Genomic DNA, 288,358 nt, shown 5'->3' on the forward strand with positions numbered 1-288,358 from the left:
AGCATGGTGTCACGCGCGCAAGCAAACATGAACACATCTCACTCAATGACCGCGGACACTCACTCTCAAAACGCTGGCGTGAGGAAGCGCGGAAGCAGCAGCGCTCGAATTGACCTTCGAGTTTCCTCTCGCTTCAACCCGAACAAAGCGGTGCGAACACGGTGCACACGACGGTATCAGCACTCGGCGCACTCTTTCCCCATCGCAGATCGCTTTCAAGATAGGGCCCGCCCCCCTTGGTACTTTGCGCACGATGGAAGACGGCGCGCTTTCTCCCTGTTTCTTCCCTTGCGCTCGGAGATCGCGCCACCATCGTCGGCTCACGTGACGTCGCACGTTTTCACTCGCGCATACGGCATACGGTGCGCGGCCACGATGTTATTGCACCTGGATGTTATACGGAAGCTCACGGCGACGCCGACACCGACTACGGAAATGCGTCAAGAGTGTCCACATAATTGCTATTGCAATAAAAGTGAGAATTAGTCGAAGAGTAGGTAGAACTAACGGTACGGGAGTAATTATCGCCAATATAGTCGAAAAATAACCACATGGCACTGTAACCTTGTAAAGGGTGCACCACCTTAGATATAGACATCTTGTGGCAAAGCCGCCCTACGACACGCTTGGGGAAATGGAGCAAGTTCGTTCCATGGATTTGGCAGGGCTCGAAGGTGGCTTCGGCGGCGCCCGCAAGAAGCGAAAATTAGTCGCACAGTAGGTAAAATAACAGTACGGGCGCAACTGGTGCCAATATCGTCGAATGTTAACCACATTGCACCACAGAGTGCACATCTCCGGGAACGGCCCACCTAGCCTCTTGGTAAAAGGGTCAGCCAAGTGTCGACGGTAAAGTAGACAAGGTCAGCGTGATTGCGCGTGAAATATGACACGAATAAGATATGAAATGAGCGAATAATGACATGAAAAAGAGACAGAATCGAGAGATATAATCAACATCGAATGTTCGAATCATTTGCATCACCATGTACGTCGACCTTGTCTCCTTTAACGTCGACACTTTGTCGACCCTTTCTCTTTTATACTCAATTCTACTTACCTTGTTATATCTGTAAAGAAAATAGAGGTAACTTCGTTACTTCTTGTATTACATATCGACAGTGTCAAAATGAATCCACTGGAACTTTCACCCTTTCACAGCGACTTTGCATGACACGTTAGAAGTTTGGAAAGTCACAGGGTAGCATCAACAAACAAGCTATTAATAGCATCCAAACGAACTCGTATTCCGGGATTCTACGTCCGAATAATGTCCCAACGACATCGAAAAATTTCCTAGCTGGAGCATCCATAGGGCCTCTCGGTGTTTCAGTTGGAAGTTTTTGAGTATCATTTTGGTACATACTTAGGATGTCCCCAACGTCCGAATAGGGATATGCATTAAACAACCCTAGGATGCCTCTGTGTCATCAGGGATTGTTATTAAAATGGGTTCTATTCTCTGCTTTTTGTACAACTGTAATCACCGAGCTTTCCCACCGCGCCTATGCGGTGACAACACGCGTAGTTTTTCCCCCGCGTTACCTTTATCCTTTAAATTAAAGCACCAGATACTGCAGCCGCTTTGTTCTTTCGACATCGTCTGTTTGTTCGGAATCGGGTAGCACCTGATCGCTGTCTCGATGGCAAGTTTATAGACACTCTGGAGACGGCCTTCGCAGACGCGCTATTATGTACCGTGTGACAGTCGCCTAATAAAAAGGTCCAACGTAATCGGTCGGCGCAGGACGTGCCCGCATGTATCAGATATTTCTCGAATGTCGAATGTGTTGTCTGTTGTCACCAAACCTTGTGTAATCTGATTGGCTGCGCGACGCGAGTTGCGAAGCACTTTCTGGAAGGCACGCGGGTACCAGCGATTGCGCCAGAACCTTCGACGAGTCATGTGTAGAAGCCGACGCGCTTGACCCGCAGATCAGATTTTCGACGATCGCCGACTGCACTCGCCGCTGTGGTTGTGCTTTGAGTGTCACTTGTTTTTGTAGGCACTGGTTCGCCTACAGTAGATAATTGCTTTCGTGATTCACAGTTTTCCCTACTGTGTTCTTCACTGTCACTACATCCAGTGGCGTAGCTAGGTCGTCTGGCACCAGGGGCCCGTAGGTCTTCGGTCACCCCCCCCCCCTCCCCCCGACCTAGGTGTAGTCAGGAAGGCGAGGATACAGAAGATTTCCAGGGAAGAGGGGGGAGGGGGATGCTTCAGCACCAGCATAGCCACCTTGGATACCGCGCATGTCTCCCGGAGACCCCCTTTCGCTTTTGTTCTGAGATCGCAAATGCAGCAGGTGTACGTGCTATCTTATTTTCTGCACCAAACAACACAGGGTGCTGCATCGATAACTTCTGATAAGCGTATTTGCACATCTGCTGTCAGATTGTAAGGCTTGGCAGTCCATACAGATGCAGCATCGTGGAAAAGATGGTTCACAAGTAAAAAAAAAATATTTTAGTGAAGTTTTAAATACCGATTTTAGAGGCAATATTGCATTTTCAAAATTAAAGCCCGACAATCGTATGTTGTCCAACAACAATTTCACAGAAATCGTCGTAGGCACTACGGCGTGCAGTATTTTGCTTGTGAGCAGCCTTGAACCCAAACGAAAATAAAACAGCGTGTCAGTGACGCTGATCTCCCCACTCTATTAGAGACGCCACCTGCAGTGTTTCCCTGCTGCGCGGGCGCCAGTGCTGTGGCAATTACGAGTTCTCTTCATTCTTATCCATAAATCGTTTTTCTATTTGCTGCTATTGGCAAACGTGATTATCCGAGCTGCGGTCCGGCCACAAGTTTGGGAACGGAATTGAGCACGCTCCGCGTCGATTACTGGTGTCACCATGCAAAAAAAGAGAAGACCACAATGGATCCCGTGGCAGCGGAAGCCTGCGCTACTCTTGGTATGCACTCGCAATAGAAAGTATGGACATATCGACATCACTGGTGCACTATTTCATTTTTTTTTTTGGTACTGCCATACTGGGCTGCCCGCAGTGCCAAAGCACTACGGGCTCTAACGCCCAAGACAATTTTGTTTAGAGAAGTTTTGTTGAGATTATAATATGATTTGGGTCCTCAATTCCCGAACTGCAATGTTTCCTCTATAGTTGCTAATTAAGCAGTTATTTAACGTATCGTTATTAATTATCTGCCATACTTTGCACCATAAAGAGTTCCTATTGGTGACAAAGACACATAACCTGATTGAATATCGGAAAATAACTTCGCAAAATTCACCTTTCTATAAAATTTTGTGCAGCTGAAACAACACACTGTATTTGTGACATGAAGTCACACAACAACAAAATGATAAAAAGACGGTTAGCTAGGACTAGGAGGCAGTTCTTTTATTCAACACCGCAAAACTGATAAAAAAATAATACAAACGATACAAAACTGATACATACTGCATACATACTGACGACACAAAAACCATATAGCGAATTAAGTTTTTAGGCCCTACATTCGCGCAATTATTACGTAGGATGTTGATAAAGCTGCAGCCGACAATTCTGCAGCACTACACATCTGGTAGATCGGGTACATGAGCCAGGGCTGTTGGTTACCGGAGCATTCTTTACCATTTACGCCAGTCAAGCAGGTGGAAAAGGAGAGGGAGGTCTTCGGACATATATGACACCTCCCCCCCCCCCCGAACTGGCTATATATATATATATATATACGTGTGTGTGTGTGTGTGTGTGTGTGTGTGTGTGTGTGTGTGTGTGTGTGTGTGTGTGTGTGTGTGTGTGTGTGTGTGTGTGTGTGTGTGTGTGTGCAAGTTTAACATGCTGGTTAAATCTACACATTTACAACAATAATTGTGTTCACATACAGTAAATGAAAAATACCAAGTAACATGTTCAGTACGCTCGTTAGTGCGACTAGCATTAACTTTTTTCATTCATTACCTTGCGGCACATAATGCAATTTACGAATTAACCGCCGTGATGGCAAAGTTACTATGGCATTGCGCTACTAAGCCTGAGGGCGCAGGATCGAATCCCGGCTGCGGCGGCCGCATTTCGATGGGGATGAAATGCAAAAACACCCGTGTACCGTCCACTGGTTGCACGTAATGGAAACCCAACCGGTCAAAATTAATCCGGAGTCTCTCACTACGACGTGCCTCATAATCAAGTCGTGGTCCTGAATTAATTTTTTAAGGAATTGTAGTGATATAATTCATGTACCCTAAAGGCCCGTATACGGGCATTACATAGGGGTGTTACAATAAATTAGCGAATATACGCATTTAAACAGATAATGCGTCCTAAAATGAAAAGAACACAAGCGGAATAACAGGGGGAAAAACAGTAATAGCAATACAACGACACGTCCCAAACGTTGAAGATACCTATAGAATTAAAATGGATGTTGCGCAAAATCAACGTAACTTGGTCATTTCATACAAGAAAAATGCTTGTTAAAAAGGTTTACGTACCAGCAGATACTGCATGAAACAATGTAAAGCACAACTAGAGAAAATTTCATGCAGTACAAGGAACTCTGTGCTAACCTTGAACAAAACCATTTGCGCAAGGAACATCAAAATATGGTGAGGGAAAAAAAGTAAAATAAGAAAAATGCTCACAATGCCTATAACGAAGGAGCAAGAGAATACTACGTTATAGTACATTAAAATAGGATTTTAGTTTTGCTAGGAAATCATCATGACTCAGAGTTGATACGATTTCATTTGGTAACACATTCCAGTGACATATCGCGAGAACGAAGGGCGAGTGACTGTAGAAGTTAGTGCGCGCAATAACGGGCTGCACTTTAAAGGGATGATCAAGGCGCTGGAAGATAGGATGTGCGGGCCTCATGTGGCATGCACTCAAAGACGACCCGCAGTGATATGGCTTGTGAAAACGGGAAAGAAGTCCTATCAGCCTTCGATTTTCTAGCGAGGGGAGATTTAGAGATATCTTTATTTTAATGATGCTAGACGTTCGTGAGTAATTTTTCGTGATGAAGCGGGTTGCTTTGTTTTGGACTGACTCGAGCTTGTTTATGAGGTACGACTGATACAGATTCCAAATAAAAGATGCGTACTCCATTTTTGAACGAACCAGAGTCGTATAGGCTAATAATTTAGTGGACTTGTTTGCCGAGTAAAGGTTGCGCCTAATATAGCCAAGGGTTCTACATCCGCTGCTAGTAATCGCTTCGATGTTTTGAGAACATGAAACGTTTGAAGATAAATGAATTCCCAAGTATTTTATTGTTTGCGTATGTGCAATACTAATGCCGTTCATCGAGTAATGGGTAAGCATCGGGTTACTAGATCTAGTGAAAGCTATAGCCTTAGTTTTTGAAACATTTATTTCCTTTTGTCACTGTTTACGCCAGTCGGTAATTTTCGCGAAGTCAGATTGCAAAATGTCAGTGTCGGAAGAGTTCATTATTCGTCTATAAATTACGCAATCATCTGCAAACAGTCTTATTGGAGATTTAATATTATTGCTGATGTCGTTGACGTATAGCAGGAATAAAATTGGTCCCAATACAGAGCCCTGCGGCAATCCGGATTTTACTAGTCATCGCGGAGACGAAACTTCATTAGTAGTTACAAATTGGTACCGGTTAGTTAAAAATTTACTAATCCAGTTCGTAATCATACTATTTATATTAAAATAGCGAAGTTTTAATAATGAACGGTTATGAGCTACCTTACCAAAAGCCTTCGCATAATCAATAATTACGGCGTCTATTTGTGATGAGTCGTTAATAGCTTGGTGCAGGTCAGAGACTAGCTCAAATAACTGCGTCTCACATGAGCTTGTATTTAATAATTGCTGATGATATAATGTGTCCTAATAGTTTGCATGGAATACTGGTCAGTGAAATAGGTCTGTAGTTAAGAGACGGACGACGGGTCACCGGAATTAAAGATTGGAATTATTTTAGCTATTTTCCATTCGTCAGGAACGCATCCTGAATCGATAGATTATTGAAAAAGAGCGGCGAGGATGCGAGATTTCACTGGTTTAGTTATTTTTAGTACTTTTGGACACATTCCGTCTGGACCGGGAGCCGAGCTGTTAGAAAGACGGCCAATAACAGCTTCAATGCCCTTTTGGGTGATTATGATATCATTCATGATGGAGGTAACAGAACCGAATTCAATGTTAGCGTGAACGGGGGAAATTTCACTTGTAAAAGTAGAACAGAAAAACGAATTTAATGCAGTAGCGACCCCGGATGATGGAAGGAATTCATTGTCTTTCTTTATGGAAATGAAGCCTGATGACGACGGTTTGGGATTTATTACTTTCCAGAATTTTTTTGTGTTGTTTGCAAACATGTTGGAAATATCATGGTTGAAAATGTGGTCTTTAGCTGCTTCAATTTCGGTTTTGCATAACTTGGATTGTTCCCGATAGCACTTCCAGGCATCATCATATGTCGAAATTTTAGCTTTTGAATAAGTGCACCTTTTTCCATTAATACAGCGCCTTACGTGAGAGGTGAACCACACACTTCCAGTACACAGAGTTATTTGTATTTTTAGTATGTACTTTTCTTTAAGTTCAGTCAGCTTGTTACAAACAATCATCCATTTATCATTGCTATCATGATCATGCATGCCGCTCAAGAATTCTACACAAAACGCCGAGAGCTCGCTGGTGATCATTTTAACATTTGCTCTTGCATAATCATAAATTGTTTTGCTTTCCTGTAAACTTGTTTTGCGCTTTATATCGTATTCACAATGAAGGACGTTGTGGTCACTAATGCAAGCTAACACATGAACAGACACGTTGACAGGTTCAGTGGTCAGCACAAGGTCCAAGATAGCATCCCCCAGGGTTAGTAAAAAAAGTATTTAGCTTAATCCGTAAGAAGCAATGTCGTCAAGAAAACCCTTACATTCAGCTTACCTTGGGCCGCCTTCAGCTGTAACGGTCCACCTGTTAATTCCAGGGTGATTGAAGTCGCCAGCAAGAACAATAGGTGAGCCGGAAAATTTGTTACATACAAAGGTTAGCGATTCGTTTAGGCCTTTAATGAACGTGTCTTGTGAGTCTGGAGGACGGTAACAAACACCAACGGCATAAGTTACACATGAAAGCTGAAGCATGACCCACAATATTTCAATATAGGAACCCGTGTCAATTAGGCATGCTTAGAATGTTTTCTTTACTGCAGTTATAACACCACCACCTCGTGTTTCTACTGTCTTTTCTAAACAAAATAAAGTTTTTAAAAGGGGATAATTCATTGTCGGACACATCGCACGACAGCCATGGCTATGTTCCCAGTATTATATCAGCTGAGCAGGACTCGACAAACGCACAAAGGTGATCCTGTTTTCTGAAAAGACTTGTAAAATTTGTCACAATAATAGACAGTGTTTTGTCAGCTGCAGCGCATTAAAACGTCAACTGCCACTCGCGGGAGCCTCGTGTCTAGGGATGGCGACCACTTCATTGAGTGAAGGGTTGACTGTGAAAGTTCCGTTGTCCATTATAAGCTTATCAAACTGCAATTTATATTTCTCGTTCTGCTGTCACTTCGCGCGTGCGAAATCACGGAGCGTTTTTCTGATTAGTTGCATTCGCGGTGAAAAATCTTCCTCGATCCAGACGCGAGGTGTTGCGCGGCCTTTTATATGGTGTTCGCCTATAGCTGCTTACTTGTGCGCGTCGACGTTGGCAGCAGGAAGAACCGGCTGCTCGAGGCCCGTTGCATTCAGGTACAGTGGAACGCAACCGTCGACCGAGATCGGCGGTCGCCAGTGAAGCGGCCTCCGGAGATAGGCGCCCACGCTGATCCAGGACAGCGTCGCCACACCGGCCACCAAGCCCGCAGTGGCTCCCTGTCCCGAAAAGAGGGTTGAGGCTTCAGTGAAGTAAGCCTGCATTTCCGTACAGTATGTAACTGACTGACCTCAAGCTTCAGAAACTTGAGGCTCACTCGCTACAGTTGTTAATAATTCAAATAGCTAATTAGTGATCTTTTTCATTAAACGATTGTGCATTTCGATTTCTCGTGCGGGTAACGTCTACCGCTTCGAGTGATTGACCCAACTATAGCGCTACAATTACGCTATCTGCCGCAGGCGATCTTTAAAGATTCTGTATGTTCTGATACTCCGAACATGCGTTAAACACACATACACGCACGCACGCACGCACGCACGAACGCGCGCGCACACACACACACACACACACACACGCGCACGCACGCACGCACGCACTTCGTATGAAAGTTAGTCAACTTTCATAAGACGGCTGCACTCGCGATTTACACGGGCTGCGTCAACGGGTTCTGGGATGCGCAGCTGCGTTTGGTGGCTAAGCCTTAATCAGGCCGCCTTGGCCGGTCAAGTCTTCGAGAACTTGGAGAATTCAGCTGTATTGAGAAAAAGTTCTTGTGGCTCAGTTCTGCTATCGAACTCCAGCTGTGGTAAAATTTAATCCGGAGCCCTCCGCTAAGCCGTCTCTGTTGGGGTGTTTGAACCCGTGTTAATCAGCCAATCATGCCTTCTCCAAGCTTGCAAGGCTGATGCTCGCCCTTCGCCAGTGCTGCCTGCCTCTACGCTATGCAGAGTTATGCCAACAGAGTTAAGTGCTCGTGCTTACAATTGAATTGGCGAACGGGACGAAGATGCCGAGGCTGTAGACGCCGACCAGAGGGCCACCGACGATACCAAGGATGGACAGCGCCGACTGCAACAGGGTAATTGAAGCATGAACCGTGCACTTACTCAAGCTGACTGAAACAGCGTGTTTTTCTATAGTCGTCGCACGAATAAGAGGAAGGAGAAAAAAGAAGAAAAAAGACATTCTGTGGCCATTCAACGGTAAATGCCAAAGAAATGCGTTAGCATTCCATCGCGCCTCTTCAGAGTCCCGGCTCCACGATTCAAAAGCTCACTGTGTGCGTGCGCGCGCGCGCGCGTGTGTGTGTGTGTGTGTGTGTGTGTGTGTGTGTGTGTGTGTGTGTGTGTGTGTGTGTGTGTGTGTTTGTGTGTGTGTGTGTGTGTGTGTGTGTGTGAGAGAGAGAGAGAGAGTGTGTGTGTGTGTGTGAGAGTGTGTTTGTGTGTGTGTGTACGTGTGTGTGTATGTGCGTGCGTGTGCGTGAGTGTGCGTGAGTGTGTGTGCGTTACATATACCTCTACCACGTAAGTGGCTTCCCACACTTCACACACATATACTTTTTTTCCACTTTGACTTTTCCACTCCTAATGCTAACGCATTAAAAAAAAGACTGAAAGTTAGTTTCGTTCGTGCCCAGTGATGGCCATCAAACCATGCCTTTCGTCCATAACATTTCGTTCGCGGGTCGATCTTTTCGCCGTGGGGTACCAAATTTCAGTGGAAAGTAGATGAAAGCGAATATCGTCCCCGATAAATCACACTGGCCGTTAGCCGATTTATTGAGCGGTGTATTCACCCGTGTTTTTTTTCTTTTTCATTAATGACGTCGATAATAAAGAATAACGAATATACATACTTTGTATTAGGCAGCAGACTTTACTGTTAATTCACTGACACAATGGAGTTCGTATCAACGCACAATACGGAGAAAGCGGCCACCTTCTCACATCTACACGTTAACGTATGCTTCAAGCCTTCGCTTTTGATCGCTGTACGCTGTATGAGCGGGTGAAAAGCAATAAAACATGATTAATTGCATTCACTTTGCTTAGCCAGAGTATGGCTTACCTGCGAGCAAAAAATGTCCCGAGACAAGCTTGGAAGGCACATTTGGCCTTTGCGTTCGTATCACTTTCGTGCTTGAAGTTTGAGAAGAAAGCGAATCGAGGGGCCCGATTTCTGTTGATCACAAGCTGGCGATGTTCACCTGGTTGTGGTTGAAGTTAATCGCATTAAATCGTTGGTTGAGCGGAAGGTTAATTTAGGGATAGCCCAACTCTAGCGTTTTCCTACATTGAAGACAGCGAAGGTGGTGCCTGTATACGGCACGCTGCATACATGCTCGGCGCTTCTGAGAACTCATTTTTTTAGACCGTGAGGAACTCAGCACCGGAACCAAGTACCGTACTCGTGAGATATTTTATTTGTACGCTAGCTTGGGATGGTAAATAGCAGGCGCTGGACAATCGTGATAGGGGATGTAACATTAGCGAATCTAGCTAGCCAATAACAAACAGGTTGTAAAGTGAAGCTTTCTTGGCACTTCACTTCCTCACTTTGGTTTTTGATTCTTCTAACTTATATTGACCGTGCAGACGCACACTGACGTCATATATGTCGGCTTATATACAGGGCCTAATTCTGGTCCACACATGCTGCACCCCTTCCGCGCACATTTAACCCTCATGAATATCTAATCCGCCCCGATTGACTACAACGTTAGACTAACGTATGTGCGCTGCGTATGTTTTTCAGTGTACTCACCTGGTTTATGAAGCATGCGTGTAGTAGTAACTGAGTTAAATGTTCGTGAAATCGTCATCACGGGGTCTCTCGGCAATAGCAAGAGCAGCTGTTTCGCAAATAACTGGGAAAAATATGCTCTCAAGTAATATTAAATCAGAAAGTAGCAATCGACGTCATCAGCTCATATAAAAGAGTCTGCAGAAGACCCTTTTATTAATACTAATAAACTTTTTACTAATAAACTACTAATAATATACTACTACTAATAATAATAATACTAATACTAATAAACTACTACCTTTTACTAATACTGTAATAAAACTAAATTACTATGCCGAACAAAACTGAATTTTCTTCAGAATAGCCGCACGCTGCCCCGTTATGAAAGGAATAAAAGATGGCTGCCGCCGATCACTCTGGCACTGGCTACTCGCCCATGTCGGAGAGCATGGGTTTATTTGAGTGTAATAAAACTTTCTGCGTGACCGTGTTACGTTTTCGAGAACGTTCGGCAAGTTTACGACCTCGTTCTGCCAACTATTCTTTGCTGAGGATCCGTTTTAGCGTCATTCTTAAGCTTCCGTTGCATGCCGCCGCGATTGTCGACGAGCCACCGCAAGCTAAGAGAGAGTGGACCGATCGCAGACGCCGGCGCCATCCTCTTCATCCGGTTATCGATATCCAGTGCAGTGGCTCGGCCCCACCGAATCCCTCTCCACTTGAGAATGCTCCTCGCCTCTTGTGAGCCAATTAGATAAGACAAGCCGCTCAGTATAGACAATGTTATTCGTTTTTCAATCAAACAAAAGTGACCTCCTATGAACGAGGGGAGCATTTGATTGGTATGTTCAGACAACCCTGCGGGTGAACACCCGATGCTTGCGTCGGCAGTTACGCAAATTTGACGTCAGGAGATTGGAATAGAAACATATTGGAATAGTTTTCTGGTATACGGCCCCAGGAATGTTTTGTGCCTATTTTTTATGAGCTGAAAGCGTTGCGAATTTGGCCCCAGATTCGCGTTGAACGAAAAGGAGCCAGCTGGTACAGTTACTGTGAACCATCAGAGAGAGAGAGCAAATGATAAATGAAAGGTAGGAACGTTAACCAGGACTGAGCCCGGTTGGCTACCCTACACTGGGGAAAGGGAAAAGGGGACGGAAAGATTTAAAGAAGAGAAAGTCTAGTGGGGATATCGTTCGGCCACTCAGTCCGGATCACAGACGCTGACTCAATCCAGTAGCTTTCGAATATCGGAGCACTGTGAACCATCAATTCACAATTCTGTTAACGTTTTGGGCTGAGGAGCTGCGATGCTTTATCGTGGCACAAAGTAAGAGCTGAAACGTTCCGGGGGAAAATCGCCTCGGATATCTAATGTAAGCATTCCTTTCGCTCGATGCTATTCGTTTTCTATCATCCACTGTTCGCGAACAACCGATCGTGGTGATAACGTGAGCGGAGCGTCGGTCGGACCACTGAAAAACCGCCAGGAATATTAACATTGGAATAGATTTCAAGGATTTCATTGGCGCAGCGGCCACAATATGGCCAAAGAGCGCCAACAGTGCAGTAGAGTGGTGCGTGCATTAGGCCGTCCCAATTGGTTTTTCAGTTTTACCATGAACGGACGTTAGCGCCTCCTCAATGTATACAGTCAACGCATTCGCTCTGGCCAGAGCAAAGCGCTCCGTTCTTCGCGTACCTACCTGCAGGACGTCCCCCATCTGCTGGGCCACGTACACCATGGCGACGACGATGACTCCGAACACGACAGCTGGACGCACGAGAAGAAAAAAATGCAATGGAACGAATGAGATCTGGAAGGACAGCTGCTTGTACAGGGTGACCAATGGAGGATTTATTCCCTTGCTGCTCACGCACCCTTTTTTCTTTTTAATTCACAAGTATACATATACTAGAACATACTGCCATTTAGAAGCGGCGTCATGTGCCACACATCGCGACTGTTCGGACACAAGGGACAGGCTCAACTCGCGCTCACAAATGGCGCAACAATAGCTGGCAATTGTTACATTTTCTACTGAGGAGTTCATTCAGACACATCTTTCTACTCTCAAATGCGGACGAGTTAACTAGCAGTTCGCATAAACTTCGCGAGGGGTACGGATAGCATCGACGAGAAACGCGACACACGCAGACATAGGCAAACAATGGTGACAAAAAAAAGCATACACAAACCTTATAACGGAAACATAATATTGCTCTGAACCATGTGCGCAATCGTATGGCAGTTACCTAATGCTACGCGTTTTATAGGGCTGCTAGTGACTTTCGAAGAACGTAGTGAATTGGAAACTCAACATACGCACCTGGCCACAAAGGGCGACAAAGAAAGCAGTCACGAGGTGCACTGCATCATGGCCACCGTGCACGCTGAAGCGCCGAGCGAGCCCCTCATTTGCAGGCGGCCTGCTTAAGCTGCAAACTATGCTGGCTCTTTCCCAATTTCTGAATTTCCATAACTTTCGTGGTGAGGCGCACAAGCTTAGGCGGAATGTAACAGATGTAGTGGAGGCTATTCGAATAGCACAAGATCGCGCGGCCACTAAAGGCTATATTCGGCAACGCAAAAGAGGACGTTTCAAATGTTGTCATTGCTTTGGCTACAATCCATCATTCATAACCACGCATGCATGGCCACCAAGTGGGAGCTAAACGGCAGCTGCTGTTTTAGTAAGCTTACTAAGAACTTTCAGTAAGATGCCAGCAGCCCTATCTCCAAGGTCCGGCTTGATGTAAGTCTTTACGATATCCTGAAGTGTCGTTGTCGCCAGGGAGCTGAGGCTTGCAGATACGCCGCTGCAAATGAAGAAAGGAAATTAATAAATGGCAGGAATTCGGTTACTCTTTCCCGCGATAAGCCACATTGCAGGCGAATGCGTAGTCATGCATTGTCACAGGCATAAAGCACACAAGTGCTGCGCCTGAGGCTGACAATAACGCGAGGCTGAAATCGATGCCTGGGGTGGCGTGAGAAATCGTTTGCAATGGCCACATCCTGCAGTAGCGAACAAGGTCGCGGATAATGCAGCCGACGTTCACGACAAAAGACAGATGACTCCGTCCCGCAACGAGTAATGCATCGGCTGTGAAACAGTGTATTATTTATGTGGGAGGCAAAAGAAGAAAATAAAGTAAGCGTTCTGACAGCGCGGTCGAAAAAAGCTGAGAAACGGAAATCGAGAGGCTAGGCTAGTGTGAAAAAAAAACGTGCATCAACCACACCCAAGCAGCATGGTACATAGAAAAGTTGATTAGATAATGAACATTTGAAAGTTAGAAACGCTTCGAGCTATTTTCACCATTGCCTCTCCGCGACGGTTAGATGGTCGAAGTTTTCTTTTTTGCGATCAAGACAGGCTCCTTTTCATCGCCAACTACGCTGAGCTTCAATAGTCTCAAAAACAGAGAGAGGGCTAGAGAAAAAGAGATGAAGAGTAAAGGCAGGGAGGTTAACCAGATATCAGTCTCCGGTTTGCTACCCTACACTGGGGATGGGAGATAGGGGGTCAGAAACATGACAGAGAGGAAAACGCTAACACACACACACACACACACACACAATGACGTTAGGTCATTTCGGTGGTGTAGAATTCTTTTTTCCGATAGCGGTTGGTCGTCCAGTTGGTCAAGTTCATGGCAAAGGCATTCCATCTGTGAACTGTATTGCGGGCAAGCGCACAAAATATGGTTAATTGATTCGTCATGACCGCAGTGCTCACAGGTTGCGGTCTCGGTCATCCTTATGGGGAATGCAAAGGCTTTGGTGAAGGCAATGCCCAACCACAGTCGATACAAGAGCGTGGCGTCTCCACGGCGAAGCTGTGATGGCGCTCGGAGACTTAATGATGGGTCAGGGGAGTACAGTCGAGTATTTCCGATACACCCCTGGGAGACAAGAACTTGCCAAAGCTTTTCAAAAACTGGACAATCGGCCGCTTTCTGTGCAGGTGCTGCTGGAACACCGCCCCCATCGCCCGTCGGCCCATAAAGCGGTGAAGGCACTTTTGTGCTTCTTAAGGACGACGGGCTTGTGCGACCATTTGTGACTATTAATGCTATTTCTGTAAGGCCACACACGTCAGCGAACTCACCGCAATTTCCTTCTTTCCCTGTTATCTTTGTTTTCCCCTTTCCCATTCCCCCGGTGTAGGGTAGCCAACCGGACGTGATTCTGGTTAACCTCCCTGCCTTCTTCTTATCTCTTTCCCTCCCTCCTAAATGCGGCTCATTCCACTGCGACGTGGTGCATTGCCGAGCAAGCAGGCGGAGCTTTCGTGCTGCGTCAGTTCTAGAAAGCGGAATTGGTACGTGGTGCTCCTCAATATCCTGTTATCGGCCGCCAAATGGGCATATTTCAACATTTTTTGATTTTTATGAAGGCTTTCTTTCATTTGTTGTAGAAAACAAGTATAAGCTGATCGCCGCAGGTGATTATAATATTGATATGGGTGTTAACACACTTACTAGTACAAATTTTACCAACCTTCTCTTGTCATATGGATTTGACAACGTTATTAAAGAGCCAACAAGAATAACAACTGAATGTGAGTCAGTACTAGACATCTTCATAACAAACCTTTCATCGCAAGATATAATAGCTGGTGTCCTATCATGTTCCATTAGTGATCATCTTCCCGTGTTCCTTTGTTTACAAGTTGCCCGCACTGTAAACTGTTCTTCTGCTGACAGTTTTTACCAGCCAGTAACCGATACGGCTCTTGACGCGTTTAGGAACGAGCTGCTTCAAACAGACTGGCGTGAAGTACTGAATAGTCATGATACTAACAATGCCTACAATGTTTTTTTAGATACATTCAAAAGATTGTACAATGCGCATTTTCCTGTTAAAAAACGTAAAAAGAGCAGAAAAATTCGAAAGCCATGGGTCACACATGAACTGTATCAACAAATGAGAGCAAAAGATAAGCTCTACAGACAGTTCTTAAACACCCGTAATCCTGATGATTTGGCCGTCTTTAAACGGTATCGGAACCAACTAACGAAACAACTGCGTACTGCACGTAAAGAGTACTTCTCACGTTTTTTGGACGACAAAAATGTGCCGAGTGAGTTGCTATGGGACAAATTAAACACGCTCTTGCGTCGCGATAACCAACGTACCTGCATTTCTAAACTAACAATTGATGGCCAAGTTTTGCACGACGCGGAACTGGCTGATGCTTTCAATATTTTTTTTACAAATATTAGTACGCCAGGAAGCTCCTCAAATGCATGTCAGTATATCAGCACGCGGAATGAAAAATCAATATTTCTACAGCCAGTGAATGTACAGGAAGTAATTTCAACAATAAAAAATTTAAAGAACAGCAGCAGTAGAGATATCGACGAAATTCAAGTCAAACCAGTAAAGTATGTCGCAGATGTCATTGCACCAGTTCTAACGCATATTTTTAACAAATGTTTGACGACATCGACATTCCCAGTGCAAATGCAAACCGCCAAAGTAGTAGTGCTTTTTAAAAAGGGAAGCCGAAATGAATTGGGCAATTACCGTCCGGTGTCTATCTTACCTATATTTTCTAAGCCCCTTGAAAAAATAATACACTGTAGGCTTGCAAACTTTGTTCATCACTGCGAAATAATAACGAAACACCAGTTTGGGTTTAGGAAGAATATGTCTACAGAATTAGCTCTGCTTCACCAGAAGGAATATATTTTAACTCAGTTTGAACGCAAGGCAATAGTACTCAGCCTATTTGTCGATTTTTCCAAGGCATTCGACCTGGTGAATCATGATGTTCTGCTGCAGAAGCTGGACTTTTACGGCATACGAGGGTGTGGATTACAGTTATTGCAATCATATTTATCTCATCGATGTCAAGTAGTCCAAATAAACAACACACGATCACGAGTGCTGCCACTGCTTTGTGGTGTGCCACAAGGAAGCATATTGGGTCCCTTGCTATTTAACCTGTATATAAATGACATTGTTAACATTAATCAGAACGCCAAATTTATTATATATGCAGATGATACCAGCATACTTTTTTCTGGTAATAACATCGATAAACTTATCTCTGATTGCAATGATACCATAGTCAAACTGCAGCAATGGTCCTTATCCAATTACATGAAGATTAACGAAAATAAAACAAAAGCAGTTGTCTTCCGGCCGAAAAATAAACCTGTTCCTCCTCATGCCGATATTGTTTTAAACTCTCACCCAGTTGACATTGTTGACCAGTTTAAATGTCTAGGTGTGATATTCACTGCCAATCTGTCCTGGGAACCGCATGTGAATTTTGTATTAGCCAAACTTGCTCGAATAACCGGTGTAGTTGGTCGTCTCCGGTACGTGCTTTCTACTAAAACAAAAATATTGGTCTATAATTCTCTTTTCTATCCACACGTCAACTATTGTCACCTTGTCTGGGGCACAACTACGTTCTCTAACACACAAAAAATATTCCATATGCAAAAACGGTATCTACGCCACGTATACAATGCTCGTCATAATGCGACCACTGCAGAATTCTTTCACAGGGCACATGTTATTACAGCTCACAAGCTATACCGCTACCGTTTGAGTGCTCGGTTTAAATATGAAGTGAAAAAAAATATTCATAGCCTCGATGCCTTGGCACATTTAGAAAGAAATGATAAATGTTACAAGACCAGACGTGGAGAAAACTGGAAGGTTGCTGTACCACGTTTGAATTCTGGTATGGAACGTTTGTGTTTCTCTCTGCCATCTCTCTTAAACTATTATCAGTCACTGAATTTTGATTTATTTAGTTGCTCCGCTGTTACACTTAGAGGCCTGTTTGCTCATTGACTAACCTGATTTCAGCTATTCTGGTGTTTGTTTTTATCTAGCTCAAGACTTTTTCTTTTCTTCTGCATTTATGAAGTGTCCTGATACGCTTATTGCTTGTTCATTCTTTTGTGTTGACTGTGTTTGATTGATCTGGCACAGGATTTTTTATTTTATTTATTTGCTTTGATCAAGTGTCTTGATTTGTTTATCGCTTGTTTATGATCTGGTGCTGTCTAGACGCTGCCTTATATATGGGTCTGCGGACTCGTCAAGCCGCCAAGTGGCAGCTTTTTTTCCGTAGCCCCTCCATCTGTAGCACCTGATGGAAAATAAAGATTTGATTTGATTTGAATATGAGCTGAGCGGGCAACTTGATCGGCCCGTTCATTGCCGATAATCCCGCAGTGACTTGGAAGCCACTGGAAGGTTATTTCATGGCCTGCATCACTTATATAGTGTAACGTCTCCGTAATGTGAAATATTAGCTGCTCGTGCGGTCCGCGTCGTAAAGGTGACAGTAGAGACTGCAGTGCCACCTTCGAATCGCAGAATACCGTCCACTTGTTTGGCTGTTCATTACCAATGTAATGAAGGGCAGTAAGGAGCGCTGCGAGCTCTGCTGCCGTCGACGTTGTCGCGTGAGTCGTCTTAAATTTGATTGTTGTGGCTGTCGCTGGTATCACGATTGCCGCCGCGGAGCTGTTCGGCAAGACAGATCCATCAGTGTAGATATGTGTAGAGTCACGGTAGCTCTCGTACAAAAATAGTAGTGTAAGCTGTTTAAGAGCTGGTGATGATAAATCAGCTTTTTTCGTGATGCCAGGTATTGTGAGATTGATTTTTGGCTGAGTGCGGCTCAAAAAAAAAAAAGAAACATTACAGGTCAGTGAATAAGAACAAAAAGCTAGCGCATACCTCAGTCCTCCGCTGAATATTCCAGACACGATGAGGCCAGGAACACCTGGGTAACTTCCCAGTATGTCCATGACGAAAAATGGATTTACCTGCGCATGTGGTACCATTAGCCGGGTAACAAAGCCCTCCCCATTTCAATTTGTATGGATGTGAACCGTCGCTGGTTGGCTTTTAATCTAGAAGTATCCGCCCAAAGTAACATTACCCTCACTCTTTTGCAGCGTCGGCAACATAGGTCGCGCTATGGTCACCGATTCAGAAATCCGCCGCGGCATTTAAATTTAATAATGAACAATGTTTCATATCCCTATCTTCAGTCTGCCAATACCACTACTATCTACTACTAGTATACTTACTGATACTGACGAGACGATGGCTGGATATGAGTTTGTCATTAACAGGACGCGATAAACAGAATACAGTAAATTGCACAGTATGATAAATTAGGCTTTAAAGGGGCCCTGAAACACTTCTTGAACATATTGAGTTACCGAGCTATAGAAGAGGCTCCTGAGAACATATGAGCCAAAATATTATTCCACTATTATTCCAAGAAAGCGAGGTACGTGGATCAGAGAACAAACGGGCATAGCCGATGTTCTAGTCGACATTAAGAGAAAAAGATCGAACTGGGCCGACTATGTAACGAGTGGGGCAGATAACCGGTGGACCATTAGAGTTACAGAATGGGTGCCAAGGGAACGGAAGCGCAGTAGAGAACGGCAGAAAATTAGGTGAATTTGGAAACTTGCAGGCGCAAGTTGGAATCAGCTAGCGAAATACAGGGGTACGTAATTGGAGATCGATTGCTGGGAGAGGCCTTCGTCCTGCAGTGAACATAAAAATAGGCTAATGATGAAGGATGTGTTTGACGTGTTTTGTGATTTTATTCAAGCCACAAAGTTAGCGTGCTGATCAGTTGTAGTTACAGTCCTCATTGTACTTTTAAGTTCTTGTCAGCTAAATCCTTCAGCGAGTTCAAACCCCCGGATTTTAGGCCCATTTACGTGCCACATATAGAAGGTTCATAATAATAATAATAATAATAATAATAATAATAATAATAATAATAATAATAATAATAATAGGACCATAGCGCGCATTCAGCGAAGAGTGTTAAGCTATAATAGAAGGGAATATAGTATGCAAGTGAAGAAAGCTTCGCTTATTACGGATTCCCACTTGTGCGGGGGATCCTAAATTTGTTTTTTCATGAAGCTCAATCCATCCAAGATTTCTATTACTGCTACTCACCTGGTCCGCCGCCGTGACCTGCCTTGTGCTGATGGGATCGCAGTCACTGTATCGCGCGAATATCACCAGTCCCACGTAGCACAGCAAACTCTGAAGTGCAATCACTCCCATCAGGTTCACCCACATGGCTCTAAAGAAGAGCAGGAAAGAGAGGCAGATTTCGGCACAGACGCGGTTTTATTTTCGCCATAATGACTCCCGATGTTGTGCAGAGGGCCTCTCGAGTGGGAGGGCGCCAAACAGTCGCACTTTGCAGGCTCTCAATGAAGAAGAAGGCACTCATTCCGGTAGAACACGCGCGCTCTTGTCTGTTCGCGCATACGCCGCTTTCACCATCGTCTTATATAGCATGCTGAGGCACTCTTGCTCGGGATGCTACCGATAAAGTTAGGATGTGCCGTTGGAGCACGTTGCACCAGGACTTTCGGCAAAGACTGGAGTAGGCCACATGGTGCCCCACCATTACCCTTCAGTTAAATGAAGAATGAAATTTTCGCCAGGTCTGCAACACTTCTTTTTGACATGCCGCTGTTTCATTATTTAACGGAAAAGTGTTTTAGAAGAACCGTTCCAAAAGCTTGGCTTGAATTTGACTCTTTCTGTAATTCTTTCCTTCGGGGCTACCGTACTGGCTTACAGCCACAGGAACGGTTGTGAAGTGAAGCCTTGTGCATTTTTCTGCGTGAGTCAAAAAGGATTGCATGCTGCAATTCTTCTTAATACTTATTATGCTCACATAATTCTTTTTTATGTAACACTTAAATAATTCATTATTCATATCTGTAACAGTAGACACTTCAAATCCCATTTGCATTATACTTATTTCATTTCACCTTAATTTATTTAAAAAACTTGATAACAGTGTTGTTTCAGCGTCCGATTCATGGCCGATCCCCCAGAGTGGGTTGCGCCATTTCACTAGGGAACAAGAACGAGCTTGCCGCGTCCTATCTGCGGCGTACTAATGACAGCGAAAGGAAAGACATGGCCCACGCGTGACGTTTCCATGTTTCTTTTTTTTTCTGTTTTTCAAATGAGAACTGAACGTCTTTCCTACTGCGGTTTTTCCTAATGCCACCCGACTCTCGACCAATCACCCACAGCGGACATGCGCCATCAGTAAAGGAAACTCAGCCGTTTGGAGTTTGTTTTAATGTGGAAGCATTCTACAGGAGTGATAGCGGTGCTCCGCGAATCGTAGGGGCCTTGACAAACTCCTCGCCCACCGCGCGCTGTAATTACCCTACAAATGGTGTAGGGTAAGCGCGCATCGGGTATAGGTGGCTAGGATGGACCCTGCCCCGGTTGGAGAGGAGCCTCGCTGGTACTGACAGCGCTGAAGGGTGCTGTCGCTGGCGCTCTGCAAAGCGCCTGTGTCTAGCTTATGCAGTTCGCGCTACGTGACGACGTCATATCAAGTTGGTAGCCTGAGGGCCGTTCAACGGCGGCTCTGCCACAGTCATCTCTTCCACCTACTTCGTCCAAGTGATACCGTAGCTACTACCCTCTCCTACATAATTTATCATAGCCAGTCGGTTTCCTTTGGGCGTTAAATCCAATTAGTCAATCAATCAATCAGCCAATCAATCACGAGTAATCAATATTCAAGGCCAAGAATAGGGAATAGAAACGGATGGGTTCACCTCCTGACTGCGGCCACGTTGGGCATGCTGAGATAGCGCTGCACCCAGCCTTGGTTGACGGCGTACATGGTGAGCCACAGGAATGTGCCTCCGATCACCAGGGACCAGGCTGAATGACGAATCGTCGGGTCCGGGTGAAAGCTGCGACAAGCGTGAAAACATGTAACGTCAGTTAAATGCGCTTTGTTCCTTTTCGGTCCAATTCTGTGTACAGGCTCTGTCCGTGCACTTTGCGCCAATGTTCTAGATCTAATATATATATATTCAGCTTCTCTCGACGGGTTTAACCGATGAGCATGATTTCACTTCTATGACTTTTATGGCTTGCGTCACACAAAATAAATAAAGTAGAATAAAATTAACAATGAATGTTCTTGTTAATAAATATACTTGTTCGCAAATGCTTGTGCTTCTTCAACGATTGGTAGCGGCGTGTTTTCAATGCTCTTTTTGTTCGTTCATGCCTGTTGAAACATTGCTAAGCGCATCCATTGTCCGGGTGGCGAAGGTAAGCTTACTCGAACAAATAAAGTCTTTGAGAGTCGCGGTTCTTTTCGTAGACGATCTGCCAGCCACCGACGTCGATGGTCCCCTTCACTGCAAGCAGTATGATGGAGGCATACTTTATGAAGCTCATAAACACGTCGGCCATGACGATCGCCTTGATGCCGCCCTGCGGAAGAGGGAGTCGGTGGGAAAGGATTTGGCGAGGATGACGAAAATGAGCCGCACTTTGACACAGCAGGCATACGCCCTGCCTTCGTTAATGCGAGGAAAAAGTTATCTCGACCATAACATAAAATTGCAATAGTTGATGCGGACGTCATCGTGGAAGAAGCGTGATTCTTACTACGGTGGTGTAGAAGGTGCAGACGACGCCAATAGAGACCACTGATAGCCAAAGATTTACTCCCGTCACTGCAAATGTAACAAACGAACGCTCACCATACGCAGTCATCTAACATATCACTAGGCACCGTCTGTTACCTTGTTGCAATGCAAGAGCAGGTCCATAAAGCACTATAGACATGTATACAATCTGAAAAAAAAAAAACATTGTTGTAGAGTTACTGCAAGTTGAGCAAGTCGGAATTAATTCATTTTAACCCATGCTAAAAGGGAACTTAGGCAGACCTTGTCGTTACTTATCTGCTTGTGTCCTCGTTCCCTTTGCGCATTACTCACAACGAAACATTGTTTTCATTCCAGATATGAGCTCCTATATGGGCTTCTAAGGAAATATAGATTGTACTTACAACTGCGAAGTGCTTTCGTTGAAGGATAAGTCGAACATCGTGGTGTTCATAATATGCAACTAGAGTTGGAATTATTATTATTATTATTATTATTATTATTATTATTATTATTATTATTATTATTATTATTATTATTATTATTATTATTATTATTATTATTATTATTATTATTATTATTATTATTATTATTATTATTATTATTATTATTATTATTATTTTGCATCGTTCCAAGCTTGCATAACGCACGGAAACATTCGTGCGTTACAAAATTATGAGAAGTGCGGTGAAAAATTGGGTCGAGGCCATTTGAGAACGACGGGAAGCTGAGCGTGCTAGTAGGCATTCATGCTACGGAAAGACAGGCGCGCGAAACGAGGACGCGATAGCAAAATGTGGCCTTGTCATTGTCCTTCTCGTTTTTGAGTTGACGTTTTGCACGCCTTCCGTTCCGTGCATAATATATCAGACCAAACCCCTACATACTCTCATTTGTGCCCTGGCTGTGTTAAGAACAGCGGTGCAAGAACACGTGATATATTTTTGCGGCGCCCTTCAGTGGCATAAGCTGAATAAAGGTAACAGCGTAATGTCGGTTGCCTTAAACTAGGCGGTGGTGGTGTATAAATATGAGTTTGAATAATTGACGAAGCTATGGGAACATGCTAATTAAGTTTCCTTGAATGAAGCCGCAAGCATCACCCATGCAATAAAGAACACTAATGCAGCAATAACATGACAAAAAAGGAAAAATAGAAGAATTAAAAACGATGCGATAAATAATATTTCATAATCAAATGATGAATGAAATTACTGTATCATTATTGCAGTCATGTATATCTACTGGATCGCTCAACACAACATTATTGAACGCTACAAGCATTTTTGTGCGTAAAAGCACGAGCATACTTCGCGCTATGAGCTTTACTAGATGACAAGAGCACACGTACTTACAACCACATGTATATTACGAGTAAATTGGGATATTTTCCTTGCATTATTAATTTCGTCATATTGCTCCTATGGTGCCCTAAAGTGCCTTATACATTAACGTAGAGTACCCGTAAACCTTACCATTTGCAAAGCTGACGACACTGAACAAATGGTGCGAAGCGTCCGATTGAACCTGAGCTCGAGATACTGAAAAAAAAATAAAGAAGCAAATAATTAACGAAATTTACTTTTTTGTCTACGCTAGTTCTAGATGACGGAAGAATCCATCCCAATCAAGTCATTACACACTCGAGCCTCAAGTTGCTCTTTCTCGCCACTGGGTTCAACCAGGGCTTCAACCTGGGTTTAACCAGGGCTTCATACTTTACTAAGTCGTCATGGTGTTGATTCGTAACAATGAGAGAACATACCTGGAAAGCGCTGGTAACGTCAAGGTTGTGAAACATGGGCATGTAGATGCGATTTGTCAAGAGCACGGTGAACAGCAGTCCCACTTGTATCATGATAAACCCGACGCCGTAGAAGTACATCTCGGCTGGAATGCCTAGCATAGCTACGGGCGATATGGACGTGCTGATCAGCGACATAGCGACGGGGACAACTCCCATTGATTTAGGCACCTGCGGCTTCTTCGCAGCCTTGAAGGCGTAGTAAATGCCTATCGCTGAAGAGGCCAGCAGCATGGTGAAGAAAATGCTGTAGTCCCAAACTCCAAAGTGTCCACCCAAGTTCATCATTTGAAGGTGTGTTTCATTCCGCGGGAACAATGAAAAACATCACCTGTTGTCTGACTTGCAATGGACGAACTACGAAGTACAGCGCTGGAATTCTTCAGCTAGGCTTGCAGAAATTGACATATTCTTCATTTAGCTTCCAAAAGTAGTTCCGTCCAACTAGTAGGTCACCTACATATGTACACGGCTTGAAACTCCGAAAGTCTCGTGAGAATTTAGCTTTGCAAATACGACGAGCATGCAGTTCCGGCTGGAAGTATTCCTTGAAATTCCTGCCAAAATCTAACCTTATCGGAAGAAATACGACGACATGGCGAGACTTAGTGTAACTTAGCCTAAAGTTTAGATGCTGCTGGCGGTAGCCAAAAGCTGTTGCGGGGGCGTGCACATCGGTCCGGACCAGAGGACACATTTGCCTGAAGCACCAAGTGCGCCGAAACTTCGCCCGGAGAAGGGCATCGCTAATAATATGTATGTATGCCGCTGTTAGAAGAACAGCCTTAGGAAAAATAAATAAACGAAACGAAAAAGAGCATAGGTAGTGAAACATACTAAGTGTGCGCTAAGGCGAAGCGGAGCGCTGGCTCATACGATACGACGTTCCAGCGTGAACGCCGACATACAGAGGCAGCGTAGCGAATATTGAACAATGCCGACTACTCTGAATATGAATCGAAGGCCAAAAGCATACGGCGGGTCTGCTCTCGATCGCTATCACGTGACACGGCAGTGACAAATAATGACCATAGGCTATCTTTCACAGGGCCGTGAAAAGCAGTCGACATTAGCATATCCGCCGTTTCCAGCGAGAGGAAACATTTGGGAGTTAGGCAGAACAGCCTTACGTAATCACCGCAATTTCTCGAATCGAAGCGCACTTGTTTTATTCGTGTCTATAAGGTGACCGAAATGGGAAGAAGGTAATTTTATATTCGAGATTAGGAGAAAAAAACGCAAGGAATCTAGACCCTCCGAACGTCAATATATTATATATGGAATCGGTGAGATGGACTCCACCGCTCGCTATCAAGCACAGTTTTATCGCCACTCGCTAGGGCTGCCGTTTGATATTCGAATTACATGCTGATATCGGCATCACGTAATAAATTACCACCAGGACACCGGCGCTTCAAGGACACCGGTACGATATCGGCTCAAACGTGCGGAGAGTGGTCTCCGCTTGCCAGTTCACTCTTTCTTTTCTCATTCATTTGCTTCCGGCGAGATATGCAACCGGGGTAAACAGTGTTTATAATCGAGATCGTATGTCAGGTGGACTTGTATCGTGCCTGTAGGAAGCTGAAGATAAGCTCTGTTAAATGAGCCAGTTTGGCAAATCTCGCGGCCTTGGCAATTGGACAATGCACTGGGAACACTTCTGCCATGTGTGTGTGTGTGTGTGTGTGTGCGTGTGCGTGTGCGTGCGTGCGTGCGCGTGCACGTGTGTGTGTGTGTGTGTGTGTGTGTGTGTGTGTGTGTGTGTGTGTGTGTGTGTGTGTGTGTGTGTGTGTGTGTGTGTGTGTGTGTGTGTGTTTGTGTTTCTAATGATGAACTCTGGATGGTCACTTCATCAGCGCCATTACTCCATCATGTCATTTTCATAAAACCCTGCTTTGTGCATACAACTCAGATATTTCTACGCACTAAAGCATGCAATTATATCGGTGTTGTGTCTATTACACCTCTAGAGTTACTGTATATATGCTCCCCTTTGCATATACAGTAACTGTGCCGTGCTACCTATAGGTATACAGTCGCGTTAAATATTAGTTGCAACACGGTGTCCGTGATTGAAAAGGCTCGGATGCTGCTCTGCGGCGCCGACATACAAAAAATTGGTTTTATAAATCGCAGTAACTATAACAGTGCTTAGCTTTCCCATTTTTCCGATCTTGACACTTCCGTGCGTTGTTAGAGCACCCTAGACCACGGGTACCGTGTTGCAATTTGTCTTTTGCACGTTCTAGTTATTTGAGGAACGAGAATGAGGAACGCCTGACGTAACGTCGACAGATGTTGATTCCCTTGAGTTAAAAGAAACAAATTTTGCGCGACCTCGAAGAAAACTGGCTATCCGAAAAACAAGACAGGGATTATTGATATGGAGTTTAATTTTACCAGTAGTTTAGAATGAATCACACACTCAAAAGCTTTAGAGAAGTCAATAAAAATTACATCCACTTGATTACCTATGTCTAGGTTAAAAGCGATATCATGAATAAAATCGACTGATTGCGTTACAGTGCTAAAAAATTATGGGGTTTTACTTTCCTAAACTGTGATCTGACTATGAGGCACACCGTAGTGGGGGACTCCGAAAATTTGAACCACGTGGGGTTCTTTAACGTGCACCTGAATCTAATTACACGGGTGTTTCTCGCATTTCGCCCCCAGCGTTACAGTGTTATAACCAAGACGGAAACCATGCTGGACAGATGTTAGACCGTCATTAGAGTTAAGGAATTCGATTGTATGTTTGTGAATAATGTGCTCTAACATCTTGCATGACTGGAGTGTGAGAGATAGGGGCCTTTAATTAGACAGAAGTTGTTTATCACCTGGCTATATTCCATTTAGTTGGTACTTCACCGGAGTCTAAGGATTTCTGGAAGTGTACAGTAAGGTAATGAGCTGGGGGGGGGGGGGGGGGGTCCATAGGCAGTACCTTACATGGAAAGAGTTCGGGATACCATCTGAACTGGAACACTTTTTAGTGTCGAGATTCAAGATTAGGTTTAAGACGCCATCAGAACTTATAACGATATCGCCGAGTTTATTAGTTTGTGCATCATAAGTAAACTTTGAAACTACGTGGTTATCGAGAGTGAAAACCGATTAGAAGTACGAATTAAAAGCATTCGAAATACGATGGGGTCATTAATATAGCATCGTTAGTTATAGTAATAGCATCGTTAATCTTGAAAGAGGCGCTGCTAGTTGCACTAGATAAAATTCATGTCCAGATTCCTGCGAGGCTTTAAGTAGTATAGGGAGTTGCACTGAAAAATAGAAATCTTCGGGATTTTTAGTGCGAGTAAAAAGTTCCTCCTTGGCTTTTTCAAAAGGAACGCGAAGCGCAGGATTAGAATGCTCCGATTCACGCAGTCTACCGACACGGCGTGACAGGTGCAAGATATCCCGGTTAATCTAAGGAGGTTTATTATTTATCTTTTCTGTTTTTAATGGAACATAATTATTGATGCAATATTTCACCGAGTCAAAACAATCAACAAGACTGTCAACATGACGTTCGGTACTGAGCGACAAAAAATTGTCAAAGTTATCTGCCAGATTATCAGTGATAGACGTATCGTCAGCCTTGTTAAAATCATGAAATGCAGAATAGCTAAAGCGTTTATGTGGGATATGATAGTTAATGTGTACGAGAACTGCGTTATGGTCCAAGGTTCCTTCCAAGAGATCATACTTAAAGCCTAAATGAACAAGACTGTCACTGATACACACTAAGTCAAGTATGGAGTTCTGCCGCGTATTCTTATCAACTAATTGCATCAGGTTATGTGACAAAGAAAACGTAATTAAGTCTACAAACAGAAAGCACTAGTTGCGGAATTAGTTAGGAAAGGCCAGTGAATGTTGGGGACGTTAAAGTCTCCAAGAACGATTAAGTTAGAACTGTCGAGGCTATGGTCATGCATAAAATACGAAATATTATCACACAAGTCATTAGGGCTACCGGGGGAACGATAAACAAACAGTATTGTGTATTGTGTGTATGCAATGAAATAAATAAATAAAGACCACAAATTGTTCAATTCTGATTATGCACTATAGTAACTTGACCACGCAGCACCAAGCAGCCCGCGGACCGCTTTGTGGATTTGCCCACTGGTTGGGGACGCTGCCAAAGCATCAGATCCCAAGGTACACATTAATAATTGCCCCATCCCGTTCATTATTTCCTTTTTACCTACCTGTTATGTCGTCGGACCGGAACGGCGGGAGAAATCTCGAGAACAACCAGAGCCACAGCGTGCACGGAAAAAGCCGCTTTTATTGCGCGCGAGATGGGTAGGCGAGCGATGACACAAGGGTTATTAGTAAGGTTGCTACGCAATGATTGATCGCGATCACATCGTCCCATTTTCATTGGCAAAAAAAAACACTAAACTGACTTACAACGCAATGAAAGCAATTAAAATGCTTCATCCAAAAGTAAGATGTTTCAAAACACATATACGATATATGTATATATAGTCTGCGGCTTACCGATATTTTCTGTACCCCTGGCTCAGGCAATTTTACCAAATACGGAAACTAGAAGCGTGCATTATGAAGCTGCGCTGCCGTATGACAACGGTGAATTTGTATGTACACACGTCTATACTGGTTAATTATTCCTTAGCATCATGCTCATTCAGTAGCGAAGCGGAGACAAAAAAAAATATTTTTGTTCTGTACGCGTTTTTCTACAATACGGGGGGAAATAAATTTAGGCACCCTGTCATTTTGGTCTATAGATTCATCTGCGTCTGTAATATATAACCTGTCTTTTGGAGCCTTTAATATTGGATTCAGCCGCAGAAATGTTTGTACGGTAGTCCGGAATTACCTCATTGAATCTAATCGATTACCACGCAAGTCTCTCGCAAAACGCCCCGGAACCTTTCGCCACCACACGAGGAAGCGTTGCGCAAAATGCGTGATATCTTGCTCATGCCGCAAATAGATTGTAACCGCATAAAAGCGTACGTGGTCGAACTGCAGGGGGGAAAGGGCCTGGCGGCAGGGAGAGCAGTTTCAGCGAATCAAGGCGGGCAGGCCAATTCATGACCTCGCCCTCGTGCAGCACGCGATAGGCTATAGAATAAACAAGGGTCGACAAAGACATCGCAGGACACCGACTGGATAAATAGCTCAGTTGTATCGCCAGAAAGTGAGGGTTCACAACTGGCTTATTTTTGCCGTGTAATTCGTGCTACTTTATAAACAAGGAACGCTCAATCGAGTTATCTCTTTATCGACGCTATGTAGCAACGACTTAGTGAACAGCTTTAGTGTTTGTGGTCTGTCGGTTTCGCAACACAAATTTATTCTCAATAAAGACCCGCGTCGAGCAAACTACGCACGATATAGCTTGAATGTCGAACTCGTCGTATTCGTCAGGTTGCGCTCCGTATGTCCGGTTGCGGAATGACGTCTCTTGAATCTCTGCCTTTTCGGAAGCCTCGCATGCTATTTCCGCAATGCTTAATTATGGCGCGAGAATAAAACCCTATTCCATGCCACAATTTTGGCTGTAGCCGTGGCATAATGTGTGAGTCGCAAAACAGCGTCAGGCGGCGGGCTTGTCGAAGCGCACGATGTACCGCCACAGGTTGGCGATCTCGCTGTTCCCGAAGCGCTCGTAGAACTTGCGGTCGAGGCGTGCCGCCTGTGTGGGCGAGAACACAACCTTCCACTCGCCGATGCGGCCCTTGGCCAAGTTGCCGAGGTGATCCTCGTCCTTAAAGAACTGCGACATGTACGAGTAGGAACTGCGGTGGATGAGCTTCTTCAGCATGTGCCGGTCCTTGACCATGGTCCCAGCTACGCCACCTGCAGAGAGAGAGCCCTTTAATGAAAGGCAGAGATTTTAGCCGGCGTATAGACATCGCTGACATGCTACCCTGCGCGGGGAAGGGAATTGGGGAGAGAAAAAGAGGAGAGATGCGCAAGAAAAAAAATGATCGAATAATTTTTTTAAAAGCTTTAACTGAAAAAATGGGCACCGAGTTTTCCGACACATAGGCAACGGCGGGGAATGGTCCTTCAGTGTATGCACCGTCCTACAATGAAGTGACGGAATTCGCTGCGTGAAAGGTGCATGAGGCTGACAGAGTAGAACTAATGTTTGTGTAGTTGACCAACGTTTTTGACGTATCTAAAGAAAAAGTTCATCGCATGCCTTTAACCTGCCTCTGTTGCGTGAGGCAGGTTAAAGAGCCTAAGACACAGTCAACTGACAAAGGTATCTGTGTCTGCCAATCCGCCAATTTGGCCAATGCGCCAAATTTACTTTGTCATTCCGTTGTGCGCCACGTGTCTACTTCCACCGACGAAATGCCGTTTCATGGGCCCAAGGCAATGACGAAGTAAATTTGGCGGCCAGCCGGCATTGAAGCACTAGGCTAACGCCGCAGACAGCAAGGAGATAACGCAAGCTGCTCGCGCGGCCGGATCGGTGGTGACCTCGGAGACGTGACGAAAGGCGAGAGGCGGCGACATCGACGACACACAGAGGCTCTTTTTAACGCGACAGCGTTAAGGAGCTCGTGTCGCAGAAAAGCCGGTGTCGTCGGCGTCGAACCAGGGTCTCCGGAGTGTGAGACGGAGACTCAGCCACGAGTTCGATGCTTCAAAGCGGTACAAAAGCGCCTCTAGTGAATGCGGTGTTGCCTTAGAAACGAGCTGTTTCTAAGGCTCAGGCGTGCGTCGCTTGCTCAGGCGCACATTTCGTTGCCGCGCCGAACGCGGCGTTTCTCGACGCTCACCGCGTCCGATGCGGGGCGCGTAGTCGCTGCGCCGTAGCCCATTGTCTTAGGGCACATTCACACCGGCGACTTGAGGAGGTCGCGCGACCAAGTTGGTCGCTTTGCGACCAGTCGCAAATGGTCGCAAACGGTCGCCTTTTCGAAAAGCGACCATTTTGGGCGAGTCGCTCTCTGCGCTATTTTTCAGTCGCGCGACCGTGGTCGCAAAACTGATAAACCAATCAGCGGCGCACCGGAAGTGATCTTTCGTGTGTCTACATCCGGCCTCCTCCGGCGTCGCATTCAAATTCCGCGTAGATTCCGAGAGTTCTCGCTGAGAACGATAATCTCCGGGATTGCGACTTGCGGGTCGCGCTCAGCCGGGCTTGCCGGTGTGAACATCAGTCGCCTGCGTATCGCTTTTTGATTGCGAGTCGCAAATGGTCGCGCGACCTCCTCAAGTCGCCGGTGTGAATGTGCCCTTATTACACCCCTTGGCGGGTCGATGGGAACGCTGTCGCGTTGCACTCTTGAAGGCGAAGCTTAAGCGTCCTCCAATTTTTTTCCAGCCAGTTTCGGTTTCAAGGAGCCTGCCAAGGGGAATTAACTAATTGTTCGCGTAGCTCCAACATGAAATCTGCTATTCAAAATTTGATCGTTGGGATAGAGAGTGTCGAGGACGGGCTTCAAAGTACTCATATGCTGTTGCCACCTATTGATGATAATTGGAAAATTAATTACCGTAACTTCTCTCATTTCGCATGTAATTGCGGCAATTGCTCTGTATCTAGAGGCTGCCAATTCGTACACTCGTATGGTAAACATAACGTTACCGTGATTTATATTTTCCTCATTTAAAAAATTTGGTGCAGCTAAAAAAAGAACACCCTGTATATCCTGATACATACTGGCGTTTCGACAGATCCTTAAACTTGGATTAAAAGGAACACTCTGGTCATAGGATTATGATGTTTATGATTTAGCTCCTACAAAACGTACTACTCATTGCATTCGCTTCCATATTTGCGTTGGCAGCGTCCAAGTGTCGCCAAAAGAAGAAAAACCGTGCGAGCATGAGGCTTTGCACTTGGCTTTCTTGTTTACAGGAGACCCGACGGTGAGCAAATTTACATGCACCCATCGCCGCCTCCATCCGCTGCATCATCTTTTGCGCGGAACGGAATGTTTGTTAGGAAATTAGCGTGGCTGCAATCACTTCTGAAGCGTACTGAGAAAAGTGAAATGTATCTGCGCTCACCGATGAAGTTGGCAAGCATGAAGATGTGGCTCTTGTGGTCGAGCGTCATGTTCTCGTAGGTGAGGAAGAGCACGTGGCAGTCCTTGCGGTGCACCCAGTAGTGGATGATGTGGTCAAAGTAGTCGTTGTAGCTGATGCGGCCCCGTATGAACCACTCGAAGAAGTTGTCCCACAGGCCCTCCTTGAACCGGTAGATGTTCACGTGCCTGATGTAGTGGTACAGGGCCACGCAGCAGTCCTTGGGGTTGCGCGTCACGTAGATGTACTTGGCCATCGGATTGACGCGCATCTTGTGGTAGGGCAGGTGGGAGCGCACGACGCGCACGTCGTCGGCGGCGCCGCGCTCTCGGGGCATCAGGTAGCCGGACTCCTCGAGGTTCGGCATCTGCGCGGTCGCGGGCGTCTCGAGTGCCGTGCAGCGTATGGGCGACGCCGCTTAACCCGCCCTTCCGCCCGCCCCAACACGACAAGGTGCGGTCCCCCTGGGAGCGGCGTATATGGCCCGAGGCCTGACGTGGGTTCAAGAACGTATCCTATATAGCTAGCGTAGCTTTTGAATCTCGAAAAAAAAAAAGAGAAAGGGAAACGAAAGTGCAGGAAGAGTCACGTCGAATTATAGAAATCTGATTGCGGAGTTTGTGCCTTCAGGCGCATGGCTGAACCCCTTGTCCTCAGCCAGCTACTGAACGAAGGACTCTGCGTGGCAGTTTAACGCTATCGCCATTAAATTAGGAAGGACGAGCGCCGCTGCCATGGTCCACTTGGCGCAAGTAGGTGTTTACGCCGCAGAGAATTAATGAATTTCACTGACGTCCAATGCATTTAGACAAGCTGGATGAGAATTCTCATTGACCACCAGTTAAAAATTAAATTAAATTGCGCGGTCTAACGTTCCGAAACAGCCAAGCGAGTTATGAGGCACGCGCAGTATAGTGGAGAGCTCTAAAATGGACTCTATCGGCTGGGGTTCCTTAAGTGCACCGAAAGCAAGGTACACGAGCGCTCCTACATTCCTCCCCCATCGTAACGCAGCCGCCGCGGTAAGGAATCGAACCCGTGTACGCGTGCTCTGCAGGGTAGTGCTATAAGCCACTACGCTAGCCTGGCAGGGAGTCTATTGGATGATGGGGCTGAATCGTTAGAAGTACACGTCCTGCTTGTCAGGATCGTTTCGGGGTTGTTTTGACCTACTTCACGACAATAAAAATAAGGAGAAGAAAGTTGGAAGGCGATCCAGCCTCTACTTTAAGTCGATCAAAGACAATGCCTTCCTGGGCGAGTTGGCGGGGGGCCTGAGAAGCATGTCACATCGCACGGCACTCCAGCGCGTCACCTATAAAAGGAGCGTCGTACTGTACAATTTCTTTATATTCTTTTATTGCACTAGCTTAGGGAACGGCCCACATTTTTAGACTGCAGTATCTACGGTATCCACCCACGAAAAAAAGCCACAAACCAAGATACCCCATACGGACAAGTGGGGGTAATTCGCTAAGGAAGACATTGTCTTCAAAAAGTAATTATCGTGCGGTTTTCAATCCGGCTCCATCCAAGCATGCATTTAGCTGCGTCGTTACTGTAACATTTACAACAGCAACCGCACATTTCCTCAGCATTCTAGAAGCTCCCATTTCTTCCAAGTACTCTTGTCACGTCTGAACCAGCCTAGACGATCGCTTAATTCAGTTCGAATCCTTCAAGTGGCAAGCATTAATAGACTTTCATAATTTCCTGTGTGACCAATCTTCTTTTTGTGCATAACCTTCTTTCCACAATTGCTTATGGCTTATGGCACATGTTTCGCAAATTAACAGCGCTAAACAGACAAGGACAAAGGAAAATAAAAACAAGACACTGGCGCTGACTCACAACTGAAGTTTATTTTGAGGAAAGTCACACTTATATACGCAAGCCAACACAGGCCAACATGTCAACAACTAAGCGACTGTGCATGCGCATTAGCAGGAATCCTGGTGACTTGTCAAAACACACGTGGAAAACATCAGTGCGTCATCGCGTAGATAAAACCATAAACCCAATAGAAAACTTCCCTATCAAACTTAACAACAATCTACCGTGAAACACTTTCTTCCAAATACGTCAATTCTTTTTTACTAAGTCTGACAGACAGTCTACTAACGCACCTTTCCCCTTCCCTATCAATATGAAAAGCTTTCATAATCTCCCTTGTGGTCTGGTTAAATTAATTTAGTTATAGGTTTTACGTGCCAAAACCGCTTTCTGATTATGAGGCACGCCGTAGTGGAGGACTCCGGAAATTTCGACCAGCTGGGGTTCTTTAACGTGCACCTAAATATAAGTACCACGGGTGTTTTCGCATTTCGCCTCCGTCGAAATGCGGCCGCCGTGGCCGGGATTCGATCCCGCGATCTCATGCTCAGCATCCCAACACCATAGCCACTGAGCAATCACGGCGGGTTGTGGTTTGATCTTTATGCCAGAACAAACAATCACTTTTTTCTGCTAACGGTCGGCACCCACACACTCTACAATGCGAAGGCAAGTGCAAAGTTCCCGTACCTTTTAATGACGACCAGTGCTCCTCTAATCTAAATGTTCACGCAGCGGTCGGTCTGGCCCGCATAAACCTTCCCGCGAGGGACAACCTGTACACAACGGAATATCTACATATAACGTGTCTACTTTTTAACTTCTCGGAACAGGAACTGCATTCCTTGCCATGGCCCAATAAGGTTTTGTGCAAACGAGAACAAATCGTACCATGTTCGTTGGGCGCGGACATGACCACACGCACCCCATACCTACCAGCCACGTTCTTCAATTCAAAAACTTGTGCAAATATGGCACCACCACCGGTCTTTTTTTCATTGCGCACGGAATCCCTTGATCTTCCATTTACCGTATTAGTACCCTTAACCCATTTTCTAAGATTATGACAGGCCCTCGAGATTTCACTTTCCGGGTAACCAGCGTTCTGTAATATCTGAATCTGGGCAAGCAATCCTTCCCTCAACGAATGCTCACATATCTTCTGAAACACCGCGCGCAGCGCGGCGTAAACTATACCGGTTTTTACTATTTTTGAGTGTCCTGAGCAAAAATTTAAAAGCACCTTTGCCGAAAGAGGCTTATATACCCAACACAAATGATTCTCCCGAAACTTCACTCTAATATCCAGGAATTGAATCTCACCTTCAGCAGACAACTCAGAAGTAAGTTTTAAACATTTACCGCATTCCTGAAAAATCTTTAAAACACGAGGTACCTTACTATTTAGGTTCTCTCTTTCTGTGATATACTTAGTTCAAGTTGCGTTCATCCGTTCACTAAGCCCAGCTACAAAAATCTAAATTCTCTACGCACCGTATGATATTAGGATTACATATGGGACTTGACAACATATAAATTAACACCAGTGACATCCAGATCAAACCAACCGCAAACTTTTCTTTTTAAATAGAAACTATGGAAATTGTCGCTTTTTAGGCGCAATGACTCGCCTGCTCATCGAAGGCTTTGGCATCTGCCAAGGGGACGCAGTCGTTGAGGAGCAGGTAGACGATCTGAGCCACCCAGACACCGCCACACTTCGGATACGAGACCACCATAATGTCACCCTTCGAAGGCCTGCAGAGATTCGGGCACGCATTTTTGCAATGGGCGCCTAGTAGCTAAACGTACTGTATGTCCATCTATGCGCGTGCATATTGTCACAAGTAAAGCTTTTCTTGAGCAAGCTTTCAGGTTAACTCGAGAAAGTGCGCACACAAGTGGAGCTTCCTTGAAACGAAGTGTGCATATACGGGATATTTTCAGACTAAGACTAGATCGCTATATGGGGGCGAGCTCCACCACTGGAAAACCTGGCGCCACCGTCGGCGTGACGTGACATGAGGGATCACGCGGGCACAGCGGCCGCGTCGGCCGCTTCGGAAGTGCCGAAGCGAGCTAAAAACGAAAGTTTAAAGTCCCACCTGCGCCATGGTTCTGATTAAGTGGTGAGGCTTTGCCGCATTGGGTGTCTGCTTGAAAACATTTGGAAGTACAATAATAGGTAGTGGCTGCCTTTGGAGGCGTGCAGCATGCATAGTAGGCTACTGCTCGGTGCCGCAGTGCCGGAGGTACACAACGGAGCCCGGTGTCAGCCTTATTCACACGTAGCCGCAGGGCAAGGAGCTGCGTGAAGCTTGGCTCGAGAAACTTAGAACCGCAGACAGCCTTCGGCTACAACTTGGGTATGCAGCAAGCACAGACGCGAGGAAATTTTATGCTATATGCGGCGCCGGGACTGCGCGATGTTCGGTGAGTAGCAGAAAACGCGCACTGAGACGCTCGCCCACGCCCGATGCCTGGCTAATGTCATGACGCTTTATTAGGTCTATGAACTTGTTGATATTAGATCCTGGCAAGTTCACTGGAATGGAAAGGGAGCGGTAAGAAACGCATTAAAAAAAGGCATGGCATATGGTCATGTTTGTGTTATGAATTAATTCACTGGATTACAAAAAAGAAGCAGAGGGAAAACGCACGCTGAGAAGACCGATAAACATACAGTGCGACGCAACTTGAAAAATAATATTGAAATGTCCAAAAATTTTGAAAACAAGAAAAGATTGAGTCGTTGCGACGGTACATCACAGTCGCCGTATAGGCGTCAACGTCTCTATAACGAAATTATTTTTTCTGATAGCCTTCACGCAACAATGGTTGCTAGTGTGCTGTCAAATGCTCATATGCTGTGGCCTAAAGCTCATGGCACAGTGCGAAAACGCGCTCACAGCGAAAGCAAAACATTGTGCGCGGACATGCATGCAGACGCGCAGTCGGTCGCTGCGAACCCGTGTGATCGTTGCATTGAGGCTTCATTCTGTTATGCCTCATTTAGTTATACAGCCTGCCCGCTATAAGAACATATTTCACATAGCTTACTCTCAGCGTTTGCCTACATTTCACGCAAGAAGCCGGTTCGGGAGACTCCATCGCGGCGACCGTGGGCAGTGGCGTTCACTGTACGTATTCGGTAAATAGATAGCGTTTGTAAACAATTCTGTGCTTTCAGTTTGCCCAAGATTATTATATCGACAGTCAAAAACTTCCTTTGTTTTGAGAGCACCTACATAATGTCCGGGAGGGCTGCCGCGAGGTGTTTTTATTGAGTGCCGTAAGCGAAACCTATGAGGAGCGCGCCGCGTGATCCCTCATACTACGCAAGGGAGGCGCTTTCGACAGATGGCGACTCCGTAACTCCTCGCCGCCAATATAAATATGAGTAAGGATATTTATTTGGCACTGCGAGGAAGCATACAGTTTTAGCCGACGAGCGTTTTTGGCTAGCTGGTGCATATTCAGAGCAAGTAAGGGTGGAGTAGATATGTCCCCTAGCTGGATAATTCGATTCAGGTGTGGGATCCGACGTAAACGACTTGTCATGCCAACAACCGCATTAGACAAGCATCTAAATGGGTGTAACTGTCAGAAGAATCATGTTTTAGACACACCACATGCTGTATATTGGCCGTCCCGTCACACACGAGTATCCTGCTGACGTAGCAAGGCCCTGAACGTTTGCTGCCCTTCTGCGTTTTTATACGATTGTTGCAAATTAACTCCAGATGAACGCATCATGCATAACGCTTTAGCCACGATAGGCGATACTTCTGAGTAGAACTCAAAATCAGCATGGCGGCCATCGCAAAAAGTGCGATGATACGATTCGCCGCGTCTACTACAGCATTAATAGTTCCGAAAGTCTAAACTGCAGCCGATTATTGCGTATATACAAAGCGTCACGAAAGGAGTTCATGCAAGTGAAGTTGACAACGATTGAAGTCAGTTGAACTGAAAGTTAATCAAAAAGGCGTGTCCGCCGGCGGAAGCTAGCATAATTCGTTCACAGTTTGTTCGATAGAGGGACGTTCGTTCGAGTGGTATCTCAGTGCATTACACATGCTTCATTCTGCCCCCTTAGTCCGTGGTTGGAATAATGTGAGATATATGCGCAATAGCACGCGGTATTCACCTTCCCTCAATCAATGAAATGAAATACTCCGAGTTATACACACAAGTGCGACACACGAACTAGTGTTCGATACACGAACAATACTAGTATATCATCATGATAATAATCATAATCATAATCATCATCATCAAATACTACTCCTAGCTATACACACAGGTGCGACACACGAACTATAGTCGGATACAACTCAAGCCTGCATTGAAGCCCCACCCACGCCCTCAGAGCCGCCAGCAACTACATGTTCCTCCGCGAGGCTGCAAGTAGTTCCGACCTGAAACTTTCCCTGTTATCTAAATAAGGCGGCAACCACAAAAATAAAATTATAAGCGCGTAATCTTGTACGTTTTCACTCGTCTATTATATGGTGGAACGGTGAAAGCCTAATTCTTTATTGAACTGAATTAAAACGCATGCTTCGCTGCAAATATTTATTGTCAAGTTCCCCTCTCAGTTTGCAGTGAAGTTTCACGAGAACAACAGGGTCAGCAGTGAAATGAACTGTGCCGCCGACTTTTGAAGAGTGAGAAGCTCGGGCTTCAAACACTTTGTCCGTGTCTCTTGCACACCTCACTGCTTCTGCCTATGAAAAAGACTATTCAAGAACAGCGAACGCTCTGGAGGTATCAAGTACGACGCCATATTGAAATGGTCGCATGACGACGATTTTGTTGGCTTCTGTGATTGGCTGGCGGAGTAATAATCCCGCGCGGTCCGTGTGCCTTGGTAGCCAACTGCTATATCCTACTATAATTTGTATCCGCTAAGTTGTATCCTACTATAGCGTTCAATACACGAACCGTACTACAAACCCTTCCATTTACGACGACGTAAAGTGAGTTTGTACAAATTCTGATTTTTCAGTGCAGCAAGACTGACCTGTAGTTGAGGGCGTAGCGCAATGACATCTCGTCAACGTTGATGGGCAGGTAGAGACCGTCAATGATCACGTACGTCGGAAACCTGGGGAACCCAACACTGAGAACTGTACGCATGCGGCGAATAACTGCGGAAAAGCGTTATCCTGGTACGGGTCGGCTTTAACGTCGAGACATGATGGCAAGACAGCTTAATGAGAAGGAAAAAAAATGGAATCGTCATCGGTTTATACGGTAGTTGTCTTCGACGGTTATAATTGACGATGTGGCAAATTCCGGTAGCATGCAAGCTTCCCGCGCATCTAAACTGTCCCAAACAAGGTGACCGAGCTCCCACTAGTAGTTATAGCTGGGACACGTGTTTTCAAAACTCTGACAGCGCGACAAACCGAGGGCTGCAGCGATCGCGACACCGCTTTGCACGCTTGTGTGGAGAAGCGCACTTGCGGATTTTGCGCATCTTTTAATACTAGCAAACGCCAGAAGCGACACCGCGTTCCGAACGAGTTCTTTTCAGATATACGCAAAGAGGTGGCACTCTTGTCGCGCACCAGCTTCTCGCAGACACAAATCAATGAGCGAGTACAGCAGGCCAAGTGCACCATACTGACAGTGGAAATGGAGCTCCGTGCAATAATCGGTCGATGGCCTAAACGCGCCGGATCGGTTCAAGAACGTGCCTGAGATCCTTGGCCGTGTAGAGGACTTCCATGGGCGGCTCGTCCTTCTTCTCAGGCACTTCCTTCTTGGAACCTTTCTTGGCGCCCTTCTTGCTGCTAGCCTGCGACCCGGACTGGCTGCTGCCGCCAGCCTGGCCGCTCCCACTCGCTGAGGACACGCAATGGAACCACCTCACAATCAATCCACGAACAAATCATCCGTTTGAAAAGGCAGGCGTACAAAACAACGACGCTATAGAGGAAGCGAAAATGACAGCCCTTGTGTCCGTATTTTGTACGCCTGCCTTTTCGTTCGACAGGACGAACAGCGCAGATGACAAGTGATACGAACGCCGCCTAGCTGCGCCGTTCGCCGTGCACGTGCAATGCAAGGCAACTCGCCCAGTTTTGGAGCTCTGCAGCCCTTGCGTACCACCAACATCCCTATAGGAAGTTGCTCAGCTTTCTGTCGTTCTAACGCATCGATTTTGAACATTTGTCACAATACAATAGTGTAGACTATTAGACCGTGTAGTAAGGTAAGACACTATATCGTAATGTTGATTTGATTTTGGTTTGATTCGTGGTGACTCGAAGATGCCAGACACTCGTTTTTCAAACCTTTTTAATGCGAGTAGCATTCTTAGGGTGCTTAACGCACTGTTATGGGACTATCGGGCTGCCTGGCTGCATAGGTTTCTAACTACTTTGCCGGCGATTTAGGGCACTGTATAACACAAAAATGGATAGAGCATCGGGCTGCTGTGCCGAGAGAAGCGCGTTCAAAACCGAACATCGGACCAACTTTGTTTTTCTTTATTTAAGAAATACTGCGGTCATTTAAAGACCAGGCAGGAAAGGAGGGGAACAGATAATCAGTTATGCGCACATGAAAAAGAATAATTATTTATGCAAGAATATACAATGGGCGATCAATACAAAAAATAAGATGAAAGGGAATAGCCAGTAAAATAACGAAAGCCAATGTCTAGCGCGCGCGCACGCACGCGCGCACACACACACACACACACACACACACACACACACACACACACACACATATATATATATATATATATATATATATATATATATATATATATATATATATATATATATATATATATATATATATATATATATATATATATATATATATATATATATATATATATATATATATATATATATATATATAACTTCGATTATGCAGGTCACATTCAATAATTACAATCTGAACAATTATCCCTGCAGATTACACAAGAAGTACTAAGATATTTTGAACGCAGCAAAATAGTGTAAGTGTAAGCAGTACACAAAAGCTCGGCCTCAGTCAATGTTTATACCGAGCAAAGCTTTCTGGAAGCCTTCAGCACAAACAACATCTGATGGCAAATTGTTCCACTGAACAATTTTTCGAGGAAAAAAAAATTTGAATATGTTTGTTCGAACAGTGTATGGGAGCAGCTTATGCATATGACGATGACCGGAATCGTGTTGTAAGAACGGCTGTATATGTATCTCTGCGTAGGTATATTTACCTTTGTATTATAAAACGGGAAGCAAAAATTTCAGGCGCGCGAATTTGTGGCGATTTTCGAGTACAGGGATGTTATTTTCCTTCATTAACTTGGTAAGAGAATCTGTTGATCGAAACTTTGAAAAAGTAAAACGTACAGCGCACCTTTGCACCATCTGAAATTTTTGAATATCTTTTTTTGTACTGAGTATGGGTCAGTGCGCGTGTGCCGTCTCCAAAAGACCTATCCGGCGCCAACTTGGAACACTGGGCTACCTGCAAAATTTTGTGTGTCGCCCTTCAATGAACCTTTGACGCGAACTTAGGTAACAGTGGTCCTGTTTAAGTTTTACGGAACTTTGAAAAGTCGCCTGTGGTAGATAACACAATTTTAGTCATTGATTCAAAGAGGCGGACATTGGAGGAGAAATCGAAGCACGTACTTAATGAATTAATTTACGGCAGATATTGCAATGTAAGAATTGTAGCCAGTGAGTTTGCAAGGCGTATCCACTTGGAATTAATTTCTAAGATAGCACCAGTTTCGCTTGTGTAACAATAGGTGTATGCCACTAGGAATGTGGCGACCTACAATGGCAAGATATCATTTAAGCTTAGAACGACAGAAAGCTGAGCTAGTTGGTAAGGATTCATTATGCAAACTAGAAGTGAGGCGTGCAGACAGGGCACAAGAGTAGAGAAGTGGACAACACGAACGCCGAGTGTTCGTGTTGTCCACTTCTCTACTCTTGTGTCCTGTCTGCACGCCTCACTTATAGTTTGCACAATGTATCATCTAAGTTTATCCGATGCAGGGCGAAATGGAACCCACGTCACAGGGGTTCCTCAAGGACAGCGACCCGACGCTTTAGCAGGCCGCGCCACAAAAACACCGGGTAAGTGTCGCTTTTCGATGAATGTCTTTCACGCCGACGCTTTAGCGCGCTGCGCCATGAATTCACTGGGCATGTGCAGCGCTTGAATGACCCTCTCGCCAACTTGGGTCACTGAGTATCACTGGGTGTGCGGCAAGCGAGGGAACCATTCTCAGCGTTTGCACGCACCGGCGCGCCACGCTTCTCGTCTCACTCGTCTCGTATGTCACGCGCTAACCTCTCGGCAGCAATAGACAGTTTTAGTATAGCGTACGCTATTCCATTGCGTACGCTAAAAAATAGCGGGTCGTCACTGCGCATGCGCCCAAATAGCGGGTATAGCGGGCGTACGCAACGCAAACGAGTTAGCGTTAGCGTTTTTGCGGGGTTTGCGGAAAACATGGCGGCGGTCCCGGCTGCCCGCTTCGAATTGAATTTGGCGTTGCTTTTGTAAAATGCGCTTCGTTCGTAGCAAATGACTGTGTAAACAGCTTTCGCTTAGTCTCAGGTCGCTTCGATGACAGAGTATTATGGATAACTTCGTGGTGTTTTGGAGATCCCTTCTCGTTTCGAACGAGTCGAAGCCTAACGAAAGAAACGTTTGAGATGTCAGCGCCACCTATCGCTACAGGCGCGAAATAGCCGCAACAACGGCATATGGCCTCTGAGATCCGAAGATATCACCGGCCAACTAAAACTGTAGAAAACGTGCGCTGCTTAGCGTACGCTATATCATAGCGTATAGCGTACGCTATAGTTACGTACGCTAAACTGCAGTGTGTCCGGAAAGAAGCGCGAGAGAGGAGCCCGGCTGCCGCATGACGCGTTTCTCAGTTTTTGGACGCAACGGCGCACTATGCATGGATGGATGGATGGATGTTATGAGCGTCCCCTTTGGAACGGGGCGGTGGCTTGCGCCACCAAGCTCTTGCTACTATGCTGCCTAATATCCTACCTAGGTTAACCAATGAGAAAAAAAAAAACATTATGAACTACCACGTCCAAATTTTCTGATACCCTATTGCGAACTGTGCTTTTGTACGTCTCCGTCCTTTGTCGTTTCCCTACTTTTCTTCCACCAATCCTCCAATCGCCTCTTACTGATGTCTATTGCGGACCTGTTTGCTTTACCACTGCTCCCGCTGAACCCAAGGGCTTCAAGGAGGCCAGTGGTGCCTAAATCGACCGCTGGATAGATGTCTTCACATTCTAATAAAATATGCTCCGTCGTTTCCCTAGCTTTACAGCAGCAAGCACATGCTTCTTCTTCCTTCTTATATCTCGCTTTATACGTGCGTGTTCTAAGGCATCCCGATCTCGCTTCGAAAAGTAATGAGCTTCCCTTTGAGTTATCATAAATGGTTTCTTTCCTAATTTCGTTTTTTCCCCTTAAGTAGTTACTCATGGCAGGTTTATTTCGGGCTTTGCGGCGCCGCCGCGAGATGGCGCAAAGTGTTAATCTGGAAATGCGCGAGAAAGGAGTCCCGCTACAGTACACACGCCTCATCATACATAACGTGTTTCCACGGTAGCAATACGTTGTGCCGCTATATGCTGAGTCAATGCTAAAAGCATTACCGTCGACAGTCATCCTGAGATGGGTTCTGCCGAATCGTATTTGTTTAATAACCGACGTATTTGCAGTGGTCTCTAGAAGAAGATACCGGAACTCTATGACCTGCTTTTCACATCCGACCAGTCGACCGCGAATAACATCGGCGCTTAGTGGTGCGGCTGCCATTCATGGAATACGTCGCTGACGCTCAACGCTACGAGAAATGGCTAGAATGCGACAAGCAGCGTGCCTTTGTAAAGTATACCCCGGAAGTATCCGGAAGCCTCACCACAACGACAAAACGAATGGTGTTGTCAGTGCCATCATGACGGCGTACTTGGAAGAAAAAAAAAAGATATGTGGCAAAAGTCACGTAATGTCCATACCTTTTAACCACCCCCTTTTATAGCTAAAAGGAGTAATTAACACTTATATAGCTGAGGAGTAGCTATAAAACGAGTAGATCTATATTGTAACGTATAGATTGAAGACGGAGTCTTGCAAAGTAGACGCTTCTCTTTAATGGCGGGCCAGAAGAAGAACGTGCAGCTTACGCGCTTCATCGTCCTTCATGGCGCCGACCTTTGCGCGCGCCGTCCTGCGGTGCGGCAGTCCCACATCATTGTGTCAATATTATAATCTCGTTTCTTTAAAACAAAAACATTAGTCAGCCCGACAACACCCGGAGCGGGCTGCTTTCTTTTCGAGCCACGGACTGCGAACAACACTATTCTTGGTAAATGGTAACGCTGCCTGCAATTGATATCAAATTAAAGTGCATTTATAGCAGCACGCTCCTGCTTGCAAACTGGCCACGGGGTCAAGCTTAGCGCTCTATAGCACAGTAAATCTATAGACACGGTATACCGCTAAGGCCGTAGTAGTATCCAACCGTGATGGAAATAACTAGCTTCTTGTGAAATCCCCCTGCACTTACGATTTGAGGACATGAGAGCACAACTTTGGAGCCCCGCTTGACTGTCCCTGTCGGCCTTCCTGTGCCGCGCGCCGAAACTACCTCTTCTACTAGACCGTGCTGTCCGCGTGTCTCCTCCCGTAGGATCGCGAATGGAATGTGCGAGTGAGAAATTCAAGGCCATTCCTCCTTGCGAAGGTGGATGACCAGCGCAGCTGTAAGTGTCGTGGTAAGAAAACTTTAAAAAGAAATTAAATTATGGGGTTTTATATACGTGCCAAAACCACTTTCTGATTATGAGGCACACCGTAGTGGAGGGCTCCGGAAATTTCGACCATCTGGGGTTCTTTAACGTGCACCTAAATCTAAGCACACGGGTGTTTTCGCATTTCGCCCTCGTCAAATGCGGCCGCCATGGCCTGGATTCGATCCCGCGACCTCGTGCTCGTGGTAAGAAAACTTGCGGTGGAGACTTAATTGCATCCCTCATTGTCACTTAGTAACAACGGTCACAGAGGTTCGATCTGTGGTCGCTATGATATACACTGATCGGCATAGTCGCAACTGCAAACACATTCTCTGCGAACGCACACAATTGCTAAATAGCCTGTCGAGGTGGCCAAACCGAAACGCGCCAAGCGTCGCAGCGCGCTGACTTGCCCGCCAGAAATTCATACAAGCGTTCTATGCCGCTTGTCGATGCACGCATACGTGGCATATCGTCATGTCACAAAACTCGCGCATAATTGTCATGGTAGCTCCTTATAGCAATATAAACTTGAATAAGTGCGTCGGCTTGTGGCATGGCCGGCGGCAAACAACGCCGCGTGTTTTTGAAGGTATGCAGTGGAAGCTCACGCCTGGGATTTATCTTGGTGTACCGTAAGGCACACATCGAGACACTAAAGATTTGTGGAATGGCAAAGTGCAGGAATTAAAAGCTCAAATTGATAAGTAGGCCGGACGTGACCTCTCTATATTCGCACGTACGGCTATCTGTAGAATCTTCTTGGTGAGCAAGCTGTGGTATCTCATGCAAGTCCTGAGCTGTTCCCGATTCAACTTTAAGAAATTCCGTAGAGTATTTGCTGTTTTTGTGTGGCAGTCTGAATATGAAAGAACAAGCAGGAACTACTTGTTTCGCAAGTTGGGTCAGGAGACTCGTCATTACCAAATTTATACTTAAAGCAACTGGTTTATAGATTTTTGTTCTTACGAGACACGACAAATCATTTCTTGCGAACAGTTATTCAAGTCCGATTGAGCAATGTCTTACCTAACTTTGTTGTTTCGATGAGGGAGGGTGGGTGTTACGCAACGAGTAAATTCTTACGTGAGGTGGTCGTAGCATTTAGATTTTTAAACCACCACTTTTCCATAGAATATTTGGCTACAGTGTGAGTCGTAAGCGGATAAGCTCGGATTTAATAGATATTATGTTCCCAGAACCATTATATCGATTAATGTACCGCGAAGGCCAAGGGAAAGATGTGCTAAAACGTGTGAAACGAATGATTGTACCGGTTGGGGGGGGGGGGGGGGGGTCTATTTACCATGGGGGGCTAACTGTTTGATTTGCAAGTAACCAGAAACTATAGAACACGTTTTTCTAGACTGCTGGAGTGCGGTCTTCTTTTGGGATATTATGCAAAGAACTATTAAAAAGAACTGCCGTTAACAGCGCATGGTATTCGTTACCTAGCCACAGTGCAAGAAAGAATACCTTATGACAGACAGACAGACAGACAGACAGACAGACAGACAGACAGACAGACAGACAGACAGACAGACAGACAGACAGACAGACAGACAGACAGACAGACAGACAGACAACGAACTTTATTTGATCCTGAGGAGCTTCAGCGGAGGCCCCTATCGGGGACCCGCGGAAGCCGCTGGCCGCGTCCAAGTCGGGGCAGGAACGCCGTGATGTTCCGCCCTTTCTCGGGCCCTCTGGATTGCCTCTAGTTGTGTCTGGAGCGATGGGCTCCGGAGTGCTTCTTCCCAGTCGGCTTCGCTGGAGAGAGGGCCGTTAGGTAACGCGGGGCATTGCCAGAGCATGTGCGCTAAGGAACAATAGATCTCATTGCAGTCCGGACAGCTTGAATCGACGTCTCTGTAGATACGGCTGAGAAAGCCCAGCGAAGGGAATGAGCCCGTCTGGAGCATTCTAAGTAAAACTGTCTGAGACCTGTCCAACTTCGGGTGAGGAAGAGGATAGGCCCTTCTGCTAAGCCGATAGTGAGATGTTATCTCGTGAAAAGTAAGGAGCGGATCGTTCTGCTGGATTTCATCCTGTCCCCATAAGGCCTCCATGCCGCCGCGGCGTGTTAGATCTCGCGCACGGTCATGGGCAAGCTCGTTGAGGTTAGGTATGTTCTGATGAACGTCCGCACCCATATGGGCGGGAAACCAAGAGATGAAGTGAGTGCCAGGGTTTGTTCTCTTTTCCAGAATGGAGGCAGCCTCGTGGGCTAGGTTACCCGATTCGAAAGCTTTGATGGCCGCTCGTGAGTCGGTGAAAACGTTGGTGCGCGAGGGGTCGGTCATGGCCAGGGCTATGGCGACCTGTTCCGCGACTCCGCTTGAAGCAAACCTAACCGACGCCGCGGAGCGTAATTCCCCTTTGCCGTCAATGATTGCCAAAGCGAACGTGCTAGAGTTGCCGTACTGAGCCGCGTCGACAAAGACAGTCGAATCCTGATTCTCACTGGCCTTCTGTAAAATCGCCCGTGCTCGGGCTTTTCGTCTCCCTACATTGTATTGCGGGTGCATATTCCGAGGGAATGGGCTGACCACAAAGGTTGACCGTGCCTCCCTGGATAAGGTGATTTTCCGTTCATTGAGTATTCTTGGAGCCATGCCGGCCTCGTCTAGGATGCGTCTCCCTGCCCTGGTTGACGAGAGCCTGACTACCTGAGCGTTGACCTGCGCTTCGATCACTTCATCAATGTCGTTGTGCATACCGAGTTTGTTTAACCTGTCCGAGGAAGTGCTTACAGGTAACCCCAGTACCTTTTTTATGCTCTTGCGCATGAGAATGTTCAGCTTATTCTTTTCGGTTTTGGTCCAGTTAAGGGCTGAGGCTACATAGGTGATGTGGCTCATTAGGAAAGCGTGATGGATCCTGAGGAGGTTGTCTTCACTTAGTCCCTTCTTTCGTCCGGATACTCTAGCAACTAGTCTCAGCATGCTCTCGGTTTTCGCCGTGATGCGCGCGAGCGTTCTGGCGTTACATCCACGCGCGTCAATCAGTAATCCTAGGATTCGGATATATTCGACTTGAGGAATGGGCTGCCCGTTTCTCGCAAAGAGGGATATGGGAAGTTGGTTTAGGGGGGTGAGCCCCCGAACACCTTGCCTGGCTGGCCTGTAAAGTAACAGTTCAGATTTGTTTGGTGATAATTGGAGGCCTGTGTCTTCCAGGTAGGACTCCATTGCGTCTAGGGCTGATTGTAGCGAGTGCTCTACCTCTGCAAGTGATCCTCTGGGGCACCAAATCGTGATGTCGTCTGCGTATAGCGAGTGGCTTATATTAGGAAGGGATTTGAGCCTTTCTGACAAGCCCTTCATGACTATATTGAACAGTAAGGGGGAGATGACTGCTCCTTGGGGAGTGCCTCTGGCCCCTAGCGCGAACTCATCTGACTTGAGTTGTGCAATCCTGATGGTGGCTGTTCTGTTCATGAGGAATGATCTAACAAAAGCCTGAAACCTTGCTCCCAGACCTAGGCTGGCCGTGGCCTGCAGGACAAATCGATGAGATACAGTGTCAAAGGCCTTGGTCAGGTCAAGGGCTAAGATGCCCCTAACATCCCTAGTGCTGTTATCGAAAATTTGCTTCTTAAGGAGTAGCATTACATCCTGTGTGGAAAGGCCGGGCCTGAAGCCGACCATGTTGTGCGGGAACAGTTCGTTGCGTTCTATGTAATCCGATATCCTGTGCAGGATCGCATGCTCCGCTACCTTGCCTACGCAAGAGGTTAGCGATATCGGCCTTAGGTTGTCAAGGTTTAGGGGCTTACCCGGTTTCGGGATAAGCACAACCGAGGCCGCTTTCCACTCGTCCGGGACGCACCCATTCTCCCAAGTTTTGTTGACCTCTTTCGTTAGCAGCTCAATTGATCTATCATCCAAGTTCCTTAGCAGTCTGTTTGAGATGCCGTCCGGACCTGAGGCCGACCTGCTATTTAAGTTGTGAAGTACTGCTCTGATTTCGGACTCCATGAAAGGGTCATCGAGCTCCTTTACCGTGTCACATTCGATGTTGGGATATTCCTCTGAGTGTGCTGCGCCTAGCGGGAGATATCTATTGGCTACCTCGTCTAAGAGCGTTTGTTCGGTTCCTCCTTCTTGTTTGTACCTGTGAATGAGGCGGCACAATGTCTGTCTTTGATTGCTTTTGGTTTGCGTGTCATCTAGCATGTGCTTGAGGAGATTCCATTTTCCGCCTGTGCGCATGCGCCCATCGACTGCTGAACAGATTTCATCCCATTGTAGCCTAGCTAACTCGGTGCAGTACTGTTCAATCTCCCTGTTAAGTGCGGCAACCCTCTTTCGCAACCTCCGGTTAAGCCTTTGTGTTTTCCATCGCCTCAAAATAGAGGCTTTAGCTTCCAAGAGATGTGCGAGGTGCGGGTCCATCCTGGAAACCTCGAGCTCGGTTTGAATAGTTTTTGTAGCCTTTTCAACGTCTGCTCTGAGTCTCTCGACGAGTTCGCTGAAGCTGGCGTATTCGCCAGTGTCCTCCTTTCTGAGCTGACGGAAAGCATCCCAGTCCGTAACTTTAAATTCCCTGGCCTGTGGGGCTCTGACCTGAAGGGTAACACTAATGATGAAGTGATCGCTGCCCAGGTTTTCTTGCTTGTTATCCCATGTTGTTTGCTCTACATTTCTGATAAGGGCAAGATCGGGGGTTGTGTCTCTAGCCACCGACGTGCCCAGTCTCGTGGGGAAACGGGGATCGGTGATGACTGTTAGCGCTAGGTCATCGATGGCCCGCGCTAGATTTGTGCCCTTAGCTGTCTGCCTGATGTACCCCCATGCGTTGTGTGGGGCGTTGAAGTCTCCCGCGATTACTAACGGTGCCTCTCTAGCGAGCGAAGCCGCCTTCATAAACAGGGAGTGGAAAGACTGTCTCTGATCGGATGGTGGGCTGTAAACATTGAGGATGAACACGCTTTGTTTAAGCCAGCTGTTGGGGATAACCTCAACCAGAAGCGCCTCCATTCTGCCGCGACCTGGCTGAATATCATGTTCAACGTATGCGAGCTTTTTGCTCACTAGCGTAGCTACACCTCTCTTGGACTCCCCCCTTGCCGCCACCGATTTGTAGCCTGCGAGGCTGGGTGTAACACACAGTGTCTCCTGTAGCAAAATTACTTGCGGTCTTTTGGCCTCAGCTGTAATGTACTGTTGCAGCGAAGTCTTGCGCCTTTGAAAGCTAGCACAATTCCACTGCCAAATTACTAGATCCTTTTGAGTGCCCGCCATTTTGCTAGTTTAGATTTTGATGACCCTTCGGGGCTATCCCAGTGCCGTCATTAGCTGCAGCTTGCCTACGAACCTTTGAATTGGCCTTTATAGCCATCTTGTTTTCAACTGCTACTACTTTATTCTCTATAGCTCCTACTTTACTTTCAAGTGCTCCCATGCGCTGCGCGAGCTGGTTAATGCTTGCCTGATTTTCTTTGGAAATCCTAAGTAACTCTTGGAGCATTTTGTTCTGCGAGCTCTCCGCACCGGCCATCTCCGACTCGCTCATCTCCGAGTCGTCCTCAAGTGGAGGGGGGGCCTTACGTTTGGCTTTGCTGACCTCGACTTTGGGTTCCTGCGTGCTTTTCTGCACGGCATTATCCGCCGCTTTCGCACCCTCGACCCCGCTTTGGATGGCCTGCGCAACTTTCTGTTTGCATAGCTCTTCTTTGAGACTAGCAATCTCCTGACGTAGTAGTTGAATTTCCCGCTCTGCACTATGCTCTGGCGATACCGACCGCGTTACCTTTCTGGGCTTGGGGGTCTTCGCCACCTTATGACGTGTTCTTTTTTCTCGGCCTTCACAGTATCTGGAGAAACCGCATGGCTGTAAGGAAACGTGATATAACTGTGAGAACAGTAAACTCCTATTTTGCTGAAAATATCAGTAAACTACGGGAAGTGTTTCAGAAGTTAGCGCATGACGATGAACTGTTGTTATTGATGGATGCCCTTGCCAAAACGAAAGTTTTGTAATCTCAACCGCAAGCTTCAAGCGCAGCTGCGGTGGGAAAGTGAATATTGTCAGATGGTGGCAGCAGTGTGTATTGATGTATTTGTCGATTGTCTGTAAATAAAGAAAGCTCGCGGAAAATGCCAACGTGCGCAACCTTGTCATAGTAGCAAGTGGGCTAAATGACGTCCTAAACAGGAAAGGGACTGGACTAGCCCAGCGCTTGGCGAAGAGGGTGGACGACTTGCGCGAGCTATCACCTCAGGTGCAGATCGTGGTGTGCGCGGTGCCGGACGAGGTGCCTGTACGTGGCAGTCTCGTACAAAGAGCCGTCTGCTAATGAGGCAATATGGCAAATGAGCCGAGATAAAGGCTTCGATGTTGACGAAGTAAACAGTGAAGTGAGAAGTTGTGGTGGTTTTAAACGAGACGGGATCCACTTCAATTACAGGCTGGCACGAGAAGTGGGCTGGCGACTTGGTGGTCACGCTGTTGCTTTTTTAGGGGGCCCGCGGGCGCTCAGGAGGCCAGAGTAGATAGTGATGAAGAAGGTCCCCTAAGGGAACCTCAGTATAGCATCGCCGTCAATAAGAGAAAAAGGAGGAAAGAAAGAAAGAGAGTTCGCCATGCAATAGGCTACATGAACATGCAGGGCGGCAGAATAAAGAAAATGTGGGCAGAGATTGAGGAGCAGTTACATAGAGAACAAATAAGGGTGTATGCGGTTACAGAAACGCACCTTACGACTCAGAAGAGCCGCCAGTTATTGAGAATTATGTTTGGGAAGGGTGCAACAGAACTAAGTCGGAAAGAAAGGGAGGGGCAGTCGGAATGCTCATCCATCAGGCAGCCAAATGGAAAAGAGTAAATTCAACATGTCAAGAGCATCTTTGGTTATCAGGTACAATAAGTGGGAAAAAAAACTTGGCTGTGCGTTACGTATTTGTGGGCCGGAAATAATTGCACAGAGGAGAATGAAGAGTTAGTGGAATGCATAAGCGCTGATACTAAGGGTTTCGGTAATGGTGCTGAAATTGTCCTGTCAGAGGGCATGAATGCCCACATACAGGATTTAGATGGCTATACCGACAACAACGGAAAGTCAATGCTAGACCTTTGTGAGCAATATAACCTCGTTGTCGTGAACACAGGGCCTAAGTGTAAAGGGCAGATCACGTGGGAAGTGGGAAACCGGCAATCGACCATTGATTACTGTCTGATGACAGAAGGAATTCATGATAAGTTCAGAGAAATGGTCATTGATGAGGAAGGGCATAGCAGCATAGGGAGTGACCATAAACGCATCATTTCGAAAATGGGATATGTAGTTTGGAAAGAGAGCAAGGAGCGCAAAACGGCCAGTCCAAATTTGAACGCTGAACATATAGCAAATATAGTCACTAGAGTCGTGGAAGAACTTGGCAAACGGCCAAGTAAAGAGTGGGAATATGGTGAGCTTCTAAGTGTAATAACGACAGAAATACGGAAAGAGAAACAACATGTTCGTTGGAAAGGAAGAAAGAAACCGAAACGCTGGTGGAACAAGGAGGTACGAGAGGCGATCGCCGAACGACAGAAAGCATCTCGACAGCACAGGCAGGCAAAGAAGGCGCAATTGCCGCAGGATGAAGTAACCAGTAAATGGAAAATATACCGGGAGAAAAAGTCTCTGGTTCAAATATTGGTGCAAGCCAAGAAAAAAGGTGAAAGTGAACGTTGTTTGTCAGATATACGTGAAAAAAAGAAGGCCACACATAGAATATTTTGGAACCACATAAAATGGTTAGGCAGGAAGTCAACAACAATACAACTGAGCACGTGCTGGTGGGCGAGTTGGTTATACATGATTACAATGAAGGTGGCAAATAAAACGCTTAGTTGTTAGTGCGCCTACGTGTTTGTCTCATGTCTCCTCCCTTCGTGCGTTGTTTTATTTGGCGCCTTCGCTGTAAACAATACAACAACATCTCCTAGACGAAGATGGGAACAGACTGGAAGGAGAAGTAGCAATAAATTACATCCGAAAAATAACAGCCGTATCTTTCCAAGGCAATGACGAGGCTGTATTGGAAGAAAAAAAGAGCATGAAAGAAACCCAGGTGGAAAAGTAGCTGGTGCTGACTAATTTCAACTGGACGAAAGCCGAAGAGAAAATTCCTAAGCGCACAGCCACAGGGCTAGACGAGGTTCCCGTTAGGCTGATTAATGAACTAGGACCAAAAAGTAAGGAAACTCTGGTGAAAGCAGTGGAAAACACGTTAAAAGATAGACGAATACCGGACAGTTGGCGACAAAGTAAAATAAAATTTAATTATGGGGTTTTACGTGCCAAAACCACTTTCTGATTATAAGGCACGCCGTAGTGGAGGACTCCGGAAAATTCGACCACCTGGGTTTCTTTAAAGGGACACTAAAGCGAAACAATAAATCAGTTTAGACTAATGAAGCATTGTTTCAGAACCCTGCAGGGAGTCATTTAAAAAAAAGTTTGATTAATTATTAGATGATAAAATGAAGGGTCAAGTATCAGGATTTGCATTTCGCGCCGAAACCCCAGCGCCGGTACGTCAGCGTGACGTCAGGGATTCAAAAGTATGTTTTCGCATTTGGGCCGCGTTGGCTGAGTAAAGGTTCCTGAAACTTACCGTGTTTAATATTTGGTTCCTTTATAACACAATGTAGTCAATCTGTACCGCTATATAAAATTAGTAGGCCCTAGAAGATGCCATAAAAATCCATGATGTCACAGCCACCAGGTGCCGGAACTTAAGTAGGCGTCGCCACCCGTATTTCGTTCTTGCGCTTTTTCTGGCTTACCAAACGTCTTATCGTTGTAAGAGTGGTGTTTTTGATGTAGTAGAAAGGCAATTTATTGATGCAGAAGAAATCATTTTTCCCTTTAGTGTCCCTTTAACGTGCACCTAAATCTAAGTACATGGGTGTTTTCGCATTTCGCCCCCATCGAAATGCGGCCGCCGTGGCCGGGATTCGATCCTGCGACCTCGTGCTCAGCAGCCCAACACCTGGCGACAAAGTAGAATGAATTTAATTTATAAAGGTAAGAAGGAGAAAGATAGGATTCACTCTTATAAACCGTTGACCATTACATCGGTAATATACGCGCTAGCAATGCAGGCAATCAAATTAAAGCTGCAAGCATGGGCAGAGAATAATGGCATTTTGGAAGAAGTTCAGAATGTCTTCAGGATAGGTAGGCGTTTAGATGATAACTTATTTGTTCTTAGTCAGTGTATTGAAATACCAAAAGTAGAAAGCATACCGTTATATGCGGCCTTTTTAGACATTACAGGAGCCTATGACAACGAACGATAGGTGTAACGTTAAGGGATAAGAAAAGAGCAGATTGGGTGAGGGAACAAACGCGAGTTAATGACATCTTCGTTGAAATCAAGAAAAAGAAATGGGCATGGGCAGGACATGTAATGAGGAGGGAAGATAACCGATGGTCATTAGGGGTTACGGACTGGATTCCAAGGGAAGGGAAGCGTAGCAGGGGACGGCAGAAAGTTAGGTGGGCGGATGAGATTAAGAAATTTGCAGGGACGGCATGGCCACAATTAGTACATGACCGGGGTTGTTGGAGAAATATGGGAGAGGCCTTTGCCCTGCAGTGGGCGTAACCAGGCTGATGATGATGATGATGATGATGATGATGATGATGATGACAACGTAGACAGCAACCTTTAATTGTGGAATATTCTGGAAGGGGAAGATTTAGGTGACGATTGTCTACAGCCTTCGAGAGAGATTTACCTAGAAAATACCGTTTGCGTTGAATGGGAAAGGATGAAGAACGAGGAGAAAGTTGATATCAAAAAGGGACTGAGGCAGGGGTGCCCTTTGTGTGCTGTTTATGATATGTTCATTGTGAGGATGGGGAGGGCGCTAGAAGGAAGTAACATCGGGTTTAATCTCCCATACAAACAGGCGGGTACAGTAATAGAGCAGCAACTCCCAGGTTTATTTTATGCGGATGACATTGTGTTGCTTGCTAACAAGCAAAGTGATTTGCAACGTCTGGCTAATATCTGTGGGCAGGGAGGCAATAATTTAGGTTTGAAATTGAGTGTTAGAAAATCAGGTGTTATGGTATTCAATGAAAACAGTGAACAGACAGTGGCAATACAGGGCCAGGAAATACCTCAGGTAACAGAATATAAATACCTTGGTGTATGGATAAATGAAGGCAATAGATATATGGAAACACAGGAAAAAACAATAGCAGTAGAGGGGAAGAGAAATGCAGCCATAGCGAAGCAGAGAGCGCTATGCGAATACAATATAGGTATGAGGTGCTCCGAGGTATGTGGAAATGTGTAATGGTTCCAGGACTTACTTTTGCAAATGCGGTTGTTTGCTTTAAATCAGGGGTACAATCAGGGCTCGATGGGAACCAAAGGTCAGTGGGACGCCTCGCATTGGGCGCTCATGGGAAGACTACAAATGAAGCTGTGCAGGGTGATATGGGCTGGAATAGTTTTGAAGGGAGGGAAGCTCGCAGTAAAATTGAGTATGATGAACGATTGAGGAATATGGAAGAAAGTAAATGGCTTCGCTGTGCTTGTTCACTCAGTCACGCCAATGCCGATGCTCGTGGAAGGAACGGGCACCTAAGAGCTGCGCTCTAAAATGGCGAAGGGTATTGGGGGCGAGCTCCACCACTGGAAAAGCTAGCGCCACCGTCGGCGTGACGTGGCATGAGGGATCACGTGGACACAGCGGCCGCGTCGGCTGCTTCGGAAGCGCCGAAGCGAGCTGAAAACGAAAGTTTAAAGTCCCACCTGCGCTGCGATTCTCATTAAGTGGGGAGGCTTTCCCGCCTTGGATATCTGCTTGACAACATTTGAAAGCACTCTAATAGGTAGTGGCTGCCTTCGGAGGCGTGCAGCATGGTAGGCATGCTCGGTGCCGCAGGGTCGGACGTACGCAGTCTCGCGAAACTTAGTGCCTGCAAACAGTCATCGGCTACAAGTCGGGTATGCAGCAAGCACGGACGCGAGGAATATTTCTACTATGGCGTCGCGACTGCGATGTTCGGTGAGTAGCAGAAAACGAGCACTGAGACGCTTGCCCGCGCCCACTGCCCGGCTAATGTCATGACGCTTTGGTCTATGTACTTGTTGATGCTAGATACTGGCAAGTTCACTGGAATGGAAAGGGAGCGGTAAGAAACATTAAAAAAAGGCATGGCATATGGTCATGGTCAATTGTACTGGATTACCAAAAAAAAAAAGAAAGCAGCGGGAAATCGCACGCTGAGAAGGCCGATAAACATACAGTGCGACGCAACTTCAGGAATAATATTGAAATGTCCAAGAATGTAGAAGAAAAAAACATTGAATTGCCGCAATGACACATCACAGTCGCCGTAGGCGTCGAAGTCTCTGTAACGAAGCAGAGTTCAAAAATAATTCAAATAGCGTCCACGCAACAATGGGCGCTTGCATACTGTCAAATGCTCATATTATGCGGCCCAAAGCTCACGGCACACAGCGAGAACGCGCTCGCAGCGAAAGCAAAGCATTGTTCGAGGATATGCAAGCAGACGCGCAGTCGGTTGCTGCGAACCCGTGCGATCGCTGCATTGGGGCTTCATTCTGTTGTGCTCCATTCGGTTATACAGAGAGCCCACTATAAGAACATATTTCACAGTTTGCTCTTAGCGTTTGCCTACCTTTCATGCAAGAAGCCGGTTCGGGAGACAATCGCGGCGACCGCGCGCGGTAGCGTACGTATTCGGTATAGAGATAGCGTCTGTAAACGATTCCGTGCTTTCAATTTGCCCAAGATTATTGTTTTAACAGTAAAAAACTTCCTTCGCTTCGAGAGTACTTACAGAAATGCCCAGGAGGGCTGCCGAGTGATGTTTTTATTGAGTGCCATAAGCCAAACCCTACGAGGAGCTTGCCACGTTATCCCTCATACTATGCAAGGGAGGCGCTTCCGACAGATGGCGACTCCGTAAGAGTTTGGTGGCGCATGCAGCCCACCAACCCGTTCCAAAGGGGATGCTACACGGGATAACATACAGTTTTTTTCATCCACTTTCAATTCCATTAATTCATGATTTCTTTATTTCAATTAGTAAGTACAAGTAATTTCCCATGTTCTCCTTGGTGTGTTTGTTTGTTGGGTTCTTATATGATTAAAAATAGGGCCCCTCAGTTACACCCCTTTCTTCTCGTTCATTTCGCCTGAGTTACATGTACTAGAGTCACTAGAGTGGTTATCCCACAGCACCAACACTCTTACACTCTTAGGAAAAGTTACACCCTTTGGGATGTGTCTCTGCCACACAACAATCATCGTCATCTGCCTTAAACGCCCGTTACTTTCCTGTCGGGAATGCTATGTCATGCTGATAATGTGCATGCCGTTCGTTACTGGAAAGTACCGGGCTCGCCGCGTTAAAGAAAGGAAATGCGGACAAGACAGATGACGACTATCATTGTGTGGCAAAAGGGTGTAATTTTGCTTAAGAGTGAAGGGCAGTTTAAACAAACGTATACCCTTTGGGGTGTATATTTGCCACACAAAACAATAATCGTCATCGGTCTTGCTTGCGTTTCCTTTCTTGAAAACGCTGCGCTTGCTACTTTCCTGTCGAGAATGCTCTGTCGTGCTGATAACGCACATGCCGTTCGTGACTTGGAAGTACCGGGCTCGCAAGAAAAGAAATGCGGAAAGGCAGATGACGATTATTGTTTTGTGCCAAGATACGACCGACAGAGTGTAATTACGCTTAACAGTGTAGCGAGTGGGATACATGGCATTTAGCATTTTTATATGGGAGAATATCCCGGTCTGTATTTTACGGCAATTGGCAGCCTCTTTCCCGCTAAATTGTGGGTGTGATGGCGGGTATTTCCTGCGGACTCTGCGCTGGTGAGCAAGGATATCTTTTAACCCTTTGACGGTCAATGACTTAAATATACGGCAGCGCGAACAAGTCCAAAAATGGTCGAAGCCGTATATTTACGGCACCGTCTGTACGTTTAAAAAGCGCGCCAATTTCCCAACTTTTTCTTTTCTGTCATGAGCTGCCACTACGTGGGGATACAGGTAATTTTTTTCGCGCGCCTCCCTCTCTCGGTTTTCTTTGCATGGTTTGTTTTAGCGCTAGTTTCCTCCTGCGCGTCTATACACTACCGCTCGCGCATTGGCGCGCGCGCGGGCGGGCGGCAGTTTGGATTTTGTTTTGCGGGTTTCAGCTTTTTGCGCATGCAAAACTGATTCGCTCAAAGGGCGACCGCTTGTTTCTCGCTCGTTTAGTGCTCATAGGGGTGCACGCACATAGGAAGGATGCCGCCGTGCATGCGTTTCCGTTTCTTTTCTTTTCTTTTTTTTTTAGAACTCGGGAAAACTAATTGTCCCAGCTGGTTGGCGATAAGATGAAGTTCAGCGGAAGTTTGTCACACGTGTTGCTTTTTTTGATGGGCACACAACCAAGCGGTTTTCTTGAGTGCGCGCACCTACGCAGTTCGATTACGCCATGGACGTACGTATTAGTGTAAGAGCAGGAACATTTGAGACTTGCGAAATATTCTCGTGTGCGGATTTTCAAAGCCTTGAACTATGTGCATAAAAATGCATCAAATTTTTAACTCTGATAAGTTTATTCCTTTTTTATTGTTGTTATTCATGAGTGAAGAGTGCATATATACTAACGCAAAATATTTTTTTCTCATTTTATGGTCACCCGAAAAAAGTTAGGGTACATTTATTTCAAGTCCCTAAGATGAATTGGAATCTGCAATATATCGACCCTCAAAGGGTTAATATATGGGATTTTGTGAGGGATAGTAAGAGGGGTTGGGAGTTAGGACGCCATTGCTTAGTTCGCAGGCCCTCGAGGTAACGTGTTACCCTGTACGTTCCTTTGTACCTCAGCATGTCCTGGGCACCAGAGTGGGCGATGACACTGGTTAAACAATATGGGGATTTTCGTAAGGCTAGTCGCAGTCACGTGACCCTTGAGATTAAACATGCGACATGTCTCCCAAGAGTCCGTGACTACGACCGAGTCCCTTTGCGAATGCCCTGTGTGAGCGAGGCATAGGTTTACGACTGCTGACTGAACCTTGTAGCGAGTATGCAGGCTTGTGAATTAGTCTATCATTAAACATATCGGGCCGATGTATATACCAATGTCTGCAAGAAAGGGGTATTTCATAGATCACAGCACTCCGACAGGCACAAGCCACTGGGTATGCGCAGACTTCACGGCAGCACCGCCAGAAGGCGCAGTGCACCTAGAGCTACGAATTGTTGTGCATACTTCTTTCGGCAGCGTGGTTTTCCACCACATCTATTGACTGCAGAGGTAGAAAAATGTGTTGCGCTCATTAAAGGTGATTCGTATGCCAGCTTTTCGTGCCAGTTTTTAGTTATGCGAGACCTTGTTTGGGTATTATTGATCAATATCACATTAAAAAAAACTGCATGAAAAGTTAGCAAAGGAGGTCCCCAAGTAAAAACCGTCGGAGAGACCTCGCATAAAACTTGTGTGAGGGCAAATCAGAAAGTCTTTGCCCCTATCTTTTATTAGACAAAATAAGGTACATACAGGTACCTTATTTTGTACCTGTATACATAACACGACCTACTGTATAACAGTAGGTCGTGATACATACTATTCTACTGTACGTAGATTTGTACTATACTATAGCACAAATATACGAACTATTCTAAGTACCTGATACCATTTTTTCTGAGTCCCCACACTGGCTCAGGCATTTGTCTCATTGCCGCACTAAACTTGAGATGCCCCTGCGGTAGAATTCGTCCCGCTGACTGTGGAAACACTGCCGGACTGCTCTAAGCTTGGCTTCATCGTTACACGTGAATCGCTGTCCTGCCAGAACTTCCATCTTCATCAGCAGACCAAAAATGTGGAAATCACTAGGGGCAAGGTCGGGGCTGTATGGGGGGTACCAGTGAGATGACCGGAGCTTGTTGGCGGCGGTTCTGGTTGCTACATGTGGCCTCGTACGGTCTAGATGTGGAGGGAGGCTCATTGCCATGCAAGTCTTCACGGCCTTTGTAAACTCGCAACGCTACCACCTCACACTTCTCAAAGTGAGACACCTTTCCTGATACGTGGGCAGTGCATTTCCCTATAGATTTCGACGGGTGTTCGTTCCCTTGCTCCATAGAAAATAAATCACATTTCGTTGCTCATACGTTGTGCATGTCTGAAGCACAACTGACGGCAGTGTCGTGGCGCGCAGCTACCGTCAGATAAGGCCGGTCCGGTCCAAGAAAGGTCCACCACTGGAAATGGATATGTTGACTTCACATTTACAGCCATAATTTTGCTATAAAAATAGGGGGAAAGACTTTATGATTTGCCCTCATATACAATATATTAGTAACAAAAATACAGGTGCAGCGTGTATTTTCATTCCCGGTTGTCTTGTGAATTAAGTAATGACAATGGTGCTTCTTCCTTTCAATTCGTCCTAGCTCCTATACAATATTAGTCATGAAAATACAAGTGCAGCATGTATTTTTATTCCGTGTTGTCTTGTGAATTAAGGAATGACAATAGTGCTTCTTCCATTCGTTTTTCGGTAATGTGAAGGCCACCAGCAAATTTTCAGCGGCACCTACAGCAATCTCAATAGAAAACTTGCTTGGCACAGCCTGTTCACTTGACTGCAAGTCATGACAGTCACCTCCCGAGAAGCAAAATTGGAACCGGCTGTGCAAAAGCTTTTATATTAAGTTACAGTACTTTGATGCTTGACAGCATTTTTACTGAGGTTTTTAGACCTTGTACTTTCATTTAACGAAAAAAAAAGAATGAGTTGAAGATTTGTCTGTACCCTTTAAACGATGTAAAAACGCAATAAAATGAACATGCTCAGTCTATGAAGTCTCCAGTTGCAAAATCTTGTCTGGTTGGGAAGAATCACGAAGAAATTGTGAACAAGGCTCCCATGTGGGGGGCCAAAGCATTGTCCACAATTTCTCCACCTCGGTTGGCATCCGTTGTTTTCTTCACAATCAGTCTGCTTAGTGCATTTGCAATAGCCATTTGCTTAGATATCAGTCTACGAATAATCGACAGCACCTACACATCATAGTTTCAATATGCAGGTTTAGTTTACTAGGATTTTCTTTCCCTCACTTCGCTACCTTACAAACGTCGTATGTCAGGTCTTCAAGATTGATGAAATTTGCAGGATAGGCAAAGGACTGCGAGATGATGATGATAACATTATTTATTGGCCTTAAAAAGGGGTGGTTGGTCCCACTAGTCCGGGAGTTCATTGGATTTTGCAGCCACTCTTGCTCTTGCGTGAAATCTTTTAGGGCTTCAGTACATGTTTGTGTTCTTCTCAGTGTTACATTTTGTTTCTTGCCAAGCTCTTTACCCGGTAGTGCGTATTGTCTTCTGCCTAGCAAGTAGTGTTGTAGGATTTCTGAGTATGTGGTCAGCAGGTTTGAGTAGTTGTGCTCTTCTGTGTGTTGGTGTGCCCCAAATAAGAGAGCTCAGGCTCTGGCCTTGGTTCCACTCTAAATACCAACGCGCTGCCGTCCATATGAGTTTTGCTTGTCCTTCGGCTTCCTTGATGTCCTTCAGAATCCTAATGGCTACTTGCCCTATCTGGTTCGTGGTTTAGTTCTTGCATTCTTCTTGAGAGTCCATTATTATATTTGTGTGTTTCAGGGGGTGCGAGTGCTTTGCTGAAACACTGAAACATAATTGTTTCTGAAGTGCTCTTGGTAGGAGACTGCATGAAGAAGACACGACTAGGTAACTTGCACCACACTTCCAACAGTTTTCATTACTTGCTCTAAACCAAGGCATAAGAGTTTATGCTAATGCTTTGCAAGATTAAAAGAGCTGCATGCATCTCAATATGCTGATGAGACAGTGAATCCCCAAGCGTGCACCAGTCCATCCCTTTTTTCTGTCAAAAACGATAACTGATGAAAGTGCAACATTGGGAGAGCCTACACAAGAACTTCACTCTGACAATGCTGGCACATGCTACATTTCTCATATTGACCTACTGCTTTGTTACCAGGTTGTTGTTAGTGCAACATCAGATTCCACAGTAAGCCAGATGCCATTGATTCCTGCCATTCCTACCAGCTTGCAGCTTACGTCTGCTACTGCTCATTCGCTCCAAGTGACCTTTCACAGTGCAAGCAGTATGTACATACAGTGGTGCCACTGCCGAACAGATATTTGGAGCAATTTTTGGAGCAGCAAGGTGGCAATTTTGGAGCACTTCGGAGCAAATAAATGTCAAGTGTACGCTATTTCAAACACTTAAAACTGACAAGCGTTATTCCAGAAGTATTGCTTGCTGTAAGACAATACTGTTCTGCCTTTAAGTACAAATTCAGGGAAAACTAAATTTGAGTATCCCTTTAATGTTATAGAGACAACAAACCCGTTAGGACATTGTACTATAATTAGTTTATTTCAAATAGAATGAGAGTGCTCAGACATTGCCTTTTACATCCCAATTTGTTATTAGCAGTTGCCAGCTCAGACTTTTTTCTTCAAGGCTACAGCTAGCATCAGTCAGAAACACCTGGCCAGACTCAATGCTATAAATGCTCTACTGAGCCAGGCTAGCCTTGATGAGCCCCTGGCAACACTCAAGCAATGCTTTAGATGACACCAGGCGATGACACCAAGAAGCAAAAGTTGGTTGGAGGTTTTTTTTATTCAAGTCTGAAAGTAGGTGCGATAACAAACTTTATTTTACATTATACTGGCATCTTTCTTTCATATTTCGTTATAATTGAACGAATTTTAGAATTTCCCGAATTTATTTGGCTCATTAAAAAAGCAATAAAGTTGCGTTTTCCGACATTCTTTGCATAAACTGCGTTAACTTTTCAGCTGCAATAGATTTTCTGCCTTTTGCTATAGTGTATGTTAAAAATAATTCGCATTTATTAAGACATTTTTTTAGAAAAGTACCTCTGAAGTTGGAAAAAAATGAATTTTTTACGAGATTCAGGCGACATTTGCGCATTAAGGCCATCCAGATAAAAATATGTCAGATAGCTCAACATATGCACCGGTCTCTTAGCTTGTGATACAGAAAGATTTATTCGAGTAAATTTTGCTTGAAGCGAGAAAATTTTTTTGAAGTCAGCAACCCATGTCATTAGTAGGCACTGCATACGTGCTGCCACTCTCCTTGTAGTCTCCGTGCAGTCGTCGGCTAGTATATATAACTACTGCATATTAAAATCTTCTACTCTTGTTTTTTTCTCTTTTGGTGCTTAACAAAACGCAAAGAAAACGGCTTTCCTAAATCCTTCTGGGAATGTTTGCTTACTTTTACCTCTGTATTCATGCGTTTCTCAGATGAGAGTGAAAGAAAAGACGGGGAATGCGGGAGATGGAAATTCAAGACGATGAGCAAAACGTGAACAAGGTGAATGCAGGAGCCAACTTTTCAACAAGTGGACTTGACTTCTTCAAGGCGGAAACGTCCCCGGAAATGTGCCAACCATCGACCCTTGACAAACGCGAGGACGCTGAACTCCTCCTGAACGATTATGTCTACTTGATGCAAGACTTGAAAAACAAGTTTTTCCCAAAAACAAAGCTGAGAAAAAAAAATATACAGTACCTCACTTTAGCCTTGAAGAAGACAAGTCCACTTGTAGAAACGTTGGCTCCTGCATTCACCTCGTTCACGTTTTGCTCATCAGATGAGAGTAGTGTGATCAGCTGACAGACACGCAAGGCAGCAGACGAGGCTTCGTGTGAGCGAATTTTAATGGAATGCGTACAAACGTTGTCGCAACGAAATAACATCGGAAAGAATATGGCACATAACTAGGTCCAACACGTTCAGAATGGATGTGAAATCCAAGCTTCAGTAGCATGCCTTCCAGCATTAATTTCTTGCAATTCTAAAGGTAAGAAAATGTCTCTAGCATTCACTTGCGATTTGAAATCTTTGCACAGTTCACCTAGAGCACCTGAACTGAATCAGATTTTTCCACTAGACTAATATTTCAAGGCATCATCTAAAACGATGCTTGCTATATGAATTGCGTGATGTTTTCGTGAACAAGCTGAGGTTTTCTAATCATCCCATTTACAGTGCGGCATGTATTGAAGTATGTCAGAAAAGTCAAAATGTTAGACAATGAGACCAACAGAATGCAGTGCAGCTAAGACTAGCTTATTTCTGGAGGCTTACTGGTACGCTTGGCACCATTTTTCAGGAAGCGAACTTCCGCCATGCTCTTTCGGCCCAAAGAACTGCCACAGAACAACTTACTGCAGCGAGCAGCGGCTGACAACTGTAGTTCGTTTGACTGACATAGATTGGCGTCTTCTTGCGCTGCGCTCAAGAAGAAGCCTGGGTGACGATGCAACCATTTGTAAGCACCACAAGCAACTTTACCTTCATCGATACACTTCTAAAATCGCTTCGAAATTGTGCTCAGACCCATTCTTTAGACATGCAAAACATTGCCGGGGGTCGACAGTCAACACACTGGCCATTGTTGATGCCCACCATTCTCTGGGCCTAGTTCCAGGACATCAAATCTGTGAAGCTTACACGCGACACTTGTATAGTACTCAAAAAATGGCGAATTTGGTATTGCCAGAAGAACATCTCGACGTTCTGTTCAGAGGTAGTGAGAGTAAGCCTGAATCAGGCGGTACAGGAACAGAAAAGGAGGGCTTAGAAAGAGATGTTGGCAGCAGCGTAAAAAAGGAAACAACTGCAGCGTGGAAGACAGACGCACGCTAAAAAGAAAGTGGGAACATTGTGAGAAAACGCAAAGGGAATAATGGCTACGTCCCCGGAAATGTGCCAACCATCGACCCTTGAAAAACACGAGGGCGCTGAACTCCTCCTGAACGATTATGTCTGCTTGATGCAAGACTTGAAAAACAAGTTTTGCCAAGAACAAAGCCGAGAAAAAAAAATATGCAGTACCTCACTTTAGCCCCCCAATCTTGGTCTCGTGAAAAATGATGGAGTTCTTTGGTGCATCGGAACGACAAGCTCGCGAGGCAATGAAAGTCAAGTCTAACAGTGGAATACTAGGCAGGCCGCAAACAAGGAGTGGTCGCCCAGTTAGTGAGGAAGTGAAGACATCGGTCAGAGCTTTCTACGAGGATGACTCTGTCTTATTTCCTACCAGGGAAAAAGGACACTCTGAAAGGCCACCAAAAGCGACTATTGTTGATGAACCTGAAGGAAATGCATGAAGAATGGAAGAAGACTTACAATTTAAAGTGTAGCTTTTCAACGTTCCCCGCTTTGCGTCCTCCCCACGGTGTTTTGGCTGGTGGAAGCAGTACACACACAGTGTGTGTCTGCATGAGCCATCAGAACTTTAAACTAGTGCTTCATTCTAATGGGCTCAAGGAGACAACTGAAGCGCTCCTGGCTCCAGTTGTGTGTCGACTTGATAACCAAGATTGCATTTTCGGCAAATGCGCATCCTGCCCTGGCATAAAGCACACTGAGAATCTGCTTCGACAAAGTCTTGCCTATGTTGCAGAGAGCAGAGACAACACCCTTGTCCGGCAATAGATAAGTGGAGTCCGCTGTATACTAGAAACCATTGTTTTGACATCAGAATAATTTTCCGAGAAGTTCACAGACATGTTGAATCAACTTAAGATCCACCATTTTATCAGTAAGCAGCAAGCTCCCTACTTTCGAGAAATTAAGTTTAACCTAAGCCAACACGAGGTCATCATGGTGTTGGATTTCACGGAAAATTACAGTTTTATATTTCAGGATGCACCACAGTCATACCACTGGGTTAACACCCAAGCTACAATACATGCCGTAGTTGTCTATTTTTGGAAGGTGCAAAACGACCCTGGAGAGGTTTCTGCATGGTGTTTCGCTGTTGTTTCCAACTGCCTGGAGCATGATACAGTCGAAGTACACACGTTCTTGAGTGCAGTGCTTGAGGTAGTAAAACAAGATCTGCCTGAAGTAAAAAAAAAAATTGTTATTTCTCTCATGGAGCTTCATCACAATATAAGAACAAAAAGAACTTTTTGAATCTTTGCTGCCATGAAGAGGACTTTAATCTATCGACAGAATGGAATTTCTTCACCACTTCACACGGCAAAAGTGCATGCGATGGTGTTGGCGGCACGCTCAAACGTCTGGCAGCAAGAGCAAGCTTGTAGCGGCCATATCACAGCCAGATTCGATCTTCAAAGGATCTGTTTGACTGGGCCAAAAGTAATATCAAGGGAATTACAGTAATCTGGGTACCTAATTGCAAAATACAAGGAAAAAGAACACAGTTTGGTTTGAGATTCAGCACAGCAACCACTGTTAAAGGAACGTGATTATTCCACCACTTCAAACCAGTGATGGTTTCAACTCTTCGGGTTGCCATCACCTCATACTCAAATACTGAAGTTGACGTAGAGAAGCGGGCATGCATACTATGGAGTCTTTCATTTGCCTGTAAAGGTTCATGTGTTGAAAATTTGAACATGAGTGAATGAAAAAACGGAAGGCAACCGACAAGTTGAATCAGGCTCTCATCTCCAGCTGTGAGCGTGTGGCCCGGTCAACGGCCGTCTTCCTTCTGGTGCAGAACAGCAGAAAAGAAGCAGCCGTGTTGCCTTCCGCTCTGCCTCTTCACCAAGCAGGAAGCAAAGTTAGCCATTAACTGTTATTACAAGACACCCAGATCGATGCTGTGTTCGCCAACCTGACAGCCCCCAGCCACAAAAATAACAAGTGGTGAACTGACGAAAACAGGCCATTTACGATGGGTTTAGACTGACGTCAACCGACATAGCCGACATAGTCAACGTTCGTTCGGCAAAGAACCAGAGTGCATATGGGAGCCCAATACCTCTCTGGTGGCTCATACGCATCGTGCAGTGAAGACTGAGCTCAGCACTGCCTACTAATGACATGGGTTGCCGACTTAAAAAATGTTCTCGCTTCAAACCAAATTTACTCGAATGAAACTTTCTATATCGCAAGCTATGAGGCCGGTGCGTATATCGAGCTATCTGACATGTTTTGAACTGGAGCACCTTAATGCTTAAATGTGGCTTGAATCTCGCAAAAAAGTCCTTTTTTTCCTACTTCGGAGGTATTTTTAAAAAAATATATATTTCTTAATAATTGGGAGTTATTTTTAACATACACTATAGCAAAAGGCAAAAAGGTAGAAAAAGTATTGCAGCTGAAAAGTTAACGCAGTTTATGCAGAAAATGTCTGAAAACGCAACTTTTTTTTGCTTTTTTAATAAGCCAAATAAATTCGGGAAATTCTAAAATGCATTCAATTATTATGTAACATGAAAGAAGGATGCCAGTATAATGTTCTAAAATAAAGTTTGTTATTGCACCTACTTTCGGACTTGAATAAAAACATTTACCTCCAACCAACTTTTGCTTCTTCCCGGAAATTTCAAAGAGCAATCACATGATTAGAAATGTTCTTTCGATAAAAATACTGTGGCGAAACCTTATTCACACAAACGTCATCTAGCACAATTTTTTTCAGGAAATTCAACGATGGTCACTTTTGGGATCGGGATGTTTTGCATGGAATGACCCCTCTGCTCAGCGACTGGCTGATTTATAACTGGCACCAACCGATTATTTGGATATCAACAATTCAGGCAAGCTCGATTACTCAGTCTAATTCAAACCACCATCACTGTACCATAAATTTAATGTATAAGTACAACTGAAATTTTGTACACCTCAAAGTATACTCAAGTATAATAATTATGTAATGAAGTATTTTAATTACACTGAAGGTGCAATAATTCAGTTTTGCCTACACGACTGCATGCTAATTCGACTTCTGAGTTGAGTGGAAATAGCGATGTTTCCGGTGGCTTTAATGTGTTGCTGACATCGCTGCGGCATGGTCGTGGCGATATTGCAGACACCTTTTCAAAACTGAAACTAGCGAAGCCTAGTTAACCCAGCATCAACTACTCTAGAAATGTAGCACAAACAAACCCCCACAAGATGAGCTATTTGCGACATACGCAGTGTTGGTTCTGCATGTGCAATGTTTGTTCATTCACATGTTAAACGGTGACATGATCTTGGTGACTTTAGGTTGTTTAAGTGGCACCAACTGCCTGACTTCACCCTCAACTTATGCGCCGACAAGGACAACTGTTGCTGAATAAAAAGAAGAAAAAAGGTATCCCCTAAGGTGGTCATCCAAGAATGCGGTACACTTCCTGAGGCACTTGTGGAATAAAATCATTCTTTTTCTGATGAACTTGGATATTTCAGAATCTCAATTATTCAGACATTTAGGCAGTCCACGCGTCCACGACTTATTGGTCAGCGACGTGTAGATAAAGGGAAGTTTGATTTATTAAGCCACGTTAGTCATGCACGCTATGCATGTCTGCAGACCACTGCAGCCATACATATTGCACAGGTGGACTTCGGCGCAAAATCATGTTGCTTTATCAGGATGGCAGGAAATCTCGTTTGGCGCAGGAGTGGGAGCACTGTGGGACGGGTGCCCGGCTGGCGTATGGTACCATGATGCCTTTGAGTTTAGCTTCCAGAGAGCCATTTTTTGGTTGAGGCAGCCTTACTGCATGCACTAGTGCATCTAGTGGAGCCTCTTCTTTACTTCTAACATGCAACAAGTGAACAAGTGAGCATTGCAATAGAGTGAACATGTGCCAAAATTCTCATGGAATGCTTGTGCATAAAGTCAGTGCAGCCGTCCTTAAAGAAATCTTGAGGTTCTATGCCAGGCTTTCCATCAATGGCTACTAATTGATGTGTACGATTAAAGTATAGGGCTTAACATCTGAAAGCAATTGAGGGGCTATGAGAGACATCATGGTGGGGAGCTACGAATTAATTTTGACCACATATGGTTTCTTAATGTACTCAATGCTTGGTACACAAGCCTCTTTACATTCTGCCCCCAGCTGAATGCAGCCTCTGTAGCCGAGAATCAAACCTGTGACCGCTTGCTCAACAAAAGAACACAATAAACACTCGGCCACTGCTTATAGTATAACTTCAGTGCATTCAGCCATTGCTGAAAGCATAGCTTGGGGGAAGCATGAAGGCAATTTTGTAGTGGTACCTTTCCGATACAATACCTTCTAGCGGCTCATCAGTGCTCAAGGCGATGCTCCGCCCGCACTATCAATGGGATCAGCTGGCCATGAACGGTGGGCGACGAGAGTGGCACAGGATTGAGCAGAAGGCATCGCTACAACATTGCGGCCCCATATTGCAACACAGTAAATGCAATGTCTGCGCAGTGCAAAAGTGTTGAAACAAGTCTGGAAAGTAAATTTCCGGCTACAAGATTTCCCATCAATTAGCATAAAAGTAAATGCAAGTACAGTCCTCAGATCTGTTAACAACACAGGAGCGCAGGGCCGGAGATACCATCTAAACCCTCTAATGGCACACTGGCATTATGGGCAAAATTACACGCTGCGTGCTCATTCAAATGCATCCCGAGCAGTGCAACGCATGGCCCGTAGTCTCGCCTATAACACCAGTGTGTTAGTAGAATGGTTTCTGTGGCCACTCACTCTTGTATTGTTAAAAGATCTGAGGTCTTTGCTACGGAAAGCATAGAGGCAAACTGAAGAACTGTTGCTTGCAAAGATCATAAGAAAATCGGAGAACTTTTTTTTTTTTTTTGCCTACGTGAGGGAGAAATCGGCTCCAGATGTTGACAGCAGTGCCCTGAGTAAATTGAATGGCCTGAAAAGCCACAGAATAATGAAGAAGTATTTCGTGTGTTTTGCAAACTTTCACGGCATGCACACATGTACGCCGATCTCAAGTCCCACACATATTTCCCTTCCCCTTCTGGACTTGTGGCACCCTGTCGCATACAGCAAATATTCGGTTTTTACATGCCAAAATTATGATGCGATTATGAGGCACGTGGCAGTGGAGGACTCCAAATTAATTTTGACCGCATGGGGTTCTTTAATGTTTACCTAACTAAGTACATTAACATTTCTGCAATTCACCCCCGTCGAAATGTGACCACCGCAGCCAGTATCAGATCAATGACCTCAAGCTTAGCAGCATGCAAGGAAACCAATATATGGTGGTCATTTTCTGCATCCAACCACTAGATATCTAGTCTTACTGAAACACCCACAATACAGCCAGGCTTTTTCCTCTCTCTCTGTCATTAGAGCAATTTCGGCACAACTTTTAAAAACCAGAGCAGAGTTTAGATGCCCCTGTTGTTTCTGACTGCAGGCAGAGCCAGCATATGTGACACTTCCAGAATCAGTGATACCGTCTTCACTATTCCCAGCTCATGATACATGCAGATGGAAGTGACTTCACGAAGTGCCTGATACACCATCGAACATATGGCTTCTTATGATATGACTAATAAAAATTGGGCCCCTCGGTTAACCCCCTTTTCGTTTATTACATAATGAGGGTCTCGTATCTGGCAACATTGATGTCTTCAGGTAGCATGTGTGGATTTATTGACCGATTGCCTTCACCCAAAAAGATCGTTCTCGTGACGCCTGCGGCAGAATGAATGTTGCACATCCGCTGCCAAGGTCTGCGAGTGGTGGTGCTGGCTAACACTCCCAGGGTTCTAATAGGAAGCGTAAATACCCAAGAAAGTGGATTGGGAAATGGCACCGCGGTGGCTCAGTTGGTAGAGCATCGCACGCGAAATGCAAAGGTTGTGGGATCGTTCCCCACCTGTGGCAAGTTGTTTTTTTATCCATTTTCATTTCCATTAACTTATCAAGCACAAGTAATTTCCCCTATGTTGTCCTTGGTGTCAGTGTTTGTTGGCTTCTTATGATATGACTAATAAAAATCGGGCCCCTTAGCTAACCCCCTTTCTTCTCTTTCATCGAACATATTGAGATTTGGAGTTTGATTTATTTGCAAAATCAGATGATACCAAATATTTCATAGTTTTCATTGAAAAACAGCACAATTCCTCAGCTACCAGCACCTAGTATACAGATCGCACTAATGTGATGGCTAGCAATAATTTGCAGCATACGGCAATTAATCAAATATTTGGCAACTTGAAAACATTGACACAATGAGGTACATGAACACAAAACATGGTTGCTTAAGAGTATAGTAATTTAATTTCGTTCTCTTTGTTCACATGTTCAACAGCACTTTAAAAGAATGTTTTCGGAGCTTCACAACCATTGTAAATATTCACACAAGCCCGTGAAGAGAGATCAAAAGCAAACCACCTTATAATACATGCCGTAAACAAGTCTTGATTAAATCAAATCAGATTCTGTTGCCCCATGCTTGACCTTTACAAATAATCAAGCCTCAACACTCATTGGTATGGATGCTGCAGTGATAGCTGCCACAAAAGAACCACCTGTAGCAACCACTAAGAAAGTTCATCCACCCTGTGTCATAAAAAGAACAGTGCTCAAATACTGAGCAAAGCTGAACTAGGGAGCACATTTAAAATTAGCATTCGCGTGCAGTAATGTTAATGCTATGAGCAAGAAAACGATCGTGAGTGTTCTCACAACTCTGAAAAGATCCAAACTTCTAAAACAAAACAATATGAAATATAAACCTTCCACCATAAATTGAAAAAACTAAAAATACTACTGGCTAACATGGCCTATCACTTAAAAGGCATCTCCGTCACATTTTTTGCCTGACGGTTACTTGGCATTGGTGTATTGTCCATTTCACACTGCACAATGCTGAAACCGTTCTCATTGCTGACACACATGTAATGGGTTATCCACCTCAACCGGCAACCATAAGAAAGCCCATTCCTTGCATACAAACAGCATCTTCATCGCACAGCATAAAATGGGCATATCACCACTAAGCGACAGCTACACTGAAAATATGGTCGACATGAGTCCAATAAGCTTGATGCCTGGAAGGAGCAAAATTTAAGAGGAACATGTCTAGACAGCGGTGTCTTGCTTACAAAACATTGCACTTTGAAATTAAGCTTTCCCCCCCAAAAAAGAGGAAGAAAAATATTTTGTTTTTCTAAAACACAGTGAAAAGTTCCTACCATGTAAAGGTGTACTGTTTGGCGGAATGTGTAAAAATAACTTAGTGAATATGTACCCAATGTTTCTGACAATGCAAGATATGCTCTGGAGGGTATAGTTTGTTCTCCTGCAACACACAGACAATGAGAGCTCTTCTTAAAACACAGCAGTTGAACTATGTATATGTACACATTGCAGTTCATTAACATGCTCGCAGCTTTCTGAAGTGCAAAGCCAAACACGTTCCTTTAACAAAATGCTGTTGCCATCAAATTCTCAGAACCTCTTTACATCATCACAGCCATTTCCAAATGTGAACATTTCCCAACAGGTATGTCCTCAAGAGGATGCCTGACTCAACTCTATACACTATAGAAAGAACTTTGATCATTGTTTCAGAAGCATTTTGTTCAAACAAGAATGAGCAAATAATGCAATACAGATGAAGGGGAAAAAAACAAACAAAGAACAAATGCTAGGCTCTCATATAATAATAAAATGTTTGGCTGTCTTCAGTCATTTCCTTTCTTCATCTTTGCACTTGTCCTGCTGTGGTTGCCTTTCCTAAACTAGCTTGCCTCTGCTTTGTCGATTACGAACTGTGGCCCTCAGATGTCATAGAACACCTAACAAGTTGTGCGATGATTGATGTTCACTATCACTTTCAGCAGGTATCCGCATTAAATATAAATCCCTCGGATTCAAATGTGCAAACCTATAACAACACAGTGACACCAGAATTTCTAACAACACTGCATAATTTGTCCCAAGGACAACATGAACATCTTTTTGCAATGGGTATGAAAGAGAACAACATTCCACACTCTCTCACAATCTCTGTAATGTGCTTTAAGTTTAACTACTGTTGACAGATGAACCACAACAACGGACCATGTTGAGACATTAGGCATGTAACACATTTTACTATTCCTCTACATGGCAGTCAAAAATGTTCAGCCTCGACAAACAGGTTAATGATACCAGTAAGCTGGCACCCACACTCGGCTATGCAACAATACCTCAATCCATTTCATAAAATTCACAACTACAAAAACAAAACAACAACAACAACAAAAAAAACAGAAAAGAAAAGAAAAGAAAAGAAAAAGGACGGCATTTGCTACAATGTTTACATGCCGACAGCAACAACAACAAGGAAGGAGATCGCTGAAGGGGGAGGGGCCAGAAAGGTAAAAACTGCATTACACGACTTCTGCCTCGGCTAAACTTGGCATGGAAGACTTGGATAAGTTTCGCATTCAAACACACCTTCAAAAGTGTGTTTCATAGATCTGAGCATCACTTCTAGGAGTCTATTAAATCCGAGATCTGTAGCTACATCCGCTACATCTAAACATAAATCCCTGGTGCAGGCTTCCAAAGAAAGAAACTAACATGAAATGCTGGTGTTTGATGATATCGAAATAAAATCAAACTGAAGTGAAACAAAAAATAACCACAACAGGACACACATGGTAATTAAAACACCAAAGAAAAAACAGCACTGTCAGCACAAATGAGCAAAACAAAGCCCGAAATGTTAAGAATATGAGTCGTGAATTACACAGGTGCTACGCTGCAACTTCATATGCATGAAAGAGTAATAAAACATGAATATATAAAAAAATCTGACAGGAAGGTTTTTTTACAGACCATAAGACTGCGTAGCATACCCTGATGTGAACTCTGTGCCTTAACCCTAGTGAGAATGAAAATATAAAATTGCTGACTTGCTGCTGCCAGGTACGTCTCCATTACAGCTCGAGTGAGGTATTCTCAACAGATGCTATTCTTTGATCGCAGTCATGGGAATCTGGAAAAGAAACAGCACAAACTGAATGAGCAAGTCTTTCACAACAGTCACTCTAATATTGACTCGTTATGGAGAGCAATCTAAACCTAAATTACACGATGGCACACTATGGGAGCCGAGAAAGACCAGTGCGGTGAACATCTGTGGCCACTTGATTGCACACTGAGGAGCAGCACTACTTTGGCTGTCTGGTGAAGTATTGTTTTGTCCTCTTGTATTTGGTGGAAAAAAACTGGTTATTAATGAAGAAAATGAACATAGTAGACTTTCATTACTATGACTCTGGTTAATTCAATTTTTCCGATCAATTTGCTAAGAACTAGAGTACTGGCCACAGCACCTACATGTTTATTTATGGACAAAAGCATTTATTATTTTGTTCTCAAAATTGTTCCTTGCTGATAATTTTCACTTAAATAATCAACATGCATACGCTAAAACCCAATAGCTACCTCAATAACAGCAGTACCTGCCTTGATGTTGCTAGAGGACAGCAAATGTATTGACAACATGTTATCTCTACACCTGTCATCGGCAAAGTTTCAAGCGAAAGGTAGGTAGCTCACAACGAATACTTATCGTATTTATCCAACTGCAACGTGCATCCCCTTTAAATATATATATATATATATATATATATATATATATATATATATATTATAGTCGATCCAAGAATTGCCTACTTTACAATATAATATGAAAGCAAAACGACGCCTATGCTGTGGCTAAGCTTATCATCGGAGCCAGTCACCACTGTATCGCAAGATGGCGACAGAACAAGTTTTAATATAGGCAGGACGTGACAATGCACTGCTTTCTTTATGCAAGCTCATTCAAAAGAGAAATTATTTTAGATGCTAAGCCAGTGGCAACAGACCTGCATGATGCATTTTTTGGATGCCCGAGTGTTGTGGGCATCGCAGGGCGTGCTGGCAGAGTGGTTAGTTTAGGCGTAGGCCACCATCTCATTAACAATAGTTGCAACGATCATACAAGAAATCCAAATATCAAATGCAGTGCACAGCAAAGGACTACTGTAGCTGATAGCGATCACAGGACTGTCAAAAAGTGACAACGATTAACATGAAATATAAATCAATTTTCATTCTGTGATGGTAAAATTCTGCATGCTTAGTTTTATTTCTAATTTTTTGCATTATAGGCATGCTAAATTTTTCTTGTAATAAAGCCTGGTGTGTGTGTGTGTGAAAACTTTCATTGTAATGAGATATGGAGGCTTGACATCTTAAGCTAAGACTCCCACGTTGGCACTGTCAGGCCAAGCCTTTCAGTAACATCATGGGCCCTCTGGACGGCCCTTAGTTGGTCCTGAAACAATGGGCTTTGAATCTTTTCTCCCACTGTGTCCATTCTTCAACGAGGTTGGGGAGAGTTGTGGGACACCCCGCCAGCATATGTCCGATTCCAATGATGCCATTACAATCGTTGCAGTCTATCTTAATCTCCCTCTTCGGATATATTTTATTAATGGTGTACGGTGTGGGATGTGTACCCGTTTGCAATAAGCGCAGTGAGACTGCCTGAGCCCTGTTCAGTTTTGAATGTGGCAATGGGAATTGCCTGCGTCCTAAATAGTAATGTTTGGTAATGTCATTGTATGTTATTTAATGATCTCTAGATTCCCTGGCTTGATGGTGAACGGCTCGGTTGTGACTGTCACAGTTGGCAAGTTCTCATGCCAAGTCATGAGCAACCTCATTGAGGTTTACCCGAGTCTCGTCCACTTTCCCCATATGCGCAGCAAACCATGGGATTTTAGTTCTCATAATCCCAATGTTTTCAAAAAGCTACAACTCCAGCTACGTAGCCTTTATCAAAACATTTTATAGCGGATTTCGAATCACTGTAAATGCAGGCCCACTTATTACTCCTGATGGCTAGAGCAATTGCCGCTTGTTCCGCCACCATGGGGTCCTTGGTAAAAATAGTGGGAGTGTCTTGCACCTTCCCTTGATAATTTGAGACAACGGTCGTATATGCTTCTTTACCTATCACCCAGGCAGCATCAACTATAGCTGCCAGTTGGTTCTGCTGCTCTATTTCCTGCAAAAATGCTTTAGCTCTTGCCTTGCTCCTTTCGACATTATATTCTGGATGCATGTTTCTGGGGGGGGGGTTCTGATCTTGTTCCTAACGTCAGTCTTTAATTCTACTTCAGCCTCTATTGGGCTCCTTGATGTATTTAGTTTTGCACCTATTGCCTGTAATATGTTCCTGCCAGCTGGTGATTTTGTCAATCATTCGTGTTGCGCTAGCTGTTGGGCCTCCGCGATTTCTTCATCGCGGAGGCCCATTTCTTCTTCAACTTCATTGCAGCACCTCTGCTGCTCTCATCTGCACTTCCCTTCCCCGGAACCCATCATATTACTCTAATAGACTGCTGGTGCTGCTCCACACATTCAACAGCATGCCCAACTCCATTTTTCCAGAAGCTATCAGAAAAACATCTATACAGCTTGAAAGAACACTATTCAAACAACGCTAGTCTTCTGTACAAACTGCCAAGTGAGCAACAAATCCATTCTCTTAACTATGAAGACTACGATTATGTCACAAATTACATTTATTTTAATGAGGCTGTTGATGCGTAGCGCTAGCCTGTCAGACCATCCAAATCCAATTTATGAACTGTATGTACACAAAAAAAGTAAATTAGGAGTGAGAAAAGAAATGGCGCGGGTCTCAAGAAAGCCTGCATGCCTGCGAACTTGAGACTGATGAATTTCGCACTCTGTCCAGTGACCAGGACCGCTGACGCCTGCTGAGACTCTTGGTAACCAATGGGCTCAGGCAGTAAGGGTCAACGTCCTTGGCACCACCCGTAAGCAATGTGACTATGCTGCCGACCACGATGACCACCAGCCAGCCAAAGCCGCAGTACCACTGGTACGACAGACGGTACAGAGGCAATATGTACCTGCAATGCCAAGAGAGACAAAGCTGAGTACAAAAGAACATAACATTTACACTATATCCCCATTTAAAGGGGCTCGGAAACACTTTTCTGACTGCAGCAGAGGTGGAACAATTTTGCTAATTTACAATGAGAGTGGTCCTTTGTGCCAGCATGCCCCAAAAGGGCATTTTAGCAGAAAATTGCACCAAGCCTGCACCGAAGAAGTGTGAGAGCTGCCTCACACAAACTGAAACCAAAACCTAAAGTGAGTTATTATCACAGAGTTGAACCGAGCAGCCATAGCCACGGATATAGCTGATGCCATCTGTCCTCCATTACCTGTTTTCTCTCCTTGACTGCATTGCTCTCTGGAAGAGGTTCTATGTTCTGCCACTATGCAGTGTTTGTACTGTTTACGGTGCAGTTGTGTATTCCTCATGGTACAGTAAAAGCTCGTTAATTCGAACCGCAAGGGGAAGCCGCTTCAGTTCGAATTAACGAAAGTTCGAACTAATGAAAGTGAAGGAGGGCAACAGTACACTGCGATTTGGAAGCAGTAGGGCATGTCAGAAATTTGGCGCATCAGAAAGTGATGGCGTGTGTTGCGGGCACACGCCATCTTCAAGTCGAAGCTCTGGGTGCGACTGTGCCACCCCACCGATGTCCACCGAAACGAACGTTAGCCGAGGCTTAACACCATCACAATGAATCGCGACGACCGATACCTCCTAAGCTGAAAACAGAGGTGCACAACCGATGAAGACTGCCGAGACAAAGACGCTGAACATGTGAAGGTGGCGAAGGCCCTGATTCGTTGGTTCTTGATTGCAAGCGCAGCTGCGACGTACTTGATTCGCCGTGTTTTGGAGCTTGCCGTGCCATCTCCGCACAACATTAGCAGCTGTACAAGATTTGCAAAGCCTCCGAGATTCGCAACGGGCAAGAAGTCTCGGAGGTTATGTAGAACAGAGAGGCGGCAGCCGCGGCTGCCTTCTGGCTGACCCCGCGTCGGTTAGATTTTATTCCGATTTTGCCTTCTCTCGCCGTTCTCTCCGTTTCGGAGACAATACAGCCTTGTGTGTAGGCAGTAGGCGCGTTTCTCTGGCCGTGTGCCAGGCGAGCGTAGTTCGAATTATCCGTGAGGGAACCTTCTCGCGTTCGAATTAACGGACTTTTTTATACATAGACTTCTGTGGAGCTTGGCCGGACCAAATCGTGCAGTTCGAATTATCCATAAATTCGAATTATTGAAGTTCGAATTAACGAGCTTTCACTGTACTATTGTGGCACTGAGCTATCACAGAAGGCTGTTGGATCAAAATGTGGCTTTGGTTAATTTTTGGTTGCACACTGATAAGCAGAGTTGTTGACTGTGGCACCTTAGGGATACATTGTAATATGCCCACTCAAATGCCAGCGAGGAGGAGGAAAACAAGAGAGAAAGACATGGAGGTTAGCAACTGCTGGCTAATTTGTCATTTGTAGGGAACTTTCTTGCAACCTTGCACAATCGGAAGAGCAGATCCTGTGCTTGTATTTCAAACAGCTTTCAGATGACTTAATGCACTGTTATACAGGAGAGACTTTGCACATTACACATAAGGAAACCTCTGGATGTATTCTCTGCAACTTATGTTTTGTCAGGTACGTCCTATAGGGTGTGGTTTTCCTTACATGCCATTGTCTCCCGATGCCTTTTTTTTCTCTTTCTTTTTTGCTCAATTGAAGCAAGGTGAGCCTGCAAATGCCTGTTTCTAGTTGAATTGGGAGAGGTGGCTTCATACCACGATATGCACACAAGGAAAGGAATTCTACTATAATTTAATAAAACCAGTGGGGCAATTTTTATCCCAAGTACTGCACTGATATGCATACAGCCAGCACTGCTATATTCGTTGACTAATTCAGTTAACATGGAGTACATATGGACACTGCACTAACAACACTTATTGCTGTGCCCAATCTGCTTTTTGCTTGCACCAAGTTCTGTGCCGAGAGGTGAAATCGCTGTTCCACCACTGAACTATAGTTAAACGTCGATATACCCAACTCAATAAAATTGGCAATTTGCTTTATTACCGTATTTACTCGAATCTAACGTGCACATTTTCCCCAGTAAAATGAGCCCAGATATTGCGTGCGTGTTAGGATCGAGTACGACCCTGAATCTGTATTATATCGCCATCAGCATTTCAAAATGGCCGTCTCGGATGTGCTTCGAGCCTAGCTGCTGTAGCTTCCGCCATATGTGCTGTAGTATATGTGCATGGGTTAGTTCACCGTCCATCTTCCCGTTTTCTGCGTTTGCTCTATCAGCATGGAAGTGCCAACAGCAAAGACAGGCCGAGCGTTCATCATGATGCCGCCATTAAAAGGAAAGTGATCACGTGTGCAAAGATGGGCGGAAATTGGGCTGAGTCACAGGCATTCGAAGTTCAAGAAATTTGCGTGTGGGTCTGGTGCAAACAGGGGAAGCATTCTACTCCGGTGGCTGCTGCGTAGGCACGGCTGCACGGCCTCTATCTCGAAAGTGATCTGCGATGGAGACGGTCTACACATCTAGACGCACCACGCTGTGTTCTCGTAACTTAGTTCATGTTGAAGCGAGAGGCCGTACAAAGGTCAATTCGCTCGCTCCTGCTACCGAACTTTCTCACTCCAGCATTATTATAAAAAGTTTCCACAGTCTTTGCATGAGACATGTTCATGTTTGCTTGTGTGCATGTGACACCGTGCTTGTTAATTTATTTAGTAAGCGAATGTTTAAAAGTCTAAACAGCAGTTAAAATTCCTATCCTTACTTTTCGTATAGCTGTCTACTAATTTGCTGTCGCAATCGATGCTTCGCCTTTCAGGTGAAATGACGACTTTTTTATTTATCACAACTTTAGTGCATAGGCAGTAAATCTTTGTTTTTACAAATGAGAGAAAGTTGTTATGAAATAATGAGGTGCGCGGTACAGTAAAGGACTTTTCACTTTTTAGGCCACGGCAAACGGGTGCGCACTACAATTGAGGGCGTTTTTTTTCTTGGAGACGGAAAACGAGTGCACGTTAGTATCGAGTAAACACGGTATATTGAAATTTCATTATATTGAAATTCCACCTTTTATGCAAATAAGTGCAGTTGCCGATGGCTTGTATTTAAATGGAAGGAACCACAAAATTTTCCTATCATGCAATTGGAAATAGCAAATTTGAATGAGAAAAAAATTAATTTTGTTGAATTTGAGTCGGCGACGAAAGATACGATTTCATGCATCTCTTCACATCGATGGTATGAAGCGAAGCCAGTCACGCTTTCACGTCCGCTTTACCCTGTTGCTGATAGTGTTGGACACAGCGGAACAACACTATCATGAAAAGCGTTGGCGGCAGGGAGCAAATGCTTCGTTTGCCTCTTGTTTCAGTGTGTCTCCAAAACTCAATACTCCACAACCTCCAGTACTAAACATGCGGGAAGACAGCACACATGCTGCCACACCATCTCGGCACACACACTCAATTACACATGCAGCAGATCACTTCCAAAGCAGGTCCCGCAGGCTGCATATGTGCTCAGCCACACAGACAGCCATGCAAAGCTGCAGCACACACTGCAAAAAGAAATGCGCGCGGCAACCTGCTGTAGACTATGCTATGCAGCATGCTGCTGCTATCTTGAAGGCCACAAGCAGCAGACGCAGCTACGCGTAATTGTCGTGTGCAGGCTGGCACTGCAAGGATGAAATTATTTTTCTGTCTTTTTGAGATCCCTGACATTCATATATTAAAGTTATATAACTAAAAATTTGCAATTATATGTTACTGAGAATGCACTTGCGATCACAAAATCATCCAACAGCGTTGGTGGGTCCAGGTGCTTCTGATGATGCTGCGCGATAACAATGTGGAAGCGAGAGCAAGTGATATTTCTCAGTGTTTGACAGGAGATGGTAAATTAGTTGCTGCATGCAGTGCAGTAATATTTGGCTCCCATGTTCGCAGCAGCCTCTACAATAGATTGGCAACATTTTCTTACAATGTTGAAGAAGTGTTTCAAGGCTCCTTTAACACATAGTTACAGTTAAAATGAACAATAAGATCCCTCAGACACATATGAACCTGAGTAAAACAAACAGAAATATAGCAAATTATTGGATATAATGAAATAAATAAAAAATCTGGCCACATATTGCTTCAGCAAGTATTCTGCTGTTGTAAGAAAAGCAAAAATGCAAGATTGAAGAAAATTTTGGTTGTTGCGAAGTAAATAGCTCCAAATGTGCAGCCAGGTAGCAAAAATGTCAAATGCTTCAAAAAGGAGCTTCAAATGGCACATTTTAGCGCATGTGTGCATCTTGGCTAACGCCCTGGCTTAGCTGGCACACAGCCAGCAAGCCAACGTGCTCATCCTGTACGGTCACGCAAGCACACCAATCACACTGTTGCATATTAAACATGGTGCAAAGTGCAGGCTTGTAATTTAGTGTAGTTCACATGCCCCATATTGACATAGCAAGCGACTGAGTGACCATCAACCCAAAGGCCTATAATAGTCTAAGAAACATTCGTTGCTTAAATCCGCTTTATTTCGCAAGCTGCAACAGCTTAAGAGCGGATGTAACTTTTGTAATACATTTATTTCTTCAAGGGTTCTGATAAAAATTGACAGAGTCAGTGGTAAACATTCTGCGATTCTATCATAGAATTTTCAAACTTATATCTCAACATTTTTATTTACAATTTCTTTTTTTTCTCTTGGGCTTGTCTCAAGCCTCAACAAATTAAAATATGTGATAGAAGACTTGTTCGAAGCACTGTGCATTTTAAAATGAATGGTTGAGGGTGTGACATTTTTAGATTTTTTTATTTCAATGTGATTTTTTTTAGTTCTCATTTTTTATATTTTGAGAACATTGTATTATAAAAAATGTTTCTCCTTTGAACCTTGTAAGGGCCAGGAAAGCTTATAAAATGCAGTGGAAGATTTGTTGAATTTCATGAGCATAGCTAAATGTGACATTCTTGGTCCACCCTTCGTACTTTTCATTTTTCTTGACACTTCATCTTTCTTGGCACCTTCACATCAGACACACACTTTGGGTGTGAACAAATTGAAATAACCTAGCCAGAAAAATGAGAAAGTCCCGACCTGCATTGTAGCTCAAGAAACCGTGAACAACAAAAATCAGTAAGTAAACAAGCAAAATAAAAGCCTGGTTTTGGTGTGCGATGTGATTGGTCATGCAGCCTGAGCGGCCGATGTGTGAAATGCTTAGCCGCAGGTCCGAGGAGCCCAAGGATGATACTCGAACACAGAGTTCGAGGGACTGATGTGCGAAATGCTGAGCTGAGGGTCTGAATAGTGGCCATGCAATGTTCTTGATCGCCGAGGCCAAGGCACCGATGCATGCATCACATGACAACCACAACACGCCACTGTGAGGCACCTATGCTGACATACCTTATCTATTCAAACGTAGGCCAATAGTTTTTTTCCAAATAATCATATACAAAACTCTAGGGTTGGCTTAGATTCGGAGATACGAGGGCCGTTTTTTTTTCAACCTCCGATAGGCTATAAATAAAAGACAAGTTCATCTAAAACAATAATTTTATTACCAAAAGATTAGCACAGTTACGCTTACTTTTCGACATAATCACCGAAGAGATTGAGGCATTTGTCATATCTGTGGACAAGCTTTGCAATACCCTCTTCAAAAAAAGTTGCCGCCAATGAATTCAAGTAGTCCTTGACGTTGGTTTGAAGGTCACCATTGGTTTGAAAGCGCTTCCCACCAAGCCACGTCTTCAGTCCAGGAAAAAGATGAAAGTCACAGGGTGCTAAGTCTGGACTGTATGGCGGATGATCGAAAATGTCCCAACCAAAATGTTCGAGAAGCCGTTGAGTTGCTTCAGCAGTGCGTGGACGGGCATTGTCATGGATCAGAAGAACTCCAGCGGTCAGCTTTCCTCTTCGTTTGTTCTGAATGGCTCTACGCAAACGTCGTAATGTTTCACCATAAACAGCTGCAGTGATTGTGGTTCCGGGTTCCATAAACTCCACAAGCAACACACCTTTTTGATCCCAAAACACACTAGCCATGGTCTTTCTGTTGTTGAAGGTTTTTTTGAATTTCTTTGGTTTGTTTGGTGAATTTGAATGCATCCATTGTTGTGATTGTCATTTTGTTTCCGGTGTGTCGTATTGAATCCAGGTTTCATCCCCAGTCACGATTGATTTCAAAAGGTTGTCTCCTTCATCCTGATAACGCTCAAGGAACTGCAAAGCTGACGCCATTCGTCGAGTTTTGTGGCCGTCCGTCAACATTTTTGGGACCCAACGTGCACAAAGTTTTTGGTAGCGTAACCGTTCAGTAACAATAGAGTACAAAACGGACCTTGAAACTTCTGGAAATTCCGTAGATAAAGCAGTAATGGTGAATCTGCGGTTTTCTTTAACCATTCTGTCATCTCGTTGAACCAGGTCATCTGAAACGACAGATTTGCGTCCTTGGCCCCCTTCATCATGCACATCATTACGTCCATCTTTAAAATTTCGACACCATTCACGCACAACACCATCATTCATGAAGTTTTCCCCATACACTCGACTCATTCTCCGATGGATTTCTGCAGCACCATGGCCTTCAGCCTGTAGAAAACGAATAACACTTCGCAGCTCACACTTGGCGGGAGCAACAATAATGGCAGCCATGTTTACATGGCTCTAGCACAATGCCGACTGACGCCTGAATGTCAACAATGGCGGAGTGTGTAGTGCGAGAGCTGCGCAGTCGCCTACAGCGCATGTCCGCCTTCTGCTGCCCGCGTAGCGTCTGCACGGAGCGATCGGAGGTTGAAAAAAAAACAGCCCTCGTATTAAAAAACGTGCTAGATTGTAACTGAAAATGATAAATATGGTCCATAGCTAGCAACATCTAGAGAAGTCAATATCACAGCCACTACTCGCCGGGCCAGTAGCCAACTGAAGTATACGGGCGATGTCGTCGCTTTGAACTGTGTCGTAGTGGAGCTGGTTCTATGGTATCGGCATGCGACATGGCGTTATTGTAATGGCACACTATAATGCTGCTTTCAAGCAAAAAGTTGTGCTAGCCGCAGAGGCATACTAAGCCAGGCAGCACTCTAGCATCGATAAAGAAAACGTCCGTCGTTGGGAGGGGCAACAGAAGATGCTTTTACGTGTGTTGCAACGAGGAGATGACAGCAATAAGGAAGATAAGCAGGCAATAACAGAGAGGAGATGTTCACCAAGATCGTGCCGCGTTTCGACGCATGCGATGCGACACTGTCTGTGCATGCATGGGCGCACGGACGCAAGCTTGCATGCGTCCGCAAGCGTACATGTAGTCTGGGCTATAGGGACGAGGCTAACGGTGGTGACGACTAGAGTGAGCTCGGCATGTTCGTATTAAATAAATGCTGTTATCATTTTGTGAACGTTGTCCTCACTTTCTTTGTTCGGCCTACATTCGAGGTAAGTTTTTAAATTTTTTCTGGCTTCGAATATTCAGGAGTTGGCTTGGAATCGGAGCCGGCCTAGATTCGAGTAAATGTGGTAATACATCTGCGCAAAGGTTCGACCTTGCGCTCAGCCACTACAAACCATCTGTGCCATCTCTGTGGAGGGCATCAGAGGGACCAGATTTAGCAGTGTTTACATGTCTGGCAACTTTGGCTGCATTGTCTTTGGCTGATTGGCACCCCATAGCCCGCGCGGGAATTCTTGTCCCAGGACAGTCTCCCATCACCCAGGACAGAGAGACTAAGGTCTCTCTGACCTGCACACTTCCTATGTGAAATAAGGAGCAGCGGAGGGTCTTCTGTCACTGCATGGCGTCCAGTGGCACTCGGAGCACATTTTTCTATCATGTTATAACCTCTTTAACAGGTGAAGGTGTTACACCTTTTGTACAGGCTGCTGTGAACCAACTCGGCCGGTATCTTGTCATTTCAAGCTTACCTCTCACCAGCAATGACACTGACAGACGTTCCGTTGTCAGATACTGTGTTTTCAGCAAGGATGATGACCGCAGCGGTTGTTGCATTTTCCGAAACATAGGATACAGCGGTTGTCAAGGCACTTGTGGCACCTAACGATGTTGGGCACTTATCATCAAGGAGAGGAAGATTTTCTGGTTTCACACCATACACAGTGGCACCGATTCCGATCCAGAACCCCATCAGGAGGCCTGCAACAAGACCAGACAGTGCTGCCTGCAAATATCAGAAAATGGCAAACGTTATTTCATTTATTTAATTTTATTTTACAGCAAACTTGTTGCAAATACTTCGCAGCACAAATGGATTTAGTAGGTGTCCACATTGTAAGCCCTAAGTGAGGAGTCCCTCAGTGTAACCATAGGGCTACACTATCAAGAAAAGTGGTAAATAAATGTAGGTACTACTCTGCATTGCACCATGGCTAGCAACAAGATAAAAGATGTCAGGAAGCCACACGCAAACATTCATTAAGCGCTGCTGAATTCTTCACAATGCCATGACAAATCTTCGCATATGCTATACAGTATAACCTCGATCATATGTTTAAAAAAAATGAGAAAGAAACTTGCTAGCCAAAAATACATCCGATCCGAAGTGACTACAAAATTTCACAGACTCAACTGTAGTTGACATCTACGAAATGCGAAGCGTTGTCGGAATCGTTGCGCACGTGGTACAAGATGCGCATCAAGCTGGTGGGACTTTGGCAGCCTGAGACAAATTTTGTTTAGAGTGTGAGTATTCGAAAAGTTCGAATATTATCCAATGTTATATAATTAATATTCGTATTCAATTTGAAAAATAGTCAAAAGCGTTTGAATATTCGATTGGATACGAATATTCAAATAAAACCAAATATATTGCTGGCTGTGCGAAGGCAAACACGGTTCTTAGCATTTGTTTCTATCTAACCTAAAAATATTGGGGTGATTTTGTGCTGAATTTTGTGATGACATTGTAATGCCGATGAAATATTGCCTGTAGAGTATGCTTAGCCACTAAACCACAAAACTTTGCAGGAAAGCCAGCCTCTCAGTAGCAAGGGGCATGGGTTTGCAGACAGTGAGGGTGCACTTCTTCCTTTCTTACTTTCTTTCCTTTTTTTTTTATGCAGCACCACCCCCAATTCTGAGCTTACTGCTTGACAGCAAGTGCGATGAGTGACGATTGGCACAGGGTGAAATGCCTCCGTGTTTACCGGCATTTGAAGCGGTACAATAAGGCACAAGCTGGCGAGGACAGCTAGTGGGAGTTACTAAATTTTGCAAGTTAACATGAGCCAAATACACAATGTTTTAGTATAACGGCTTACTAGTCTGGCTTTAAAAGTGACAATGCAATTGCAATGTTCATATCATTATTCGATTCGATATTCAAAGCTAAGTATTCGTATTCGATTCATTTTCGAAAATTTGTATATTCACACACCGCCAACTTTTGTTGTTTTCCTATTCTAAATTGTTTTGGACAGCAATGCTCACATCTCGCCACCTGCATTAGGGAATGGCAGTGCGTTTGGATTATCACCGACTAAATACATGCAGTACACTAACAACCGCATTACACCCCACGCGCTGTGAAACAGCTAGGTGAAGATGCTTATTGCAATAGGTTTGGCAGCTATAGCTGTGAATGCAGCATGCAATGTTTCTCCTCCCAGATAACCTGGGAGGAGACTTACTGGTACTCGAATAAGCAAGTGAATGCGTACTGGCATTTTTACGTGAGATGGGCACGCAAGTATTCCATCGAAGCTAATGCGGCAGGCAGCTACTGTTCTCAATATGCCTCACGCCTTTTCTTGTTTACATATAATCTGGCACATCAAAAATGCATACGATTGCAGTCTGCATCAGGGAAAGGCAGCACATTTCAGTTATCGCGTTTTAAAAGTGTGCAGTGCATTTCCAACAGCACAACGTGTGGTGCTGTTGGAAGCGTACAATGTGTGATGATAAGATACTTATCGCAATAGGGTTGGTGGCAATCGCTGTGAATGGGGTTGGAGATTTACTGGTACTGCAATAAGAAACTGAATGTGCGCCGGCGTTTTCACATGAGACGGGCAGGCAGATATTGTGGTGAAGCTGCTGTGGGGGAGCAGCTATATACCGTTTTTGTTTGCGCATGCCTTGCGCATTTTCTTGCTTACATGGGATCTAGCAGCCGGGAAACGTAACATACGATCACAGTTTGGCAATGCACTGAAAAAGCGCGTTTTCCAGCAACGTATGTGCCGCGGCGGCATGGAGGCCTTATGGGGACAGGACGAAATCTAGCAGAACGATCCGCTCCTTACTTTTCACGAGATCTCACTAACATCTCATTATCGGCTTAGTAGAAGGGCCTATCCTCTTCCTCACCCGAAATTAAACAGGTCTCAGTCAGTTTCACTTGGAATGCTCCAGACGGGCTCATTCCCCTCGTTGGGCTTTCTCAGTCATACCTACACAGATGTTGATTCAAGCTGTCCAGACTGTAATGAGATTTACTGTTGCTTAGCGCACATGCTCTGGCAATGCCCCACGTTACCTAATGGCCCTCTATCCAGCGAAGCCGACTGGGAAGAGGCACTCCGGAGCCCATCGCTCCAGACAGAACTAGGGGCAATCCAGAGGGCCCAAGAAAGGGCGGAACATCACGGTATTCCTGCCCCGACTTGGACGCGGCCAGCGGCTTCCGCTGGTCCCCTATAGGGGCCCCCGTCGAAGCTCCTCAGGATCAAATAAAGTTCATTGTCTGTCTGTCTGTCTAGGAACGCATGAACTGGTAACATATAAGCGTAACTCAATTGGCTCATTTTTTGTGTTCTCGATCGCGAATGTTGGCACAGGGAAATCATACGTAACAGGATCGTATCAATGAGGTTCCGCTGTAATTTTCAACGGAGGCCGAGATCTTCATGTTCTGCTGTTGCTACAATGCGGTGCACTGTATATATCGAAGAGATCATGCTTCTCAAGATTATGATGTTCTATGGCAAGCCTGGTAGACTGCTGTAACTATCTGGAAAGAAGCATAGTGCCCAATCCAAGAGATTCTAGTGCATGTTTAGTAAGCTCAATGGGTCAAGACTAATTGAAAGCCCTTGGGTGCAAAATTTCTGATGGGCCAAGTGTAGCACCAGAATGCAACCATCACCCCTTTTATACTTTGACCAGTGCAAATGAGAGGAACCGAAGCAATAGGAGAGTTAAATGAGCTGGGTGCAGGTGGGGAAAGGGTGGGAAGAAGACACCATTGCAACCATTGCTCGATGAATTAAGTCTTGATAAGCCCATAATTTAGCTAACTATAAATTCTTTTAAAGGTGCATTTACAGCAATACAAAGAGATCAACCACTAGAAAACCTTCATAGCATTTGCATTAAAACACCCCCAGAATCATCCGAACTCAATCGACACTTCACTCAAGGATACCCTTTGGCCTAAGCGCAGCAAAAAGCAGCAAGTCCTAGTGATGCACCTGCACATGCAGGGCGTCTACATGTGCTCCGAGCATTTCAGTATAGGTCTATTGTAGCACAGATGCACTAAGAATTTTCCAGCATAACATCAAGACACTGACCCAATTTAAGTTACTTAAAGGAGTACTGATACAAAAATTCGAAGTCGAGTTAATGTGCGAGATCAATTTATGTGCACACACACATACATTGTCTACAAAATATAAACAGTGAATATAGCTTAGAACATATTTAAAATCAATCTTAAAAGTATGCGTGCGCACAGCCAACCGCAAGACGCAGCACCTCATGACATCGACATCAAGAAAGGAATGTAAACAACCGAGAAAATGTTACGTCACGAGTTTTCGCTGCCGTCGGGGCAGGCCCTGTGAACAATTTTTTGCCGCTCTGATAGCCCTGGTGTTTTTTTTTTTTGCCGCTGACAACAGCACACGAAATAACTCAGAGTAAAGTGAGCTCGAAAGTGTGCATGTGATAAAATGTTGCACAAGTAAGTAAATCATTAGCATGATTTTTGACTTTCCAGCGGTCAGCGCAACTGCCGCTGCAACCGTCTCTGCGAAGCGGCTTGCCTGGCTAAAATGTTTTCTCATCCCTACCAACAGCATCAGGAAAACTAATTGTATTGTCACTTATAAGCGACATAAATGTGAAGACGTTGATTGTGTTGACGAATATAAGTGCTTTATTACGAGATGAGGATGGGTCGCAAGGGCCGTCGACCTCGGATCCAATCACCAGCTTGCCTGGCTTGCTCGTTTGCTACCATCGGCGTCGATGAGCGGCAAAAGTGATCCGAGTTCATGCAAGCCGCTAGACGCTTAAAATGGTACCCGCTGAGGAGCAGCCAGATTTGCTCGTTTCATTTCGAGTGTGCCTCATGTAAACAAAACCCGCCTAGCTTAGAGCGGTCCGATGATCTTCCACCAAGACTATGTACCCCCAAGCCTGATGCTGTGCCGACTTTTCCTCTGCCTTGTGTCCTGCTCCTGTAATATGCTTCATTCCCAAAGTGCCCTCGACAAATGATTCGTACTACTTGCAGCAGTGCGTATGCATATTGATAGCTGTCGCTGGCCGCACTTTCCGAGTCGCTGCTTTATAGTGGATCCAATCAAAAGTGGTTGGCCACGTCTAATATGGATAAGACACCCGCCTGCAGGAAATAGTCACCGTTGGAGGTCAAAATCAGGATGACGATGATGGCGAGGACATTGCAAAGCCAGCGCAGGCATATCAGACGAGCTAGCAACACGAAGCTCGCGCACCGGCGAGTGTGCTGGCGTGCGTACATTACAGTTTTGTGCAATCACATGCCCAGCTGTGTTTACATTCCTTCTTTGGCCCATCTCGTTGCTCTCTGAAACCGAAATTTGGACTGGTCGCTACAAACAAGACTCCAAATAATTACCCATCGTCCTCTGAAGCAAATGATGTTTCGTGCGGTGACATATGCCTGTATGCTGATGATTGTTGCATATATCGCGCCATTACGTCCCCTGCCGATTCAGGTATCTTACAAAATGACCTTCTAAAGTGTCCACGTGGTGCGACAGCTGGAGCATGAAATTAAACTCTGCCAAGTGTAATGTCATTCACTTCACTAACAAGAGGGTACTGCTTGTTAAAAATTACTTTCTAAACACTGAACCATTGATCGAGGTAAGTAGTTGCAAGTACTTGGGCGTTGTCTTTAAAAATAATCTTTCTTGGAATGACCATATAGCGAGCGTGGCGTCTAAGGCTAGTCGTACGTTCAATTTTCTAAAACGTAATTTCTGGAGAGCCCTCTATAAGGTAAAGGAAACGCTTTATTTAACAAAGGTTCGTCCAATGCTAGAGTACGGCAGCTCTGCCTGGGACCCAGAGACAAACACAGCCATTAACCAACTGGAACGAATACAAAAACGCGCCACCCGGTTCGTTACCGCCACTATGATTTCACTCAGAGCTCATCACAAATACGTGTTTACTTGGGATGGCCCCTTCTCGAGAACCAACGGAAATATTTGCGACTTAAACTTTTCTTCAATATTTACACAGGCAAGGCTGGTTTGTTCAGGGACACATACATAAAGAACCCAAGCTACATATCACCTAGAACAGATCATCTGCTAAAGGTACAAGAGTCCAAATGCCGTATCAATCTATATAAGCATTCTAAGCATTCCTACTTTCCAAAAACAGTACATGATTGGAATAAACTGCCGCTCGAAATTGTCACAGGAACGCCATCTGTGTTCGAAACTTTGTTGTCGAAACATTTATATCTTTAGTTCTAAAATGTATTTTGCTTCGGACAGAATGGGAGATTAACCTTTCCTGTCCATGGCTTTTTGCCTTACTCGCCATTTTTTTTTCATTACTTTTATAATTATAGTTATAATCATTAATAATATCATTGCGTTGTACTATGTACTAAAGTGTACTTATATTGTACTTCATAATAACCTTAAGTGTAATGTTGAAATTAGTGCTCTGTTTTTAATATTAATATTTTGTTGCATTGTGTATTAGATGTATCCTTTTGTAACATCAATCATCTGTATTTTCATCATTTGTATATTCCTTCCCCCTACTCTAATGCTCAACATTGGGTGCTGTAGGTGTGTAAGTAAGTAAGTAAATAAATAAATAAATTACAGAGTCATTAGCTGCTTATTTCAGTGGAAAAAACAAGATCGAAAATTTTTATGTCAGTACTCCTTTAAGTAGAGTAAAACCAACCGGACCATTTTGCCTGGCTTTCAGACCTGGCCATGGATCACAGTAGTACTTTTAGTCATACAGCATAACGAACAGTCTCAAGAGATATCACTGCAGTAGCTATAGTTTTGTTCCCAAACTACTAAAGCTGCGCCCTTCTTATTATGAGGGCTCATCATAATGTAGAAATTCAACACCTCAAATCTTAAGGCCAGGAAGAATAAGAGAGGTGAAAGAACATGTGAGAAACACATGTGGTTCGATAGACCAGCCAGCAGCACTAGCTGTCATATAGAGTCAAGCTGACAAGTATGAGTAGGCTCACTAGAAAATTTATACTCTGTTATGTCATAACTGTTCCCTGCTACAGCTTATAGGTTCAGATTTACCTTTAGCTCAAAATACCCCTTTAGCTTCACATCAGAAAAAGATTGAGTGTACAAGAAGTTTGCCTGGAAAAGCATAGGGCAAGTTGGTTGTTAGAATGCGCAAATGCAAGCAAGAGTACATGCAATATCTGCATGTAGAAAAGTGAGAAGCATAGAAAGAAAATGAGGCTGTAGGATAACACACCTCCTGATTGGCTCTGCGACAAAGAAAGCCTAACGTGAAGACCCCAAGCAGTGGGCCACCCACCACTCCAAAGATCATGAAGGACGCCTGCAGAACGCCACCTAGCTGCTCCACCAAACCAGTCAGCAGTACACACAGGACACCAAAGAAGAAAGCTGTAACGAAACCACACAAGGAAAGAAGTGCAGGCTGTGACAAACGCAAGTCAACAAATGAATAAGCAAGATACAGAATGTGAAACAACTTCTGCAGGCTGCCAAACTCAAACGGAGGGACTGATTCAAAAGGAGGGACTGATTCACAGCAAGTGAAACACACACGACAACAGAAAGGTGTCCCTGTCTTTCTGTTGTCCCGAGTGTTTTGTTTCTGCTACACTGTACGAAGTAGAATCTGTGTTCCACTTGAAACCCGGCTTCCCAAGAGCTGAACTGAAAATGTGGGTGGGGGGGGGAGGGACTATGGGAATTGTAGCTGTGGGCTACAACACCTGAAAGTTTGGGGAGTCAAAACATTCATGAAGACTGCATAAGGATGGGCCCCCTATAGCTACCGATAGTTTTGAAGTAAGAGTTAAGTTTCCTGTTCATGCCTATACCCATCGATAGCTCGTTATCGATGGTGTCAACTTCAAATTTTACTGTGCTTGGGGTCACTTTCGCACAGCTAGCATCATCCAGCACATAAAAGAGGAACTATTTTTCTTGTTTCACTTTCACATGTCTTTTTTTCACCACGGGAGGACTTCTAAAGCACCTTTTAGTTTGGCGTGACGAGCAATCGTAACTTCCGACATGGCGTAGATGTCGCGTGCGGATGCCCTTTGGAAATGGTGAATTTTGACGGATTCAGAATTTTTTTATGGTGGTAGCAGCACAGACTCCGAAGATAATTTTGATTAATCCGACTTCAGCATGGACGTCAAAATTGCGTCAAATAACCCTAGAGCATCAACAGGTATCCGCCGGCAGGTTTCATTTTCAACTCCGACCGTTTCATTGCTGCCATGTTCACATCTAAAGATATGTGGTGTGTTCTAAAGGTCGCAGTTCTTATCTGCAGGGTGTCAATCTTACTTGAGCAGGACCACTTGCTGGTGGTGGCGCAAAGAGTGTAGCTTTGCACAAAAAGGCAGCTGAGAGCGGACTTCCGCATTGTGCAATTATTGCACTCTGCAGTGCCATGCGGCGATTCGGAGGAGCTGCAGCACAGGCACGATAGCCACTAGGGCTAACATTTTCCTTTGTATATAAAGAACTTCTACAGATAAAAAGCTTATATTTGCAGGAATGTTGTATACAGCTTTTATGTTCAAAATGTGTATTTCAAAATTTATGCTCTGTTGATGCTCTCTCATTCTTGTAACAAATATTTATTAATTAGTATGTTTTTTTCAATGAATTGTTAATAAATGTTCGCTTGAAAATAATACCATTATAAAGCACATTCATTCTTCTAGAAACTGATATCATGTATTATAATATCAAGCATTTGCTGTAGCATTAAAAAAAAGTTGTTTACTAGACAACCCAGAAACTTCCTATCTTCAAGCTTTCAGGAAGTTCTACACCTTGATATAACGAACATCCATATAGCTGACTTCCGTTAATTTAACCTTAATGGGACTGATGAAACCATTCGAATTATCCCAGCGGGTTGAGTTAAACAAGACAGAGAAAAAATTCTAAAACACACCGCTCATTCATTTGGCATTACACCCAATTCTAACACAACCATGAATCAAAAGCATGTCCACTTTATGGGTGTCGAAAGGAGAATACTAATGTTGAAATGACATTAAAGCTATTAAACAGAGTAGAAATTTTGCAAGAAAAAAAATTCACCAGTGACTGCGATACTGCCTAATGCGAAATTTAAGGCAGCTCCAATCGTGTTTTCATTTTGCGATATAGTAGCTGGCGCAGACTGATGTAATACCACGAGCACATGCGTGAATGCCTGAGTGACATGACTTCACGCCAGAGTTGACAACTTAAACGACTAACTCAATAAATGTGTGTTCATTCCTGTACTTCAGTGGCAATGAGGATTAACCCCTACGGCCAGGGTAAAGCATGGCGACGCATGCCGGGCTGCCTATTGTTGACGAAGGGGACAACAAGTAGGACGCATATCAGGTGCGATTAGACGCTTTTTTCGCAGCCATGCTTACATTCAAGGCTAATCATAATCTAGCTTTCTCACAGTGTGGCAAGAAATGGTAATCACATTATATTAACAATCCTAAGACCCTACATTGATAATTCACACCATGCAAAATAACAAAGAAGCTTAACTGTTACAAAATGTTTGGAGCATAATGGCTGATCTGGTATCAGAATCTAACTTGCCCTTTTTACCGCAGTGGCCTATTTCTTGCGATGGTTTTCATCAAACGGAAACCTATGAAAACTTGATCCTTTTGCGTATTTCAGCACGGAGCAGCTTGTCAGCATAATATTTCTCGTTCGTTGTAAAACCATAGAATAAAGACCTCACGCACAGAACCGCACACGCACCTGCGAAACCCAGCAGTTACTGAGGCAGGCATGGCACGCATGGCTGCTCAGCAGCAGAGTGCCTATCGTGCGAAACTAACTTACGATTATAGCACCACCACATTTTCGCGCCGCGGTGCAGGTCTATAATATGTGTTGCACAATGACAGTCGATATTTTTTTAAAAGTCAGCTTCACCACAATACACTTGTGTTATGCAGTAAAGCTTATAAACTTCGTGAAAGCAGTTTTGGTTTAGTATCCAATTGCAACATGCAAGCAATTTTCAGCGTAATTTTGTTGAAATAAAGGTGTGCATTAGAATCACGTAAATACTGTAATGAGGCACTGTGTGCAACCATTATTGCTTGAAAATCTCCTTAGGGTAGGCTGAAAATAGGGAGTTTTTGACAGCAGATGATCTGTCAGCCTTAAATGCATTCACCGTCCCCTTAGCTCCACCAAGACAGGCGCTGCCATTAAACAGGTCACATTGGAGTCACCATAGGTGTCACCGTATGTGTCACCATAGGAGTCAGGCACATGTGTTACGACTGGTCAAGTTAAAATTATTCTGTGAAGGCCAATTTTAGAATTGAAGTAATGAAAGTTTAGGCCCATAGAAATGCTTGTGCTGGCTGGGACATTCGGTCGGAATTGAATAAACAAAAATTTATTTAAACAGTCATAATAGCAGAAGTCTACTGTATAACGAAACTCTCAATATAAGGAAGTACTTAACTTATTATAACTTTTTGACCTTAGAACAACATGCATGTAGAACCTCAATATAACGAAGTGTGTTTATACAATATTTCAATATAACGAAATTTCACTGCCACCGTGAAGGAATACACAAAAAAAGGAACATTCCATGGACGCAGCTGGTCAAATAGCTGAATTATATGCAGAACGCACCTCTCAAATTGCACACGACTGAGAGCGACCATCGTAGCAGAGAAGCATCATGTTCAATATAAATTCCAAGTGTGATAGGATCCTATCGTGCCTCATGAACTGTATGCTTTAGGTGCGAATTAAAGCATGCGAGGGTGAACCGCGAAGGATGGTGCCTTGATGTGTGCAGCCTTCACATGCGAGCTAGGGATAGTTAAGGGGGGGGGGGAGCAAGCTCATGCTAATGTGATCAAGCATGAGAGAGGAGGGGGGCAGGTTGGTGTGGCATTTTCTTTTCTAGCGTGGTCTTGGCTGCACATGGCTGTTAGCGTGGCTGAGCACATACCCAGCCCGTGCACCCTGTTTTAGAGGTAATCTGCCACATGAATAGATGGTGTGGCATTATGTGCACAGTCTGCCCGTGCATTCAGTACTGAAAGTTGCGTAGGCTCGAGTTTCAGCAGCACATTCAAGCATGAGGCAGATGAAGCAATCGCTCCTTGCTGCCAGCACTTTTCGTGATAGCGTCGTCCCACTGCAGTAAACACTATCAGCCAGGGGCAGAGTAAATGCAAAAACATGACTGATTTCACTTAATTCATATCGTCGATGTGAAGATATTGTCAGTACCACATGAAATCCTATCTCTCGTCGCTGCCTTTCTAATTGAACAAAATTAATTATTCCGATTCAAGTTTACTTTCTTCAATTGCCCGATGATTTGACAAATTTTGTGGTCCCTTCTATACAGGAAAAATCGATCACAACTGTACTTATTTGTGTAAAAGGTCAAACTTCTAATACAACGAAATTTTGATATAACAAAGCAAATTACCGGTTATACCGACTTCATTATATTGAGGTTTAACTGTACTTTGAAATCCATGATGTCCCACTGATGTAGTAGAGCTGCAAATACGCTGTAAAACTGAAGAAAGGAATGCATAAGCTAACTTAGTGTTGCTCCTCGTCCCCACATACAGTTTAGTCCTGTGCACATGCATCCACTGTATCCTCTTGGCTTATTTCAAAAGTGATTTTCCATAACAAACAATAAATTAACAAATTTCACATTTCTGCACATGAAAGCATGTTTTCTTAATTAGACCCATTCAAAGAGCCCAGTCAATTTAACCTATGTAGGGCTAAACCAACTTCTAACTGCACATGAAGCACACGCATAAAAGTACCCACCAAGAACTTTGAGAATTAGAGATGCGTGCTTGTCGTAGGTCTTTTGGGAAATACAAAAGGGCCGCACAAAGTCCTCCAGCATGACAGCCGCGAGGGAGTTTACAGCTGACGAAACTGTGCTGAGAGCTCCGCTGAAAATACCAGCCACAAAGAGCCCAGGCAGGCCTGGAACTCCTCCCAGGTAGAGCATCACAAAATAGGGCAGCACCTAACAGTGATACAAGCAAAGTTAAAAGCACATTAGCTGATTTTTAAGTCCATCTAACTTGTAGTTCAACCCATTTCAGTGCTGGTTCTCACTGAACAAGCCCCAGTAACGCCAGCACAAGCCCTGCACGCCTTCAACGAGCTCAAGAAATGCTGCAAAACTCATCCTGCACAAACTGCAAAGCAAACAGTAATGTGAAGATGACACTATGCTGATCTGGTGAAATGAACAGTGAACTGCAGCACCTGCTGAACTAGTTCCTACAGTGGAGGCAAAACAAATGAACATTATTAAGCAGCACTACACACTATGAGATCAATGACATCAAATATTAAACAATGCTGAATGGTGTCTGATACACGAGTGATCATTGCACTAGTGCCACTTGCCATTAAATCCAAAAAGCCCAAATGCCCATTCCACACCAAGCAAAATTATAACAGATAAATTGAATTTCATTTCAGGCCATAGAGAGTACATTTGTACAAAAATAAAAATAAACTAGATAAAAAACAAATATATTAGTACAGTAAGAAGTTACTGTAGTGATTAATTCACCAGTGATTTATTTTCCGAGCCTTCACAACTGAAACCTTGGTCAAAAGTGCTGCTATGGGTTTTGTGTTAAGTTTTCTGTGCTTATATCAGAATTTTTAGGTATCAGACTCGGCTTAGCAAAAATGCCATTAAACCTAAAAAGCCCAAATGCCCATTCCCCACCAAGGAAAGTTAGAACAGCTAAGTTCAGCTTTGTTTCTGCCCACAGAAAGTACATCTGTACAAATATAAAAATACAATAATTAAATAAATAAACAAACAAACTGTGATGAAGATGAAAACCATGAACTGAAGATGATGCACACCACAAACAGCAGAAGCATCGTGATCGCTTCACACAAGATGATGCTGAAGTTACTGTTTGGAGCGCTGCTCAATGTAACTGTTCTAGCCGCATGTTCCGGACAATAAGCCTCAGTGTAATTGGTGGAGGTTCTGGGATCAACTGTCAAGCTTCCATCCTGGAACTCAGCACCCGTAACCTTCGGCCCAGTATGCCCAAAGAAACAACCATGACCTTGCCATCCATGGCCCCGCCATACACACTCCCTACACCCGTCATCTGCTCCGGGGTGCCTTATAAGAGGGATCCATCTGGTGCTCTTCAGCAGCACCAACGACACTGATGTGGAGGATTGGCTATTGTCCACAACCAATGGAATGACACCACTAAGCTGAACAATGTCATCATCTACCTGTCTAATGTGACTAACCTGTGCTTTAAAAACCACTCGATAGATTTTTCAACCTGGTCCGCTTTCAAGGCCACCCCGCTGTACAACAGTTGCGCACTGAACAGCGTTTGCAGGAGCCGTCACAGTAGCCGGGCAAGTCATTCTCATTCACAGGTTATATCAAGGACCTTCTCAACCTCTCAAAGCACGTCAATGCCTCCATGCCTGAACCTGAGAAAATCAAGAACATTATGAAAGGCATTGACGAAGACGCATTTCAGAGGCTGCTTGCAAAAAACTTGAGCAGCATAGCGGAGCTTATCAAATTGTTTCAGAGCTACGATGAACTCTGCAAATGGCAGGCCTTGACTCGTTGCCATGTTACGAATGACAAGAGCCTCGCAGGACTGGCCATCAACTCGGACCAGTCGACATTGCTGTTGCAGATCAAGGTGTTCATACACGAGTAAGTAGCTCGGCAGCTCTCACTCATGGAATTTGCTCAGCAGCAGCCTCAGCCGCATCCTGCTCCTTACCTATAACCCACTATTCGGCAGGCGATGGAAGCAGAAATTGCTGATGCTGCGCCAGTGTCCCATCAGCCGCATCCTGTAGCTACTACTCTCACATACGCAAACGTCGTCGCAAGGCCTCGAACACACCGTTTTCATACAGCGTCAACCAATGCAGGCACAGACTTCCCCACACGCCCCTTGCGCCGGCTCTGTAGCCGCAAACTCTTGGCGTACTCTGGACAGCAAACCAATTTTCTTTTCCTGTGGCCACCCCAGGCATATTGCTCACTAATGTTGCTGTCGCATGCTGCTGGCTGTCGCATGCTGATGGCTGTCTGATACGGCTATCAATCAATGACTCACTAAGGCAATCAGCCACTGCCCTGCTACACTCCAGGATCAAATTAATAAAAATATTACTGGAGTGAGATGTTACTGCATCAAATAAAAATATTACTAGAGTAATTACGCAAAAAAGAGGTGAGGTGTGCAGACAGGACACAAGAGTAGAGAAGTGGACAACACTAACGCCGACTATCAAATGAAGGGAGCACTGAGGCAAAAAAAAGAAAGAAGACACAAAACTCATCTGCACAAGCTCGGGAATGGTATCACCACGTGTCAGTCGGGTACATGTGTCGGTCTACGTGAGAGATAACTGTTAAGCCACTTAATCTCTTCCTTATGTAAGGTAATCGAAGGCTGACTCACGCACATACTTCCACCATTATAGATATGCCATGCCTCTACCATAAGATGCGTATCTTCATCCTTAAGCCTGTACAATATCACGCATTCATCTAACTGTGGCGCATTCATCTAACTGTGGCGTGCAGTTACTATCTTAGCAATGTAGGGAAAGATTAGAAGGCGATCCACCGGTTAACGACCTTTTATGCTCCATAAGCCTCTGATTGATACCCCGCCCCCTTTGCCCTACGTAGAACTGCCCACAGCTAAGGGGAATTTTATAAACCACACCCATTCGACAGTCAGCAAACCTGTTGTTCTTAGTGTGCTTCAATGGACAAATATCTGTTCTTTTCTTGTCTTTTACCTGCTCCTTTTTCCTCTGCATGGCAGCGCATATCTTACCTAGCTTATTGGGAGCAATGAAAGCAACATTAACATCATATCTACTCGCAACTTCTTTCAGCCTGTGTGACACTGAATGAATGTACGGAATAGCCACTACTCTTTTTTTGCTATTACTGCTTTCTGTAATCCCGTCCGTCCCCCTTGAAACCGACTTCTTTAGGCACTCAGCCACAGTGGCCACTGCTACACTAGGATAACCTACTTCTAATAGGCGCCGGACCTGCACATTAAAACTGGCGCTCATTTTGCGCATGCAGGAGCTGGTGAGAGAAGACTTGAGGCACGACATGGCAATTCCGTTTTTTACTACTTTGGAATGCTTGGATTGAAAGTTTAGCAATGGCTTCGAAGATCTTGGGGAGTACTGCCAACAAACGTGATTTTGTTCGAAGACCAAAGAAATGTCAAGAAACTGAATTACGCATCGCTGAGGAAATTCCTTGGTAAACTTTAATCCTCCGCCATAAAGTTTAAATTGCTTACTTACTGAGGTAGCAGCGGGATCGAATTCTTCCCTATTGTAGAAAATCAGGTATTCATCAACGTAACAAAATATCTTGATAATGCTATCACCTAAGGCTTTCTCTAAGCAGCTGTCACCCTTATTCAGGTAAATATTGCTAAGAATAGGGGCAACCTTTGAGTCAATACAAATGCCTGATTTCTGCAGAAAAACGCCACCTCTCCACCCAATCAGCGTCAACTACATTGAAAGAATTGAAAGAATTTCTAGAAAAGCTCCTGTGGAAACATCAATGATTAAACATCGTCAACAAAACAATCGATAGACAAAATGATAAACATCGTCCATAGCTAGCGTCATCTAGAAGTCAGTATCGCAGCCGCTCATAGCTGGGCCAGTAGCCAACTGAAGTACACGAGCAATGACGTCGCTTTGGCCTGTGTCGTATCGGAGCTGATTCTATAGTATTGGCATGTGGCGTGGCGTTATCATAATGGCACACTATAGTGCCACTTTCAAACGAAAAGTTGTGCTAGCTGCAGAGGCTTAGTAAGCCAGATGGGACTACAGCATCGATGAGAAAAACGTCTGCCGTTGGAAGGGGCAACAGGAGACGCTTTTGTGTGTACCACAACGAAGAGATGACAGCGATAAGGAGATAAGCGCGCAATAACAGAGAGAAACTGTTCACTGAGATCATGCCACGTTTCTACGCATGCGATGCTGCACTGTCTGTGCATGCATGGGCGCACAGGCGCGAGCTCGCGCGTGTCCACAAGCGCATGTGTGGTCTGGGCTACAGGGACGAGGCTAACGATGGTGACGACGTAGAGTGAACTCGGTATGTTCATATTAAATAAATGCTGTTATTTTGTGAACGCTGTCCTAACTTTTTTTGTTCAGCCAACTCTCGAGGTAAGTTTTTTTATTTTTTCTGGCTTCGAACATTCGGGGGTCAGCATAGCAGCAGAGATGGCCTAGCTTAGAGTAAATATGGTAAATGCACTGCCAAACATTACAAGAACGATGTCAACAGGTGGTCAACTTCAAAAAGCATTTATCTGGTAGTTTCTCCAAAAGTGATCATGCTTACTGAAATCAAACCACACCCTCTTGGCTCCCGCATCTAGACAGTACATCACTGGCAGTGCATGGATGAAATGTAATAATTTTATTGCAATGTAACCCACCCCCTCTGTAATGCCCTGTGCCCTTGAGGGTATTCAAATAAATAAATAAATAAATTAATTAATAATGAAAAAGTTTTCCCAACAGCTTTTAATGGTACGTGTTTTACTTTTCATAGCTCTGCATAAAATTCACAAGACATAATACAGAAACACCATGATACAACACATTACAGGGAATTCTAATCTGTTTGTAGGTTTATGGACATTTTACAATAACAAGAGTTTAGTAACATTATAATTGTAGTGGTGGAATAACCGTGCCAATTGCACTAAAATTATGCCAACAGCAGTCCTCTGTGCCATCCTGCCACAAAACTGCATTTTAATGAAAAATTGCGGCGATTGAGTACTAGAGAAGCAAAAGAATGAAAGCCTCGTGCCGTTCATGCTGCCTCACTAGTAAAACTGCACCCAAAACCTAAAGCAGGCCGTCATCCTCCTGAACGCTAATGGGGTGGCCACAGCCACGGTCATAGCTATGCCATCAATCCTTAATTTCCAGTTTTTCACTCTTTTGCACTTCTCTCCACCAAAGGCTCTGATGTACTGCTGCTATGAGGTCCTGTTTATGCTATCTGTGCCGCAGATCTGTATTCCTCACACTAGTGTGGCACAGAGCTCGATCAAGGAGGCTGCTGGATCAAGGAGGCTGCTGGGTCAAAAAGAAGTCTCGAATAATGTCTGGTCACATATTGTTTAGTACAGTTGTTGATGATGCCACTTTAGAAATACCTTGTAACGAGTACACTCACCCACTAGCACATACATAATTTGTCATTAATGAGGACTTTCCTTGCACCCTGAAGATCCTGTGGTTGCAGTTTAAACAGTTTTCACATGCTCCAATGTGCAGTGACAGAACATTCTGCATATTACAAGTAAAGAAACCTCTGGACATCTTCACTGTGACTTCAGTTTAGTCACAAACGTCCTATAGGGTGGGGTCTTCCTTGCACGTCCTTGTTCTGCTATTCTCTTTTTCTTGCTTGCTTGAATTGTGGTAAACATGCAAACGCCTCTTGCAAGCTAAAATGGTACTTGTGGCTTCATATTGCACTACTATACGCAATGGAAAGTAATTTTCATTAAAATTAATTGAACTAGTTTGGCAATTTTTAGCCTGAAAGCCTCAGTGATACCATATAAAACCGGCTCTGCTATATTCACTGACTATTTCAGTTAATATTGAGATAATGCAGTCTGGGGTGGAAGAGTGATTTGACTTTTTGGCACAGGTCTTGGCACAGGCAAAAATCTGTGGTGCAGCAACGAGCATTTCTGGTGCAGTGTCAAACATATATCTACACAAGATATGGATTCAAATTTAATTGGAACAGTCAATAAATACAATGTAACCGGGTTTATCCACATCAATGAGGCATTAAGGCTAAAAATCACTTAGCCAGTTTCATCAGGTTTAAGTGGAAGGCTTTCTTTGTGCTGCACCGCCACTTTTACCATTCAAACGTGCAACAGGCATCACGCATCCTGTGCACTTCAAGCGAGCAAGAAAAAAAGTTTGTAGAACAAGGTCATATCAACAAGACCGCACATTATCGGATGTGCGCAACTAAACTGAAGGTTTAATGAGGCCATCCACAAATTTCTTGTTATGTGCACAATCTGTCCTGCATAACTGTGCTGTGGGACATGTGAAAGCTGATTAAATTACAACCATGGAATGCGCTCTTTAGATTGTGCAGATCTGCAAAACAGGTCCCCACTCATAAACCATGTCAGCAGTTGAGTACATATATTACCAGATATTTCTAAAGTGACTCCACCAACAACTATGCTTAGCAATGTGCGACAGGACATTATCTAAGGCTTCTCGACATCCTCCTTGAGCGAGTGCCATGCCACACTGGTGCATGAAATACTGAACTCCAGCACATATGGCTCAAAGAAAACGACCGCACAGCTGCATTACATTGGAACATCAGATGGCAAGAAATGCAACGAAAGTGTGAAAACAGCGAATGGAAAACTGACAGCATCTAATATATCGATGGCTATGGTCACTTCATTGACATCTGGAATGATAATGATGGCGGTGACAGCGAGCTTGAGGTTTTGGTTACATTTCTGCTACCGAGGCAGCATTAACAGAAGGTGGTTTTCTTATGCCTTATGACACAGGCTTGGCCAACTTTTCTGCTAAGATGTCCCTTAGGAGAAGGATGCCGCAAAAGATCGCTATTGGTGCAATTGGCGCAGCTGTTCCACCACTGTACGATATAGATGTACAACTGACACTGCCCAAAAAAGTGCATATTGCTGTGCTCAATAAGCTGTCTGCCTGCACAGAGATCTGCAACAAAAGGTCAAATGGCTGTTTCACCACTGTAACTGGAAAACACATAGGTAGAAAGCATCTTAGGATATTTTTACTGTGCCATGAGTGGAAACATACCTGATCCGTCTTGGTTATCTTGCCTGACAACAAGGGGTCACAGTGCCTGAAGTTTGCGTACATCACAATACCAGCAGAGCTTGTGATCAAGCTCAGTGCCGAAACAATGGGCCAGTTGAGGAAGAGAGCCCTGAAATAATAAAAATCCAAGAAACCATCCATATAGTCACAGAAATAACGACACCAGACATTTTGATTGATCGAATTATTGATTAGGTTTAATGCCCTAAAGCAGTGCAGGGCATCAGATACCATAATGGAGGGCTCTAAATAAATTTTGAAAAGCTAGGGTCTTGGGTATACGAGTACTTGCTGCAGTCCGCTTACGGCTGCCATGGCTAGAAATTATACCTGTGGCTTTAATGCTACAACCACAGAGCTACTGCTGCGGGTTCTGTAGTCAAACCACTAGTATCCTAGTTGCATGCAGCAACCACCATTCAGTAGAAATGTGACTAACTTTTATACATACAGATTTTGAATTACGCTATAAATGCCCTATCAGTATGGTAGAATAGACACTATGAAAGAGGTAAAAAATAAAGACATGAAAAATAAAAATAAAGAAAACTTCTCACTGTGCTGTTTCCATCTTTTTTTCCCCTTCACAATGGATACTGCACTGCAGGTGCAAATCCTGCTTCAGTAGAGAGATTTAGCATACAGTGTACTGCAATCTGCATGTACCAGCATGCTAGAACGTTCTTTTCTCATGTACAGACATTTAAAAAAATGGGTCAATTTCTTATACACTTTCATTGAACCACGCAGCAAGGGCTGTCTTTCAAGCGCAGCAACATCCGTAAGGAGGTCACCTACAGCGCCATCGCCTGCACAGATACGTGAATGTTGTCGATTCATGCAGCAAATCCATGAACGCAGGCACAAGCATGTCAAAATCTGTGGCATCATCTTTGTCTGAGCTGGCAGCCAGTAGTGTCGGCATTATATGATGACTCGAGCGAAAGCGGATGCTTCAGAAGTCTTGTGCGCTGGCACGGAGACAAAGCTTCGTACTGTGTGTATGAACTACACATGTATCCAATATGATCTGTGTGCCTTTCAGTGACTAATCAATTCGATCTTAGCACATGCTTTCACACTGTCCAACTGAACTAAGGCAGTATTTTTGGGTGATCACTTTCGGAGATACTATTTTCACCTTTGCGGGACTTTGCAATGGACGCAGCGAAGTATGCAGCCAACAGCACCCTCCACACTATGAAGATAGAGGGCTTGGCACACCGCTAAAAACGCTGTTGGAAATATGTGCGAACATGTCCAGTGACGGGAGCTGGCACTGCCGAGATAGAAAGCGCAATGAGACAGCAACAAAGGAATGAAGGCTGATGCCAGTTGAGGAACGTGGAAAGAGGCAAATGAAACAAACAATGCGAGGCTAGCGAACGCAAGGAAAAGAAAAAGGAGGCTAGGACGGAGCCCGTAAGCCAGTCAGAGCTTTCTGCTTGCAAATAGGTGCTCTCCCCTTCCTGACGACAGAGGGGACAGTGCCACGAGGGAGCTGCCATAGGCTGCCGTCGCTTCTCAAGAGTCCAACGCTGGCTTTGTAGTTTCGTCTGGGTCGTCGTACAAAATGGGAGATGCGTCATCTCAGGTTGTACATCATCATCATCAGCAGCAGCCTGGTTATGCCCACTGCAGGGCAAAGGCCTCTCCCATACTTCTCCAACAACCCCGGTCATGTACTAATTGTGGCCATGCCGTCCCTGCAAACTTCTTAATCTCATCCGCCCACCTAACTTTCTGCCGCCCCCTGCTACGCTTCCCTTCCCTTGGGATCCAGTCCGTAACCCTTAATGACCATCGGTTATCTTCCCTCCTCATTACATGTCCTGCCCATGCCCATTTCTTTTTCTTGATTTCAACTAAGATGTCATTAAACTCGCGTTTGTTCCCTCACCCAATCTGCTCTTTTCTTATCCCTTAACGTTACACCTATCATTCTTCTTTCCATAGCTCGTTGCGTCGTCCTCAATTTGAGTAGAACCCTTTTCGTAAGCCTCCGCGTTTCTGCCCCGTAGGTGAGTACTGGTAAGACACAGCTATTATATACTTTTCTCTTGAGGGATAATGGCAACCTGCTGTTCATGATCTGAGAATGCCTGCCAAACGCACCCCAGCCCATTCTTATTCTTCTGATTATTTCCGTCTCATGATCCGGATCCACCGTCACTACCTGCCCTAAGTAGATGTATTCCCTTACCACTTCCAGTGCCTCGCTACCTATTGTAAATTGCTGTTCTTTTCAGAGACTGATAAACATTACTTTAGTTTTCTGCATATTAATATTTAGACCCACTCTTCTGCTTTGCCTCTCCAGGTCAGTGAGCATGCATTGCAATTGGTCCCCTGAGTTACTAAGCAAGGCAATATCATCAGCGAATCGCAAGTTACTAAGGTATTCTCCATTAACTTTTATCCATAATTCTTCCCAATCCAGGTCTCTGAATACCTCCTGTAAACACGCTGTGAATAGCATTGGAGAGATTGTATCTCCCTGCCTGACGCCTTTCTTTATTGGGATTTTGTTGCTTGCTTTATGGAGGACTACGGTGGCTGTGGAGCCGCTATAGATATCTTTCAGTATTTTTACATACGGCTCGTCTACACCCCGATTCCGTAATGCCTCCATGACTGCTGAGGTTTCGACAGAATCAAACGCTTTCTCGTAATCAATGAAAGGTATATATAACGGTTGGTTATATTCCGCACATTTCTCTATCACCTGATTGATAGTGTGAATATATATGTTGTACAATCTATGCTTTTAATCCATTGTCTCAATTGGCAGTTCACCGGGACTGCACTAATAAGTCGCAAAATTAGAGACGTTATAAAATCGGGGGACATTAAACCAAGGCACCAGTGTTACATTAAACTTAATGCATTTTCTACTATAGCACACTGTAACCTGCTCTAGTTCATTCTTTGTTTTAAAAACTGAGACAAGCCACTTTTTTATGACTTACTATAGTCGAATCTCATTAATTCGATCACGGTTAATTTGGGCTTCCGGTTTATTCGAACTGACGCTGTGGTCCCGTCAAAGTTGTGTGTATTCCAATGGGCTAAAATGCCCAGTAATTCAAACACACAAGCATTTTTGATGGTTAATTCGGACATACGACGCTCCGACAATGCTCTCAGCAGCACGTCAAATCAAGCAACCCCTCCGACCAGCATTCCTCTGATCTTGCCATAGAGAAAGAGCTTGGGAGAGACTCAACGTCGCGCGCGAAAAATAAAGAACAAAAAAATGTGGTGGAAATATGTGTGCAGGCGTGTGCAGGTGCACATCATCGATTACTTCTGTTCATGATGGGTTAGTGACTTCTGTTAGTGCTGCAGCACCGCCATATATCCCATAGAGTCAATGTATAAGAATGTCTGAAATTTCGGTTGCGAAAAAACCTTTGCCATCCGACTTTCTGGACATTTTGCCATGACCGCAGGTCCGAAACGGCATTACTCGAAGCCACCACCACTGCCATTTCGATTATTGCGCCACCTCAGGCCGATGCTCCCACACGCAAATCCGCCGGCAGCCATAGCCACAATGTGGCAACGCTAGGCCTAGCTACTTTGGCGTTCGCTATCAGGCTTCTTGCTGTACAGTGCTGCGTTTTTCATTGAAACAATTCGTCACTGTTAGCAATGGCACAGATTCCACCTTTGTAATTCTCGCCAATGGATTCGGAGAGCGGCAAGCACAGCGCGTTGCATAATGCCAGTTCCCGAAAGTCAACATCGCCCCAATACAGCAGTCTTACACAGTGAAGCATATACAAAATTCGAAGGGGCAGTTGTCACAGTACTTGGCATGTTTCCTTTTATTGTACATACGCGCACCCGCCATCTCCTATCGCTGTACGAGCACTGATACGCCTAATAACTGACTGTAATTTGTAAATACATGCGAGTAAATCTTGTGGAACTCCCCACCCATGTGTTAGCTCAATGCACATGCACTAGCTGCAGGTAAGTCCTCCATTCAATTAGCTTCCTTTAATTCAAACAAATTTTCGGGATCCTTCGAGTTCGAACTATTGAGATTCGACTGAAATTCCCAATCAGCAACTGCAAAGTTGAAAATGAACCATGACACAATTTATATACGCACAGTGCGCGCCGATGGACGCGCCACTGGTGGCAGCCTTGCGCAGGACACACGGGAGAGGAGCCAGCTGCGCACCAAAGTTTGTTGTGTCATTCATAGTGCTTCTCTGTCTTATTCACGTTTTCAGAGCAAAATAGGCAACACCCTTCGCATGTGTGGGGTGGCCAAGGCTTCAAGAAATGTTGAAGAAGAATTGTTGTACGGTGGGGGGCTCAAATACTGGCGAGAACGTGCCGGCGATACGGTTCTAATCATTCCCCACAAAGCATCATTAGCGGGAGCAACGGTAGCAATGAATTGTTGCTTCAATGGGAAATTTCTTGTTCTCATCCACTCCTTTGTTTCATCGATGTTATTTTCCACTCAATCATAGATGCGTAAGCGACGAAGTTCGTCTGCAGTGCAGCATGCGGTTTAAAATCATTTCGCTAAAGTTCGGAATGTCGTTAGCCACTTATATTGTTTTGTTCATTAACGCTTTGCACTACCTAGGCAGCACGATTGCACGAGCGCATTGTGTTGTATGTTAAAGCTACTGAAGTTTGCAAGAAATGAAATTGTTATTATGTGGCTCGGTAAATCTTCGCACCAGCTGGCGACGTGCACTTCATGTTTTTACACCTATGAGTGGCTTCGCACATGTTTAACTGTTGCTAGTTCCTTAATGCATAACTCTTGTTGATTCTTTTGGGCTACGAGGTTTTCACCCTGCCTCGTTTGTAAAGGGTCTAAATTGCGCTGCGTCTTATCGGAATGATACCAAGCAAGTGCTTCTTTAACAGCTTTATTCTTCAAATTTCACCCGAGAGCATCTTAGATATTGTTGCTTTTTGGGAAATGTGTTTCGAAAATAGGCAGTTCAGAGCGAGAACTGCCAATAGTTGCTGCATATGGTATTTTTGTCCTATTTTTCACTAAAAATCACGTCACTTTTGGGAAGTCATCACACCTCGATGCTGTCTGAGCAGATTTAACACGTCGAGTGACTTGTTTGTTTCACAACGTAGTCACTTCTTGTATGTGAATTTTGTACTAAACTGAATTCTTTCTTATTATGCTTACACCGCAGAGGACTAAACCCGGCCTTGCCACCAGCGCTCATCTACTTTGACTAGGGCTGCTCTGCCTTTAAATATATCGTGTGGCACCTCTTTAGTAACATTAAAAATAAATTACTGAAACGTTAGTCAGACTTTAGCTTTGTACGTTCCCAAGCAGCTCCCTTGGGGAATCTAAAATTGCAAAAACTGCAGCGGGAACGGTAGTTCATCGGCTTATGCAGCAGAATTGCATCGGCGATACAGCGCTAACACGCGCTTTTATTAACCTGTGCATTTGGCGACTTTGTTGACTAGTGTATGCGTTTCTATTAATCAATTCGCAATTACTCTTCGCAATTACTCTTCTTGAGCCAACCTTGACTGCACTCATTCGGCGATGTAACATGTATTCATTGGCAGAAAAATCACAACGGCATATGCAGACATCGCACATGTGGATTTCTTTGATATCAGTCTGCATTAACGACGGGAGCTTATTATTGAGGTACAGAAGCATCATTGCGGCAAGAGTAGAAGTTAAAAAAAACTGAACAAGATTTAGAGGCTAGTTAACATGAGATCAACTTCATGTAAATGGGGTTCATGGTTGTCTGCGGGACGCACCTGGCGCGTACGTGGACCATGTTGCCTCAAACACCGGTAACATTGTGTTCATACCCACTCCCACAGAGGCCAGCGTCTTCCCTACAGCTGTCACTGCAGTAGAATCAGTCTGGCGCCCGAACAAAGGAGAAATCGCAGCCGTGAACTTCAGCCATCTTTGTTGCGAAGGGTTGTCGTCTGTTACTGCTCCCACACGTACCGTTGGAAGCACCCGCTAGGTGGCTATCAGTGGCGCCTCTTAGGCGGTGCATTAGGCGTATAGTCGTGGTCCCAAAAGCAAGTAGGTCAAAGAGGACTTAGCTCGTATACATGATGACTTGCACAAGTTGTTACAGTTGACGTCTAGCACCCCATGCAAAATGGATTCACAACCACCATGCCTCATCGAAACAAAGTGTGACTTCCCAATTCGCCATGGTTGTCTCGAGTGGATGCCGGTCTGGTGGGCATCCCACAGTGTTTGCAGGCCCCTTTTGTGTGTGTGAGACTTTAAAGAGACCCTAATTCGCAATAAAGAAAGCAACAAAATCCCAATAAAGAAAGGCGTCAGGCAGGGAGATACGATCTCTCCAATGCTATTCACAGCGTGTTTACAGGAGGTATTCAGAGACCTGGATTGGGAAGAAATGGGGATAAAAGTTAATGGAGAATACCTTAGTAACTTGCGATTCGCTGATGATATTGCCTTGCTTAGTAACTCAGGGGACCAACTGCAATGCATGCTCACTGACCTGGAGAGGCAGAGCAGAAGAGTGGGTCTAAAAATTAATCTGCAGAAAACTAAAGTAATGCTTAACAGTCTCGGAAGAGAACAGCAGTTTACAATAGGCAGTGAGGCACTGGAAATCGTAAGGGAATACATCTACTTAGGGCAGGTAGTGACTGCGGATCCGGATCATGAGACAGAAATAATCAGAAGAATAAGAATGGGCTGGGGTGCGTTTGGCAGGCATTCTCAGATCATGAACAGCAGGTTGCCATTATCCCTCAAGAGAAAAGTGTATAATAGCTGTGTCTTACCAGTACTCACCTACGGGGCAGAAACCTGGAGGCTTACGAAAAGGGTTCTACTCAAATTGAGGACGACGCAACGAGCTATGGAAAGAAGAATGATAGGTGTGACGTTAAGGGATAAGAAAAGAGCAGATTGGGTGAGGGAACAAACGCGAGTTAATGACATCTTAGTTGAAATCAAGAAAAAGAAATGGGCATGGGCAGGACATGTAATGAGGAGGGAAGATAACCGATGGACATTAAGGGTTACGGACTGGATTCCAAGGGAAGGGAAGCGTAGCAGGGGACGGCAGAAAGTTAGGTGGGCGGATGAGATTAAGAAATTTGCAGGGACGACATGGCCACAATTAGTACATGACCGGGGTTGTTGGAGAAATATGGGAGAGGCCTTTGCCCTGCAGTGGGCGTAACCAGGCTGATGATGATGATGAATTCGCCATGGTTGTCTTAAGTGGATGCCGGTCTGGCGGACATCCCGCAGTGTTTGCAGGCCCCTTTTGTGTGTGTGCGACTTTAGAGGGACCCATTCCTCGAACTGTCAAGCTCTACAGGAGAACTTCAGCAAACCAGCAACACGCAAAAGAGAAGGATACGCGTCTACAATCCCGGACCTGCGGCTTGGTATATACGGAGGCGGGACGCTCTTTCCTTGCTGCAGGCTTGGTATCTACGGAGGCGAGACGCCCATCCACAAACCAGACTCTGTGCCTGTCACGTGACGTCAACGGGAGCAAGATCCCTCCCACGATTTTAGAGAGCCTATTTAAGGGGCTCCGAAATGCACTTTTACCACACTTCATTCTCTTATGTTTCACCAGCCTTTGAATAAACCGTGCAAGTTTCAAACTAGAAATCGTCTCGTCCTTGCCTGGTCGCCATGGTCTACTGGATGCCTGCAGCCTGCCAACAACGCCACGCTACCCAATAGTAACGTCGGTCGAGTTTCGATAAACAGGCGTCGCTACAACTCGGCAGCAGTACGATACGCTACCCTGGAGTACGCAACAAAGTGCTGCTACTAGGTTAGTATTTACACTCCACCAGTTTGAAGAATAAATGTGCAACAGCCAGCACTTTGCACGTACAGCTGTGCTTTCTTGAGTGTGCTGACAGTCATGAGCCTCTGAACCTGGGCCTGATTGACACCGTAGAGGGATACATAGACAAAGATGCCTCCAATGGCCAGGGTCCACACGGTGTGGCGTACAGTTGGGTCTGGGTCAAAGCTATGAAAAAATAAGAAGACAGGAGAAGTAATATCAGAGGTGGCTTCAGCCTTTGCGTAACCAAAAAGGCGACTTGCACAAAGTCAGTTCTGATACGACAGCTTGCTGTAGCTAGTTTACGACTGCAAATGATTTGCCGTAACTCGATTTCCTATAAACCACGAATTTTTGTTTGAATCATCCGAAATTTAGTTAACTATATTGCAAACAGAAATGAGAGTAACATAGTACACGTATTTGATGCTCCACAAGAATGTGGCCTTAACAGACAGTCGAATAATACCACCTGTCGTCGTGAACTCACGACTATGTTGGCACTGTCTCGCAATGGTGCCTGTGAACATTTGGGTAGATTTGCAGTATAGAATTAAGCCTTAGTGCACAAAGATGTAAACAGAGTAACATTTGAGCTGAACTCTGGGGATTAAAATTTAATATTGTAGCCTAAATACAATTAGCATCAGTGCATGGTTACAAAATACACTCATAATGTAAGAAATCTGTCGAAGGCCACAAAGAGAAATATGTCCATCATCAATGAAATTTGAATCATGCCACTTTCCGGAAAAGCCTAAGACGTTTGCAACACTTGATTCACCATAAGCCATAGCGTACATTACAATAAGAGGAATTTTGTCAGAATCGCCTGCATGTCATTAGAAAATGGCAGAAAAAGAAACTTCATTAACAAAACATTCTGTCAGTTTGGATTAAGAAAGTCGCTACCAGAAGCAATAATAAATACTGCTCACTTGAAAAACTCTATCCTCCCTCCAGCGAGCGCTTCATTCCAGACATTGGAGACACCGCCCATCCTATAGGTGCCCACACCAACAACAGCAAACATGGACACAAACATAAGTATTGACTGGAACAGGTCAGTCCACAGAACAGCCTTCATGCCACCCTAAGAAAAAGAGTGAAAAAAAGAAGTTAACTACATCCCCATTCTAGACATACATGGGCAGATGCTTGCACACAGGGACAGCAATGCACACAATCTTTGCACAATTCCATAATGCTGAACATGGTGTGCTAACAGCCTATGTAACAAGAGCCGAGAGACCCCAATCCTGCAGCAAAATGCATTGGCATTCTATATATAATTCCCTCACAAAGCCTTCCTTGGTTAATGTGAGACAAAGATATGTATAACATCAATGTACTTCATTGCTGATATTGTGAACAAATATCTCGAAACTGGTAGAGTTGATAGAATTCTTATTACCAGCAAGTAGTTAGTACTGGCATTTGCAACTTAATTCTTAATTAAAAACTATAATTATTAAACTTGTACTAATTAAGTAAGAAACAAATAGGCAATTACTGCACAGTTTCTGGTGTCTGCAACTGCTATGACTTTACACCAACAAGAAGTAACAATCACCTCAAATCCCCCATTTTGAAAGACTCAAGACAGCCATAGCTGAAATACCTCAAATATCCCTCATAAACACCCTCAAGGCCGCCACGGCCCCATTTCTATACATCGTGCCTCATAATCAGATTGTGGTTTTGGCACATAAAACGCCAGAATTACATTTTTTTAGTGGCTTGGCTGTGCTGCCTGAAACAGAGGCACTGCATGGTGGCCACACAGAGAAGCATAGATGGTGCTTTTCAGTTCCATTGTGCACAAATTGCCACAGAAGAAACCTTTCTTATGGCTTTCACGCATGGCAAACTTTTGCACGGAGAGCACATGAAAGGACACTCGTAAAGCAATAAAGAAAGAAAGAAAAAAAAAGGTTTATATGACTTATGCTAGGTGAAAGTTACTGCAAACTGCACTGCTTATACTCACCCCCCCCCCCCCCCCTTTTTCTAACACCTCTGAACATTAAAAAGACGCCCAGATGATAACCCACCCAGATGGCAATAAAGTTGTACTCACAATAGTGCAATAAAATGTGCAGACCAGACCAACAGAGATAATAGAAAGCCACTTTGATATGCCAGTGACAGCACTCAGGGCCACAGCTGGTGCGTACAGCACGACTGCCATGTACAGCACCTGTGATGCGGAATGCACAAGCATGCACAACAAGGGGCGGTCAAAGTCTGAAGCAATGTTTAGTCTTTGAAAACCTGGAACAGTAATAATTTAGAACAATCTAGGGTTGCACACATTCAACTGACTGTAGGCAACAGAGCCAGACCTAACTTGACCAAGTTATTAAGAAAAAGAGTAAGCTCTTGTTACTCAAAATAACTGCATTTCTTCAAATGACCAATATTTGCTTGATTCTAACATGTCCTTATGCAAAATACACGCCCACTGGCTTGAGTGCAGAAATAAGTTCTTTAAGCCAGTTTGACACACTACTGCATGTGAGCCCACGCATCTCAAAAGCAGACTCCCAGTAGGTGGGAGTAAGCAAGGGGCGGAGCGGCAGAATTGACTGCTGTGCATTTCCATCTACGAGGGGATCATTAAAGTTCACTAATCTGATGTGCAGCAAGTTACTGCTAGGACGCCCCAGCAAGACCCAACACACCTGCCCTGACACTAGTGTACTGCTTCATAGCAGAGTACAGCATAAAGCCCATTTTACATAGTGTGAAACGTCTGCAACTGGTTTGGACCTTTATACTACATTCCAGCTCACAATGGCCACACATTGAAAAGGCAGCAAGCTGCTGTAACGCATGGCTGCCGTACTTGTGGTTCCTTTATAGCAGTGCAACATTTGTTTGTTGCTGCAGCAAGTAATGTTGCTTTACATTAGTCTTCACTGACACTGCCTGAACTACTTATTTGTAAGAGACTTTCAGCGTGTGTCACATTCTGAACATGAAAAGTGCACAGTGAATGTCAAGTTTATAAACTCCTGACGTACATGAAGCACTGAGGCTGATGGCCTCACCAGTCATTCGGAATAGCCCAATTGCAGAAATATTTCAAAGATTTCTTAATTGTAACCCTATTGTTGTCTTTAGTCTGGCATCGTAAAGTGATCCATCCTGCATGCAATTCACGACTGTACTTGGACTTTTTTTACCATCTCTGACTTGCTGGAAAATAAACTCAAAAGCCTTAAACTTAACCCACAGACACTAAGACAGAACCGCAGCCATTTCATTCTGATGGATTCACCAAAGTGATCAGTTGCTGCCTGCACAGAGATATTACCTGGACTGGAATGCCTCACTTCCTTTTGTTCCACACCACTATCAGGATGTGAACGATAACATGCAGGTCAGTTCCGAAATTACAGTCTATGCTTTGTGTTCAGATAGCAGGCGATGCAGTTAGATTACAAAACAGCAAATAGTATCTCAATGAGTGAGTGCACAGGTACACTACAGTGATATTTTGCTGGGCAGGTGGAATGTTCTGAACACCAAATACATACATTTGTTATTCATTCCTAACAATTGCAAAATTTTGTAATGTTATCCCCCCCTCTATCATTTCAAAATGCATCGTTAGTAGTGATAATGCAAGCATTGTAGTTTAGAACAAGAAAGGTGCATAATATCTGCACAATCATGCACAGCCTAAGCTGAAACAAAATAACAGCAGACAACAGATACTGGTGGCGCGGCCCAGCCACGAGAACGAAAAGCTGAGACGCAATAAAATGTGTTCAAGAGTGTCTTTCACTGCTGCTGTGCGAATCAGCCAGTTCCATCTGCTGCACAACGGATCGTTCTGCTAGCACACATGTGTTTTGTCAGATCTCACTTATCTGGAAATGACTTTTTTGGAACCCGCTCACTTTGAAAGTGTAGCACTGGATAGGCGGCGCCTTCAGTGACAAGATGAGCTGTATTTTTGTGAACAGAGTTGTTTTATAACGCACACGTGAGAGCTGCGCAGTAGCGTAGCAGACGAAACCATACGATTCGCACGGCAGCAGCAAAGGGCACTCTCGAGGACATGTCTTATCTCGTCGCAGCTTTCTGTTCTTGCAGCTGAGCTGTGGCCCCAGTATCTGTCTGCCGTTATTTTGTTTCAGTTTAGGCTGTCATTGATTGTACATTCCAGGTTGCACAATTTATGCACTGGCAGCAATGGGACACACTAGATGCAAGTTTTCCCCACTGTGATTATCCCTCTGCCAATTCAAACAACTGAAAATGACGTCTAGAGTCAGACAGCCAGTCTTGATGCCTCATGCTTATCTGCCACAAGAATTCGCATGTGTTGCATACCAAACACTTGCTGAAAGTTTCAAGTGGGGAAAGAGTTCAGGCAGGCAGCAGCAAATTTATTGCGCTGAATAATGTGGCCAACTGCAGCAGGAAGCGAATACCACTGCGCGCCGCTGCCTTGTCTGCAAGTAAAATCCCAAATATGGCAGCCCAGTGTCCTGCTGCAATGAGTCAATCAGAACGCCAACGCTGTATCTGTGATGCGAACCAAGTCGTAACCGCACTGACATAACATGCAGCTGCACTTGTGGCATTGGTAATACAATAGTCTGATAATGTATACATATTAAAAAGAAGCGTGTCCTTGTTCAAAGAGGCTCTAAAGACTTATGAGGCTTACCTTACTGTCCAAGACTTCACATGGCAGTGAGTGCCTTTCTGTAAACATTCTGCATTGGTGTCTAAGGATATCGAAGTGTACTATAAAGCGGCTGAAATCATTTATAAACAGAGCCACAGGTAAAAATATTTACACACACTTAAACTGTAAGCCTCACCATTTGTATTACAAATGTAGCAGACATAGCCAGACGGGTTGCCTTCCCAAATCTTCTTTCCAAGTACTGAAAAAGAAAAGTTGTTTTCGTGTGGCCATAAGACTACAAGGCAATAAAAGCTAACACTACATTTCATAGCAACTGCTTTTGTCTGTAGCAGCTTTGTACGTACATTTTATGTACGCTTTGTTGTGTCCCATTTATTTGCACTGTTACAGTACTCAATTTTCAAGGGCAATGTACCATGTAGCCTGCAAACGCATTCTTTCATTGGTATTAGGCTAACATGATAAGAAAGTAACAGCTCTCGGCATGTTTCATTTATGTCCTTGTTAACTTTAATTTATACCTAAACAACTAGAAGAACCCTGCAGTAACTTTTATGAAAGTTCTGGAACTTGTCTGGTGTAAAGGACATCTGCTAATATGCCTTTTGCAACCAAAAGGTTGTAAATGCACTTTCTTGAAGGGTTTTCAGGAGGGGTGTTTCAATAGTTAAATTTCTGAATCTAACAATCAAGAAAAACGGCAACTGAATATCAAATCGAATATCAAATATTTTCTCGTTTCTTGAAAAAAACCACGGAAGTTTGCATGCTGTCTGTATGGTAAAAGAAAAATATCAGGCTTATATCCATTACTTGATACATGCATGTAATACCACTAACAATTAGACAATGGGACAACTGAGGTGCTTGTAAGCGAGAAATATTATTTGGGCAGCCTACACAAATCAGCATTCCTAACAATGAGCAGCATTTGTTTGTTAGGAATGCAAACTTGGTGAGACTGCCCAAATAATATTCTTATTGAGCTGGAAATAACTAAGCCCAGGAACTGGTGCCTTTGTGTCCCCCAACAGTAGCTCTCATACAATAGAATCATTTGGAACAGTCCTCACTTCCTTTATTCTCAATCCCATGGGACTCCAATAAGTGTTACCTGCTACATATATTCTAAATAAACAAATATTTGAAAACTTCAAATAGCAAATTCTCAAATCGAATAGCAGGGTCTATTGAATTCACATTAAAAATTTTGAGCATTCATACTACCACAGTTTTCAGCAAAGATTGCTGTTGCCGTGCCCTTGCAACCTTTTCCTTTTCCTTTTTGTCACTGCAAGCGTACTTAAAGCTATGCCACTTTCCTCATGCCAAATGATACACGTCATGCTCCGTCCACAATTGCACTGGCATGCCCTCAAGGCTGTGCCAAATATTCTTGATTGGCAGAGCAGCATCATACCCCCACCCCTCCCCCAGCCTAAACCCCAGGCAGGACCATCACCTCATCTGTGGTGAAGAGTCTACTTTAGCTTCTGCTAAAAGTACTGCTAAGTCGTGGCACCTAAAAAATTCTGTCTAATGACCGCAGTATATGGAAGTGCTGGGAAATTCAAGGACAAAAAAAATGCTGGGAATTTCAAGTAGCTTAAAGGAATGCCCCATAAACGCCTTCTTATAAAGCTTTCCCGCTTAAATTTTGACCCTAATATACTAAAGTGGATTGAAGAATTCTTGACTAATCGTTCACAATTTGTCACCATTAATAATAGGAATTCTAATTCAGTCTCTGTAACTTCAGGCGTCCCACAAGGATCCGTGCTGGGCCCGCTACTTTTCCTAATATACATAAATGATTTACCATTAAACGTAACATCTAGCATACGTATGTTCGCGGATGACTGTGTGATATATCGTGTTATTAATTCCACCGCTGACCAATCTTCTCTTCAAAGTGATCTTAATGCAGTCCAGGATTGGTGTAACGAGTGGCTAATGGAACTTAACCCGCGTAAGTGTAAATATTTGTCCATTCACCGTCGCCGTAATTCCCTCCTATTTCCTTATGTAATATCTGAAGTTCCGGTAGAACTAGTTCATTCATACAAGTATTTAGGAGTAACAATTTCGAGCGATCTTTCCTGGAATCCTCATGTTACTAACCTAATATCATCCGCGAACAGGACTTTAGGATTTTTAAAACGCCATCTGCATCACGCTCCTCAACATGTAAAATTGTTAGCCTACAAATCATTTGTCAGGTCAAAACTAGAATTTGCATCGCCTATTTGGAATCCTCATCAGGCATACCTAATTAATGATCTTGAATCTGTACAAAATCGCGCCGCTCGTTTCATCCACTCATCATATTCCTTTGACATCAGCGTTTCCTCCTTAAAAACTGCATCCGCATTATCCCCCTTATCGCTCCGTCGTCGCATTGCCAGCCTAGCTTTATTTCACAAATTCTTTCATAGCCATATGCGCATCCCACCTTATATCCTTCCTCCTACACGCATATCTCACCGCACCAGCCATCAGCTACAGGTTGCCCGTCCACGCTCACGCACTGTCACGTTTTCAAATTCTTTTTTTCTTCGCACAGCTGCAGACTGGAACGGCCTTCCTAACGACGTTGCTGTCATTATGTGCCCATCCAAGTTCACCGAAAATGTAAAAAACTTCCTGTTATTGTGACTATGTATTTTTATTCTTGCCACCCCTTATGTAACGCTCCATTTATTGGAGCCTTTAAGGTAATAAAATGAAATGAAATGAAATGAATGAGCAGGTGGTCTTTTGGACAAAACTGTAGGCTCCTCATAGCAGTAACAGAAGTGACATTAGGCTCACAAGACTGTACTGTTGAGTGACAAAGTAGATCTATTTATTATGCTCAAAAAGATTTACTGGGCCCCTTTAAACACACACAGACCAGTTTCTGACGACAGGTTATTGGGTTCAGAAGTTGCTTGGCTAAAAGAGTTCGTAGCTGCAATCAATTTCATCAACTGTGCTTTAAATGTAGGCATGTAATTTTGCCTGGCATTCTGAATTGACGAAAGGTGAGGAGAACTTGGGGGAGGGTGTATGTCAAAAACATGATCACCTAAGTAATCAACAAGTGAGACGGCTCCACTAACCTCGTAAACACTGATGACCTGGAGCTTGTAGAACACGGGCAGGAAAACATAGGCAGCAATAGGTGTGCCAAAGATATATGCAATGTTGATAATAACAAACTGAGTGCCATAGTAGTAATTCTCAGAAGGAACGCCCAGCAACGTAACTGCAGACATGAAGCTCGCCATGAGTGAGAATGCCACAGGCACAACTGACATGTTCTTGTTTGCCACTAGGTATTCGCGTGCTGTCCGCTGCCGGTCACCCGTAAACCGGTAGTAGATGCCAATGAGCGATGACACCACAAGCATCACAGAAAACACAGCGTAGTCTGGTGCACCAAAAGTCGCTCTTTGCTCTTCACCCTCCATGCTGTAGGCTTCAATTTACTTCACAACAAGGACCACCAGAACCAGCTGGTGGAGTGTAGGTCTCCTGCATTGTGAACCAAAGCAAGAAAGTGGGTAAGAACCTTTGCAGGCAAACTTTCAAGACGTGGAAAGGGCATGAAAACACCCAAACAGGTCATAAGAGAGGCCACAAATCTGTCCACAATATAAACAGACGATACAAGTTACTCTCCTTAAGAGGAAGCTTTAGCTCGGGTGCTCCTATCTAAATACATGTAAAAGGAAAATTCGTTTTTCTCGGCAACCACAGCACTAAATTTGACTAGGTTTGCTGCATTTAAAAGAAAAACTTAAAATCTAGTGACTGTTGGTTTCGAATTTTTGAGTTAGGCCGTCAATATTTTATAAAAAATGGACAAAAATTGCAAATTTTCAGAAAACGAAACTATCAAGTTTACAACTCTGCAACTCAACAAGAAAAAATGATATCGCAATTCTGTGAATTGTATCTGATAGCACATCTAAAGCGGACAAAATTGATATGTTACACATGAACCTCAAAAAATGTAATAATATGTAATTACAACTTTTGCAGAACCCTCGTAAACAATGTAACAAATTCACGTAAGATGTAAAATGACATATAATATTTGTCCGCTTTGAATGATCTAATGGATGTCGTTTACAGAACCACGATATCTGTTCTTGATGCAGAGCTATTAGTTTGTAAACTTCATGCTTCTATTTTTTTCAAACTTCAGAATTTTTGAAAATCTTTGTAACAAAATTCAAGCCCTAAATCAAAATTCTGCTTCCAACAGTCACTAGAACTTATCTTACTCTCTCAAATGCAACAAATTTCATCAAAATCAGTCCAGGGGTTATCTCAGAATAACGTTTTTGCGTTTTTTCATGTATTTGAATAAGCCGCGTCGGAGTTGGGCTCGAGCTAAAGCTTCCTCTTAAGTATCGATCTAATAAATGTGCAAACAAGGTTAGGGTCACTTCAGCTGCTTAGCCAACTAAATATCACTCTTACATTAGTTCTCACAATCTCACCTTCTGCTCTAACTCTGAAAAGCTACCCTCCAATGGTACATAAGCACTTCAGTCTATACACACAACCACTACCTGGCATCTGGATGAAGCCTCTCCTATGGTTTCATGATGGGCAGTGCAAATAATCTTCATGACAATGCCTAAAATACTTCATTTTATAGCAAACGAAACAGACTTCTGAGGCAAAGTCGGCCAAAGATGGCCATGGAAAATCTACACTAAAGCTTCCTATAGTATAGCAGCACCACAACAGTGTGAGACAACCTGCTATAGCCAATCACAAGCCACATATGTCGTTTCTGCTGAAAATACAAATGCATTCATACATTTAAAGGCAGATACAAGGGACATTCAGAAAATAAGTTTCGTCATTTAACTTCACACTGAAACTTTATTTCCAAGAAGTAAAAATACACCATGGCATCATGAACTAGTTTTCCACGTAGTCACCACCGACATTAAGAAATTTGTTGCAGCATGCACTCAGTTTGAAGAAACCACTCTGGTAAAACTCTGTGCCCTGCAATGCAAGGAATTGTCGCACACCCGGCTCCACCTCAGCATTGTTTTGGAAATGACATCCCGAGAGTGCAGCTTTCAATGCAAGGAACAGGTGCCCATTAATACAGGATTCCATTGGCGACCCCGTTGTCAGCACACATCTGTCTGCCATCATGATTTGTACTCAAATAACCTCGGGCACGCTGGTCTACTGCTACGCTCTCTTCTTCAGCAATCTGAGCATGCCTCAAGCTTCCTCCGCTGACACTCTTTCTATCGTTGAACCAGCAGACGTGGATTATGATGAGATTGTTTGTTTCACCTGGAGTACCATGTTCTCCTTTAAAAAAATGACAAAACTTACTTTCGGAACATCCCTCATACATGAACTTGGGCCTCTAGTAGTACTGCAAAATAACTATAATAACAATAATAATAATAATATAAAGACACTTGCACATCTAAATACTAATCACAACTGGTGCAGTAACATCCCATCTAAAATTCTTTGACTTTGTGCCCTGTTGAAATGGTTGTAACAATACATACAACATGCTTGCTGTGTATTGCAGTACAGCAATAAAGTATGATGCATAATTCTCTCCAAGCATCGCATGGTTTGACGGCAATGAAAACGTAAGAACACTGTTCTCAGCACCACGAAAATGGACTATCAGTTCGCCGTTTTATACTGTTTTCCACTGTTGTTTCATTCCGCCAATGTCTTGTGGAATACTGTGCAATGACAGCTGCAACATTGCTTTCCAAACAAAAAAAAATCTAGATTTCACAACAGCCCCTAACACGTAATGTCGTATAGTTCTAATATGAAAGCAATATGTGAAGCAATGAATTACTTGAAGGCAAACAAAAGCCCTGATGTCATCTTCTATATACTGCAATAAAGTGACAGGAGAGTCTGGCGGAACCACACATAATGCGAAGGTTGTGGGATCATTCCCCACCTGTGGCAAGTTATTTCTTCATCCACTTTCATTTCCATTAATTTATTGTTTCTTTATTTCATTTATTAAGCACAAGTAATTTCCCCTATCTTGACCTTGGTATCAGTGTTCGTTGGCTTCTTACGATATGACTAATAAAAATCGGGCCCCTCGGTTAATCCCCTTTCTTCTCGTTTATTACATAACGGGGGTCTCAAATCCGGCAACATTGACGCCTTCAGGCAGCATGCGTGGGTTTATTGACCGGTTGCCTTCACTCAAAAAGATCATGTTCTCGTCACACTTGCAGCAGAAAGGATGTTCCACATCCGCCGCCAAGGTTTCTGAGTGGTGGTGCTGGCTAACACTCCCAGGGTTCTACTAGGAAACAAATACCCAAGAAAGTGGATGGGGGAACAGTGCCGCGGTAGCTCAATTGGTAGAGCATCGCACGCGTATACAAAGGTTGTGGGATCGTTCCCCACCTGCGGCAAGTTGTTTTTTCATCCACTTTGATTTCCATTAATTTATCTTTTTTTTAATTTCATTTATTAAGCACGAGCGATTTCTCCTATGTTGTCCTTGGTGTCAGTGTTTGTTGGCTTCTTATGAAATGACTAATAAAGATCGGGCCCCTCGGTTAACCCCCTTTCTTCTCGTTTATTACATGTCTTTGATTCACTTAGATTTAGGTGCATGTTAAAGAATACCAGCTGGTCAAAATCAATAGAGTCTTCCACTACGGCGTCCCTCATAGCCCGTGTGTTGCTTGGAAATGTTAAACTCCCCAAAAGAAAATAAATAAATAAATTAATGAAAAGTTGAAGCACTCCACACACATTTAACTTTTCTGTCTATGCCACATAACTAGATATTGCAACAAAGACATTAAAGAACGAAATTTGTTTTTTCAAGAGCAGTGGCAACAATTTCACCTCTTCCTGTCAGGCTGTGAAAAATATTTGGCACTAACTTGAGTTCTTATTTAAAGTGCCTATTTGCTTCTGTGTTAGCTTGAGTAGTAGGAAAATTTCAAATGTTTATTGTCAATACTTTCAGGCTGCTATGAAGGGCCACAAGATGGCACAAGGTGATGTGCAAGCTAATCCAGGTAAATAATTTGAACAAATTCACACACTACAGCAGGAAACCAGAATGTACATCATACAAGGAAGCAAGCTTGTTTGACGACCCAATCATCCTTTCAAACTGCTTCCTCGTAGACAAAGCGCACTGCTTTTCTCAGAAACCTGTTTCTTGCACCAGCAGACATGACGACGAGAAAAGTAAATTATGGTGTCATAATTGTAACCTGTGTCAACAGATGTCGACGTCCTCATAGATAGACAGCTATAAGCTTGTTAGCACCCCTACTTTCAAAATAAAAAATTAAGAAATGATGATGGCTGAAAGCTAAAACCAAGTCAAACATTTTTATACCACAACATATTACTGATGAAGCTTACACCATCACCAGATATTGTGATTAGGCTGTCAAGTAAGGTTACGAGACTTGTACAGTAATTCTACTAATTACTCCATTAACTTGTACACAATAAATCACAGGTCTAGTGAGATCAAATGCACTTTGGCACAACAAAGACTTGCTACCAAGATGCTACTAAGTGTGCAAGCCACTTTGGTAACAGTATGACATGAAAAACTTATTCATCTGCAACGTCAAACAAAATAAAGTAATAGAAAATGCCTGTACCTCCTGCACCCTTATTATAGTCACGTTAAGAATTAAATAAACCAACAATAAATAAGAATGAGCATAGAGATTTTGAGAACAAGTAAGTCGAATTATTTGCGAGTGTCGTGAAATTCTGTCATGACGTACCACTGTCATAAGATGAATGAACAGCACGAAGCTTTCATTTCGCGCAATTCTCTCGGCAACCAGCGCATCCACAAGAACTTTTCCAATGACGCAGGGGAAAAAAACCACCTACAACACACGCAAAAAAATTTGAATGTTGAAATACATTTTAGAAACACCGCCAAACTCCCGCATTGAAGGGACGGTATGTGGAGGGGGGGGAAGGGTTCAAGCGAGTTCTTTAAAGAGAAAACAGCACAGACAACAGCCACAAAATCAATTAAATATAGAAAGCGATATTGGCTGCGTTTCAAAGTAGAGAGCGTTACCTCAAGCGCGCAGAGAGAGAGCAACAATCTAACCATTAAAGGTGAGAGAGAAGTGTAAGGAAAAGGACGCTGGCCTTAACCATCACGCTCGGAAAGTGGCTCCTACTGCTGCTAGAAAAACGCAACGCGTGAGTGCAGATAGCTCACATCGGTAATTTATCGCGGTATCCGCGGCGATCATGTAGTGCGAAGGGACCTTGATCTACAAACCTACTCGGGTATCTCCGCCGATACAGCGAAAGAACCACAGGTATATATATCGATGTCTGCTGCAGGAACATCTGTACACATGGGCAACAAGCTCCGAGAGTAAAGGAAAAAATAAGAGAACGCTGGGATATCACTGAAAGCGATGAAAGAGGAGGCGGCCGGCACACAGCACGCAGCGCGTCTCGCTCCATGGCAAAACCATGAGGCGCCCGACGTTGCGAAAGAGCGGGGTGGCGCGGAAAATAAGAAAGTGAATACAAAGGAACAAAACGCTTCCGCATTGTTCGGAAAGCGAGACATCACCTGGAGTTGCAAGCGTCTCGGGCTATCTTTGACAGCAAGGTTCCTTCCTTGACGCTTGCCAGTGGCCGGATGAGAATGAAGGCAATGAAACGCGGCGGGTGATCATACACTTTCGCGGGGATTGTCACGTGGCTAGGTCAAGTTCATCACGCGGCTCCTTGCGAAGCTCGGGTTCGGCGTGGACTGAGGTATTCACGTACCGAACCACCGAGCTCCCTCCCTCACCTCACGCCGCCGCGGAAAGACGACAATCGCAACGTAAAAATAACCGCTGAGGCGCCGCCACGGCACGCAAACGCCGAGCCGCAGCGAAGGTGGTGCCGCCCGTGCCGCCACTCGTGCGTCGTTTCCGTTCTCTTGCTCCCATCGGCTGTCGTCTGCTACGATGCTTCCTTCACGCACCGCTCGCAATAAAAACGCACCGCTTTCGCGTCAAGAGAAACAGCAGCGGAATCGTCAACCCTGCAGCGCAACAGCGGCAGCAGAAGGCCAAATACGCGAATAGTTTCAAATAATGACAGTCAGGAGAGGCAGCTGGCTAATGGCGCCGAAGAGCGCAAAACGCTCGTGCGTGAAATCTTTCTTGCCGCATTACGCCCATTCTACACACTTTTTTTTTAAAGAGCAGTCTTTCTGCTTCAATTAGCGGTAGGCGTACTAACGCGACGCGCGTGACGAGGAAAAGTGATGCGCTGCTCACAAAGTGGCTCCTGATGCTCAACGCTGTCCGCGCGCAACCGCGAGCGCCGGAAACGTCTTCTGTGTTAGACACCTACACCCTTTTGGTTGTATTTCGTCCGCAAACGATAATCGTCATCTGTCTTGCCCGCATTTCCCTTCTTTAACGCTGCGAGCCCGGTACTTTCTACACTCTTAAGCAAAATTACACCCTTTTGCCACACAACAGTACACTCTTACAAAGTTACACCCTTTGGCTTGCCCCTTCTGCCACACAACGATAATCGTTATCTGCCTTGATGCGTTTCCTTTCTTTAACGCTCCGAGCCCGGTACTTTCCAGTAACGAACGGCACGCGCGCTATCAGCATAGAACAGTTTACACCCTTTGCAGTGCCCCTTCTCTGATAACGCGCGTGCCGTTCGTTACTGGAATTGCTCCTGGCTCGCAGCGTTAAAGAAAGGAAACGCACCAAGGCAGATAACGATTATTGTTGTGTGGCAGAAGGGGCAAGCCAAAGGGTGTAACTTTGTATACACTCTAAAAACAGTTTGCACCCTTTGGGGTGTATATTTGTCCCACAACAATAATCGTCATCTGCCTTGCTTGCGTTTCCTTTCCTGAAAACTCGGCGCGCGCTACTTTCTTGTCGAGAATGCTGTGTCACACTGATAACGCGCATGCCGTTCGTGACTGGGAAGTACCGGGCTCGCAGTGTTAAAGAAAGGAAACGCGGCCAAGACAGATGACGATTATTGTTGTGGGACAAATATACACCCCAAAAGGTGCAACTGTTTTTAGAGTGTAAGAGTGTGATCGTGATGTCTTGTCCGCATTTCCTTTCTTTAACGCGGCGAGCCCGATACTTTCCAGTAACTAAAGTGTACTAGAATATTGGGTAGTGGGCTGACTGAGCTCCATCCGCTGTCGCGGTTTACGTCTCGCCTGCTAGATGGCGCCACCACTGTATTCAATGTAAGCGGCCGCGCTTTGGCCGTGCGAAAGGTACGTGGTCGCCGCTGTAGAAACGGTCTAATTTCTTGAATGCTCGTTTCTCATATAAATAAAGAGCTTGGACAGTATGCTTGTTTGTCAGTAGTACTTCGTCTTTCTTTTCATGAGGGAAAAGTTTCTTTAATCACCATTTTTGTAACGCTGGCTTTGCTGAGCTTGCACTCGTATCGAAAACTCGCGTCTTGCGCCGAGTAAAAGGCTGTGGGGTTCCTCTCCATTGACAGCAAGTTTGGGTATATTTACTCAATAATAGCGTGACATAACAAATGAATCACTTACATTCTTGTCAAAGACAGCAGTTTTACTGCTGTCTTTGATTAGAACGTAAGTGATCCATATGTCGCGGTGTTAACGAGTTGCGCGCGTGCAGAAATTCGTTTTCGGCGTTACCCTATTTGCAGTCCTTACAGCAATTCAGGCACCTTTGGAACGATGCCTTTCCTGTATACCCACCTATTTGACTCTGGCTGAGCATATTGTGGAAGAAAAATAGAGGTATATCAATGAAATGTTAAGCAGCATAGATATGAAGTTTTAATCGCACATGAATGTTGAAACAAAAGGTAAACCGTTTAAAACACCTTCCATGCTGTAGCTTGTCACATATGTGCCAGAAAACATGCGCCTATACATCAGTCGTTGCTCTACATTATTCCAACATAAAACGCATTTAATTCTCCCGACACTAACATACTGCATAATTTCCTATATCTGCCTTTCCAGAGAGTGATGTTGGTATAGCCACACTTATTTTTAAGGAAATATTTTATGAAAGAAAAAGAGAAAAAAAAAATGCAAACAAAATGTTGGTTGAACAACTTTAACAAAAGTTTATTATCTTGACAAGCACAATGCAACAAGTAGACAATGCAGACAGCATGCACATTTCAAGAGCAGCGGCTCAACTTCAAGTGCTTTGCCTTTTGGCGCTTCCCCGACTTGTCAGTATTTATACTTTTAACATAGAAGTGAAGTCGTGTAGTGACATAGAATTTGATTATTTTTGGAGAAAGGGTGGAAGCATGACTGGAACAACCAACCTCTTGGCCAAGTCTGGCTTTGACAACTGTCAGCACATCTAAAATGCTGTCAGAGTGCAGCTGTCCATGGGAGAAGCAGCCTGTGAACAAGTCCTCAGGCTTCTTTATGAAACCAAATAAGCGACCAGTTGGATATAGGAGCCCTCCATTGTCACGAAACTTTGTCAGCCTCGCAAGCTGGAAAGTTTCATCTGGGGCAGGCATAGTGAGAAGGCTCTGACTTCCTTTTACGAGCAGGCCTCTCTTTCACAGCTTTTTTCGTCAAATACGCGGGTAGATTTGGAAGAATGGTTGGCACAGCATCACTGCTAAGCAGTGGCTTACCACGTGGGATCCGCACTTCCTTGCCACCAATGATGTGTACATAGTCGCGAATTACGTAGCGCGGCTCAAAATGTAGTTCGCACACGGCACTTGTGTCTTCGAGAGGCTTGTCCGCTCGATGGAGGTTTTTTTCCCACAGTCTTCGAAGTGCTTCATCCTTGGGCACGCTGAATAACGACGGCTTTGGGGCACCTTTTACATGTACATTAGAATTAGAACATTAGAATTGGTAATGTAAACTTCGGAACACATGAAAGAAAGCACAGCGGAGGCAGCGGCGCGCAAAGCCAGGAAGGCAGCGGCGGAGGCAGCGGAGGTTTACATTGACGACGACGACAGCGCCTCCGCGCGGGTCCCCGGGAAAACATAAAAATGTTCACATTTCCGGCGACGCGGGAGCGCACGCCGCCACCGGAGAGTCAGCTCACTACCCAATGGTCTAGTTCACTTTACAGTAACGAACGGCATGCGCGCTATCAGCATGACATAGCATTCCCGACAGGAAAGTAGCGGCCGCGGCGTTTTCAAGATAGGAAACGCAAGCAAGGCAGTTGGCGATTATTGTGGGACAAGTATACACCCCAACGGATGCAACCGGTTTAGGAGTGAAATTGTCCACTCTAACACTCTTCGGCAAAGTTACACCCTCTGGGGTGTATCTCTGCCTCACAACGATAATCGTCGTCTGCCTTGTTTGCATTTCCTTTCTTGAATACGCTATGTCATGCTGATAACGCGCATGCCGTGCGTTACTGGAAAGTACCGTACTTGCCGCCAGGAAATGCGGACAAGACAGATGACGATTATTGTTGTGTGGCAGACATACACCCCAAAGAGTGCAAACTTTCTTTACACTCTTAAAACGGTTGCACCCTTTGGGGTGTGTATTTGTCCCACAACAATAATCGTCATCTGCCTTGCTGGCGTTTCCTTTCTTCAAAACTCGGCTCTGGATACTTTCCTGTCGAGAACGCTGCGTCACACTGATAACGCGCATGCCGTTCGTGACTGGGAAGTACCGGGCTCGCCGCGTTAAAGAAGGGAAACGCGGGCAAGACAGATGACGATAATCGTTGTGGGACAAGATACGCACCAAAGGGTGTAAATTTTTCTATGAGTGTACACTTTTAGAACGGTTGCACCCTTTGGGGTGTATATTTGTCCCACAACAATAATCGTCATCTGCATTGCTTGCGTTTCCTTTTTCGAAAACTCGGCGCTCGCTACTTTCCTGTCGAGAATGCTGCGTCATACTGATAACGCGCATGCCGTTCGTGACTGGGAAGTACCGGGCTCGCCGCGTTAGAGAACGGAAACGCGGGCAAGACGGATGACGATTATTGTTGAGACAAGAAAAGCCCCAAAGGGTGTAAATTTTTCTTACACTCTTAAAAAAGTTTACACCCTTTGGGGCGTATCTTGTCCCACGACAATAATCGTCATCTATATGGCCCGCGTTTCCTTTCTTTAACGCTGCGAGCCTGGTACTTCCCAGTCACGAACGGCATGCGCGTTATCAGTGTGACGCAGCTTCTCGACAGGAAAGTAGCGAGCGCCGAGCTTTCAAGAAAGGAAACTCGGGCAAGACAGATGACGATTACTGTTGTGGGACAAGATAAGCCCCAAAGGGTGTAAATTTTTCTAAGAGTGTAGAGATCTACACCTTTTGGGGCTTATCTTGTCCCACAACAATAATCGTCATCTGCCTTGCTTGCGTTTCCTTTCTTGAAAACTCGGCGCTCGCTACCTTCCTGTCGAGAATGCTGCGTCACACTGATAACGCACATGCCGTTCGTGACTGGGAAGCACCGGGCTCGCAGCGCTAAAGAAAGGAAACGCGGACAAGACACACAATTGCCAAGCGCACACAGGTAAGCGCACAATTGACAAGGACACAGTGAAGAGGGACACACGTGTGTCCCCCTTCACTGTGTCCTTGTCAATTGTGCGCGCAAAAACATTTTACTATGAATTCGTACCAACTCGCCCAACTATCAGTTCTGCCACACCCCAAAGGGCGCAAACCTTTTTTAGAGTGTAGAAAGTGCACTCTAAAAACAGCTGCACCCTTTGGAGTGTATATTTGCCACAGAACGATAATCGTCATTTGTCTTGCTTGCGTATCCTTTCTTTAAAACACCGCGCCCGGTACTTTCCTGTCGGGAATGCTATGTCATACGCTGATAACACGCATGCCGTTCGTTACTAGAAAGTACAAGGGCTCGCCGCGTTAAAGATAGGAAATGCAGACAAGACAGATGACGTTTATCGTTGTGTGGCAAGATACTACTCAAAGGGTGCAAACTTTTCTTACACACTCTTAAAACGGTTGCACCCTTTGGGGTGTATTTGTCCCACAACAATAATCGTCATCTGCCTTGCTTGCGTTTCCTTTCTTGAAAACTCGGCGCTCGCTACTTTCCTGTCGAGAATGCTGCGTCACACTGATAACGCGCATGATGTTCGTGACTGGGAGGTACCGGGCTCGCAGCGTTAAAGAAAGGAAACACGGGCAGGCCAGATGACGATTATTGTTGTGGGACAAGATAAGCCCCAAAGGGTGTAAATTTTTCGAAGAGGGCACTCTTAGAAAAAACTGTTATTTTTTTGTGTGATTAACAAAGTTTGAACTTGCGACCCTTGTTCAATCAATCAATGTTCTCATTCCATATATAAAGCGTTGTACAGTCCCTTGCTTCATACATTTTTTGAGCCATCATATCGTAATTAAGCTTGGATCTTCACTCACACACTCTGCAGAGTGTGTGAGTGAAGATCCAAGCTTACGATATGATGGCTCAAAAATGTATGAAGCAAGGGACTGTACAACGCTTTATATATGGAATGAGAACATTGATTGATTGAACAAGGGTCGCAAGTTCAAACTTTGTTAATCACACAAAAAAATAACAGTTTCTAAGTGGGCTTCATCGGCTCACAAAACCGCGCACTCGAGCGGATAAAATCCTCTGTCCTTTTGCCTACCGACGCGCCACTTTAAACACAGCGGGCAACTTGCACACACGTTTGGCGAAGAGCGCGTTTTACGCGCTAGTGAGCGTGCAGCACGTCACAACGTTTCACAGCAGCCGACCATTATATAACAGCCAAGCGGACGCGCGAACCCTTGTCGCCACTTTTCCAGCTGCGACGAAGTCGCAGAAAGAAGTTGAAAACGTTCCAGCCATGGACGGCAAGAATTGCGTGGTCGTAAGTGTTCGGTTCCGTCACTACTCTCGGCTGCCGCAGAAGAAACTAGTGAGGGCACGACTTCCTGCGCTCGGTGGGGTGCCATGCCGTCTGCCTTTGAATGGGCCGTCTGCTTCGCAGCTGGAAAAGAGGCAGGTCGGGGCTACGCCACGCGGCCCTGTTCGTTGCATTTTCTACAAAGTCCTCAGGAACAGATGCGGCGTCACACTGACAGCAAAAGCGTGCGAGCCGAAGTCATTTGTTTTGCAGTGGTGTTCTGTTACGAGTTACGTCTTGCCGGCCGGCGTTGGAAGGGAGAGCGCGCGCACGTGGTTTCGACAATGCGGAGGTGGCTCGCAGTATGTTCAGTGACGCGTACCGACTTGTTCGCATGTCACACAGACAAAACTCGACTTTCCTTGAAGAAATAAGCAATGTCGTGGCAGGAATGCGCGTCATGCTTCAAAAGCTCTGTCATAACGGCACGAAGGTTGACCAGAGGTAGCGTACACTCTTAAGCAAAATTACACCCTTTTGCCACACAACGATAATAATCTGTCTTGTCCGCATTTCCTTTCTTTGACGCGGCAAGCCCGGTACTTTCCAGTAACGAACGGTATGCGCGTTATCAGCATGACATAGCATTCCCGACAGGAAAGTAGCGTGCGCGGCGTTTTCAAGAAAGGAAACGCAAGCAAGGCAGATGGCGATTATTGTTGTGTGGCAGAGATACACCCCAAAGGGTGTAACTTTGCCTAAGAGTGAGAGAGGGTGAATGCACTGCCATTCGCGGTAATGTGGTCGCTGATCCGTTTCTTTCTTTTCTTTTGTCGGTTCAGTTAGTATGAACAAGCATACCAACATCGTTCTTAACTTTTCTAAATGTTACCCAAGGTAATTCAACAACTTGGATGTTACAGCGGAGAAAAAAATTCAACAGAAATATGAATACGACACATAGTAGTACGGCCGACCGCTATAAGTTTCAAGAAAATAAATTTTCTTCCAAGTCTTCAAAGAGTTAAAATGCTAATATGCAATGTATGTTGCTGTTACAGGGAAGTATGAGCTGCGCCTTTCGAATTTAATGTGGTTTCATTGGCTGCAATTGGGGTTATAGCCTCCAAAGTTCAGCGCATATGGTGTATTTTGACTCCACTGGTGCTTTGGAAACATGAATAACAAGTTGTGATAGTATAAGAGCACATAGTCTTCAGCTCAGCATGCATATTGCTTTTGTTACACTTCCAGATACCAGACAACTTTTGTGGCTACAGCACGGAACTATTCTGTATTCCCAAGCACTACAAGGATGACGTTGAGTGCGTCTTCCTCCCATGTGGACTTGTTCAAGACAGGTAAGCGTGAATTGGTCCCGTGTATCTTCTGTATTCCATTGTGGAAAGCAATGTGTAGAGCTGTACAGCCATAATGTATGGTGTAGCAGATGCACAATAGTCAGTGGGTGTCGTCAGTACAGTAATGTCCTTTTATGTTATCTTGTGTACATAAATCTGGCTCTGCACCTTTCTTGTTATTCTTTTAAAAGTTTATATCTTTGTGCAAATGCAATGGATGTTTCAAAATTATGCATAAGTATTCTGCCATAAAATATTTGTCCACTTTTTGAGCCTACTAGTGCTTGAAGACACCTGATACAGTCGGTATTGCCAACCATCTTCCACTTGTCACTAAAGACCAAATTTACAAAAAACTTGACACAAAGTATACTTAATTAAAAAAAAAGAAAGAACATGCCTTGCTATGCTTACAGACAACCTTTTGTGGAAATGAAGGGAAAGCTATGGAGCCCAAAGCATGCACAAATGAGAGAGCATTTGAGAAAAGTCCCCCAATTTTATCCATGTTAGTTTATTCTGCGGAAGAGAAAAACGTACGCCTTATTTACAACAGCTAAATCGGACAACACAAAACACCGAGTTTTGAAGTTGATCTACTTTGCAGTCTCTGCCTTCTGCGTCTGGGCAAACGCGAAACCGCTGTATGTGAACAGTTTCAATTTTGAGAAATCAAAGCGCTGACAAATGTTGTTGGACTACTTGGCATGGTAGCACAGATGCAGAAGCTCCAATGGCCTAGTTGTCAGCGAATATCGATTCTGAATTGTAGGCATTATGGTTGTACAGCTGTATTACATATGTTCAGTAAATTTTGGTACTGTCTGAATGGTTGAAAGTGTGCATACAACCTAGGTAAACACTGTATTACATAGTGAAAATCTGGACATTCCTAGGTCATGAAATCTCCCAAAAATGTCCCCACATTCAGAGACTCTCATCCTTGTGGTTGACAATGCTGGTTATTGCTGCACCAGCTCCAGCAGCAAACCTAAACTGCTTAAGGTCTTCCTTATATGTGCAATACTTGGTCAATGCAGGATAGAACGAATGGCCCAAGACATTGTCTTGCACTACCAGGAAAAACCATTCCGGGCACTCTGTGTCCTCAAAGGAGGCTACCGCTTCTTTGCGGATATGCTCGACAGAGTGCGGCACTACTACCACTTCAACCAGTACTCAACACCGTTCTCCACTGACTTCATCAGAGTCAAGAGCTACATCGTAAGTTCGTACCCTAGCTTAATAAAAAAATTTTAAATACTAATGATAAAAAGAAAGTATAGACTTCTTAAATTAATGAGCTATGCAGTAAGGTACTGTATAGACTTATGTAAGGGTCACAACCCCGACTTGGCAGCCCAAAATTTAGAGAAAAAAAAATTTCCAACTGAGAAGCAATTGTGCTCGGTGCCTCAATGCCGGCCGTGCACATTGTCGAATTTTCACATGCCGAGTACTTCCGCGTATCGTACTACTAGATGGCGAGAGCTGTGATTTCACCTATGATGCAGTAGTACATCTGGGAATCTGAAATGTGCACAAGTTGCCGGTTGCACCGGCACCATTTTTTGGCAAAGGGTCGGTACAGTGTAAGGGTCGCACCTCATCAAAATTGTAAAAGTGCAGGCCTTACACAAGTCTTATGGTATATGTCCCCAAAATACCTAATTAATCGGAAGGGAAAAGACTTTAAAAGGACGCTAAAGAGAAACACTAAGTTTGGACTGATCAAATATTCTTCTGAAACACTATTTGCATTAATTTCTCAGTGATTAAGCTGATTATTAGAAGAGCTTAATAAATAAAGGTTAAAGTTCTTTTTGTTGAACTTTGTGCAAAAGCACCCAGCACCAGTACTACAGGAGTCTGACATCAGACTTTAAATAATTTTTTGGATTTCAGCCATTGTGGCTCGGTTAAAGGTCTTGAAACCTCCCGATTTCAGTCTTTGGCTTTTTTAGAATACAATGTAGCCTATCTTCATTTATAGAAAATTAACTAGGCCCTAGCGCTCGATGACGAGCTGGTACAAAAATTTCAACACTGTGGTGCCACCTGTCTTTTGTTTTCATTATTTTTCTGGCTTATGGAGCCTCGTCTCACTGTAAGATTGCCTCTCATGGTAAATATATAAGCATAATTTACTCATACAGCTCAAATTAGTTTTTTATTTTGTGTCCCTTTAACTGTCTACACAGAAGCTGTGTTTCATGGCTTTCTGCACACTCACCACAGTTGCTCACTGCTGTCACATTAATTCTGCTGTTGAGCATGAAGTCATAGGTTCGATTTGCAGCTTCTATTACCATATTACAGTATGGGCAGAAGGCAAGAAAAGCTTTTATCTTGCCAAAAGCCAGATGCTACAGAACCTCAGGTGGTGAAAACTTGTCCACAGTCCACTTTGGTATGTTAAACTCTAACAATCAATCATTTTTGTGTGTTTTCACTGCTGTTTTAGAACCCAGGGCAGAATTATTACTGTATGCTAGCACTTGAAAAGGATCTGTCAGTAAATTTCTAAAAGGATTATTTTTCTTCTTGGCATTAAGGAATAACACAAGTGAAGTATGAGGCCCTTCTGATTCTGAGCAGAACAGCAAGAAATATGTTGATGGAATTCTAAAAAGTGCAAGAGTCAGCAGCACAGCAAATCGAAAATGGTTCAAACATTAGATGCACATATATTTTTCCCTGCTTTTATTTCAATAAACTTGAATGCTGGATGTTTCCTGTGTACAGGATTTTATGATGTAAACCTGTCCTTGTCCTTTTTTCGTGTTTAGAATGACAAGTCGAGAGGTGAAGTAACTGTCATGGGGCTGGACAGCATGGAAGCACTCAAGGGACAGGTAATTCACTTTTTGTAGTTAACAGAACATTCATTCTAAACCCAGACAGAAAAGTGCCTCTAATGGCGCAGGTAATTCATTATGCCATGACAGACACCATTCTGTGCACTACTTGCAATGTCTGTACTGGGATGGCAATGTAACTGTGCTTCACACTCCAAGGCATATAATGTAGAACTACCATACGTGTGTGACACCTGCCATGCTATGAATGCATGCAATTTTGTTGTTTGTCTGGGTCACCTGCTATTAGACTTGCCTTGCAGTTTTACACACATGATGCTGCATAGGCACTTAATGTAAAGCTTAATAAAAAGATTGCATATGACAGTGCTCAACATAATTTTCTCGAACCCCACTTCCATTTTTTTGTTGCTGGTTGCCATGTTACTCAGATTGCGCACTCAGTGCAACATGACAGGGAAGGAATAGAATGATAGAAGTTACAACAAATGTTGCATACCTAAAATTTATGCGAATAAGTAACATCACGAAAGACGTTATACCTTGTTTTGTGCAGCTGCTGTTAGAAATGTTACCCGCCGTGGTGGTGTAGTGGAGATGGCATTGATCTGCTAAGCCCGAGGGGCGCAGGATCAAACCCTTGGCACAATGGCCACATTTCAATGGGGGCGAATGCAAAACTGCCTGTGTACCATGCATTGGGTGCACGTTAAAGAACCCTAGGTGGTCAAAATTAACCCAGAGTCCCACACTGTCATGCCTCATAATCATTGTTACGAAGAGGAAGCCCGATGCACAAATATATTTACAACTATTTACATGGGGAAAAGCTACACGTGGAAAAGCCAATCGCACAGGTTGGTACAAAGGTCGCAGCTCCAGGAGACAGTCTCACTTCCTCTTGAGTGCACGGTCCTGTCGAAATGCACTGTAACAATATCTTAGCTTAAACACGCTAAAGCCCAGAATTTGATCTACTTTATTTTAGAAATGTTATGCAAGGAAGACAAAAGAGACATCATGAACACAAGCTATATCATTAATTAGTATTTGTTTTGAAAACATACATACACTTCAACAGAAAAGGGAAAACGAGGAACAGGCTGGCAACTGCAACCGGATAGGGAACAATGGCTGCCTACTCTTCAGAAAGGAGGAGAGCATTAAAACGCTAGATTATACCAATGAAACACTGAAATTTTACTATGGTGCATGTTTGTGTACATGCTACTGTTGCCACACTACCGTAACACAAGGGACTAGCAATGAGGTGGAGCACCATTGGCAACACCACCTGTGGAAAGTGCTTGGCAAAATTCGTGGAAGCATTACTGCATTGCACAGCTAGTCTTCATTTGGCTGAAACAAATATTTGAACAGGAATATTTTAACTTACTCTTTGATTACCTGACATACATGTACACTGTAATAACAATGTTGCTATAGACAAATTTTGCTAACTGTGGATTCTTGCATCTCCTGCTGTATGATCTGTACCACTCTCCGATATCCTTAGCTTTGGGGCTGGCAGTACTTCAAACAAAATAATAATGATCCCAACACGGGTCCTTTCAGTTATGTTGCTTGGTGTCGTGTAGGACAAAAACAAACTATTTTGGTTTAGCACATAACAAGATGTTCCCAAGAGCACAGCCCCTGGCTGCTTCTTAGTGTCACTGCCATTACCTACACATCGAACTCGAGCTTATAACGAACTAACATGGCCAAAATGTTCTACATATGCTGTAGGCATCTGCTTAATAAAAACATGTTTGTCTCACTAACAGCCGCCTGTTATTCCTTTGTCTGTTTTACATACACATTCAACCATGTACAGAATATCCTGATTGTTGAAGACATCATTGAGACTGGGAAAACAATGGCTGCTCTTGTGGAGTACCTTAAAGCTTTTGAACCTAAAGAGGTCAAGGTATCCAGGTGAGTGTCTTGGAAGCATATCTCCAAACATAGCTTGCTTGAGGCACAACAATGAAAAAGACTGTAGTCGTCGTTGCAAATGTGTCTTCCATGCTCGTAGCTTTTGGTGGTGATGTGAAATAAGAATGTGGGCACATTCTGCCAAATGTTTATTATTTCAACAATGTTGTAGGTTGACGTTGAATGTGTTTTCCTGAAAATTGCCAAAAATTCTTTGTACAGTGCAGCAGGGTTGGCAAAACTCCTTGCAACACACTTGAAGGAAAACAATATTTGCAGTAAATACTGCCAACTCAACAACGACCAATAATTTACTGGAAGTCCTGAGATTGTGAACAGTTCTAAGGTATTCATCCCTAAAATGTGTGCCAAACATCTTTGTACTGGAATCCATTCGATGAGTGATTGATTGATACATTCTAATGTCTAACGCAACACTCGGGCCATTAGAAATGCTGTAGTGGAGGGCTCCAAATTTTGGCCACCTGAGGTACCCTGCAACGTTCTTCACCATGATAAATCTTCAATACTCAGCAACTGCTGCTATAAAAGGCACACCAATAAGTGTTTGAGAAGATTTTTTCTAAAAGAACAAGGCAAATGCGCACGCACTTGTGGCATTGAGCGGCAAATGAAAGGGCAAACAGAGCAAAAGTTAACTTTCGATTAACTGAGAATCGATGAGAAAGTTTATACTTGGGACCCAGTGAAGAATATTAGGACTGAGTTACCACAGAAAGCAAGTCTTTCGAAAGATTCCCTATCCACTTTGATTTCGTTCTGAGCAATTTGAGCAGGCGCGCAAAGCAACGAAGCCCCGCCATGAAACAGCAAAAGAAACAGTGGTGGTACTCTACACAGTGGGAACAAGCGAAGCCCTTGCATTAATTTTTAAGGGCTACGGTGTTTAAATTGCCCACGTGCTTTCCCGAAAACTTGGCCACAGGTGGTTCGTGCAAAAGACCCTTTGCAACACACGGACTACCCGGGAGTGATATACAAGATACCATCCAAGGAGTGCGACGTGTCGTACATCGGAGAGAGCAGAAATTTTAAACGGCGCTTGAAATAACACATGAATGACATCGCCAAGGGCTACACAGCTGCGAACACCCTGGCGGAACATCACAAACTAACTGGACACATCATTGGCTGTGACTCGGCAGCCCATCATCACAAAAGAGACACTTATCTGCCCATTTGCTTTTATAATCATTTTACATCCAATCAACTAGACATACAATAAACAGGACGCGGGGTACACCCGAACGCTGCACCACCTCAGCCATAAATAGCCGCGCGCCCATGCTTACATCTTCATTGTGATCAAGGGACCTGTACGGGGCCCGAAACGACAGTTTCTTTATTTTTATTTTATTCTTGGCGAGTGCTCGTTTTTTGGCACCAATATGTTTCCTCATCAGACAAGTTTTCGTCGAACACTTGACTATTGCTAACATATGTAACAATAATGGCCAATTAGACTTTACTCAGGTGCAATTCCGGTGAACACATCTCCTTTCTCTGTTTTGTGCAGCTTGTTTGTCAAGAGAAGCCCGAGGAGCTCTGGTTACAAGCCAGATTGTAAGTGGTGCTTGACATACTGAAACTATCTTAAAGCAAATAATAATGTCACTTTTTTTGTATTTTTGAATCTATAACACTTAAAGCAGTCTTTGTGCTCTTACTCTAGCATGGCACTACAGCTATAATAAATCTGTAAGAAAGGTAAAATGACCCGCCATGGTTCAACACCATAGCCTTAATGGCTATGGTGTTGGGCTGCTAAGCACAAAATCGCGGGATCGAATCCCGGCCACGGCAGCTGCATTTCGATGGGGGTGAAATGTGAGAACACCTGTGTATTTATATTTAGGTGCGAGTTAAAGAACCCCAGGTGGTCCAAATTTCCGGAGTCCTCCACTACACTGTGCCTCATAATCAGATCGTGGTTTTTGCATGTAAAACCCCATAATCTAAATTTTTTAAAAGAAAATAATCAACTAAGCATTTGAGGTACAGCGCCCGGTGGGCAATTCTATTGGTCGAAAATAAAAGCATAAAAGAAATATGCACTGAAAGCAGCCATACTTAAAGAGACACCAAAGACAAATATTAAGCCAATCTAAGGTGATAGATTAATGCTCAAGATCATCTAAAGCGACAATATTATCACGAACAGAGCTTTAGTAATCGAGAAACCACATAAAGGCAGGACACAGATTTCCTCAGGACATTCAAGTACTAGCATGATGACAAAAACACCCCTCATTTTAATTCCGTTGCTAATACTCTACTCGTAATAAAAATATTATTGTATTGCATTATAAGACAAGAAAAAAATGCTACTTGTCCAGTTCTATTTGATTTTTAGAAAACATAACTGTCACCCTTGACAAGGATGCGCGTGGCAGAAAGGTTTAATTTTCCCCACTCTGTGCCACCCGCACTTTTGCATTTCAATAGTTTCTTTATTGCATAGTGCTGCACCGGTCCTCCTGTCTCGTGAAACTCGCACAAACAGCAGGTAGCAGAGAATGCCACGTCCATGTGATGTCATGAGAATCCTTAACAGACCGCACCATTTGACCGAGAGCAGCTGCAGTGGCAAATCTAACACTCTGTCTCGGCCCAGTTTTTCCATGGCTGCACATTGGCTTTTTGCGCAGAAAACTGTAGCGCCATCTTTTGGGTGCCATTTTACTCACTGATGGCAGGAAAGGGCTGCGATGGCATATGCAACATCACCACTACTAACTCGGCGGCGGGCGATTTGAATTGATCTTAAAGTACGCAGCCCCTTCAGGCACAATTTTCTCTTAAACTAAGCCTTTTCTTGGCGAGAACCAAGCGCTGCGAGGTTTCTGGAATGGTACTTTAACCGTCCACATTGACTTAGTATTTGCCTGTAATGTCCCTTTATGAAGTTGTGCCACATTAACGGGAAATGAGAATTAAATTTTGATCACATACAAGCTGTCCCAGCTATCATACATGAATTTTTTTTTAAAAGCGGATAATTCTATGCAAATGGATGTTCAAAGTCCAGATAAGGAATCATTAGTAATCTTTTTGTTATTTAAAACGTAGGGGTGGGCAAATATCCTAATGTGAATTGAATACAAGACTAACTATGCGTACTTGAAAACAAGCTATTTGTTATTTTTAAATACTTGAAGCGAACCAAATATTTCGCAACAATCTTCTGTTCTGTCTGCTGAACAAAGGATAGAAAATTGTGTTTTGCATTTTAGTAGTTTCGTTATTGCGTAGTGCTGCCGAGACATCCACCCTATCGTAGCAATTGCTACAAAGGAAACCCATACGACATGATAATGCGGTGCAAGAAACACAGAAAAAGAGACAGATAGAAAAGCAAGAAAGACGGTGCTACACTCACGACTGCTTATTAGGCACAAAGCTTGCTACATATATATAGTATATACCGCGCACACTCTCTACACCAGGGGGCAGCAAAGAGCAAGTGGCAGGTCATCTTGTTTGTGACAAACCTAGCAATTTCATTTCTGCGTAATATAACGAAACAGATGTTTGACTAACGCATGCTTGACCACTGATATGAATGTGATATGCCTCTAGCAGTTCCTGCGCGGTTTTATCTCTGCTCCTACCCAGGATTCTCACCTCAGGAAAACGTGGTTTATAGCAGCACAATCTGCAATGCACAAAGAGATGGGCACTCATATCCTTTTTTGAATTGAGTGCTCCCTCATTTGGTAGTTTTTTCTGTTATTAAGTAGGTTTTTCCATTAAGTTATCCAGCAGTATGAAACCCATACAGTTTCCTTGGCTTTTATTCCGAGGAACTCGTGGGTTTCCGTTGTAGCAATTGCTACGAGTGGGTGGATGTCTATTTCTGCAGAACCATTACGTCAAACTTGTGCCTTTGCTTTAAGTTGTTGATGGGTTCGACTTCACCCTGCCATCTGCTAGCCTTCTGGTTAGCTCAGATAGTAGAGCGGCTGCCCTGGAAAGGCAGTGGTCCCAAGTTCTTCGAGTCCCGGACCAAGACTAATTTTTCTTCAACTGCAAGGCTTTTGTTTCAAGGTCCTATATGGGTTTCCTTTGTAGCAATTGCTACAATTGTGTGTATGTCTCATTTTCCCTTTATTAATTACTTCTTTCCACCTTGCGGATTTCCACAGAACAATTACATCAAGGAAAGAACATGCATGCTGTTATCGTTCCCTTTGAGGCGCCACTTGTCATTATGCATAGAAAAAACTTTTTTTTTACATAAACATTCTTTTTGGGACCTAAGAAAGACAAAACCACTCAATTCTTGAAAGTTATCATGAAACCTTATTATTTGCAACATCGTACACAATTGTGTACACAGCGCCTCGGTGGTCACAAAATTCACTTGTGGAAGGCGAGGAAGCAATGTCGCTCTTTCGTAAGGCACAGTGGTACGGCACATTTCATGCAGAATATCTGAGACCTTCCTGTGCACTTCTCGAGCTTGCACCTTGATGGCTCCTTTTGGTTGCGGGCTTCGGGCCAACGGTCAAAGGAGTCGTAGCGCACGTCGGTGCAAGGAAGCGATATTCTTGCTTTTTTTTTTTGTCCTATCTTTGGTTGTGATGCTTGGATCTCTGTCAGAGAAGGCTTGCCACACTTTTTCTTGGGCAGTACTGACTTAATTAGTGCTTCGGCAACTTGCAAGTGAAAATTTATAAAATGTAGGAGTTTAGCTCTAGGCAGCGTTTGATTGTCAAGGAGGTATTCCAGCCAAGAATTGCAGATAGCCATGTCCACAAAATGAAAAAGCACCTTCAGTGTCCACTTCTACAGCTTGCGTGTCCCCTGCAACAGCATCTTCATCTTCTGCGAGGTTGGTGAACGCAGCTGCAATGCAGACGTCGGTCGCTTCACACGTGGCGTCTTCATCGTCACTTTCCACGACGTCGGAAACATTTCCATCAGCTGTGGGCTCCAAAAGCCTTTCAGCTGATTCTTGGGTTTTCTCACGTTTTTTCGTATTGTAAAAAGAACAAGGAATGGCCAAAAAACCTGGAAAAAAAAATAAAAGCAACTCTCGGCATTCTTCATTTCTGCAGTGACCACGGCGCATTGTACACAATCGTGTACACATGCGTGTGCGAGCGTTAGCATTCAGTCATCTCCTCAGAAATGATGAAATTATCACTCCTCGGTACTTTATTTCCTAGAGCGAAATCTGGTGCTGCTGAGCTGTGGTATGCATCGGAACGCTGGTATATTGCGACTTCGGATTGGCATCGTTTTCGGAGAGCCAGGCAAGCACCGTTCCGTCTGTCATAATGATTAATTTTCTATTAAAACAGCACGTAAAAAGCTGTTTTAGCTTCACTATTACACAAACACATGTTTAACTATGAGAAGTTGTTATTGCATGTACAATTATATGAAACGTAAAAAGTATCAGCAGGCCGCTAAAGTTGGAGGACAGATAAGATTTGCGCTCGCTTTGAAACAGTTTGTCGTCTGTTCTTGCCTTTCTTCGCTTGGTCATGCATTGTAGGTGAGTAAAGATGTAATGTGCGTGAATGGAAACATTTTATAAAGATTTTACTTCAGGAACGCATTATTTGTGTAGCCATATCTACGTTCTAGGCGGAGCCTCTTGCAACACCAGACAACACAAGCCTCGCAGACACCTATACCGTCATTCCCATGACGGCACGGTGCCTCTTAGGAAACTCCCACAGACGGTGACACCAGATTTCCCTCTAGGTGTTATAGTGAGAAACTCTATCCTTTATATAATGCACAAGCGCGTATCATTTTTTTTTTGCTTGCTACAACATAAAAAAAGCGGCTCTAAAAAAAGAACTTGACTCGCTGTTCTTTGCTGCTCCTGCGTCCGCCATTTCTGGTTTTGATATGAACACCTTCACTGAAATGCAACAGATGGTGCCCAAAATGCACATGGTTGTCAGTTTAAAGTTTGCAAATGGGCTAAAAACAACCTAATGGAGAATTGTGCATCCTAATCGCAAAAAAGAAAAAAAACACCAGATGTGCAATGTACACATTTGTGAACAAGGTGCCTTAAAGGGTAAACAACAGATGGCCAGCTTGTTTGATAATGCTGCTACCCTGTGCACATGGACAAACACAGTCGCATGATGCAACATGGGTGTCTAGTCGCATGGTATTTTTCACATATCACAGGCTTTCTCTTTGCTGGAAAAAATAAGCATGCAGTGTGTACCCTGTTGGAAACATCTCATTATCATATATATCTCAAGATTTTCTGCAACTTCTTCACCGACATCTCCAGAAGGAAAACAATTTAAAAGTTTGCTAATTAGATTTAATTAACCAATTGAGTGTCATGGATTAAAAAATTATGCAGAACCCACACACTGGGAATCTATGTTATGTGAAGCATTTTGCAGATAGCTGGCTACCGTCAGTTGTTTGGGGATATGCAAAGTGTTACCACGTGGATCAACATGTTTGTGTAAGGCATTCAGCTGTGTGTCTTATGCGAGCATGTATATGAGGACAGCAAAAAGACAATGGTGATAACAATCATGTGATCACGATGGCCTGATTGCTAATCTGGCTGTTGAACGCAAGTTTACGACATGCCGATTGTTCGGTTCTACGTAAGTACTGGACAAGCGCAAGTTATAGAAACAGAATTGTGATGTCATACAGTCTATGTTAAAATGATAGCATTTTCACTCCGATTTTAAATGTTAACCTGTTGACCTGGGCTGATTATGAAAGTGATGCAATGTCGTACAACTTCTGTGTAGCTTTAGCTGCAACGAGAAAAGGACTAGGAAATCTATCCAGGTCGTAGTGCAGTCCAACGCAGCGTCTAAAGTGTGAAGGAGAACAACTTTATTGACTCATAAATCTGACTGGCATACATGGGTGGAGCCCCTATTCCAGGGCCCCACTGGCTTCTGTGGTGTGCCAGGCCTGGTTGAGGGTTGCCAGCTGGCTTCCCAAGTCTAGTTAAATCAGTCACGCCTGCCGCAACCAGTTAGTGAGAGAATCCCTGATTAGCGGCGAGATGGTGTCTGCAGGGCACTTCGGGCATTGGTCTGTCATGTGCTGGAATGTAGATACGTGTTCACACCAAGGACACGTATCAGGACAGTCTTTGTGTCTGTCGGGGTACATCTTGTGTAGCCTGAGCAACCGAAGAAACGAGTTCATCTTTAGCCGGCACCAGTCGCTTGCCTGCCCCCTGTTGAGCTTGGGATGAGGAGGTGCCTTTGAATCTCCAGTATTTCTCGTGGCGTTCCAGGTGTGTGGGAATCCATTGAGGCAGAGTGATCCACGGCTCGGCCTGTCATATCTTGAACCAGGCAGTCTACCCGTTTGTTGCGAGAAACTGGCACATTGTGCACCAGTCAGATATTTCGGAGGTGTATGAGATCGTGGACTAATAGCATCAGGCTGCAGTACTGAAAGTCAGACTTTTGATCCCAATGTTGGCCATGAATTTGTTTTACAGCGAAGCCGTTAGCCTCTAGCTGGTCAGGATTTTTTTTGTCCGCATCCGCGGCACTCACACAGAAATGTGGGCCAATCTCGGAGACACTGCAAAGAAGTGGGAAGCGCAGTGTGCTGCTTATCCAAGAGGCATCACATAACATCATGAGGTGTTGTCATCACTTGACGAAGACGCCGTCACATGACGATGCTGTTATTCTCGTATATTCGAATTACAATCCGCAGCTATCATGTCTGCAGCTTGAATGTAAGTCGTAGCTTATGAATTTTCTGATGCAGATTAAGAAATTCAATTAGTTCAATAACACACTTGCACTTGGCGGAGGGCCAAGGAGAATGAGCATGTATGCTGCACTTCTCGCACACGTGCACATGTGACATGCGTGTGCACACAATGTACCTGTCCTTGATATGTGGGCACTCTGCCCATGGCATCTGTCGCACAGTGTTTGCTGCGACCATAATCTACATCATGGCAAACAGTGTCCAAAAACCATACACCTTGCAGCCATGGCCACTCAGGTAGACCTCAAATGGAAAAGGGCTTTGTCTTTGAGTTTCCACATAACATAAATATGTTTTCTTGCATATTTGAATTAGAATCCGAAGCTATCATGTCTGCAGCTTGTGTTTAAGTCATACTTTATGAATTCTCTGATGCAATAAGGCCTTGCGCTTGGCAGTGGGCCTAAGGGAAAGAGCATGTACGCTGCACTTCTGCACACGTGTGTGCACGCGTGACGTACATCACTTGTGGTGGCAGTGTTTGTCTAACGTAGACAACAGCTTTGCTGTACATCCGCTTTCACAGTGTGGAATAGAGGTGGATTTTTTTTATTGGAGAGGTCCAAACGGAGGTGAGAAGGAAAACTACCTACCGCAATGGGGCAAAGAACACTTTACATTAAATTTACAGGCAGTATCTCAACTGAACTTCAATGTGCACTTTCATCTTATTTGCATAGAACAATCTGTTATGTTTATTTATCTATAGTTTGTGCATGATAGGTGCGACACCCTGTATAGGTCCACATTTTGTGTTTATTAAGATGAGAGCAAACTTCATACCTGCAAAATTTTACTGTTGTTCACTCTCATAGCTGCTTGAAATGCCAACAGGCTTGGTAGATGTGTGACCCTCTTGCAGGGCTGTTATACTTGCTCATGTGCAATTTTCTCACTGCAGACTGCGGCTTCGAAATACCTGACAAGTTCGTTGTTGGCTATGCATTGGACTACAATGACCATTTTCGTGACCTAAGCGTAAGTGTCTATTTTCTTCAAGAAAAAAAAGTTGCTGATATTTGTATTGGGTACAAAGTGATCTATTTGGCGACATTGTGGACTTTGCAATGAAACCAGACATTGCAGCTTTGTAGTTAGAACTGAATATGTTGACATCTAAGCATTATTCATCGTTCCGATATATACAAGTAATTTGGGAATAGGAATTATGCAGCACTTTGCTTTTATAAATGCAGTTTACAGAATTTGCCTTTACTGCAGAATCATGGAGTTGCGAACTCACAGCTTGTTTTTTATTTGTATGTAGTTGCTGTCCAGTAGTAGTTGCAGTCCAGCGCCTGTGTATGTCCTTTCTATGTGTTATTTACATAGTAGTGCAGGAGCACATGGGCGACGAAAGAAAGACTGGACACAGCACTAGTCTTTCCATTTCGTCATCTATGTGCTTCTGCGCTACTGTGTAAATAATGCCATACCAACTAGCCCACCAGTCTGTCCGTTTGAACTTTCCATGTGTGCATGTACGTGTCAGATATAAGTGCGCCGCTTCAATATTATGGCTCACCGACTAGCCCATCAGTATTTTTTAAGCATATATTTACTAACTGAAAAAAAATAGGGCCCAAGTCGTGAACCTGCTCTGAAGAGTTGCTGTAATATGAGTATTCCTTAAATGCAGCCAATAACCCCGAAGTACAGGCCAAGCTTCACAAGGAAGTCTACAAATGCTTTGCTTCACATGGATGTGTCACTATTTGAATACAGTTAGCGTCAAAAGTCTATGGGAGGTGGGGTCAGAGAAAAAAAACGGAATGTTTTCTTAACGTTAACACACCACCTGGATTTCTGATTTGTTGCCTCTACAAGTATACCTGACGAATATTGTGTAGTGTTGTTTTACTGGACGCATGCTAAAACTAAACTAAAATTCATCTTCGCGGAACCTGCATCTCGCACACTTTTGATGCTGATTGCACTGTCCAATGCCATGAAGTGTTGTCTATTGTGTATAGGTAGCTTTGATGGTTACTTAATTAATCTTATCATTTCAAGTCTCTTTCAATATAGAATTGAAGTTAGCCCCAGTTAAAGCTTGCATTAATGGCTAGCAACAAAAGTTTCTTGACATAGTGCATGTCAGATCTTGCTATTAGCATCTTCTGGCTGGTTGCCACTAATTTGCAGCATGCCAGTTCTCGGTTCTTCTGTCAGTCAGGATGGGACTCTCTGAGCTAGAGAAAGGCTGATTCAGATGTTAGGTGTAATTAACTGTCCAACAAAAACATTTCAGCAAGCAACACTTTGGACATGAAATTTCCAGCAAGGCTAAACGATCCAGGAAACTAGCACAGCTGTATCCACTTAGGCACACACATTGCAGTCATTTCTGCTTTGCCAGCTGGTTTGCAGACAGCCATAAGATGCGAAACAGTGTACCTTCTTATTCAAATGATGTGCAGGGAGAAAATATGCAGATGTAATGCATTCTTTGACACTAAATGCCAAGTCTGTATTTGTAAGAAGCCCACATATTTCACCCTGGGGTATTAAATGAAATAGTCTAACTGCACATGCAAGTGCATTTCAGTACATTCCTTTATTCAGGGAATACTGGCATAGCTGTAAACCTTAAAGAAATTACCACTAGAGCTGCCACTGGCACATACTAAATAGCACCAGAGTAAAGCATATTGTGAAATTGTGTCAGCTTCTATGTGAATATTGTATTTGCCTTTTTTCTTTTTTCCAGCATGTCTGCATCATCAGCAGCCAAGGCAAAAAGAAGTATGCAACAGCACGATTCTAAGCCCCCCTGATGTCTTTGTCGCCCTGTTACCTCCATCAGAAGCATATTATCTGCAGCAGTCATATACAGACACAATATTGGCCGAGCATTCACAGTTTCGTTTCACGGAAGACGGTGTTCAGTTGACTGGTGTGCTAGTAGCACCTACCTTACTTGTGTGCTTTGTTCACTTGCACTTACGTATTTCTGCTACTTAACAGTACGCATTCCATTACAGACGCACAGTGAGACATGTATGCTGTGGTGACATGAGGTGCAGTTTTGCTCGCTCAGAAAATTGCATTTCTTTAAAGAACCGGTGATGTTGCGTGACTGCCAATGCAGTGCTTATGTAACTATAGTTAGCATCGATTGTTTCATGGTGAAAACTGCTCAGTGATGTCTGTACTTCATGTGCCAGATGTTATTTTCGTAAAATAAATACGTTTTTTGCAAGAACACTTGTGCATTGGAATGTTTGTAGATTGAAATGGGGGAACACTCTTCACAGGAAAGAGGCTGGTGGGTAAGCACTGTACTGAGATGCTTTGTACATTATATTGCACATTGGCTTCAAAATGATTACGTAAAATATAAGTTGGACGCCTGCGGAAGAGTATCGAACTACTGATTTAGTTATCTTCTGGCCGCTAGCGTTTGAGAAAATTGACTCTAACTTGGCAGAGGCTGTTGTGCCATAACAGATGACGAAAGCCAACCCTGAATTGTTTCAATTGCTACTGCGGAATGAAGTGAAAATCTAGGGAGCAGTGCAAACATGGCATCTCACCACATGATGCCTCTTCGTCTCGCTGTTTATGCTAAGAAAAAGCTGTTTTTACCATATCAAATGGGAGGAGATGGAGATGGTCACTTTGCCTACTTGCATGGAGGTTCGGCTTCTGGCATCTAACACTAATAAATTAAAAAAAACGTTCGTAACATATCCATCAGTAGCAAGAACAGATTTGCAAATCGACGACATGCCTTTGAGTTGTCTTGGACTCTAGGGAAGGTAAATGCAGGCGGCATCACATCACCACACACACACGCAAAAAAAAGAAAAGAAAAAGAACGGGGGATACACCATTGCGAGATTAAGTTGTAATACGCAGCCCCCCTCCCAAGCTTTCTTTCGTTCCCAGAACTTTTGTTTTTTTCCCCCTCTGTTGCGTGTGTTACTGACGATCACTTGTGTACGAAGGTGCCGGACGGGCGACGACCTTCGTTTAACAATTTGTTTTACAAGTGGCACGCGACCACTGAAATGCCATCCCAGAAGCCACGCTGCGTTCCATGAATGTGCTGCGATTCGTCGCAGATTGCGATAAGCGAAAGTAATGTTGCATCGCTCTTTTGGTGACATTCGCTTCACCGTGCAGTTGCGACTGAACGCTGGTCTTCCGCGCACACGCTTCCTCCTGCCTGTGATGAACTTTCTGTGCGGCGATATATGAGGCAAAAAGTTTCGAAAAGTAGTCGCTGCGCAACTTACATGCGCCGATGGGCAGGCATGTCAGTGCTCCATATGCGGGTACCGATGCGCGCTTGAACGTGCCCTCCCTGTGAGCAAGTCAATACAAGGCGCATAAAGCTGTAAAAATGATGACCACGGATTGATCGGATCATGCTCGTTTCGCTAGCAACTCTAGTTTCGCGCACAAAATTCGTCACCCATAGCCGTCACGCAACAGCCAAGTTGTGAGCACAACTAACGTGCTCTAGTGGGCACAACGCTGATAGGTGTTGCACATAACATAAGGAACCAACGGGTTGCATTGTTTGTTCTTTAAAAAAATCGTATTCATCTAACGCTGAATTTACAATGATTTAGAAAATTGTTCTGTTTATTCTTCTAGTGCCTCTTTCAATGCTTAGAATTTTTGCCCTCCCGCTGTCGACTTTGACCTCTACTTACTAGACTGTATGACTCTATGGCATGACTCTATGAGAAACCGAAACAAGTCTTGCAACCTGGCTAGAGAGGCTAGGCTGGCTAGGCGGCTAGGCATTGAGCATGGAGGTATGGTGGCTAGAGGCCATAATGGAGGTAGGGAGGCATTGAGCGCATTGACAACCACGCAGCAACCACGGCATGTTCCGTTGCTAGGTGACCAGAACCCGCATGTTTCGAGAGCTTCGTAAACAAATTTCTCTGGGAGCAAAGAAGTTGCCATGAGTCCGCTGTAACTGAAGGAGTGCAAGGGACTAAAAATACGGTGCGCGTAGTGTAACGTGTAAAAAGCATGAGGCTGAAGACGTATCTGCCAAAGGAACGGAGGCATATCCTTTTGCTTGCTGGCTCATGTGCATAAAGAAAATATGAAAAGAAAATGGAACAGCGCCAACTAAGACGATCACGAGAGGGAGAACGACACAGGACAAGCGCCAACTTCGTCTATCTTTATTCACCGAAAAATCAGCAAATATAAGGAAAATCACAGACATGCGCAGAATGACCATAATGCATTATCTGCCAAGCCGTTCAAGATAGGACGTTTCGCTTTTGAATTGGTCACGGGAGTATCACTAACAGTTTTTTCCTCTCTTCTTTAGATGGAATGCTTCCAAAACCTCACGTGCCTTTGTTTCTCTGCTTCTGCCAAAAATCTTTATCTCTCGGAAAAAACCCACGGAAACAATGTAAGAAGTGTGAACCACGGTTCCGAGAGTTAAAGATTCTTGGCAGAAGCAGAGAAACAAAGGCACGTAAGGTTTTGGAAGCATTCCATATAAAGAAGAGAGGAAAAAAGTGTGTTAGCGATACTTCCGTGACCCTCTACAAAAGCGAAATCTCCTATCTTGAAACGGTTTGGCAGATTATGCATTATGGTCCTTGTGCGTATGTCTGTGATTAAAATTTCCTTATATTTGCAGATTTTTCGGTGAATAAAGATAGTTGAAGTTGGCTGGCGCCTGTCCTGTGTCGTTCTCCCTCTCGTGATCGTCTGTTCCTTCCTAATTCAAGTATGCACCATCTAGCCCAAATGAATGTTGTCCTGAAAGAAAATATATACAGAATCTCGTATTGTGCAAGGTGCAACCAACAACCGCGACCTGTGTATTTATTTAACATTTTCAATAATAACAGCAGCCATATCATAGCCTGCGAGGGGGGATCCATTTAATACACGCTACGCGACACATTTTGTGAATAAGTGATTGTTGCTGTTTGATTCAAGATTTGATGCATATCGTGATCGAATTCCTTAATAAACATTCCCAATCACATGCTGAAATATCCACCGGGGTCACCTGGAGCTCCACCGATGAGGTGTTGTCTTGCAGCGATGACCACCAGATCTTATCATGGAACCTCGTCTCTAAAGACAATGCGAAGCTCGCCGATTTGCCTGACGATCTTTACCCAACGTCTATACACGCACTTCCGCGAATAGCGGGCACCGGGCTGACATCGCGCAAGAACACTGGAAATGCTGATGTCATTCTTGTTACAGCCAGCGATGGTAAAGGTTGCAGCTGATCACACGCGAAGTTGCATGCTCACTTGCTGAGGCGGTGACCGTGTATTTGCGGATTAGTGCGTAGGAATCGTTGCACTGGCTTCACCAATGGGTGTATTCTCTAGACGGACGTTTGTTCAAAAATATGCATATATTATTTGAAACTGCGTAGGGTTTGTGGAGCCAATCGCTTAACCAATTGCAGAAATGGAGGGAAACAAAGTACTAGTGTTAGGCATTAAATATTTTGAAGGTGTAAGATTAAAGATGCAGGTTATAGTACTGGTATGGATTAGTCCATTGGGCACAAGTTGTACATAGGGTGCCATTCTTTTCTTTGTGAAATGAACTGCTCAGTTACGGATTCGTGTTTGACTGCTGCTGTAGGTATTGCATGTGTATGCTTTCACTGGAATGCAAAGTGCATGTGCATTGAGTTCATAGGAAATTACTAAGGCGCATGTATTCATTTTGCCAAAATCCAGAAATACATCTGCAGCATATTGGGTGACAAAGGACTGCACATTGAAAAAAAAATCAAATATTTTCAATCATAGCATCAGCTTTTTAACCCCAAATTGTCCCTTAGCTATTTTGGAAAACTTGGCTCATCAACCAACTCGGTTTCCAGGCAAACTCTACCTTCTGTCAAAAAATGGCAGAATTGAAAAGGCAATTGATGCACACAGGGGTGCAGTGCTTGCAGGTCAGTGGAGCCCAGATGCCACAGCCCTAGTAACAGGTAGGATTTTAACTGCTCAATATTCAGTAGCTTATTCCTGCCAGTGGTAACCATGTATGTTAAATGCAAATGTCTGGGCAGATGCTACACATTTAGATACTAAATGTAAAATTTAGGTTGGTGGTTTGCCACCTGCAGACCATAGTATATGCCAAAAACATACAATTAAGCGTCAGCTGGTCTGCCAGCACATATAACTCACAGGTACTATGCTCTCAAAATATGACAGTGACATGATGACAGTGCTAAATAAAAAGGCAGCCACCACAGTGACTATGGCAATCTGCTGCTGAGCAGCAGGTTTCAGGTTTGATCCCCAGTTACTACGGCCAGATTCCAATTGATGTGGAACGCAGGGTCTCACGTATACCATATTTTGCATATGCAATAAAGAATCCCATGCAGTTGGCCAAAAATAACCTGTAGCTGTCAGCTGTAGCATCTGCCACAGCCTTGCTGTTTGAGGCATCAAACCCCATCAGTCATCATTGCATTCACTCTAACCAAGGAGCACTTGTTAAACTAACCTCTTTATGTTGCTTGCAGCTGGTGAGGATGGCCTTTTAAAAATTTGGTCCAGAAATGGAATGCTACGATCCACATTGGCAACACACTGTGAGTGCCATCAGAGACCCTCAGCATCTGCTTTATTACATGTAGTGTCACTGGTATATGTTAAAGCTAGGGCAAAATTTGAGGCACAGCACAAATAGCATCACAGTCTAGTTTATATGATGTGTATGACCTTACAGGTTTGCAGTAGCCAAGACCTTTGCCATATTGGCTGCTGCAGGATTACTTCACTACACTTCAATGTAGTTTCACTAATAGGAAGCAAACAAAGATGTGCAATTGCATGTCTCTTCATGCACATTGAATGTTAAATTACATTATGTTATAGTAAAACAACATCCATGCAGCAACTGTTGAATTGCTTCTAACAGTAGTGAAATGCTTATACGGGGTGTCCCAACTATCATGCACCAAGATTTTAAAATATACAAATGCCACGTAGCTGGACAGAACCAAGGTAAGGCCCGCAAATACATGCAAAATTGCCATGTGACTGGCTACTCAAAGCACTTTGCGTGTATTTGCAGGCCTCTTTCACACAAGGAAAAAAACTTTTATCTAGCACGTACGTACTGAGCAACAGAAAGATGTATTGGAAATTTTTCATGTTGCTCTACAATTTTGTCATTGACACTTTTAATCTAATTTTGATATTTGAGAAGTTGAATAGGTAATTTAGTCTAATTATGTAATTAGGCAGAATGCAAAAAATAATCCGAGTATCTCCAAGTGACGGCAAACAACATTACCTTGGTTCAGTCCAGCTACATGGCATTTACATGTTTTTAAATCTTGGTGCATGATAGTTGGGACACCCTGTGTAACGATGATTGTTCATTTTATTGAGCCCATTTTCTAAGTGGCATGGCCAATCTGTAAGTAGTACTTAAGAAATTAGTGATACACTTCATCCTGTGTTTAACCTGACATCTTTCTGGCCCTTTAGACTAGCTTCCCCTCTGAGATGCCAGTTTGCATTGTTAGTCTGTTTTAAAAAGCCTCGCTGTTTAAGAACACATACTGTTTCACTAACTTTTAATGTATAAAGTGATAGAGAAACTTTTATGGCCTCTAGTAGCAAGGCTGAAATCTTCAAAAGCAGATAGGGGCCTCAAGGGAGTCTAATGGCAACCTTCTAACAACTTTTTCACAAAAACAAAGAAATTGCTGTTAAAATCAATGCACATTTTTCAAATGCTTGATAAAGTACACATCAGAAAGCTTACAGTGCATGCTATATTGTACATATTTATTTCAGCACAGCCCTTATACTGTGTAGCCTGGGGACCTAATTCAAACCAGGTCTTGTACAGCATTGGTGCTCACTTGGTGATCAAGCCGCTTCAGCCCAACTCTAAACCTGTTCAATGGAAAGCCCATGATGGTCTGATCTTGGCAGTAGCTTGGAACACAAATAACAGCATGGTAGTATCAGGCTCTGAAGATTGCAGATACAAGGTATGAAACTGTACATATTTGTTAGATGCACAAAGAAGTGTTTCAAATCACTGGGTGCATGAAAAGGCATGTAGTGATAAGCAGACCTTGCAGTTCATTGACTTGCTTCGTACAGTGCCCTGCATTTTCTTTGCTAACTCTAGCACAGAGGTTTTGTGCTAAATGTTGCATTGTCTGATTGATTGATTCATGGGGTTTCATGTCCCAAAGAAGCACTGGAGCTATGATATGTGCCATAGGGAAGGGCTCCGTATTAATTTTGACCACTTGAAGTTCTTTAGCATGCACCCAACTCTAAGTACAGTAGCATGTTTGCATTTTGTCCCCGTTTGAAGTACACCCACCATAGCTGGAGAACAAACCTGAGACTTCAAGCCGAGCCGCATTGTTTCATTCAAATATCACAGAATTCCATTATTTGGTCCACATCATGTAATCACGCACTTGATAAATTTTCTTATCTAGCTTTTCAGAAAGAAATGAAAAATTTACCATTGTATGCATACCTTGCCATCAGAGAACTGAGCTACTTTAGAGGAAAGGTCTGTTTTCACTGCTTGCAAATAAAAGTATAAACAGACTAGAGAGGCAGTGGCAGCAAGTGTTTTATTAAATAATGCAGGCCAAACCAATGCAGTCTCATTTAAAATTTTGTGAAAACTTAGACACAGCAAGGGCTACATCTTAATTTAAGCTTTCAGTAAGACTACAGTCACCTGGCCTACAAGTCATCTTATTGCAACATTACAATGTAATGTTTATTCTGTGTGAGATGCATTAGAGCACTGAGAATTGCCTAATTTCAGAACTTGTTGCAGTTTCAACCTCATATCCATGCCATGATTAATAAGAATATGGTGCCACAATAAAAATAAGAACATGCTATAAGAGTATGATATGCACCGCTTTAAAAGTGAACATTGAAACAATCACTTTTATTATGTGCTGCTACTACCTACATGTGTCTTGGAACATATAAGTAAATGAAATTTGTTTTCTCATTGCATTATGGCTAAAACAAAAGCTTATCATTGTCTTTTTCATTGACTGCATTTTGCTTCAGCTATGGGACATATTTGGTCACATCCTGTATGCAAGTCAGATCAATGACTACCCTATAACATCAGTTGCTTGGACTCCTGATGGCGAGCTGTTTGGTGTTGGATCATTTAATTCTTTACGTCTCTGTGATAAGACAGGGGTAAGTCAAGTTTTTGGATCAAGCTAAAGGTTTTAAATAAAACATTAGGAAATGCAAAAAAAAAGGAAGTATGAACTGCATACATAGTATTGCAAAGTACGAAAAGTGTTTCATGCTTCGTTTTTGCCACCGACGTGCTGGATCATTACATTCATGATATAATATGAGGCGTGCCATCAGTATCAATTTATGTGTTTGCTATTGTGCCCTAGGCACCTTCCAGAATTCTTACGCTCTAGTTGCTGGCACTTTACGAACGTGGTATAATGGTTGTAAATAGTGTGTACATATTAAGCCATAAAGCACATCATTAAAAGTAAAAATTTGTTTCCTGCGCTTGCTGCTATTTCTGCCTTCATACTATTTTATCTTATGTGTACTAGTTTGCCTGATTAAGCAATTAAACAGTGTGTTCTTTAATGCCTTCTCTGTGTGCCTTTGCTAATGTCACTAAAACATGATGATATTTATCACAAAACACCGCAATGATGCACTTCAATGAACTATTTAAATCTGTGCAGGAAGTGTCTGTTTATTTTTCTTTCTTTGCTGTTTTGAAGTATGTAAAGTATTAAGCTTCTTCATATTCCGCAAGTGCCTCTGACAAAATTGATCTTCCCTTTGTCTTGTTTTGCTGTTCTTTTTTTCCAATCCAGTGGTCCTATTCCCTTGATAAGCCTCAAACACAGAGCATCTATTCCCTGGAATGGTCCAGCGATGGGACCCAGGTGGCTGGTGCTTGTGGTAATGGACAGGTCATATTTGCTCACGTCATTAATAGGTCAGTGTGTCATTAACTAAAGAAAGAATTAGTGAGCTCCTTTTGATGCTTGTTCAAAGGATCAAATTCATACTGCATGCGCGAACACCCTACCCACTTGCACTACACCATTCTGTACTGTCAATTGCAGCAGCTTTTCAGTGCAGTTGTGCCTCGGGCTATTAAAGCTTAACATCACATGGAAGTTGAATTCTCTGCTACTTGCAGTTTGTGTGAGTTTCACAAGTCAGCAAAACGAGCGCAGCACTACGTGATAACTATTGAAATACGAAAGTTTAGGCGGCGCAGAGTCGAGAGAAAACAAAACCGTTTGAACGCCCGCGTCATTGTCAAAGCTAATTTCAATGAGTTCATTTGTCTAAGCATGAAACAGAACTGGACAAGTAGCATTTTATTTCACCTTATAATACAATGCAAGGATGTTTTCTGCAAGTAGTTTAGTACTAGTGATGGAATTTAACTGAGGAGTGCTTTTGTTATCGGGCAAGTACTTGAATTTCCTGGGGGAGTCTCTAATCATGTCCTGCATTTACCTCAATTTCTCGGTTATTAAGGCTCTGTTTGCGATAATATTGACACCTTAGAGATTCTCGAGCACTAATCTATCACTTTAGCTTGACTTAATATTTGCCTTTAGTGCCCCTTTAACGTCACCAGTATATAAATGTCTGCTTGCACCCTCTCCCAGTGGTCTCCACTTACCTCCATATTGCATTAAACTCCAACCTCTGCCTCCAGATCTCCTGTATCAATGCTCCAATAAGGCTCTTTTGTCTTCAACTGTGTTTTTATTCTTGTAGAAGTAGCTGCACATCATATGACCACGCACCATTCCTTAAATCATGCTAAAGTTAAGTTCCAAAGATCCCTAGCTAGGTGCACTGAACCACCGACACAACTTCACCATTCTGATAGCAGGTAATATAAAAGGGTTCTCACTCGCTCTGACGGGAAACTGGCTTGATGCCTATTTTCGATACTTCTTTGACACTTCTCTGACTTCACAGTAGACTAGGCGCTTTCAGCAATGCAGCCTGAAATGGATAGGCTATGTAAATTAGATAATTTTTATGATTACATATCTACATTTAAATTGTTCTACCTTAAATTTGAAGCTAACAGATATACTTGTTATTAAAAAGATAAGGGGCACAAATTTTGTTCAAGCCCTCCTATAAATGTATACTACATTTTGCCAAAACTGCGCTACACTAAATGTTAAAGTAGAAGTCATTAAGTTCCAGAATAGTTTCTCTCTTTTTTTGTTTCACGACTGACTGGTGACCAGAATAAATTAGGAGGCCAGACTCGGGATGTATTACTTCAGTCTTTAACTTTCATTGCAAACGTGTCTTCATCTGTAGTCAGTGTCTGTGTCTTGTGGGAATTCACATGGGTTCCTGTACTCAGCAGTAGCCCTCAAGAAAGATGCCGAGACCACAAACATCCAAGGTTTAGTCTTCCTCCAGCAAAGGCAGGCCAGCTTTGACCACCGGGTATTCCAAGCATGCGCACCAGAGCTTAGGCTGCCCCACACCATGGGCAGTAGTTCTCACAGCAGCCAGCAAAAGTTTAAATTGCATTAAAAGGAAGGTGTGCTTTCTTTGTTTAATCAATGTGGAGTAGCTTAGCTAAGTGATGAACATTTTCCAAGCTACCACCAAGCCCACAAGTCGTTTTGTTACAAAAAAGCTAGTGCGATTACCTAGTTTTGTAATATTTGTATAACCATGTCAGTACCTCACAAGACACTTTTCAAAACCCACCACCAGTTGAAAAAGGTGCCTTGTAGCAAACTGTCAACCTGACATGTCCTCTTATATTTTCACACTATTCTTTTAGGAGGCTCGAGTGGAAAAACTATGAGGTTTCTATGGTGGGAAGGAAGTTGGTTGCCGTCAAAAATGTCACGACGGATATCACAGAAACGATGGACTTTCAGGACAGCATCATCAAAGTATCCATGATGTTTGGCCACCTGATTGTGGTTACATCAAACCACTGTTACATATACAGGTCAGCCTATTCTTCATGTTCAGTCGTAATGCTTTCTTAATTATATTTAATTATATACCTTAACAGGGGTGAACTAGGAATCGGAGGGTAATGTGGAAAGCACTTGCTTTCTGCTACTCGATTTCACTTCTAGATGTAAATTAAAATCTAACACATCATTGGACTAAACACATGCTAAACCCTAGGAATATGGGTGCTAAGGTGCATAGAACAAGCACTACACAAACATGACCCTACAATATGTCTCAACTGCAACTGTTCACTCAGTGAAGTGTTTAAGACAGTTAATCACATTTGTGTATAAAGACAGTTTGCTGTTTAATATAAAGATGTGAGCAGCAACATTATTAGTGGCATTGCAGGAATGCAAGAAGAGAAGGTGGCAATAAATTTAGGTGCTCTTGAAAACTGCCTGTTTTCTTGGGAACACTGAATCTCGAGCACATAACATTTACAAAACATTTCACTGCATACAGTGCCAATGTCTTTTGTTTTTTTGACATCTGATTTGTTAGGCTGGTAACTTCTATGTACTGCATTATTTGTTTGCATGTTATGCTACCATTGTAAAATAAAATGTCATTTTTTTTGTAAAGATTATACATGTTGTCACGGGCGGCGATCCTGTGGTCGGCGCTTGGACAATGTCGACAATGATGGTGCAGCTATCTGGTGTGCACGTGCTAGCCATACGATCGCTGCAGCGTTGTGCATCTTGCCTTCTAAATATATCCTTGTATATAGATTCTCCCCATAACATCTTTGGTGGATGTGGGGGGTAAGCTTGCTACAACACCGGGAACTGGATCATTGCAGCAGACGACACGTTGCTGCCACCACAATGACCGACCAAGTGACCCAGTGTGAACAAGGCCCGCCACTGGTTATTCTCTTGCACCCTGGTGATCCCGGGATGTTCAATGGCGGAAGTGGCGTGGACATCGATGAGTGGCTGGATATGTATGAGCGCGTCAGCAACAATAACGAGTGGGACCCGATGACAATGCTTGCGAATATCATCTTCTACTTGTGGGACACTGCGTGACTCTGGTTCGAGGCGCGTGAGGAAGATTTGACAAGTTGGGACATCTGTAAGCAGAAATTACACGATCTGTTTGGGAAACCTCTCGGACGACAACTAGTGGCCAAGAAAAAACTCGTAATTCACACACGAGAATTCACAGAGCTGTACATCTCCTATATTCAGGACTTGTTGGCTCTGTGCCACAAGGTCAACAAGGACTTGCCTGAAGCGGACAAAGTGTGACACGTACTGAAAAGCATAGCCGATGACGCCTTCAAGCTGCTTCTGTGTAAGAATTGCTCTACAGTGGAATCGGTCATCACAGGATGTCGTCATTTTGAGCAGGCAAAAAGTCACCATATCACTCACCGCTTCAACCAACTTCCCAATATGGCTGCCACGTCCTCATGCGAAGGCCACCGGGATCGTCCGTTGAGAACGGAAGGCCATGGCATCTGTTTCTCCCCATGATGGTATGCAAGACAACCTGGCTACTGTTTCACTAATTCAGGCCATGGTTCGACAAGAGGTCACGAATATTGGCATTTTACCAGCTTTCATAATGTTAATGCTGCTCCTGACCCGGTCTCCCCAGTTGTCGCTGCCACTACACTGAACACGATCTTCACACCCTGTTATCGCAATCCAGCCGATCGGCACACCCCTGATGCCAGCCCGTATGCTTCGCATGCTCTAGGAATGGACACGTTGCCCACCATTGCCGCAGCCACTGGCCCACGTTATACTGACCAAGCCTTTACAATCGGTGGTGCCCAGAATGTGCACCATATGCCCGGTTGTTACATCCTGGGGCATCAAGTGCTGTACGTCCTCCTAGGGTAAAACGGACCAGCTTCTCACCAGTGCCCCAGCGCCATCAGTCCCACTCGCCCCAACCTCACTGCTCTTGCTGTCCCTTCGACCACCTCTCAGGAAACTAGCCAGTGCAGCCCCCAGAGGTGACGCTGCATTTACGACCCGGCTTGAAAATCCTCCGATTGTCCCTCATTCACGATGCAACCTTTTTGAAGTTCTGGTTGATGGTGTGGCAGTTATTGCTCTTGTTAATACCGGTGCACAAATATCTGTAATGAGCTCGAACCTTCGCCACCTCCTCCAGAAAGTCCTGACGCCCTCGGCTTCACCTACTGTCTGAGTAGCTGGCAGAGATACACCTGCCGTGCTTGGAATGTGCACTGCATGCATCACCATTTCTGGTCACCACACATCTGTTCTTTTTCCTGTCCTAGAGTACTGCCCCCATGACCTCTTCCTTGGAATTGACTTTCTGTTCACACATGCTGCCCTTCGACTGCTTTGTGGGATTTCTCTGGCTAGAACTCCCTTTGTGCTCCAACAACGTCGCTGCTGGTCAACCCTGCCTACGTGCCGTCGAGTTTCTTCAACTGCCACTGCAAGCCACAATATACGTCCAGCTTTCACCCTTTCCACCCCTACCTGATGGCAACTACATTGCTTCCCCTATTCCTGAGATTGCCATGACACGCATTGTCGCGCTCCCCTATACGGTGGTGGCAATTACAGACAAACGAACCTCTTTTCTCGTCCCCTCAATTTTGGTTTCTCAACGCAAGGTTTTCCTCGTGGCATATCTCTTGCTTATCTGACCCCATTGGCCGACTACATGGTTTCTGCCCTGACCACAGAATCTTCACCGGATTTTTCGCTGCTGTCATCGCAGTCAGATTCCTCCTGCGACTACTTCACATGCACAATATCAGGAGATCTCGCTCCAGCACAGGCTGCTGCCCTTCGCCAAACTCTGTTCTCTTACCAGGACATCTTTGACTTTGGCAACCGTCCTCTGGGCCAGACCTCCATCATCACCCATCGCATCCATACTGGTGATGCGAGTCCCATTCACCGACGGCCTTACTGTGTGTCAACTCTGGAGCATGCTGTCATACAGCAGGAATTTGATAACAGGCTTGGCAAAGACATAATTGAGCCCTCGTGCAGTCCTTGGGCCTTGCACGTCTTACTTGGGAGAAAGGACAATAGCTGGAGATTCTGTGTTGACCAACGCCATCTTAGCCAGATTACCAAGAAGGATGTGTATCCTCTCCTGCATATTGATGACGTGCTCGACTGCTTGCACAGCGTCTCATATTTCGCTTCCATCCACCTGCAGTCGGGACACTGGCAGATCGCTGTAGATGATCAAGACCAAGAGAATACCGCCTTTGTGACTCCTGATGGTGTCTGTCAATATAAAGTAATACCTTTTGGCCTATGTAATGCTCCTGCTACTTTCTAGTGCATGCCTTTGCTAGTGCATGCCTTTGCTACCTGGACAATGTTATTGTTTTATGCGAAGCATATTACGAGGGCTCAACCCAGCTCCTCAGGCGCGGCGGTGACCATGAAATCACGTGACACCGTGACGTCACGACAGAGGAGAAGTGGCTTTGGCTCAACTCTTGCAAGACGGGCTGGGTGGGAATCGAACCAGGGTCTCCGGAGTGTGGGACGGAGACGCTACCACTGAGCCACGAGTACAACGCTTCAAAGCGGTACAAAAGCGCCTCTAGTGAATGCGGTGTTGCCTTAGAAACGCGCTGTTTCTAAGGCGTGCGTCTCTTGCTCAGGCGCACATTTCGTTGCCGCGCCGAACGCTGCTTTGCTCGACGCTCACCGCGTCCAATGCGGGGCGCGTAGTCGCTGCCCTGTAGCCCATTGTCTTACACCCCTTGGCGGGTCGACGGGAACGCTGTCGCGTTCCACTCTTGAAGGCGAAGAAGTAATGCATGAGTTGTTTCTTCGTCTAGCCGAACCAAATATAGCCAAGCAACAGCAGTTCACCAGGCTAAACAGTGGTTCAACAACTAAAATAAAGGCTAGTATGCTTCGCATCCTGGGCTTAACCTTACCTAAGCCACAGCCATTTTTTTTCGACTACTTTTGAAAACCATCTTACTCGCCTACCCACTGTGCTTGATGTTTTTCACTGTCCTCGCTTTCAGCTTAGCCTTCAACTTAGCTCGTCGAAAAAACGCTTTGGGCGCTGTCAAATGTGCACATTCAGCCACATTGTTGATGCTACCGACATGCAGCCAGACCCTGACAAAGCCTGCCGGTTAGTCAGTCCCCTACTCCACGGTCAGCCAAGGACGTCCGCAGTTTTCTTTTCCTATGCTCATACTTCCACTGTTTTGTCCAAAATTCCAGAGCCGCAAGGAGGCGCCGAGCAGCACAGTACTGCTTGCATCGCGCTTTGCATTTCGATGTGTTTTATGTAGACTAGTGCTTCCACCCACGGTACCGAGATACCAGTCGACTCGTGAGGATACAAGGAACACGGGTGTGCTACCCATGTGACCCTTGGTGAAGCTCGTGGAGCCCAGCGATCCTACAAACTCGGACTATGGGGCAGCGTCAATAACCCCGACGCCAGCTCGGCGTAGCAGCTGGTGCTGCTCCGATGCGTGAGGAACGCGAACGGCAGCAACCATTCTGCCTGGGCATGGCTACGGGAATGCTTAGCGAACTTCAGACGACGACAATGCAAGGTGAGACCACACCAGCAGAGAACATGGATCTAACAACTGTAGGCAGAACAGAAGATGGAAAAAGCAGGCTCTGTTCGCCATAACGCCGGGGGACGCCAGCGGACGGATGACAACTGGCAGACAGTCCTGACACTACGGCAAAAGAAGCAGCAGGCTCGAGAGCGCAAGCGAGAAATGGACTCAACGGGCAGCACTAACCCGGCGAAACTAAGGAAACGATGAAGAGGCATACCCAAACTTCCTCCTCTTCCCAAGGATGACTTCAAGATAGTTATGCAACCACACCAGGGACTGCCTTTGAAGACTATCAGCACGCCGGTCCTCGCCGAAGCGATCGTCACGGCCTGCGACTACCAAATAAGAGGTGAGCAATTTTTGCTCCGTATAAAGCCCGGCTCCAATATCGGCATACTTTCGACATCGAGTCAGGAGGTCGCGGAGCAGGCACGCCGAGTCCACTCCCTCACTATCAACGGACGTTCGCATGACGTAAACGTATACACTGCCACTGGAGAGGAAGCTATCCAAGAAGTTATACATGGACTTCCACCCCGAATGCCACCGGAGACCCTCATAGCAAACATACGTATACGCACTCAAGGCATCGAACTTATCCAAGCAAGAATGATCTGGGAGACAAAGAGTGCCGCCCTTACTTTCTGCGGCCCGTCACCACCTCGGGTGGTGTACTACAACAGAGGCGAACTCCTGTGTCATCCTTACTGTGCTACTGTTCAGGTGTGCAAAACATGCCATGGAAAAGGGCATCAGACAGACGTCTGTCCACAGCCCGACCTGCGAGTGTGCCGAATTAGCAGACTCGGAAACCCAGTGGACGGACACCCGTGTGAGGCAAAGTGTGCCTCGTGTGAGGGGGCCCACGTCACCGGGGACCGCAGCTGTCAACGACGCCTCAAGCAACCGAAAAAACCTCAAGTCAGAAAGAGCACTGACAAGCGCAATGAAGGGCAGACAAAACCATGCTGGTTCGCCTCAGAGGATGAGGAATCGGGCTAGACAAACGGCCATAGGAGCGACCAACGCGACCGACAAGGAAGGATGCAATCGCCATCTCCACACCGACTGAACGCTCGGTCCAGATCAGCGTCACCTCACCCGAGCAGATCCCGCTCTCGAGCACGAGAGCGCGTCCAGGGAGGAGAAGCAAGGCAGACGCAACGATCATCCAGCGAAGCACTGAATGCGGCCTTTGTTCTGACAAATCCACAGGTAAGCTGAGCAGCGGTCGTGTCCTCCACAACCACACCTATCACACAAAACGAGGAGTACAAGAATATAGTTGCCGAAAACAGACAACTTAAGGCAAGCTTGGAAAGCATGAAAAATGAACTCGAAACGCTTAAACGACAAATAGCAAGCATGATGACGCACGAAGGAACCCATAAAACAAACGCACCCGCACAACTGTCCAACACACAGACGAAAATAACACAGGCCAAACCACTATCACAAACGCAGCCGATAGAACAGACGCCTACACCCATCACTCATCTAGAAGGGAAACTAGACAATATGTGCGCACAAATGCAATTATTTTTTGCAGAGCTTCACAATCTTAAGCGGTACATTGTCGACTCGCTCAGAGGAGTAAAAAAAACGCGAAAACGTCGTAGCAGCCTTAGCCCGGAGAACCGAGATCCAAAGGTCACCGTAACCACAGACACAGAACATTTCGAGAGCCTGTACTCTGGCTAATTACACACCTACACACCAAGAGAATCTCGTAATTTGGCAGTGTAACTGCTGATCACTACACAACAAACATGCTGCGCTTACACAATATATCAAGGCGGCGCTCGTCCCACCTGACATTATTTGTCTTCAGGAAGTGGGGAAAATGTGGATACCTATTGGGGGATACCATTTTTATGGCAATTCGAACTACCCTGAAGTGGCAGCATTGGCCCGCAAGGACCTGACAATCACTGTCGCCATAGCACCTGGTGTAGAAATCCATTACCAAATACTCACCATTTGGCCAGTTAAGAAAGGTAGTCCCAAGTGCCTGATAACCAACGTATATATCCCCCCTAGGGATAAGAGGGCCGATTTTTCATTAATTTTAAGTCATGTATCTACCTTGCTCTCAATGAAAGACCGACTAATCTTTCTCGGAGACTGTAACGCTTGGCGCTCCACATGGGTTTGTCAACGTGACACCGCCAAGGGCTTCAATCTACTACGAGAAACTCAGTCCCACGAACTTGTACTGATTACGCAGCCAGGCACTCCTACAAGGATAGGAAACAGCGTTGCCCGGGACACCACGCCGGACCTTACGTTTGTCAACAATGTGGTGGGGGTCACCTGGTGTAACCTAGACGAAACGCTAGGTAGTGATCACTATCTATTGTGTATCAATGTTAACTCAGCTAAAGTTCGACAGCCCCTAGGGGTGGCAAGGCTCACTTATTGGAAAAGGTATAGAGAACAACAACAGGCTGCTTCCTCATTTCCAGCCACGGCTGCAGGTTGGACAACTTTCCTCAAGGAAGCCCATGCTGCCACCACCAGAGAGATAAAGACCACAACAGAAGCACCAGCAGTAGACAGCCATCTCGCCCACCTCTGGGAGGCCCACAGAAGCCTCACCAAATGCTGGAAGCGGCAGTGGCGTAATCGCTAACTTAGGCGCCGAATAGTTCTGCTGGCAAACGAAGCTAACACCTATGCAAAGGAGCTGAATAATCAAAATTGGTGCAGCTTCTGCGACTCTCTCAGAGGCACCCTCAGCACCAAGAAGACCTGGGCCATTCTTCGGTGCATGTTAGACCCAACTAGCATGCGCACCGAGACGTCTAACGTCATGCGACGGCTCTTAGGAGAATACAGGGCCTCAGAACAAGAACTACTCGAGCACCTAAAACGCACCTACACTGGCGCTGCCCAGACATCTTCACGCGTTATCAGAAAATACCAAGGACAGGATAACTCGAGCTTGGATGCCCCCATCACCTTCTCAGAGCTCTACGCAGCAGCACAAACCTTCATGAAGAACACGGCTCCTAGACCTGATCAAATCACCAACACAATGCTGCGCAACCTCAGTGACGTAGCCCTACAGCACTTAGTCGACTTCTTCAACGAACAGGTCTGGCGACCGGACGGAAGACTGCCGCGAGAATGGAAGGAGGCAGACATCATGCTTATACCAAAACCAAGCAAGCCACGCGAGCTCAACCATCTCAGGCCCATATCGCTCACGTCTTGCATGGGCAAGCTCTTTGAACGAGTAATTCTAACCCGACTCGAAGCCCACATCGAACGAAACTCACTCTTCCCTGAATCCATGTTCGATTTCCGCAGGCGAATCTGTGCACAGGACGTCTTTCTTGTATTAAGAGTTGAGGTGCTTGATCCTCCTCCGGGCAGTATGGACAGAATCTTGCTAGCACTCGACGTCCATAAAGCATTTGATAACATTTCACACACTACAATACTAGATGAACTACGAGATGTCGAGTGTGGAGGAAGCATATTCCATTACGTTCAAGACTTCCTGAGCAGCCGCTCCGCGAAAATAGGACTGGGTTCAGCACGTGCTGCCCTGTATCGCCTACCAGATAAGGGCACTCCTCAAGGATCCATATTGTCACCACTTCTGTTTAACATTGGCTTACGTAGAATGGCCCTGGACTTACAGAAGATCTTACCAAGACCTTGGCTGCGCCATATATGCAGACAACATTACGCTCTGGGCCTGCAAAGGGTCCTACGTAAACCGACAGGACACGCTTCAACAGACCATCAACACCATTGAAAGCTATATGAGGCGAGCAGGCATGAGGTGCGCTCTTGCGAAATCGGTGTACATTCATATTAGACCTAGACATACCCAAGCGACCAGGGCTCCGGATCTGCAGCCCACCTTGGAGGGAGAGCCCATCAAGAGGGCATCCCACCTGCGCGTACTGGGAATGTGCATTCAAGAAACGGGCAGCGTTAGCATAGCGCTCTCCAATCTCAGACGCACTGTCCGGAGCGTAACCGAGCTCATTAGCAGAGTTGCACGCAGCAGAGAAGGCATGACCAAAGCAGACACCATGCAACTAGTAAACGCCTTCGTCATTAGTCGTTTAACACACGCCCTGCCTTTCCAAACCACGCGGCGTAACGACATCGAACATGCGGATAAGCTCATAAGAATCACCTGTAAAGCAGCACTCGGCCTGCCTGAAAGCACAAGCACGATCCAACTGAACGAATTGGGAATGATGAACGCTTTCGAGGAATATGCAGCAGCCACACTAATGGCGCAGTGTGAACGGCTAAACATGACACCTCAGGGACGCTCGGTTTTACAAGGACTTCACTATCCACTGACACCACAATATTACGCCGAGGAAACAATACTACTGCCATCTGAAATCCGAGAGCGGATCCATGTCGCGCCAATCCCCCATCACATGCACCCAGTCCATCATGTGGCTCGGAGACACGTGCGGGCAGCCACCTTACTAAGACGGCGAAGCGATCTAGATACTTACTTTACCGACGCGAGTTCGTATCAGAGGAATACAGGCACCCTCAATACATTTGCATCAGTCGTGACTAGCCAAGGACGAACAACCGCAGCAGCATCCATACACACAAAATCGGTTGCAACGGCCGAAGCTGTGGCCATAGCCCTGGCCATGCACGCCGCAGAAGCTAAGGGCCAATTGACCTACGTGCTGACAGACTCACAGGACGCCTGCCACTTCTTTTTTGGGGGGGCTTTACCGGGCTGCATCTTCCGCATCCTAGGAACGGAACTCCCCCTGGATCATTGCGTTACCTGGTGCCCGGTGCACACAGGGATAGCAGGGAACGAACGGGCGGACCGCTTGGCTCAAGGCATGACAGGCCGAGCCACGGGCCACACCGCCCAGAGAACACCTCGACACATGGTGCGCCAAGAGAAATCCTCGAATTACAACGGCTAAGTAGGCGAACCAAAGCCCTTCCTCATGCAGACCTAGACAGGAGGCAAGCACGGGACTGGCGCCGCCTGCAAACAAACACTTTCCCACATTTATACAGGCTACACAAAATGTACCCAGACAAATACAGCAACAAATGCCCGTGGTGCGAAGGAACACCAACATTGGAACACATAACATTCCAGTGCGCGTTACGTCCGGCGGCAGCCATCTCGCTGCTGCTAGACAACACTCTCCATAACTGGTCGTGGGAGGCGCGACTCGCGGAAGTGGAATTGGGAAGCCAACTGGCAACCCTTGACCAGGGCCGGCGAGCCGCTGTAACCAGTGGGGCCCTGGAGGAGGGGCTCCACCCACCATTACCAAACAACCTATACTACAATAAACGTTTACTCTCTCTCTCTCTCTTTCTCCAAAATTTCACGGAAAAAGCCCACCCTCTCACTGGCCTACTCAAGAAGGGCGTCATTTTCACTTGGGGTTGTGAGCAAGTGGACGCCTTTTCATTGCTCGTTGCCATACTAACGAACCCACTTGTTCTTGTACATTTCAACCCGTCAGCCAGCACGGATGTTCGTGCCGATGTCAGTGACCACAGTATTGGTGCCATCCTTGCACAACAGCAGCATGGATTACACTGCATGGCCGCCTACGCAAGCCGCCTTCTACCAGCATCGGAGCAAAATTACTCCATCACGGAACGCGAGTGCTTAGCTCTTGTCCGGGCCATCGCAAAATTCCGACTGTACCTCTACGGCAGACACTTCTCAGTTTTTATAGACCACCATGCACTTTGCTTGCTATCCTTGCTCAAGGGCCACACTGATCACATTGGCCCTTGGGCACTACACTTCCAAGAATACACATATTTCGTGTTCTACAAATCTGGACGCCTTCACCAAGACACCGACTGCTTGTCTTGATAGGCAGTTGATCCCCCTGATACACTGGAAGATGTGCCTGAAGTGTTCCTTCTCTCCATTACAGACTTCGTGCACATAGCTGCCGAACAGCACCGCGACTCATCCTTACGGCCTATTATACACGGTCTCAACTCTCCACACTCTGACCCTTCACTACAGATGTTTGTGCTTTGCAACGACACCTTGCACTGCTACAACAACCTTCCTGACAGTGCTGAGCTCTTGCTTGTTGTACCTGCACATCTCCACTCTGTTGTTTTGGACCAGCTTCACAATGCACCGACTGCCGGACACCTCGGCGTATCACGTATGTATGATCGCATCCGTAGGCACTTCTTTTGGCCTAGTCTCTATCATTCTTTGCGACAGTACATTGCGGCTCGTGACCTCCGCCAGAGATGCAAGACACCCGCCCTACTGCCTGCTGGCAGCCTTCAGCCCCTTGACATCCCTAATGAACCATTTTTCTGTGTGGGCCTCTACCTTTCAGGGCCTTTCCCCATGTCATCCACTGGCAATAGATCGGTTGCAGTCGCTACTGACTGCGTAGTGTGGTACGCTGTGACAAGAGCACTTCCCACCAGCTGTGCTACTGATGTAGCTGATTTCATTCTTTATGATGTCATCCTGTGCCATGGTGCTCGTCGTCAGTTAATCATGGATCGTGGCTGCTGCTTCCTGTCTAAAGTAGTCGACGACATTCTTCGTTCCTGCTTAACCAATCAATTCTCCACTACGTACCATCCACAGACAAACTGACTTGCTGAACGCCTCAACCGTGCCCTTACAGTTATGCTTGCTATGTACGTGTCTGAGGACCACTGAGACTTGTACATCAACCTGCCTTTTGTGACCTTCGCCTACAACTCTTCCTGTCACGACATAGCTGGCTATTCACCTTTTTATCTACTGTTTGGTTACAACCCACCATTGCCCATGGACACCATAATCCACTCTCATGCAGATGCATCAACTGCTTATGCTCATGATGCTCTTGCCCGCACTGACATCGCCCGCCAGGTTGCCCGTGATCGTTTATCAGCTTCACAGGTTAACCAAAAATGTCTTTATGACTGCTGACACTGGGAGGTGAACTTCCCTCCAGGATCGCCCGTCTTGCTGTGGTTGCCGTCACATCGTGTTGGCCTATGCGAAAAACTTCTCTTGCGTTATGTTGGCCTTTACCAATGTTACATGGAAAGTCACTAATGTGACCTATGAGATTGCTCCACAGAACCCCAAGTCAGCATCTGCAACAACCACGTGTGGCATATTCCATGTCTCACACCTTAAACTGTAGCACTCTTAACCCAAGCCCTAATTGTACCAGGATGGTGCTTCTGCCGCTGGCGAGTAATGTCATGGGCGGCAATCCTGTGGTCGATACTTGGATGATGACGACGACAATGGTGTGGCTATCTGGTGTGCGCGCGCTAGCCACACCATTGCTGCGGTGTTGTGCATCTTGCCTTGCAAATGTATCCTTGTATATAGATTCCCCCCATAACAATATATATATCAAACACTAAGTTCTTTATTTATATTTCTAACAAAGCACATAGGAACACTGTCATGGTTGAAATTACATGGTTGTTATGACTGCCTTGTAGTGTTGGTTACATATATAAGCTGAGCTGATTATCTTCAGTTACATTATATTCTGGCTTTTTGTTTTAGTTTCATGCTGTTAGTTACAGATATCTTACTACTTACAATAAGAGGCCACAGGCTTAATTATGTGCAGTAATTTACAGGCATCACTGTACATTGTTAATCCATCAAAATTGCGAGCAATCTCTCACTGCCCTCTCACCCTTCTTTTGCAGCAAAAGCAATTGGAACACTCCTCATATGTTTGATCTGAGGGAAGGTAGCATCTGCCTCATCTTACAGGCCGAGAGGTGGGTGCTGCTGTGCTTGTAGAGACAGTGAGTTTTGCCTTGGATTAGTTCAGCAGTTCATCAGCCTTCACACATCTTTGGGCTATCTTGTTGCCTGCAGTAGATTTGGGTAGTGTATATTCTTTTCTCTTTCCCATGATTTCTGTGTCCTTGTTGAGTGCTTTGTTGCCATTAACATCATGAAGTTTCATACTGGGTTGTTAAAAGAGGTCACAGAAAGGAAAAGTTCGAGGGGTCCCGCGAGCTTTGAAGACTACAGGAGGCGTTAGCCTAACCATATGGCTGACATGCTATGCTAGATTTTCAGGATGAAAGATGTAAGCGGCCTGTGTGAGTTTCTGTAGTTACATATAATAGACAAGGAACAGATGTGATGCTGCTAACAGATTGGTGAATACGTTGGCATTGTAACATTGGGGGCCAGCAGCAAAATCACAAGCTTAGTTCGCTGTTGCAAAATGCTGCAGATGGCATTTCTCAGGCCAAGAGAATCGTACTACAGTTTTCCTTACGCAGCAATCTCAGCTATGCTGCACTTAAAATAATTTTGCTTCCATTCCGTCACATGGTTTCTCATTTAGAACTTCGTTGTGCACTGTAGCGCAGACAACAATGGATGCCTCTTGGGCCTATGCTGCTTTTAGCATTCGTCCAATGCTGTAACAGCACACTTTGTAAGAGTGTCAATTTTTAGAAACAAATGTGGCAGGACCAAAGCAGCTGCAGTGTATTTCCTTTATTCTGGTATTTCATGTTATTGTTGTCATGGTGGCGTGACAATATCATGTTGATCACTTCTTGTTGCAGACTAAACAGGGTGGGCAGCTTTGGCACAGAGTGCGGCATTAAGAGCTGTTTGCAAACTAGCTTTTTCATTGTTGTCCAGATGACATGATGGTAATCATTCCTTGTTATGGAGCACTGGTTGCAACTAGGACACAACTGGAGAGCTTTTCTGCCGAGCATGGCATTGACTTTCATTTTGTAAAAAGAGAAGCAGAAACTTCATTCTCAGCACCAGAATACTATTGGCATCAAAAGAATGCTCAACTGTAAATTTAGTTTTCAGGCCAGTTTAAGTCTTGCTTGATTTCTTGAAGAACACAGGTTCAGACTTGTAGGATTTCAAATGGTTTTATTTCTGTGTGCTAGTGCGTATCAGTGTGTCTCTTTCATTCATCTTTGCCGTCACGCATCACGCTTCTCTTCCTCTCACTCTTACCCCTGCCAGCACAGAGCAGCTAGCTAGGAAAATGTAACTCATACCAACATATCAGCACCCTTTGTTAACACTCTCACTTTGTTTTATTTTGTGCGTTCTACTACTTTATGGCAGTACAAGTAGCATCTGTATGAAAGCATGGCATATACCATTGCCCCTGCAGTTTTTGAAACCGAGAGTGGTTGGTGCGCTACTAACAGTGCTTGTCCTTGATTGATTTTACCACCTGGTCCAGGTGGTAAAATGATCCAGGGCAGTTCATTTTTTTTAAACATAAATAGTGATCATGTTTCATGGCATGCCCTACAGGTACTTTGTGCTTGTCGAGAGCGGTGGCGTCTATGTATACACATATGATGGCAAGTTTGTATGTGCGCCAAAGTGGGTCGGCATGCGCCCAGATATGCTGAATCACTTCACTGTGGCTCTTAGCAATGCCCTGTTGGCAGTACGGGACAAGGCTGATGAGAAAGGTATACTCTTTCAGTTTCGTAGCATGGGTGACCTTGTACCAGTGATTTCATAGTTATCTGTTTTGCAAACCCAGAAAACTCGGGGTGGGCAAATATTTGGAGTGTCAAATAAGAGTTGAATATTGCACACAAACTACTATTCATATTTGTATTTGAAAAGTAACTGTTCAGTATTTTGGATATTGCAAACTAACCAAATATTTTTCAATAACCTACAGTTTGTCTTGCTGATGCTCTCCATCTGGTAAACAAAGTACTACAAATTGTCAGAAGTGAGACAGCAACCAAAATTTTCGAAACAATGCAGAAATAAAATGGGTAATGAAAGCTTTGTTTTTGGTTTTGTGGAGGATTTACTATGGATTTTTGCTTGTACGGTCATTTTTAGCTTTCTAGTCGTATAGCAGTTTTATCTTTTATGCCACAAACAAGTTTTTCTTGCAAAGATGGTTTCCTTAATGTATTTCTGGCACACAAATCCTTCGGCAGATTTTTTCCCTACAACTTTTGATTTTTTGTCAGCATTTATTTACTGTTTCGGGAAAGCTTGTCTTACAGCGGCCATTCGTTCTTAGAAAACTTGTTTACAACCAGGCTCTAAAGGTGTCGATTGAGAGGCTATTCATGCAGTTCTTCTATTGGCACTTAGTTATCTTGTGTTTAAATCTAATCTTTTGACCATGATAGCTGTATTTTTTTCACTAGTCAGTAGAGGTGTGTTGCTAAATTATACCGAAATAAATATTCCTGCTGTAAATATATGCAATTGCACTTGACTATTCTATTCCATGTTCGATACTTACTATTCATATCTGATTCGTATGCACAAAAGTTGATATTCACCCACCTCTACAGGAAACACATGGACTCGGAAGAAAATAAATCGTATAAGACAGAGGGAGGCTGCGCTTGTCCTTTCCTAATCATACCATTCACAGTCTCTCTCTCTCTCTCTGTGCGTGCATGCGTGTGTGTGTGTTTTCTCTCTTAGTTAAGCTCGCGCCATCAACTGCCCATTTTTCTGCCACAGCCTCTGGACTTGCACCAGTTAGTTTAGTAGGTGCAGGTCAGCATAAATGATAAATGCTTCCAAACCAACTTATTTTCATTCTTGTGCCGGTGCAGTGGACATTTCTGTTTTAAAAAGACTTCTCGTTGCACGAATAAGTTAGTCTTGCTAAACATGATGTTTAAGGCACAAGTACATGTACTTGGAGAAGGAAGGACAGGATCGGAGAGTGCATTCAAAGGTTTGGGCCAATGAAACACTGTAAATAAGCAAAGAAAAGTAACTGCTGTGGACATTATCAGAGTATGCACAGGTTCCACTTCTGATGAACTTGTGCTCTGCATGGGCAAAACCAGTGCCACGAAAAGAGACTTGCCGACTGCATTTGTGACTTCTGATTGTCTTCATACCTTCACATATTCACAGCATGATTATCTTTCCTGTTTGTACTATACGTCAGCATTGGTTACCGCAGTAAGCTTGCCCTGTAAGTTCTGTGGCCTTGATAAAATGGGTTGTGGATCTTTGAGATGTGTTTTATGATTACAACAATAGTGTAGCTATGGAAATGGCATGTTGCATAGTTTAGAGCTTCATTGTCTTGCTCTACATAGCCTGCTTTGTCTATGAAGTGGTCTCATCTAAATGGTATGGCTTCCAGTGGTGTATTTGTTCGACATAAGGACTGGCAAGCCAGCTGGAGACGGGAAACCATATACACACAAGGTCTGTCCCGAAAAGAGTTCATGCTATGCACAAAATGCACCTATGCCAATCAAAACAGGCACTGCATGCATTATTGAGCAGCACATGTATTCTTTCTCTGGACTCTTTCTCTCTTTTAATGTTCTTTATTGCAGCTTTCTCCTTTGTTGCACCAAACACATGCTCGAGAGCAGCACAATACCACTGTACAAACGCTCCGCAACGTGGCTTTTTTCATGTTTTGCGGGCCTTCTTTGCAACCCGAAAAAAAGGACTACATGAGACGTATCGTACAGGAAACAATTCAATCGGCAGTTTCTGAAGATGCTCTACAAATCTGCATATCCTACTTGGGGTCCTCAGCCAATAATTAAAAAGTTGGGTAATTAAACTTAATTGATTAGTGAGTTATGGGGAAAACAAAGAATTATATGAGTTACTATAGCCCAGTGTGAATAGTATGTATTCGGTTCAATTATTTATTTATTTATTTATTTAGTCATACTGTTAACCCTCACTTGAGGGTCGTTACAGGGAGGGTCAGTAATACATAGAACAAATATTGAAGATCATTTGTAGTAGAACATTTGTAATACATAGAACATTTGTAGAAAAAGAACACACAGCTACATGCAAGGACAAATATAAGCTATACAGTGTGAGCGAAATACTTGTCAAGGCCAACCTCAAAATCACTCATAGCATTTTTTTGTACCACATCATTCGGTAGTCATTATGAACTTTCTGATTCACTTCTGATGCGCCTTTCATTTTTAAATTCTTGGCCCAAGTTACGTGTTACACCTTGTATAAACAATTTAGCCCAAGTGAAATTTGATTGTAGTTTGCCATTAATTTGAAAATTTGATAATAAGGAACAAGTCACCAAACACCATGATTGATGTGACCATTACACTGAAAGTAGTGGAGCAAGGAAAGTGGATATGACAAGAGACTTGTGGAAATCTCCCAGCCATCGTCATCTTCCTTGGCCACCTTTTATACATGGCGTGCTCCAGCGCACGTCTCGTGCCTTGTGCTGCGAGATTAGAAAAAAGGAAAGGAAAGAAGAATAAAAAAGAGCTTCTTCTGCTCCTGCTATTGGTCTTAATGGTTCTCAGGTCTTTCGCTCACCTACTCACTCATTGTTGCAGTGGACCTAACCTCGGTCCCTACAACATGGTTACCCAGACGTGATTGTACGGCAAGCACGACATTGTGGATGTTGTGCTTTATCTAAATATAAGTATATCTGGTTAGACACTCAAGTTAGATTGAAAGCAGCAGCTCATTTCCACTTGAGTAGAAGCTGCAAGTTTATGGTTGGTATCCAAGAAAATTGGCGTATACTTTTGTCGCATAGTGAGCTCCACCAGAAAAACAAGATTTTGCATCAGTTGAGATAATTTGAAAAGCAGTTAGGCCAGTGAAAGTTACAGTAACGCAAAAGAATTATGCAGATCCAACGTACAATTTGGAATCTATGTGAAGCAAAGTTTTTGTGAAGCAGTTCATGAAATGCTATAAATTTGCCCATTTAATGCCCTGCATCTTTCATGTAAAGGAAACTGGCACTCTGCATGTGTTCTGCACACCCGTGCTATGTAATGTGACAACTCTTATATTACCTTGTTTTTCTTCATTTGTTCTTATCTACTTTAATTGTACTGCCCACATCATGGCCCATCCCCCATTGTGGATGTATGCCGTAGCATGAGAGTCATCGCTGCCATTGATCATCGCTGCCAGTGATCATGCTAAAGAGCTAGTTGCCGCTGGCACAGTATGTACGGCCGGCCCCTTGGGCAATCCCCTGTTGAGGGTATGTGCCACAGTATGGAAATTATAATCATCATCAACTCAGAGCTAGTTGGCACTGGCATGATGGGAGTACACATGCAGTTGTGGCCTGCCAGTAAGGATGGTGCTAAGTTGCCTGACGATGGGCCAACTATGTCATGGGCAGAGTTGCCACCAGTTCAAGATCGGTCATCATCAGTGGAATTGGGATCGATGTGTGACGCAGCTAAGAAGCATCAAGAGCTGTCCGACAATGCATCAACTCAGGAAAGTAGACCTGGGTTCCCAAAGTGTCAAAGTTGATAATACCACTTTGGGGAGGGCCCTACTCCTGTAGATGTCACGTGTTAAAGTGCAATAAAAGGTTGCCAATGCATCACCTCATCAAGGAGGGAGTGATGCACCTATGCAGCAGCATTTAAACGCTGCACCAACATCAGTAATTATGGCGGGCACTCTTCCCTTCCATTTTGTTTGTGGCTTATGCATTAAGCGGTGGCAAGTACAGTTTCTTCATTGCTTAAGCAGTAGGAAATTAGATATTGCTACTATCCAAGAAGCAAAGATTGCATCCAATGAAGACACAGAGGTTGCTCTATCTCCATTCCTATATGACTATAAAGTTTGTGTAAGCCATGCAATAAGCATTTCCACTGGTTGCATATTATTTTTTTTTATTTGTAATGTGATGTGATGCATTTGTGTACAGATAAGGAAGGGCGCCTAATATGTTGTGATATTGATATCACTGGCATGAGTTTTAGATTTGTGTGTGTTTATCCCCCAAACAAGTTAGGTGAATGAAAATGTTTCTTTTTATCTTTAGAACAACATGTCTGTACTGATCATGCATTGGTCCTTTTTGGAGACTAATTGTGTATGTAATGCACAAGATCGTAGGTCCTTGAAGCTGAGACGTGATTCAATTAGGGATGTTGCGCAACACCCGATGTGTGATTATCAGCTTGTGGACAGTGGGGAAAATGAAAAGGCAGGATGTCGCTACACGCATTTCCAGGGTACCTAGCGTATAAGGCTTTATTGAAATTACTTTTCACTTAGAGCACTATCTTATATTTGTGGTTAAAGTGTTCACCCTGTATTCTTCAGTGACCATTGCCTGGTCTCAGTTTCTTTTGGTAGCCGTCGATACCAAAGTCAGTGCATGTGCTGGGAATTGTGGAAATTGCATAACCAATTACTTTAGCGTGAGTGCTTCCTAAAGTGAGTTACTGAGCTTGTAGCTTATCTGTGATGCTGCAACGACTTGCCTCTCTTTGCTCTGTAGGAATTATTCAAACAGGAAGTTAAAATGTTGGCTATTTAAGGATAATCAATCCTGGCCTTTGAAAGGAAGAATAATTACAAGGAATTGTATAGACTTTTGGGTGAAGTGCATGAGTTTTAATGTCTGTATCCGGGTCAATATATTGATGGTATTCATAGTGCCAAGGTGAAGTTACATGCTTTGTACAGAGAAAAATATTCAGGGTCACTGGTGCATATGCAAGTGTAGCATTTCCTGAAAGAGCAGCCTTGCAGTAGGTTTCTGGGTGATGAGCACCGACATGCACTGTCAAAAGAAATACTAGATACACAGTATAGTGAAATAATTGTTAACAAGCCGATTCTAATAACTAAAGTATTTTTCTAACATTATCAAAAATTATTTCGAGGCCATAAGCCATTGGATATAGATGCGTCTGCCAGTAAATATGTATCATTGCTGCCCCAGTTAAGTCAGAATGGTTGTGATTATACAAATGAAAATGTTGATATTAATGAAGTAACTGAATGCATTCATTTGTTAGTGATAGGCAAGATGCCCAGCCCAGATGGCCTTAGTGCCGAATTTTATCAGTGTTTTCATTGCCTCTTATCACCCTTATTACTTCAGGTGTACCCTGAGGCCTTGGAAGTAGGGTATGTACCTGCCACAATGTATTAAGGGTACACTGTCCTTACAGCCAAAAGCATTGATGAGACTAAATTACAAAAAGTGGACGAATATCCACCTAGTATTTCCTTATGTAATGTGGATTACAAAATTTTTACACTGATACAAGCTAGTTGTTTGCAAGTCGTGATAAGATCTGTGGTAAGTGATCATCAGACATGGAGCATCAGAGGCAGGTCTTTTAAGACCAACATTTATTTTGCGAGATCGGCGCTAGAGTGTGTAGCTTAAGGGATTGAGCAGGTAGCAATGGTGTAACTGTATTTGGCTAAGGTTTTCAATAGGGCAAATCACTCATTTCTGTTTAGTGTACTAGAACATATAAATATGAGATCCCGGATCCTTAGAGGTGTCAGAATATGTTGTGCTAATTACTCGACAAGGTTGATAGTCAGCGGTGCTCTCTCCAACCCGATTAGGCTTTTAACATCAGTAAGACAAGGATGCCCTATGTCACCGCTTCTGTTATGCTTTTATTTAGAGCCTCTTTGTGTGCATATTGTGGAAGAAAAAAATTTTCGAGGGTTTAAATTTCTGTCAAATAAGATTTGGGTTCTTGCATATGGAGATGATGTGGCCTTTTATTTACTAATGAAAAGTGTGTAAAGACTGCTCTTGCAATTACAGAAGACTTTTCTGCGGCTTCTGGTGCTAGTGTTAATGTTGAAAAAAATTTCGGTTTTTGGTTTTCATTATGGGCCACTATGCCATCACTCTATGCAGGCATTCAATGTAAAGAAGATCTACGCTGTTTGGGAGTACCTCTTTCCCAGTATCGAAATTGCAATTCTCATTGGTCAGGGGAAGTTAGAAAATTGCAACGTAAAGTGAATTCATGATGAGGGCAGAATTTTTCAACGTTCAGTCTTGCTGAAGTGTGCAATGTGTTCTTAGTTTTCCGTCTCCACTGTCAGGAAAGTCTGGGAGGGTTCACAAGAGAATTTTCGCATTAATAATCTCTGCCCCTCATGCTCAGTCAGTAATTTCTCTTCTGAGGCCAATGTTCTTTTGTTAGGGAGATAGGTTGCAGAGATAACTGATTATTCCTGGCCAAAGTGGTTGGTGTTCAGAATTTTGCTTCAAGGCATACAGATAATTGGTTCCATTTAGGCATCCGATATCAGAATAGGTCTTAATGGCAGCGTACAGCCTGTGAAAGTCAGTGTCCAGGGCTAAATAATTGCCAGGGCTAGATAATTTACAAAAATAAATATCTTACATCATGCAACAGTATTGTAGCATAGAAATCATGATGTCTACATCTCCCTTTTGTCCTTCTATGCCGGCACTAAATGTTATCCATGTGTGTCTATTGAAATTCTTTTTCTAATTGTTAGCTGTTCCTGCTATGTCCAATGCAGATCGAAGTGACACAGGTTGGCATTGACCAGTGTGCGCCATCGATTCACCGTCGACTAGCCATCATTGACAAGAACAAGGACCTCTATCTTGTCAGCCTCCGTGATGGGAAAACACTCCAGAGCATCAAACTAGGTAGCGAGACAAGCATATGTTATGAATTCTTATAAGCGTTTCTTGGATACTTCATGATTTTGCAAAATATGTAAAGTACAATAACGCTTTTTGCCTTGTTAAATCTTCCAAATAGTGGTTTTTCTAGATATTTAATGTCAGGTTGGTATGTATTGCGGAGTAACAACATGTGTCTTCTCTCCTGTGTCTCCTGTGTCATGTGTGAGAATTTCAAGATAATGTGTTTGCAAATGTACCCATAATAACCATAGATAGTATGTGTAAATACAGATGCTGAAAACATGTTTAGGTCAGTGTTACCTGCAGGTGTCATGACAGGATCCTTATGCTGGAACGACGCTTCCAGCATTTTAGTTTCACTTCAAGAGGGAAAGCTGATGATATGGAACCACCCAGATGTCGCCTGGATTGATCGTAGCCTTTTGCCCAGCACGATCACAGAGAAAGAAATGACGTGAGTAATGAGGAACGCCTTCACAAGAAGTGCTGTTAAACATGCTACAGCATAGTAGTAAGGGACAGTTCATTACAAAAGTTGCGCTCAGTATGCCTAACTTCCCTTCCAAGAAAAAGGGCATGCCATTATCTCCTTGTGGACATAGGCATTTTACAAGGCCATATTGAAGCCAAAACTCAGCCTCACTCCCTTTTTGGTTTCCTTCACAAATATAGACAAAGCTGTCTTATACTATTTGGCTGTCAAATGTAATGTCAAACCCGCTTACAACAAAAGCACTAATTCTTTGAAAAGGCCATCACTATATCAATAGTTTTTTATATCAAGACATAACATAAAAAGCATGTCGAAAGCTAAGGTAATGCAGATAGTTGTGGTGAGCTACCGCTTTACTGAAAGAACTAAGTGAAGGCTGCTTGCTTTCACAGTACACTTCCTTCAACAGTCTTTCCTGGCTTGCTCAGGCCTTTCAGCTAATTATCACATGGCTGTCATGGTTTATTTATATTTATATATAAGTGTCAGAAACACAAAAAGGGACTTGCAAGCACGACATCTTAAATTAGCAGCATGAGATGCCTGTAACATGCATACAAGATATGTGTATCGTTGTGTTGTGACACAGCACTTTTTCAACCTGTGTGTTGAGAGGTGCTTGCAAACTCGTGTAACCATGCACTTTGTGTGCCACGAGATCTGTATCACTAAATATCAAACGCACTGTTTCTGCATAATTTTTTTGCAGTGGTATTGCAAAAACTCATTTTATTTTTTTATTTGTAAATAGTATACTTGCTTGTGTGTACATTTCTAAGGCTGCTATGTGTGTCATGTGTTACACATTTGTTGCTTAGTGCCATATTCTAGACAAATATTGATTAACATGTTTGCTGTGGCAGTACTTTTGGAAGTCTCGATTTCTGTGCATGGTAACCCAGCAGTGTGTTATTTGTCATGTTCCCGCGGTGTGTTGTGGCTCACCGGTGAGTCACCAGGGGGTTGTGCTCCTTTGAAGCTTCCTTAACGTACAAGTAGACGACATCACAAAGCATCAGACCATAAGCAACAATAATTTTTCCTCTTGGCTGATATTTACCAGAGATGTTGCTTTCACACTTGAGAAAAGGCCTGCACAGCCGCACAGGGGAGATCGTAACGTACGTCGCAGTGAACACGTTAAATAAAGAACAAGTGTGTTTAGGTTTACTTACCTAATGTGTTCCTCGCCTCTTTCAGTGACCTGGGCTACAATCCTCACATTGTGAGCTTTCTTGGGTCCACAGTATTGGTTCGAAGGACCGATGGATCATTGGTGTCTTTCGCCTTTCCCCCTTATGCTGCAATTCTGCATGGTTATGTTGCCTCTTCATGGTGGGACGATGCTCTTCGCCTCTGTAGGTTTGTTAAGGTATTGAAATGAAAACATTTTTTAATTCACAAAAACAATAATATGATGAAAACCTGATTTGCAGTGGCATCCTTACAGTGTGCTGTTTGTTGACAAAAGTTTCGCTCATAAGTGTGAGATCACAAACAGTGTCTGTACAGCTGTCACATGTAGAACCATTAAATTTTTTTAAGATGCAGAAGACTTGCTGTGGCCAATCAGTGGCTATGGCACACCTGCAAGCTCTCCCAAATTCTCTGTGAATTAATTTTATGTGTTTGGATTCGTTTACAATTATATGAATGGTGCATCAAGTTTTGCAAAAAATTTTGAGTTTTGTACGTGAAAAATTTTAAAGGTATAGAAAGATGGGGAGGCATAATAATTGCTAAGGAATGCATGCAAAAGAGAAGTTGTGATAGTACATGCACAACCCTGTTGTGGCAGCGCAAGATGTCATACTCAAGAGGGGTACCTGCTTTGAGCGAATTTATTCAGACAGGTTCATGAAGCAGGGGAATTGGTAATGTACCAAAGTCGCCAGAGAAGGTGACTGTGATGAGAAAGCAGTGCGTTGCTTGTCTTTCTCTGCTGTTCCATATTTGCTGCTGCCTCTCTGACGTCGTTAGATAAGCTTTCATTATTGCGTCTGAGAACTTGGCTATGGCGAACACAACTGGCTTATACTGTTTGAATACCTATTTTTTGGTCGAGTTAGAATGCCCTTGGGTGTGTGTATAACATTTTGTATTATAACTGAGAATCAAATTTTATGCCATATATTGTTCAACCTGAATTATTGTGAGTACTGAATCACAACTTCTGTGATATATTGTGATGGGCAGGCAAGCAAATCATATTGAAAGGGAAAAGAGTTGATTGTGCTTAAAATGACAATTATGTAGTCGCCATGGCATTGTTAGCTTTTATTCCACAGTCTAATCTTCATTCCCCTCTTTCAGCTTCCCACCTTGTGGGGCTGTCTGGCAGCAATGGCTCTGGGTGCACGAGAACTGCACACGGCAGAAGCAGCCTATGCTGCTATTGAGGAGGTAATCCTGCGGCTTGTTGATACTTTTCTCCTCCATTTTGTTCTTTTAAGAGCAAATACAACATGACACAAGGATGGAGTTTTGATCTCTCTTTTTCAGAACTGCCATTCACTTTCATGCGACTTTTGTTGTTCCTTTGACTTGCAGTGTACGATTCAAGATGCTGTACACTTTCTTTTTTTTTTCTTTTTTACACACCCTATCATGCACTAGTCTTTTGCTTTGGCATCATGTAGTGCCCTATTTTACACCTTAGTTAGTGTAGCATAGGTAAAATTCATCTGTAAATGTTTTAGTGTTAAAGTATTCTGACCACATATTTTGGACCCATCTCACCTTCCTCCTCTTTAGGAAATATTTATGCATTTTTCACAAATATTTGCCACAGACACTATGAAAACAAATACATAATTAGACTATACAAATTGAAGATTATGGGCATGAGCTTGTTTTGCTACATTAATCATGAACAAGGCTTTATGCTAATTGTGAAAGCTCAAGAAAGCCAATCAGTGTTGCATCACAAAAAAAACATGTTAGAATATTATACAGTGACATTATGGTGAACAGACAAAATATTCTGTTTTCTGTGTTTTATGACACAAAACTAATGGGAGCTACACTTATTAGGAGATAGGTTTCTCTACATTCTACATTCAGCTATGCTGGCAGCCAGTACCTGTGCGCGCCATTGGTACCGAAGCTGAACAGAATTTGTAGTTGCTCGAGCCATTGTGAGTGTATTATGTGCACATAAAAGTGTAGTAAGCTAAACATAAACTTAGAAATGAAAATTTTCAAAGGCAGTCCAACCTCTGAACCTATGTTTCCAAGCTCCAATTATAACAACATGGTTATGTGCGTCTGTCACATGCCGAGAGATAGAGAGAAGCAGGGAGGTTTACCAGATCTGTGCCTTGTTGGCTACTCAGTGCTGCGGGAAGGGGAAAAAGAAGGAAAGATTAAGAGAAAATGTGAGGGTTACCTTCGATACCTTCTACTCAATGTGAAAACTTATCAACAATGTACTCGGCAGCACAAAGCACAACCTCACACCAGAGAAGATTGCCGTTAAAGATGTTGAACTAACCGGCAAAGCACTTGCGGATCACACTTCAACAGCCACTTTACAAGCATATGTATATTTGCGCTGACTTTTTTAGAATGATAGGAATGTGTAGGGTGGTGGGTAAGGGGTTAAGCTAAAATTCCTTACTCTAGTTTCATTTTATTATGATAATATAAGTAAAATAATTTTAGTCATTCGCGGTGACGTCGCATGTCCAGCTGTTCGAGTCCTGCGGTGTGCAGTAGGGCTGTTGGGGATATATTCCAGCTGTAACAATTAAATATAAACCTGACTGCCTTACGTTAGACATTTTCTAGTTTCACTTTGTTACTTTCGGTCCAGGGATACCGTACTGCCGCAGCATTGGTCGTACATAGGTTTTATAAGCTAAAAGCTTTGTTTCTTGAGTAGATTGTGCTAGTGTTCTCCTCAAGTAATGCAGTTGTCTAAGGGCATTTATTTCACTATACTAGGTATGCACATTCCATCGAAGGTCCGAGGTTATGTGAATTCCTAAGTATTTAAAGGTATTTACAACTAAGAGAAGTTCGTTGGCTATGCGATATGTAAAGTGTAAAGGATTCTTTTTATGTATGACAATCAATGCTGCAGTCTTTTTGGAATTCACAGTCATTTGCCACGTTGAGCACCAATTTTCTATTGCATGTAGGGAATCACTTAAAAGAAGTTAGTCGTTAGAACTAGAAATTTCTTGATAAATTATACAGTAATCTGTGAACAGTCACATTTTAACATGTATGTTTTCAGCAATGCTAATGAACACTAGAAAGAAAAGGGGACTTAGGACAGAGCCCTGCTGAATACCAGAATCCACTGGTACCACATCAGAAAGAATACCATTGACTACACTGACGTGTGTGCGAAAGATAGGCTTCAATCCACGAGAGTAAGCAATCGTATTTTAGTATGGGTTTTGATTTCAGCAATAATTTGGGATGGGATACGTGGTCGAATGCCTTCCTGAAGTCAAGAAAAAGTATATCAACTTGACTTTGCCTATCTAATGCTGCTGCTAAGTCGTGAACAGTTGCAATCAGTTTCGTAATAGTGGAAAGACCCTGACGGAACCTGTGCTGTCGGTTATCAATAACGTGATTCTCCTTGAGAAAATGGGTTATGTGTTTACAGATGCTGTGCTTTAGCAATTTTACGGAAGTGCACAAAAGAGAAATCGGCCTGTAGGAAGAAGGTGTTGACGGGGTTCGCTCTTTAGGAATCAGAGTGATTTTTGCGAATTTCCAGTCTGTCGGCAACTCTGAGCATTTTAGTGATTTCTTAAAAACTGAAGTTAAGTACTTCGCACACCACTCAGCATACCGGACTAGAAAGGTGTTGCGTATTTCATCGATACCTGGTGACTTCTTGGTGTCTAAGTTGAGCAGAAAAGCTGACATGCCTTCCTCAGTTATACAAATGTCAGCAATTGGAGGTAAATCATCAATGGAAGAGGATTGGTGTGAAACGGACCGATTTCTTGTGTGGCACGAGATATCGCCAGAACTTACTTGGAGATAAGACAAGAGAGTTTTTCATACGCACAGTGTGGAAATGGTGTTTAGCCTTACAAATAGCGTTCCGTAACGACTGGCGCAGTCCAGAATACTTACCGGCAGTGGTTGATGAAAGACGTTTTGTACGTTGACGTCTTGCTTTTTTTAGTTTATGCTCCAGATCTCGCAATGTCTTTTGTCATTCATGGATTGCTGCTGCGCACTACGTTCAGTTTTCTTGGCACAAAATCATTTATGCATCGGTGAACTAAGTTTTTGAAGAAGGCCCACATGTGCTCACCAGAAGAACTCTGTAATTTATACGAACAAGAAAAAGAAGAACACTAACTGTATAGTTCATCTAAAATATTGGCATCTCTTGCACTTGAGAACAAAGGAATAACTGTCTCTTTCTTCTGAATATTTGGTGTAGGGTGTAGTTCCAAGGTTAGATTTAGCATGTTGTGGTCTGATATCCCTTCTAAGACATCCACATGGGGCTTGCGGCATAGCAAGTTGGCAGTAACAAGGAAGAGGTCCAGAGTTGACTGTGTGTGATTTCGTACGCGGGTAGGCTCAGTGACTAGCTGAGTCAGATTATGCAAGAGCGCCACATCAAGGAATGATTGACAGGCACTAGTGAAAGCCTCTGGAGTATCGGTTAACCAATTTATTGACAGAAAATTGAAATCCCCTGTCAACAAGTTAGCTGAACGGATTTCATTTCGGCATAGGAATTCATTAAGCTTTTCTGTAAATGTATTATTAGAGTTTGGGGGGCGATATGATCCCCAACGATTAAATGAAATTTCTCAAGGAATACTTTGACTGTTATACTTTCTAGCCCATCAAGGCTTGGTAACCTTGATAGTCACAGAGATTCTTTGTATATTATTGTGACGCCACCACCGTGACCATTTCTGTCACTCCTGAAATTATAATTACTACACGGTGTTGCTTCACTGTCATAAATATCTGGATGTAGCCACGTTTTCATCCCCACTACAACATGAGGGTGATGTGCTAAGATAATGCTTTCTAAGTCAGTTAATTTGTTCGTTATACTTTGGGCATTCACACTGATACACTGGAACGTCTTTTTAGGGCAATCACTTATTCATTGTGTTCCTTTTGGACTGTGGCTTCTTAAACGATTGGAATCCTTTTCATCAGAGTGCTGTCCCATTTAAACATATCATCATCTATCTTAATCTTATCGTATACAAGTTTTACTTTCCTGCCTTCATTTCTGTCCTCAGCTGCACTAGCCCAGAGCTTTTTTCTAATTGTCCTTGTAGCAGTGAAAAAATCCTCAGACTCAGATTTTGCCTCCCTTAAATTTGTGACAATTTTTAAGTAATTCACTTTTTTTTGCAGTGATTTGAACAGTTTAAATTATTGGCCGCGATTTGTTTGCATATTTGTGGCCTAGCCTATGATTTCTTTCTATCGAGGAGACCTGTATGGCCAACGTGTCCTGAAATAAGTTCACCACTGTCTCAGAAAGTGATGCCGAAGTTTCATACACCTTTTCATTGATATTGAATAAGGTAAGGCTATTGCGGTGGCTTCTATCCTCAAGGTCGACCAGGTTTCCTTCTAGACTTTGGACAGTGCTTTCCAAACCAGCAATCTTAGAGCCTAGTTCTTTTACAGTTGACATAGATTCTTCTATCTGCTTAACTTCTATTGCATCCAACTGTTTTTGCATAGTTTTCTGTCCTTCGAGTAGCTGGCAAAGCAGTTCCTCAGTAGTACTGGGCTCAGGGTTACACTCAACATCTGCGCAGAGCACAAGAAGAGCAACAGAAACATTCCGTAAGTGCAAAAATAATGTACACACACTGTGAGGGCACACCAGGGCGACGAAACAACGATCACTCATTAAAATAGAACCATATTTGTTACTAACCTGTGTAAGAAGCAGGGATGGGTTTATTGTGATGTTGTAGGACTGCCAGCCGGTGTGCCCACTGATTTCTTTCGTTTCTTTGGTCCAATAAAGATTCATTAATGATTAACACAACAAAATCAAAAGCTATAATTTTCCAAGCCATATATAAAAAAATCCTTCTAACACAACTGCTTGCGTATGCCGGTGAGGAAATCGATAAATGGAAAACAGCCAAAGTCCTGCCTTTGTATAAATCAGGTGATAAACAACTTCTCTCTAACTACAGGCCAATATCTTACACCCCTGTCATGTAAGACGTTAGGGCACGTTATTCACAAACATATAATTGAATTCCTTAACTGTAATGATGTTCTAACAACTGCCCAGCATGGTTTTCATCGTGGTTATAGCACTGTAATGCGGTTAGTTTATTTTGTTCATGGCATTGCTTCTAACCTAGACATAGGTAATCAAGTGGATGCCATCTTTATTGAGTTCTCTAAAGCTTCTGATTCTGTGATTTATTCTAAACTACTCATAAAATTAAACGCCATATTCAATAATCCCTGTTATTTCTTGGATAGACAGTTTTCTTCATTGTTGCTCACAACTTGTTTCTTTTAACTCAGTGGAATCAACTCCTGTCGACCTTACATCAGGTGTTCCTCAGGGATCCGTATTAGGCCTTTTATTATTTCTAATACTATACATCAATGATTTACCTCGTAGTACCTCAACTAAAATCAGGCTTTATGCAGATGACTGCATATTATACGAATCTATTAACTCCATTGATGACCATCATCATCTTGCCCAATCCTTTATGTCTTTCTGTGCTTGGTGCAAAACATGGCAAATAAACATCAACTGTAGTAAAACAGTCGTGATGTCATTTGCCAATAGACAGAGCCCCCTCTCGTTTGATTATTCTCTGGATGGTATCCAACTTAAAAGAGCATCTCAGTATAAATACTTAGGTGTCATTCTAACAGAACATCTTTCATGGTCTATACATATTGAATATGTAAACGGGAAAGACCTAAAAAAAATTGGGTTATTTGCACTGCACGTTAGCTAAGACCCCCCCTCGTGATACTAAACTGCTATTATATAAAACATTAATTCGCCCTGTTCTAGAATACGCATCTGCCATTTGGTTTCCCTACAAACAATATAAAATAAGCTCGCTCAGTAATGTTCAACGAAAATCTATCCGTCTTATTTGCCAAAATTACAGCCGCAGTTCCTCGCCAACACAGGCTCAACAGTCTTTGAACATTGAGCCATTACTTTCATGTTATCACATTGAAGCCTTAGAACTGTTATATGCAATTAATAACTCCACCTCTGGTCTTTCTGATTGTAACTACATCACATTTACTAACACAAGTTGTACCCGTAGCTCCCACACCTTGAACATAACACCTATTTTTGCCCGTACTAACACATTCAAGTACAGTTTCTTTTCCTCGTACAATAGAGCTTAGGAATTCTCTACCCCGTAACATTCGTTCACTATCACTAAAAGATTTTATAGCTACCAGTGGTAAGCTCTTCGCTAACATGTAAAGCGCTTCTTTTTGATCATTCAGCTTTTTGTGTATACTGTATGTGTGTTTTTAGTGTGTAATATATAGTAACGTATAATGTTCCCACTCCTGCTACAGCCCTATATTGGGCTGCAGTATATGTAGATAAAAAAATAAAAAAATTGTCAGTGAAACAAAATTTTTGGTGTCGCCTTTTTTTCTCACCCGAGTTGAGATCAGCATGTCACCAACGTGTGTAAAAAAGCTGCTTCTATAGTTGGTGCACTTGCTCACTGTCAACGTCTCCTCCCGACAGAAGTTAAGATACATATGTATCACTCCCTTTTGCAATCGAGTGTAGGTGACTACGACTAAAGCAAACATTGCAAAAGATTATCTGTTACAAAACAAGATTATTCTTGTCTCGATTATATGTCGTCAACAAGACTTGCATTAAGTAAGTACCGTATTTTCACTGTTGAACACATGTATGCGCTTCGTATTTTGTATTTCTTTTATTTTGCTTCTGATGTTCTTAAGCAGTTTTTAACAAATATTGCATGCTTAACGCCTAGGGTTCCTACCGCATGTACAAGAAACAGTGATATCTGGTATGTTCTAGAGCTTTGAAGTAACTATAAACACCAAACATTGAGCTACAATTTACCAACCACACTTAACCAGTATAAGCACGCTATGAATTTGTTGTTACATGAGCTACACGTGTACTTTGTAAACACAGCGTAAAAGTATTGCTGTGTTCATATTCTATCATACTTTGAATGTTATTGGCCAGGTGCTTAATTATTTTTCTTTTGTTACATTACTTATTTACACATGTTTGGAAAATTGAAAATTTCATGTCATACAGAAGTGTTTTCCTAAAATCTAAACACAACGAGAACCAATGTACGCAATGGTTAGTTTATTTGTTTGTGTTTTTTGAATTTATGTACAATAATTTCTTGCCATCATTCTTGCTGTCATTTCTTGCTGTCATTCTTGCCATCTGCCTTGTAAGAATTTCCTGGACTTGTCGAGCTGCTGATAGCAGCTTTTAGCTCGCAAACCTCTTCAGAAAGCTTTTTTTTTTACTCTTCTCTCCTCACTTTCTGGGAAATAAAAGCGAATTGAATTGAATTGGATTAATTGATCCTTTTCCTGGTTTGCAAGTGTGCTTCTCTGCACTGCACATTTACCCAACTAATGGCGGCACTGCTCATCATTCTCGTTCAAATTGACATGAAGTGGTACAATGGCATATGCTGGGGCTTGTCTTTTGCACATGGTTTTATCACGAGAGCCTCGTGTATGTTTTCTGTGTTATAATACAAGCAAACTCTGCTTATACACACTATATGCAAAAATGACTATGCCACCATTAGTTGAGCAGAGTGCCTCACAGGAAAGCTAGCTTTAAATTTATGAAAAGGGTCCCACCAGTAGATGTCAGTCCCTATTTCAGTGGTGAAATTTTTTTTTTAAATTGGAGAAAGACTGCGTAATGTAATGTTATGTAATGTAGTGTAATGTCTTATCCCTAGGTTGTTTACCCATGAAATCGCTGTTAATTTTGTTGTGCCATGTTGAATCTCTCTAGACTCATTTCCATTTCCTTTAAGCGGTTAATTCAGTCCTTACTCGGCACTCTCACATAATATTTTTATACAAGCATTTATTCTGAGTGCAGATATTTTACATTACTTGGTTAATTCTGGTGTGTTTGCTTCTTTAACCGCTGCAACCTGCCACACTTAACTTATGCCCTTGCATTTCTTTGCATAACTGCGGAGGACATACATATCTACTGCATAGCTGTTCCTTCTCTTTTGTTTCTTTTATTGTGCATGACCTTAGATGGAGCCACTTAATGGCAGTGTGTTTACTGCCACTTAAACGTAGGTGCCATTTTGCACACACCAGAACGCCAAGATAGGTGCACCAGACCTTATACTCCATTCGCATACTCAGTCATCACAGAATTATTTAATGAAACAGTGTTGTCACGGTATCGCTTTTGTGTATACTCTTATTAGCTCAAGTAATTATTTCTTAACGTCATATTACAAAGCAGCACAGATGACTCGGGCTGCTTTACTTTACCAGGTTGACAAAGTGCTTTACCTCCAGTACATCAAATCACAACAGTCCAGTCAAGTTCGAACAGCAGAGCTTGCTTTGCTCTGTGGAAATCAAAAAGAAGCCGAGAATATCTTGCTACAAAACAAACTGTGGTTCCGTGCCATCATGATGAACATCAGTCTTCACGAGTGGGAACGGTAATGTGGCTCTTTAGTTGTCTCATTATTTGTCTACAATTACGCAAATGAATGAACGTGTTCTAAATCTGAGCTCATTTTATAGCTACCAAAGTATTACTGTTTATTGCATAATAGAATTTTAAAGATAGCACATTATTCTGCATAGCTTTATAATGCTGTGAACAGACATCCCATTGTATGCTGTTTGGCCCATGCTGTGCTGAAAATTTAAGTCCATGTTGACATCATAGGAAATGTAAAATTGCACTGCAAAGTATTGTGATAGATGGTACTTTGAGTGTCATAAGCAGACATTGTCTACTGTGCCTGCGTGTTCCATTGCCTTGCTCCCCTGTAAATTCAAACTCTTTAATTTTTAATGTACAGTAGCGTGAGAAGACAAAGTATATGAATAAGGCAGGACCACATACCTTCTGTCTATATTTTCACCATCTGGTTCATACCAAATAGCCAAGCTGCATCATGTTCACAGTGGTAGTTTATCAGCTCACTCACATTCATGGATTATTGTTAATTGTGCATCATTGCACAATTTCCAATTAATTAATGATTTCCTTATTACTTTACTTTATGCCTTTTGTATACTTACACAGTGTGAGAAAGTACAGTGAGTTGATGTGGTTTGTCTTTTTAACGGTCAGTAAAGTTTCAAATTTTGAACTGATGACTTTTCCTCACAACTAGGGCCCTCAACCTTGCAGTGAAGTACAATACTCACATAGACACAGTGCTGGGCCATCGAATTTTGTCGCTGGAGAGGCTCGGCAAGCAAGAAAACAATGCTGTTTTCCTCAAGTACAACAAAGAGGTCAGCTTTATTTTCACTTTACCATTTATTTTTTAACTTGACCCTGTTTCTCAATAAGACTATTAGGCCACGCTGCAACAGATCAGATTTAAAGAATAACTAAAGGGAAATATTAAGTCAGGGTAAATTGGTCGATTGCACTTCTGAAAAATTGAAAAAGTCATTTATCTGAAGCAAACTTCTACACATGACAGAAAAAAAGTTGCCAATTACAATTACTTTGAAAAATCTAATTTATTACAGTTACCAATCACTGCCCCATAAAAGTTTTTACAATACTACTAATAAGTAATCTATTAAATTTAATGTTACTTTCCACATTTCTATTAACAATGCACAAATATAGTAGATAGAACAAGCTGGCCTTGCTCTTTCAATGCGTCCTCCGCAGCCCTTCACACATTATCTTCAGTAAGAATTGCTTTCCGAATTTTCTTCCGTAATCTTCCCTCGCTTTCTTGTAAATACATCTGCAATGGCACTTAAAACTCGTTTGATGTGTCTGGTGGAGAGAAGGGTGGTGTTGTAATGCACAAACACCTTGGTTACAAGACTGTGCATGGTTACTCAATGCCCCACTGCTTGGGTCTGGGTCATGTATGAAATGCAGCACTTCATTGTTGCTTGCTCTAGGGGAAGGCACTCCTGATAAGCACTTGATAAACTGAAAAACCTTATACAGGATATTTCCTGGCATCGCCAACTATCGAGCCATAGACCACTATCGAGCTATAGATGTGCCGTTTCAATTTGTCGGCCAACATTTGGTGGACCTCTACCACTTGGACTAAAGTGACTAATTCAAATGTTCACGTTCCTTGAAAAGGTGGCCAAATCTGTAATGTAACTTAATGTAAAGCTGCATATGATACAGCCCTAATAATACACTCGAACCTCATTATAACAAAGTTGAAAAGAGAGCTGACATTACATTGTTATATTCGTTATTGCCATTTGCTGCAATATATGCCCAACAGGATGCACACAATGGGGCATGCGGCCCATGGAAGTGTTACGCGACCACGCATGCGATGAAATTTGAATAAAACAACAACAGAATCTTCAGTGTGTGCAACATGCAACTTCTTCGCACCTGAGGTGACAGCCTTTAGATAGCTGCCTTCTGTTCCATTGTGATGGTCTTTCGCTTCCGCTTCCCGCTTGGCTCATTCCAGTAGAGCATCATGTGGTACACAACACAGCACCCTGCTGTGTGAACAAGGAGGCAAACAAACTTCGCCATGCCAGCTTGGCTCGCCCAGTTTGTGGCTTCTGAGATTGCACCGGGGCCAATGCAATCTGGGAGGCCACGCCTAGGTGCCAGGCCACTTTTGGCGGGAGTCGAACGCACGACTTTTGGTTTTAATTAAGGTGAAATTAATTAAGGCACAGTTAATTAGACACTCAAACACACAAAACCTTTGGTGAGAGTCAAACTGACGGCCTTTAATGTTAATGAAGGCAAAGCTAAGGCACAATTAATTAAGGTAATGTGAATTAAGGCACTCAATCCCACAACCTTGGGTGGGAGTCAAACCCACGTAATAGGAAGTAATGTATTCAAATGTCAAGTAATTTAATAAATGTTTCATGAGTGCACAGGCTTTTCCCTTCATCCTCTTTAACAGATGTTAAAGTGTCTGTCAATTTTTTTCATTATATAATGAGCTTCGAGTGTACTGTTTATGTGTTACGATCATAAACATAGGCATGTGAGTCAGATAGATCAAACAAATAGAAACAAAAGCATTTAATAGCCAGAAATGCCTTTCTAAATCAGGTAAGTCATACTGCACTAAGCGAAGAAGAATTAAGTAACAAATCCTGGTACCTATGAAGGCCGCTTAAGATTTCTTCCAGGAAAGAGAGATAAATTTATTGTAAGATAAAAGCTCAGCAGTCAGACTACCAAGAGGGATGTGCAAATCTGCCAGCCTGCCATGTTCAGGTGATCAAGGGATAGCTGCAATACACTGATCGAGGGAAGGGTAGCTTACATGCCACTTTTCATTCCCCTCGTCACTGTGGTTCCCGTCATATTTCTGAGGAGATTTCTGAGTGCAAGGTTTTTGGAATGACGAGCAACCATTTATGACTGCCTGGCATGTAACTGTGCCTGTAACTGCATATGACTAAATGAGAAGCCTGATGGCGAAGTGAGCGAGGTACCAGAAAACTTTATGGCCCAGAGATGAAGTCTATTAGTTGAGCGATCTAATAGTTGCATAACTGCTCAGAAGCAATGGCGTCAACATCGATGAAGGAGAATGTGGGGCTAGAGGTGGGAAGGCAGTTCATGGCGTCACTATAGTGACTGGTTTCATTCCCTTGGTCACTGTAGTTCCAGCCAAATTTAAACGCTTTAAACTGTGTTGCCTGTTATAGCTTTTGTCGTCGAAAATGTAACTGGTGATATGTCTACTGAAAAAGTAATTGAATTACAGTGAGTGTTACTCAGTAAACACGGTAATCATTAAATTACAAAATTACAGAAACATGTAATGGACTACAAGTTATTATTACATGTAATTCTTTACATACACATCTGATAGCAAGTGCCAAGTCTTGGTACACCTGGGGAGGCATACCATGCACTGAAGGGTTATTTTTTCAAATGCTTCTGCATTTAAAGATGCTATGTGAAGGTGCTGCTGTAAATGCTACTGAATTTACTAAGGGCACTGATGCGCATCGTTCACAGCTGCTTGCCAGCCCACACTGCGTATGATATACTACGGCTGAAGTAATCAAGCATTCACCTTTCAGTAGTCGCCAAAGAAAGGTTATGTTTGGAAATAACTTCTGCTTAGTTCTCCCTCTCACTCCATTGTTTGCCTGCTGATGCTAACATCAGTGTCAGCTGAAGCTAAATCTGTGCATTGTTGGGATCATAGGTGGAGATGTAGAACAGGCTTCAGTTCTTTGTTGCTGCACTTCTCATATTGTTCACTGTCTATGGCCTCTAGGCATAAATAGAAAGCAAAGGCAAATGGAAAGCAAAGGCAAATGGCTCTGTAAAGAGAGGCATTGATTCACATAATGAAAGTTTCTGTCTTCCTTCCTGTTATATTGAGTTTTCTTTGTGTTGCTTGACTCAAGAATAGAATACCAATTTGCCCACCAAACCATCCTTCTGGAGAAAAGTAGCTTGCTTTGCTCATGCATTGTTTTTGCCTTTTGCTTATTTTTTCAGGTGAAAGTTGACTGGGCAAAGATCAATGCTGCCATGGCAGATGAGTATGAAAAGGAGAAATATGGTTGAGAAGTGTGTTGAACAAATTTTGCAGCACTGAAAATGTGCCACCAATAAAGGCTTTCTTCTGTTTTTCTTCAGTGTGGTGGTTCTCTACTGATGACATGAACATTCTGTTTTTGCTATGACCACAAAACTGTTTCAACTCATCTTGCTTGGGGAACGTTATCAAGGCAGGACGTCCCATTTAGTCAGGACAAAGCTTTTAAAAGAAAATTTGTGTTTTGAAAGTATGAAGTTAGTGCAGTGTTGGTGGACGATGCTTCTGCTAGTGGATTATTTTAGTGCAGTGGAAGCCCGCCTTAAATGAACATGAAGGTACTTTGGAAATATGTTCATGATGTAAGACGTTCAGTTTAACAGAGCTCCATTGAACCTGTGGGAATCAAGCACAAGTTCTCAGGCTGTACAACTTAGTGCATTTAGCAGAGCCTGTCCTGTATGAAGTCTATTCCACTTAAAACTGGCATTTGCCAAATTGACAAGTAAGAGATGCAGGAAAAGCTCATCCCCAAAGAGTGTAATGCATCTGCATTTCACCCTCTGTGATTCAAGAAATAGTTATTTTACAGGTACCACTAGCACGAACAGGTGTTTGGCATTGTACATAAAAACTGACAATTGCCAAATTGTAGTCTAAATATGCTTTCCAAGTCAGTTTACCAACACGCCCAACAAATGGCAATGCTGAAATTGCCAAGTATAAGTCGAACACGGCTGTCTTCGTCATATTGTGCTGCCCCTTCAAGATGTTCAACCAGTACCAACTCGCCCAAATGTCGATCCTTCCATCGCAGTACAGTTTTCTTAAATGGGGATTAGGAGAGGGACTTCACTACCCAGTGAAAACACATCTGTGGCACATCCAAACAATGTCCCAATATCTGGGCATACTTTCAGAGAGAAACAGGACACCCATTGAACGTCCAATTTTGGATATGCTGTCATGGACATTCTAAGGATATTGCATGTGGACCTTTCATGACCCATACATCAATAGTTGTGCTCCCAGAAGCTGTGTATTTCTGTTTCCTTGTGACAGAAATATGTTTTCTTGCATGTTCAAATTGTAATCCAAAGTTATCATGTCTGGAGCTCATGTGTACATCGTACTTTGTGTATTTTATTACGCAATTTATTTTGAAAGCTTCAGTTCAATAGGCTACTCTTAGCTGAAGGGAGGCATGGAAGAATGAAAAGTAGACTGCACTGACGCATGTGCACGTGTGCCCATATGGGGTTTTATGAACATAATAGCCATTGTAGCAAGCAATGTGCAAAAGGCCCTGAGATGTCTGTGCAATGTACGTAGCATGTCCATCCCTCACACATATACGAGAGATGTTCGCAGAACACGGAAAGTGTGGCCAAGCGATCGTGTGAGGGACGTCCGCAGGACAATTTCAGTACATCCTTGGGATATCCATATCTTTGCAGTGGATGTCCAAGGGATATCCACTGGATGCCGCTGCATCCAGTCACTGAGTATGTATACACTAACCTAGCTCCTGCAAGAAGTACCTATTCCCCTCAGCAACAAACGGTTCAAGTCAGGATATCACAGCGAAGAAGAGTCTGAACATAGGGAAGGCAGGGGATATGAAAGTGAAGGAAAGTTAAGACCTTTTCAACGACGAAAATCTTCCTGGGTGCCACCATAATGCCCACAGGACTGTTATGATTACTATATGTAAACCTGCCGCTGTCGAGACTGCCACACGTGCCTTTGTACTATCACGGAACAGTCCATAAAAGAAGGTGCTCTCTCCCCCCACTACAATAACTTCTCACCTGAGCCTGTTGTTTCGCAAACGTGCTCTTAGGACAAAAGAACTAGAACACAGTAGTGCAGGCAATCGCAGGGGTATCTATATTGTGCCTTTTATGCACCAGTCTAGCCAATAGAAGATGCCAACGGGCGCGCAACAAATCGAGAAAGTCCGACTTACTACGACTGGATAACGAGAAAATATGTTCTCGTCATGTTGGACACTAACGCCTAATCATTCGCGTGTACAGCCACGCGAACGGTGACGCATTCTAACGATCGTGTTCGTCGATTCCGGTGTCTTGCTCCTAAGCCTCTCGCAGGACGTTCCCGCGAGCGAGCGCATGAAACATCAGCGCAGTTAACCAACCCCAGTAACCCCGCCGTTAGGTGGGATTACTCGCGTCATCTCTCGCACTAGTCTGCAACCACGCCGACCGCTTCCGGTGCAAAATCATGCGGCGAAGCCGGATAACAGGAGACGTGAGCAATGCGGAGAAAACAATATCAGGGGACGCGTGAGTCGAACGTCATCACTGTTGCCTTGGTCTCCTCATTCCGAGTCCGGCCTCCATATATTCATGCTGCTGCTACTTGAGTACCCGCACATGGAATGGGCATGTGACGGATGTATGGGGAGAGCCCGCCAACCGACGTACTGTCTTTTGCAGGTAATCGAAATCACTAATGGCGAATTCGGCAAATCGCGCACGTACCTGTGCGGTACCGGGGCGCCCTGGTGCGCAGTTTCATCCAATTATCGCACCACGGCGCTCTGGTGGGCACCGGCGCAATTTGCCGAATTCGCCATGAATGAAGACGTATATGGGCTGTTCTACATCTCCTCAAGAAGACAGCACGATGAGCAGGCGCGTGCACGTATATAATGCGAAAGCGTCACGCGGCCCATAGAGCGACAAAGCTGGCGGCGTGCATATAAGCGAAACGGCATCTATATTCCCATTGGCTTCGACGCCACGGCACGAGCGCGCCTTGACGTAGCAGAGCGGGTGAGAGAGAAGTGGCTCGTTTTGGGAAATGGGAAAGGTTGACGTACGCTATCTTCTGCAGCCCTTGCACGGCTCAGCGCCAAAGCGGATGAACCACCTTTCGTCAGGGGAGAGGGCACGCAGGCTGCTGCTGCTGCTGCTTGCTGGCTCGGGCAGCCAGCACCGCTATGATACATTATTCGCAGCGCAAAACTCGAAGGACCGCTCTGCGGCGTTCAATTGGACATTGCCTTCGCATTCACGAAATGCTTAGGTATCCTCGCATTTTTTCCGTCGACACGCCACTTCGATAGATTGCTGCAATAGCTTCTTTTTACATCACCGCTTTTTACATCACCGGCTGTAACGAATGCGTCGTCACTGCCCAGGTACACTGCTGCGAACCACACCTGGAAGTCTAGGTGTGCCGGGCATCTTCAGACTCTCAGACCTAATCCGGTCATGCGCGTGGCGTAGAGATATACATGTGCTTTGCCAAGATTGCGCTCATAATTGGCTGAAGCTAGACGTGGCTTCATTGCTTATTATTGTTTGCTGTTGGCAGCAGCCTGTTGCCCATGGTAATAATTTCGGAGTTTAGGCACGCACGTATCTGGTGAAACAGAAGCGCGCTTCTCCTTACAATATGTCGTACTGTGGGAAAGCCAGCGCTGACGAACAGTTTGTAGGAATTAAGCTACAACTTCAAGACCGCGTCGAGGTCTATAGAAAGAGACTTGATCGGTATGCGCCCTCATAGAGCGCCTTTTTCTCGAGCAGCAGCCTTCGAAAAAATTCCTGCAGGGACCGTTTTGCGTACGCGCCATCCCGGCCCGACCGCCAGAGCAAAGGAAAACAGTCTAAGCAAAGAAACAAGGCAATGAAAAACGATATAAATACAGAGTAGAAAGCCTCGTAATTACAACGTAACACACAGAAGCTTTTTTTCTTCTTTTCTATATGATTGAGATCACGTGTCTCAATTTGAAAAATATAATATCTGTTTTTTAAAGGAGGAAGAAAAAAATGCGAAGCAAAGACGAGCAGTATAGAGTATGTCGATAAACGAAAAGCGCTTAAATTGAATTGCCGGTTAAACGGAACAACAACCTCTGAATTAGTTGGTTTTGTAATTGAACAATGTAAAAAGCAAAGCTTTCGGTAATCGCAACCAAAGTGAACGGAACTCTCTATAGATGTCTTCATAAGGCGAGGAGGAAAGTGCTCGCGGCGAGCCGTTGCTCCTCTCTGGCTTGAATTGTGTTGGCGCGGCGCTGCTTGAATGTGTTGCAGTCACCGGCTGCGGAGTGATTTGGAGATTTTTAGATTGTTCCGCGTGAAATTCACGTGATGTCAGTTCATACGACTTCGTCGAAGAACCACTGTGTAGCCTCTAGGGGCAGCAATAGATAGGCTATGCAGAAAATGTTCTCGGCTGGGCAAAAATGCGACGCGCATTATCGGCCGTGGTGCGTGCATTTGTTGTGAAACATTTCGGCTGTAGCGCGCGGTGTTCACTCGACGAAGGGAACCGGCGTCGGTGAATTGGCAGCACCATCTTGGAAAAATATTCTCACTCTCTGACCGCTTAAGTTCTCGTATATGGCCAATCCATTGCAACTATGAAACATCTAAGCGCCAATTAATTGTTATGGAAGATTTACGTCAGCCACCGGCATCGTTCTCGTGCATTTCGAGTCTAGTAGATTTCAAACCACCATGCTATGTCTACGTTAACCTCCTGTATGAGACCCTAGGCCTTGCTGAACACAGCGATCACTGCGGTTGGTAAACCAGCGTGATACATATAAGCTTTGTGCGTCGGCATTGTCTTTTTGCCCTGTAAAGCATAACATCCAAGGGAAATCGCACAGAGTATCCAACGGCTATTTGTGAGGACAATTTTCGTAAGAAAGGTGACTACGTCGGAAAAGCAAGACTGAAGAAAAAAAATTCTTATATCTTCCTTTCGAAAGAAAAAAAGAATAAATACAGAACACGGTCTAACGACGCCATAAGACTTTGCGTGGTCATGCCGCATATGCTTGGACCATGCGCTATTATAGAACAACCAGATCTATAACATAACATCCACCACTGCGTCCGACTCTCGCGCAGTGCAGCCGGTCATTTGAGCACTCGACAAGTTTGATTCACACTGCAAAGCATGTTGGTTTGGTTATTGCTAACCAGGCCTATTTTGTTTGTGGACGGAAACTTCGCCCAGCAAACATGGCAGTCCCACAACGTATCTACACATAACGATTTGAACGCTTGTCAAAGTAAACAGCACAACTTATTCCGCAGCAAAACGCTATACCACGCTGTTAGGACCGTCATATGTTTCGTAACGACTCATTGCTACTGAACCAGAGCTTAGAACAACAGTGAGAATGCTGCAGTAAGGTCAAATTCATGAAACAAATTTGCAGAAGTACACAACTGATCTCTGAGGCTGACTGTAGGCTCAAAAACGCGCGCGCGCACCGCACTTGTTGCTCCGTCCGGCCGTCCGACTCAACGCTAGCACAGAAATCACTCCAGTACGCCTCGCAGAACTGTTTTCCCGGTAGAAGACGCCATGTCATGCTAAACATAACCACGCGAGCACAAAATAAATAAATAAATAAAGCTGAAAAAAAAAACGAGGACACCTAAGCGCTTCTTATGAGTTGCGAATGCGAAAGCGTTATAACGTCCAATTTAACGCCGCCTAGCGGTCCTTCGAGTTTTGCGGTGCGAGTAATATACCATAGCAGTACGGCTGCATGCCCGAGCCAGCAAGCAGCAGCAGCAGCCAACGCCGCATGCCACCGACGCGGCGATGCCCCCTCCCCTCACGAAACACCTGGCGCGCTATCGACAAGCACGTGTTCCCTTTCGCCCGCTCTGCTCCGTCGGGGCGCGGTCGTGACGTGGCGTCGCAGCTAATGGGAATCCAGAGGCCGTTTCCCTGCCACAGACGCCGCCGGCTTTTCCGCTCAATGGGCCGTTTGATGCTTTCGCATTAAAAGAGAATAAAGAAAGAAAAGAAAGCAAGCAGAAACAAAAGCGGCAGCCGAGCACGTACCATGGCCTACAACACGGAGCGCTTTTGTGGAAGTCGAACCCACTTCGAGATATGGAAGAACCGGCTATATCTCCAAGTGGGATTCCAGTTGGCATCGTAAAGGTCGACCCAGCAAGTACTGAGGACGTCCCAAGCAAGTACTGAAGTCCCAAGTTTAAAAAAGGAAGTAATATGGATGTCATATGGACTTAAGCGAACGGATGTTCAATAAACGTCTCAGAATAGTACATGAATGGGCACCTGCATGTAATATATATATATAGTGGCATCAATACATATGCTTATTTCACGAGTATTTTATGTCCCAGTACACGTACGTACTCGCTCAAATTAAACTTGCGTAACCCTGCACACATAATGTGCATTACGGAGGCGAGAACACAAAATGTCCCTTATTTACTGCAATCTTGCATATGAATTCTGCCGTTCGCGCGTTAATTAGCAAGCACAATACGTACGTGCGTGAGCCCTCGACCTTTGGTTTGAATTAAGGCGAAGCTAATTAACATAGAGTTAATTAAGGCACTTGAACCCTCGACCTTCGGTGGGAGAAAAACAAGTAATAGGATGTAACAACGCATTCGAAGGAAAATGTCAAGTAACATAATGAATGTGTCATGAGCGCGCAGGCTTTCACTTCATACTCCTTTAGCGTATGCTAATGTGACCGCCTTTTTTTCAGCGCCTGTCTTCTGTGAAGAAAGTCATTCTTGCCGAACGTGAGGCATGTGTGCAGAAACATGTGAACGTTTTCTTTTACGTGTTAAATAGCGACGCAGCGGGCGACTTCTTTGGCTACTGTTGCAAATTTTTGTCACGCAGAATCAAGCAGTTTCAAAGAGCGCCGAATGTACCCTGTATGTTTGCGCCAAAAATAATAATAATAATAATAATAATAATAATAATAATAATAATAATAATAATAATAATAATAATAATAATAATAATAATAATAATAATAATAATAATAATAAATCTTTTATTGCACATAACGTATACAGGGCAATGAAACGGGCCTGTCAAAGCCTCTAGTGGCTTGAGGGACTTGGCCCGGCAAAGTCGGCAGACGGACGTGCAGTAAAACATAAAATAAGAACATAATATAAACACAATATATCAACACAATACTAACATGAAATCAATAGTGACCAAGGTGCAAAAAGTTACGAAAAGTAACATCAACAAGAAATGAAAAATAAAGAGCAAGGAACAGTATTTTAACAATTCGCGCCTGATCATGAACATTTTTCAGGCATATAGGAACCGTGTCACAATGCGTGAACCATGATTTTTAGCATTTTTTTTTTGATGTTGCGGAAAACATTTCCTCTGGTAAGTCATTAAAAATTTGGGGAACATAAACACAGCGCCTGGCTTCCCCATGCCTTGTTGAAGAGCGCGGCACCTTAAAACGAATGGAACTACGCAGGTTTCGGGAGGCTGTATGACGTGTTTTGAAACTGCTGTCCCAGAAATGTTGCACCACTACAGTCTGTAGAAAGAGTGTTCGAAAGCATGGAAGACCAAGGGCTGTGAAAATATTATCAGACACAGAAAAGGGGGCGTTATATTCTATGTTTCTTAGTATGTTTCTTAATAAAGTGTCAACTCTGTTTTGCCATCTGGCTGAGCAAAAAGCAAAAACAGTAATCCCATATCTGAGAATACTGTACACCAGAGCATGCGCAATATTCTTTTTTATGTGAAAAGGAACAATGGATTTTATATGGAAAAACAACCAGGCCGCGCTCCGAAGCTTGCCACAAACATGTGATAACTGGCTGTGCCAAGACATATCACTGTCGAAGAAGACACCCAAGTATTTTACCGAATTCACATAGGTGACAGGCACGCACCGACAGGGATAACAGCCGTGAACATGTAGAAAAACGGGCGCATCTATAGTTGTTAGTTTTAGTGGGGATCTGAAGCAAACGAGTTTCGTTTTAATTGGGTTAACCTCCAAGCAGTTATTAGTGAACCAAGTCATTGTTTTGTGTATATTATTCTGGAGATTAGTAATGGCCATGTTGTAAGAAAAGTGCTTGGAAAGCAAAACAAATAATAATAATAATAATAATAATAATAATAATAACAATAAGTTTATTTGACCATCACGTCATACATGATGATGCAAAAAAGGTGGAAGTGAAGTCTATGAAAGTGCCAGAAAATGACTGATGCGAGAACTCTGCTATTATTCAGCTATCTGTGTTCAAGTTGATAGAAGATGTAGATTTCGAGCATGAATTAACCGTACTTTGGTCTATCTGTAATGCGGCGATGGTCGGTGCTCAGACTGACGAAGTCACACGCAAGCATTTATGTGCGTGCAGCAACTCGTTTGATAACTTTTTTCTTGTTCTATTCTTCATTTGCCATTTGAAGAAGAATTATGTCACTAAGATTTTTTGGTCAATCCGTTACTTCAGACTTCCATTTATATGAACTTGTAGTCGTTTCCTGCTGAGTCCGAATCATCGGTCGATGACTGCACATGGTTCCGGAATAAAGCTTTAGGCGCCGAGAACTCCTGCTTATTGGGACGAGATTCCACTGCATAGCGTTGTTGCGTTGCGGTGACATGACGAAGGCGGAATCGCGGTATATGGGCTAGGCGATTACGAGGAACAAAAAGGTGATGACTGCTCTGCTCGGCTTCTATATGTTGTTGCCTCAAAGCACCAACTGCATATGTCTGTGCTTCTTTTGCGGTATAGAAGGGTCCATAATTTTCTTCTTTCTTATTGTCGCGGTTTAACCTTGCTTGCTTGCTTGCTTCCGATAACATGGCACGTACCCACTACGGGGGATTGGCCGAGGAGGTTGCGGTTAAACGGGTGCGAGGAGAGAAAACGTGAGAGATAATGTTAAGAAGTTAAAATAGGAAAGGGGACTTTACTTACCAGCAATTGTAACGACGCGGCCGGGAGAGGAGCACGAGATTATTGTTTTCTTTTTTTTGTGTGTGTGTGTGCCCGCGGCGCGTAGCGCTGCCGTTTTACTAATTGGTCGTGACGACATTCTGAACTCGATGCGCGTGTTTACTTGAAATGTTTAAAAAAATCCGAGGTGCTTTAGGGTCGCTTTGAAGACTGTTGGTACTGTTTTTTTTAGTGAGTGTTGGTTGTTGTCATTATTTTCATTCTTGTCTTGTTAACAATGAAAAGATTGCAGTGTTTGTATGTATGTGTATGTATGTGTTTTCAATTTTTTTTTGCCATTTTCCCGAAGAAATAACGGGACAGTATTCAAACGAAAAATTAAACCGATTATTTTCTTTATTCGCTATTAACGCACTAAAACACTTGTGTGTAGTATTCTTTTGAAGCTGATTGCTATATGTATATTTATTTATTTATTTATTTATTTATTTATTTATTTATTTACAATACCTCAAATACCCCTGCTGGAGGGGTCTTACATGAAGGGTGGGCGAGCATACAAGTTAGCAGGAACGCAGTAGCACTGCAGTAAGCAGTGAAATTAGTTAAGAGAGAAACACAGCAGCGTAGAAAAACGTAAAGACTACAACACTTTGCACATCCACAGGCTAAGAAATGTTTATATATATATATATATATATATATATATATATATATATATATATATATATATATGCACACGGAAAAACACGAGAACTTATCAAATATGACAATCGACATGGCAGTGACATTTTTCTAGTTATGGAACACGGTAAGCAAAAACAGGCAGACATCTCGATAAACATATTCAGATGTCAACAGAAACACGTTTAGAAGAGCACTACAGATAATACGAGCAGATGACGCAGTCAGGCAAGGGATTCAATGGCGGACCTAAAACGCGCAGGATCATCATGAATGATGACGCTAGCTGACTGGAAGATTATTCCAATCGACGGCTGTTTGAGAAAAGAAGGAATGAAGATGAGCATTTATCGGAGCTTGTGGCGGGTAAACTGCTTTATCGGCGTTGATACGGCTTTAAAGACGGTATGCTGGTTTGATAAGGGTGTTGTCAGGAGGGAGGGTATGGTGTAGCTTGTGGTATAGCTTAAGTGTGAATGTTCTGCGGCGCCTATCTAGTTTTGGAAGATTAGCCTTTGATTTTAACTGAGTGACACTTGTATGATACGAGTAGCCAGAAAAGATGAATCTGGCTGCACGATTTGGATACCGACTCGAGTGCCTTGCTATGGTTGTGTTTATGAGGGTCCCAGATCGCGCGTACATATTTCAACTTAGGTCTTACAAGAGATTGATAGTCTAATAACTTAACCGAGGGCGGGGAAAGAGCGATATTGCATATAGTGCGATAGTACACAAAGTGCGATAATACATTCTATCTATGTTGTACTTCTGTCTGGTAAGCAGCGAGCTACCTCCTGACTGCCGTGACCCGCCCTCAAGCGAAGTGCGCTTATGCCGGCACGAAATGTGTAATATGTTGTGAGCTGCTGAAATAAAGATTTATGCGCGTATGCGTGTATGTATGTATGTATGTATGTATGTATGTATGTATGTATGTATGTATGTATGTATGTATGTATGTATGTATGTATGTATGTATGTATGTATGTATGTATGTATGTATGTATGTATGTATGTATGTATGTATGTATGTAAAGGCAAACCACGGTGACCTGGTACACATATATACCAGATGTAAGATCAAAGCGATTAAAGTTTGTAGTACATTAAGAACTCTATTGTCTGATTATGAAGTGAGTGCTGTGCACACTGACAAGGAACCGGACACAGCTACAGCTGTCGAAGAAATTACAGGAAGTTCTCGAAGAGCTAAAGTAATTGCTAATAATTGTGCCTCAAGTATGGGTGTAAAATCAGGAAGTCGCAGTGAATAAGACCAGCAACTCGGAAAAAATGCCTATACCCGCTTTCTCTTCACACATTACTGTATCCGTCGATATTACTTTTTTGATTTTCAATTGCTCCAAATGATTATGTAATAGGCCACTTAAATATCTAGTTGGCAGGAGTTTAGCGTTAGAAAAAATGATATCCTCCCATTCAGCCTTAATAGTATTTACGGGCTTTTGGGGGGAAACAATCTCGCGTACCTTAACTTTTAATGGTTCTATTTGTGCTTGCACAAAAGAGAACCCACGGAGTTTAAAGACGGGAACATGTTTCGTCAAGGAACGTAGATATTTCCTTAAAACTATGCGGTCGTCTCGATGAAGATTCGTAATTGTTTAAGTACGTTCCATAATGTGACAATGCGGAATCTGCAAACAAGTGTGGGCAATCGGGCCTTCCTTGTGTAATACTTAATTTTCAACACATTTTGCCAAACCAAGACAAATCCTCAGAGCTTCTCGCTCTAGAAGAACGAGGGCGTTAATCTTGTATGCTGGCCCACCAGAGAATAAACCACACCCAAATTCTAATATGCGTCGAACCTTCCTGTGCAAAATTATCTTCAAACTCCCTCTTCGTGACCTCACATTTTTGATTTGGTGCTGTTCCAAATTTATCGTTTGGCGCTGTTCGGTTTGCTCACAGGAACAGGGCAGCTTAATTGCGCTGCATTCCACAAAAAATATTTGGCCATTATTCTCATTTATATATTCCAAGGATCCGCCTCCAGGCATTATGAGAAGAAGAAACATAATTTATAAGCGCACAGCTGTGCATCATGCAGAAACCTACAGCTTGTTGCTATCGATATCTTCTGCAGTTTTTCTCTTTTGCGTTTGTCACATTACCTTGTAATTAATATTTCATATGAGCAATATTTTTTTTTGTTTTATTGTAATTTGTAACTCTCTTTCTCTTTTATTTGTAAGCATAGAAGCGATGTTCTTCCAGCACCGTCTGTCAGAGTCCTTTGATAGTGATCCTTCACTGTTGGCATAGCATCCATATATGGGCCCAAACTCGGGACTAGAGATCGGTGTCAAAGTCTGCATGCAGGATCAAGACGCAGACGTTAGGGCCACACATAAACTCTCATCACCTGTCTAACGTGGATTGGAGCATGCTTAGGAAATGAGCCTGGTACTGAATTATTGGTCATGCACTGAACCCTAATATTACTCCCCCTCCTCTTTTCTATCTGTCCTCTTCTTTCCCACACCCTCTCTGCAACACCGCGGTCGAGCCGTCCACCGCCGAGAAGTTACCGTACACGTGGTTCTCCTCTCCCGATAATCGCAATTCTTTTGTCCGTCAATTACGGCCCTCCTCTGATATTTCTCTCCGCGCGGCCGATCCCCCGTTGTGGGTATGCGCCACGGACTCAACACCGAGTGCCCGGTTTCTTGTTTTCGTCGTCGGCGGAGCCGGGCGAGCCGGGCGCGGTCGCACGCGCAGTGTGTGCAGCAGGGCAGCCGGAGAGGTTCGATGCAATGCGTGGCTCCTCGCGTCGGGCCTCATCGTCCCCATGGTAGCCCCCGCAGAGCCCGCCTATGAACCTGGACGACAGGAACAGGCTGACCGAGTTTAGCCGCAACTTCAGCGAGTCGTCTATGTACGCCTCCTATGTGACGGCCTGGAATAGAGTGGTAAGCCTAGCACTCTGACTGCGAAATCACTGAGGTGTGCGTTGCAGGAGTTCCTAACGCGGATCGGAGAGTGCTTAGGAAAGGAACCCGCCACTTTGGTTGGCGGGAATTCGCGTCGCACGCAGAGGAACATCGGGATTTGTGTAGCGCAGAGGGAACGACCACAAAGAGTAAAATACGACGCACAGAGCGCTTCGTGTGTCATTTTGTACTTATTTTTGTGTTCGTTCCCTCTGCGCTATACAGTTCCCGATTATTATGAACCAAGGCCAAATGTCCGCTGACAATGCAATGGAGTTCAGGATTCGCCTTTCTGCGTGTGTCGAAAGTGCAGCACGCGGACGTTTTTTATGCTTTACGCCTTTATACGCTCTGCCGTCACAGCCCGCAATCGAAACCGCGACCTCGGGCTAAGCAGCACAACGGCACAGTGCCAGAGCAGCTGTAGTCTGGTCAGTATCAGTGGCCTAGCCGGAAATTTCGTTCGGGGGGGGGGGGGGGGGTCATGTTCCAGCTCGGCCTCCTCTCTATGGAATTTGTCGACGGATCAAGTACAGTAATAATACCTGCATTGTCATTGCCAAAGATGCTGCAAACGAATTTTTGAACGATACGCAGTGCGCACTGTCAAGACAAATAAAATATGCATTTTTTAAAATAAAAGAATATACTAGCATGTCTAAAAAATTTTGCCCGAAATAACTGATATCAATGCTTCCATGTTTCCTGTCTATTTAAGAAGTAAAGAAAGTAACACACGAACTTTATAACTATATCAGTTTAAAGCCAGCCACTGATATGAAAAATGTAAAGGCCAAGAAATGAGCAAGTTGAGGACAAATATTTTAAAGAAACTTTGTTAACCTCCCTGCCTCCCTCTCACTTGCATATCTCTCTCTCATTCAAGAACCTTGTTTACATTTATGTACATAATATGCAACGACCAGGGGAAAATCTCAATGACGCTGTCTTTTGTTACAATATGTTGCGCAGGAGCAGCTTTTTTTTTAATTATGGGGTTTTACGTGCGAAAACCACTTGCTGATTATGAGGCACGCCGTAGTGGAGGGCTCCGGAAATTTCGACCACCTGGGGTTGTTTAACGTGCTCCTAAATCTAAGTACACGGGTGTTTTCGCATTTCGCCCCCATCGAAATGCGGCCGCCATGGCCGGGATTCGATCCCGCGACCTTGTGCTGAGCAGCCTAACACCATAGCCACTGAGCAACCACGGCGGGTACGCGTAGGAGCAGCTGTCACCGGTCGTGTATTGTGAGTAATTGCACCGAAATTATAGTCACAACAGAGAACGCATATAAAAAGCAGGGGTTCTGCAAAATCTACGAGGGTGACTCAAATGAAAGTGCGCGAATGCGAATATATGACAAACGGGGTACTTTATTCAAAAGTAGTCTCCATGAGCATTTAAACATTTGTCCCACTGACTAACGATTCGCGTGATTCCCGTGTGATTAAACTCCCTGGGTTCCTGTTTCAAAAAGTCTGTAACTTACTTTTTCACGTCATCGTCCGACACCAACCTAATTCCCTTGAGCTGTTTCCTCAAATGTTCCGAAACGTAAAAGTTGCAAGGCGACAGGTCTGAGCTGTATGGATGTTGCAGCGTTTCCCACTTGAACATTGCCAATTTTGTATTCAGCACATCGCCGACGTGGGGACGGGCATTGTTGTGGAGCAACATGACCCCATTTCTCCATTTTCCACGTCGTTTGTTTTTGATTGCGACACGCAGCCGATCCGACATTTCACAATATCGGAAGCGATTGATAGTCTCTCTAGGTTTAGCAAATTCGATCAGTAATGGCCCCTGACGATCGCACAGAGAGAGAGAGAGAGAGACCACCTTTCCGGCAGAAATGACTGCCTTTGGTTTCTTTGCGGTGGTGAATTCAAATGTTTCCACCGTAAGCTTTGTCGTCGTCTTTCAATCTCGTAGTAGCGGCACTATGATTCGTCCCCGGTCACAAGTGCAGACAAACAGTCGTCACCCTCATTGTGATACCGGATTAGATGAGTCAAAGCAGCGCCGAACCTCTCCGTCTTCTCGCGGTGGTTTAAAATCTTGGGCATCCATTGCGCACACAAGAGCCGATAACCGAGACGTTTATGAATTACGGTGTGACCCGAGCCGTGACTGATGTTAATTCACACGCCCTGTCAATTAATCGATGCTTACCCTCCGTTCTTATCTAATCAGCCTTTGCAATGGTGTTGGGGGTGATTGCACGGTGGCTTTGGGCCGGCCTTGGATCGTCTTTGCAACTTTCACGTCCTTCTTTGAACCGTTTCCTCCAACGCTTAACAGTGGCCAATGAAATGCAATGTTCAACGTACATGGCAGCCATACCGCGACTAATTTCTTTTTAGGAAGCATCTTCAGCTGTCAAAAACCTCACGACACCACGCTGTTCAATTTTTGGAGTGTCTATTATGCCACGCAACCATGTTCAACCCACTGTATGAGAGCATTCAAGAACCGTTATCCTCACACCTGTGTGTCACTTTCGTAAAGAGATGCCTCTGTGCTACGCGCGTGCTTTGCACATAATGAACCGAACCATTATTGCGCGGCGTGGGTTTCCTCATTTTCATTTGACTCGCCCTCGTATATTAGAAAGGCGAAGATAGAATGGAATATACAAATGCGAAGATACAGCTTCATAAAGGGCAAGAAAGTTCACTGCACGTATACACAAAACTTCGCTACAAGATATCTAAATATACTTATAAATCTTTAATAAATCTGGTAATTTAAGAAAAAGTCACTGTATATAATGCGTCAAAGAAGGCAAATAAACATGTTGCCCAACCACAAATTTACAGATCACATCTTTCTCTCCTTCCCTCTGATGTCTCGCGCGCGACAGGAGGCGAAGCACTTTCTCTTCACTTTTGGCCCTTGCGCAGACAAGACTGAGCCGCCATCATCGGCTTAAAGGATATTCAAAAGGATATTGCAGACAAAATGCAGCCTGATTTCGGGCGCCGGGGGTTGTTCTAGTCGGCGGCACATGACAGCACGAAAACAATTTCTGGGGAGGCGAAGCCCCATAAGCCCTGGCTACGCCCCTGGTAAGTATATATATATATATATATATATATATATATATATATATATATATATATATATATATATATATATATATACTTACCAGGGGCGTAGCCAGGGCTCTCTCGTTCGTGCCGTGTCAGTTTAGCGCTACCTCTGCAAGCATGTACTGTTTGTGCACGAATTTGTTAGGCAAAAACTATCGCTTCCGGACTTATAATGCTATACGTATACATACAGCTGCGTACGAACGACGCCCATTCGTGCTTATATGTGAAATGAAGGCGTGTACGCTCTTTGTGCGCGCGGCGGGTGTGCGCTCAGTACATACGTCCTGCGCTACTGCTGCAGGTCTTGTGCTACGAGGGCTCCGCGTCTGCCCCGCAAGGCAAAAACTGGGGCATGGACAGGCTGACAGCAATCCGCAACTTCTTCCGCCGCTGGTTCTGCCGGAACAAGGAGGTCGCCGCCGCTGCCGGACACAATGCGGAGCACGCCGAGTCTGCTGCCGGTGGCGCCGCCAGCCACGTGAGTGTTGTGACGTCACACATCCAGCACCAGAGACGTTTGCTCCCATGTACAGGGACACTATATACTTCTGCAGCTGATTAGATCGCCAATTGCACCAAAATTTTGCATTGATTGCGACAGCGCTGTGGATTCTTTCGTCGCGGCACGCGCGATTATAACCAACGCTACAAATAAATTGTTCTCTACACGTTGCGGGTGAATGACGATCAACCCCGTTCGTATACAGAGCGGTCGACGCTATGTAATGAGTACAGGCTCCACCCTCCAGAGAGCCGGGACTCATTGAAAGATAATTCCACTTTCGCCTGTGGCTTCGCGATGCTCGCCGCGCGTGTGCCTCCTTCATGTCTGCCAACCGCAGTAGAGTGCCTCAATGTTTTCATCGTCTGTCGCTCCGTACGGAGCGGCTGACGATGAAAAGACATCGAGACGTTCTAAACTGCAGTTAATTACATAGTGCGCCGCCCAGCAACATATATAGTCTGAGAACATTACTGGGTCGAGTAGAAACATGTTGCATGCAGAAAGGACCATCGAGCGTGTGGTCACACTAATCTTTCTTTCAATAATTTTCCACACGAGGTTGATTGCAGAGCGCATACGTGTGTGATAACTGCAGCAAGCGAGTGAACTCGGCCCTACTACTTGAGCGAAAGCTTTAGACGGCTCATGGGACGAAAACTCCGATGTCCAGCGTTATGGCACCAAAATTCATAGGGAGTCGAACCCCCTGCTTGTGGTGTCAGTTAAGATGAATTTAATTATGACCTACAATCTTTGGGGGGGTGTCGAAGCCACGACCTTTGGTGGGACCGTAATTCAATGGCACCGACATTGATGGTGCTACAATTATTAGTCGAACCCATGCCGATCGGTGGGAGTTGAATCCACGACCTTTGGTGTTAAGGCACTCGAAACCACGATCTTTGGTGGAAGTCGAAGCCACGACCTTTGGTGTTAATTAAACCTAAGGTAATTAAGACACAGTTATTTATTGTAGTGTTAATTGAGGCACTCGAACCCACGACCTTTGGTGGCAGAAAACAAGTAATAAGAAGTAACAACGCATTCGAATGAGAATGTCAAGTAATTTAATGAATGTCTCGTGAGCGCGCCGGCTTTCACCTATCCTCTTTAGCGTATGTTAAAGTGACGCAGCTTCTTTTTTCTTTTTTTTGATGGTGATGAGGGAGCAGCCCCCACAAATAATAAATAAACACCACGTGCCCAGAACGAAAACGATCTTAATTGTTTTGATGGTGATGACACATTAGACAGAGATCGGCGTGAGTTTCACCTTGCGACTACACACCATACAGTGAACAGCTGTTACGTCGTAGCAGCAGTGATGGTGGCTATAAACGTTTGCGGCGATATATGTTTACGCTCAAACCGCCCATCGCCGCACGCCGCACCGCATGCATGCGGATCGTGAAAAACGGGCGATCGTCGCGATCGGTCGCAAAATTGCATTTACGCGGAAACCGCAAGATGCGGTGCGGTTCACATGCGCCCTCTGGTTGACCAAATAGGTAACCTGCAACTGGCAACATGCATCAGCGAGTTGGCAGCCTCGTGTGCTGGCGACCAGCAATATTTCGCATTGTGCCAGGATATTGTTATTACGTTTGCTGTATTATTAGTTATTTTTTTATTAGTTAGCTCGAGCGGTTCGAATGCGCCTGCATCCGCACTTCGGTTTGGGGACACGGCTCTGTTGAAAGCTCGCAAAAACATTCGTCAGTGCGCAGAGCAACACTGTTCGAAGTCGGCAACTATCGCCAACAGCAGACGACACTGTCATATTTTTGTCGATGTAGGTTGAAGCTTCCGCGTCATGGTGAAAACGCAACTCTTGCACTGTCATATTCTGTGCTGCATGTGTGGCATTGACGTGGTGAGCCACCTTTGAGTGGCGGAAATACAGCGAATGGCATTATGGAAGAGCAAGGTGACACGCACTGCCCCTCTGGCACCGCGACGTGCGTGTTTGTTGACATCTGGCGGCGTGTGTAAGGTATACACTGTGCACACAGTGTAAATGGTAATTTGTGCACAAGTGCTGGATACGTGCAATTTTTCGCGCGACCGCAAGCGTGCAGTGCGGCTTGCGGCGATGGGCGGCTCGAGCGTAAATTGGCCCTTAGTCAAATGGAATGGGTGAGCGGTGCAGATATCCAGTACACACCTAGTGCAGATGAATACGGAAGGTCAGCGTCAAGGACAAGGTATGCACCGAATGCGTCATTAACAGCTGTTCACTGTAATAGCTACAGCGCCTACAGCGTGCGTGGTGCTAGTCTTTGCGTCTACCTTATGATTTTGAGGAATATAATTGCAGGCTGCTATTTATTCATTTATTTAATTTTATTCTTATTATTTTAGGTAAACACGGTTACCAAACATGACGAGCAGCTGGGAGATCACAAGGATCCCAACGACGACTTCCAGAACCAAGTTGCAAGGCCAGCGCAACTGAAGAGTCCCTTCACGCACAGTCTAAAATGTGGACATTTCTAGTTTCAGTCGGCAGTGCTTTCGTAGCCACCTTAGATTTGTCTCGCGCTATGTCGCGCGTTGTGCCGACGGGACAGAAGTCAAAACTGCCGCCTCTGTGACTACCTACAGTCGTCTGTAGATGGCGCGGCATGTCTAATAAAATCGCCGCCTCGATTTGTAGTATGTGCTCGTGTTTAACTCATTAAATGTTTCTGGTAAAATTGCATTTTATTTTACTGTTAAAAGTCGGTTGACGTGTAACTCTCCCCCTTCGCTTCCTTTATATACAGGGTGCTAAATATTGTGCTAGGCATGTTCGAAAAAAGTTTTGCGCTCACCGCTGCACTGTTCTTGCTCAAATTTTGCAGAAAGATCGCATTTTGGCGTCTGCTTCGTTTACTACAGCACTTGACACAATTAACTGCCTGATTTTTAAGAAGCAAGTGCAAGTTTTCCTGCGCTTGTGGGGATGCGAGCTGCTGCTGCGACGGCATAAGCTTTTTCACCGCCTGCCGTCGGGAGAGTCGGGAGAGTCGTCTGTTCAAGGAGCGGACAACACGCGGCAGACCTCCCTGAAACGCTTCTTTCTGCAGCTGACGGCAGGCGGTGAAATTAACAGTTGCGCCGTCGCGGCAGCAGCTCGCATCCCCATAAGCGCAGTGAATTTTTCACTTTCTTGTTAAAAACCAGGCAGTCACCTGTGCCAAGTGTTATACTAAACGAAGTAGACGCCAAAATACGATCTTTCTGCAAAATTTGAGCAAGCTTAGCGCAGCGGTGAGCGCAAAACCTTTTTTACGAACTATATATATATATATATATATATATATATATATATATATATATATATATATATATATATATATATATATATATACGAAACTAACAAAAGTGTGTCTACATAGGTGTTCTGTGGTATTTATGCGCGAACCGCGATTACTGTACCTATTCAGTCATCGTACTCGTACGAAATGTAATTGAGGCTTCGATATGAAGTACTGAGGATGCTTTTTATGAGTTGATTGCTGAAAACTTTAGGCAGAGTTTGGAGTTGAAAGCAACGACAGGGTAGCACACATCGGCGATCTGGCGGGAATTGTGAAGAGTACATCATGAGCCAAGTGGACGATCTCGCCGAAAGGTTTGCGCAACAGCATATCAGAGTTAATAGAAATTGGCTGCAAGCTTGTGCAAGCCATTTTCAAGTGGAAAGCACCGCTTCTCTACAAAGAACGGCATTTGGCGGCGACGTGTACAAGCAAGTCTACTACCAGTTGCTCCTAACAAATCTCTGGGAACTGGGAATGACTTGCCTGCCTGAGAGTGCACTCGCTGCTCATAAGCTTATGCTGAAAGGTTCATTTTTTCTCCAAGTGGACAGTGTGCGTGACGTCAGCCAGCCGGCGTACTCTCAGTTGCTTAAAATCACGAACACCGAGAACCCCAACACCGTCGTCCAGGCGGATCCGATCGAGAAACCGTTTCCGTGGCAGGCGCAGCCGAAGAGAATGCTAAAGCTGGAGCTCACTGACGGTACTCGCCGGATGCAGGCTATCGAGTTTGAACCGGTGCGATGCATGAGCGTCGACATGCGACCTGGCATCAAGGTACTGATCACGGGTCCCGTTGAATGCCGACGCGGCGTGATGTTCCTACGCGCGGACAATGTCCGTATCCTCGGCGGCATGGTCGAATCCCTTTTGGAAGAGAACTGTCGAGAGGCAGTGCTCTGCCGAGTCATAGGTCGCGACCCTGCTCAGGTACTAGACGGAGCAGCGCGCCATCAGACCGCCAACCGCTCAGAAACGGACAGCGACGTCATAAGTAATCGCCAGAGTAGCAATAACCGAACATCTGATCGACCTGAGCGAGTTCGTACAACGAGCGGATCGCCACGAACCGGGCATGATTTCCAGCAGCACAATGACAGCAGAGAGACTACTATTCCAGTGGCGAACAGCAATTCGACAACAGTTCGAATGTCCAGCTCGGTGTTAGATGCGTGGGATAGAGCTGACGAGGCAGACGTGGATCCTGATGATGTACTGATGAGCCAGATTAACCTGGGAAATCTAGAGCCGGAAGCTGAAGGGCCAGACTGTATCGATGACGATGTTGACGAAGATCTCCTTCGTGAGCAGCTCGACTTCCAAGCACTAGCGGCAGGTGATGGAGCATTACGGGATGCTGCTAACTCTGATGAAGAGCACAACGCTGGTGAACCAAACATTGAGTCACATCCAAGCACTTCTGCTCAAAGCACAAGCAGAAATATTGAGCCACTTAAAGAGGAGCCCCAGCAACGGAATGTAGACAAACAGTCATTGCCGTCTCTTCCATACACACAACTTAGCTGTGTGTTGAAAAATGGCAAGCATCCAGACAACTCCGAGGTTGTGATTATCAAGGGCTATATTTCCACTCCTACAAGCAAGCTGAAGGTAAGCCCAGAAGAGATGTGGCAGCTTTCAGCCATTGTCACTGATGATACGGCTTCATTGGAAGTGGCCATTGACAATTCCTTATTGGCAAATTGGATGGACTTGACTGCAACTGAGGCAAAGAAAAAATGCAAACTGTCTTCAAAATTCAAGGATATTTTTGCAGGAAAGGTGGCACAGTGTCAAGAGAAAATGAGGTCTTTGAATGGGCTGCTGACAATAAGTTTCTCTGGCAGGGATGCGAAGTTGCCTGTGCTGCTCGACTATGATGAATGGAAGCAAGACTGAAACTTTACTGTGTTTCCGTTTCAGTCACCATGTCTGTCTGCGATAACGTATGTGTTGTTGATTGTCGCCAGATGGAGGCGGCTTTGAGTTCAAAAATGTTTGCTATAATACTTCCACTGCAGAATACCCCACCTATAAACCAAATCATATCTTTCTTCATTTAGCAAATGTACTGTCATTCTGCAGTGAAATATGAAAAATTTATGTGGAGCAGTACACATGCTCTTCCACATGTCAATGTTAACTGGCTTGAGAAGCTGGTGCAATTCATGCTTTGACTTGCAGGCTGAGCCTAATGAACTTTCCGGAACTGATTGCACATTGTTATCATGTCAGATATTCGTTTAGTGATGCACAAAGGCATTTTGCATTTGAGTTCATGCTATTGCATTAGAATTTAACAATTTTTTTCATTGTAGAAAAAGCACATACACCTTGAAGACCAAGATGTCTCTTGCCATGCACTCTAGTCTTATTCTGTTCCTCTATTTTGTACCTGTGCATTAAAGTGCCTTGGCATTTAGTTCTCATTTTTCACAGTAATTATGGATGTGACTTCATGATGATAATAAAACTTTTAATTTCCTTTCTTTGTGAGGTGCTGTGGCTACATACTCCTCCTGTTGTTTCTGATAGGACAAGGGAACTCATTTTTACATTTATGATTACTGACATTACTTTGTTATTAATAATTCAGTGAGAACCCAGAAAGGGCTAGTTTAGTGCCCTGTACTGAGAGCCACATATAATTTGCTTAGTTTGATATTGCTTGCTGCCTTTTTTCTCGTGCAGTCATGACATAGTACCAATTTGTCATTGACCGGTAAGAAGTCTTCTTATTGTTTTAATGCATTGACCTTGCACTGAACATTTCTTTCAACTGCATTTACTACTCTTGTAGCTACAGAGTATCTTAGTTCTTATTTTATGTATTAGCATGATACTCTGTGAAACAAATGTTTTCGACAGACCTTTAGTCAAACAGGCCAGTGTTTACAATACTGCAACTCTACAATATTGAGTGGCAACTTTGTGAACTAATTGTGAAGACTGCTCCAAGTTACCGAGCTAATGTGATTCAATGCGAGGCCTTTAAATTAGCAGATGAAACATTTAAGTTGTATTTGCCAGGATGACTCCTCACATAATTCTGAAGAAATTAGCCAGTTACTATGCTGCTTTGTGCGACTGGGTTGATGTGACGCAGCCAACACAGGTGTGGCAGATGCAGCACAGAACACTTATAAATGTGTCGGCCACAGTGATGCAGCTATTGGAGCATGCTGCTTGTGCGGTTGTGACCATAGAAGAGAGAATAAAATTTAAGAGGGAGTATTATGTCAGGTCAGGCAAAAAGTTTGTTTGCAAAGCAACCTCCTCTGATGTTGTCTTCCTGCTTTCAGTTGCCCAATGTGCACATGTGAACAGCGCTTCTAGACATTTTCTTTCTCCATATTCTAGACATATTACGACGTTTGGTTTGTGGTAGGTTTTAATGCCACTGGCCTGCTGTAGTTGCTGTCGCTTTCTCCACCCCTTGCCGCATGCTTTCTGCTCACATTTGAGGTCTTTATTTCACATCATTGGTTCCTGGAAACATTGTTGCCTGGTGCCTGCCCTACACTTCTCGTCGATATCTCATCTGAACCAGAATGTTGGTTCCCAATAAGTTTGGTTTATGAATACTTAATTGAATTGTTTATGTGCATGGAGAAAAGGAAATAAACTAAAAGGGAGGAATACTTCACGCAGCCAGCCTTTGCAAGACAACTCTCTGTAGAAGTGGTTCCCTTCACATTTTTGATACCTTCTGTAAACCTAAACTACCATAGATTTTTTCTCAAAAGTCGACCCAACATGTGGCTACAATGTACTAATGTGGCTCTGCTCAGCGGACTACGCCCAGTGGGCTTTGTTCGCTGTAGGTTTTAGTTGGCGCGCACTTATTTGGGGGTGCCTTGCCAACCATACTGTGGACGTTTTCTCGCTATATGTCTCTGCAATTTTGGTTGTTTATATTGCAACGAAAGAAATAGTGAAAACACCGATCAAGAAGGATAGGTTAAAACTTAAGGAGTCTTTTTTATATGAACAAGGCTTCTGTACAGAAGCCAAAAGCTATAAAATTTTTTAAACCTTATCCATCTTGGTTGGCTATTTTCACTAAATCTTTTGTTCGACATACTTCCTCCCAACCAGACTAGATGCCATCAAACAAACTATTTTATATTGCTACATGTACCTTTATTGTACATGTACATTTAAGTGGCCCTCGACAATTCCTTATTCGCAAATTGGATGGACTTGACTGCAACTGAGGCAAAGAAAAAATGCAAACTGTCTTCAATATTCAAAGACATTTTTGCAGGAAAGATGGCACAGTGTCAAGAGAAAATGAGTTCTTTGAATGGGCTGCTGACAGTAAGTTTTTCTGGCAGAGATGTGAGTTAACTGTGCTGCTCGACTATGATGAATGGAAGCAAGACTGAAACTTTACTGTGTTTCCTTTTCAGTTGCCATGTTTGTCTGCGATAACGTATGTGTTGTTGACTGTTGTCAGATGGAGGCGGCTTTGAGTTCACAAATATTTGCTATAATACTTCCACTGCAGAATACCTCGCCTATAAATCAAATCATATCTTTTTTCATTTCGTATATGTACTGTCATTCTGCAGTCAAATGTGAAAAATTTATATGGAGCAGTACACATACTCTTCCACATGTCAATGTTAACCGGCTTGAGAAGCTGGTGCGCAGCTCGTTGGCTGGCTTGATTGTAGGGTTGTAGATGACGTGTTTCATTCCCAAGGGAGCAACTTAGCTGCCCATTCTTACAGCATGGTTTACTGCTCGGTGCCACAATGCAGGACATATACGACCGAGCCTGGTGTGAGTTTTCATGCGTATGCCAAAATGGAGTGGCAGCGACGTGCCTGGCTGCTAAGTGGCAAAAGTCACTGAAACCGAAATATGGTGATTGTGAGCAAGTGTTTGGGGGGGGGGGGGTACACACAGGGCTTGTAGAGTGCTCACTAGATATCGTGAAGTCAATCAAAACACCCTGTGCGAGATGCATGTGACTTGCACGCACAGACAACGCAGAAGTGCAGATTGAGGAGGCAAAAATATAAGTGGTTTAATTACAGATAATATATACCAGTGATAAATCATCGTCCCGCAATCATATTTTGGCAAGTGGCAATCAGCACTCCATGTGACAAAAGGTGTGAAAAGTATGGTTATTACAGCAAAAGTGCACATAACTAATTTATGAAAGATCATGAAAAATGAATAACCAATAAGAAAGTAGCAGGTTGCTGGCTTGCTAAAAATTATAATGATGTTTCACTTCGTGAACGGGTCGGTTGACTCGCGCTGGACCTGCCGCCATTTGCTTTCTGAGAAACTTCTTGCTTGACCACTCGATCGCCAGACGAACCCGGTACATTCATGGAGTACACAGAACCCACAGCAACTGCCAGAGGAGGTGAACATAGAATAAAGAACAGCTGAACCCAGGTCCTCCAACGCGACGTTCCCCCACCGCCCTCTTCCCCCCTCCGCCGCGCGCCTTCCTCTCCACTTCCAGGCACACGTATCCCCCGGCGCTCGCTTCCCTTTTTCAGCTCGGCGGTATCCGCCTTCATCTCGCCGATTTCACAGACGGGGCATGTACGCTTGCGTGTAAAAAATCATTACTGCTCTGCACACGAGTCTGGACTGTATGTGCTAGAATATTTTGCAGCCAAGACGCCACACATAAAACGCTTATTTTTACAAGATATTTCGAATATTTATAGCGTTACAAATATGAGGGGCAGCAACATGGCGGCGCCTTTGCGGTTGCGACGTTTTTTTCTGTCCAGCTTTTCCTCTTGAGGTGGTATTGGCGGCGAGCTCCACCACTGGAAAAGCTGGCACCACCGTCGGCGTGACGTGGCATGAGGGATCACGTGGACACAGCGGCCACGTCGGCTGCTTCGGAAGCGCCGAAGCGAGCTGAAAACGAAAGTTTGAAGACCCACCTGCACCGCGGTTCTGATTAAGTGGTGAGGCTTTGCCGCATTGGGTGTCTGCTTGAAAACATTTGGAAGTGCTATAATAGGTAGTGGCTGCCTTTGGCGGTGTGCAGCATGCATGGTAGGCTACTGCTCAGTGCCGCAGTGCCAGACGTACACAATGGAGCCCGGTGTCAGCCTTATTCACACGTAGCCGCAGGGCAAGGAGCTGCGTGAAGCTTGGCTGGCGAAACTTAGGACTGGCAGACAGCAATCGGCTTCAACTTGGGTATGCAGCAAGCACAGACGCGATGAAAATTTCTGCTACGGCGCCGGGACTGCGCGATGTTCGGTGAGTAGCAGAAAACGCGCACTGAGACGCTCGCCCACGCCCGCTGCCTGGCTAATGTCATGACGCTTTATTAGGTCTATGAACTTGTTGATACTAGATTCTGACAAGTTCACTGGAATGGAAAGGGAGCGGTAAGAAACGCATTAAAAGAAGGCATGGCATATGGTCATGTTTGTGTTATGAATTAATTCACTGGATTACAAAAAAGAAGCAGAGGGAAATCGCACGCTGAGAAGACCGATAAACATTCAGTGCGATGCAACTTGAGAAATAATATTGAAATGTCCAAAAATTTTGAAAACAAGGAAAGATTGAGTCGTTGCGACGGCACATCACAGTCGCCGTAGGCGTCGAAGTCTCTATAACGAAATTATTTTTGAACAGTTCTGATAGCGTCCACGCAACAATGGTTGCTAGTAACTGTCAAATGCTCATACGCTGCGGCCTATGATCACGGCACGGTGCGAAAACGCGCTCACAGCGAAAGCAAAACATTGTGCGCGGACATGCATGCAGATGCGCAGTCGGTCGCTGGGAGCCCATGCGATCGCTGCGTTGATGCTTCATTCTGCTATGCCCAATGTGGTTATACAGACAGCCCTCTGTAAGAACATATTTCACATAGTTTACTTTCAGCGCTTGCCTACCTTTCACGCAAGAAGCCGGTTTGGGAGACTCCATCGCGGCGACCGCGCGTAGTGGCGTTCGCTGTACCTATTCGGTAAAGAGATGGCGTCTGTAAACGATTCTGCGCTTTAAGTTTGCCCTGGAATATTATATCGGCAGTCAAAAACTTCTCTCGTTTTGAGAATACTTACATAAATGTCCAGGAGGGCTGCCGCGTGGTGTGTCGGGTGCGATCGCGCAAACAGCTCGCTTTTCCGTTCTCTCGCTTGCCCTCTCGTGATTCGTTGGCGCCCGCGCGTTTCGTCACGGCGGCCATTGCGCCGGGGCGGGACCACAAAATGCGTTTACGTCACACTCCTGTCAATCATTCCAAAAGCGAGGGGAAACGGCCGCTTTCGTGGAACGGTCGACAAGGGCATTCGCTTCGAAGAATGAATGGCCGTTGCCATAGCAGCGCTAGTAGCAGACGATGCGCCTGTCGTCTGCTCATAATGTCGTCGCTCGCCGAACATGGCTGGCCCTGGCGGGGGTCGAGTTTTTCGAGATTAAAACGCGATCCGCCATCGCCGAACGTTAGCGATGTTAATTATTGAAAACAACTGTGATCACAGTGAAATTAAATGCTGCGCCTGCGCTGTGATAAATATAAATAGTGCTGTTTTAATTTTGATTGATCCGAGTGCATTTGTCGAGAATGCTCGCCGTTTCACGTTGTGCTCCGCGAGCCGCGAGTCATCCGCGAGCCGTTCGACCAAGGCGTCCCGGTGGGACGCCCGACGAGGGCCTCGCGACCGGCGCTGCACCCGGGGTTGGTAGCCTGGAAAAAGTACCACTTTTTAATGAACTAAACACACAACTACATTACGTCCAGTGCATTCAAGCTGTGACATTGCAGGATATTTCCTTTTCACTTACTGGTTCTCACTCCGCCAGGGCCAGCTGCAGGCTGTGCAGTGGCTGGAGGGCTTCGGGGCAGTGGCTCAACAGGGCCCACTCCTGGCTGCTGCAGTGCTCCTATATTGGTTATAGAGGGTACATTCACTCAACGGTTAGAGTAGAAATAGTTTGCGTTCCTTATATACGAAACAGATTCCACAAACAGGAAGGCAACAGGGAAGAGCAAAAGCTTACCTTCACGTGAAAGGCCACTGGTTCCTGCGGTGGTGCCCACAGATTCCACGGTCACCTCCATGGCGGGCTGAATTATGTATAAAATGCGAAGAAGCAGTTTTGTCAAGTTTGCGTAATCTGCTCCTCCCAATATGCACTAACATAGAGTTATGACAGCAGAAAAAAATCTCTTGAAATCCCAGTAGTAAACCATCTTGTGCATGCCAGCAGCAAACACATGCACATAAAGGAAGAAAAACTATTTCTGTTATACCAGTGTCACGCAGGCACTTTTGATCTGAATCGATCCCGATCGGGGCAAAATTTCTCTATTTCTGTTGCCTCCTTCGCGGAATGAAGAAAGGAGCCAGTGGCTGTCGAGAAATTCCATCTAAACTGGGCGCGATTGCGAAGGAAGCGGCCTGCGTGACTGGGGTATAACATTGCTTACGCGATGCAGTATACGCGGCGCAACTACTGTAAATTACTGCCGCGTCCTCCCGTTTTTTTGGTGCGTTTGTCAATGGCTTACCTCGTCGAGTGGTTGGTAAAAAGCCTCGCACACTCCGGTCACCGTGGAGGTGCCCACTAGGGCGATGATACGGCCACGAAGGCCGGGCAGACGGCCACCACCCGTGCCGCTGCAATTACGGACAGCATTGTAAATATCGCGAGCAACAGAACCGCTCCTCGCACTCACCTTTGACTTGCGGAAGCTGTGGCGGCATCTCGGCGGGAAAGAAATACTTCTTTCCGCCAAAAGACCTGCCACTGTTCGGCTGTCTTGGCGGCCGGGCCCTCAGTGTTCAGCAGGGCGGCGAGCTCACTCCAAAGCTGCCGCCTCCGCTCCACCGTGCACTCCGGTGTGAGTGCACACGATGCCCGCACAAGATAGGGATGGCCCTCCATAAACGCCACCAACAGTTCACGTTGGTGTGGCGACACGTGAGGTCCAAGCTTGACGTTCTTGTGCGACGACATTTTGGCAACTGACGAACAGCGATTTTGCAATTGAACTGCGCGCTCCCGCCAATTTGTTTTGACGTGTGCGATACCACCTAGCGGACTAAACCAAAATATATGCCGCTTAAATTAGTTTTCTGCTCTCGCATGAGATTTCCGAGGCAGATTATATGTTGCAACAGTAAGAATCTTTTTCTTATATTACGTGTTTAATTATTAAAGCATCGCAAACATTCTGCACTTAATGTATCGTCCCCGATCGAAGCTCAAACTGGTGACGCAAACTTCCGGGGCTGGGCTCGCTCGTTTATTGGCTGTGCTCTCCCTCCCGTTCTCACAAATCTTGCGGACGGCCTACTTTGTGACGTCGCAGCCAGACCGAACGAACGGAAAAGCGAGGTGAAAAGCGAGCTGTTTGCGCGATCGCACCACCTGAGCGCGCCGTGTGATCCCTCATACTACGCAAGGGAGGCGCTTCCGACAGATGGCGACTCCGTAACTCCTCGCCCCCAATACTAACTATATGCGTGAAAGTTCTGTGGTCACGTGTAGGGCTGAATCCTCTGGATTCACGTTTGTTACGCAACGCTCCCTCCAGCACAAGCATACCGGGAGGAAATGTGCCCCGCTAAGCGCCACGTGCACATTTATCGTCATAGTTGCAACATGTTAGCGCGCTAGAATAGCAGCTTGGGCTTGTTGGCTTTCCATCCTGCTAGTAACAGCGCAAAATGTAGACAAGGGACGAGACAAGAAGACACCCCAAGCGCTGTGGTGTCTTCTTGTCTCGTCCCTTGTCTACATTTTGCGCTGTTACTAACTAGCAGGATGTTAGTGCGGCGGCTGCACGTTGCTGTTAGAAGAGCGTGCGCAGTCTACGCTATTTTTTTCAAGCGAAGCTTGTATTGGCTGTATTGAATTGGCGACAAAAAAAAAAGAGAACCCAGTTGCTCCCAGCGCAGAGCAGCTGCGGGAGAGGGCGGTTTGATTAGATGACAGCTGCACCGGCGCCGGAGCGTGTTTTTAGCAAGGATCAGCGCCACCTAGGTAGCACAAGGCCTTTTCACTCCGATCCACGACGTAATGTTACCGGCTCAACTGCCATAGAATTAAATGGAGATGCTCCCGAGTAGGCAACAATAATTTTCACGTTACCGCTTTCATCACGCCAGCCTTGTCAATGGAAATTTCGGACCAGGTAGCGTGACGTCATGGATCGGAGTAATCAGGCCTTGTGCTATCTAGGCGGTGTTGCAAGGATTCCAGCTGCATAGACGCGTGCTCACGCCGCGCACGCGACCAATCAGAACCGTTTCGCTTCCGCAGAGGAGGGAAACGGCAGGAAGGGTTTTCGCGTGCGCTGCGCTGGCTTCGTTTCCGTTCAGTTCAATCTAGAAAACGGATGGACGGCCATGCGTTGTGCGTTCTCCCGAGGAACAGGCAGCCTTCCACGACCGGCTGCGAGAGCACGCCCGTGAAAGGGGTCGCCGTCAGCGGGCTGATCCAGCCGCTAGAGCCGCCCGAGAGCAGGCAATCTGACCGCAAGGAAAATAAAATCCCGAGCTGAGGGAGTGGGAGGCCGAAGCAATCCGGCGCCGTTACCTGTGTGTTACTTAACCGTGACGAAGGTCAGGTGCACGCAGGGAAAGCTTCGCTTACTCCCATTTTCCGGTAGGGGAAGGGTTGGTCATTTCTTTTTCCATAGAGGAAATATATCTTATTTGTTTCTTGTAAGCGTTTCCCTCCGAGATGTCTCTGAACTTCTGGAGTGGAAATAGTGGAGGTGGCTCTCCAGAAGTGAAGCCGGTCGCCGCCATCTTGCTAGAGGCTAGAAGCCCGCGGAACTGCCGTAGTGGCCGTTGCAGACCACACAGTATGTTCGTCGTGTTTATTGGTTGTGCGCTGTTGCAACAGTGGTTAACTGATCGTGACACGCTTCCCGAGGGCAGTGCAACTCCCGAGTAAGTGGTAGCTACACCAGTCACGTAAACATGACGCCGGCTGTAACGTTTCACTTGTAATATTAGCTCGCGTCGTCTGCTCAGGACTGTCGTACGTCGTTCGTGCGTTTTCTTCATATGGCAACGGTTTGGAAGGCGCTCGTAAAGTGCGCGTATTTCAATATTAAATTTGCGTTTATATTCTATAAATAATCGTCACGTCAGTGCGTGCGGTTTTTTTATGTGTCGCATGCATGGACCACACGTTAGAAGAAGAGGATGAGATTTCGCCGCTGACTTGCAGTGGTCTCGGATTGTGATCGAATGCATGTGTGGTGTGCTTGTACGACGACATACTCTGTTTGGTTTGTACCATGTACCTTCCGTGCAGCGACTGTTTCTTGATGGGGGAAACCAGCGAGACGAACGCGCACACAGGAGAACACGTGGACAGGACGAGCGCTGGATTTACAAGGGAATGGTTGTAAGTTCTGTGCTCGTTCTGACCACTTCTCTGGCGTACGCGTTTTTATGTTTCGTAGGTTTCCTGTTCCTGTTGAATAATTTTCACTCGCTAGCCGTGCAGATAGCTTGTTGTGAAAGTTGCGCTTGAACACAAGGGCGTGAACCCTTTTGCAAGAACATTGCAGAGTGCTATCTATGGTTTTGGGTGCACCACATCACTAAGAATACTAAACGAGCGAATTGCGAAGGAAAAGCGTAAACCTGCTTTCAGGATTGTAATATTTAAGAGTGATTGGAAGCAGAACCTGAGTTGCAAAATTAACCATTATGCATCTCAAAAATTCAGGTGTCAAATGGAAATGTTTTTGCTGTTCCTGTGTCTGTGTACAATTTCTGGCTGATATTTCAGTTGTGATGTGTGCTACAATGAAAATTGAAGCAGCGGGAGCTTGATGTGGGCGAGTTGAAGAAAAAAAAAAACGGCGCTAAGAAGACGCGGACTAAAAGAAGATCATGTACGACGGACAGCCCCTGTCCGTCGTACATGTTTTTTTAGTCTGCGTCTTTTTGGCGCTGTTTTTTTCTTCAAGTATGTTGCAATGAAAAGTTCCTGACGGGATGGATGAATGGCATCAATATTTCTGAGCCCATGTGAAATATATATGAACGTCCACAGTGAAGTTGATTACGCAAGATCTGGCTTCAGCATATGACTATCAAGCTGTTCAGGATGATAATTAAACACATAGATTAATTGCATCGCTTTAATTGTGCAAACAGCTCGGTAATGTTGTGTACTAAAATAGATAAGAATTACTGTATCTGAACGTAAGTGACGCGACCACGAATATAACGCGACGGGAACTTTCGGTCTCTCAGAAAGAAAAAAACAAAGAAAAAATTGCTTACTATAGAAATTACTGTACCTGCAGGAATTACTACTACAGAAACAGGAAACAACGCAAGAAGGCGGATGCCCGCAGGACTTTACTCAGCGATCGTTACTTCGAACTGCCGTAGCAGAATAAATGAAGTGAAAGGGCGATTGTTGAAGTATTCATCCCTGTCGGCAAGAACGACGTCGTCATTCATAACATCTACCGAGCCTATTGGACAAACAGCACTTCAGGAATGCCCGCGACACAATGGAACACGGCAAAGCCTTACTCAGATATTGGGCGGTGAACTTCGAAGACTTGACGAGCGGCACAGCAGCGCCTATCTTACCTTTCACGTCAATCAGTAGGTAAACAGTGATGAATGCTCATTACGCACTCGCATCACACAAGCTTAATTGAATTGTATGGACAGACCGTTCGTAATTTAACCAAGCGAAGAAGTGCGATTGGCGAAGCGTTTTGTCGAGAGCTTTTCTCAAGGCCTGCGGCAATAAATCGCCGTAGGAATAGTTTTTTTATCGACAACAGCGACACGCAGGGGCGGGCTGAAGTATTTTCTAAAGCAATTTGTTTTTTTATTTTGCATAGCGGAACCATAAACACGGGGAGCGCGGCTGTCTACGCTGGAGTCAACGTTTGCTGGAGTCGCGCTCTTTTCCCTCTAGCAATATGGCCGCTGGTGGCTTCATTCGGCTTCACTCACCCCCGTAGGTGACGGCTGGCAACGGCTTGGACTGTCACTCCAGAAGTTTATATAGCCTCCTTGCTCTGAAGCGACTCAAGGACTTTGAGACTTGAGTACACGTACTAGAATCTCGGCGGCTGTGCACAGCTCGTCGTGGGTTCACAGTTTGTTGCAGAGATGGCACCACACCAGCGCGCGTGCCGGCGTAGTGCCCGCGTGGCGCGCACTTTCGAAAGATGCAGCGTTTTTGTTCTTGGTCGCTGCCGTTCTCGTTGTTCATCTCACGGTCGCGGCCGGACACACCAATTATTTCTAGGCGAGGTAATTTTCGGTTGTTTAATTAGCTCTTCCGTGCCGGCAGACACGAACAAGAGCAACACGTAGACACCACGGTACGCTGCCGTGGTATTTAGTACGTCCCCATCTTGTTCTTCGCTGCTGGCGCTAAAATGCTCTCCTAAATTTAACAAGCTCATGTGATGGCAAGCTCGCAGGAAAACACAGGCTTGTATCACTGGCGGCTCATTATACGAAGTGTCTATCGGCTGCAAGGGTCCCAGAAAACTGGAAGAATGGAAACATTATACTATCCGCAAAAAGGGAGACGTTAAAGAATTGAAAAATTATAGGCCCATTAGCTTACTCCCAGTATTATATAAAATATTTACCAAAATAATCTCCAATAGATTAAGGGCAACACTACACTTTAGTCAACCAAGGGAACAGGCAGGTTTCAGGAAGGAATACTCTACAATGGAAAACATCCATGTCATCAATCAGGTAATCGAGAAATCCGCAGAGTACAATCAGCCTCTCTATATGGCTTTCAAAGATTACTAAAAAGCATTGGATTCAGTCATGATACCAGGAGTCATCGAGGCATTACGTAATCAAGGAGTACAGGAGGCTTACGTAAATATATTGGCATGTACCTGCAGAGATTCCCTAGCTACCTTAATTCTCCACAATAAAAGTAAGATACTTGTAAAGAAAGGGGTCAGACAAGGAGACACAATCTCTCCAAAAATATTCATAGCGTGCTTGGAAGAAGTATTCAAGTTATTAAACTGGGAAGGCTTAGGAGTAAGGATCAACGGCGAATATCTCAGCAACCTTCGATTCGCAGATGACATTGTCCTGTTCAGCAACACTGGGGACGACTTACAGCAAATGACTGAGGACCTTAACAGAGAGAATATAAGAGTGGGATTGAAGATTAATATGCAGAAGACAAAGTTAATGATCAATAGCCGGGCAAGGTAACAGGAGTTCAGGATCGCCAGTCAACCTCTAGAGTCTGTGAGGGAGTACGTTTACCTATATCCATTACTGATAGAGGACCCTGATCATGAGAAGCCCAAGTAACCACGGATATCCGGGCGACGTCCGACGGACGTCCTTTCTGGATATTCGGGATGTCCGTGGGATATCCATGAATGTCCGACGTACGTCCGAGGGACGTCCCTGGGAAATCCAAAGGTAATCGCTTTGGCATCCGTAGTACGTCCGACGCGGACATCCAGCATGGACATGCAGGGGACGTTCAGGATATATATATATATATATATATATATATATATATATATATATATATATATATATATATATATATATATATATATATATATATATATATATGTGTGTGTGTGTGTGTGTGTGTGTGTGTGTGTGTGTGTCTTCCCGGGGATATTCCAGATATACACATGCCTTGAAGCGACAATAGTGGCCGGGACACATTCAAGCACCGGACCATTATATATATTACATTGGTCTAATGCTTGAATGCTTTTTTGTTTTAAATAAACGAGAAATGAACTTACACCAACTTCCACATGCAATTAAACGTTTATTGTCACCTTATACATATACATAAAAAGACCAATAAGCAGATATATGCGTACTGTTCAAAGAACAAATAAATACACGGATAAAGAAGAAAACTTGCAATTTCAATAGCACAACACAAGGTAGAGAACAGCAGAACAAAAATACTTATTGCCCACCCTGCTTTGACATTTGAGTTTGCAGCATGGAATAAAAAGAAAGAGCAAAAATACATCAATTAGCATTATTAAGCAGCGAAAGCAACAGAAATGACAAGAAGGAATTAATCTTGACTACATCACTTCACTAGCACTCTGCGACACGGGCACAAAAAATGACATTAACTGGCTAATGCCTTAAACTTTATGTCATTCGCGGGGTGCCACACGGACATGCTTAATGGTATTGCAGCTTAAATGTTATTCGCGACGTAGTGAGTTCTCGTAAGTCAACTTGCCGTCAAATGCGTACTCTCGTTCCCAATGTCTCCACATTCTGACGTGGCTAAACGAACTATTAGTGAAGAACAATCAATATATTCTTCACTTTCTTTAAACAATAGCTCTTTCTCGTGGCGTAGTGCGTTCTTACAATTATTAAAAATCACTTGGCCATCGAATGCGTACTCTCGTTTACAATGTCCCCGCCGTGGCCGTAGTGACCATATTCTCACGATATTAAACAAACTTGTAGATAAAAACAACTAATATATTCTTCAATTTTTTAAAAGGAGCTTTTTATTTTCGTAGAGATCAGCAGGCGATCTTGCCGCTACTGACGGCTACAGCTCTGATCATGAGCGCATTAGCCAGGAGAAGCTGTTTGCCAGGAGAATCAAAGGGCGCCGATGAAGAGTCCGCGGTAGCTAAAGCAAATGTAGACTCCGGGGTCCTGCTTACCAGAAAACCCGCATTGACTTGTGCGTACACCTCTCCTAAGGGATCCTGTTCCGTTCTCACAGCGAAGTGAACCATCCGAAGCGTCATGTAGAGTATATCCATCAGGGAAGCAAGGCACATGCATTGTCCTTAGTGCGCGTAGTCTCACAACCACCGTCCTGAACTTCCGATGTCGCCTCGGTGCAGCGACCAGCATCACAAGGCGTACAAATGTTTGCAGGGACAGCCCGACCGCACATGTTAATGCATGCGTGCGGGGTATACGCGCCACTGCACAGTTCTAGACTTGCGAATTATCGAGCTGTTGACTGCTGGCTGCCGGTGCGAGATCCGAAGTCCTCGAATATCGTCTTTGTTTCCAGCGACGCTCGTTTTCGCGCGTGCGGCTTCTCCCGCAGTCTAGGCATCCTGGCACCTGTGAAGAAAACACATTTCAATACCCAAACGAATTAAAAAAGAAATCGATGTAGCTGTCATACCTTGGTAGCTGAGTAGGAGACTTCAGCAGGCACGGAAGGTGACAAACGCTGCTCCGCTGCCCTTAAAACGATCGCAGAATGAAAAATGGCGTGGCGACGATGGCTAGAGCTTGGATTGGATTGGATGAGTGTAGCGTTCTGCTTTGCCAAGGTCCTAACACTTCCACGTGCATCTACGCAAACATAAATAGGTTTTTAAAATATTCTATTATTACACAGTGAAATATTTACTTATTCTGGGAATATTCGGTATCTGATTTTTGAGTTTTTAGTTTCTGCTAAGCTGTCGGCGCCAGAAAAACATAGCCTTTGAGATTACTGTCAATGCATGGCGGCTCTGACGCATTATAGCTTTCGTAATCGCTTTCAACGCACGCAGCCACCAAAAGCGTAGCCTTTGAGATTTGTTTTTGTTACCTATAATGATATTATTGTATGCACAATTGAACACTGCAGACAACTTCCTGTTTTAAGAAACCAGCCAAAAACAGGCGCACACAGGAAACATACGAGAAGACAGAAAAGAGGCTGGAAGAGGCCTGTCTTGTGTATGTTTCCTGTGTCCGTCTTTTTTTTTTGCTGTTTTTTTCTTAATACAATGCACCAACTAGCCCAACAACGTGTTTTACTTCCTGTTTCAAGGAAAAACCTGAACCTACATAGCCTAAGTCCAAGTTACATGTTCAGAGGTCAGGACCAAAACTCTATGATCAGGAACTTTTCATAATGAGGGGTAACTTGAGTGCTTGGCTCTAGGTCGAATAAGTGGCTTCAAATGGGCGCTTATATATTCTGCTAGTCATCCACAAGCATTTTTTTAAAGCAAACTACAAATTGTTTGTATGACCCACCGATAGAAAAAAAAAACGTATTTTAATATTGCGATGTTAAAGTGGGCAGAATTTATATCAAGTTGGAAATATATTTATTTTGCTTTGAAAAAAGAATGAACTGTGTCCGATAGAGAACAAAAATAAACAAATATAATATGAAAAAACTAAAATTTCCGGCAATATATTTATGCTAGTTTATATATAACTCACTAGTGTATATCCTGGGCATGCCTATTTATGGACAGCCAGCGGACGTTCAAAATGGGATGTCCCATGGACATCCCGGTGGGATGTCCTTCGGACATCCAAACAGGATATGGACTTCTCCTGTACGTCCCACGACGTCCATGTTGTATATCCGGATGGATGGACGTTGGGACTTGTGGTGGACGTCCCACGGATATCCGTGGTTACTTGGGAGAAAACTTACAGAAGGATAAAAAAAGGTTGGAGCGCATTCGGCAGACATTGTCAAATCCTGACTGGAACCTTACCATTATCATTAAAAAGAAATGTGTACAATCAAGGCATTCTACCGGTGCTGACATATTGGGCATAAACTTGGAGACTGACAAAGTAACTTCAGAACAAGTTAAGGACTGCGCAAAGAGCGATGGATCGAAGATTGCTAGGCATAACGTTAAGAGACAGAAAGAGAGCGGTTTGAATCAGAGAGCAAGCGGGTATAGACGATATTCTAATTAACATCAAGAGAAAAAAATGGCGCTGGGCAGGTCATGTAATGCGCAGATTAGATAACCGTTGGACCATAAGGGTTACAGAATGGGTACCAAGAGAAGGAAAGCGCAGTAGAGGACGGCAGAAGACAATAGGTGGAGCGATTAAATTAGGAAATTCGCGGGCGCTAGTTGGAATCGGTTAGCACAGGACAGGGGTAATGATTAGACATCGCAAGGAGAGGCCTTCGTCCTGCAGTAGACATAAAACAGGCTGCTGCTGCTGCTGATGATGATGATGATGATCACGACGACGACGACGTATTATCAGTGGTGGTTCCATAAACGTTGTCCTCCAAGATGTTCGCTAGGCTCACGAGCGCTTTCACGCGAGCGAGCTCCGTTAATTTAGGAAAAGAGCAGGTCGGTCTTGGAGTCAGCGCCGAATCCTAGATTCTTAAAGGAGGGCAGGATGCGGCGGGGAAGACGCCTCAGTGTGCCGTTCGGTACACCGCAACACATGTTCTGGGCGCAGTCGGTGCCGGCCAAGCACTGGCCGAGCTGTGTCGACTGCTGTTCTTGACGTTGTAAAATTACGCGATGATGGCGTTTCGAGCCAATCAGAGAGACCGTGCACAGCATCCTTGTGAGCCAATCAGAACTGACGAGGTGACGAATTTGAACAATATGGCGGAATCTGACACGGTCCAGAATAGTATGCCGTGACCACTTGTTTATGGTTGCGGCTGCAATTCTGGACATCGGCGAATTCCGCCATATTTTCACATTCTTAAATTTCGAGCCAGTCAAAAATGTACGGTTGCCACCCTCCGCCGACCAAAAAAAAAAAAAAACCGGCACCGAAGCGGTGGGTAAAAGGTACTACTGTATGAAAAAAGCAAACGAAATAAAACAAAATGTGGCGATACCCGGAGTAAGAATTTTACATGATAAAATTTATTGAATGAAACTTTTTTTGACATAAAGTTTGGCGCACTTTTGAAATTCTCGCGCTGTAGATGCATTGTAAATGATTTATTGGCAAGGCATATCTACAAAATAATCTATTGTACCGCGCTTGTTAGAGGTGAACGTGGGTTTCTTCAGTGCTGCGCTGCCTCTTTTTTCCCACTCTAAAACGCGGGTCTGGGTTATCTGCATGGTTCGATCAGAGCTGACAAGACGGCAAGTTTGACGTACAATAGGGCAGAATTCGTCGTTGCCCGCAACAGACAAGGTCAGCGCGAGGTCGCAGCGTGGCATAAGTGGCATCATTGCCACTTCATCCCGTGGCACTCGATGGACCTTGGTGGGTTCCCAGCGGAGACGCGGGCGTCGGGATATCGTGCGACGAGGCAGGCTCGACTCACCTCGCGCACGCCGCCTGCTGGCGAGACCGCAGCGGCGGCGTGGACAGGCTCCCTCGTTTCCTGCCATACCTCGGTGACTGGCATAGTTCTGACATTCAAGAGCGCTTGTCTCGGTTTGCAATTTCTGTCGTTTTCCGTCTCCAGTGGTCACCCAAAACATGTAGCATAAAAACATTTCGCAGAGCTATATAGTGCACTGTATTCATGTTTTCCATAAATTTCACCCGTATTTACGGGAGAAAATATTAACACATTACAGAAGGATTATGGAAGCCAAGAACATTGGAAGTTTTTGAAAAGGTTCACACTTGTAAAAACAAAAAAGAAGGAAGACTATAATAATAATATTCATCATTGCTGTACTACAACTATACCACGTATTTCACTATACGGGCCCAATAGGACGCGCAGTTATGCCACAAAGTACTAGAAAGATGTGTTTCATTGGTTTAAGCCAAATAAGGCATACAATAGCCACGAAGAAAGTGATATCAGTCTTTGAAATAACGAACAATTAGAACTCGATCACTGCCTAAGTTTCACAGCACTAATGGCGAACAGTTATATATATATATATATATATATATATATATATATATATATATATATATATATATATATATATATATATATATATATATATATATATATATATATATATATATATATATATATATATATATATATATATATATATATATATATATATATATATATATATATATGCTTGCACAGTGTCCCACAGAAGCAGTGGTCTCTCCACCTACGCGCTCTGCGTCATTTATGGCAGCATTTGTCTCTTATAACTAAATTCGGTTTTGCTCCTTGACGACGCGTAGCTGGACAGAATACTCACTTGACAGGCCATCATTAGTAATTGCTGGAGCCTGCGCCCCTTAAAGAGAAAGCGGAAGTTGGAGACCTTTAATTTTCACTTGAAACACTGCGTTTCATTCCGACGTTCTTTCCGCTGGTTCCAGCGTATAAAGCTCAATCACGTGCACGGTATATTGCACGGTATATACTATTTCCTACCCTACAATATACTGACTAGCCTCACAAGGTAAGCGCGTAACTGTTAGTCATTCACGTCCTCGCTGTGAACGAGAACACGAAACAGCAATACCGAATCAGTTTTGTTTATTGGGCGGAAAAGGGTTGATTACTAGTGAGAAAAATTGAGGTCCTGCTTTATCATGTATTGCGCCGGAACTTGCATACATCGACGTCAGTGCTATGTCACGAATGTCTAAGTATTTTATCGTCTTTGGGCCACATTGGCGCCGGAAGTGTTTTCTAAACTTGCTAGCTGGAGTCTCGTTCCTCCGAAGTGCAACGCAGTCGAGCCTTCTTTACCGGTAAACACGTGCTGCCATCCGTCTTTCGCTGTCGCGCCTTTTCTGGCTTCTAACTCTTATCTCTTATCTTCAATCTCGTACCTCAGGGATCGGTGCTGGGTCCAGTACTGTTTAAAATTTATATTAATGACCTAGTTAAAATTGTGGAATCACCTGTTCGTGTCAAATTGTTTGCAGATGATTGTATTATATTTAGCAACATTCGAACGGTCTCTGATCAGCTTTTTCTGGAAGAAACCTTGGATAGGTTGGCAGAATGGTGCAATGAATGGGATATGATTATTAATTATGACAAAATAGTGCACATGTGTACAACAAATAAGTTAAGAAAGCTAGAATACTTGTACAAAATAAAGGATAGTAAGAATAGAAAAGTAGAAAGCTGCAAATACTTGGGGATAACTAACTTCACGTCTATCCTGGGTGCCTCACATAGACAATATGACCTGTGCAGCACGAAAAAGATTAGGATTTCTAAAGTTTAAATTAGGTTACTCCACATCCTCATTAAGATTAAAATCCTATAAAACGTACGTTAAGCCTCTCTTAGAATATTCGAGTATCGTTTGGGATCCTCACACAGTGGTATGGGGAACCAGCGCTGGATAGGCGGCGCGTCGAAAAGAGTGCGTTGCACGCCGCCCTGGCGACGAAACGCGGCATATTCCAGCCACACAACCAGACGACACACACATACGCAGCCGTGGACAGTTTTTGTAAAGAAGCTAGCGCCATCAAGTGAAGAAATGACGAAAGAAGCTTTTTAAGCTTTATATATTTTTCACAGTGCGTCGCGGCGAGCACGTGTGTTTCTTTAACGGTTGCGTCGTGTATCGATGCCATGCTTGAGTGGCTGCATGCCTGCCTCGCAAATCCAGCAGTTATGGCTCCGGTCGTACTGCGCTATGGTTTCGTAAGTATTAGTTGGCCTGAAGATATTCCATATTTCTCTGGCTAGACATAAAAAATTCTGATGTTACTTCGCCACAGCAGTCAATGCAGAAGAAAGATTTATCGCATCAGCTGACTCGCGCAAGCAAAGGTTTGAGTGCTCCGCTGCTTGATCTGTAACAATCCTGGCTACATTTAGCACTAATTACATAAATTTGCCGGATGCATCTCAGCGCCGAGTCCTCATCCGCATGCGCATTTTTATAAACACATAGGTGGCTTCGTCGCGCGTGCGCCGGCACTATGCGCATACAACTCGTATTACAAGGCAGCTTCCCTCCCACATAATTCTTGGCAATGAATGGATAATTTTTACCTTTCGTATCGTTCACTTGGTGCGGTGGCGTTGGAAGGGGCTTGGCGGTGGCATTGCGAAGGAAAAATGGTACATATGCCGGATGGTGCATGCTATTGCTGATTTTGTTTCCGACTAAATACCAACTGCAGATTCTGCTGTTTGGTACTGTCTGCCATGGCTGACCGTCTTCACTATCGAATAAACCAAGGATACACGCGAATTTTGGTTTAGAAACCAGCCCGACACCGCTTGACAGGGCGACAAGACGGGAGCTTACTCCGCTCGCCTGACTGCTTGGTTCCAACGCCGCCTCCGTTCTTGTTCGTAGGGTTTAGATGGAAAGACGCAGAAGGATACATCCTCCCTCGTCCCGACTTAGTTGTGGCACTTGTATACGCAACAGTATCGTCGGCGCCCTTTTGATTTCCTTCGACTTTAAGGGCACGCAATGCAATTTTCATCCGCGGGGGAGGCTGCATTGTGCACGTTCTGACCGCCAGGGCGGCGCTGCAGGCGCCGTGAAAACTCCAGCGCTGGTTCCCCATAGGCCTTGAAAAACCAGAAAGAATTCAAAGGTTAGCCGCGCGCTTCATTTATAAGCGCTTCAAACGACGTGATTCCCCAACGAGTATGCTGGAAGCCGCAAACTTGGAACCACTAACTGATCGAAGAAAAACTGCCAGAATAAATTTCTTTCGCCAGCTTTATTACGGGTAACTAGGAATACAACCGCGTGACTATATTATTAAGGACACATCTCGAATTTCCCGCCACAAACACAGCCAGTATTTAAAACCGATCTTTGCACGAACAAACCTTTTCAAAAACTCATTTTTTCCGCAAACAATCAATGATTAGAATGCCCCACCTGGAAATTCCGACTGGTTACAGCCACACACTTGATGAATCTTGTTGACTGTAACCCTTGTATATATTTGTATGTTTGCTTTTTTTTTATTTGCTCACGTAACCCCCTCCTGCTTGGGCAGATGTCCGCAGTATTGTGAAAATAAAATAAAAATACCAGCGATACATGCGAGAACTGAAACGTCACCTCGCTAGCTTATCGAGCATTTCATGCGAATAGCTGCTTATTTGAACTACGCGAACACAGCTTATAGTGATGCCACGCTTACGTGATCTTACTGAAACCTCTCACCTTTTGGTTTTGCTTCCTGCGTACACGTGCAACATTCCGATGTGCTGTGTTGCGATCAACGGAAGGGTTACGGGTGAGTGCTGGTACAGTTAGCATAATTTAGCATTGTACTCTTAACTTTATAGATAGATTGCAAGTGACGTCACGGACGCAGCTTTTCACCGTGCTGGGTCAGAAACATGGCGCCCAGTGCAATCCATCGATTCAGTGGCGTATTAGTAGACGCATCAGTACTGTTCCCGTGACACCGAAACGCTACATGCAAACGTTGCCTTCTATCCATCGGTCGACACTCGCAGCCTGAATGTACACCGCGGCACCATTCAGAATGATTTACGCCGCGACAGAAGCCTGACATGTGCTCCTTGAACGATTTCCTTCTTCTAACTGGAAGCGTCATCGTAACAGTTCCGCTTCTTCCACGTGGATAACGGTAACGAGGCACGTAAGGAGTACGTAAGCCTGTCTTGGCAGAAGTAGCCGCCGAGTCGCCTAAACGTCCATTGTTCACGCGGTTTTCTCGCCAGCAGCAGCAGCCACCCCGAGGAAGACGAGTTGCTTGCGGAGGGCATTTCCGGGACTGGCGGCTGCATCCAAGGGCAGGTCGTTTTCGGACCCCAGCGAAGGTCTCCCAACCGCCCCCTGAACAACTGGAAGACGTCTCAGAGAGGAAGTGGTTGAACAATCCATGAGGTAGGCGTAGGGCGTCGAACGCGCGGGTCATGGAAAGAACAAAACGATGTACCGCGTTTAGGAATTTTTTCAGCCGGCGTTATCCCTGAGCTAACAGCGGGGGGGGGGGGGGGGGGGGGAGGAGGAGGAGGGAGGGAGGGTGCTTACCCAGTGCATCACTGGAATGAAGTGCGGAAGGCGTTGCACTATCGCATAAAGCAAGGCGCTGGCGATTACTTGCGATCATCACATGGTATCTCTGGGTGTTCTCTGTTATCGTCAGTAGCGCTGCGAAGCCGGTCACAAATATTAGATGTAGTAGTTGGTAGTGGTACTTAGTGCTTTTTAATAAAATATATGTAGAAAGTATAGGAGGGAAATGAAATTTTGCTGGCCACCCTGTAAAGTTTCTATGTGGTGAGCAAACGTATTTCCCTTCATTTCACTAGGGGCGCTATTCTGGACATTCCGCCATTTTCTTCGGTGCGTGACGTAGGCGCGACGCAAACAAAATGGCGCTGGTGGCCCAGTTTTGCTTACGTAACGTGACGCTAACTTGACGTTTTGCCTAAGAAACTGAAATGAAGGCACTGAATATAGCGTTATCGGTAAAGCAAAACAGTTTTCCTCCGCAGTAAAAATAAAGCAGCTATCTCAAAGCGTATGATTATTCCGTCGAAACCGCTTCTCGCTTCCGTCGTCTGCTGCGTACAAGCCATCGTCTGCTTCAATAGCTAGGATGCGTGTCCCCGGAAAACGGAATGAGTCATGGCATGTTGGCGCCAACGCGCTTGTTTTCTTGCTTAAGACAACATACGCGACCTACCAGTGGTGATGCGCGCACGTTCTAGGCGACGTTATCGCTATCTCGTGAAACGCAAGTGACTCAGCCCGACTCGGCTGGTTGAGAAACGGCCGAATATCATCGATAGCGTTGCGCGCGCCAGAGATATCCACTAGAGCGACACAAGCGCCGGCGCTGCCATCTCTTGTTCATTTCGCTAGTTACTCGCACCGACGGTGGAAACTTCAAGGCGCCGCCTTGCGTACATTTCTTTTTGTAAATTAGAAAGAGGCCGTTGTCATAACTTTTGATTGTGCGAAAAGGCATTAATCTTGATTACAATACAAATGCAGCAGTGAAAAGTGGACAACATTGCCGAAAGTTTGCTATGTTCAACCAATATTATTTCGTATAAACGCGTTCTTTTAAAAAATGATGGCCCCAAACACAAATGCCAACACCACCCGAGAGCGATGCAAATACTATGAGCACGCGTTATGAACAAAAGATTTTCGTGGTGCCAAACGACGGGGAAAATGTGGCGATACGCATTCCTCTCAGCTGCCATTGCATATGGCTGCCCATTAGCATAATTCGCGCGGCTCGTCGCAGCAACAATTATGGCGGAAAATCTCAGCAATGGCGGCCCAGCGCAACGTCACGCATCATCAAAATGACGTTTACGAAACAGCCCTTCCTGTGACGCTCCTCATGAGATATTCCTTCAGCCAATCAGCAAGCTTGCATGGCGCATATCTTGAATCGCCACCACATATTCGCGCAATTGCAGATGCATTGCACTGGCTTCTGCACGCTACCGCTCACATTCTTTTTGAAGCGCTAACATCACAATATATCTGCCAAGGACCCAAAAAATGTATTAGTCCATAACATTTTCAGCTCCACGTCACGTTTCGTCATCTTGATGAAAACGCAAAATTGCATTTTGCTATACTTCCGCTTCCCGGCACAAATTTCAAAACACGTGACCTTTCGACAGCCAATCAGAGAGTAAACATGGCGGATAATGGCGGCCGTCCAGCCGCCATGCGTGTCCAGAATAGAGCCCTAGTACTGTCTATGCGGCTCGGGCGCTGAAGCTTTCCACAGTTGACAGCTGCGCCACAATGCACAGCCTAAGCAGCGATGGAAATAAAGCGGGACCACAAGCATTCGCAGTGACTTGACAGAGGCAAGAGCCCCCCCCCCCCCCCTCAAAAAAAAAAAGAGGAAAAAGTACACGTGCACATCCACCGCATGGCTCGGCATGTTTGCGATCAAGATTAGAAACACGAACGTTCCCGAGCTTCAATTGGGAAAAGCTCGGTGCGTGGCACTTCGACAAACGATGAAGCGGGCGTCACTGTTCTTTATCTCATTTTCTTCGCGTCGCTAATGGCTGGGGTCGGCGACGTTATGGGGACGATTATTTATTGACAACGCCTTCGAAACTGGGCGGTGACAAGTAGTCACCTAGCCTGCTTGAGCGGATCAGATAATCTATATACATCCTTATCAGCCTATCATTTTGACCGTCTCTCCTTACTATATTAACACGATAGCGTTAAGGAGCCCGTGTCGAAGAAAATCAGGCGTCGGCGTCGGTGCCCCGTGGGTGTTGGACGTTGTTTCGGGGAAAAAAAAATCGAACCAAATTCCGAACCACGCATACACAACCACTCCTCTGCCACCAAGGTTGCTCGTACCTTGTGTTTCATTCTTTACAAAGTTATTCCTCGGAATTTTGAGAACGGCAGCCCGCAAACATACGTAATTGAAAAAACACCGTCAGCGCATGTCCTTTATGTTAGCTCTTCTCAGACTGAAATATTAAAAGCGCGAAACAATATCTGGAGATCGACCCACGCTAGAGGCCGCATTTCTACCAGAAAGCCTGCCTTCGTCCATAGCGTTCGCAGCCAGCGTTTCCCGGTAAACGTTACGGTTACATAAGCTGCAGTTGCTGGGAAGCATGAAACGCAGTAAGGGGTATTTGAACGCTATCGTGTTCCACTCGTATATACAAAGGCGAAGCTTAAGCCTCCTCCAAAATTTTCTCTCTTTCTTGAAACATCTATACGTATATACCTTGTGTGATTACCTATGCCTGTAACGGATCCGGTCCTATCAAATCTCTTTCCTGCTCTTTTTTTTTTCCTTTCACCAATACTCGCTTAACGGGTGGATGGATGCTGTGAGCGAACCATTTGAAACGGGCGGTGGGTTGCGCCACCAAGCTGTTGTTATTATTTTGCCTACTGGCCTACCTAGATTAAAAAAAAAAAGGAATTCCCAGCATCAAACTTTCTGAATCACTATAGGGAACTTAAATGAGAGCGTCGCAGCGTGCTCCGGCCGTTACAAGGTGCCTAAACGAACACATGCAAGGTTACAAAATATTGAATTCAGCTTGCGGCAAAGAATTTCGCGAGTATCGTTGCGGGGCCTCCGTGTGATCGATGCCACTATACAGCCAAGCTTGCACACTTCGAGCCGTCTCTGTGAAGAGCGCACAATTAAACTTATTAAGCATTGCCCGGGGTTCCCATGGCATGGCATGGCAAGAACTTTATTTTGGTCTACAGAAACTAGGGCCCGAGGGCAAAAGCCCCCAGGCTAAGTCGGTGGCTCCGCCCACGTAGGCACCGGTAGGCCAAAGGCTTTCCCAAGTATATTTCTCAAGTATTGCCCGGGATTCCCAAGTGTATTTTTTATTTGCTGGGCTTGATAAACTGCGGCACAGTGAAGTGATACAGGGATCTTTGTGCTTGATGATGATGATGATGATGATGATGATGATGAATGGAGTGGACGTAATGCTACTCGAATAGGGGCATGAAAAGCTCCTTATACGAGTATATTTCGCAAATAGCTGTCATCGTATCCAGCTCGGAATGCACTGAATGGGAAGTGACCTCAGCATGCCCGATTTACAGCATCGGAACACAACAGAGGAAAGGGTTGCTAGCAGCACTATTCACACACACAAGGAACGATAGGAACGAGTGGGTTGGGCCAAGAAAACAGCAGCAGTGCACAGACGTGCAACACCGGACTTGTTCTCGTGTACGCGTTGTAACCGGCCACCCGGGCCATGTAAACGTGTCCCAACTATTTTGCCTAATTGAATGACCTCGTAAAACACCATTAAAGAGCCGCTCACCACGTTTGGGCACTGCAAACAGTTAATCGTGTCTGCAAAGTATTTACGCGAGAGCGTTAAGGTCCCCGTGTCACTGAATATAGAGGATATCGGCGTTTGGTCCTGAGAGCGAAAATCGCAGTGTATATTCTATGCGGAACAAAAGTTCTACTGCCAAAGTTGTTCGCACCTTGTCTTACATTCTTTACAAAGTTATTCCTCGGAATTCCATAAACAAACGTCATGAAACAAAACACCGACAGCGCATGCCTTTTGTGTTAAATATTCTCATACTCAAATACTAAAAGTGCGAAACAATAACAGAAGATTGGCCCATGTAAGAGGCCGCGTTGCTACCAGAAAGCTCGCCCTTCGTGCATAGCGTTCGCTTCCAGCATTTCCAGGTGAACATTACGGTTACATAAGCTGCAGTTGCCGAGAAGCGCGAGAAGCAGTTATAGGGATCTTTGAATGCTATCGGTGTTCCACTCTTTCAGGCGAAGCTTAAGCGCCTTCCGAATTTTCAAATGGCTGCACGGCACGAAAACAGCCGAACTTTCAAGCCCGCACGCTCGTCCTCTCGACGAAGCCGCGTTTCCAGCCAAAGAATCAAGGCCACGCGTACAATTACCTCTACGTAATACGCGTTGTCGGCGACTTCGCCGATTATGGCACGTGGCTTCGGTAAATAATGCAACCCAGACGCGCAATTCCGCCACTGGAAGTGCGCCGCGCTGCAACAAAGGGAATAAAAAAAAAGAACAGGAGGTGGAGTTTGTGTCGCAAACGCGCCGCGATGAGGAGGCAAGGAAGAAATGCTTGTAGGCGCTGGTCGAGTCAAGGGGAAAAGTTGTCTACGTTGGCAGTGAAGCTCGCCTCCTGGCAGCTGACAGTGCGGCATCTCAATTTAATCTCATTTAATAATGAACCGATTTGAAAAATTCTTGAGGTAAAACACTCCTATAGATGGCGCCCTACACTTGCGGTAGGCATTGCGTCACTACAGTGCCTTGACTTAACATTTGAGTAGTTGACTGGATCATTTGAGTATTCCCTTTCATATAACAAACCGTCTTCGTAAAAGAAATGAAAATAGAGTTCAGAAAGTAAAAGTATAGAAACCACTGGTCATTTAGGCGTTGATCTTTATTGCCCTTCTTCAGTGACTTTGAGCTGCCCTCCGTAGCCCCTCGTCGACTGACACGTGGCAAAGCGATAGCCTTGGTCGACAAAGAGAGAAAGGCGATAAAGAGAAGTCTGAACTAAAATTAGCTCGGCTATAGAAAAGGATTACCTCCAAAGGAGCCGAGGAAAACAGGCTGCGCTCGCTTCAATTGCCTTCCGCACCACGGAGCGGAATAAGACCCCGTCCAACTATAAAGGCTAGGCAGCGTTGTGAAAGACTCATCTGACGTCAGCTAATCATGCGGTGCTTGTCTACGCAGCTGTTAGGTGCTGGCAAGGTGCAGGTTTGTAAGCAAAAGCTGCTTCCCGATGAAGTCTACGTGAAGCTGCTCCCACGCGAAGGAAGAACTGTTGCTCAATAATTCCATACAGTTTGGATTTATTTTTCTAGAAAACATCCTATATAAAGGGAACACGAACTATAATCTGAATCAATTAGCTTGACAAGGTCCATAAAGTCCTTCAAGAAAGCTGCATACAAACGGACGCTTAACGCGTAACATTCAGAAAGGGCATCGCAGGTTTAGTAATGGTAGCGATTTTACAATGAATAGTGACTGACGAAGTAGTTCTGCGGAAACCCGCAAGTTGGAGAGAAGTAATTAATAAAGGTAAAATCGGACGTAGCACTCGTGGACATATGATACATATATACATACATATATATATATATATATATATATATATATATATATATATATATATATATATATATATATATATATATATATATATATATATATATATATATATATATATACACACACACACACACACACACACACACACACACACACACACACACACACACACACACACACACACACAGAAGTTGAAATATAAATATCTGTGGTATACCACCACGATTCCGCAAAGTGCCGGTGCGAGAATTTCCTAGGTTCAGTCAATGGATGGATGGAAACAACTTTATTCTGAATCCGGCAAATTTGACGACCCGGGCTCAGGTCTCCCATGAGGGCACTTCGAGGCCTTGCCTCGTCGCCGCCTCTCGGGCTTGCTGGACAGCCCACTCTTGTGTCTTGAGGTTGGAGCTGCGCAGAGCGGCGGCCCACTTCGACGCAAGAGCCTCCGGAGCTACTGCCATTGTAGCTGATGTAACCCGACACTCCCACAACATGTGTGACAGCGTCGCTCTAGTTGCCTGACATAATTTGCAAAGAGCAGTCGGGTATTACGCGGGGAAAATGTGCTGCAATCGCACCGGACTGGGGAAGGTTTGTGTTTGCAATTGTCGCCAGATGACTGCCTGGCGACGTTTCAGCATGGGGTGAGGTGGGGGCAGCAACCGCCTGCCTAGCTGGTAGTGCTTGGTGATGTCATTGTACCTGACCAGGCGTTCTCGCGTGTTTTGAGCCAGCAGTTCTGAACTCGAAGAGGCGGTCTCCGATTCTGCGCGGCGGGTCAGTTCTCGCGCAGAGCGGTGTGCTACCTCGTTCAAGTTAATGAGGCCCTCATCGGTTCAGTCAATGCCTCTCGTCAGTGGTTTTCTGGGAGGCCTATCCGCACCCGGCAGACAATCCCTTATACGGTGTTTCACAACTGTAGCGAACAACTGCCGCCTTTCTTTATTACTACTTAAATGATAATAAACGAAGGAGACGTAATCGTCGGGCCCTTGTAAGGACTGGTCACCTCTACGTGGTAACAGTGGAAAAGAATGACAATATAAGATAAGAAGTGATGCCGAAGAATGCAGTGAAATGTCAAAGTAAAACAAGCTCGCAAAAATTAAAATTTGAATTATGGAGTTTTACGAGCCAAAACCACGATCTGATGATGAGACACGTCGTAGGGGCGGACTCCGGAAATTGGACCACCTGGGGTTCCTTAACGTGCACCTAAACCTAATTACACGGCTGCTTTCGCATTTCGCCCCCATCGAAATGCGGCCGCCGTGGCCGGGATGCGATCCCGGCTCGAAAGGTGCTCGAAAGGAGCTAAAGAAGTAAGCGAGGCGATGACCTAGTCTAGGAGTACGGGGTCCGCATTTTGCCGCGATCTATTTCATCATTTTCCGCTCACTTCACTGTTTGTGATTGGCTCGGACTACGCCTTTGCACCTCCGTGGTATTGCTGTGATTGGTCATTGGGTTCAACGTTTCCGTCGGGTTAATTCTACATCGCGAAGCAACATCGAGACTCATGTGAGAAACGCCGATAATTAAATCACGTCTCGAAACGGCACAGCGCGTTACAAGGAACTCCCAATGTCATTTCGAATAAACGCATAATGAGTTTAGATTGTTAAAGTATCTTTGAAATGCCTATACTGCTATTGATTTCGCGGTATTATATATAGGTCGATTATTAGAAAAGAAAATGAGGGTGAAAATTTTATTTTTGAATTTCGCGCCGAAACCCCTGGGCCGGTATGTCAGTGTGACGTCACGGATTGCAAAAAATATTTTCTTCTTCGCATTTCGGTCGTTGTGGCTAAATTACGTTCTTCAAACATCCTAAGTGCAGTCTCTGGCTCGTTTATAATACGGTGTGGGCTCCATTCTTAACGAGCAGACGGCATCAATCCGAGCAGACGGCATCAATGTACATCCAACACTTCACGGTTTGCTGGTGCGGGAATTTCAAGGCGGCGTCGACATCCGTCTTTCGTTCGTGCGTACCAAATGTCCTGCCAGGGTCAGAGTGGCTGTTTCTTTCTTTCTATTTTGTGATCGGGAATGTTAATTTACCGACACAGCTAAAATAATTTTCCTCTTTAGGGTCACTTTAACGCGCGCCTAACTCAACGTAACCAGCGTTTTTGCATTTCGCCCCCATAGATATGAGGCCACCGCGATCGGGAATCGAACCCGCAACTCTTCCTCAGCAGCAGAACGCCATGCTCATTGATACACTGCTGCGCATGAGCGAGGGGGCTTGTAATTCCTTAAAGCGTGCTCCCAAAGCGAGGTGCACACAAGCGTTTTTTGCATTCCTTCCGCACCCGTACCCGGGACCTCTGGCTCACCGGCAGAACGCCATGCTGAGCCAGCCACCTCGGCGTATCCTCCAGATGTTACGGCAACGCTTTCCGTCTGTTCTTGAGTGACCAGTCATTTCTACGTGTCCACATGCGGAATGTGTGAATTCGCCCGGTGATTAGCTGGCGCCATAGTTTGTTGCTTTTCTGTTGCTGCAGCATTCTAGTGATCCGTTGCACTGACGTGCCGAGCACACTGTCCAGACCAAGGGACGGTACATCGGGCCACGCAGCTGAGAGAGAGAGAGAGAGATCAGGAAAGAAACAAATATAAAAGTAAAAAAAAAGAAGGACGTAAGGACATGAGAGAGAAAAGAATAGGGCGTAAGCGGGTTTCAAGGAGGTACGACAAACGAGGGGCTCGATGGCGTCACGAAAACAAAGGCGTACCAGGTAATGAGCTCGTCTCGCTCCCCGAGGAGACGCCGCTAATCTGTCCCTTCATGCAGCAGTGGCGGTGGAAAACGCGATACGGCTGCGCTGGCTGGTGCAAAGAGTAAAGAAAAAGCCCTTTGCATGTAATAGTCGATGGGTGCGCTTCGAAAGTAAATTCAGATAACAACGAGAACGACGACAAAGAAAGAGGAGAGGCGCTAGATTCTGAAGCGGAAACAATAGGCCGAAAAAGAGGAGAGTAACAAAGCCTTGCGCTGATACCTGAAAAAGAAACGGGTCGAATAGAATGGGCAGGGTGAGTGTGGAGGTTGAAGGAAAAAAAATGGAATTAACCTTGGAGTGCGTGGAAGAAAAATGAGAGAGTGGGGAGCGGGGGAGAAAAGGAAGATGAGGGCGGAGCTGAAGTAGATGGAAGCGGGGGAATAGAAAAGAGGCAGCACCCGAAGTATAGAGCGAATGCAGCAATTGCAAATGACGGGGAGGGCCATGATTAGAAAACAAGATTGTACCATATATTGGGACCTATATATGCACGGCAGCGAATGAAGAACCAGCTCCGAAGAGGGCGTACCGCGCAGCAGCCTCCTGCTTTCTGTCGGCTAATGAAGTTCCTTTGCGATTTAATAATGGAGTCGCAATGCGCACGGGTACACTTTTGTTCTGTTTCGCTGTTCAGCTGCGCCTACTTCCTAAGACTAACGACGCATAGAGTGTGGGAGTTAGGTCGGCTGACATAATCAGCCTTGCGTGCCCTGAATGCAACCACGTATACCCGTGGGCCACATGCATGACACTCGCGCAGGTTTATTCGTTCGCAGCCGACGGTCGTTTGTGTCCTTAGAACTGCGCGGCTTTTCGAGACAGGGACCAATGGCGCACTTCCACTGCGGTGCCAAAGATATACGGACATCCAACGTAGAAGCGCATAATTAACGAGAAGCCAAGCAACTGCCTCACCGCGCGCGTGTCGCGGCATATATAGGCGCTTTCTTGAGGGCTAAACACAAACGCATGCACAGCCGTGTGTGGCGGCATTCCCGCTCCGGTGTGGGAGATACGTAGTTTACGTCGTCGAACATGCGTACCTAAGCGGAGATATGGCATCCACGTCGCGCGCGAGTAGGCTTCTGCGACAGGGCAATGTCCCTAGATATTTTTGAGAAGATCTAGGGACTTTAGTCCGGGGTTGGTGGCTTGCGGGGCGATTGATGTGTTGGCGGGTCGTGCCGTTGCGCAGGGCCGGCTGCACCGAGGCGTGTGGACCTCGAGCAAGAGGCGTTCGTTTAAAGGGCAACTCCGGCGTTTTGTTAACCACATTGGGATATTGCCATTTTCAAATGGCACTAGCACTACTGTCTCCGGTAGGGTGGTTCAGTTTGCTTAGAAACACATCCATAATTTTAGATAACTAATAAAGGAGGTACCGGGACCGAAATGGGTGGCTGCTTCGAGTGACGTCGCGACGAGTCGGTGACGTCGGGTCCCACGCTACCGTAATGTAAACACGCAGAACGCGTGCTGAACCAATACCACCTATAGACTTTGCTAAACACGCAGTACACGCGGCACTAACGCCACACACAAAAAAAGAACAAAGCGAAGCTGGTGATGTGTCCTGACGACACGGGGATCTTTTATAACTCTCTCGAATTAGACAGGGGCGAATTCAGCGGCGGTACGAGCGCTGAAGGATGGCCACTCGCCTTTGACCCGCCGCCGCCGCGCGAGGCATGCAACTGACGAGGCCCAAGCTCAATTAACGCACTGTGCTGCGTCCAGACGAAGAGAATGGTCGGTTGCCGCGTCTGTCAAAATGATGATGGTCGGCCATCGTCTCGTAGAAGAAGGAGCCTGCTTCGTCGTTTTTGGTCGAAGTGGTGATTGATTGATTGATTGATTGATTGAAAACTTTAATATTTCACCCAACTGGGGTGCCCGCTTCTTACCCTACACGCAGGTAGGGGGGGAGGACGAAGCAGTCCCCGCGCGTTGAGGACGGTGAGTCTCCACGGCCTCAACGGCCCGGCGAATTGCTCGACGCTGGTCGTCTTCAGCCTCGCTCTGGAGCAAGGCCTCCCGGGCTTCTCAACTGTCAATGTTGTCCTTGGCCCCTGGGGGAGCCAGCACATTACCATATTACATGATCTAGAGTATCTTTCTCCTTACAAATTTTGCAGAGGGCGTCGTTATAGTCCCTCGTCAGGGTTAATTAGATCCAATAAGGTGATGTATAATTGTTGTAGTCTGTGACGTCAGAAACACATGGTGGCCAGTAAAAAGTCATGCATTCGGGGGCATGAGTTGGGAACACGGACCAATCTTTAAAACGTATATTCAGGAAAACTAAACGAATTGCAGCCATGTCGTTTGGCACGTATAATCGGAGTGCAAAAGAGAACGTATATTCAAGATTTAATTATTAGGACCTGTGGACATCGAAAAATCGCCGGAGTTGCCCTTTAAGTAATGTCATTCTGTGTGTTCCAAAAACCGGACTAGAAAAGGTTACACTGTGTATTGTTGATAGTCCGGCCTACTTTGAAAAAAAAAAAAATCTGATTGTTAGAATGTGAGCGAGGAGACCTCAAATAAAGGTAGCGTTCCAATTCGGGGTATCTAAAAGAGTGTGTATAGAGATGAAAAAAAAAAAATTATCAGCACTTCCACTCTGTGAAGAACGAGCAGCGAAACTGTGGTGTGTGTCTCACCTCAATCGACGCATCTATGTGTATATAGGCGTATATGTGTATAATAATAATAATAATAATAATAATAATAATAATAATAATAATAATAATAATAATAATAATAATAATAATAATAATAATAATAATAATAATAATAATAATAATAATAATAATAATAATAATAATAATAATAATAATAATAATAATAATAATAATAATAAGCTGAATGAAACTTGGGAGGACTAGAGTTTTATTCTAGCGGACAAACATGGGGCTGTCCGTTTCCCTCCCGTAGAAGCCCTTGTATTGACAGCAGACGGGAATTACACAATATTTACAACTTCACTGGGAACTACGTAATTATGAAAAGTATATAGATCAAACTCAGCGCAGTGTTAGCGACCTCTTAACGGCTAATTGCAATATAATTTATTTCGGGATAGTTTCGATAAAAGGAGAGTTACAGCTGTTTTTTGTAACCATACTCCCTCCGTATAGACGGCCATGTATCGACAGCAGACGGGAATTCTGCAACGTTTGCAACATTACTGTGAACTAACCAATTATGACAAGTAAATGAAACTCGGCGTAATGACAGTCGTCTTAGAGGCCAATCTTAGTATGGTTTCTTTTTCAATATACCTGCATTAGATTGAGATCCACCTAGCATTCGCGAGAAACTGGAGACAAAAATTTTTCCGTGCCGACGCGTAGACGGACGCACTTTGGACGGACATCGACTACCGCCGGAGGGTAGCTATGTACGGCTTCGCTTGTAAAAAGGGGGAGGCGAGCGAGCCTACAGTCGGCCGCCGCTAGTCGATGTATGCTAGTTTGGCCTAATAAACCGATGTTTTCCTAAGTTGGCCTTTCTGAGTGCAAAGTGTCGCCAAACGCGACGAAGACTCTATGAAGATTCATCTGCCAGGGAGACCTTAAGGAGAAGAAACTTAACTGTGCAGTTTTGATAAACGGCGCCAAGAACGGACGGATGCGTGATTCGAAGCCTGTGTAGTACAATATGTACCGCGTTCACAATGATCGTATTTGAACGCCGCTTCTTATAATGTGCGCGTCGTTGACGGACATAAGATATTTTTTTTAGGTTAGCCGGCTTGCGACCTGTTCATTCCTCGTGTGATGCTTTTAGGAACCGTGTTTTAAGTTTTCCATAGATACTAGAGGATGGTGAACAATGTTCACTTCACCGGAATAATTAATCAATTTTTACGCCACAAATCTGCACAGCGGGCTATCAGGGACGCCGTATTTGAGGACCACGAATTCATTCTCGTCACTGGAGTTAGCGCACTTGATCTAAGCGCACGGGCATTTTGTTTTAGAGCGAAAGCTATACTCCTCGAGGTACAACTCCCAAGGTCAATCTCGGCGCGCGTTTGACCTTCAGCCGCCGGCGCGAAAGTGTGAAGGTGTGACGTCATGTCACGTGATCCGCTGTGCAAAGGCGTCGCAGCTGCGCTCGCTCGAGCCTCGTTGCTGTGTAACACGTGGCTCGGCAAAAGTTTAAAGGGCTAAATACTGACCCCTTTCGCGGTGATTCCGCGGCGACGCATCCATTACTTGCCTCAACGGCCTCCGCTGCCTCCGCGTTTGCAATGGACGCGTATGACGCCGGTGCGGCTTAGCAAACCTCTGTTTCGAGAGACGTCGTAGGCGGTGACTAGGTGAACGACACGACACTTTGGCCACAGCTTCAGAGAACGTGCAAAAGGGCTTTCGGAGCTGATTAAGCTGTCCAAACGGCGCGATCAGCGTATATGGTGCTTATTCTAAAAGCGGGGCTAATGTATTCCAAGCTATCCAAACTTCCCACTCGTGCATTGAATCAGGATTAGTGTGCTTTGCTCATCGTTCTTTATTTGGCAAATATTTTGAAAGCAGCGGCTTGTGACGTTTCTGACTCAGTAAAGTCTCTCGGTGCGGTCACTATCTGATTATCTTCTACCTAATCTCTCGCGGCGGTGCTCAGTTCCGATATATTTGTTATTACTGCGTACAAGGCTTGAAACATAGCTAATTTGCACACAGTAATACCTTGTAGCAAAGGTGGCTTATCGCTAGTAACTCGCTTATACTCTTGTGGACCATCACGGTTCAACTTCGACCGTTCGTGTGCTATCCATAGGCGTAGTCCTTCATTTATTGTGCGTATATAGTGCGCATATATTCGAATGTGCGCCCATTCACCTATTCTTGACACGTTGGCGATAGAGTGGGCGCAACTTTTTGGGCCAGGTGGTGTAGATGTGCGTAGATACTGCGCGCGAAACTTACTATGACAGGAAGCGGCGCGGCCCTCCTCCCTTTCAAGCCCCTTCTTTGAAGGTAAAAGCGGTAATAGTGTTGTACTCGGGCGCTGTCGCTGAGGCCACGCGCGGCGCGCCGCCGAAAGCGCCACCTCGTTTCTTTAGAACAAACTGCTCCGCGAAAAGGGTCCACAGTGCGGCGTAGCGTGAGCGCGCGCACACGTTACGTCACGTTTGCGAGAACAGCAGCGTATATAGTTCGACCGGTGGTTCGACGCACTGGCGCATGCCAACGTAACCGCACGCTGCTAACGCGCTCCGACGCGCCCGGCGATGGAGCACGCGCCGGTGCGAGCGCGTCGACTCTTCGCCGCAGGCGGCAGGCCGAGTCCGAGCACCCTGCCGATGTAACTCGCCGGGAAGAAGCACTGGAGAAACGTGTTTTACCATGCTTGACAGAGCTTTCGCGCGTATAACTAGGTTCAAGCCACGTTGAACCCCAGGCAACTTTTTTTTTTCTCGCCACCATCGAAAGCGACTGCCGCGTCCGAGAATGGAACCGTCACCTCGCGCTTGCTCGACAGCGGAACCTATAGTAGCCACTTTATGCCTGCCCGCGTGCACATTGTGGACTATCGATACGGCTTAATTCAAACTGCAGTTTTCGTTTAATTATAGCAGCGCAAATTTTTTACAAAACGTGCTTCGTGAAGGCGATATATAGCGGTCTGAAAACGGTAAACTATGGTTTTAACGATCAGTTGTGTGTGTTAGGTTCAAGTTGAGGGCCCATACAAAATAATCTGGAACGCTCGTAATTTGCCTTCGCTCTTCTTTGCTATTTGCAGTAGACGTCGCGTAGTTGATAAAACACAGCCATTCGCAAATAACGTATGCGCAGCGAGCAGAAATTATTAGAATCTGTTGGAGAGAGAGAAAAGGATGCATAGGCGAATTTGTTGGAAGGGGCAAACAACCGAAGGAGGAAAGAGTAATCACCGCAGTGCTATCGGTGTTATCAAAGCTAAGCCTGGCTACGAGCATGAACGTCACTCGCTTAGAATACAGTCAGCGGTACACGAGAGAAAAAAGAATATATTTTGTAACAGTCGCGGAACCGATGTAGCTGTTGCGAAGTTCTGCGCATGACCTTTATTTAGTTCTAACCAGTTGTATAAGACCGAGGCGGGGAAGACACGCCGCAGCACTATATATATATATTGTCACGTGTTAGTGACGTTAAAGAACACAGTAGCAATACTGTGAAAGACAAAACTAGCTTTTATTGGGCGAACCTGTGCCCACAAAGACAGGCTGCACTTAAAGCACAACGATAGCGGCGAACACAGTCGGCGATCGTCGAAAATCTGATCAGCGGGTCAAGCGCGTCGGCTTTTATACAGCAGTCGTCGAATGTTCCAGACTAATCGTTGAGACCCGCGTGCCTTCCGCAAAGTTCTACACCATTCGCGTCAGGCTATGAAATGTATGGGTATAGAGCGACACCGGTGGCACGTGCTCGAAACTAGTCAAGGCGGGCGCTCGTGTTACGCAAACCGAAACGTTTAACACTTAGAAAAAGTGAATCATAGCGCTGAAAAAGTGCGCGACAGGCACGTCAACTTCCATGGGTTCATTAGTAAGGTTCATTAGTCACGGTCGAAAGTCCAAGCGCTCACATACACGGTCGCGAGCACGTTTGTGCTTTCGCGCACAGTGAAAGATCGCATAACCGACATGCACATGTGGCTGCAGAGTCGCGTCACGACAAGTGTTTGTGTGCGTGTGATTGAGTGTGTGAGTGCATGCGAACGAGATGGGTTCGATGGTGAACATTAAACGAGCGCACAGAACCAGCGACCCACATTTCCAGCTCGGTGCCGTTCGGCGCCTTCTAGCCGCTGGGGCGCGGAGAAGATGCCTGCGTCGGTCCAACGAACTCATCTACGCACACACTGCGTGCACTTTCTTCGCGCACGGGCTGTGCTGCGTGCGCAGGAAGCTGGCTGCCAACACGCCGCTGTGTGTTCGTGGGGAGTGCCCGAAGAGGAGAGCGATGCGGCCTTCGCGGTGCGTCGGATGCGCTCGGAAAAGTAGGCCGCCAGAGAGTGGACGGTGGTTGCAGCTGGGTGTTCGGTCGCTGGAGAGGCGACACCGCGGCGCCATCACGATCTCACTCCCGTGGACACGTCTGCCTGCCTGCTGCACTTCAGCGCTACTGCAATGTCACGACGATTACGTTGTCGACGAGATGCTCGCGCGGACGAAGATGTCATGAACGCAGCGAGAGTCCGTCTGTCGACTAATTTCTCGGCTTCTCCGACCGAGTTATGACAGTTACGTAAAGTTGCAGTAGCGGGCGCCGCAACAGTTATCCGTCAGCAGCACAAACCGGGCAAGCTGTGGCGGTATTCTCGAACAATCACCCACCTTCGAGGATGCGATCACTTTCGCGAGATCTCGCGTGACTCGGCACGTGACGCGTCGGCGTCTGTGGACGACAAGGTTCCTGGCTTTTCGGTTCTTCTCTCCGTTTATATCAAACCCGAATGCAACGCACGATTTCTGAAGTATCGCGAGGCGCTGAGCGGCGCTCTCTGAAGGGTTACAGGTGGTAGCGTCTATTAATGCGAGAACGTTAAGGGACCCGTGTTACAGAAAATCCGGTGTCGGCTTCCCACGTCGATCGTACTTTCGGTAAAAATCATTCTGAACCATATTCCGAACCGCGCATACCCAACTGCTATTTGATCATCAAAGTTGCTCACACCTTGTCTTTCATTCTTTACAAAGTTATTCCTCGAAATTTTGAGAACGGCAGACCACAAACAATTGTAATGACGGGGAGGGCTAGGGGTAGGAAATAAAACACCGACAGCGCACATCTTTTATGTTAGATCTTCTCGGACGGAAATATTAAAAGTGCGAAACAATAACAGGCGATCTATCCACGCAAGAGGCTGTATTTCTACCAGAAAGCTTGCCTTCGTGCATATATCGTTCGCCAGCGGCGTTTCCCGGGAAATGTCACGGTTACATAAGCTGCAGTTGCCGGGAATCACGAAAAGCAGTCAGAGGTCTTTAAATGCTATCGTGCTCCACTCTTAGCTTAAGCGTCTTCCAAATTTTTGCTCTCCACATTCTTCATTTCAGTATCATGGCGTACCGAACAGACGTGCCTCGGCTGTCGTACTACAGAAAGAGCGTCTGCTCACAATCTCGCTTCGTCAGTCAGAGGACCAAAAGTTTGGGCCTTGGCTCGCCCACGCTGTTCAACCGACATATCTCAACCGACTTGGAAGAGCATCGATCGGCGCGCGAGTGTGTTTGCCCTGCTTTTTGAAACGGTCATTTCGATGTGGCACTGCATAGCGTTATGTACAAGCCGGTGCGCGCCACACAGATAACGCCGAAGCGCCTGTCGCGCGATCGAGTCCCTGTGGCCGCACGTCGGCGCAGTGGACAATGGAAACGCGTCGCTGGGAGCACGACGCCGTCCGAAAGCGAAGGCGTCCCGACGCAATCTCTCATTCTTCTCCTCGACCGCCGGCGGTGTTCCGACGCTTCGTTGTCACGTCGCGGCCGGACGACAGCGCCTTGGCACAGAAAACGGCGCAACGGCCGGCGGTCCGCGGCACCCCGGCTTCGTTAGAGGCAAGGACACGCCGCGCACAAAAACGCGTCGGCGAACGCGCGTGCGCCGGCGTTCAGGCGGCTCTTTGTTGCGCACGGGGCTCCCGATGCGTGGTTTGGCTTGACGACAGCGTGTGCGAGAGAGAGAGAGAGGGAAAGCGCGCTCGGCGCCTATTCGCGGAGAAGCACCGTCGCCCTTGAGTCAAAAAAGTTTAAGGCTCAACCAGACGTACGCGTTCCAATGCGCCCGCACGCGCCGCACCACGCCTGGGCGCGTACGGCGTCAAGCGCGGAGGCTGTTTCGCGTGTAGGCGCGCGGCGGCGTGGAAACCTACAACCGCTAGGTTTTTCGCGCCCGCGCCGGAAGCTGCCGCTCGCGTCAGTAGCATGACGCACCTCACATGACCACGGCAAGCCAACGTCACTTCCGGAACGACTCTTCGCGCGACGTTCAGGCAAGCCCGGGTAGGGTGTCTAGAATGGGAGGTGTCAGCATCGGCTGGGCTGCGCCGCGTATGGCGGTGCGGCATTTTGTCATGACAGCGACAGGTGGCGCGCTCGTCGTCTCCGAGATGCCTAGCGTGATGTGTTTGAGCAATCTCTCCGGCTCCACGCGCGCGTCGTGAAGTCTGTGGTGAAGTTAGCTTCGCCTTCCCCGCTTTTATTGTGTTTTCTTGCAATATGTAACACACATGCTCAACATGGCCGTTAAGCGAAGGCTAGACTGCCTTGAACATGGCAAGCTAGCAACACTGCGCCGCCGCGGCGAGACGCGCGGCTACGCGCGGCAACTCGTGCATCGTTTGGGTGCGCGCCCTCTTCCTCCGTCGGGCGCGACGCGACGTCGAGTCAGCGCGGCGTGTGCGGACGCATTGGAACGCGTACGTCTGGTTGAGCCTTTAGGCCAGTGCACCCGGGGTCCATATTCTAGACGGATCACTTTCACGGATATATCCGTCAGCGCGTTTTGATTGACTAATCGACTGACAAGTTGCGTGCCGCACCAGTGAAACGTCGCGCAGGGTATTACGTCACATAAAAGTGAAACTATTGCCGAAAGTACCCGGCAAAGAATACGCGGTCCTAGGTTGTGCGATGTGCGACGGTTGTGCGAGTCGCCGAGTGCACATGCGATTCGTTTGTGTGCACCGACTTATCTGTGCTCTCTTTTCAAGGTGGTAGCGGTGGTGGTGGTGTGAAACATGTATTGGCCTCTGGGCCAGCTCCCCACACCAGTTGATATAACAGGAAAGGAGGGAAATAAAATGGAAACCATGAATCTACGCCCGGAGGCCATCCGGGTCAGTAGGTGAGATGATCCCTGCAGGGAAGTGCCTTAGTCGAATGTCTTTTGTGGCAGAAAGTAGATGTTCCACGCACGTCGATTGCTTTTAACGTGGCGCCAAGCCTTGCTATATGACATGCGGTATATGCGGGTTATATTGCCATACGATTCCGTCACTTAAGTGACTCATACTTTGTCTTACATTCTTGACAATTCCGAGAATGACAGCCCACAAACAAACGTCATGAAACTAAATCATGTGCAACTACTAAATTGAGCAATAGCTGAGGTATTATCGGGGACTATCTTTTGCTCGCGTTTTGATACTCTCCCGTAATCGAGAGTGGATGTGCGCATGAAATGGCTACCGGCAAAGCTGATTGCTTGGAGATGATACTAGCCACAATATTAAAACGGGTGCACGTTCGCAACGACACACCCCACCATACTACACCGCATCACACCGCAACCTCGCCATACTGTTGACTGGTCAATGCGGACCCAATAGTTTCCTGTCACAGACAGAACCTCATTGCAAGTCTCGTCTCGGCCAAAGAGCCATCCGCGGCGCGTCGGATGCGCCGCGGAACTCGAGGACCACTCGCGTTGAAAAGAGCACAGCCAACCCTGTAAAGATGACAATCATGTGCACAGCCCCCCCTGCATCTTCCTTTTGAACGTCGCCTATTGGAAATGGCAAATAAAACTTCAGCGTACTAGCTTTGTGCTTGCTTACTATATATATATATATATATATATATATATATATATATATATATATATATATATATATATATATATATATATATATATATATATATATATACACACACATATATATGTACGCAATTCTACTTTCTCACACTTGAGCTTTCCTATAGTGCTTCCTCATTTTACCCCGTCGTTGTTATTTCTTATTTCTCTCTCTCTGTCATCTTAGCTGTTCCTTAGGATAGCTGGTCTTTTAGTGGCCACAAATATGGTACTACGCAGCTACCATAACGATTACATTTGAAGAGTCAGTCACAAAAATAGCACAAATGGCGTTGAGAGACAACTCGTCGAAGGTTTGTCCCACTTAAGGACAGGCAACCCTGCGTCGCATCGACGGCGAAAGCGTAGACTGAAATAGGTAATTGCCTCTGACCATGGAGAATAGGATGCACTCGTCAATCATTTTGATGTTTCTTGCCTGCACGGATGAGAGGTAATTATCCGGCCTTGCCACGGGTACGCTGAATAAGGAAGGAATGAAAGGGCGAGCAACCGAATCCGGCGGAACCATCGTCATCTTTTCAGAAACGATTTCCGGCAGCTCCGCCTGTGCTCTGGTACAGAACCGGTCGGGCGCTGCTCTTTTGTTTTCGTGGATTCTGTCGCCCGGGTTCGTGTCACCCGATCCTTCTTCCGACCATCCAGAATACCGCACGCAACCGCATCCTCGACTGCGTCGTTTCGATTTTTCTCCTCTCCTTAGTATCCTCGTCCTCACCGTTGGTAATTTCATCTCGTTTAAGGGCCCGAGCGGGTCGTCAACATCAACAAATGGCTGTGGACTGCTTCCACTCACAGATGCTTCTTCCAATAAGGTTCGCCCACACTTTCTCAATCACTACGGCCAAAAACAAACAAGCTGCTCGCGTTCCCTGCTTCAAATGTCGCGCTCTCACACTAATTTTGTGCGGTCTTGATGCATGTTTAATAACTCGGTTGTACAATGTGCACCGTTTTGCCGTTGCTGCAAGTACGTTGCATGCTGCACATATTAGGATATTCATATAGCATGCAAAGCAGCGCTCTGTGTTATTGTTGTTGGGGTTGTCTGCCTTTCATATCTTTCATTATTTCTGTTTCCTTCTATCCACGAAGCAACTAAGATTTGTTAGCATTGTGGTAACAGTCACAAGCGCTCTCTTTCCCCTTTTCCTTCTTTTTGTGATCGTGTTTTAGGTCTTCATACTGAGCAACGATAACAGATGATGTTTGGTCGGGTTTAAATGATTGTAAGCTTAACTCCCCGGCCTCGAAATACGCCGTATACAGTTAAGCGTTCCTTGTTGATTTTGATCAGCTCGGGTTTTTTATGTCACAGTACGCGGGCGTTGTTGAGTTATATACCGTGGCCCGCAGCAATGCGACGGCGCAAATGGCATACATCCTCCTTGCAACTTCGCTTTGGCCGCTGTAGTGTTGATGCATTGTTTACGATTACTGGGACAGTATTATTCGTAAGCTTTATTGTTGCATTGAGTGTACTTCATACGGTCTAATGCACCGCTATCACAGGACAGTACGCGAAAGTTTCGCGCCTGCCTTTCTCTTCGCGGCAGCGGTTTAGCTCAGGACGCCTCATTCAGGAAAGCGCTGTATGCTCGAAGTTTTCCGATTTTAATGACCAACGTATTTCGTCTGATTTGAAAGCATGAGAAGAGTAGTTAGGCACGTTCAAGAAGATGTTCGTGTTATGCAGATGGCAAGGTACTTGTGCTGAAACTGATTTGGCAGCAATTGTAAACAGGATTTCCGAGCAGGTCGAGCCATTCTGACCTATCAGGAAGGGCTAATGGTCGATTTGGAATAAGAACAGATTGGAATAGTTTTACATTGTATACTAGCCCTGGTCTATATTGTTCGTATATATGCAGAACACACTTCGCCTACTGCTGATGAAAGCGCACGGAAATCTAGCGGAGCAAGTCTCCACGGTATCCAGAATTCGTATCCAAAAAATAAGCCTTTCTCGTTGTTCTTTGACGTTATCGATGACAATACGAAGTCCCCAGGCGAAATGTGACTACTCTGTCATATGCAAACTGTCAGTAAAGGGTGCTAGATTCACTGCACCGTCTTTAGTTCCGTGCCATCACCCCGACAACGTTCATTCGCACGTGATAACGCCGCGTGACAGGCGAACGTTGGCCACTGCGACTACAGTATCGACTTTCGCGCGTACCTCGGCAAGCGAATCGCGGAACGACGCGCCCCTCGGCACCGACATCGAAAGAGGGGCGACGCCGCATCAAACGCCAGGGGGCTGCACGTATATCGCGGGTGTCTAATTACCATGGCCGCGATTACGGCATCGATTAGCATAGATAAACACGCGTGCCCCGCTAACAGCAGCGCGGGCTCTGCTCGTGCCGCGCGTCTCTGCCTCAGCTTGCACGCACGGCTGCGCGGTGACAACGACCTGGATGCACTCCGCGGCGTTCGATGTGCACGACGACGCGTTGCGGCATTGTGCCGCCGCAGTGCTCGCGCCCGGCCCATACGCTGTGCGGTTCGCGGCGTTTCTTTGTTTCGTATTATGCGGGGGACGACGAGTCAGGCACGCTCGCGAACACGCACGCGGCTCGCTCAGCCAGCTCGATGGCTGACGCCGATCGCCGCCGACCTCGAGACGTTCCTCACGAAGTTGGACGCTCGAGGGGACGCCTTCGATTCTTTTTATCATTGATCTCTTCTCTCTCCGAAGATCCGCGCGTGAAGTGGAGAAATTCGTTGGCTGCAGCGCTGATCAATTTGCATACTCACGGTGCGCTCGTCACGGTGTTTGTGTTCCTTGTCTGTGGACATTCGCTGCCAGGTCTGCTGTCCTGTCTGCTGTCCTACCGCCTGCTGCATTCACGGAATGATTAACGTTAAGGAGGGAATGCAGTGCGCAATGTATACATTCTGTGTCGCAATATCGCGACACTCGAGTGGAAGCTATACAGCGCGGGCGTCAGCCAATCAGCAGCACTGTCACACGAATGCACAAGTTTCTTACGTGTCAGAGTCTGCGTCGTCTTCGTCGCCTGCCAACTCTTTAGCACAGTTTCGGGCGCCGAGGCATGCCTCGTAATTTCCCCCGCTGTGCGCCACGGCCACTCGGGCCAACAACTTCCACTTCAACGCAGGAATATTTTGAAACAGCGCGCGCCTGGCTACGTGGCTGTTGTGGTGGAGAGTTCACTGCTCAGTGGGACTTTATTTAGATCACTCGTGTGGGAACGGTGAATATTCGATAGCTTCAGGGAAGATGCAGACGGTGTCAAAAATAGTGGGGTTTAATGTCCCCACAAATTGCACAATGCGTTTGACGGACGCGATGGTGGAGTGCTCCGAAGTAAATTTGACCACCCTGGGTGCACACCACGCGCACATAAATGGAAGTATAACGAATGTTTTTGCATTTCGCTTCCATTTAAATGCAGCCGCCGCGGCCGGGAAGCTGTGACGAACAAAGATAGCTATACTGAGGCGTGTCCGACTGTTGAAAATTTCAAAAAACGAATCTAAAAGTCCCTGCGTTTTGGTTCGTACTTGATTCAAGTAATTCGAGGTTGTAGAATGTTCGTTCATTTCGAATATATGAGGCTATCGCTTGTTGGAGCCTTGTAGAAGGATAAAAAAAGACTGTTCCGAATAATTCTGGTGCAGGACAGCTGTGGGTGTTGCGCAGGAGCACCGGTTCCTAAGCGAACGCACGAGGCGGACAGCTTGTGCTCAATAATTTGCAGTCGTTCAAAAAGAGTGGCTCGCTCTTGGGCAGCGCACACATACGAATCTCGATTGATTATAGCGCCAGTCTCGCCATGTTTGCACCCCTTTAAAGTAACGTGCGATGCTGTAGTGTCACACTTATTATTTATTGTTAAACAAAAAAAAAGAAAAGAAAACAGAAAGGGAATCCAGGTACCTGTCCTACAGTCGCAAACAATATTGAGTAATAAAGATGAAAATAACAAATAAAAAATACTAATACAAGCACTGCACACACCACACCACAAGTCCCAAGCGTGTAAGATGTGTCACCAATGTCACCAGCACGAGGAGGCGGTCTAGTGCATTCACCACATCACGCTGGGATAACCCCACATGAAAACTTGTTTCTTTCCACGACTACAACACTACACACTAAGATAATTTACGCCTTTAAAAGTGAATAAAAATGTAGATCGGTCCATAACTGACATTCCAAGATCCAAAAGGGGTGTAAGGGTGTGAGTTGTAGACCGCATTTACAGCCTCATTAGATGTTAAGGGGGTAAATGTTTCACAGCGTACGTGCGTCTGGTGACGCTTTCTTTCCTTGTTTCAGCACTGTCATTGCAGTGGCGCCGCAGATAACCGAAAGCAGTTATTTCGCATTTACAACACCTCAGTTGCCCGGACACTTGGTCGCGAATGGTAATAATGCGTCAGTCAAAAATTTGACAGACGACGTCTCACATTCAGCAGAAAAATTCTTGAACCGTATAGTCATGCCTTGATAAGCAGTGGCATGCTGAAAGTGCCCTTCGCAATTTTTTAGTGGAGACTAATCTTATGGTCTACTTATAATCAACATTCTAGTCTGCCTTCTACATCGTGGTTCTTTCTTAACGAGCAGATCTCGCGGTTGTGGTGTTCTTGCGTGTATACATGTATATGAAGAGACTTGTGTGGACTCCTCCACTCATGTGACCATCCTACAGTTACTGGACTGTGCTTTTCGATGCTGGCGTTCGTAGACGACACGATCTTTGTGGAATTGTGCTCGTGTGTGTGTGGTGTCTTTCGAAAATTTATCCATTATTTCATTATTTATTTTTCTTACGTAACAAATCTGGGATTTTGGGATAGCCGGCTCTGGCGTAGTCTATACCTTCCCATGCTTCTACAACTAATATAATAATAAAAAATAATGTCAGTTTCGGGAGTTTCCCTAGCCAGACAGCTTTAGTTATTAGCGTGACTGAACATGCGCTTGCCAGAACTGTACGCAGGGCATGCGGTGTTCGAGCTTGATGAATTGCAGGCCTTTCGAGTATTTCAGTGGCTACCTGGGCACTGCAACATTACTGGCAATGAAAGTGGCGACTGAGCTGCCCGTGAGGCACATGGTGAACATGAAAGCACCTCGACACCATTGTCGAGAACGGATGCGGCACCTCAGCGGTCTCGCCCGTATTATTATTACTCTACAAGGAAATGTAATAGATCGGAGTTCACCAACCGGCGCCTATATTCCATGGACCCACATAGCGTATTGCAATTGTTACCTGGTTTTAACCGACGGGAAGAAACGTTACTGTACCGCCTGCGAATGGGAATTTCTTTCACAAACGCCTACTCATTCCTCATTGGAATGGCGGACTGTGCCATTTGAAGCACATGTGGTGTCAAAGAAACGACCAAACGTCTCCTGTGTGACCGCCCCACATACGAAGTCGAGAAGGGTGCCCTTCGCACAGCTTTGGAGCACTCGGACGACCGTCCGTTCACGGAGGAGAATATCTCGGGCCCGTGACCTCGTCCGTCTGCCATGTGTTGCTGCTTTCTTGAAGCGCACCAGCCTGTGTGACCGCCTGTGACTGACTTAGCGATGAACGCTTGTGCATGTAACAGTGCAAAGTACGAACTTTCCTCTTCCTTCTCCTCTTTCCAGCCGCATTCCCCCTTCCCCAGTGCAGGATCGATAGCCTACCGGGCTCAGCCTGGTTAACCTCCCTGCCTCTGTCTTATGAATTCTCTATTTCTCGTGCTCGAGAGGATTCATGATATTTTTATTATTTCAGAATGCATGCTCTGCTATAAGTGCGGCGCTGATAAGATTGACTTGCGTCTTCTTCGATCACAATTTAAATGACCACGGAGCTATAGCTTCCTGTAAGCTGAGCGCCGTTCTTGACTGGTAATTCTTCCATTCTCTGTCTGAGAATGAGGCTAATAGCATAACACCGACAAAAGAGGAAAGAAATGGATGCAAAGGCGTTCACATGCGACTTCCAACTTCATCATATGCACCTATTATCATCCATTGTACATCTTCTCCACCTGTATATATCATTGCCAGCCAGCAGCACAGCTTGCTCGGCTGGAATGAAGCGGTTCCTTACAGTGTGTATATATATATATATATAATATGTTGTCAGCCCTGAAGCACCTTATAAACCTCGTATTACGCAGTTCACGATCGCCATTCGGCACACCAAGCATTAATCGTTGCGCGTCTTTCGTGTTACGTGTCTACATAAAATGACGCTCAGCGTGTAGTACAACAGAAGTCGTACACCCTCGATTTCGAGAACAGTAGCGGAACGCTCTCACTGCTGCTTTACTCGCCGTCTCCAATCTCGAGTCTCTCAGTGACCGAGTCGCCTTGACGGGTCTGCCTCTGGCCGCACGAAACGCAGATACATACATCACAAAGAGGGAGAGATGCACATTGGCAGCGGCGTGCCGTGACTATGGGTGCAGCTATACAAGACAGCGAAGTTTGTTTGTCTTTGACGCTGGGCGCTCGAAGAGCAGTGTACCGACTGCGAGCCCGTGCCTGTAATCGACCTGGCGCGTGATGGAATGATCGAATGGTACATGCCGATGGGCGCGGCACGAATTATAAATAAAAGAAAAAGAAGGGAAAAGAATTGTAATTTAAAGGGACGAACCACGTGGTATACCTGTCACGTCGTGTACGCTGAAGGGCCGAGAATTTTTATATGCGAACGCGTACGAAGTGTTCGTGCCGTTCGTTAAAACGCGCTCGCCGATATGCAGACGTTCGCAGACACGCGTCGTGTGCGTATAGTGAGAGTGGATCGAGTGGGGCGCCTCCGTGACGCGCTCCTGAACACGACGTGGTCAGTCCGCGTGTTTTCGTCCGAGGAGCACAAAGTGATTCGAGCCAGACAAAAAATAACGATCCCGAAGAAAACAAAACACGGGCACGCGTATACACGCGAGACGGGCGATGTATACACACACCGGATGTCGCAGCGCCGGCAGTTCCCGCCCGCGGGGAGTGATGCGTGGAGGACGAGCGTGGCGGTTGGGCGAGCGGGAAGTGCCTTTCACGGAACGAGTTCCGTTGCAACGAGCAAGGCGAGGGACACGGGGAAAACAAGAGGCGAACAGGACGGGGCACCTGGAAAAGCAAATGAACAGCAAGGACGCCGCTGCATGTCCAAGGAGAGTATGCGGGTCGTTATTTCGATCGTCCAGTCGAGCTGGCTCGAAAATACGATCTGCCAAACGTGTGCAGACAATACGGCTGACTTTCGGTGTAATAAGGCACTGCGCAAATGGGGCCTAAGCTCTCACGAAGCATTTTTTTTGTTTCACATCACATTTAAAACAAATGGACACTGTAACATTAGGGAGAACGTCGCACCAAACTCTTAGGGATGTTTTCGTGTCTATTCATGCTCTTTTCGCCTAAATTATCAAGTTATATAGGCTTGACATTTATTGGTGACAACCTCCTTGATCGGATACGTCACAATGATGACACAACCCCGCAGTCCGAGCGTACGTCATAAGGAAAAATATTCTTTAACGGATGCTGGGCGTGGTTTGCGCGCTGCTCCAGGCGACAAGAGTGGCATCAGAATGGACGCATTCATACATGCCGCGCACGCACGCATAACACGCAAGCACACACAGTAACAAGCAACTAGAGTGTCTGGCCGTGGCCAGTGTCTCTGTGGAAGGCTAATAAGAGCACCTTCGCTGCGCGCCAAGCACTACACCAGATGCTAAACATTGTCTCGACGCAAGGAGAGCCACACGAAAGGAAGGACACGCACGATTCGCTTCGTGTGCCTCTTCTTGCTCCCAGACAATGCTTCACGAACCCCACCAACTTGCCCAAGAACTCCTATTGCACCAAACCCACACCATGAAGTAAAGAAGCAGGAGACTCAGATTCTGGCATCGGCTTTTAGCTACGTATGCCGTCCACGAGTTGACATTGTTCGTGCTTATGCAGCATGCTTGTGGTAAGCTGGTCGTTTTCAATAGAACCATCCGCGTTTACTGGAAAGCAAGCATTTGTAGGGATAGCTGTCATTGCGCACACATTTAACCTGTGCTGTCCTTCGATCATCGAACAATTTATTGCCAACATTCCCGATTATATCCAAATAAATATCTCATTTACTAGCGGAGGTTGTATTAGGTTATTCGGCTGTGTTGTGCACCTACTTCTCACAGCTCGTAAGGATTTGCGCAGCCGCAGCCGGTTAATGCGAAATCAAAGCGAGCGCGGACTCGTGACTGAATGTGTGCTAGCATTGTCAGTTTCGGTCTGTCTTCTATTATTTTCAATTCCACGCGCACTCTACCAATCTGTTGTTTTTCCAAGTACATAAGTCCACCTACACGAATAAACTCTCGATGTTCAAGTGAGTCCATCTCGGCCTCCTTTTAAGTATTTCGCGGCGCTGCTCTGCAGTGTCACGTCATTGCCTCGTTGCCTGGCATGTGTCACAGGCTTCACAGAAAGAGAAGTATACGAATGAAAGGATGCAGCAGTACCGACAATTAAGTAAAATAACGAAAGAAGGAAACGAGGTGGTTGGGGAGATTGGCGGGCCGTGAGGGAAGCGAGAATTGCTGGCCTGCTGCCGGCGGTTTTGCACGCGAGCGGACGTCCATGCGTAAAACGGCAGTGTGCCAGCAGCCGCGGTCCACGCGCATTCAAATTTTTCAGAGCGAGGCGGCGCGATTCTCTTTTGCCTCGCGGCGCGAGACACGCAGCACGCATGGCGCGCGCACGCGACGGCGGATATATATATAATTTTTTTTAACTTTTCATCTTTCACGACAAGTCGGCGTGTTCTTTTCGCGTCGCGTACGCGTGGAGGTCACTTTGTCACGCGAGTCAAAACGACGTCTACAGTGTCTAAGCAGGGAGGCCGTACTAGGTTTAATTACTTCGTATTTATGATGACTCACAAGAAAGTACGCAAATATCATTCCAGCTCCTCGACTTTCCTCGAATAGTGCCTGCAGCATTGGAATCGAAATATGTAACTTTGACGCATCTATTGACAGTCTATCATAATTAGTGACTGAAGGGGTTGAGCACTCTGGGTTTGACGGTACACGAGAAAATCGCACGATATGACATGGGGGAAAAATAAAAAGAGAGAGAGAAAAGTAATAAAAGTTATACCAGAAAAGAAGAGGACAACGGGGTCGCGTCACGTGCTTGGTGCACCAAGTCACATAACGCATGGCATATATGATACCGACTCGCCCAGCTTTTGGTTTTGCATCAGCAAAATAATGTTCATGGACAGTTCGAGTGCAGAGAAAGTCCTGCTCGTTAAAACTGCTTCTAAGCGTGATGTAGACAAGACATAATTTCGTACTCGCGCAGCTAATAAATGTCTTGGCACACTTGGTATGGTTCCCGTAGGGCTGCACGTTTCAGGTGATGCATCGCATAGCGTTCCATGTATATGGATGTGTGCGTGTGCAGCGCCTTTGGCGCGAGTCTTTATTCGAGTGACGCGCATATATGCATGCACTGCTGCCGTGAATCTAAGCCCCCGCGCGCGTGCAGCGGGGCGGCTTGACAGTCGTCGAGCGATCCGCGTCCTGACGCGTGCGCGTGCAGTGGCACGAGTGGCCGACCACCCGGCGGAACGCGCGTCCTGCTTGCAAGAGCAAACGCATCTGCGCGCATACGTTGCAGTCGACACAGTTCCCGAAGGCACAGGAAGTAAACGAAGGCGGAGAAGCACTTCTCTCGAAAAAAAAAATTAAAAAGGAAAGGAGTGACCGAGGACAATAATGTCAGTGGTCGAATAGAAAACCATGCAGTAAACGCATCATAACCTACAGCGTATATAGTCAAGAACAAATGGAGCCGGTCTGCTTTGCTCTGCACTACGCTTGAGCACGGTTCCGAGCACGCAATCCCTCTTGTGGTTTCGTGTCGTATGCGGTGAAGCACGGCACGCAGACACAAAGAAGCCCTCAAACTCAGCAGGCACAGCCGGGCAGAAGGGCGAATAAGTGATTATTACACGACTGGAGGGTAATCGTTTGGTGTGCGCGAACCGTGTGGCAAATTGTTGCAGGCTCTGGACCAAAGGGATATTTTCCTGGGTGGGATCAAGCTTCTGTTAATGACTTGGAGCTTTGGTTGAAATTCACTTTTCTTTTAAAAAAAATATAGAAAGCAGCATAGGTAGCTAACAAAGAACTCTGTGCAAAATTTTCGCGGAATGTTTCTTATAACACGCGCCACGTACGTTAAAAAATTTATCAGAAAAAACTTCCGTAGCGCCAGTGCGTGTTAATAACGCTGTGAAAATTAGGCGCAGCAGAAAGTGACATGAATTGTTACTTTGTGTGCCTAGCATTTATTACTCTCCTTACGCTGGTGGGAATCTGAACTAAGACTGAACTGAAATAGCAAGGCTCGCTCATTGGACTAAGCCGGGGCTTGGCACCGATACTTTGCAAATCTATCGGGATACAAATACAACATATTGAGGCGATAAGAAATAGAGATACAGATACAAGATACAAATGTATTGACTGTGTCCTATACGATACTTGTCATATGTATCTTAAGACACTTCGATAGATATTAGCTCATGTTCCATACAGCTGCGCTGCAAAGGGCACTGCAGGTTAACACGTGTTTACTGGCGAATTTATTATCTGTCGCACGCCATCCTTTCTTTTTGAAGCTTCCTCTACTCATATGCACAAAATTTTTTCGAAGGTTGAGCACAGATTTATATCTCAAATATTTCCGCGACGGTCTACGGGGCCGGTCGAACGTGCAGCGGTTAATGCAAACACGCTGCGTACTCGGCAATTTATCATGCCGCCTTTATAATCGGTACGATGCACAGCTTTGCGGTCCCTTCATAAAAGGGGTTGATGTATTATAGTGGAATGAGTTCGTTTGTATAGTTTTATGATTGTGCCACACACACACACACACACACACACACACACACACACACACACACACACACACACACACACACACGCACACGCACACACACACACACGCACACACACACGCACGCACACACAAACACACACTCACACATAGGGCGTTTCTGCCGGTGTCAGCCGCCACTCCAAGCACGGATATATATATATATATATATATATATATATATATATATATATTGTATATATATATATATATATATATATATATATATATATATATATATATATATATATATATATATATATATATATATAATATATATATATATATATATATATATATATATATATATATATATATATATATATATATATATATATATTGTTCCTTCTATATGCCGATGACATCACGATTTTAAAGAAAATTCACCCTGTTGATGACAGTGGATATATTTATTTATTTACTTATTCATACCTCAAATACCCCATTTGGGGTTTCACATGAGGGGTGGGTATATATATACCACGAAGAATCTGGCCTCTCCCGGTGGTGTAATCTTCCTTCGTGTTATATTTCTCTATCACTGTTACTGCCTCCTTTCTTTCTTTTTTTTTTACTGTGAGTCTAAGTATACGCAAGGCTGCGCTTGGCTGTTGTTGATGCTGATTTCGAGGGAAGCCGGCTTTGTTCAAATTTAGGTTACTGAGGGAAACATACAGGGTGTCCTAACTATCATGTACCAAGATTTTAAATCTTTGTGCATGGTCAGAGCAATTGAGTATGCATAATAAAAGAGTAATTGCGTTAGTCGAAGAAAACTTAGTGCACTTTGTTTCTGGTACAGTAGAGTACTGGAAACGAAATGACCCCCGAGGAAACACCCTTAGGCAATTGGTGGGCATTGTGCGGCACCTTCGCCTTGAGCTCCTGTTTGCTTGGTGTATTGAGAAGGGAGCGAGCCAAGGAAAATGAGCGGGAAAGTAACAGCTCGCTGGAAAGACTTCCACAATAGCTATGGATCAGGGGCGTAGCCAGGGGGGGGGGGGGGGGCTTATGGGGCTTCAGCCCCCCCCCCCCCCGAAATTTTTTCGTGCTGTCCATGCACCGCCGACCAAAGCGACCCCCGGCGCCGGAAATCACTCTGGATTTTGTCTAGAATGTCTTTTTGACGCTGGAAAAGACATTTAACCGCGAAGATTGCGAACTCGGGCTGAATTTCGTGGCAACGCCCATACACCGGCAGTCACATAACGCCAAGCAGTCCCATCCGAGCACAATGTTTCAAGGGCGCTTTGATGGTGAGCGGGCTCGCCGCGGCATCTCACTGAGGCCACGGAATCTATGGAGCGCATGGATATCAATTGCGAAACTTTATGGGTATAAATCTCATAAGCACTTGATGTGAAACGTGCATTGACATTTCCAAGTTGTGCTTTAAATTTTCAATTGCGGAACTTTGTGGGTTTAATGTTGTTATAAACATTTCACGCCAAAGGTCCATTGACTTTTCTAAAGTCTTACATCGGAACATACAGCGAGACAAGCCAAATCAACACACTAGCAGACGAGTTGACAAAGCACGCAGTGAGGTCCAATGAGACGATGTGTTGGCGTGGTTCATTTGTGCCGTCATGTCACACAAAAAAATATCAACACTTTTTTAACCTACGCAAGAACAACCATGTCAAGACACTAAAGCCAGCCAAAGTAACTACGTTCTTGTTTATTTTTTCTACTTTGACTTTTATTCGCCGAGAACACATTGAGCCTCTTCAATTTTTTTTGTTCTCGCTACCCTACCCGCGGGCTGCCAGAGCGAGCCAGAGCGAGCCAGAGCGCATATGTTTTTCTCGTATGGCCCCGACCACCGCGCGGTGCACTTCGGTGGGCGTTCGGTTTGCTCTGGCCAAGCGGATTTTCACCTGACAGAGTTTTGGAAACTTTCTGGCTAGCAGACGAGAAAAAAAAAATGGTCGCTCGCCGCCATCACTGTGGGGACTCGAAGGATTGCACCGCGTTCCTTGAGCGGAACCTTTCCGGAAAGTCTTGTTTCGCCGGTGTAGGATACTGAGCAATATGCGTATGGTTCTCAGTGGGCCAATTGTCTCATGTTTTCTTCGGTATTAATTCTGTAGCCCTATTAGGTGCCCGATGTAGGCATTCGATTCTGGCGAACATACTTTCCCATGCGTTTTTTTTTTCCCATTTCGGTTCCTCCGCCCCACAGAAAAAAATACATTGTTGCGGCGCAGCGAATTGTCGCATGGTGAAAGTTCGATTTTGATACTTCTTTTGCGGAAAGTAATGGGCGACGGGACGCTTCAGTTGCCGGATACGTTCATTGTATGAATGCGAAAGCAATTATATGGACACTCCAGGCGCATTCCTGCCGTCGCCGTCGCCCTCATGTTTCGTATAAAGTCCAAGGGTGATAAAATCGTGACCACGCGCTGCATGCTGTATGTGCGAGCGAAAGCGTAGGGTGGAATGGGTGAGCCGACGATGGTGGCTCAGTCTTGTGTGCGCAAAGGAGAAAAGCGGGGAGGAAGCGCGCCGCCTTCCGTCGCGCGCAATACATCGGGGGGAGTGGATGGAATGGGGGCGGAATCTAGGATTCTGTGAATCTATGATTGTGCAACATGTTTATTTGCCTTGTTTGACGCATTACATACAGTTACTTTTTCTTACATACATAGACTCATTGGAGACTTATACGTATACTTAAATATCTTGTTGCGATGTTTTGTGTATACATGCAGTGAACTATGTTTCTAGTGACACTTTTTTGTCCTTTATCAAGCCGTATTTTCACATTTGTATATCCCATTGTATCTTTGCATTTCTAATGTACGAGGGCGAATCAAATGAAAGTGCGCCTACCCCAACCGCGCAATAATGGCTCGGTTCATTATCTGCGAGGCATGCGCGTAGGAGAACGGCATGTCTCATTTACAAAAGTGACACGCAGGTGTGAAGATAAATGTTCTTTAATGCTCTCATACACTGGGTTGAATATGGTTGCGTCACATAATGGACACTGCAAAAGTTGAACAGCTCGGTGTCGCGAAGTTTTTGACAGCTAAAGGTGTTTCCGAAACATAAATTAATCGCCGTATGGCTGCCGTTTACGTTGAACACGGCATTTCATTGACCACTGTGAAGCGTTGGAGCAAACGGTTTAAATGACGTTGTAAAGACATTCCAAGACCGGGCCAAAACCATCGTGCAATCCCACACAATTTCAAAGGTTCATGAGCTGATGAAACAAGAACGGAGGATAAGCATCGATGAACTGGCAGACCGTCTGAACATCAGACACGGTTCGGTTCACGCCTTAATTCATGAGCTTCTCGGTTATCGGCTCTTTGGTGCGCAATGGATCCCCAAGATTTTGATCCATAGCGAGAAGACGGAGAAGCTTCGCGCTGCCTTGACTCATCTGATCGGGTATCACAATGAGGATGACGACTCCATGTTTGCAATTGAGATCGGGGACGAACCTTGGTGCCACTACTACGAGCCGGAAACACGACGGAAAAGCTTACAGTGGAAACATTCGAATTTACCACGCCCAAAGAACGCAAAGGCCATCATTTCCGCTGGAAAGGTGTTGTTGACTTTTCTTTCGGTCGTCAGGGTCCATTACTGAGAGAATTTGCTAAATCTTGAGAGGCTATCAATTGTTTCCGATATTGTGAAACGCCAGAACGGCAGTGTGTCGCAATCAAGAACGAACAACGTGCAAAATTGACGAATGGGGTCATCTTGTTCCACGACAATGCCTGGCCCCACGTCGCTTATGTGGTTAATACAAAACTGGCAAAGTTCAAGTGGGAAACGCTGCAGCATCCGCCATACAGCTCAGACCTGTCACCTTGCGACTTCTACATTTTGGGGCAACCGAAAAAACAGCTCAAGGGAACCAGATACAGACTTTTTGAAGCAGCAACCCAAGGAGTTTTATAAGACGGGAATCACGCGACTCGTTAGTCAATGGGACAAATGTCTAAATTCTCATGAAGACTACTTTTAAAAGAAGTACCCCGTTGTTGGCTCACATTCATTTGACTTGCCCTCGTATATCTTGCAGAATTCCTGCTTTTTATACGTGCCCTCTGTTGCGACTGATTTCGGTGCAATTACTCACGATACACGACCGGTGACAGCTGCTTCTGCGTAATACATTAAAACAAATTACAGCGTCATTGAGATTTTTCACTGGCCATTGCATATATACAAGAATGTAAGCACGGTTCTTGAATGACAAAGTTTCATTAACATATTTGTCCTCAATTTGTTCAGTTCATTGCCTTTTAATTTTTCATATCAGCGGCATGCACTGCTTTCCTGGTTTCGAACTGATATAGTTCTAAAGTTCGTGTGATATTTTCTTTACTTAAATAGACAAAAAATGGAAGCATTGATATCAGTTATTTTGGGCAATATTTTTGGCACATACGAGTATATTCTTTCATGAAAAAATACATATTTTATTGTTTTGACTGTGCGTAGCGTTCAAGAATTTCTTTGCAGCATCTTTGGCAATGACCATGCAGTTATTATTCATGGATTTGATCCCTTGACAAATTGTTTAAGAGGAAGCTTTAGCTCGGGCCCAATCCGACGCGGCCTATTCAAATACTTGTAAAACGCAGAAACCCTTTTCTTAGAAATCCTGCTAATCGCTTTTATTCAAATTCGTTGCATTTGAGAGAGAAAGTTAAATCCTAGTTCTGTTGGAAACACTACTTTGATTTAGGGCCTGAATGTTGTCTAAAATATTTTGAAAAATTCGAAAGTTTGAAAATATAGAACCACGACGTTTACAAACTAATAGCTATGCATGAATAACAGACATTGTGGTTCTGTAAACGGCATCTATTATAACAGTCAAAGCGGACAAGTTTGCTATGTCAATTTGTATCTTACGTGAATTGGTTACGTTGTGTACAAGGGTTCTGCACAAGCCATATTTCCACAATACTAAATTTTTTTTGAGATTCATGTGTAACATATCCATTTTGTGCGCTGTAGATGTACTATTAGATGCAATTCACAGAATTGTGATATCATTTTTCATTGTTGAGTCACGGAGTTTTAAACTTGATAGTTTCGTTTTCTGAAAATTTTCGATTTCGCCAATTTTTAATAAATAATTGACCACCTAAATAAAAAATTTGAAACCAGTAGTGACTAGAATTAAACTTCTTCTTTTAATAGCAACAACAAAATTTCTAGCTACGCCACTGGCCCCATGCATATATATATATATATATATATATATATATATATATATATGTATATATATATACATGGGGCCAGTGGCGTAGCCCCCCCCCGAACAAAATTTCTGGCTACGCCACTGCTGTGGATGGTGTACAGCGATCCGCCCGTCCGTCCAACGGATGGACAGACGGACGTAATTTCGCTGACATCTGCATGGCCCATACGTATATATGCGTAGAATGCGCCTGCGGCTGAGTAAGGCATGGTTTTATACTAGCTTTAATGGCACACGCTCGGGATGATAGAATAGACGGGGTTACTTTCTTTCTCCGAGCTTTGTGCGCAACAGCGAGCCAGCTACACTGACCTGGTCTCAGTCCCAATAATTTCGCCAGAATAAGCCCGCGGCCGTCGGCGCAACAGCCGCCATCGACGACAAGCTGGCGCATTCTTGGCCGACGCACCCCAGGACCAGTTTCTGCAGCTGGTCTGAGGGAGCGTCATCGTGCCTCGTATGAGCTTATACGTATGGTAGACACGGAAGGCTGCGAGGAAATTTCTAATCTCTGGACGGGAAATGATGTGAACAAACGGAGCGAGGTGATGTTCAGTTGACGAACCCCGTAGGTACCCGGCACCGTTGACACTCGCGAATGCTTTTCACGAGGAACGAGGAAGCAGCTGGCATGACACTTTCATAGATTCCGAGGGCTCTTCTTCCCCTTGGCATTCACTGGCGCTGTTTGAGGCTCGGGCGGTCACTCGCTCTTCTTGCTCTCGCTTTTTTTTCGTTTTCTTTCTTCTTTTCGTTTTCTTTCTTCTTTTCGTTTTCTTTCTTCGCTAGAGAGAGGCGTCGTGGAAGAAGCCACAGCGTTGTGGTCTAGCTCGCATTTCTTCACGAGGCTAAAGGTCGTAAAGGGAGAGAAAAGGAAGAAGAAGAAAAAAGACGAAAAGGAGGAAGAACGGAGACGTACTGCGGGAAGAAGAACGGTGAAAAAGTAACGGGTTCTTGACACGACGGAGCTGGGACGTTGACGCCAGCGGACCGAAAGCGCGGCCAGTCGCTACCGCGTAGTCCGCAGGCCGGTTGCTGGGGTGCCACTCGGCGTTCACGGCTCAGCAGCATAGCCTGCGAGACAAAGGAAGTCAAAGTCAAACATGAAAAAAAAAAGAAACAGAATAACAGCGAAGGCCGCGAAGTGGCGTGGTTCGGGTCACGAGCGTGTAACTACATAGTGCGCTGCTTCTTCGCAGCCTCAGGTATCACTGAGAATCAACGTTGCCCCTTTGCTGTTCAAATCCGGTGCCACCTTCCGGATTCATGTGCCTAAGTGAGAGAGAGAGAGAGAGAGAGAGAGAGAGAGAGAGAGAGAGAGAGAGGGGAAAAAAGTTGACGCACACCTTCGACCACTGAGTTAGTTACCGTGCAGTGAGGTTAACTAAATAAAATATTTTTCACTCGTTTTGTTCAAGCACAGGCGAAACCCATCTGTACCCTCTCTGCATATGTCCTCGAATGAGCCCATCTTTAAAAAGTAAATGTAACCATAATAGTTATACCACAAACTCAAAATTTTACAAACATCATTCTCAGCTCATCGGCTACGTCTATCCCAAATCTCCGTATCTTTTTCAACCTGTCCACGGGAACAACTCAAATTGTCCACTTTGTGCGTTAAAGTGTACAATGACGTTACATAGGCGCTCGAACTCAGTTTCATAGGGCACATTGCTTGAAGAGTAACAATAAGAAATACTGGATCATTTGCTACGCAAAACGATCTTGACGTATGCTCAATGACTGGTACACCTTCTGGCTATAATGCCTTTAGCTTTATCTAAACTAGAACTGTGTATCTCACTAACCCCATTTTCCGGATACGAAGTAGTTGCCCAATTAACAACCAGTCATTTGAACTATTTACTAGCGCGTACTAGCACTATGCGTGCTAGCACTAGCAACTATTTACTAGCGCGTACTAGCACCTTGGACTGCACAACTGTAGCCACAATTAATTATGAGACCACCACATGAACCATATGGTTACCTCTGCAAAGTTCAGACCGCTCAATCAGACTACTGAAACGCAGCATCTAATGGGGCTACTCAATCGCAACCTTACAGGGGCTCATTCGTAAGGTTGCGTAATGTTGCGTAATGTTGCGTAAGATTGCGTAAGGTTGTTTTGGAAGGATACTGACTTCCAAAACAGGGCTGCGCGCTTCATCTATTTTGACCGCTCACGTTTCACAAGCGCCACTGCTTTTAAAGCACGCGCTCAGTTGCCTCAACTGTAGTCGTGCCGCCGCAGGACTGCTCGCCTTTCACTCCTCCTCAAGCTGTATCACCATCCAATCCTGCATGACTATTTCTTCCATAAAATCACAGCCACGTTCCCAAGCCGATATCACCTATTTAAAATCAAACGCGTAAGTGCAAAACATTTCACCTTTCCATGTCGTATATTCCACACACTATCACTGAATGGAATAATCTGCCATCACACATCGCCACTCATAGTGAGGTCACACGACTACGAGAACTAATACGAACTTTGAATTATGACTGATAAATGTGTAACGATTCACACTGAAGTTTCGTCTGGCGTTTTGCAATCGAATATATAATTGTCCTTACGTGCATTAAGTTCTCGATTGGCTACTTAGCACTTCCCTGTTTTTGCCTTTTACGACCACATCCTGTCGCGCGCACAGTTACTGCCTCGCTAAAAGTGCTCACCCGAGTTACAACCACGAATGTGGCACACATGAGAAGACCCTTGCTGTCGGATCCCCGGTGCCGATTCTCTTCTCCCATTCCCTAACACTCCTCATCTTCCTCTTCTCAGCTACGCCACCAGCCATCCTTTCCGAAATGAAATGTTTCTTTTTGTTCGTTAATTCATTCGCTCATTCCGCGGCAGAAGAAGACCCACTAGCCTTCGGTGTTCCCAGCTGGTCACATTCCAACGCACTAACTGAGCACCTCCCGCGTAGTGATCATGTAGTTACTAAGCGCCGCTTACAGCGTCCGTGATCTTAAGGAAACTAGTGCACTCAGGACGACATGGTCGATGGCCACCCTCAGAATAGCCAAAAGTCGCGATGACCACTCGGGGCCTCACTCCGCAGTAACAATCCGCAGTAAATTTATTACAACGCAGAGACGGCCAGCGCAAGGCGCAATACTTCTAGTTTTCATTTTAAAAAAAGCAAGCAAATTGTTACGACTGTGCTGCGATCGCGGAACAAACAACCTTCGCAAGACACGCTTGCCGTCTGCGCACACGAACGCGTATGTTGCGGACGACTCCAGGAGCGGCCCACACTGACCGGGTGCCCACCACGGCCCGCTGTGCGGCGGCTCCGCTCCATCTCACGGCCAACGGGCAGTGTTTCTCCGTACGAAACTGAGGCAATAAACGCACACGCAGTGTCTCGGACGAAAATGATCCTTACTGAAAACATAAAATAAATGAAACGAAGAAAACAACACCCGGTGCCGTATTCACAAAAAGCTATTACGATAAAATTGCTTGTAAGAGAAGATTCTAACCGATCCGGATGCTGAACATATTACGAGTGGAGGTGCCCAGCCAATGGCAATAGGCACTTACGCACGAACAGTTTTGAGAATTCGGTCTCCGATTATTAAGCATAAATAATATGCGGGACTCTGCAGTGGCCATTGCGCATGAATAGACATAAACGAGCGCAGCGCTGGGATTCTGTGTACTACACTGTTTACGGTGCGGCCTTGAAATAGAATTCAGCTTGGCCTACACCTCTCATTCGCGTACAGCTAAGGAAGCCATTCGGGAGAGGCATTCGTGATTTCCAGGCTCCGCTATATAGAGTCGTGCCGACGCGCGTAGTTATAACGCTGCGCAATTGCGTCACACCGTGTTTTCTTTTTCTCGATGCCCCGTTATAATCGACGCCGCCGTGTACACGCACTGCACCGCGATACGGCCTCGGCCAACGGTCGGTCAAGCAAAGCAGGCCTTCCCTCGTTCGCCGCCGCTTCCCAGAGGTCAAGTTCCCTGAATGTGAGGCGCAAAACAGTCGAGCACGACGCCTTCGCTTGCTTTCTTCCTCGGCCCTGTCTTTCTTCTTTTTCTCTTTACAGTCTCACCTCATTCATGGCGCCCTGCAGACTATTTCTCGCACGCGCACTTTGACAGCCTTACATTTACCTGCGCTTCGCAGTGCCGCCTTACGGGCCGCGTAGGAGTAAACGCGCTTGTTACTGAAATGTGCGTATACGTACGCGTTGTAGTAGGTCGCGCTTTCGGGCCGCGTCTGCAGGCGTCTTTCCTTTTCTGAGGGAAAAAGCTATAGAAACGAAGAGGGAACTGCAGGTTATGAAGGGCACGCACTGAGATGAAAAGAATGGATGGATCGCGGACGACTTCTGCCCTGCCCGCGCCGGCAGCCGCGGCCTCTGGAAGCATTTTTTCCCCTTCTGAGGGTGCTTTTCCATTTCCATTTTATTCGTTGGGGCAAGCTTGTTCAGGAGTGGAGGACTCGGGGATTCGCTCTTCCTCGCGTATAGCGCTGCGTTTTCGCCGCGTGTTGACCCTCCGACTCGGCAGTGGCCTGCACCTCGCTTCGTGCCAAGTGTACGCGCATTCGGCGCACTTCTCTCTTTTTTTGCTCCCTCTTCCCAGTGGTCGCTAACGTTGTTCACGAGGGAAAATGAAGTGCTTCGGAGCAACGGCCGCGCCGGCGTGTGTGCCATGTGTGTACGAAGAGGACGGGCCTTTGGAAGGGCCAACTTTTGGGCCTCGGCAAAAAGGGGCGTTGCGAGCAACTTTGACGTCGAGGTCGTGTTTGATGCTCATCCGTCTTCTCTTGGAAGTTTGGCGACAGCACATTTATTAGAAGAAAAAGAAAAAAAAGGCAAATTAAGCTGCCAGTATATGTACGTATTGTGAACTGCCGAAGACGCGAATCATACCAAAACAATTAAATGCGGGGCCTCAACTCGGGTAATTTTTGACGGAAGATATCTCGCGACTATAGTCCGTGCAGAACGGTGACGGCAGAGGGCGCGCTCTGTTTTCGGGTCTGCCGCCAGGCTACAGTTGACACGATACGGTACCCTTGAGGTTGGTCGATGGCTGGCGGAAGTTTGTTTGCGTCTACTTAACGCGAATAATTCGTGAACTTAGACCTATTACATAAACACGAACCCCATAGATTATTTCAACGAAGCGTATGTCTCTGTAGGAACGAGCCGGAAACATTGGTTTCAAATAACAAGGCTAGTTGTTTCCCTTAACTGGCATAACCTAAGTTTTCCAACCAGGTCGATTTCAGTGGCGTTCGAACACTATTTTCAAACCATTTGTTCGTGTTGCACGGCCGTCGTCCGTACGTATAGTGCACAGCGCTTCGCGCACTTATAACAAACCCGCTTTGAGCGTGCGGACCAAGTAGTATTTTTGAGGCACTCGTGCAGCATGTGTGCAAGCCATGTGCTTCCTTTATCTCGAAGAACGTCTATGTTTTTCTTTTTTCTCACAGCCAGCGCTTCCTATGCAGAAGAGGCATATTGTGTGAGAGGCGTAATGTGTCTTGTGGGCTCGGGTTTGAATTGGAGGGGGGAGGGGAGGAGGGATGGTACACGACAATCTTTCTCTATCGGGAACGGCAAGAGCCTTACCGTATACAAACTTCGAAAGCATATACGCATGTTCAAGTTACACGAGACCTGCGTCGCCGACGGGCTTGCACCGTTCCTACGCTTCGTAGATATCACAAGTCCTGGAAACGCGTAACATCAAGGTCACGCTGTATGCCGGGCTGGCACGCCATACGTTTCAACGGGGGACGCTACTGGGAGAATAGTACGCAACCCTTATTGGTACCCACGTTTCTGTCAAAATATGCTTTGCATTGAATTAATAGCACCACGCAGCGACTCTGATGTTCCAGGAGCATTGTCAGGCACGAGCTTCGTGGGGCTTCTGAGCGCTCAAAGTCTATAGACTAGCAACATCTCTTCTTGAGTATAGAGCTTCGCAGTCCCAGAGGGAGTCTTTCATGAGAAAACTGAAACTGTTAGTCGAGGCGGGAGTCCTGACATGCAAGCTACTCCAGGTGTTGGCCGACAGATGAGTTGGCAGACGTCCCGAAGATGTTATGACGTGGCACGATCGTGCAGTGTGCGCGAAATGCTAGTTCGTTATGGCTCCACATTCTACAAACAGTGCAGACGACAGGAGAGGGGAAAAGCGCGGATGATGCAAGCGCCGGGTCGTCGGCCTGTGCGTGTCGTCCACCTTGCTATACCGTTTGGTGTCGTCCGCGCTGTTTGTCTACGAAGAGACTCTGCGAAAGATGCGCGGCGTGGCCAGCACGTATCTCTGAGGCGGACTGCCCGTGTGCCACAGAGGCGCTGCTCGTCGTGCGCGTATACAGTGGTCAATGAAGGAGTGCATATACAGGTGTGAAGGCTGTGGCACGCAGAAACAAGGCACGCGGTGGAAGAGCCACAAAAGATGCCGAGGGGAAGGACTACACAGGTAGCGGCTCCCCGGGGTTAATGCTCGTGTGCAGGGCAGTGGTCTCGACTAATGTCGGCACTGGCGGAGGCTCTTTTTTTTTTTCGTCGCGTGTTCGGGCCAAGCGAGACGTGCTCGTCAGAAACACTGACAGGCAACACTCGGGCGCTGACAGCCCTAGACAAATAAGTGACGTACTATAGCTACACTAGCGTAGATGCATTGTGTTTCATAACCCTTACGGCACGGATACACGCTACACATATTTTCTGAATGGACATTCCACGTTAATTGCATCCCGCTATAGCTTGCGCGAACAGCGGTTTGCAGGCAGTCTGTCCTGAGAGGGGGGAAAAACAACAAGAACAAGCGCCGAGTCATTAGTTGACTCGCTGGTGAACTGGACGTTCCCGCGCGCGCAGCCACAGCTTCTTGGCATGTACTATGTACGGCGCAGCAGGTAAATCTTAGCTACACCGACTGCAAGATAGATAGATAGATAGATAGATAGATAGATAGATAGATAGATAGATAGATAGATAGATAGATAGATAGATAGATAGATAGATAGATAGATAGATAGATAGATAGATAGATAGATAGATAGATAGATAGATAGATAGATAGATAGATAGAGAGAGAGAGAGAGAGAGAGAGAGAGAGAGAGAAATGAAGAGGAAAGACAGGGAGGTTAACCAGATATTAGTCTCCGGTTTGCTATCCTACACTGGGTTGGGAGATAGGACCTCCTGCCATGTACATAGATGTGTAAGGGCGGCGGGCTCTCGCACCGTGTGCCTTATATAGGGTGTCCCAGGTAACCTGAACCGAACTTTAAATATATGCAAATGCGACGTCGCTCGATAGAACCACGGTTCTGGCAAGGTAACGTTGCTTGCCGTTGCTTGGATATACTTAGATTCCTTAGATATAATATACTTAGATATACTTAGACTACATATTTAATCTTAATTAATCATCAAGCTTCTCAAATATTATAGTTAGATTGAGAGTTCCAATTAGAAAACTGTAGAGAAACATGAAAAACTTCCGATACGACTTTCTGTCCCTCAATTGGTGCTACATAAAAGTCTTTTTCCAAGCATGAAAGAAGCCCGCGAATGCACGAAAATTGCCGCGCGACTGGCCGTTCGAGGCATTCTACGTGTATGTTTTTCTGTAACAACAGAAAGCTGTACCGGGAGTTTCTCATGTGGCTTTACAATTTTCTTTTTGACCCGTTTAATCTAATTCGACTACTTGAGAAGTTCATTAATTATTTAAGACTGTTTATGTAATTATGCAGAATGCAAGGAATAATCAATCTCCAAGCGACGGCAAACAACATTACCCTGGTCCTGTCCAGCTATGTGGCGTTTGCATATCTTTAAGGTTTGGCGTTACGTGGGACGTCCGGTATGGCAGTACGAGGCTGGGTAAGCTATATTCACGCTGCGCGAGAGGGAGCACAAAAGGGGCGAACCATCTCGCCTGTGTTTCTGGCGCATTGCTTATGCGCTTGCGTGTCACAGCGTGGCTGTGTGCATGTTGGTAGGTTGGTCGCTAGCGAAATGGCGCAACCTGCTCTGAGGGATTAACCATGAATCGAGTGGCACGAAGGTCCAATAAAAAGAAGCTGAAAAGAAGTTGAAAGGAAAAAGCGTAACGGAAAATTTTGAAATTAGGTGTTCGATGACACAGGCATGGAGTGAAAGACAGCTAAATATTGCAGTAAGAAAATAAAGAGAATACATACGATAGAGGAATAAATTGGCGTGGAATTCTTGTTGTGCCTCAGAAAATGTAGAAGATGGCGTCGCAAACATTTTTGTGGCTAAAACCCATAGCGGTAGCACCAAAAGAAAGGATGGCTGGAGGAGTCAAGTTCATGCCAAGCTTTTGAAAGGGTTCTTTGGGGCCTTCACTCTGGGGTCTAAAGTCAAGACATCAATGAGTAATCATGTTAAAGAACGTGACATTCGTAATCAAATTTGGTCACTTTGGTTTCACCACATATACCCGGCGCACCAAGAGATTTCATCGAGAGGAAGCCTCTCTTCTATATCGCATAAGGACAGGATCTGCTCGTACACCAGCATGGTTGATTAAGACGGGGCGTATCGATTCTCCGAACTGTATGGCATGCGACGAGACAGAACACTTTCTGAGGTCGTGCCCAAAATACCGAGATGAAAGGAAAACCATTCTGGAGAACCTGCAGAAGAAGGACCTTCCACATGTGTGCCTGCAACACCTTGTGTTCTCCGAAGGATCAGTTATAGCTCGCAAAGGAGCTTCACCCCTTCATATTACATTGTTAACTAAGAGAGGCTGGTTTGATGGATATGTTGTGAAATACCACAGCGATATTGTAGGAGACACTCGGGCGGAGCAATTGCTGGTCTTGATCGCCAGGTTAAACCCGCCTCTTGCGGTGACCCACCACAACCACCACTTATTCCAAAAATATTTCCGAGCAGTAAGACGGCGACACGCTAAGAAGAAATGTTCTGGAGCATGCGAATAATGATCACCCCACGCAAATCGAGGGATAGGCGTTCGCGCGTGAGTAGCGTGCAAGAAATGCTGCTCTTTTTGCCGGCGCTGACGGTTGGACTGAGAAGTGGCAGGAGGGAAAAAGAAAGTTCACTTATCCTTGCAAAAACTTGGCCTTGTTATATTAATAGCAGGGATTCGCGTCGAAATGGCGCTGCGGGTAGGCTATTTTTGAAGATACCACTATGCGGTATCTGATGTACATGTGCGTCGTATGGCGAGGCGCGTGGCGAGCATTAGCTGCCTGGTCTTTCCATTGCCGCCACTGCTGTAGAGTTTTGCGAAAAGGAAAGGCAAGGCAGGCGAGGAAGAAAGTTCACACATTTGGGACAGCTACGCGATGAAAAGTAAATGGGCGAAGTGAAGAAAGAGACCCCGTAGCTTCACGCTTACATTAGGTGCTGTCAACTGTGTGCTAAGAGCTAAGCGTACATACTTCAGAAAAGTGCTATAGTTTAGGCGGGTTGGTGCATAAATGAGTAGCGAAAGAAAGAGCGCTTTGCAATAGGACACACAGCGGACGACATGCAGGCGAGGCCCACAGCGACGTGTGTGTCGTCTGCTCTATGTTTTAAGGTGTTCTTTATTTCATCATGCGATCAAATTTTACATCGTAGTGAAAATATCGATCCTGCAATATCGGCCAAAGGACGTGACAGCGTAATCTGTGTATTATTTGTCATTTGGTCCTTTCTGCTTCCCCGTGCGAAAGTTGTTTGGTTAGACGTGTTAATTCCGAAAAGTGTTCAGGACGCATGCACATTAGATGCATCGTTAGTGTCATCCCAGTATCGACGCCAGATTACAGAATTTAAATCCATTCAGTCATTCTACTCGACAGCAGTCCACGAGGCAAGGAGACGAATAGTGTCCTGACAAATTACTGGCCTCACCGGGAGGACCTATAGTACAGGCTGTGTAATTCAGTGAAACGACACTAATGTACTAAACATCACACACGTCCAACCATTAGCTGCGGTTTGCGCAACGGACAGTGTACAAAGTAAAACAAGACGATATAGTGGTCAGCTGTCACTCTTCTGAAGAAGGCGGTGTAGAAAATTATATATAAAGTTTAGGGAAGAATTGTCAAATATCTGATACAAAGAAGGAAGGGTTTCTTTTCTTTCTCGTTTAACGTTGTGTAACGAACCTGTATTTAGCCTAGCCACACACGACGACGAAATTTCCGATCGCTGAAGTGCTCAGGCTCCTACGAAAATACAAGTCCGGGTCATTTGCGATATAAGTACGTCGATCTCGGCACTCCGTAAGAAAGTCTCGCCGCTGTGATTCGAACACTGTCGGCGAGGTTATGGACTAAATTGCGGAAGCGGGCGATGCAGACCATTAAGGGCGCAAATTTTAGTCGCTCAACTTCCGTACTTCCCTCCTGCTTCGTGGCCTCGTTCGGGTCATTCTCACGTTCCGCGGCGTTCATTTGGTCTTCGCCATGTGTCGGCGCGCGGCCGCGCGGTTGCCCGAACGGAGCGAGCATGTCCTCGCTTCCTCCCGAGTGTACACGTCTGCATTCATGCTGGCCGCACACGAGGATACAACGGGTTTCCGCTAAGAAAGGAAGCCGCGTAACGTGCGCGGAAATCATGTTTCGTAATTTTGTGTGACGTAAGCCACGCTTCAGTGGTGTGGACGCCGGAAATGAAATAAAGGAAGTGCTAAATGAACGCCTTTAAGTAAGGTGAGCACGTTCGTTGGCATCGTAAAGTGATCGCAGTAGAAGCTAGTGAGAGGCGTTAAGGTTCGGCGAGGGGATGTATCAGCGCTCTCTTGGCTGAGAACCTTACGTAGATGTTAATAATATGTTACAGAACAAAAAAAATCTATTTTTTTTTAATCTCATAAAATTGTGTATTTGAGAAGCCAGCGTAGGCGCACGCGCACGCATGAACGGAAATCGCACTTTTCATTTTCACATTCTTCACTGGTACGCAAATTAGTGAAAAAAACAACATTATGATTGTTAATGGCATCCCCTTCTAATCGGGGTGGCTACGAACATTCACGAGTAACTTGTGCGAGCTACTTAAGTATTACCATGTCTTCATCTGGTATTGTACCTCTCTCTGCTTTATTTAGTATTATACGTCTTAGTATTATTATGCCGTTAGTATTATATATGCCGAAACGTAGGGAATAAAGCACCTGCAGAGGTTTGGAGCGGTATAGTGGGTCGTCCCACTTATTACGCACGCTGACCCTCTCGTATACGGGGTGAGCCAGTCCTCCACATCGGTGTCAGCCGCGCCAGTGAAGATGGCAGGGTCGCGGTGACGAGGCACACCAGGACGCACGGTCGGTGCAGGACTAGGTGGTTGCTGGGAGGCGTGCTGAGGCATGGGAGATGGCATCGTACGGGATCGAAGATCCAGGGAGGTAGTTTTGAGGGCACAGCACTCTCCACCAAATGTTAAGGTGTTTATTTGATCAGACTAGAAGTAGCGCGGCAGCGACAATCTAAGCGAAGCATGGACTCCGAGCGCGAGCGGCATTCCCGAACAAAAGCGCGGAAGAGGACAAACCACTAGAAACCGCTGGAGAGGACGACCCACTATACCGTTCCACTCTTTCTCTACACATAATTTTTTTCGTACGTGGGTCCTCAACCTACAATACCTGTTCAACTACAGGATCCCGGCAGACTCCCACTTCTTATATATATATAGATATATATAATATACAAAGGCAAGACAGAGTAAGGAGTTCGTTGTAATGGCCAAACAAAGACATTTATGAAGCTCATAAAACACTTGTACTCATTGCGACACCAAACATTCCGGCACCAAAAGTTACTGCAGGAACTCCCTTGTAGGGCTTGTGAGATAGTGCGGGAGCATTCTTTCTAGTTGTTGAAAAAAACGAGCACACGTCGCCATCACATGACCAGACGTGTTCGGATGCGTCAGAGACGTAACTGTGCAATATGAGTAACTGGAAAGAATGCTTATACGCACAACCTGACCAATCCCACTATAGAAAGTTTCTGCAGAGCTTTCTTTCTCTTCTTTTTTCTTTCTTTAGTGTCGTATTTATTTATTTATTTATTTATTTATTTTTGCATAGAAGTGATATGGAGTAGCCGGAGGCGTGCTGCTTCCAACCTCTCCAGTTGGACCCTACCAACACCGACCATGGCCTTAGTTTAAGAAGTGACTTGTATCATGTCTTCCCATTCTTCGCGTCATATGTGGTCCCTGCGCCCTGCGACCCGCTATGCCCGCTTGCTTCTCTCTCCGGGTGGCACTTAAAAGTGCAGATGATGTTCGCGTGTAGCTGCCGCCTAAGGCTCTCCACGGCTTCGATGCAAGGGTTCCTTCATGTGATCACTGCGTGACTTGAAGGGCACATTGAGAGTATAGCTGCAGTTTAGCTGTTGTAGAAGGCACGTATAGGGTGGAGAAAGGAAGTTTATTGCTTCGCTGTCGAATCCGCATTCAGAGTGGAACGACGCGCGCGTTCAGGCTCTCCTACATCGGTCTGCTGTTCTCGCGCGACAGGTGACGCGAACGGCGTCCCTGTGGGAAGCAAGTGTAGCACGTGTGCATAAATATTTCACAGAAGGTTACTCGAAGGAATTGTAGGGCATACGGAGAACAGTTACATTGCACCGCTGTGCTATAGCACCATACGCTGAACTGGAACGCTATCTCCGCTGCACATGGTGCAGTGTGCGCATGCGTGTACGCGCTGAACTCGACTGTGTGCGTCGCTAGCGTAGTCTGCCAGATATGAACCGCGGGCGAGACGACTTTGACGCCAGTGCGTTCACCCTGGAGGCCGCATTGTTTGAGCGTCACACACAATGTCTTTCCTTCGTGTGCCGGTGAAATGTCCAGCTGCAGGTACCGTTTCAGTTGCGTAATCACCTCTTCCATGCACGGTTGGACAGTCGATGCGCGTTCTGCAAATGGCCGGCGGGCCTCGGCTGGCCGTAGTAGCCGTCTCCGTCCCTTGGAGCATGTCGTTGTAGCAGCGTATTGAGAACGAGCCACCGTGTAAGCTGTTGCCGGCGCTGTCGCAGGCCGTTCAGGAGCAACGGGCCGATCCAGACCGTGACGCCTCCGGCTCTAATCGTCCGCTATCATTGCGCGCTCAATTGTCTTCGTTTTTGTTTTTCCTTTTCACTTAACGGGGTGAAGAAGATGGCGTATTTCTCTTCCAGAATCTCTTTCGTTCTCGCGTTGAACTTTCTTTCTAGTTGATTTTCTCCCGCGCAGTGAAGTTGTGCCGTACTGAGCTGCTCGCGTGGCTTCACATTCGTTGCTATTCTTTCTTGTGCTATCCCCCCCCCCCTCCCCTCTTGCTTTCCCAGGTTCCGCATGCGATCCTACAGTATACTGTGGGTAGGTGAAGAATGGGTGGGAGGGTAATGGTCACCAGCACTTTTTTTTTTTTGCATCTCGTCCGCATTTCTTGATTTTTTAACATCTCTTTTTGACCTCCCTCGACGAGTTACCGCTTACTCTTAACGGCCACCTTGTAGTGCCTCTTTCTCGGCGAATTTTCTGGGGAGCCCGTTGTTTCCACCTCAGTCGCCGTGCTATACCGTGCATCGCACGCTGGATGCTTCGACGTGGCCGACCATGGCCTTCTTCCATTAGCTGCTCTCTTCGTTCTGTTCTCGACAGGGGGCAGGGCGGCGCGTTTCTTTTTTTTGCTTCGATGCTGATGCGCCACGCTGCTTTCGATCTTCCCGCGATTCACGCCGCGGTAGCTCGCTGTAGCGTAACGCGCTTAAAAACGCGAGGAGACGACGACGCTCGGAACGAACGTTAACCATGCGACCTCCGCGTGCAGCTCACATGCGTAGTACGTACACCGTAGGCGCGAAGCGCTCTGGCCGCCCACGCTGTACTGGCCGAGAACGCGCCGGCAGATTCCGCGCTGACCGTTTGCTGTCGGCGTAGCGTCTCCGTGCGGCGTATACGTACCTGCGCGAAGCATGTCGATGCGGGCAGCGGAGTGCGTTGGCCGAAGCCATGGCCTCGACGACGACGTCTGTGCGACCATGAAGCAGTTGCGCTAACAGCGAGGGTCGCGAAGCCTCCGTGACGAGCGACCACCTCTTCTTTTTTTCTTCAACGCGGCGTTAACCTTTCGCTTTTGTATTTTCTAGCTGGAGCACTGCTACGCGCGCGTAGACGTCGCTGTCCCGGAAGCATCGTATAGCGCGGCACCGTGTTTTAACGCTTTTGACTTTGAAATGTTGTACTCTATGCGGGACGAGAACCGCAGCAACGCGAAACATTGTGCAGGTCGCTGACGCCAAAGTTTTGCAGGGGAAATCAAAAAATTTTGGACGTTTTTATTTTTTGTAGTGAGTGAATAGTTGTTAATTCTGTTTGCCCGCCGAAGGTACCCATTCATTGCTGCATCGTATAACTAACTCCAGGATAGGCCTCATTGTACGGTGCCTTGGGGACGTCCTGTAATGTAGGGGGGGGGGGGGGGAGGGTAAAATGTATTGACTTTATTAGCAGGATATAACACCATCCATATCGACTGCTGCTACAGGTTTGTAGCAGTACACATAATTCCTAGACTGGATAATCGTCACTGCTAATTCAAAGACAATTAATCGAGTGAAGGACGAAAAGAATACTAATTGATGAATAGGGTGCAGGGAGATTTCACAGTATTAGGGGTGAAAAACAATTATTCATCGCAATCCATTTCAGTGTATGCTTATGGTTTTTGTTTTTCTTCAGTCTTTAATCAACACGCACACATGCGCAGAGTAATCATTGAACGTCGAGAGAGGCAGCAGGCCTGCCCGCGTGGGCTATCAGTACGTACGCTTTGGGCAACCTTCGTGCCGCCCTGGGAGTCGTTAAACTTTCGATTGAGTGTATACATGACTTCGATTGGAACATAGACTCGGACATGGATTTGGACGTAGAATAAAACGTAGATAAAGACATTTGTTAGGGCAGTATAGAATATAAGAAATTGACCACTGCGTACGGTGGACTCCTGATGGTACGCCTCCTTGAATGCGCCATTCGTCTTCACGCGTTGCATTGACGGAATCCCAATGCCGGGCAGTCGAGCGTCTCGACGCACTCGCGGACGTGCGCGTTTACTCGCGGGGATGAACCGCGTCGTAAAGCCTCGGGGCGGAAAGATGCGTCACCTTCCCGCGGTGGGCAGATCGCCGATTGCGCGGACGTGCGGGGCCTGTCAAGCCGCAACCCGGCGGCCGCGGGCCCACACGCTGCGAGCAAGGGAAGCGGCTGCTCCGGTCGCGCGTCGACAGTGCTCGACGGCTGTCGTCGAGAGCCACGCGCTCGCACCGTATCTTCCGGGACGGCCCGTCCATACGCCCGCAGAGTTCGGCACGGGCGTCGCACTCTGCGAGGGCACTTCCTAGGCGCATCGGGGTCAACTTATACGGAGTTATCCCGCTACTCGTACGCGACCGCCCTGGGCTCTCCGCCTTGCCAAACTTTATTTTCTTATCGTACAACTTCAAGCTTTTATCGTAGGTCGACGAGTACAGCGGCCTTAAGGAGATGCATTCGGGTTTAGAAGTATCACGCATTTTACGGCGCAGTACCACGTATACGTGTTTCTTGGGTGACTCGGCGGTCGAATGACGTGTTGCAAGTGCCTAGTGCAAGCGCAAAACCCATTGATAACAAGTCCTGGGCTCTCTGACTGTGACGTAATATACGCAGGTACGCCGAGGCTTCCATTGGAGAGCATGTTTTGGAAGATGCGAACGTGCTAGGTTTGGCCTGCGTCATAGAGCGAACTCTGGCGCGGTGATCGATGAGCTGTACTATGAGAATGATGGTTAGTAGTAGCACAAACTTTATTTCTCTTATAGGTTTCAGTCCAGGGTTTCAGTCCTCAGTTCAGGGCTCTGCTGGTCTCTGCGGTTCACTGGGCTTGATCGAGAAGAGCTCTCTGGCTCTCTAGACCTTCGCTAGCAAGCCAAACCTTCCACTGCCTGTTACTCAGCATTTGCGCCGTAAGGGGCGAATTTGAATTTGGAGGCCGTAGCTTACACATCCACGTTACGTGGGCAAGAATTGGCTCCTGCCCGCACCAAGGACAGGTATCCCCCATAGACTGCAATATGTGTATTACTAAGTATTTGGAGGTCTGAATATGTGTTTGTCTGTAAGCGGCACCATACCTCGACTGTTCTTCCGTATAAGGTCGGATTGTGGGCGGCTGCATTTTTGTCTTTCTTTTCTTTTGTTTTCAAGGTATACATGGGTGATTAGTATACATGAATTTATTTGATCTGCATGCATGCTTCTGGCTTCAGACGTTCTTGTGGCTTTATTTTCTGTGCTTTATCTGCTTTTATTGTACTAAATTTACAAGCAATCATATTTTTTTCTGAACGCGTAAACGCAATAAAACTGAGTACATTCACAATCACTGCGTTTCGTCGAATTTATAACGCAATGTTTTGTTGAATATGATCAATTTACAAACTTACAACTCGTCGCGAACTCATTTTAAGTAAGAAGCCCTCCGCTACAGTTCCCAATATCCTTTGTAGTTTCGCGACGTTAAAGATGACAATTTTTAAATAGTTTTAGCCTCTCTGTTTCACCTTTTCTAATACGGAATTCCACAAAATTGCTCACCTTTACGTGCTGCTTAGTATAGTGTCTCATGAACGGGAAAGCGGGGCGGTTTGTTTCAATTCATAGTTGTAGCTTCACGTAAGGGTTATGAGAGGGAGACACAGAGAGAAGGACGGTAAGGCGCGGAGATTAATTCGGCTTTATCCATGTTGACTATGCCCTACATGTGGGCACGGATAAGGTAGTGAGTGAGGGAAGACAGGAGTTCAGGTTAATCACGTGGGCTAGAAGATGCACATGATATCTACAGAGGAGCTGTCAAGTCTGTTGGCTTCGGTCACTTAAGGAGCACTTGCGTGGCTTAATTGCTATAGGCGGATGAGCGGGTGAGGCTGGACTCCCAGGACGTTCGCGTCTGTGAAACCCCTGTCGTGCGGCGTGCACAAGGCCCACCGGAGAGTACCGTAAAGTAGGAGCCGCAGCTATGACCGTGTGCCTCTACGTGGACAGAAAATAAAATTTTGGGAACTCCGACAGAACGGAAGAGAGAGGGAGACGAGAAAAAATAAAGGCAGGGAGGGCAACGAGACGCGCGTGCGGTTGGCTACCCCCCACACAAGGAGAGATGTGGTTATAAGATAAAAAGAGACGAACGAAGAAAGGAGCGACAACACTGGGAGCACTGCTCCTTCCGGAGGTGCACATCGACAACGCAGTTGGTCACTGAGCTCTCTAGAGGTCGTTCTCTGACCTCGAGGCATTGGCCACTGCCATGGGGCTGCACCGCACGGAGAACGCGTGTCAGGC

General features: G+C 45.0%; 8 protein-coding genes and 1 long non-coding RNA gene across 23 annotated transcripts; 4 read left to right on the forward strand and 5 right to left on the reverse strand.

Moving 5' to 3' along the window:
* Nucleotides 1–7,655: 7,655 nt before the first annotated feature.
* LOC135903845 (sodium-coupled monocarboxylate transporter 1-like) lies at nucleotides 7,656–23,929 on the reverse strand. Its single transcript, XM_070528216.1, has 11 exons — nucleotides 23,606–23,929; nucleotides 21,976–22,027; nucleotides 21,839–21,906; nucleotides 21,507–21,661; nucleotides 20,989–21,129; nucleotides 19,346–19,475; nucleotides 18,092–18,180; nucleotides 13,079–13,194; nucleotides 12,081–12,148; nucleotides 8,608–8,694; nucleotides 7,656–7,841 (listed from the first exon to the last, which is right to left on the reverse strand). Exons 1-11 carry the CDS (start codon nucleotides 23,927–23,929, stop codon nucleotides 7,656–7,658), a joined length of 1,416 nt encoding a protein of 471 aa, XP_070384317.1.
* A 5,032-nt stretch (nucleotides 23,930–28,961) lies between these two features.
* On the reverse strand, nucleotides 28,962–44,195 carry LOC135903706 (sulfotransferase ssu-1-like). Of its 2 annotated transcripts, XM_065434062.2 has the most exons (6): nucleotides 44,082–44,195; nucleotides 39,217–39,364; nucleotides 38,538–38,621; nucleotides 35,143–35,269; nucleotides 31,661–32,045; nucleotides 28,962–29,488 (listed from the first exon to the last, which is right to left on the reverse strand). In XM_065434062.2, the coding sequence occupies exons 1-6, from the start codon at nucleotides 44,092–44,094 to the stop codon at nucleotides 29,226–29,228; spliced, it is 1,020 nt and encodes a 339-aa protein (XP_065290134.1). In that variant the 5' UTR covers nucleotides 44,095–44,195; the 3' UTR covers nucleotides 28,962–29,225. The 2 variants fall into 2 exon arrangements, with proteins under 2 accessions (XP_065290134.1, XP_070391457.1); XM_070535356.1 differs by lacking the exon at nucleotides 38,538–38,621.
* Nucleotides 44,196–70,354: 26,159 nt separating this feature from the next.
* Nucleotides 70,355–148,151, reverse strand: LOC135905039 (putative sodium-dependent multivitamin transporter). Of its 6 annotated transcripts, XM_070531567.1 has the most exons (13): nucleotides 123,597–123,944; nucleotides 122,776–122,883; nucleotides 118,099–118,513; nucleotides 115,170–115,235; nucleotides 112,409–112,528; nucleotides 111,267–111,421; nucleotides 110,374–110,514; nucleotides 102,473–102,602; nucleotides 95,354–95,561; nucleotides 90,765–90,919; nucleotides 83,975–84,228; nucleotides 75,810–76,026; nucleotides 70,355–73,088 (listed from the first exon to the last, which is right to left on the reverse strand). In XM_070531567.1, exons 3-13 carry the CDS (start codon nucleotides 118,447–118,449, stop codon nucleotides 73,062–73,064), a joined length of 1,824 nt encoding a protein of 607 aa, XP_070387668.1. In that variant the 5' UTR covers nucleotides 118,450–118,513; nucleotides 122,776–122,883; nucleotides 123,597–123,944; the 3' UTR covers nucleotides 70,355–73,061. The 6 variants fall into 6 exon arrangements, with proteins under 6 accessions (XP_070387668.1, XP_070387670.1, XP_070387671.1 ...); XM_070531569.1 differs by lacking the exons at nucleotides 122,776–122,883; nucleotides 123,597–123,944 and adding an exon at nucleotides 147,962–148,151; XM_070531570.1 differs by lacking the exon at nucleotides 122,776–122,883 and having other exon boundaries at nucleotides 90,828–90,919; nucleotides 123,597–123,950.
* On the forward strand, nucleotides 129,648–146,925 carry LOC135905027 (hypoxanthine-guanine phosphoribosyltransferase-like). 2 transcript variants are annotated; one of them, XM_065436035.2, is made up of 8 exons: nucleotides 129,648–129,862; nucleotides 131,093–131,199; nucleotides 132,240–132,423; nucleotides 133,989–134,054; nucleotides 135,856–135,956; nucleotides 137,494–137,540; nucleotides 144,622–144,698; nucleotides 146,431–146,925. In XM_065436035.2, the coding sequence occupies exons 1-8, from the start codon at nucleotides 129,839–129,841 to the stop codon at nucleotides 146,485–146,487; spliced, it is 663 nt and encodes a 220-aa protein (XP_065292107.1). In that variant the 5' UTR covers nucleotides 129,648–129,838; the 3' UTR covers nucleotides 146,488–146,925. The 2 variants fall into 2 exon arrangements, with proteins under 2 accessions (XP_065292107.1, XP_065292099.1); XM_065436027.2 differs by having other exon boundaries at nucleotides 129,861–129,993.
* A 333-nt stretch (nucleotides 148,152–148,484) lies between the features above and the next one.
* On the forward strand, nucleotides 148,485–193,004 carry Oseg5 (intraflagellar transport protein Oseg5). 7 transcript variants are annotated; one of them, XM_070531562.1, is made up of 18 exons: nucleotides 148,492–148,748; nucleotides 149,696–149,933; nucleotides 150,562–150,672; nucleotides 151,219–151,287; nucleotides 152,504–152,703; nucleotides 153,767–153,904; nucleotides 154,561–154,685; nucleotides 156,528–156,701; nucleotides 168,948–169,022; nucleotides 170,554–170,717; nucleotides 172,388–172,452; nucleotides 177,550–177,682; nucleotides 177,989–178,136; nucleotides 179,376–179,547; nucleotides 180,489–180,578; nucleotides 188,688–188,860; nucleotides 189,548–189,671; nucleotides 192,865–193,004. In XM_070531562.1, exons 1-18 carry the CDS (start codon nucleotides 148,713–148,715, stop codon nucleotides 192,931–192,933), a joined length of 2,304 nt encoding a protein of 767 aa, XP_070387663.1. In that variant the 5' UTR covers nucleotides 148,492–148,712; the 3' UTR covers nucleotides 192,934–193,004. The 7 variants fall into 7 exon arrangements, with proteins under 7 accessions (XP_070387664.1, XP_070387665.1, XP_070387663.1 ...); XM_070531563.1 differs by lacking the exon at nucleotides 149,696–149,933 and having other exon boundaries at nucleotides 148,485–148,576; XM_070531564.1 differs by lacking the exon at nucleotides 149,696–149,933 and having other exon boundaries at nucleotides 148,486–148,516.
* LOC139054503 (uncharacterized) lies at nucleotides 179,439–221,527 on the reverse strand. Of its 2 annotated transcripts, XM_070531573.1 has the most exons (9): nucleotides 220,876–221,527; nucleotides 220,708–220,816; nucleotides 220,197–220,263; nucleotides 219,981–220,079; nucleotides 219,257–219,882; nucleotides 219,086–219,152; nucleotides 183,276–183,469; nucleotides 181,484–181,512; nucleotides 179,439–179,531 (listed from the first exon to the last, which is right to left on the reverse strand). In XM_070531573.1, the coding sequence occupies exons 1-5, from the start codon at nucleotides 221,154–221,156 to the stop codon at nucleotides 219,671–219,673; spliced, it is 768 nt and encodes a 255-aa protein (XP_070387674.1). In that variant the 5' UTR covers nucleotides 221,157–221,527; the 3' UTR covers nucleotides 179,439–179,531; nucleotides 181,484–181,512; nucleotides 183,276–183,469; nucleotides 219,086–219,152; nucleotides 219,257–219,670. The 2 variants fall into 2 exon arrangements, with proteins under 2 accessions (XP_070387674.1, XP_070387675.1); XM_070531574.1 differs by lacking the exon at nucleotides 181,484–181,512 and having other exon boundaries at nucleotides 179,450–179,531.
* On the forward strand, nucleotides 205,026–211,539 carry LOC135903700 (uncharacterized). Its single transcript, XM_065434053.2, has 3 exons — nucleotides 205,026–205,259; nucleotides 208,681–208,857; nucleotides 211,246–211,539. The coding sequence occupies exons 1-3, from the start codon at nucleotides 205,164–205,166 to the stop codon at nucleotides 211,378–211,380; spliced, it is 408 nt and encodes a 135-aa protein (XP_065290125.1). The 5' UTR covers nucleotides 205,026–205,163; the 3' UTR covers nucleotides 211,381–211,539.
* LOC135904981 (recQ-mediated genome instability protein 1-like) lies at nucleotides 212,256–214,678 on the forward strand. Its single transcript, XM_065435978.2, has one exon. It carries the CDS (start codon nucleotides 212,472–212,474, stop codon nucleotides 214,086–214,088), a length of 1,617 nt encoding a protein of 538 aa, XP_065292050.2. The 5' UTR covers nucleotides 212,256–212,471; the 3' UTR covers nucleotides 214,089–214,678.
* A 5,426-nt stretch (nucleotides 221,528–226,953) lies between the features above and the next one.
* On the reverse strand, nucleotides 226,954–228,437 carry LOC139057348 (uncharacterized). The gene is made up of 2 exons (XR_011512695.1): nucleotides 228,330–228,437; nucleotides 226,954–228,265 (listed from the first exon to the last, which is right to left on the reverse strand). It is a non-coding gene; the product is annotated as an uncharacterized lncRNA (long non-coding RNA).
* Between the last annotated feature and the right edge of the window lie 59,921 nt (nucleotides 228,438–288,358).

This window comes from Dermacentor albipictus, chromosome 1 (genome assembly GCF_038994185.2).
Source record: "Dermacentor albipictus isolate Rhodes 1998 colony chromosome 1, USDA_Dalb.pri_finalv2, whole genome shotgun sequence".
Classification (NCBI taxonomy): domain Eukaryota; kingdom Metazoa; phylum Arthropoda; class Arachnida; order Ixodida; family Ixodidae; genus Dermacentor; species Dermacentor albipictus.

What these genes read in the sequence shown, in the direction of transcription:
- LOC135903845 (XM_070528216.1), bottom strand. Translation starts at nt 23,929, where the DNA reads ATGAACTTGGGTGGACACTTTGGAGTTTGGGACTACAGCATTTTCTTC. An exon ending in AGGTCACGGCGGCGGACCAG is followed by an intron (nt 18,181 to 19,345) that starts GTGAGTAGCAGT and finishes CCACATGCGCAG; the next exon opens with GTAAATCCATTTTTCGTCAT. An exon ending in TCCCGTTCGCCAATTCAATT is followed by an intron (nt 7,842 to 8,607) that starts GTAAGCACGAGC and finishes TTTTCGGGACAG; the next exon opens with GGAGCCACTGCGGGCTTGGT.
- LOC135903706 (XM_065434062.2), bottom strand. An exon ending in CGCTACGCCCTCAACTACAG is followed by an intron (nt 35,270 to 38,537) that starts GTCAGTCTTGCT and finishes GAATCTCTGCAG; the next exon opens with GCCTTCGAAGGGTGACATTA. An exon ending in CATGCTTGCCAACTTCATCG is followed by an intron (nt 29,489 to 31,660) that starts GTGAGCGCAGAT and finishes CTCTCTCTGCAG; the next exon opens with GTGGCGTAGCTGGGACCATG.
- LOC135905039 (XM_070531569.1), bottom strand. Translation starts at nt 118,449, where the DNA reads ATGGAGGGTGAAGAGCAAAGAGCGACTTTTGGTGCACCAGACTACGCT. An exon ending in ACACTCAAGAAAGCACAGCT is followed by an intron (nt 102,603 to 110,373) that starts GTACGTGCAAAG and finishes TTATTATTTCAG; the next exon opens with GGCTCTCTTCCTCAACTGGC. An exon ending in AGTGTCATTGCTGGTGAGAG is followed by an intron (nt 76,027 to 83,974) that starts GTAAGCTTGAAA and finishes TTGGCATTGCAG; the next exon opens with GTACATATTGCCTCTGTACC.
- LOC135905027 (XM_065436027.2), top strand. Translation starts at nt 129,946, where the DNA reads ATGCCGTCTGCCTTTGAATGGGCCGTCTGCTTCGCAGCTGGAAAAGAG. An exon ending in GCTTCGCAGCTGGAAAAGAG is followed by an intron (nt 129,994 to 131,092) that starts GCAGGTCGGGGC and finishes TTACACTTCCAG; the next exon opens with ATACCAGACAACTTTTGTGG. An exon ending in AAAGAGGTCAAGGTATCCAG is followed by an intron (nt 135,957 to 137,493) that starts GTGAGTGTCTTG and finishes TGTTTTGTGCAG; the next exon opens with CTTGTTTGTCAAGAGAAGCC.
- Oseg5 (XM_070531562.1), top strand. Translation starts at nt 148,713, where the DNA reads ATGAGGCTGAAGACGTATCTGCCAAAGGAACGGAGG. An exon ending in CTGAAGATTGCAGATACAAG is followed by an intron (nt 152,704 to 153,766) that starts GTATGAAACTGT and finishes ATTTTGCTTCAG; the next exon opens with CTATGGGACATATTTGGTCA. An exon ending in GTCTCTGTGATAAGACAGGG is followed by an intron (nt 153,905 to 154,560) that starts GTAAGTCAAGTT and finishes TTTCCAATCCAG; the next exon opens with TGGTCCTATTCCCTTGATAA.
- LOC135903700 (XM_065434053.2), top strand. Translation starts at nt 205,164, where the DNA reads ATGAACCTGGACGACAGGAACAGGCTGACCGAGTTTAGCCGCAACTTC. An exon ending in TGACGGCCTGGAATAGAGTG is followed by an intron (nt 205,260 to 208,680) that starts GTAAGCCTAGCA and finishes CTACTGCTGCAG; the next exon opens with GTCTTGTGCTACGAGGGCTC. An exon ending in CCGGTGGCGCCGCCAGCCAC is followed by an intron (nt 208,858 to 211,245) that starts GTGAGTGTTGTG and finishes TTATTATTTTAG; the next exon opens with GTAAACACGGTTACCAAACA.
- LOC135904981 (XM_065435978.2), top strand. Translation starts at nt 212,472, where the DNA reads ATGAGCCAAGTGGACGATCTCGCCGAAAGGTTTGCGCAACAGCATATC.
- LOC139054503 (XM_070531573.1), bottom strand. Translation starts at nt 221,156, where the DNA reads ATGTCGTCGCACAAGAACGTCAAGCTTGGACCTCACGTGTCGCCACAC. An exon ending in TTTACCAACCACTCGACGAG is followed by an intron (nt 220,264 to 220,707) that starts GTAAGCCATTGA and finishes TACATAATTCAG; the next exon opens with CCCGCCATGGAGGTGACCGT. An exon ending in CCCTGGCGGAGTGAGAACCA is followed by an intron (nt 219,883 to 219,980) that starts GTAAGTGAAAAG and finishes TACTTTTTCCAG; the next exon opens with GCTACCAACCCCGGGTGCAG.